Source organism: Bombus fervidus, chromosome 10 (assembly GCF_041682495.2).
Source record: "Bombus fervidus isolate BK054 chromosome 10, iyBomFerv1, whole genome shotgun sequence".
Taxonomy (NCBI): Eukaryota; Metazoa; Arthropoda; class Insecta; order Hymenoptera; family Apidae; genus Bombus; species Bombus fervidus.
The window spans coordinates 8,689,853-8,957,655 of record NC_091526.1 but is presented as its reverse complement, the minus strand read 5'-3'; the positions used below and the strand labels follow the sequence as shown (position 1 = coordinate 8,957,655).

The 267,803-nt window shown below is 39.6% G+C and overlaps 2 protein-coding genes and 1 long non-coding RNA gene across 6 annotated transcripts; 1 reads left to right on the top strand and 2 right to left on the bottom strand.

Annotated features, from left to right (window-relative positions):
* The first annotated feature begins 91,419 nt into the window (after nt 1-91,419).
* Nucleotides 91,420-266,413, top strand: LOC139991479 (zwei Ig domain protein zig-8). 2 transcript variants are annotated; one of them, XM_072011583.1, is made up of 7 exons: nt 91,420-93,264; nt 110,404-110,529; nt 172,149-172,294; nt 254,668-254,878; nt 260,227-260,377; nt 261,081-261,241; nt 266,046-266,413. In XM_072011583.1, exons 2-7 carry the CDS (start codon nt 110,430-110,432, stop codon nt 266,144-266,146), a joined length of 870 nt encoding a protein of 289 aa, XP_071867684.1. In that variant the 5' UTR covers nt 91,420-93,264; nt 110,404-110,429; the 3' UTR covers nt 266,147-266,413. The 2 variants fall into 2 exon arrangements, with proteins under 2 accessions (XP_071867684.1, XP_071867685.1); XM_072011584.1 differs by having other exon boundaries at nt 91,425-93,264; nt 261,093-261,241.
* Nucleotides 125,342-131,792, bottom strand: LOC139991475 (uncharacterized). Of its 3 annotated transcripts, none has more exons than XM_072011575.1 (6): nt 131,634-131,792; nt 129,464-129,720; nt 128,990-129,253; nt 128,209-128,342; nt 127,961-128,126; nt 125,342-127,464 (listed from the first exon to the last, which is right to left on the bottom strand). In XM_072011575.1, exons 2-6 carry the CDS (start codon nt 129,716-129,718, stop codon nt 127,066-127,068), a joined length of 1,218 nt encoding a protein of 405 aa, XP_071867676.1. In that variant the 5' UTR covers nt 129,719-129,720; nt 131,634-131,792; the 3' UTR covers nt 125,342-127,065. The 3 variants fall into 3 exon arrangements, with proteins under 3 accessions (XP_071867676.1, XP_071867677.1, XP_071867678.1); XM_072011576.1 differs by lacking the exon at nt 131,634-131,792 and adding an exon at nt 129,940-130,212; XM_072011577.1 differs by lacking the exon at nt 131,634-131,792 and having other exon boundaries at nt 128,990-129,275; nt 129,464-129,600.
* On the bottom strand, nt 140,199-171,409 carry LOC139991481 (uncharacterized). Its single transcript, XR_011800853.1, has 2 exons — nt 171,167-171,409; nt 140,199-140,566 (listed from the first exon to the last, which is right to left on the bottom strand). It is a non-coding gene; the product is annotated as an uncharacterized lncRNA (long non-coding RNA).
* Nucleotides 266,414-267,803: the final 1,390 nt, after the last annotated feature.

Below are 267,803 nucleotides of genomic sequence, written 5' to 3'. Positions count from 1 at the left end.
TATATAAAATATTCAAAGCGAAGTATTTATTACGATATTTACCACTAGAAACTTCTATTATATTCGTAGAAATATGTATTTGCGTAAATATCATCAATATGCGGTCTAACGATGATATCACAAAAATACTGCATTAAAGCTCATAGGTCGAATACTTTCGAAACGAAGTGTCCATTCTAGTTGCCAGTAGATCAACGACCATAAACCACATGCGGTCGATGCGATCACACGTGTCAAGGAGTTGCTTATACTGCACGTGTGTACAGCTTACTCTAGTTGATATAGTTGTGATAGGCATATGAATTCGTATCGACGCCAATTGCCATTGATCTTCATCGTGAATTATTAGAAAGAGCATCAAGCTTGAAATTTTCGCGATACAATTCTGCAGACATTTAAGAGCGTTTAATTCTATGTTTAGTATCAAAAACTTCAGACACTTTACCGATACGAAGATCGGTGACATAATAATAGACTCGGTAATTTGATGAAACTATGATGCAAAGTAGTTTCTAATTCTAATGTTATAATATGGCGAAACTCGCTGGCAGATGGTCTAGAGGATTTTTAGGTGAGAATTTTAAATGGCCTTCTGTGAGCAGCTATGAATTTAGCTTTCCTCTTAGTCTAAAGAGACCGCGGCTTCGCTTAGTTTTAAAGGAGCCTGTTTACTTTCAAAGTAACACAATTGCGCGCGTGCCGGTGAAAACCGAGCACCGGCGTACACTGAAGCGGAATCTCATTTGAAAACTAGCTGGAAGTCTGGGAAAGCATCCGAGAACGGGTTGAGATCATGTACGATTAAAAACAATAAACCTTTATCTTCTTTGTCGAAAATGCAATAAAAAGGTAGTGACGAACCGCAGCAAGGTGGAAAAGGGAAGGTTAGAAACGCAACAGGAATTTACTAGCCTCGTAAAGAACTCTGTAAATAATTAAATTCCCACTGAAAACACTGGAATAAAAGACTGAAAGGCTGCCTGTGAGGTTCGTAGATCGTCCGTCGAGCGATTTAAACCGCGATCTCCGGCTCGTAAACGGAAGAGGGATGATTGATCTCGCAACGCGGAGAGCAGCTTCCAGGTCAACTTCTGGAGAAAGGTCGGCTGGAAGCTCCGAACGTTGCTCCATAAAATGCACCCTCGAGCTACATTCATGGCGACGGGAGCGGGCGTTTTGGTTTCCCTGCGGGCTATTTAGCGCATCTGCCTCCACCTTGGCGAACAGCGATGGAAAGGGCTGGTTCGTAGGGGGACGCTAGTGGTGGCCTGGATCGCGGAGGAAGTCGGTTGATGGAAAGCAGAGACGGAAAAGGTGGATGCGAGGTGGCTACGTGACCGAAAAGCTTGGCTCCTATCGCAGGATTGTTTGGATTTTCTCTTCACTCAAGTGCTTTTAATTAATTTGCTAATTCTCTTTGAGCCGCCACGTCCGACGAATCGTAACCGGCAATTTACTCTCTTCCTCTATTTCTCTTTGTCTTTCTCTTACTTGCACGGACACACGTTGTTTTGCGCGCGATGCGAATTTTCGGCATCGACCGCCGCGGACCGAATTTCATTAATTCGTCCGCCACCCAGTTCGTCGACCAGGAAGCGGAAAAACAGCCTCCTCTACTCGAGGACCAAAGTAAACTGCGATGCTCGCTCGCGATGTGATTTCGATCTTGAACGGTGCTGTTGGTTGTTCCTCTAATGGATACCTAGCCTCGTTTGTTTTCCCAACGAGCTCTGTTTCGACGGATGGCTTGTTAATTGCCGGAGACAGTGCTCCGTGCTTTAGAAAGCAGCTCGATTAAGGACGAATGTAACAGCGTGATGTCGAGCTTCGAGAAATTGAAAATTCTGCGAGAATGTCGCAGATTGTCGCAGTATTATAGGATTGATCGAAAACTTCGTAGCGAAATTTAATAAAGGGGCGCTCGTACAAACTTTTTATAAATATATTATGCATACAATTTGAAAATGTAATTGCATATAATTAAAAAATATAAAATCATTTTGCTTGAGTAATATGCAGATTGACTAACAGAGATGCTAGGAATATTCCTCGCAGCCTGCTACGAAATTTATTATAGCATTTACGTATTAATTAATTAGATCGAAGGATGTTAAATTTCGTACCGCTTCGTAGTACCTTCGTTAGACTTCCATCACTTGATACTATGAAAATAAAATGTGAAAGCTGATAAAAATTCGTTTCATCAGAAAGTAAGGATACGTGCAAATATCTTTTGTAGCCACTGTATATAAGTTTCGCGAGAAGGCGAGATCGATCGGTAATTTATCTAAAGTACTGAATCTTTTCCTGTATTTTCGTTTGTTTTTTGTATCGTGCCCCCGATACATTCGAAGATAATTGATAAAAGAAGCAACAAGGCGCGGCTATGGCCGGCTGCAGTGTACGTGACCAACGGATGCGTCCGAAACCGCAATTGTTCAGTTTCTATCCCGACGCTTTTAATTCATTTGTTAATTTATCGCGCGTACCATTGTCCCACGGGGCCGTAACACTAATACCATTCCTCGTGGTCTCGTGTATGTGTGCTCCCATATGCAGAGAGAGAGAGAATCGCAGTATCGACTTATCTTACGGCAGATTACGGTCAGTGCATGATAAGAGGAGCCCGGGGTTCCTGTACCTCATCTTGCTCCTTACTTTGTCCGTGATAGTATTTCCTACAATATTTACCCGATATTAATAGTTTCGTGGCAGAAAAATAACGATAGGAACAGGTCTGTGATGTTTCAAAGTGATCTGTATCTTCAAAGAATGTAATCATAGTCCGAAGACTTTACATTCGTGAGCCGATGAAGTATAAATTAAAATCGCAGTACCATGAAATACAAGAAGTCCGAGATTGGATACAAGACACTTGCAACTTTGCAAATGACGAAACGACCAGCACCGTTGCTCGATTTTCGTTTCCAAGCAACTCTCCGCTACTTACAATATTTTTTGTTCAATCTTCTCGTTCTCTACTGTATTCTTGAATTTTCTCTTGCATTCTTTCTTCGAAGCTTCCTGCCTGTACGTCTCTCATAAGTGATTACTTACCAACGATTCTTTGCTGCATAAAATATTAAAATTTTTCCCTAACGTGTCTGCCGGAATTTTTTCCGTTCATATTTTTCTCGAGTCCTTTTGCTTTCTATATACCTTTCAGAAATTAATGAATTCTTTGTTGCTCAAAATATTTCTTCCTCCACTTGTTCTTTGTTTTCTCTATTACCCTGAAGATATCTTTTCTTGCATCTTCTTCTCGAGTTTTTACCTTCTGTGTACAGCCTTGTCCATTCCTGTCGACGTAACTCTCATGGGAATCGAAGTGCAATTCTCCTTGCCAATTCCACGTGACTCGGCACTCATTCTATCGGCTGTATCTCCGAGTTTTGCAATGAATTTCGAGCGGTCCTTTGTAAACGGGAGGCATACGGTATTAGCGGTACGCCGATTTCCTACGTATTACATTTCAAAATCCCCGGGCATTAGTGCTGTGGTTGGACAAGGGGCTATTTGCGAGAGTCCGACTGCTTGAAGCGGCCGGAAAGGGTTGGCAGGCTTTCGGGGATAGAACAACGGAATCGTGAGCACCCTTCGTAGTTCCAGCTAGACTCTCCAGCTAACTAAGCGGCGAGAGAACGCCAAAGAGGGCATTTACTTTCGAACACGAATCTCTAGGGTGTCGGAGATGTCCAAAGAGGAAATGAAAGCAGATTGCTCGTCTACAGGTCTGTTCATAAATGTACCACTATGGGAAGCTAGATTATCGGATCAGTCATTATGCGAAGTTTTCCATTGCTCGTCAAAATTGTCATTTCTACCCGGACAGAAAGTTTACTCGTATCATCGATTTGTACCAGTTTCTTCTCTCACCTATTTCTTCTTCATCGTTACATTAGTTTGCAACGTATTCGTTAAGTTCTATAATAATTTTCATTATAATTATCATGAACAGTGTCTGATTGGTGAATTGATATCATAGATAAGAGTATTTTCTTTTTGTTCCCCATTATAAAAGGAAGATTTTTAATTTTCCAAGATTATGGTAAAATGAGTTTGGTCTTACGTGTCCTCTGGTGGTAAACCTTCGAGTCCCACAAAGATGATAGGGCGCGTTCGATAGCTAACGTAGGTTCCTGCCTGATCACGGGGCAATAAAAATTATAGTCTGGCGAGGGATGCAAAGAAACACCACCTTCGTCAAGTTCTTCGATTTGTGAATTATGTTCTTCGTTCCTATTTGATATCACACACTTCCTCATCTAATCTATCATCCCTGTTTGATCTCGATACAAAATTCCCTTCATAGAAACTTCCAATGCAATTTTAATTACGAATACCTTATTACGTTCAAACGTTCGTATCTTTTTTTTTTTTTTGAGATTGTAATTACAATGGATGCGTGTGATTTATTTGACGAATAAGTTAGAACAATCAAATATATACGTGGATTTTAATGAGTATATGCATTTCGTTTGTCAGATTATTCATTCGTGGTTACGTTAGACTACGGCTACGATAGATACATTTTCTGATGAACTATAGTTCTGACGAGTCTGTTAAGGCAATCAAATATGTAGATTGTTATAAGAACAGCTGTATCATTTGCAGACAATTAATTTATCAGAACTGCGACACTAAGAAGGGCCTAGTTCATGGACTCATTTATCATCTCTTCAATGTTTTCGCTTTTCCCTCTTGGAACTTATGATGATAGAAATCGAACGTTCGAAGCTTCATATTGTTTTTTTTTATATCATTATTTTACTTTCATTTCAATGTCAAATATATTTCTTATTGTATTATTTTACGTTTAATGCGTAAAACATGCCAGCAATCCGATGTGCTTATAATAAAAGAAACCGAGAAGAAACACAGCTCAGACGAACGATACAACGAGGTAGAAAGTGTTTAAACGTACATCGAAAGAGGAAAGAAAAATCAACGTCGAGCGGCATTAATTCAATTTCAGAATTCAATTAAGTGGTTTTCCTGTCGCATCGTGCCTGGCCATTATATTTCTTTTCCGACACGTTCCTGGCAGCTGGCGGAACGCGAGCTCGGCCCGATAAAACGCAAATGGTCTAGTCGGCCAGAACGACAGACCGCCGGGCCATTCCGCCTCTGTGAACCTACGACGACGTTCAGAAATGGATTTAAAAAATAATACTAGGAAAACGCTTGGACCATGGAGCGGATATATCGTTTGTTTTCCCAAGTGGAGTATCCAGGGTCGCTGCAGCCGACGCTTGAAGGAGATATAAAGATCCCAGGCAGCATAGAATTCGCGATTTCCTTCCGCGCAGATGGTACGAAATGATCCTTTTCACTCCGCATTATATACTGCAGCCACTTCATGCATTCCACCCTCCTGCCCCCTTGAGAAACGTGGACAGCGCATATTTCGTTGTCGAACTACGAACCACATAGATTTTCTCCACGTGCAATTTCCTAACGCCGGTTCTTCACGTTTTTCAAGTTATCGAGAGGAATCAGGCTACTGTCATAATGGATGCGTCCTTCTGACAAACTGTCCGATACAGGAGATTCTCATTCTTTGCAAATCGTCGAAATAAAGACATACGTACATATATCTGTATAGATTAACAGTGTTAGATGTCAAACACATTTTTATCGATTTTATCTTATACTTACAAATAATTCTAATTTTAAACTTACTTTCATTCGATATAATTTGCTTCTCTGAACTCTCAGCTCTTAATTCTTCGACAATTTATTCAAAAATCTCTCACTTCTTCGTTACTGCACGTTTAAACACGTCATATATATATATATGATACATATTCTTACATGTGCGGCATTACATTCTTTTTACGTGGTCTCATGCATACTGATCATCCCGCACGTTCTAGCTATCGATACTTCAACGTTACCGTTCCATTTTCTATATCGTCGCCCGAACCAATTTTCACTTGCACGATATTTGTTGATATTCCTTCAAACTCCACCCCGTTGAAACAATTTTTCAACCCGCTAAAATCTCTAGGACACGATGTTATCTTATCATGAACTCCCACAGGCTCACCGCACCATAGAACAAAAGATTAGGTTTGTGATCTTATACTGCATCTTAGTTGGATCTTAATTAGAACATACGTCGATAATTTGTATCTCCTAACCAAGTTAAACATAAACAGCTCATTGAAAGGATGTAGTATAACTTTCTGAGATTTGTCGTATATAAGTCAGACCATGGGATATCCAGAGCGGACCACGACTACGGTTCTATTATGTCATTGTTGAATCTACGATCGCTTGAATCAAGGAGGATCAAGACTGGATTGCTTTCCCTTTACAAGCTTATCAATAGTGTTGTTCTCTGCTTTCGACTCCTTGAACTTATAAATTTTTATGCCCTGACCAGATCGTTCAGATTCACAAGGTACTTTCTCCTATATCGCTATGGATCCTTACTTGCGAATTCAGACCCGGTTAATCGCATATGGAATACAGCAAACTCTTGCTGCACCCGTTTTGATTCCTTCGGCGTTGGTATCGATAGCTTTAGAAATTCGCTGCGTAGAATTTTTGTAAGGTCTGTTACATGCCGGTTGTAACAGTATATTCTCTACGAGCTTTATACAATTTCTCTGAAGCTAGCATTGTACATTAATAGAGATTCACCCCGTTTATCCCCAAATAAACGAATAATTAAGTGATCTGAACCTTGTTCATGATTAAACGATTAAGAGGTACACGTCAGAAGATAAGCGTATCGACGAGGGATTTTGATCCAGCGTTCCAAAGTATGGGATCTATACATATTCTCAGAACACGGGTTCGCACTTTCGCTAAATTTACATTAACCTGGCTCTCATTAGAACGCTGCCTTATTTACGTGAATATTCATCAATCCGGTTGAAACATATTCCCCGGGATTGGCGCGTGTGTACTGCACGTGCACCGTATATCCGGTCACAGTTACGTCGCGCGTTTCACGCACTAACGTCTAGCAGACAGTTCGTGTACGTACGTACTAACTGCACAGTTGGATGTTTTCTACTTATGTCTCTCCTTGTCTACTTTTCGTTTGGCGGACGTAGAAAGGCGAGCGGCCGCGTAAATAAGGGCACACGAATGGCTGCGAATTCAAAAATGGAACAACAGCCGCATCCGCCAGCTATTATTCGTCGCGGAGGTGAATCCTGCGGGTTCTCTGCGTACCGTTGTAGAACCAGAACCGCCGACTCCTCTCTCTGTTTTATACCGCTTTCCATTTTCCATTCTGCAACCCTCATTTCCATTTTGTTGCTGGCACAATTTAAATCTCCGCCGGCCCGATGACACTCGGGAAACGTACGTCCACTACTGTCACTATTCTTCCACTCTTCACCCTTTTCGCGCTTCCTTTCTTCTTGTTTCCTTCGCTTTTCTATACTTTCAACCTCTGTTCCTCCAGTCTCGAGTTCCTTCTCTGTTCTCCTTCAAAACGTTCTACTTGTCTTTTCCCGCTTCCATTCTGTTCTTCTTCCGGGTTCTTAGTCTCATGTTTCTTACGTGTTTTTTTTTTTTGTTTTTTCTCTTTTTTTTTTGTTTATCAATCTCGCCTTATTCCACTTGCTTTGTCCATACTATTTTTCAAACTATATTCTTTGCGAACGCAGCGAGCCACGTTCTCAAAGCGGCAGTCGTCGAACGTTAATGCCCGCGCCGAGAACAAAGACGTTGTAATTTAATCAAGCTGCAGTTGGCTTAATGAGAAAATGAAACACCGGTAATGGGATCGGGATTAAAATGGCCCGGATAAACCGTATCAAATCCCACGGTGTTCAGCTATCGTTCGACTAATCGTGCGTGGCTGTTAATCGAATATCATATTCCATTTTCCATTTGAGATTCAATCGAACCGTTGACCCGTTCGAAATACTTGTTTCCTTCACGATTTTCTTCCTAAAATTGGTCCAAAGCAAATAACGTTCTATATTTTCATGAAATCTTCTTGGCGACGTAAAATTTTCGAAATTAGCGAAACGATGATCGAATCTGCGTACCTTTGGTACCCTACATACCTTTGGGTACAGGCACGGGTTAATGAGATTTATTGGCAGAGCTTAGGCAAGACGCAAGAGAGAAAGGACAGTCCTTATCGCCCGGTCGTGGGTGAAATACTTATTCGATGGAAGTATCTTATCCCGAAGGTTATCGTGGGCGACCCTGTGGGACTTAAACAAAGTTGCCTTGGTTGAGGAGTCCCTAGCAGGACTGAGGGGAAGGTCGACAGAGTACTCCTTATTGAATCATGGATCTAACGACGAGACCAGACACTAGATCCCAGAACGGATATCGGGTTACTCGTTAGTCGAGCAGCGTTCCGCCAAGATTTATACGATTAGACGGATTTCCGTAATGTAATTCAACGACGTTTTCATCTTCCAATTCGACGTATTTAAACGAACCGAGGAAGAAAAGGGAAACAAATTGGTGGATAAATATTTATTAACGAAATCCTCGATTGAATCGATTGTCTTGTATTTGACGAGAATTAGGATAGCTAATACCTGGTCGTATCATTCTCGATCTTCAAAAAATAACGATAGGATATTCATGATCGATTCTAAGAGTCTACATTTCGTTCAAACAGATAACTACAGAGAACTGCTTGTACGTAGTTATTTAAATATGCTATTACGTGAAATTTTCATTGAGATTTGGTGAGATAATGTATTGGCCCCAAGAATATTATTCTCTCTGTGTTATCCCATCTTTGCGATGTAATCTTTTAAAATTAAACGAGATTAATTAACATCTTCATCATACAATTTTTTATTCTCTATAGTCGGTAGTAAAAACCTTGTCCATAAGCTGCGTGATATTTCTCTTTGGCTAATCAGATACGGTTCTATTCTATTTAGACGATTTAGATCTACTTATAACTCTTTACTAGTAGCGAACAGTTCGGCTGTTCAGCCGCAGCTGTTCCGTTGCGCGCAATTTTCTTCGAAAACTCGCGAAATTTACAGCGTACCAAGTCGCAAGAATGAAATTTTCCACGCGGTTCCAAGTTTGAGTCCAACCCTTTGTATGGCGTTGACATTTTGCTCAGCGTGCTATGCTGGCACGTCTGCCGTCTCTTTGCGATCGGATAACGCGGCGGACGCTTCGAAACGAGGACAATAAAGTCATTCTCATTTACCTCGAGTCCCAGCAACCATTTGTTCGCGCGCCACCTTCTCGTCCTCCCTATGCTGCCGAGAATACTATCGTGGAGAAACGATACAGGGGCGGGACAGCATCACAACCATTCGAATGGATGTCGGGGAATACGACGAAGTAGGAAATAACAGAAGAGTACGAAATATAATTCTGTCTTGTAGCTTAGAACGTGAAATAAGAATATGTTAATCTCAATGGTTGGTCGAACATTGTGAATGTTCGGGGTTTGTTGAATTTTGAGGGTGGTGTGCCGACTAAGTAAAAGTAAGCTAGCTGTCTAGTTCGAAGAACTACCCATTGCTGGGAAATAATTAATGGAACGATTGTTAAAGACAAAAGATAACAAGTAAACCAACGACGACGAGATCAAACTAGAGACAACAAGCAACTATTATTAGCTAGCACAAGCGACGACTACGAGTGTCGACTCTGTGATGAGTGGCGTCTAAGAGAGACAACTGGCAATTACGGATGGCGATTAACAACTAACCCGACTTATTTCTAAGCGACAACCAATTTGCCAGTAACGGTACCAAGCATCTGGCACCATAGAAGATCTTCTGGGACATGACTTTGTGATATTTTTTTAGCAATAAAACGATCAATGACCGATTTGTAACAAGATGAGTTTTTACTAAGTGTCTCATGTTAGCTGCAGACTGGCTAAGGAAATTTGTCGAATAGCGAACCAAGGGAATAAAAAAACGAGGCCATCGAAGTTCGTAATGTGAACGGAGAAAGAAGAGAGGAGAAAAAGTGGTAGGCGTAGAAAGAACTCGGTTATTGGTTTTGCGAAGGGAAACGCAAAGTCTGCTACGAAAGGAAATCGTTGGAAAAGAAATATGGAGCTTAATAAAAATGTAATTAAGTTCATATAAGATGAAAGGTAAGGATGAAGTTGGCCAGTTGGACGAGGGAGCTTGGACTTTACCGGTACGGTACTGAACGCGCCGAGCAGGGCGAAGATGGTGGAAGAAATTAAGACAGTCTCCAGCCGACGTTACTTACTGGCCTCACAGTTTCTACGGATTTCCTCTTCATTTCGTTGGGAATTATTATGTCCGTTGCACTTGCGTGATGAGCCAACTTTTTACCACCACGACATTCAGCAGGATGGTAATCAAACTTCCGTTAATGAGGAAAGTAGAATATTTAATTAATATATTTAAATTTTCTTATGTAACGAGACTCTGCGAAGAGTTTGATGACGACCAGCCACGTCTTTGACTCTCGTTCTTATCAAAACTGCAGTATCTATCTGTATCTAACTGTAGAAGATGTTGCGCCTCGTATCCTTCAACGAGTAGCTCGATACCTTAAAATACCTTCCCTTGGAAATTGTAGAAAAGAATTAATCCCTATTGCTAATACTAACTGCACGCAAGATTCGAGACTTGACGAGATTGTGATGCGTTAAACTCTGGATTTTCCGTTAATTCTTATTTCCTTTCCGTTTATTTCGTTTATTTTCTGTTAATTCCAAGGATTAGGAGCTGTCCTGGCTATAAACGAAGCTAAAACGAAATACGGTAAAGACGCATCTAAATAAAATATGAAGCTCGAAGGTGTCAGGAAAATCACGTCTACGTCATAAATCCGGCTTAAAACTACTACTACGGTTGCTCACGATCGAAAAGACGAATCTAGTTATTTTCTCTAAGTATTATAAATGTACCTAGAAACGATTAAGTATAGACGTATTCTGCTTGAGTCGTACGCCGATCAGATAATTACATCGAACAAGTGACGATACAATCACAGAGTAAGGTAACGTTTAGCCAGGTTCCAGGCGTGTGCCCGCCAATCAGCATACTCCATTAAGGTCGATCGAATATCGATTGGTAAACCTGGCTGAGCTGAACACATGAATCTCAAGGAAGCCCGGAACCTATGCTAACTTCGACACGGTTTAGGTTAGGTTAAGTGTTGACCAGCTCGGTTGTCCTTGAGGCCCTTGCACCCGAAGGTTTGTTCGTCACGATGCTATCTGCGCCGTCTGCTACGTGACGAAGATCGAATCTCTTCAAGCTGGCAGGGAATCCAGTCGGCCAATGGTCGACGTTTGATCGACTTGTTACATCCCAAAGGGTCGAGAATCAAAGGGTCCGTTTTAGTCGTTGACATCTGTATGGTGCGAGCGCGTAGAAATTATCGACAGCCGCGTTTTCGCTGTCTGTTACCTGTAATCGATGAAATCAAAACTATGTTTCTTCAATTAATAGCGAATAGGGACGTTTGTTTTATTTGACCAATGTACGATGGTGCAAATTAAACGAACATTTCGAAAGTCAAAGTGGATGATTCCACTTTTTCCAAGTTTCACAATTTCATTACTCGAGTACACGAGTAATTCTCCATTCTGAAAAATCGAATTACGTACTTTCTTCTGTCGTGAATAAAATAATATTGATAGTGGTAAATTCCAAGATTGGAAATAGAAGAGGTTGAACACGAAATCTTTAGAGAACTAGCTACGGGAAGTACTAGTCGGCTGAGATACACGTGTCTGGATAGTAACGGTATTAGTCTACTTTTTGTATTGGACTTTGCTATTTGACTCGTCTGATCGGGATAGACCCCATTCTACTTGTACGGGAGTTTGGCCTTATTCGACTAGTGGAAAGAGTTCTACTTCGTTTGTTTGACCAAGAACAATCCTATTCTACTTAGTTGATCCCAAGGAGCTGATTGTATAGAACAGAATCCACCGATATCAAAACTACCGTAGTACAACGCTTCTAAATGCAGTCAGGTATAGTTGATAATTTCTGAGAAATATCGATTATTCTTACCGCGATCGATTGTCAGTGTTGACTCGGAACAAAGCAACGAGTTGGTGATTCACGTTTGCGAAGTTGTACCAATGTCGAAGGGAAGATTTATCTTCTGTTGTTTTCCTTTGGCAAGAATTAATGGATCCGTCGTATTGTTTATTATAAGCCGATACAGGAACAAAATATTAGAAATTGAAAGAACTATCGTTCTCTCGGAAGACATTTGTTCGCGCGAACTATTCTACGCTTAACGCAACAATTAATTTCAATTTGGTGACTTCACTGACAGAACAGCGGAGGAATTCGGTTTCATCGTTGACTCATACGAAGACGATTTCTGCTAACTGCAGTTGACAGATACGATGACAGAGATCGCTGCGAATGAACCTAATTTTCGCAGAGCCAACTTTTGCGGTCTGCTCGAATACGTTTCGCGTGCAATTTAAACTCAGGCGAGGTTGAAGTGTCGCGGATTAATCGAGATTTCGATGGTCCAAGTTTTCGAGAGGTGTGACGAGAAGAGAGGAATGGAAATGGCGCAGGAGGGAAAACTCGCGACGACTCGCGCGGCACGCGCTCGGTCGTTCATTTTCACGTTGTTGTTAGTGAAGTTGCCGCGTGATTTGTTCAGCCGTCATTAATTCGACAGAGCAGTGAAGTGGCGCTTATAAGTCTCTTGCTAAAGTTGATTACTTCTACCACAGGTCGTTGTTGTTCTCTCAATGGATTTTGAACGATCGCCATTACAATGGCCTATAATCTGCTCTTGACAGCTATTGTACCGAGAGAAGGAGGGGGAGGGAAGAGAGAGAGAGAGAGAGAGAGAGAACCCACAGAATAAAAGAATCCGTGATAACGATCCGCAAGGTATTGATAAACCGTATTGATGCACATCGAGTTCATGTGATTTAGATCCGTGCTTTAAACACGAATGCACCGCAACATTCGTGTTATCCTTATCAGGATAATTTAGCAAATATCCAAGCATGCTTGAATTACCAACCCGTTACCCCGATTCTATATATCAACGTCATTATTACATCACACGCAGCGTATATCGATGTTAGTTTTATCTTTCGATACGACTATAAGCACATGCCCATACATATAAATATACTGTATACATATACAGTAGAGGATGATCGAAAGTTTAGAGGGAAATTAAAGGACGAAATTATAATTGACAGAAACAGTGAATAAATATAGAATATTATATACGATTATTACCAACGTGATAAAAAATACCTACTTCAGAAATGGCTAATATTCACATACACAAGTGTGAATTTCAAACTTTTTTTTGCCACTTGTCCCAATAACTTTAATACCAATTTTAAGATCCTTCATCCTTCGGATCTAATTAATCACATAATTCGTTATCATGCCCCTAATTATCATTACCATTATTATATCACACGCAGTGATATATCGGAATGGCAGCTGTTACGTTTCCGTATGAGCATAGAATCTTCTTGAATTGCGATTTTCATTTCGGTACTAATTGTAGAGTTTCCAGTCTAATCGATGACACAAGCGCATACAAACAGGTATTCTACAAGTGGACAAACCGTCGAAACATTCATTTAACACGGTAGACTCGAATCGATATCAGGAATCTATTTACATCCCCCCAGGGCCCATTACTCGTAATACTTACGTCCTCTCGAAATTGCAGACCGTTTCGAGAGCGGGTCGTATGCACGCCCCCCGAAAGCGGCGTGATTTCGAGCACGCGGCAACGAGCGTAACGACAATATTTTGGTACGATCCAATCTTCCGTAGTGTAGTGTTGCGATCAGGTGGATGGAAAATATCCCGTTTCTACTGAGCCAGGTGCTCTAGTTCCACTCTACATAACGTTCACATGTGCACGTGAATTTCGCCTGTCACACTTCTGCAAGTCTCTACCAGAGAAGCACTAGTGCATCTCAATCCATTGGCCTTGGAAAACCCTGATTGGAGTGCTTCGAAGTTTCCTTTCGATTCAGAATCACTTCATCGCTTAGGTCTTGTCATTCACAGCCAGAGTGGATTAACTTCTGTTTCCATTGTATAACTTTTAGTACGTTAAATTTTTCAGTATCGATACGATGTACGATACAGATACACAGTGTTTGCAAACGATATTTGTACAGCGTTGCATTTATTATAGCGCTTACGTACTAATTAATTAAGTCTAGTAATATTAATACATCGTTAACGTTATCCTGTGAAATCAATTTTACCTCGGTCTCTGCATATTTTTGAAAAATCAACATTTATGAAATGAAAAACGTTAATTCTCCACTTCCATCAGCGATGTATTAAATTCTGTATCATATTTGTAATGTAGTACTTTCATATGTTTCTCAGTATGTGATACTTTGAAAATTAAATGTATAAGACCTGGTTAAGAGAACGTTTTATGAAAACACGTGTCAATATTTTTTCTAGCCATTGTACATGTATAGATGCATGTAAATTGAATTTCGAGATGTAGCTTGATGAATAGAATTCACGCAGTAATCTAATATTAAACATTCAGTCGTCTGATTTTTTGATCTGGCTATTTTAATTTAGCTGAACAAATATCAGTCCCTGGTGCAATCGTATATCGATGCTAACTGGAGTGTCTTCGGTGTCAGAAAGTTTGAGAAACGCTGATCTGGAAAGCTAGGCTGGCTACTAACATCTGGCGCATCGGTGGTTTCCCGTTTCGCTGTGATTCCACACACTTCTTCTGTTCGAAAGTCCAGCCCCGAGTCGGCATTTGTCCGGTAAATTCCCTCAAAAAAGTTTGTCGAAGAAATATGATTCGGTTCACGTTCCACCCTTCCACCGTAGGTGGACACCACCCCTTTTTCCTGTTATTTCGTTCTTCTCTTTCTCGCAAAAATTCTTCCAGCGTCGTACGTTTCGTCGATACTTCATTACGGCCGTACCTCGGACATAATATCCGAAACGTGTTCCATCGGGAACGAAAGATGTTTCTTTTACGAACTTTCTCGTAGAAGCCGCTCCTAAGAGGTTTGCGACCCTTCGAACGCACGTGAGAAACAGAGTGTAATGCTCGATACGTAGACTTGCCCGCCGGTCAAATAAAAATATCGCGCCGACAATTTCATCGCAGAACATCGCGCGTTAAAAGTTCGTTCGAAGGATCGTTCGGTCGGTTGTAAAAGCTCAACGTTAAAAAATACCTGTCAAACTGACTAATTGCTGGGTTTTTATACGAGATTTATTGTAGAGTATGGGATTGATAAGGGATTTGATATGATACGATTTATTTGAGATTTCAGGTTGAAATTCTTTTTTCTAAAATATATATATATATATGGGTGAAATTTTATTTTGTTTATTTTTCTATGCCTTTAATTTTGAGTTCTTTGGTAAAAGTTTTATGGTTACAACAATTGCTACTTTCACTGTTACATTTTTGACATCTGTAATTTATACAATGCTGATTGCCACGATTAGATGATACAAATCTATTTTGTCGAAGTTAGAATTCAAATATTTTTTTCCCTTTTCGACAGAAGAATATTCCCATATCTTTCTTGTGCCGCCTATTTTAACACTTTGTTTGGTGTTGGAAATTTCCTCATTTACATTCTGACTTTGTTTATTCATATTTTTAATCTGGTCCTTTGTACGATACGAAATGTTTCAGCACTCCTCACCTTCTCCAAAGTGTCCCAAGCTTACCATGCAATTGTGGCCATTAAAGCGTAACCTCATTCATATGCAAGGGCGGTGGCTACGAAAAGGTGCGAACTTTTCACCTTCTTATCAAACCTTTGCTCACGTATAACGAATGTACACGGTACACCATCCATGCCGTGTTATGGGCTTTGGGTATACACACCTAGCTGACCGTATTACGTCTCTCGAGTATGATAACGACGCCGTATTAACTGAATTAGCAGCGATATAAAGCCCACTTGCGGTTTAATCTCGACCGCTTCACGGCCTGCCTAGAATATGGGGTCTGATGGTTGCGCACTTAACATGGCCGGCGTACCGGCTAATTTTTCATCCGTCTACAGTATACACCCTCGACTGGCGCATCGATTGAATTCAATATCCCATTGGATATTAAAGAATAATATACGAAGCCATCGATTATTGGCATCCCTATCAGTTTGCTGCGATGCGACGTCAGTTTGCGTCGGTGACGCAAATATTAAAAAAAAATATTGTTTTCCTTCATAGAAGAACAGTTTTCTCATCCCCTCCTTCTTTTCTGGTCAAATTTTGGTCAGTAAAATTTTACAGTATCTTCTTCCTTACCTAGATACTTCGCAGAATTGCTTGAAAATATTATAAGTATAATATTAATTATTCATGTGAATACAGTTTGATGTACGAACAAAGTGGCAATTTAGTAGATTGTAACGTGAAAGAATTTCTGTTAAATATACATGAATTTTTTTAACGAAACATTCATCATATTATAGAATTACTGTGGATATATCTATAATAATGTCGCGATGCAAGTATCTAATTAAATCATGAAGTTGTGCAATCATGACAAGATTTATGTATCTAGAATGTTAATTTCTGTTGTAGAATAATTCAGCGCATAGATCATTTTTCGTAATACCGATTCCATTATGAATTTCGATTTCGACTAGTAAAATGTATTACTACGTAATAATTGGAATATTTTAACAGGGATCGTGCTCGCTGCGAGAAATTTTTTTTGCCAATTTACATTACCGAATTCTATTTTTTAACTTCATCATGGTTAGAAGAAGGAATTCCAATAATTTAACGCATCCTTTATATTCTGCGAAAAATATTTAAATTACTTTGTATTACATTTTTACCTTTTACGCAGCGAGTATTATTTCACCATGTTTGGACTTTAATGGTTTAAAACAGACAATTCCATACGCATTAACATTCTTCATCGTCGTCGACGAATATCACGGGTATCTACGTCGAAAGATTCACAAAATCGCCAACGATTCCTAAATGAGGGGTGAACGAACCCCGTTGTTTCAACCGTGACAGCCACGCGTTAACGACACAATGGAATACTCGGAGGCAGCCGAGTCGAATTTCCAACGGCGTCGATGAATCGAGATGCTGCGTTCGAAAAGTAATTACTCGCGATCGTTCCTCTCCTTCCTCCTCTTTCACCCCTTCCTCCCTGTATCTCATATTGTGCGGCGGGTATTGTGTATCGCACGACCTCGATCGCGTTTCCATGAACGCGTGAGTGGTACATAACGCGTCCCATGTCGCGCTGATAAATCGGTGAAAACGATTTGATTAACTTCATGGCCATACGTCACGGCTGTCGATCGATAGGCCGCTTGGTTACGCGGTTCACACGTGTCCTTACCTGCCTTAACACGTGTGTGTACCAGCCTGAATATCATCGAAAGATTTACTGGCGGTGTGCACGCATGCATAATCGAACTTTCATGGAAACCGATCCCCGTGTCCGATATGCACGTTTCAGCTTTTACGACGTTTTCCGCCGATCATTGCTCGCCGGTTTAAGGGAAATCGCGTTTTAGCATCTTCCGGATATTCAACCTGGAATTATAGCGCCGTTCCATGCTGGGGAAAAAGTCTCCGACGTGACCTTTAAGTAGAAAGAAGCTGGATCGTAGATGGTTGATCGAAAGCGTTTAATGAAAGGGCGCAAACTTCTCGAAGGGAAACTTAAGTCGTTGGACCGATGATTAAAGTGGACCACGTGTTAAGCGTTTGTTAAGTGCTTGAGAGTGGTCGCGTTAATTGGCTGAATGGCACGAACAAGGGTTAGTTGGTGATTTAACTTCTGCAAATGAGATTTTATGCTGGGTAACGTGTAAATGGGTGGTGGGTGAGGATTTTAGGTGGAAGTAGGTAAAGTACTTTCTACGTACGGTTCCACAACTTGCGGATCTACTAGACTATACGTGGCGTAGAGGTAGCAATAATTAGATGACATTCGTTAGCGATGTTAATATAGGAATCATGAATACAAACGTTCTACTAATGAAGGAGTTTCTCTAATGACGAATTGAAATAAGACCTGGTCTCTGTTGCACAATAATGTAATAATTGATAATATTAGTCGGCTGATAAGTAAGAAACTTGTAGGCTGTCACTGTAGTGACAAGAATCGACTTTTTTATTTGATTGAACGAAAAGATTTAGACACATAAGATGGCAAGCAACGAAGTTAATGCAAACGTAATTAAACCAAAAATGTTTCTGATAAAAAACGCTATTTAGTTTCTAGAAAGGAATAATCATAATTCAGCAACTGTTTCATAGCTATTCACTTCCTAATGCTATATATTATGTGTTAATTCGAATAATCAAAGCTCCATCGTATTTACAGTAATATAATCCTCAAAATTGACTCGTTTATCATCCCTATTTAACTAAATACCCCTAAAATTCAATCTCCACCGCAGCATAATCCGTCGAGCCACGCATCTCTCGCTCTGGGATCAGATCAATCCCATCGCTGCCCTAAACCAGCATCATCAACGTCCTCCTTTCGGCCGAGGTTACGTTGGATAAGGGATGTGAGCACGTAAACGCGGCAAAATCGCGTGCATACCGGATGTTCGACGAAGAGGCTTTAGGAGGGTTTTGTGTGGTTGAAAGGAGACGACGAAAGGGTCGTGGCAGATAGCGAGGCACAGGGTCTGCAAGCATCGACATTACGAATTCCGCGTGTTCTGCCCGTCGCCTATATTCCGGGTGCGTTCCATTTATGAATACATAACGAACTCCTGAGGAAAACTGAGTTGGACGTGGCGCGTTTCTCTGTAGCCGAGTTACACTAGCTAAGGGGACGATGGCTGGGTCGTAAATAAAGGTGTTAGTAGCCGGCTGTCAACGACTTCTTCCTTCCATTTCTCTCTCTCTCTCTCTCTCTCTCTCTCTCTTTCGTCCTCGTATTCTCTATTGAAGAGAACTATAGCTTTTCTCTTTTGTAGAAACGCCGGAGCGTTGTCATTAGCGCAATTGCGAGGAAACATTTTGGTGGAAACGTTCCGTGAGGTCGAAAACGCTGCTGCGCTTTTTTTTTTGCGACAAGCTAGTTTATCTTGAGCCATTCTGCGAGGGAAAAGAAACCTTGACGAGTATTTGTAAATGTGAAGGCGCACAGTTGTCAGAGAGGGAACAATTTCCGAATACGTTGCGGAATTGTGCGGTAGGGCGAAGATGGAAAGTAAAAAGGTTAGCCTGTTGTACGCGAATCGGTGTCACAGAGAAGGAGAATGAAGAGAAATTAAGGGGGAAGTGGTCGAAGCTAATTGGAATTCCGGGACAAAATTCTTGAATGTTATGACCGCGTGATGGGTGTGCCTGATTGTATCTCGTCTCCGTTCAAAAGCTCCATCGAATTCCAATATTGCGTTATATATAATACATCATACAAAATATTGTTGGAAAGAGATGACAGTCTAGGATAATTTTTGGAAGATATAGAATAGAATAATAAATATTTATTATTGATTAATAATCAATAATACAAGTAAAAAATTATTTATGAAATAAATATTTTTTAAATAATCAACTGATGGGATCATAATCACATTGGTCAACTCTGTAAATTGAAACGTAGAAAGAAGTGACGATGCCACGGACACCATATTTGAAATTTATTTCAGAATTTCTCTTGCTATTTGTGTCATGTTATTGCGTTAAATCTATGGAAGTAAGTCATTTGTTCCTTGAGAATGGAACATTAATGAAATACTTGTGTAACGGAATTGAGAAATCTATTAAAAGAGAAGTTGATCGTTTTAACTCTAAAAGATTCAAGAGACGATGAATTCACAAGTGGTCGATGATTTTTTACAAGCGTTTCCGTAACAAAAAGTCTTTATTTGTCTTTCAAAAGAGCATTAAAAACAGAGAAGAGCTGTTGGTTCAAATAATCACTGGAAGGCTATATGTTTGTATAAGCAAAGAAAATATTTTTTCGAATAGCCAGTGGATAGGATCATAATCGACACGATGAATTCGTACGAGAACAACGGATATCGATTTTCCACGAACACTTTTGATAATACGCTTTTCGTGATAAAAAGTCTTTATTGGCCGTTTCACGCCTTTAAAAATAACGTCATTCGTCAATTGCGACGTTCGCTTTTTCGCCATGCAAATCGCTTTAACTATTTATCCTGCGCTTTCTGGTTATCCTCCTTCATCCACGAACAGCGACTACGTGGTACTTTTCACCGAAATGAAACATTTCACTCCGTGTAAACGTCCTCATAATCCTTTTCCACTATTTTCTCCAAATTCGTTTTGCCGACGAATCTTCTCTCGATCTCCATATTTATTCTTCTAATGCTTTAAAACATCGCAACACGTTTCATCCCATTAATGCACGTTGCGTTAACGCAACATTCCATTTTGAATTCTTTCTTTCTTTTTTTAATTAATTTACATTATCAAATTGCATTCTTTGAACGCGGAAAAGAAAACGAAGGACTTGCTTCATATTTTTTCCATCGCTGTTTGTGCTTCACGTAAACACTTTACGCTTACAATTTCATGAATATTGTTAGAGTAGACATGGAATCGATGTAATCGCGACACCTGTTGTCATCAGCAAAACATTGTTATGTATGGTACCATAACCGTCGCTCTGAATGTCGTCGTTACAACTCTCTTATTCCTTATTGTTATCTCGACCACCGAGTGATTCAAACGTACATTGTAAAGTTTATGAAATATGCATAAACGTATAACGATTAGAAACCATGCGAAGTGCTTGCTGCTAATTTACAAAAGGCCTCGTAAGAATTATGCTGCGCATAATACTATGGTAACATTTTTCTTTAAATCATAAAAGTACCTTTTGCCTTGATGATTTGTCAATATCTTCAATATTTTATTTGTAGCGTATCTTTATGAAGCATTTATCCCAACACAAGTAGGACTCTATTTATATAAGCACTGTTCGTTTGAACGAAATTTTAATGAATACCCCATTCAATGAACACTCATCGATTAAATCCACTTATACGAACGTGAACTGCTACATGAACAAGAAATTTTAGTATAATAAATATAGTAGTAGGTGGAATTAGTGGGAATCTTCAATTATATGAACTATTTATCTGCAAACATGTTCGAATAGAGTTCTATCGTACATTGATCATATCTTGATAAAACAATATGTAATTTTATATTTTATATATGTAATTTTACGTTTTTCAATAATTCCGCGGTGTTTTCATATTTTGGACCTTGGCAGGTTAATTGTACACAGTTTCACGAATTTCATTTTTCTTTTAAAACTCTTTTCGTTAGAGTTGTAAGAAGAACAAATAAAACGGACAAAGGGGAGCTAGTAAAAATAAAAAAACAGGCGCAGAGCGACAAAAAAAGAGAGTATAAAGGGAAAGAGAGGTCGAATGGCAGAGCGGAAAGTGATATAAAATATATCCGTATTTTTTCAAGGGATTCGCGGGTTCTACGGTCGGTCCAAATCCTGGATTTGGCTCTGATGAGTTTTCCCATTCCGGCTGCTTCTCCATTTTAGCTCACCCGAAAACCTACAGTTCAATCGCGACCATTGAATACCAATGTAAACGTTCCCATGGATTTTTTACTTCTTGCGTTCCTCTTCTCTGTTCGTCCTGTGTGGAAAAATTTTTACGATTCTCCGCAGCTCCTTAGCTCACTTCGTTCTATATCCTTTCGACCAGCTAGAAAAATTGAGATATTTGTTTCGTGCATTTTCTGACCCATAGCACGCTATGATACGAAGTAAAGGAATATCAGACGATCTCGTGTGTTAAGAAACTCGACGAATCCGTGAATCGTTGGCTTAGGGTGCCCCAATTTGAAGAAATACGGTTTGATCCATTTCACGTGTGGAATCGTGATATACAATTCATCCTTTTGTAGATTTTTCTCTGAAACGAGGTACGTGATAGAAATGAAGAGAATCGAGAGCGAAAGTGTGAAACTCAGCTTGATCTTTTATCAAGTTGAAATAAAATTTTTGCCAAGAAGCACGAATTTTATTATAGAGTGTATTTAATAAAAACGTATTTAATTTTATGTTTTCTAGCAGTGTCACTATTCTATCAAACGATTTGTTCACTTCAGTAAAATTGATTTTACCTTATTTTACTTTATAAACAACAGTACTGAATGCCATTGATCTCTGCTATTCACATTGAACATGTTTTATTAAATTGACGTTTAATAAAACTGAATCTGTTGTTTCTTTTCCTTTTTTTGTTATCCCTCTTTACTCTGGACAGCACGTTTCAAAAACATAACTATTCATACATTGCCCATAGACAGAAAAATACGTGGCCTCAACTGATAGAACATTTAAGCGAGAAGTTTAAAAATAATTCCCACTGCTTATGAAAAGGTGAAATTAAGAACTATTTATCTTACCAACTTTTCTTGAGTCGGAAAGTTGAAAATTTACAGCGTGACTCCAAGCTTAGAAAATTCATAATTCAGAGAACCTCTGGATTATCTAGAATCATCCAACGATCCAGTCTATTTAAAACATTAATTGTTAGCAAAGATCGGTTCGGTCCCCGTTACATCCAGACAGGAAACAGGCATCGGCACACGCTAAGGCTCATTCACGAATACGTAACGAGCTCGAGATTTGGCAGACTCCCCTATATTTGATTTGAAATCACTTCGCGCTCCTCCGACCAACATAATCCCGGCTATGTGGATCGTCGTTGCTCTATAATTCCGCTATTTCCACGGACGTTGCATCAACATACATGTATGTACATGGTCCAACCGATGGGAAACGGAGAATCGTTCTGACACACGTCGATCCTATCGATCGTAGATCACCGGCCAATGACGTTCGTTCGTATCAAGGGATTTGCCAAGCGTCCATTTGCCTCCACGTGTTTCAGCTTTTTCTCTCGATGCGCGACGTCTCCCGATTTTTGGTCCCATCCGATAGAACGCGCGATTCCGTCATCGATCCGGTTGCTTATGCTCGCTTTACCGCGGAACTCACGTGTTCTTTGCGTGTCAAGGGATCGTCTGTAGTCTACCTGACGGAAACGTCGAACGAGTTATGTCAAATCTTGGGTATACAAAGTTCAGCAGTTGCCAACGATTGACATTTATTTTTCTCGTTCTTCTGCTTTCTTTTTATCTTTTTGCTTCGGCTCCGGTTTTGTAAAATTAGTGGAATTATTCGTAAGGTGAGGTTATCTTTTGGGTTAACTGAAATTCGATCTTAAACTTTGCATAGAGTAACGAGTCTTGTTGTACGACGAGCTGAATATCTTAATGATGTACGTCAAGGTTTGGAGAATTTGAATCTTATCACGCGTTTCGGCTTCTAAAAACATTATCCTACTAAGTATCGGGAAAGTTTCGTAATTAATGAAGTTCTGAGTTTATTTTCTATCGCGATACGATTTAATGATACGGAAAATATAATGAAGTTTTTATAGTAACAAATATAAAACAGGAAATTCTATGAAAAATGGAATTAACTTGTACCAATAAGATTTTCAGCGTTGCGACTACTAAAGAAAATATTTCTACGGTAACCAGTCAATGAAATCATATTTGATTCACGCGGAAACCAGGCTCATTAACTTTAGTGTAGTTAATTAATCGTTTGATTTTTTAAACGTTTGACATTTCTCACATATGGATACAGTCTATTTCAGCCAGAAGGATTACTTATCGTTGCTCAAGGTTACAGAGAACTTCTTATATATCTGAATTTGTTTAATTGTTATTCGCGAATCTAATTAAAACAGACTCAGTCACCGAGTAACATTTAACTTGTCCCTCGTAATCTATTGCTCTTATTTCGCGCGGTTTACCTCAAGGAGAGCTCTCCGGGCAATTAGTACGAGTACAATGATTACAATAAATATTCAACCGTATTTTCTCCGCATTAACGCTGAAAAATAGAGGAAAAAGAGTGTACACTTTGAGGCGTATTTGAGGTTGCATTATCGCGATTCGTGGCGACTCGTTGACGATAGATCGACTTCTCCTTGGTCTCTTGCTATTTTATACGAAAATCTGTTACAAAATTCGTGGATTGGCGTGTCGATGAAATGTTAATAAGGCTTCCTGTGATATTTTCATAAAAAAGATCCTTCGTGGCAAAGCGTCACAGTTGCGCAGCGAGATGCGCGCTTTTTGTAGTTTTGAGTGGCAGAATGCGTTCCGCTCGCCGGCGATCGGTCATTTGTTTCGAATTGCAGAGATTTCTATTTACAGTGGCGTGATTGACTGCTGTCACCGATTGATCCACAGGAACAGGTTTCTTCTATTTTTTTCGCTCGTGTGGCGAGTTGTTGGAAAGCGAAATATTTTCAATCTACGAGGCAAAGGTCTGGCCACTTCCTTTATGCCGAAACTGCGACACAAAGTTGCTATTGTTAATCCTATCTTTATAGTTTCAACCTGTTAACTCGTCTATCTTTCCATCGCGAAATACCTCTTGGTATTATTGGCTTGTTCGGAAAGATCGTAGCGTCTTTGTTATCCAATAGTGGTATATTATCAAAAATAATGTTTGAGTAAATCCTGTTGTTGGTTGAAGACTTCGCTAGAGAGAGTTAAGGGAAGATATAACAAATTTGTTAAGAAAACAGATCCCTTATTTTCAATGAGAACGTTGAACTTGATATATGCAGGAATTTAAATCGCAGCTGGAATGCTCGCCTCTATTCGTCTATACGTTCTACAAAACTTATTCGAAAGATACAGACAAGAAATGAAATATTCTATAAGTCTGTGAAAGCTACTTGAAGAAATTTATTACCGAGAAAGATGACAAATTTTACGAGAAAAGGTCCATGAAATTATAGATGTCGAAAACTTTAATTCTGCTTAAATCTTCCTTAATTTATTACGAATTCCTCGAACAACCTAGTATAAAACGTATACAATTAAGAATAGACAGCTTCAACGAGCGATTACGAATAATTCGTTCAAAAAGGAAAAGATTTTTCTAATGAACATTCTAATGAACAAATCAATATTTTATTAGACAAATCAAAGAACAATATTCTGTTTGATTAAAAAGTTATATAATAATACACACAAGTGCAAATGCTTGTTTCCAAAATACGCGTTACAAACAAGTTGCAAACATCTTAAAAAAAATATGTCACGAAATCCAACTAGCGTAGTTGCATTAACGTTGCGAGCGCTACAATGCTTGCTACGTATCATCCTTCAGTGTCATCGTTATCAACAAAGCTATCATCCCATCAACATAGCGAGTAATAGCTGTGCTGTTACGAATCAGAAACCGCATTCACGTATTATTATACGCGTGCACAGTTGTATACCACTGCTACGAGTCTCTATCGCCAGTTTCTTACCAGTGTCTGACCAGGCGTCTATCTATTCTACTGTCTCCGATTCGTCTCGCGACGGGTCGAACGGCTTTTTATGCGAGACGTGCGCAAGCGATCGCGCCGATTTAAAATTCTAATGTGGCAACTTTGTTCCCTCTTCAGGCATGGATACGCATCAGCAACCAGAAAATAGGTTAGCTTGTTCCTGGCAGGGTGTGCTCTTGTTTCCTCTTCTTATTTCATTTTCCCTTCTTTGTCCCCCGTTTTTATTCCGTTTCCTTTTCCTCTCCCCCTTTTCTCCGTTTCCTCTCCATGAAAAATTCGACGAGCTAGAGGCCCAGAGGAGAGGCTAACTGACTTTCCCTTGGAATCGGACCCGAAGTCAAAGGGTTATGGAACGCGGCCAGCATCCAGTCTCACAGGCTCGAATGTCATGCAAACTCGATTCCACACCGCCGGGATCGTTTGCACCTCACTTGCTGTTTCGGGCTTTGCCTTCGCCTTTCTTCTCGACCTTCGGGAATTCTTTTCTCGAGTGGTTACGGGATACCCGTGCCGAATTCTTCTGCGACCAATGTCGGCTTGCGATATATTGGCTTGGCAACTAAGTGATTGCGGATTTTATCATTACCACCTAGTGACAAAATCCGCAATCACTTAGTTGGCAATCCAATAAATACGAATGTTAGAGCTCGGCTGCAAATATATCAGTATAATGCGATTTAGGGAGCAGGCTTGATGTTTCGAATGTTTATCTATTTTGGATTCGACTCGATAAATGGTATGTCTAGATGCTAAAGAGAAAGTTAAAATTGGTTCATCTCCTTTTGCAGCCGCAAGTTAATCAACGGAGCAATTAATAGACTGAGGATGTTTATGAGAGAAATATAACCTGAATTAGGATTTGTTTCATTGTCTCGGTATTATAACGAGTATTCTACCATAGATATCCCATATACATGTCTATATTAGATGTATTCTGCGCTATATATTTCGTTTGTCACAGTCATTAACTCTATTCATTGCTCTTGTCAAACATAAATCTGTCTTAGAAAATTAAGTTGTTCTTACCTTAATAAATTCCAAGCATTCTTTTATCTCTCGCTATATGTATATACAAAATCTCACAGAAATTAGCAGGTCTCTGTTCGCTATACCCTTGTCATTCGTGCAACAAAATCATCGAACCGTGCAGTGCGCCCAGAAACTCCGAGATACAAGACAAAAGCACAAGTATACGTACATCCGAGAAATTAGCTAAAAAGCGTTCCGGGGTTCTCCGTGGATTTCAAATAATTCGTTTCCACTAGCGGAGCACACAAAACCATTTTTTCCTGTTCTCTTCGTCGGAATGTTTTCAGCCACAAGCATCATCGAAGGGGGTGATTTTTCGTGGATTAAAATAGCTAGGGAAGAGAGAGAGGGAGTTAAGTTTCTGCGAAAATGCAAAATATCAACCGCGTACCATCGTACAAAAGGGATCGACGGATGGGAAAAAGATACAACGGTCCCGACGTATAACCCCCCCCCCCCGCGACCCACATTTCAAATCGACTAAATAAAATAGGTCGCTCTGTATGCAACGCGACGATCCGGAAATCCTTTCTCTTTTCCACGCTGATCCTCGCGTCGCGGCAGCCGAGCTCGAATCTACAGGCTCTCTTCCCTTCAACTTCCACGTCAATCTCTGCCTCCGTACTCTCGTATTTCCAACGAGGATTCTATGTCTCGATACGATTTCCAAGTTGCGTTGCTCACGATATTCACCCACGTGCGACCTGCTGCACCTGCCAGCGAAACTACCATTTCTTTTCTTGCTATCGACTTCGTAAAACGCGTGGTAACTCGGTTAGGATAACCTGAATTCTGCTGACCTTCGAGCTCGCACGCGCCCACCATCGACATGGATGCCACGTTTCTAACGGAATACGGGAATCAAACGATATTTCGTTTGGAATTTATTTATTCACTCTTTTTTTTTATTGACTCTACCGACTGTAATGGCCTCGAACGATGTTCGTTATTTATTCGATTACTTAACGCGATGGATCCCGATACACACAAGTTGGAATATTTAAGGTTCCAGTAAATCGAATTTTCCGCGAAGATTCTCTTGCAACTCATTACTACTGCTTGCTGTGAAAATTGAATTCTTCCGCGTCTCTCTCGCCACGCGTAATTTTCCTCGATTCTTGATATCCGAACAAATATGGGAAGCCCGCACAGAATTCTATACTCAAGATTCTGGATCTATAAACTTTTTAATTTACGAGTAGATTGCGGACTTTCCTGCATGTTCAATTCATGTTTTTCATGCACGTCGATTACAGAAACGGAAGTCAAATAGAAATCCATTCTACTTCTTAAACGGTACTTACTACTTTTACTTAAAAATTCTAAGGAATATTCTACTGTACGTATATCATATATTTTCCTATGTTTCGCGAATTCTCCGCATTTTTGCACCTTCAAATTCCACGTGGATGCATGAAAATGCGCAGTTTATTCGTGAAACAAACGGTGTAATCAAAGTTATTTAACGAATGGTCGCCGGTTTTTTCGAAGTAGTTATGGAAACAAGCGTAGTTTTGTACTGTGCTTCCTTTAAATTCTCAAATATTCGACGATCGATCTCTCTCGCGATTCCCGAAAACAGGTTAAGGTAGAAGAAAAATACCGAACAACATAAATTTTCAAGCGTTCGAAAAATGTTTTTGATCGATTCGAGGTTGGCGAGGACGCGAAAAAAGCTGCAACGTCGTGATTTACCGACCGCCTGTCTCAACTTTATATCACCGCACGCGGAAACGGTTCGTCATCGATCTGTTTACTCGATCTGGCGTGTTCCATCGAGTTTTACCATCCCGACTAATTCTACTTGTTTCTGCTTCCTGTCTCGCCACCTAGCAACCTACATCCCTTTTCTTCATGGTTACAGTGGAAACTGTAACAACTTGGCTGATGCGAATTCTCCGTGCCAAATTACCAAGGTGAACGTCGACGTCGCAGTCTAAACGTGTTCCAGGCCGAAATGAATGAAATTTCTTTGAACGAGCTTTCAACGTGATTTCATACCGATTGCCTGCGTAGAAATTATAAAGGTTCTTTCACACGGTGATATGTTTATGGCGATACGCGATACGATGAATATCGATTGTACATTATCACCCGTGGAGACGTTCAAACAGCGATTATCTCGAGATACACCATGGCGATAGTAATTTTTGATATCCTCGATCGGTTGGCAAATTTTTTCGTGCGGCTATTGCCACGGCATCATTCGTTTAAATTCGTTAGAATTCTGAAGCTGAGTCTACTGTCCTTTAACAGGTGTTAATTTTGAAGATTCTATTTTGAATAGTGGCTTATTTTTAAGATGAAACTTTGAGGAATAAGATCATATTTGTTAAAATTGTTAAATCCCTGAACGTCAGTGGAAAATTTGTAAAATAAGAATTTGTGTATAACTGTCAACGTTACTAAGCTAATTTTTCAGTATAAAAGTGTTGCTCGAACACGTCGAATTTTTTACATTGGTATTTAAAAAGTGCAATTGGATTTTCATTTTTGAGTAGTTGATTTCCAAGATAAAAATTCCTAAGTTCAGTCGCATTTCATAAAAACGAGCAAATATTCAAATATCCAAAAAATATCGGAGGGTTCGTATTTTTTAAATGACCTCGAAACCAACAGAATGTTGTCGTAAACCTTTTATTTTCACACAAACATCGTATTTCGCTTAGGAAAAATTTCCGGCACTGTAAAAGACATGAAACTAGAAAGCAATTGAACGCCTAACTACGAACGCCTAACACGTGAGAGAAGTCTAAATGTTTCCAGAAGTTTATTAATAAACGACTGCTGTATCAATGTTGGCGGGGACGAGATATCGTTCGGATCGGGATTTAACCGAACGGAATTTTTATTAACTCGGTGTCGAACGTGCTCGCAGCTTCCAATAAAACGCTCATTTTCGTGTTCGATTATATACAAGGATCGAATCGATCGCGTGGAATCGTCGAACGTCCGTGGAACGACCGACGCGAAATCAATTATCGTTGATCAGAATCGATCCACGTTGGCCATCAGGAGACTTTAATTAAATACAAGCTGCAACTCGGAACACGGAACAAAGAGAAAAAGAGGAAATAAGGAACGAAGTGTGATTCGATGTTCGTCGCCGATGTAGCCCGTCATCGGTCTGTTGAATTGCCCGTGGAACTTAGCGTTTCGAAGCTTCGCTGCTCCTGAAAAGGGTCAAAGGTTAAAGATAAAAGGGCCAAAGAGAGAGTGCATTTGTCGGCGAGGCGAATCGAAAAGGGAGAGCTGGCTCGTGAACAGGAATTTAATCAGCGGTGAAAATTACGCGTGGACGATAAAAGTTGGAGCATGCGCCGGCCTCTGCGTCTGCTTTCATCGATATTAATTTATTTTATTCCCCTTTCGCGTTACTAGAAAGAACGTCGGTTATTTTACACCGGTTCAAAACCACGTCCCTCTTTTCTATCGTGTAATATTTCAGTAATCGATACTTTGACATCGGACAAAGCGGTTAGTTCAAGGGATAATTGGTTAGATTTAACTGATTATATTTCATTTAATTAATTTTCTAAATAATTCAATTGTCCCGTTATCGAAGGTCGAAACGATACATTGAACGCGACTACGTTTATTGCAAATAGATTTTTACAGCTAACGAGATTTGGAATACAACAGAGTACTTTAATGTTCGAACGTTTTGCTATCCGTATGAAATATTTTCTAGTCATAGCGGATGCTTTTACTTTCGCTCAACTATTCTGTATTGCTGTGTGTATGACGTGATTTTTATATTTGCAAAAAGAACATACAAAATAGGAATTCGAGTAGGACATTGTATATATAATCCAATGGTAAATCAACGTTTCGTTTATAAGTGACAATGATGTTGACACGATCTTTAGACAAATTGAAAGAGCAAGCGAAAATGACGAGGACGTGTCTTCGTACGTCGAAGCATTCAAGGAATGAGAAAAACACTTTGATGGTTTGAAGCACAAAAAGTATGTAACTCCGGAGTTACTTATATTAAAAGGATTGGATAACTCAGCAGTTGAAAGAAAATATGGCGTTCTTAGATATCGAAGTAAATTGGGAATTTTCTTAATCTCCATTTGCATATATATGCAAATCTAATATCGGTAAAGTGATCGTTCTATTATCCGAAAATTTCGTGAATCGAATACTTTTGTCTGCTTATTAATTCGGATACGGGAAGTTGTATTAACGCGAATGTTCAAAGATTGCTACAGTCGGGTGCTTAAATATGGGTGACAAGTTTCTCTTTGAAGTCTTATGAATCCGCGACTCGCTCATCTTCAGCCAATAGTAGGAAATTACGAATAAATACAGTTTGCTTCGAACCGTTTACTCGACCAAAGAAACATTAAAACGTATTGCGAGAGCGAGTTTATAGCCGGATACTTCTTTTCCGCGGGAATTTTATATTAAACTTTCTGCATCTTCATCTTCCATCCACAGGAATAAGATCGTCTTTCTGTCCATTGTTCCCCCCAAAACAAACAACTGACTTACAAACTTGCCCCCTTCGCGATTCAATTTCAAGCTTAGACCTTCCTTTATCTTTTTACTGTCACATCCTTCACCGATTCAACCTTTTCCGATATTTGCTTTCTTCTATACGTAATTCTCAACTCGATCCGGCTTATACTTGGTTCGAATACGACGATATATCGCGAGAGTCGAAGAGCGGTTCGTTAAAGACACGAAAAATTGCAGAATACTGAAGAAGAACAGAATGAGTCAGGTTTTCCATATTCAGCCTATCTCATATTATTAAAGTTATTTTTTTATTTGGTTTTAAGCCTGTGAAATATCATAGTTTCGTAGAAATATTGTCGAATTTACGAGGAAGGTAGGAGACCATATTATAGTGGTTACAAAAGGTCTTAGCAGATATCCTTATTTTCCAATAAAGCGTTTTCTTTATTGTATGGATAATATCAAATTTTTGTAATTATATGGAAATATATATTCGGAAACGTAGATACTAAATAATATAAAATTTAGTATACTTGGGCCTACTTAATTAGTTTGCATTTAAAAATATTTTTTATCATAAAATTGATACATTGTTTCCTAATAGTAATAACATTGTTCTCTCTCAAAACTTCGTCAATCTACCAAAAAATTTTGTAAGCAGTATTTATCATATAACTAAAATGCAACACATTTAATTCGAATTGAAATCAAAGTCGTATGAACTGAAGGAATTAAATTCCGGTGTCTCGAGAAATTACGCAACACTGTGCGTCGCGAATTCAAATGGGACAACTGTGAAACACGTGGAATCATCCTGTTCATATTTCGCTCTAATCCCGAACGAATCTCACGACGAGCAGAGCAGTTTGTGAGACTTGGTTGCAGGAGTTACGACGCAGATGTCAATGACGACGAGGATTCCTGGCACAAGCGCGTTTCAGGTCGGCGATAACCACCCTGACAAACGTACGTCGCGTTACTCGCGAAACGACTTCGTCCCTTGTGCTTCGTGCACGTGAAAACGCTTCCAGCGTGTCAGACAGAAGGTTTGGAGTCGGAAAATCTTGTAGCACGGCGAAAGTTGTTGCCTCGTTGCCTGGGAGATATAGTTTTGAGTAGGAGAATTGTACAGGGAAAACAACACCCTCGGGACATTTTTATAAAAATTGTTCCAATGTTATACAAACGCGTTCTCTCGGAATTTTCGATGTGTTTGCAACATTTTATGAAAAATATGAGCAGTAAAAGGTTTCTTTGTTTCTGCTGATTTTACTAATTACCAAGGATTCTAGAAGCGGTTAGGTTGCAGGCACGCATTTATTCTTTAAACTAAAGTATTATAATAGAAATATATATTTAACGATAGAATGGAAATAAAGCGATAATAATTTTATTTTAAAATGACTTTTATCGATCACGATTTGTGTGAATTTTACATTCTGGATCTTGTTATAATTCTTTAATGACTCGCATAACAATATGTAAATTCAGTATTTTTATATCTCTGATCATTCTGAAAGATTGCACGCGTACAACATACGTTCTTAACATACTCAGCCATATCTTTACATTATCTCATGCAACTTCACGTACGTTCTAGGAGTCACTCCTCACTCATTCTTAATACCTTAGCATAAGTATTCCCTCAGTTCTCTGTTATTCGTCGTCCACGCGAATTCTTACTCGCTGCCGCAGTCTGTAATAAAGTAAATCCCCCAAGAAGCTAAACAACTACAAAAACTATGCAGCTTACCGAACACCACATTAACGAATAAAGCTGAGCGCAGTGACGTTCCAAGATGGTCGAAGGCTCTGCGAGAATGCTAGTTAATTGACCGCAATTAGCGCGCTTAAGCAAGACGTACTTTCGGCTTGCATCAGTGCTGAATCTCCCATTCGCGCGAGACTTGTCGGATGCTCGACAAAAACACGGATCTAAACGTCAAAGGGTGTAGAGGATCGGTGGCTAGACAAAGAAACGTGCTAACATGATGGAAAGAAGGAAGATGCAACGAGGAAAGAGAAGGAAAGGTGAAATCAGAAAGCGAGATTGTCCGAGTAAAAAAGGACAGCTTCGAGAGCAAGAAAGGACGAGTGTAAGAACAGAAGAAGAGGAAGACGAAGAAGCAAAGGAAAGAGAAGAAGAAGATCGAGCAAGTGAATGTAATTGGCTTGAGCCGGCGCTATCTTGCTAGTCAAGCAGTTTCTCAGCTCGGTCGCTATCAGCGCGAATATAAATTCAGCTCCTTTTATTTTACCGCCCATCTCGTCTTTCCTCACCCCACTAGACACATTTCTACCCTTCTTCTTCTTCTTCTCCATCCTTTTCTGTATCTCTCTCGTCCTTTCATCGTGCGCTACTCCTGCCGCTAGGATTAACGACGTTAATTTGTTTTAAGTACGCTTGGCGAAAGTTTCTACGTTCTGCGCTTACCTATCGATGGCCACTACTATCAGTCGATACTCCGACAATACGTGCAAACGGTGGTAGCATCAGCGAAAACAGCGTGGTGGCCGAGAAAAAGTGCAACGCTATTTGATTTCTCAAACGACTCGCGTTCGACTGTTACGAGAATTAGCGAGTATTCGAGTTCTTTGCTAGCGCGTTAACGTTTCCTCTTTCGTTTTATTTGTACACCGCCGATGGCATTTCCTCCTTAATATGTTAATCGATATGCAAATTACCCTTTGCCCACGGCCTGCCTTTTGACTGGCGTCGTCGTTCGATATCCCGGTAAACGACTGGAACTCATTGTAACCGTCGTGGGTTTTCGGTCTCTCGTTTTACTTAAATACCACCGCGGTAACATTGTACCAGCGTCGGTTCAATAATGTTCGTTTTGTGGTTACTTAACGATAAACGTACATGTTTAATTCTGCGAAAGTGTCTGACTAATGTCGGACCACTTCTACTTAACGTTTATACTACATACTCTAATCAATTTATGTTTCAAAATAGGCTCATCGTAAGTTCTTGTTTAGCGGCGGTAAATTTCTACTGGAAATTAAGAGTATCAAGTATTCCGTACCTTCGTTAGTTAGTCCGAAATATGCGCGTTTTCATTCTTTTGGATAACACGGACTTTTAATTCGCTAGAATTTGGTTGTCTGATCAGTGACGGCCATTTTGTACTGAAGGAGAATACGTAATACTCTAGCTAATTCTATAGTATAGTATAGTCGACTAATCTGGCAAGATTCGATCTATGAAGTTTCATTTCTGCTTGAATATGGATATCATACTCGGGCGAATTATACTCCATTTTAGACATGCTGCAAGTTTTCGAAAGATACAGCCATACGATTTGACGAGAGTCGGTTGTTCGATAAGTGACGTTCCATTTCTATTTCACTTAAGATAAGTATCTGACACTTTGGTCGATTGTACTTCGATACGAACTTGCTACAAGTTTTTGGCAGATTCGAACGTTCCGTTTTATGTGATTCCATTGTCTAACCAGAGAAGCTCCGTTTCTACTTAAGACAAATACCCGATACTCTTAACTACTCGTATCTCAAAACAGGCGTATCGTAATTTTTTGTCGAATACGAGACGCTATTCTCGTTATTACGAAGTTATCAGCAGGCGGAAATCTCGACGAGCATCGATCTCGTTACAATTATCCACACGAACACGAGTTTAATTGGAAGTTTCTCGACCTATTTCTACGAACGTTAACTACGTTTGGTTTTTCCATGAAAAACAGAAGAAACGAACTTCTTCGCCGAAGATTATCCACTAAGCAATTACAAGGGAGCGTGTGCAATGACGTGTTGAGCCTTAACGAAGGTGACGTCAATGCGCTGTAATCGTTCACGGCAATATCTGGGAAAAGTTTTGTGCTGCGTCGGAACCACGTTCTCGTTCTCGGATCCGATAAGAGTTCTATTGAAGAAGCTACGATTAATTGTGCTCTCGATTAAAGCCATTCGATATCTAGCCTATTGATAGACGTGTTTGTCGCACTTGTATAAATTTAACCTGGTTAGAAATACCGTTGTACACGAGCCCCGTCTGGCATTGTGCGGAATGAAATTACGCCGAGTCGATCTCGGCATTTCGAATGACTTAATTATATGACTTTATCGAAAGTTCTCTTTACCGTGCTGTTTAATTTTGAAAGAAGACTAAGTCTCTTACAATTAGTAAAGTATTTTGTTATAGAATATCAAAGAAAATAAGATTCTTTAATTTCCAGCGGTCAAAAATTAATCTAATGGCAGAATATCACGATGTATTGTCCAAGGATTTGTTAGGTCGGAACGTTCTTTCAGTAAGCACGTTGTTTCTTTGATTAAAAACACGTGTAATTATACAAGTCGTAGACGGTCCGCAGTCGCCTCTCGCCTCTAATATTTTACTCATTTTAGTCGGAAAATCTTGCCAACGGTACCGTGTACAGTAGTAATTATTCATAGCAATTACGCTGTTTTCCGACTTGCACAAAGGCCTCCACATTTTTACAAGTGTTTCCCCCACACGACCTAGTGATACTGTTCAAAATAATACGGTCGTGTTTAACCTGGCACCATCGTGAAAAAAGTCCAAGGCATTTCAAATTTTACCTCTTGTTCTTCGTAAATTTTCTGTTGACAATGCATTTCTAATCCAAATTCTAAAAGAAACAAGTACATGTCGCATAATAAGACTGCAGTTTCCAAGGAGAGAATGTCCGTGTTAAATAAATCGAAATTTTATTTGTGCGAAACCTGCGTTCAAATGCGGTGAAGAAACAGAGGTAAAGCGCATTCGTACAAGTAAGCAAGAAGTGTCCAATTACTACAAGTCTTCAAATGTCGGATTTCAAACGCTCATACGTTTCTTCTTCTAGTTTCTACTGACGCGAACAGCGTGCCAGTTACTCTCCCGTTTCTCCGACGTTTTCGCTACGTTCCAATGAACGTATCAGCCGATGCTAGTATCCGCCGCTTCGTAAAATTCCACGCATTTACAGTCGATCAAATTTTCACGGCAAGTCGCGCCCGAACGAACGAAATTGCGATCGAATATCGAGGGCGTCGAAATCGCTCGTTAGCCAGGGAGAAAAGTCGTTTCGAGGGGATATCCGCGTCGCTCAGTGGTGTAGCTGAGAGTGGGAGTACAAAATGGAGGTAGTTCCAGATCCTGAAGTTTTATTCCGCTGGTCTTCGGGACGATTTAATGCCTGTAAATTTGGGGGGGAATCGTAGTTCCTGGCGATATTGGCCTTGGCTCGAAAAAGAAGCGAGAAAGAAGGACGAAATATCGAGAAAGCACGAGTAAGGGATAGACACAGGGTGAAATTGTTCGATATTCAAAGAACGTCGCAGGATGGTACGCGCAACGACGATCAGGCTAGTCACGAGGAGTTGGGTTATTACTTGGACCGTGAGAAATATACTCGCGGAGAAAGTTTACCGATGCTTTTCCTCCATATTAATTTCTGCGTAATCGTTTCATCGCTTTGCTTCGATTCGATTTAAATTCCCTTTCCACAATGACTCGCTCGTCGACACGTTGTTTCTGAAAGTTGCCTTCTTCGTTGTCAAGCTTTCGATTCGCTCTTCAACGACACGATTCTTTCTATCATAAAATTCCTTCTGAACCGCTGGAACCTAGAGAATCTTCGCATCCCAGAAATCCGACTTCTTCGAGGATTCACCGTGAAGAACTAATCGTTCTCAATCTTTCCGACCGGCACTCCGTCTAATTAGATCGTTAATCACTTTGTCATACACTTCCGCGTGGGTCTGGTAAGATTTAACGCCACGACGACGTAATAAACGACCAATCTATCCACGTTGGGCCACACACAGGGATCGGCTGGCAGTTACATCGCACCGTGGAAGCACGAACGTGGGGCTTGGAAGCGCATAAAAACGCTCGCCGCACACAGCGTTCGGTCGTTCCGCCTTTCATGACTATCTGATGTACATTGCCAACGTGATAGATGTTTATGCCTCGTGCGACACTCCATTTGCCCTTATTTTCCGGACATACACCGAGTACCCTGCCTCCGTCAGCAATCCCCTCAGTTCGCGTTACTCCTTCTAGCGTTTATACAGCGTTGAATATTACCGTTCTTTATATTTTCAAAGGGACTCACGCCGGCGTCTCGCTGGAAAACGTAGACAGAGGAAAAACGGTTGCTCTCTGTCTCTCGCTCGCTCGCTCTCTTTCCTTGCGCTATATTACGCGTTTCCGTATCTATGATACACGTGTACTTATAAAAGCTGCTGTGTGCTAGCGAGTAGCCGTTCAGACTCGATTGAACGGAACACAGACCCCTGGGGAAAGTGAGACTTCTTTCTTTGCAGTATCCGATATCGGTAACTCGACCAAGTTCCCCGGGTCCAGCTACCACGCAATTAGTTCGGTTTTTATTCATCCTTCTCTCTGCGCGTTTGATAGAATTGACTTTTAATATCGCATCTGTCAAACAGAGTTAGAAAAAGATTGGTGGAATAATGAGCTTGTGAAAAGATTGGAACGCTTGCTTCTGGTATCGACGTTTTTAATGCTGTTTGACCCGATGGCGAACGTTTCGCACTGATAATCGCTATTCTCGGATAGGTATTTTATTTAGACGAGATGTTTTTGTAGATGGAAGCTTTAAGTCGTTGATATCTCCGCGGCAAACGAACTTTTGTATTTCCGCTTCTATCCTTGTCAAGTAAACTGCGCGATGTTCGTGTGTTTATAAGAAATTTAAATGTATACCGAGATAAAAGAATAATAGTAGATATAAATGTAGAAAATATCTATAGCTTCAGATTGAAATATCTAAAAGCAAGTAAATTTACACGTATAATATTTACAGATTAAAATAAATCCTTATTTAGATTCTATTTCCTCAGCTATACATATTTATAAAAGTTTCAAATTTCCATCGACGAATGTGCTTCCTATATTTTCTTCACTGCAATAATTTCATAAACCTGAACAACATCGTAGTTTGAATTGATCACGAACAACGACGCGTAAGCCGCATAGAATAGTTCATCTTAGCAGAATCGAAAATTCAAAATTACCTTCCCACTAAACCAATGTACCTCATCTGCCTTCGACCGAAGTTTACGTATATTAATTACACCAATAGATATTAATTACGTTCATTGGATTAATAGACCTGTCTTTACAACATTATTATAGTTTCCACGTAATCCCTTGCACTATGTATTTTATACAGGCTTAGCCCGTCAACGAGTAGTCGATTTATTCTGACGCAAAGCGCGAAGACCCGCAAAATTGATCGTTGAACGCGGTTCGTTGTCGCTGCACTCCGTTGCCCGTCGAGGTCGGCGACGTAACCCGGGTAATGTACTTTTCAAGCTGCTACTTCGAAAGAGCTTGCACTGTAATTTGTTTATGCGCGGCCTTTTGTCAAAGAAGCTCCACTGAGACCGCGCGCCGCTCGAAAATATCACGAAACGAGAATGAAATTACGAATCTCGTTGCGTGAATGTATGATCCTCGTGAAACAGGAAAGATAAATAAAACTATGAATAACGAGTTTTTAGTGTAGCCAGCAAAATTACATTCTTGGAAGTCAATTTCAGCAGCGAGGAATAAGATTCGGTTGCTTAAAAATGTATACCAATCTTTGTTTTAATTAAATAGGAGAATTGGATGTTTCTCTAAATGATCAAAGTCGAAGAATGGTAAGACAATTCAACGAATGTAAGATATTTAAAGACACATATTTAGTTTCCATGTATATGATGCTCTTCTTTATTTGAACCTGATTATTACAGGTGAAAATAAATATGCGCATAATTGAACTTTCAATCAATAGAATAAAATAACAAAGTAGGTTGAGTTTTTTCCAACTCAAGCCACCTTTTATACAGAGTTCAACAGTTTAAAAAAACAACGTAAAGAACTTTCAAACTCTTGTTAACTGTGTTTTAAACGTAAATGAAGTAGAAATTATTCAGTAAAAAAAGTGATTATTAAAACAAATTCAAGAAAACATTGTTCATAAGCGTTAGGAGAATAAACTGAGAGAAAAGTAGTACAAATAAATAATAAATAGTATTTTTGCATTCGTCAAACATTATTCTTGTTTGTGACCTGTAGTTCTACATACTTTACATTAGCAATATATAATTTCGGATTCTTATCGTTCTTCGACTCTCCGATTCAATTTAATTCAATCGTACCTCCGTAAAATCGGTGAAAATCGATTTAATCCGTTCCACGAGAGTTAGTAGTACTGCTTGTTACTATTTTACTGGCTTCTCGGTGGATTTATGGCGGGACACGCGCTACATGGAACGAAATCTAAATAATATTCATTGATATTCGTTGATTTTTTATTTAGACGAGGGACGCTCGATATCGGGCGGCGTCAGGGGCGTTTGCATTAAAACTTAACGAAAATTTCGAAGAGAACCAGTCGGTTTCCGTCTGAACGCTAGATTTATGACGCTATGCAAATTCTGGCTATAGTTTGAAGCTTAAAATTTACATACAGACGTAATTTTCAGCAGCACGTTTCGCGTTCACCGGCCGAAGATATATTATTCCTCATGTTTCGTTAAAGAGTACACCGAAATGTTTGCGAAATGTCGCCCATAAAAATCTTCGCGGTTACGAGCACGCACATCCCGACGAAGCTGCTGTTGGAGCACCATTTTTACGAGTTTCTACAATAGTTAACGGTTTCCTACCACGTTACTCGATTAACAATCAAGCGGAGAAATACGCAGAGGAAGGATGGAAGAAGTTGTACAAAATTCAAGAATAGAAACGAAATTACGTACGTAGAACTTAACGCGTTGTTGGCCTACTATTTTATGCAAAATCCAACAACTTATTTGTATGCATGGAAACTTGAGTTTACTCGTGACCGGTCAACAATATTCGTGCATAGATACTCGAACTTACTCGTGATCAGTCGAGTGTAATACAGTCGACTGCATTAACCATTCGCTTACTATGATTTGTTAAACATGATCGTATAACAAATGCTCTAACAAATTTCATAGATTTGCTGTTATACGATTCTTGGAAAAATTCAATCGCGTAAATTTCAGTGGTAACTTTCAAGGCCTATTACTGTACAATTTTTCATGTGTTTGCTCGAACGAAGCGGCTGATAGACGAAGTGGCTGCGAATCGTCCTAACACAGATGATGAAGTAAAAAGTACAATATTCAAATGACGTTGCAGAAAAGTCGAGAACTCTATCGTCACCGATATTATCAAAATCGTTAAGGAACTGTGTTGAGAATTAGTAAGTGAAGTTTACGTTAGGTATAAGAATATATTTTTTTAGAAGGGTTTAGTAACTCACTTATTGCCTGATGTCCACGTACTCTCTGAATGTCGCTTCGTTGCAAAATAAAAATATGTTTTACTCGCGTAACATGTAACAACACGAAGGAAAAACGAGAATCGAAGAGGTCTGACGCGTTGTCAGAATATTTTTACATTACGGCCGGCCAGTTTCTTTGTCAGGTTGGAACGAGGTAAACTTCCATAGGGAGGGTCGTCTACATAATAGGGACCGACACTGGGTCGAAGTACGTTCGATTTGGATTAACGCCAGCATCGACATTAGTCTTTGGCCTCGAGTTCGAACGAGGAATAAATTGGAAAAGAGCTTATCGCGTGATATCCCAGCGCCGCTTCGCGTCTATGTTAATCTTGGAGTTGTCCAAAATGTTATCCACGCAGCCAGGAATGCTCCAGATAGCGCGTTATCGTACGACCTCCGCTTATTTAGAAATGTTAACTCATTTATTTAGCGATAATTTGTCTACGATGTGATATATCCTTGTAAATGCTATGTTAATGCTAAAATGTCAGTAAAAAGATGATTGTAAAGGATAATTTTGCCACGTTAAGCTCCTAACACTTTCGCGCTGTGTCGTAATCATTTTTAAAACGTGCAACACCTCGCTATTTAATCAGCGGCACTGACCTCTTTTCTTTTAAATTGTCAGATAAAAATAACGACATTTGTCCGATATCAATGCCCACTCTTCAACAAGTTAGAGAAAACGATATAAAAGGCAAAAGTAACTGACTCGTTCATCAACGCCAAGCTCAAACCGCTGTACTCAGAAGTGTGAAATTTAGATAGTATATTTCTTCTATGGCGTAGAAGCAAATACGAACTCTTGAAGAGTAAAAAGGGGAGTAAAGACTTTTTTAAAGGATACGGCATCCCGCGAAATGTTAAAGTTGAAGGCGTGAAATTCGCTGTATGTACTTCGCGTTAGAAATAAACATACACGTGTTCAGGCGTTTTTCGAAATTCAGCCTTCACGAAGGTGAAAACGAGATGTTCTCCTTTTTTTTAAATCATATCTTCATATCCACTGAAGCTAGAGAATTTGGAATTTGCAAGCATATCCTCTATAAAAACAAAAATGAACAAACACGTGTTTGAACGGTTTTTGAAATTCAACTCCTAAAGGATAATAAACGTTGCGTTAAAAAAAGTTTTTCTTACTCAAAACTATTAACAATCTACTATTTTTTCAGCAAAGAAAACGAAGATCGCGCATATGCTGGTCGAATTATACTTGTGATGGGACACAAGCCGTAATCGCAAATGGGTTTAATGGCTTTAGCGTTTGCTTCGCATACGATCGTGGTTTGTTCGTAACAGAACAATCTGAAAACAATTTGCGAGACACATATGTATGTACATCGTCGAAAACTATTTACTACATATGAATGCGGTAATAGGGCATGCGGACAAATCTCGGGGCAGCCGGTTACGAGGCGTAGCTCGTACGACTATCCACGAAGTCGATATTAATTATACCGCTACGGCCGAGCAATTTATAGGAGTTATTATTGTTTACCGCCACTTCAGACGGCCGCAGCGAGCCAGAAATTTTCCAGAAATTCCCGACGACCCGATCGATCATTATTGCACGCCGTTATTCCGTTTCATTAACAATGCTTGTACCGCCGCGAAAATTATCAGCCACGCAATTTCTCTCACCCGCCTCCCCTACGCACGACGAATTAATTGTCGAACAAAGCATGTTTAAAGTGAATTACGGTGCACGCACCGGCTGGCCAGAATTATTGACAGATATTTAAATATGTTAACGAATATACGTATACAAGGTACGTGAACTTTCGTTAGAACGTATTTTCCATAAAACTGTATTATATCAATTCGCTACTGACCTTTTCAGAAATGAAACGCAACAAATTAGTTGGCTTGTCAAGATAATTTTTGAAATTTCACATTTTAAATCTTCAATTTATAGATGCGCGTGCTCGATTTTAAAATACAAATTGTAAAATTGAAAGAATGACGTTTGATGACAAAGAATGATATTTTCCAGACTGTTTGTTTTTACGGTCACTAAAATCACTAAAGTCGATTAATGTTATCTTCTGTCAGAATAGAAACACGAGGCTGCCTTTTTTACGAAATTAGAACACTAATCGAGAAATTGTCTACTTAATTCGTTTGATAGCAATTATCCCTCTGCCGTTTGCACTACGATTTAGCGGACACCCTGCATATTATTATGTCTATATTTAAAATGATTATTCACGTTGTATGTTAATTTAATGTTGAACGTGTTTGCAGCAAATATCTTGCTATGCATATTTGTAGATTGGTTCCAGATTTTATCAACGTAACCCTGACAATCGTATCTCGTTAGTGTACTAATGAAATTTCGAAATGTTTGTCATCAACAATGCTATAATATCTCTAATGAATTATTATCTCTATTTTGCAGAAATGCTAGTAAAATTTATTCGAGTCAGATGTGACATGAAAATTCACGATGGTGTACTCGGACAGCACCATAAGATCATTTAGGTATCGATTACTGGTCTATCCTATAGAGATGACCGATTTGTATATATAGGGATAATCGATTAGTCTGTTTACTGTGCGTGACCCTCGGCTGGATTATGCCTGCAATCGATTAACTGGAGAATCGATCGACCACATTCGGTTAACAGATACTGATACATCCTGCTACAATTAACCGCTTAGTGGTGTACTCAAATTACCTAATACTCTTCGACACGTTGTATTGACTTTGAACCGTGGTCAGTGCGGCGTAGCTGTAACGATCCGACTTGGAAATGTTTGTCTGTTGATCATAAATCTGTCTCTGATGGAAGGTGTTTCAACCGGAATTTCATCTATTCCCATCGTTTATCACACGCTAGTTTTGATTCTAATTTTCCTTAGTTTTTTCTCTAAGATATCAAACACCATCGTTTACGTTGGTTACAGTCCACTCTGAATTTCCTATTTAAAGAATCACGGCGTTAATAAGAGATTTAGAAACGCGGTTGAATATTTTACTTTAACAAGTGTTGATGTGGAGAATGTTCACAGTGAAGTAGGAGAAATATGGCAGGTACTATAAATTTCAAGGTCTTAATAACAAATTTGAAAAAGGAGCTTTGGAAAATTAAACTTTACGAGGATCGATCCCTAATCCCTTCAGAGTGTAACAGAGAAAAATATTGTGGTATAAATCATATCTTAAGTATCACGGTCTCAGAAGGAAATTTGAAAATAGGGTTGAAGCTTAGACCTTACCAGAGCTGATGTCTAAACACGTCATGCTGCAACAAGAGAAATAAAATACTATATCGCATCCTGAAGATCGTCATACGTGGACACAATTATTGATATTTATTTCGTGGACAAATTTCAGAGTATACGTTTTCTGTACTCGATAGCACAAATGTAAGAAAGATTCGTCTTAATGATAAAGAAGTAATTGTTCTTTAAATATTTCATTTCGAATTCCTCGTCGTTTGATTATACTATGTAGAAGAAAGAAATTTCTTTTATGTTTCAAACAGAGACTACTAACGATACTTTTTCTTGCGACTACTGTTAGACCAAAGAAAACAGATTGACATTTTTATCGAGACCAAAATGAAGAGTTATAAGAGCAAGCGATACAGTTCAATAAGAAAGAAACATTTCCTAAGAACAAAAGCCTTACGGAGTAGCGAAAATCGAGTCGAATTGATGATCATCGGGTCAGAATCTCGCACAATATCTTCAAACGCTCGGTTGGACGACGAACTCATGTGCGAAACGGCGGGAAAGCTCCTTGTCGAACACAGACACCCTCGTTTCTGATAAATCAGAGCGCCAATTCAAAGCAAAGGGGGAAGGCAAGATTTCGCGTTCGTCGTCTCGAGGAAGCTACGAATGGCGTGTGCAAACAGGGACAAACAAATGAAGAATCATCGGCGTGTATCGATGGTGCATCGACAGCGTCCCATTTGTCGAACAAATCTCGCTTCGAACATCTCTCATTCTTTAAGACTCATGGATAGCTCGCGATACTTGTGTATAGGGTGAGCAAATAATAATAGTATATCGACGAAGAGACGCTTCTATGTGAAAAGATAAAAAAAAGTCTTCGAAGATGTAAGATAAAATTTGCGATTGTAAATCGAATTTGAAATTTTGTCAAACACTCTCAAACTTGGGTAATTCTGGACTGAGCATAAGTGAATAATCGATAAGGCGTATATTCTACGTACGAAAGTAAACCGAAAATGTAGAATTGTTTCAGAATATACCAATAGCATAATCGTAAGATCGGATTTCATTATAGCGTTAATGAAAAAAAAATTAATGTTCAGATACTTTCGTAAGCTACTGTAAACTACTAACGTAGCGCCGCATGAAAAGGTCTCATCTTACATTCTCAACATATTTTTTCACGCGGAAATATCCTCTTGTCGATTGCACCGTAATTATCAAGACACCCTTGGTAGGAGGGGTGCGTGGAAGAAAACGAGGGAAAGCGGCCACGGACAAATTCTTGGAGCGCTTACGGTAGCTCGAAGTGGCACTCGGTATTCGAAAAGAGGCGGCAGAGGATCGCTGGGCCTGTTTATTCGTCCGCCGTTGCTTGAACTTTAAAGTTCGTAGGTGAGGCCGACGGTAAATCAAGCGTTTCAAACCGGCCACCTGTGGCGTCGCGACTCTGCTCTAGTCTCGTGCTCGCTCCCATAGAAACCTTCGTCAGTCTGTCTCGTTCCTTTCTTTCCTTTCTGCTTTTTATCCCAAAGCGACGATCCCGATCCCTCGTTCATAAATATCAAAACATTTAGAGGAAAACATGGTAAACACGATTCTAAACTCTCTTCGTCGCTAATGAATTCCTTCGAATGGACTTTGTAAGTGTATAGAGTATTTCATTGCTTACCTATGTCTTTACCTATGTCACTCTTATAAACCCCATGATAAATAATAATTCAGTGGGTAGTGGATTTTCATGCGTTTATTTAGAGATGCAAATTAAAAGACGCAGAATGTATAGAATATACAAAAGTATTTAGTTTACATTGGCTGGTATTAATTATTTACTATTAATTTGTGCTTCTACTTTATATCTTTCGAATCGATTTCGATTTGTGTGTAAGAATTTTCGAATAAAATTCGCTCCTTCGAGCTGTACACTCGCTTTTCATTTTCACTTTATGTTTCTATCAATAAGAACACACGTAGCGTTCTATTAAAACAAGTCATTCAACGATTATATGCTAAACAATCTCTCGAACATTGTACAGTCGAAGTATTAATTGTAATAAGAGTAACTGAATAAAAAGTGAATCGGTTTATTTTCCCAAGACTTCACTCGTGAACGAAAGTACACGCGTATAGGATACGCAGTCGAAGAAAGCGAAAGGCGCATAGAAGGAACAGGTGAAAAAGAAAAATCCAGTTACGAGGGGCGTAGACTGCCGATTCGATCGGAACACGGTGAAAGCGAGACACGGTCACGATAGTTACGAGGTACCTCGAGCTGACGTGGTCGGAGCTACTCCTGGGAACGAGCCTGGCCGCCATTAAGGGATTCCAGTGGCGTCCGTCGGTTCGAATGACGACCTCCAGCGATCCAGAAAATAAACCTTCCGTCTCAACCTTTCCTATATATGGTCCCCCGTTGCTGGCCGAGGTTATGAACCTACACCAACTACTACACTCACCTACTATCAACCAACAGGAAACCGATCGAACTCCCCTTCCTTCCATTCTTGGTCCTCGTAACGGAATCAAACCGGTGCCTTGGCTCCTCTGTCTTCTAGCATATTCTGTATATGGGTTTAGTGGCCATCAAGGAATTTTCTCTGCTTCTAAAATCGATCCTGTGACCTTACCGATCAGAATTCCAGATTATAGGGATGCAGTGTTTGCTCGTAGGATACTTTCTCGTGGATTTGACTGTTCGATTTCGAAATCGTTGGATCGTTTAGCGAGGAAGGCGATATATTTGTGCCATTATTTTCTTCATTTTCTAATGTGAAATGGTTGGCAGTTGTTTGATGGGTTACTTTAATGGAGAACAGGAAGGTTTTACGTTTTCTACTGTGCAAGATTTTAGAAAAGCTTGCGTAACTGGAAAATTGTACTATTCTGCGAGACTTCACTTTGCTTAGTTAGAAAAGATATCGCGCGAATATATAGAATTTTCTAAGTTTTCCAATACAGACGCTGAATATTTTCCGGTGACTTGGATATTACTTTTGACTGATTGGATTAATTAGGAAGGTTAATCCTGGTTTATTTCCGATATAGATACTAAATTCTAAACGTCATTTTCAACGAACTAAAGAGTTTCAAGCTTGTCGCTGTACACCGTTTCGAATTACCTAATCAGGAAAAAATATAGCCACTGCAACCTCGAAGCAAACGGTAGGTTTAATAGGGCAGAAATGAGCTCGATCGTTCGTCGAAGCGTTAAAACAATTAAAGTAATCCCGCGGAAATAATCTTCGCGACAGCGAACTGTCGAGGAGGCGAGGCTTTAAGCTTCGATGCCGACGTATCTCTTTAAGCCGAGATAAACGGGAGGAGCAGTTCAGAAAGGAAGGCTCGCTGGCTTCGCCGTTTATCATCAAGGCATAGCTATTTCGAGAACAATCCGACTCGTTTTAGTGGCTTTCAAAATCAGGACGCAACGGGAAAATGGGCCAGAAGGGGCGATTCGACGACAAGAATGCTTCGAGGAGCCGGGGGGGGGGGGATCGGGGAAAGACAACGAGCCTGAAAGGAGGGCAGGGGTATCTTATCCGTATAAACGTTAAATGATTGCCACGGCCAACGAAAATTACGAAGAAACAAACCGGCGTGCTAATACGAAACGATAAGTCAACTTTGTGTCCTCTTTTCTGCTCCCCTTCATTGTTTCCTCTCAAGGCTCAAGGGGACATCTTGAGCCTCCAGCATTCATCTTCCGGTTTCAACGGACCTCGAAGAATTTGTATTCGCAAACATTGGGAATACAAATTAATTTAGAAGCTTCGTGCTTTCAGCCTTACGTTGTTGTTTCTTTTGTTTGGTCGAACAACAGAACAACGGAAAGGAATCGGAGAAAATTAGATAACTGTGAGGAAAAAGGGAGGAAACGTTGAATGCCGGAGAAGAATCGCATTTCTATCAGACATACTAAATTAACTTTCATTGTTTAACAATTTCGAGCCTCCGCTCTCGTTCATTTTTCTATGTCGTTCTTCTTCTTTTTTATCTTTGTTTTTTTGTTTTGTAAACTAATCGATATCCCTTTTGTCGACCAAAGACAACAACGTCGACATCGGGCCGGTAAAGGGGTAGAATACGGCTCCGTAGATAGAGCCGTAATTAGAAGCTATTTATTGCTGGCCTTGAGGAAATTTCTTCCGTATCCCCCGCAACATCTATCTTACTTTCGTTCCTGCCCCACCTTCGGCTGCCGCCTCCCGTCTCTTCTACTCTTCCCTGGTCGACTAGTGAGCTCTCACGCGAGATTTAGCAGTATTAGCGTCGAATAGAGGACCGAGGCGTTTAAGGCAAATTGCCGAGATATCCTTAAAGGGGGCGGTTGCACGGGTTTTAAGTATATTTATTACCTCTCAGCCGCTAATTATAACACTAAACACGGTTACGCTTATTGTTAGCGAAGAATAGAGAATCTATGATCTGTTCAATTGTAAATATTACAAACAGGTATTACACACACTATCGTGATATATGGAAACTTTATTCTGTGATACGGATAATGCACAATCGAATGTCACATTGGAGTTCAAAGCGCTCAAAGAGAAAGCGCCCAAACAAATGTCTGTCTGTCTACACTTTCCAATTCTACTTGCAACTGGCGTTTGGTAAGCCATTGTTATAAACGTCGTGTAGTTGCACGAAATCAACGATAAATTTGGATATCGTGATCCGTGAAAGAGCGAGGTTTCATCGCCGTTTCATCATCGTTCAACGTCGTTTTATCTACAGCGCAGGCGATGTTATCAAAGGTTTCGTTTTCATAACACGGCGAATTGTGCATCACGTGAAGCGCGCTTTGAATAAATTTAGATCGATATCTTACGCGACCACGCTTTGTGATCCCCTGTCTTTTTCTCTTTTCGCTAAAACCATCCCTTTTCCCATATCCATCGGAGATATTTTGCTTCTTCTTCAGCTCGCATTATCGGTATAATGAAATTCAGAAAGCTAGTGCATTTTTAGCGGGAGTGGGTAAGCGAGCTTATGTCGCGCCGAAAAGATTATGCAAAGTATTATACTGGCTGGTTGAATCTCATTAAAAAGCGGCCAGATGCGGCCGTGGAAAAGCCAGAGAAGTGTGTTTTCATTTGCCGGCGAATAGGCAGAGTCGAGTAGGTAGTTAAGGGGCGAACTTTCAAGGCGACAGCGGACACTAATATAATTGTCCCTTCGATCGCGTGATTTCGTACCGGCTAATGACGTCATTACGTCACGCTAATAGCCTTCCCGTAACAGCCTGTCGAGACTGAAGACTCGAGTTATGCTGTCTATGGAAACTGTTTCCAGCTGCATTTCCCTTTCCATTCTTCTACATTGTCATACAATTTATTTGGCAGATTTACTTGACACTCACAGGCTTTCCATGATTCATAACTTGCTTCGCAAATATTAAGACATAAATGAAAATTTAATTCCTAGAAAATTTGTTAATGTCCTAATGATCTTTCAAGCGTTACTTTAATTTTCATTTGTCCCGTTTGAAATATTCCAACAATCTCATAACAGGACAGTGCATGTTCGATGATTAACAATGGTAGCTAAATGAGTATAGATATCCTCTGTCACGCATATTATAATACTTGATTAGACTGATTGGACAATTCTAATAAAATTTAATCTTATCTGATATTTTACAACATAAGACGCGCATTAAACTGAAATGAATTTACAATAAAATAACTAAAGTATGAAAACAGTGAAGAGTATTCAACGTGTTCTAGATATCAGCAGGTGTTTCAATGCTTATAATTAGCAATACCCGTACGAAGCAAGAAATTCATAATAAACTAATTGGAATATAAAAACTGTGCAAAGTACTAGATTTATATTAAAAATCAGGTGTCGAAATATTTATAGCGAGCAGTATGCGTAAACGAGAGTAGCTTTCCCTTTCGTCATGGCTCTGTATAGCAAACAGGTTAGCGAAGAAAAAAGAAACGAGCGAATCTCGTTCCCTTTGCAAGATTTAGCTGTCGTTTGTCAGAAATTTGTCGCGTTGTCGCGACGCGGGCACGTAGCGGGCCGTTTTCTCTCCGCGTGACGCTCTCTAGAATTTTTATTTTCAAGCCGGGGGCGCCGCTCCCGCGCGGAAACAGAGACCAAGGGAATCCTCTCGTGGAGGCAGCCCTGGCAGAAGATTTTTAATGCGTTTTCCCCGTGTTTCACGGAATTCCTAACGAACCACTCGTGTCCCTCAAAGGGTGATTACCGAGGCAACGATTACAGCGTGATTCAGCCTGGATCCGGATGCAGTTCGACGCGTTTCCAGCCGCGACACAATGGCCTGGCAGACAGAAACGTAAAAAGTATCCTCGAGGCCCGGCCACGCGTAAAATCAAGCAGACGAGGCAAAACTTGATTATAATTACGATTTTCCCCCAAGTACACTCGAGGCGCGGGAGTAACGAACTGCACCCAAGAGCCACGCCAAACATTTGCGTACCTGTATGCAGTCGCTGCATTCTCCGCATCTTTGTGCAACAGGGTTGTGTGCACCCGTTATCCAAAGAGAACTTCCGTAATACCGGGCGTTCTGCGCGCACGTACAACCCGCTTCCACGCACGTACAACACACGTTTGCACACGATCGTGAAGGGCTTTGAAGTAGTAGCCTCGTGCACACGTACGCAGCAGCCCGGAGTACACACCATCGTATAGACACGATTAGGGTATACTGACGATAACGATGCCGGCGTATCGCTTTTGAGGAGTCTTGTACTACTTCGAGGCGAAACGCTGCGGCTTAATTTTATAATTCGCTTAAAGCATAGTTCTCGCTACTTGGAGAAATTTCATTTCATTTACCTTGTTCTACTGTAGTCGTGCATAATTTTCCGCCAGAGATATCGGGTTTAATCCTATCTCAACGCCTGACAAATACACCGGTTCATAAAAGTATTTGCGATATTTAGCATAGGAGATTGTTGCGCGTACGTTGGTTGCGCGTGTTGCATAAAACTATCGTATTGTGTGAAATATCGTAATGGAACGCGTTAGCCGTGATTTATTGATGAATCTTAAAACCAGTTCAGAAATTAATGTGAAATTCATTTACTGTAAATACTGAATATCGGGCTTCGTTAATGTAAGGTATAATTGGCTGTTTAAATGGCCGATCTCTGCGATAATACATATGCCCGAAATAAATATCTTGCAACTTCTGTGAACATTTTCCAGATATGTTACAAATTTTAAATAATCACGATAGTCGAGCCTCGTTACAGCATTAATTAAATTTCAAGATGTTTCGTATAACACGTATAACGTATTCGTGAAAGTCTTCTGATATAAACGTTCGAATACTTTCATCAGCTACTCTATATACGTATATCTATGTTCAACTGTCGTTCTTACGAAAATCACATACGTCGTTTCGTATACCGTGAGCATCTCGAGCTTCTATTTTCGCTTGTCGCCGCGTTATTATGCAATGACCCAGATGCTCGCTAGCGTCGCTACACGAGTACACTAATTTATATCGAGTCGCGTTTCACTCTAGATTTCCTATAATTATCCTCGGGGATTCAGACGTGGGAGATGTTGGGCGAGGGGGAGGGGAAGGGGGAGTAGAAACGAGAGAACCAATACGAGAGAAAGGGCAGGACAGGAACGCGTCGAGTTTGCAGCTCGAGTGAAAGGCGGCACTCGAAGCACTCGAGACGCGCGTATACATCCTCTGGATATTCTCGACGACTCGCGACCTACTCTCTTCCTGTCTCGACAAGGTAGCGACGAGGGAGACGAGACACGGCCTGCTGAAACACAAACAGAGTACATCATTATTGTCGAACGCAGATTCACGGCCGATCGCTTGCCGAAAGCTCCCGATGCAAGCCTCGTTAAACACGACAGGAGAAAAGAGGACTTTATTGTTATCGTCTTTTCACTGTGTCTCGCCTTCTTCTCACTTTCTCTCTCGCTTCTCGTTTTCATCCCTATCCTGCCCAACCCCAGTCTTAACAATCCAACCTCCTACTACTGACAACTTTCAGCCTCAAGTATCCGGATGGTACGCGGTCATTACCGGACTAGCTTTCCTCGGCCGTAACGAGACCGTAAAAGAGTACGTGTATTCGCGTACACTCTAAGAAAATATATATCTCTAAAGTTGGAAGGACGTTTTCCAACTATCCGCGTAAGCTCGCGTATCCTGGCTAGTTCATTCTACGGTCTGATTAAGTCTTTCGCGACTATTACGCTGCTCGTAAAAACGTCCGATTGTCTGTTGTGTTAATTAATGAACATTTTTGTCGAGGTTCGTGTATGTTTCTTGGTCGTTTGTTGCTTCTGACGGGACATACCTAGCATGGGACGACAGAGGAACTGTAATTGAGAAAAATTTCGTTGACTCGATTGAAACTCTCGAGTATCGCTTGTTATCTATAACTGGTTGTTATGTATCGTTTGTTGATATCGTTTTTATTCCTACTTTATTCCGTGTTTCTTGGCCATCTTCCTCTTCTTACGAAAGGTAGCTACTACATTCCCTAGCATGAGACAACCGGGAAACTATAATTAATAAGAGATTTCGCTGGTTGAATCGAAACTTTCGAGTATCGTTTAGTTGTCAACCTGCCCCCTTGACAAGTTTTCGACGATGCTGAAAGTAGAAGTCGTCCGAGCATAATCGTTGGAAACGTTACAAAGTGGTATTGAGAAAAAAGAGAGGAAGAAAAAATTACAGAATGTGATGGGAACAGAGTTATCAAGCTCGAAACTCAACGATCTCTCGTTTCATCGATGATCCCGCTATTCGTTTTCTCGCTTCGACATCGCGATCATGTTCCTCCATGTCGATAAAGAACGTAAATAGATGGCAGAACGAGGGCGGAGAAAACGCGATGAAGGGTAGGGGCGATGAAAAAGTAGAAAATGTATTCCTAGCTTTCCGCTGGTCCTTTTTCTTGGCCCGATTCCTTGTCTATTGGTTCTCTCAATTGCGGAAACTCAGTTATCTGCTCTGATTCTCCTAAATCGATCCGGGAGGAAGTCGATACTTGCGGTGACTCTTGTAACCTGCATAACGAGCCAGCGAAATAACACGACCACTCGACGAGTCGAAGTACTCGCTAGAATTTCTGCTCTGCCGTTTCTCCTCCACTGGTCGACGTTTTTATTCCCGCGCAAAAGACGGACACGAAACTTGTCTGTCACGATAATTAAATATAAACGACGAGTCTGCTGCTCCTTGTAAAACGTGGCAAAAATTTCCTTCGCGAACGTATTTCAACATTAAACGTACAACTCTTATGTAAATACTGTATGTTTCTTATCAAATACTTCGAAGTTTGATTAATACTGTAACGAAACATGCGCGTCATGATTCTAATGAAATCTGAAACCAATCTGAAAATGTGTTTAGGACCTGCAGGACATTTACCGTAATAGCGTATTTAGCAAAAAGTTAGTATACAGTTCAGCTGGCGAAAGTATTCAAACACTTACCGTGGACAATTTTTGTGAATATATTATGCATCTTTACCGATACAATAATCTTAATGAAATTTTAAAACATTGGCGTGATACTTTACTTGTCTTTTCATTTCTGAGAAGTGGAATCGTCCGTGGAAGCAACGACTAAATCAAGACGAGAGAAAGAACGGAAGAAAAATTATTATCGTTCTTACTTCTCTGTAGCTGAGTCTGATACGTGTTGATTACTTCCCTTAACTGCGAAGCCGTTTCCTTCATGGACCTTCGACTTCGCGAAGTCGATTGGAGTCGAGGGCGATCCTTGCGTTAGCTTTTACACCTGAACGGTATCCTTTAATTGAGCCAGGCCGCGTTGCTGTTAATTGAACACGCTCGAATCGTTACTTCACGCTTCTCTTAGCCGCCTCTCCTTGCTAGTTTCTACGATCAAACCTTTCGTTTTGCCCACGGAGTTTGCGACGCTTATAGAAAACACGTTGTCACAATGCTTCTTCTTCGTTATTCATAAAAAGAAGAGAGAAAGAGAGATTCGTAACATTTCTTGCGGAAAAGAGTTGTAACAGGGTTTGGGGCGCGTTTAAGATTGCAATTAATGTGGATAAGTTTTCTAGAAACAGTCCTTGAAACTCGTATTCGAGGTTGTAAGGCGTAAAAACTGGTACAGCGGATGTGAGTTATGTCTGACTATACGCGGTCTGCTTCTACTTACGCCTCGTTTCCCTTACGCTCTCCCGTTAAACGCTTAAATTTCTTTCCAACGATTAAATGGGATTACAGTAGAGACTACAACTTCTAAATTACACCCCTTAAGGGATTACTCTCGCCATCCAAAGGGATTGAAATTACTCAAATTTTCTTACAACAAAGTTTTCAAACCATAGACATATTATAAAGTAAATTAAATTGGATTAACGCAATTGCTGTAGTGATTCAGTGGAAAACAGATTCACGCTATTCACCCGAACGAGGCAAATTCTGGAACAAGCGTTATCGGTATCCGAAAGCATCGATAGCCAAGAAAAATAGTAGAGATATGTGTACGTGCCTAGAAAACTTTCGCTAGCCACGGAATTTAGGAGGCACGAGGTGCTTTATACATGTTAATTGCGTCGCCGAGTGTAAGGTAATGTTATTAGCGCGTGGCCCTTTGAGCTCGAAATTCAATTATTTTATAGCGCACGCTGCGTTCACCCCGCTACCGCCACTTAAGGCGAACATACACAGGGAGACAGGACTAAGTGTGCAAGTTCTTCAGGGGAGAATCTATAATTTCTTATTAGCGTTTCGAACTTGAGACTATAACTCCGAGGCATCGCGTAATTGCAGGGTTTGCCCGAATGTTTCCACGAGGTCTGAGACTTAATGCATCGGCGATGCAAAAGCACGAGCGTGGTTATTGCGACATAGTCGCAGTTTTACTTCTTTTTGCCTTTGAGGAAACACGTGGCCACGCCAACAATCCAGCAACTGGAATTTCAATCGAAATTTCTATCATCTATCGCTGGCAGCGGTACACGGCTTGAATATTTAAATAACTCGCTTGCCGATTTATTACAGTCATATTGAAATTCCGATGCTCTTATTATTACGCTGTCCGGTCAACGTAATAATATTATTTAGTTAACGAGCATTACTAGAGTCAGTAGTAGTAGTAGTAGTATAATAGTACCACCAAGTAGTATTATTAGTAAAATATTTGTTCAAATGCGATTCCACGAAGAATATAGATATTTTTAAACTCAATCAGGGTGGTAAGGAAAGGGAAAGTTAACCGGTGTATAGCAATCGATCAATATGCATCGTGTCTACCTATGATATCGATTGTGGCTATATCGATTTTGTTATGTTATATTTACTTCCGTATAAAGTCATTCTAACGTTAACTCTGCCATAATTCTCAGCTTTCTATACGTCTACTACACAAGTGATCAACTTTACTTTTTAATAATTTCTCACTAGCCTTGGCAAGCTTTCCTTGAAATATCTGTGTACTTAATAACATGAAAAATATTTCTACATTCCAAATGTTCGAATACTTTTATTTTTCACTGTATATATTTTCTTCCACCATCAATTTCAGTGACGTATACTGAAACAAAGTATCATAACCCAAGTTCAGATAGCAAGGCCACGATTATCCTATCGAGCGATTAATAAATCGCAAATTAGTTGACGTTTCGATATGCAAAGCATAAGAAGCTGACCAAGAAATTCCTTCGTCGTGTTAGCTTTGGCTATTCAATAGCCTGAATGGAAATCTAACGAGCAATACTTAGGCAACATAATCTCCGGCAAAAGTTTCGTAGGATAGTGGCAATTGTACGGGGGACAGAGGGATGGCTTGATGCTGTAGTGGTGGACGTGGTGATTTTGTAGCGAGAGCCAACATCGTTCCGATTGTCGTTCTTGTGCTCTTTTCTGTCTGGATGGTCGTGGTTCTTCCTACCAAAACGTCTCTCTGCCTTCGAAACTCGCTTCATCCCGAGAACTTGCACAGCCTCATTCTTCCCTTGAGCCACCAGTCCGACCTTACCACCCTGTGCACCAACCAGAGCCCACCCCTAGGGCGGCGAGAACGGCGGAAGTACGAAACTTTGGCCGCGACTTCGACTTCGTGAGATCGTCCGCGAATGTTGTTGGAACTTTGGGAGCATCGTCGCTCGGGCTACCGCAATCATTGTTCACCGATCCTGACCACGTTCCCGTGTATAGCAGACGACCACAAGGAGCGGCGGATTACGCGTTCATTCAAAGGATTCCAGTTGTCGTTGTTGGTTATCGGGGAATTGCGTGGGAACGACGCGCCACCGCTTCCATCCGACGAGATTTCTGCGTTTCTTTGATGTGGTTTCCTCGGTTGTCTTCTCATAGTTCCTTAACTGTTATATTGTTATATAGTTACACATGACGCGACAACGCTGTGCCTGACGTGTGGTCTGTATTTCGCATTTCAAAGAGATGTAACAGAGTTCCATTCACGTGGCAGTAGATAATCCCGTATTGATCAGACGTGGTTACGATCCGTTTAGTTGCTACGTATACTAACGTCACGTATTCGTATAAAGCGCTTGAAATACGTTTTGAATTTGAGAAAGAAGAAAGAAGATGTTACACGTGTGCCAGTAGAGAGTTCCGTTGCTCGTCAGACATTATTTCACCGATCTCCTACGTAGTCAGTCCTTTATTCGCTATTAAAATCAGAGTTCTTTATTTGCATCAGGTGTTCTGTTTTGAATTTTGTATGTGTGGTAATAGGTAATACCGTAATTGGTCAGACGTATTTACGGCCTTCCTAGTCGCTACTTAAATCAGCGTTAGAGACTCATAGCAGGTGTTCCGTATGCATTTTGTATTTGAGGAAGAAGTAGGAAAGCTTTATAAATACGATAGTAGATAATTCCGTAGTTAATCAGACAGGAATAAAATCTTAGTTTATACTGGAATCTACGTTATTTATTTGTATGAGTCGTAAGGTATGCATACATTACGACTAACAGAATTCTTAATCTGAAAAATTGCAATTGGACAGTCAAGTACAATCACAATTATTTAAAATAGTTGTTTCAAATTGCTCTTCAAGTTATCCATTCAAATAGAATTGTAATTCCTGCTGTGAGTAGGATGATTCGATATTACGAGATTACTAAGAGATGAAATAATAATATTTCGACCTTTGCTGCAGGATAATTTAAACGTTAACGCCGCTGATACGTGAATATTATTCGTAAACGATGGCGATAAAAGTGACACGTATCCTACTCTTGTTTCAAGAAAAGATCGTCTAGAAGCGTATCTTTTATAAATGAACGTTACACAGGAACTGCCAGCCCATTAATATAATGGCACCGACGTGCACGGACTTCTATAATCTTTGTCACGACGCAATTACTTCCGTGAGCATTATCTTTGTTCCACGACTTCTTTACGATCCGCTGAGCACCAGTCTCTCCACCCCTTTGTATCAGCCTCGTGAAGTTACTACGCGTATCGTGCGTCCTCTTCGGTTTCTGCCATACAAAGAACTTTCAAAGCTCGCCACTTCCACCAGACTTATCCACTTTCTTTTATAATTTACCTTTCTTCTATATCATCTGCTGATAATCACAGATTAGAATAGTACAGACAATAGCACAGAGAAACGGGAAACTATTTGCATTTCAGAATGAGGAAGGGAAACTGCAATTAATACAGGAATTTTTTGATTCGATAGAAACTTTCAAGTATCGTTTATTTTCTTATATCATTATTTCTTATATTCTTATATTATGTTATTTCTCATATCGTTGCTTCTTCTTGCGATTTCTACGCGTTTCTCAATTATTCTTCCCTTCTTACGTGGGATAGCTGTTACTTAACATTAAACGACAAGGAAAGTTGCATTGAACGAAAGAATTGGTTGAATTAGCAGAAGGGTTCTACTGGTTTCTGGGTCCGGTTTATAGCAGTCTACAGGGGCTCTGGTTTGAGTCACGTTTATCTAATGGCAGGACACAGGCGACGAACGCGATTATGTTAAAGGAGAAACTGTGAGCCAAGGTTCTTGTGAAAGATTGATATTATAATTGAATTGCGGGATCTGTGGCTAAACGCACACGAAGAATGTCTAGGATTTATGAGATTCCACGAGATATTCTCCGGCTATGGGGTTAGATGGGACGTTTCCTGCGAGTAGACTCGGAGAATTTCCGCAATAAAACAAGCCTGAAGCCGGTAACCGGTGTTAACGCCATTGAAAACGTAAAAGCTCTTCTAATAGATCATTTGGGGGTGGAAGGAACGTTTCGTAGGAATAATGGAACTGCTGATAAAAATCTTTTACGACTGTGTTCCCCTTATAGAACCTGGAATTACCATTTTAATTTCTCCGATCGTAATAACGCTATCCGCCTCATGCGTTTATTTTCATTGAATGATTATCTTTCTGTTCCAATTTGCGTCACGAGACGAGATAGAACGCGAGACACGGTCCACCGAACGACCACGTGAATGAAAGTCTAGAGACGTCAGCATAAAAGCCAACCCATCGAGGCGATCGCGAAAGAACCAGCTCCACCGCGTAATCATTCCTGTTCCAGATTGCGTTTCCGTCTCGTTGCATTTTCGAGTTTTCCGGTCATCGTAATTAGCGTGTCTCCGGGCTGATGTTCTGGCTGAAAAAACTGGGATCAGCGACACAAAATAGAATTGGCCGGCGAGTGTCGCGTGAATGGCAAAAGATTCTCTATGGTAATGGACTGTAGAAAGTCGACTTCGTTATTAATCATCCGGTCGAATTTGGCCGGGGTTTTCTAGGCGTCCTCACGGCGCGTGGCGTTCGCCCTGCTCGCGTTACAATTACTGAATCGGAACGAACCGAGGCCGTGAGCTTGAAACGCTGGCTAATGCCCGGGGCTGCGACGCAATTGACGCCAAGTGGAACCCATGTAATGTTCGTTGAAAGCTATTGATATGCCTGGCGCAACGTTTGCGACACGCAACTCCGGATTTAACTTATTCAGCCACGACAAAAGCGGGAATGTGTACGTCAATGCGTTCCGAGATATTTATCAGGATAATCTTGGTCACGCGGTGAGGCAAGAATTTTTAGAGAATTTTAACTATTCTGTAGGCGATAGGAATTATTTCCGGGCAATAAAATTACGCGTACGCGCAGTAAAAATATTTCCTCGCTTCTGATTCCATATATTAAAAATACAGAATATGGAAGATTAAATTTTGTTAAATGTTGTTTAATAAAATATGCCCTATACGAGCATTGGGCTTCACAGTATTCATAGCATACATCAACCCCTAGGGTGATAGAGACAAATAAATTGATTTTTCTAAAATAAACATGTCGTTGCTGAGTAATGCAATTGATGAATTCATAAAAAGTAGAATTCGGTTTTCGAGAAATACAAATATTAATTTTCATTTTAATTTATTCAAATACACGGGAAAATCCGCTTAATGTTGGGAATATACAAAAACATCTGTAGATATATAGCTTGGCATTAATAGAAAACGTTATACAACGTAATAGAAAATGATATAGTAAAAATATTTAACAATTGAGATTGCAATATTTCGATGCGTAAAGTACAGTTCATTAAATATTACTTTGCTCCTATTTTATACGTTTTTCCATGTTATATCCATTTCCGTAAATTTCTCATGATGTATAGAAATTCGCAGTCTGTGTAATCAAGCTACGTTTTATGAAAATAAGAATATTTCAACGCGCCACCTTTTTTCCTCGTTTGCGCTCATTACACGCAAGAATTCGAACGGAAAGCCCCGTGTCTGAGAGCTTGGTTCGCAAGTTTTCACCGACCTGTCAGTTGAACTTGCTTGATTGTACAACAACGACCGAATACAACTAGGGAAGACCGATGCAGGCGCCTGTATGTATCTAGTCGAGTAACAATTGCCGATGGCACAGCTGTAGTTCCTCTACCGGCTGCACTCGCTAATTAGGATGACCGAGACACTTAACATAATATTTTTCTTCGTAAACACTCGCCGCTAATTCGCGTCACGCGTTTCATTTTCTCCGTTCGTTCTTCTAACTGTTCACTATTGCACGTGATATTTCATTGACAGTTCCTTGAACGTTCATTGACGCAACGAGGGAACACAAATTACACAGCTGAGAATAGCTGTTCTAGGCAACTATATAGTGAGCTGCTAAGGTAAAGCGTCAAATAGAATCACTCGTGTTCCCTGAAATACCTTAAATTATTCATTTCGACTTTCGAAATTTATACATTTTTACTATAGACGAATTAAATCATTATTATTCGAGCATTGTCTTCTCCGAAATATTGCAGTGAAGAGCGTCGATTAATCGACAACGAAATGTTTGATAAATAGGTTCCGTGGAGCCAGGATGGATCATCGAATTCCACACGGAGCGGGCTACATATAGTAGGAGAATTTCAACGGCGATCGTCGTCATGTATACTAATGCACGCACGCTGCGATAATTCCCTGAGGCACGCTAGCTAATTAAGATAACTGAAGATGCTAGATCGTAGGTAGGAATAGATCTGTAATCACGATTTCCCTCGCTGACACATTATTCCAATCCTTGCGTTTGAATATTTTAGAAAAATGTGATTTTCAAATCTAATCTCTCATTATACGATCTGTGTATTTATCTATTTATTGTATAGGCTTTTGCCTTTCTGCTTTATGGTTTCTGAAGGTCCTTCGTTTCTAAAATTCTTTCTTAGTCTTGTAAACAGGATCTTGTTCATTTTTCTCGCAAGAGATGCACATTCGATTCGATAATCGATCGACGTGGCGGAATTTCTTCGTTCGAGTGACAAGAATTCCCTTATGGGGAGACTGGTGAATATGCAGGCACGTAGCATACGTGGTAACTATTCCTGGAACCGTGTCTCCGGCTGTCTCGTATCCCAGTCTACTGCGGCTGCTGCGTCAGATCGGAATGCGGCCACAATCGTACTGCCTTCCGGTTTATTTTCCCGTCCCTCTGAAAAGCCAGTTTCATCGATTTCTTCTCCAATTTCAATTTCTTCTATCGTGCAACTACGAATTTCCTTTCAACCATCCTGCAATTGCGCTTTATCCTCTCCTTCTTTATTTGTTCCATTTCTAATATAATAAAATAGTGGGGAAGTAAGTTCGTTACCTTTTGGTGGAATTTATGTCGCTCTACGAACATAGTTTCTTTGAAAGAGTTCCAGAACGCCGGGATTAACTTAGAATTAAATATATTTTCAAACAAGTGTAAGTCATAAAAATACAACGCGACAGAACATACAACGCGCAAGGCAGCTTAACTGTAGTTCTAGAACTACCCCTGCCACGTATCATCCTTTCTCTCTGTTTTACTAAACATTCAAAACCCCAATACTAGCCTTTTTTTATTTATGTAAGTGAGTTTAAATACGTACGAATGTATAAAAGATTATATCACTATAAGAACTTAGAAGTTAAATTTTAAATTCTAAGTTACAGCCTCTCTAAACATAGAAAAGACACAGGAATACGCTGTAATCATCGCGATCATCGCTTCGTTGTTAATCGAATAGCTGTGATTTCACTGCTTACCCTTTTTGGAAATCGTCGATTCTTCGCATCAACAGAGATGACGTGATTTTTGAAATTACGTTTTCCGTTTAGGCCACTCGTGATACAAGCAATACACGAAAGGTAGCCACTGACATATTACAATAGTCGGCGCTAGTTCGCTTTACCGGTAGAAGAAATCCTCTGGTCGACTCTCTCTCAATCATATCCCAACACTTACACACTTTCAATATTTATTCCTCTCTTTTGAAGCAAACTACTCGGACACATTTCTCAAGATCAAGATCCTTAAAATCTTCGCGTATTTTTTTCCCTTTCATCTTGACTCCAAACGGTCGCCTTTCAGTACATTTCTATCGCTGAAAAGTCGTTCTCTGGCCATGAATAAACCAATGCTGAGAATTGCCATTGTCACAGAATACACGGGGAAATTTTTATTTTCGTTATTAATCGAATGTCTCGTTCGACTGCTGTGGTTCGATCGATCCGCGTTTCGTTTGTCCCGACTCGTAAAGTGTCAATCACTGTTTCAATGTGAACAGAATTGACCCTCACTCTCGTTCTGGCTAGTTCTGGAACCGAAACTGTTCGGCGGATTTTGCCGTCGCCGGCCAACGAGGTTTGCCGAGATCGTGTAACGGAGAAATTTCGTCAGAGGAAGGGGGCGGGCGGTCCAAGTGCTAGAATGTGAATTTCGTGCAGCAGCAATTCCCGCAGGCGTTACTGCACCCGCTGTACTCGCACTCCCTTGCCGCTATTGCTAATTAGAATGGCGTGAAATGGTTGACCGTGCGCCGATTCCATCCAGTAATCAGCTTCTACTCTAATAGCCACCTTTCCTTATTCCCTAGACCAACACACTTACGAAAGCCTAATATGATATTATTGGATAGAGCTATTTGTTAAATTCACGAATTTATTTTCCTTGAAATTGTTGGAGCACAGTTCACTCGTGCATTTCGAACGAGTTACTTAAATTCAAGTCGTTTGAGTTCAAGTAACAAGTCTAATGCGAAGTGGTATCTAAGAAAACGGCGCAACCCTTATAACATTGTGAAAATTAATGATTTTAAAATAAATAAAAATATTGACGATGTTAATTGTACTCGCGAACGTAATAGAAATATGATGTATTGTTGTGCAACTGTCGCAATATTCGTGGCTCGATGAAACTCGTCAAAGTGACACCTAACACTTACTGTCCACGAAGTGCCTCTTCATGGACGCGTATTGGACGCGTTGATGATGATAGTACGTTTCCTTGTAGCGGTCGTTCTAAAGTAATGTGCAAGTGTGCATGAAGCAGCAGCGAACCGTTTTCGTCGCTACACGTTTTCGTCATGACGACTAACGTTAACATTTGTCAGTAGCGAAACGTACGTTATAGCTATACACAAATGTAGCGACGTAGCTACGTATCGACGATATCACTTGATATTTTAATAATAAGACAAAATGTATTTTATTGTACGCTTCGTATACTGAACACTGGCGTACACATATCGTCATGTTTAGTAAACTACGCTTAAGTTTCCATGAAGCGACGCTTCGTGAACGGTGGGTCTAAAAAAGTCGTCTATAATTAAAAATTAACCCTACAGCTATTAGGTGTCATTGATCATACCAGTAACGAGATAACTGTAAAGCTATCAGATGTCATCTTTCATCAGTGTCGGACGCTTTTACGCCAGGAGCAATTTAACATTCCGTTTCAAAGATACCAACTAACAAATTTGTAATCCACCGTGCGCATTCTCTCTATGTCCTGATACTAATATCCAAGTGGTACTCGGTCATTACATACGGTCGTACTTGCCTATCAGAGAGATAGAAGCGAAGATAACGATAGTGGGATGGGGATCGCTATAGAAACAGCATCGTTCGACCGATCGCAATTTATCAGACGGTAAAATGTTACGATGCTGTCGCGTTCGTCAATCGAACAGCAACGAATGGACATACACAGGCTGAAATTTTCTAGATATCTTTTATAAATATATTATGCGCTTAAAAATTTTGTTTCTTTTTTAATAAAAAGAACGAACGTTCATTAACACTGTTACGAGTATCGTTTATCGCGATTGTAAAATTTGAAACCATCGTGGAAATATACAAGTGTAAAAATTGTAAGATATTTAATACGAGTATATATTTCACGGAAATATATTTAATAACCAGAAAGATATTTAAATAGTCATTATCCGTTGTATTAATAAAACAATATCCAGTGGAGCGATATTTCATTCTTCTTATTATAGAATATAAACTCGCAACAAATATCTCGTCAATTTTATATTAACTTTCAGATTCGTTTCGAATTTGATCAGTATAATAACGATAGTCGTATCTCGTTACAGTGCTAATGAGATTTCAAAATGTTTTACGTAACACAATCTTTTCTATGGTCTTCGAATGTTCTGGCTAGACAGTGTAGATTTCGCACGTGTCAGTTACCCAAGAAAGAAATCGTAGGACTCGCTGCGTTAGAGAGTCGATCGAAATAAGGAAGAGGAAATAACGAAAGATAGAATGAATAGGTTCGCGAGAGGGCAAAAGGGAGGAGGGTAGTAGGATTTGATTTCGGCAGAGGCTCGGTTCCGCCTTTAGCGTGTTGCCGCGTCAGCGTTACACCCCTACCGAGCTTCGCTCGCGATTTACTGCTAAATAATATCTAAACAGGCGCATTCACCATCCTGCGTTTTCCAACTGGCGTTGTCAGTCCCGCAACCCGCTTTCTATATACTCGATTTCCGGGACCAACCCCTCGAAATTGCACGACATTCGTCTCCAATGACTAACCGAGCTTTGTCTGCGTTTACCTGCGTTGATTAAATATTTGGCTTGATTAACAATCGCATGGCAAGCAGAGAGTACACAAGTTGGGATTGTATCATTCCGCTTTTCAGTTTCGTCGGCCGACTAGGCTGAATACAACGATCCGGAAAAGCGACCATCGATCGGATATCGTCGCGTTAATAGCTAATCGACGATCTGGCCTCGCACAATCTCGCGGATTTCACGAAATCCGAACTTCAACAAGCTGTTGTCACATCGTGGTCTAGCTGCTAATCGCGTCGATAATTAGGGTCTATATCGATCCCTGACGAGACCAGTGGTCCAGGCGAAGAATCGAGAGTAGTGACGATTAATCCTGGCTTTCTGTCGTTTCACTTTATGGCGAATGGCATTTGAGATCGTTTGACGGCTCTGTTATTGAAATTGCTGGATGCATTTGACGTTACGGATGTAACGATCAGACGTATTAAACTGTTTTAACTTGACTGTTTTAGTTTAGTAGGGGATTGCGAAATCGCAATAGTCGAATCGTATGAGTAAAGTGTGATATAGATATCGTACGGAATAAAAGAAGTAAAAAGACGTACAAAAAAAGGTTAGTGCGTATAAAATGGAACTTAAATCATATATTTAATCAAATTAAATTTCATATTACGTAACACACTTTCCCAACCATTCCAGACCTCGTTCCAAATGTCCATTCCAAATTTATAATTGCTACGATCTAAATAATTCGTGTATTAAAAATTTTGAACGGTTAAAGGATGTTTTTAGCTTTTCTGAAATATCAAATCCACATTTCCAGCAACTTTTACGAAACTTTCTTCTAATTCAAGTTCATGCGAGAAAATTACACGTATATTGTGATTGCGATTGTTTATGACGGATAATAATAGCGTTTTTGTTGTAAATTTCTTTTTTATTAATGTGCTTGGTAATTAAGAAAATTTAATAACTGACATTGGTCTGCCAAAAACCAAAAGAATAACGTTTACATTTTTAATTATATTTTTAACATGGACAATATTCTGTTTCATACTCGTCATCCATAAACCTTTGATTGATTATTATTATCAGTCAGACGATTATAAGCTTGGTGCATCAAACTCCGTGTTTCATCATCCTTGGCAAATTGTCACTGTCAGCCATGGTTTTATAATCCATCAAATGTCAATCTTCCGATAGAATATTTGCTACGTACATATACCTATGTCACGTCTTTGGAAAATATCAAATTTCTGTCATCTCTATTAAATGATCTAACGCCACAGCAGGCTGTCACTATGCGCCAACATGACAATGGTCATCGGTGACTCACGTTTTCTATATTTTTTAAAATAATTAAGATAACATAAATGTGAATGAGCTAAATAGCGTTGTCAGTTGTATATTTCGATATACTGCGCCTCTCAGGGAAAAATATATAAAATTCGTGCGGCAGTGAACGCGATAAGTGTCGATTTATGTATTTTCCCCCTAGAAAAACATTTTCAAATATTTTTTCGCTGTTTTTTAGCTGAGAAGCGCCACATGATTCACGCGAGTCGCATAACCGATGTTTTCCACAGCAAAGCAACGTGTTCGAGAACCGTAGCTCTGAATTTACCTGACGTTAATAAACTTACAAGATTATAATACCACGAGAAAATGGTTGCGTTGTTTCGATTGTGGTATACTATAAAGGAAGAATATTGCGAGACATTTGAACCATGGCGAATTGCGCCACGAGACAAACACATTTGACACGAGAAGCGGATTTGTCATCTGTGGGCGATGTTGTGATGCATCGTGGCAAAGTGGATGTTAAACGGATTGTCCGCCCTACGCCATGTCAAAGCGTTTTTCTCGAAAATTGCCGCGGAAATTTGTTCAGCTTGGCACAGCCGGCGCGACGCGTTCTCCTCGCCTCCACGGCCGATAAGCGATTTTCACGCATGGAAAAGGGAACAGCCCGGGGTCAGTCCCAGCAATTCGTTTCGTCGAATGTAAATTCGCGTATTTATTGGCAACAAAAGGGGTCGTGACGGCGAAAATTATTTTATTGTACAACGACATTATTAATTCCTTCTACGGGACGAAATATATTTCTCTACCCCCCCCCCCCTTTTTTTTGCCCCGCTTCTTTCACGATAAAGCTTTTACGATAATTGAGAAGATTGATTGTTTTCATGGAGCAATCGAGATAATTCGAAGTAAATAGGATTGATGGGAATTTTAGATAGATGAACTAATCGTGACGTAATCGTGACCTCTGGATGGAAGTTGGAGGTGAAGATTATAACAGTGAACTCGTTTTATGAGAAAGCGTGTAATCTGGTTCCTTTTGGCAAGGAAAGCATCATGGGCCGTCTGGTAACGTAGAGTTTCGTCGTTAACCAGGTAATATCGTTAACCTATCAGAGAGCAGTTGTGCCTGCGTCACTATAATGCGTAACTACGATATTCCCCAATGACCCTAGCCATTTACCACCAACCCACCCTCTTACCATCACTTCGCAAACCTCTATCCTCTCGTGGGATACGAGGACAGATAATTGTGTCATCATTTCTAATGCACCGCTACTTTACAACGATGTCCAGATGGTTGTCCGTAAAAAACTCTTCTCGTTCTATTTATTTATTTTTTTTTTTTTTTACTCTTCCCTCTGCTATTCACAGTTGTGTGTATAGGACCAGACGAAGATTATTCTCTGTAGCGTCAGAGTGAAAGAAGATTTTGTTAAAAAATAAATTTCTATTCGGGGAATTCTTGTGGTGGCTCGTGAAAATATTTAAAAAATGTTATGTACGCACATATTATATGCATTACGTAAAATTACATTTCAGATTTGATGAAATAAGGCCACGATGGTCGTGTCTCATTACAGCGCTAATGAAACTTCAAAATGTTTCGTGTAATACATTCGTGAAATGTCTCCATAAACGTTCAAGTATTTTACTGAGCCACTGTATATTCTTTGTTTACAACAAATGTAGATAAATACTTGCGCCAGAATGAAGTTACGTTCGTGAAAGAATTCCATGAAACGTTAAAATTGTTGTTGAAATTTTACGTTGCTCGGTACAAAGACTTTACTTACAAACAAATTTCGCGTCCGATCTAATATTGTTCTTTGATTCGTATCAAGTTGGAGAAAGCAACGGAGTTCGGCTAACAGAATGTTGACAGTGGAATATGTCAAGGGTTCGTTTGTCCATTATGGCAAATAATCTGTCCATTGCTATTTCTCGTTTTCCCCGATCTCTTCTTTACTCTGGTCACCGGCCATTCCGTGCAGCCTTTCTATCTTTTCTGTCTTTGACCACGGAGATACTTCAGGAAAATCATCCACTCTTTTTCAGGGTATTTCACTCTGCGGCCCGCCTTTGTCCCCGATTGACACATACGTACAGCATTCCTGTTTATCGAACACACAAACATGGATACACTCGCGTGTGCGCCTGTACAAAATGCAACTGTGTATATATCTATTCCATGTCAAATTCTACGATACTATATCTAAGATAGTATACGACCCTTCTTTCCTGTTATGAAACAGAATTTTTCGAGCGTACGTTCGTCCGAGTTATCGACGATGTTTCAAAGGTGTGCAAGATATTGCTATAACATATAATTTCATGTCACCACGAATAATTTCATTTCATATGTAGTAATTTGTTGCTTAATATATTCAGTTAATTCTATGCGAGGAAATAAATACATATGTAACATTTGTAGTATCAATTTGGACATAATCAATGTGCGTGAATTAATGATGAAGTAATAATTGCAAGCAACATTTACTACCTTGTTATGGGACTGGCGGATTATACATTTAAATTACGGATCAAAAGACGCAGCAATAACATAGTTTATCATTTATTATTTAAACGCCATTGTTTGCATTCATCTCAGAAATTTTTCCATATATAATAATATATGTGTATAGCAATTTATAAGATCCTTCCATTCACATCGTTAATTATACAAAGGAGTTTCAAGAATCTGCTTAATATCATTTTTAAAATTTCATTATGACAATTTGCGTTATCAGAGTTTCTCTGATATACAGAACTACAAGGAACAAAGCTTAATCTGTAGTACGAACGTATTAATATTTCTTTTTCTATTATTTTTCTAACTCGTCGTACAAGCGCACGCCACGTTTCTCTCTGTAACATATTTTACTTAAGCGGAATACGCACGATTTCACGTAAAACGCTCTTCCTTTAAATTCGCTCATGTGTTTTTATCAGAAAAGGACTGCACGGCAACGTTCGGTATACTTCTGTAAAATTTCGTCGCATTGACATGGACGTAAGTGCACCGTAATTAGTGTTCGCTCAATTGGACTCGAAAGACACGGAGGAAGGAGACCTACGAAGGGATACGTGGCTCGATAAAGAAAGAAAAACATCCGCACATCGGGCGAAACAGTCACTGGGAGATGTTGCTGGTTGAAGTAACTCCTTCGTAATTAGGATTTACTAGCATACAAGTGGGTTTAATTAAAATTTTTTCCGATCGCCACACTTTCGCGGTCGGATATCGAATTTTCTTTTATTTTTCCTCTCTCTTTACTTGTGGGTGCCCGTATTAAAGATTGTCCCTGATAATTACATAAACGATCGCGCGACGTTTATGGCATTAAGAGATATAACACGGACCTGTTTCGTCATTGCTCGCGGCCATTTGTAACTATTATCGCTCATTAATGCATAAATGCTGGAACGTAGGATAATGCTCAAGGGGCCAAGCGTAATTATTCATTATCCTGCAGCAAGTATTCGATAGAACGTGATATATAGACAATTACTTTAAATTATTGCTCTCCTACGATAACGCGACCTTTGATTTCCTCTGGTAGAATAACAATTTCAATATCACGATTTCGTTCCAAGTAATTTAATACCATCTAAAATGTATTCCATCTGTAAAATCACGATTCGTATTCTTTTATTGTTTCTATAGATCTTCGTGTTATAAATGTCAGGTGTATTCAAAAGATTGTATTATGTGACTGCTTATTTATTTTGTTCTATTTCCATTTTATCCTACGATCATTCCGATCAATAGATCAATTCGTCGATAGATCAGAATCGATAGAATCAGTCGAGGAATAATATTCTCGATCGATTAAAATACTTTGTGCAAAGAATCATTAGATGAATGTGATATGCTGTTGTTGAATTTCTGAAATTAATGCCACTTTCTGGTTAAACAATTTCCACGATTAAAGATGGACAACTTTTTAGATCAAAGATGCAAGTCATTCGAAAATAGATGAACAGTCTACGAAATTTTATAAAAGCCAAAGTCACGGTAACTATAAAAAACAAGTTATCGCTTTATTTTAACACCTTTAATATCGTGAGATTATGACGAGCAATATCTTCAAAATTTTGAACGAACAAAAAAGACATGTCTAGAAAGTGCATAGACAATTTTGGTGATATGGAATTTATTGACGACTTAATGAATCTTAAAACTGCACGCCTGTAAGAAGTAGTAAAAGTGAGTAATCGCGTTCCTCTCCAGCAATCTTTAAGTGGAAAGGAAATTGTAGGAGGGAAATTTAAAGCACGATAATTAGTTGGATAACGCGTTACCTGTTAATACGTGGCCGAGCACAGTGGCGCAACGATATCGAAGGATAATGTATATGTATGTATAGACGCTACGAAAATCGGTAACTACTTTCGCATTATTGGAAAGTTTCGTTAGGATTGAGCCTGGCCGGTTGAATCGAGGGCAAAGTTAAGCTCGTTAAAGAATTATATAGCAACCGATCGATTGCCAAGCGAGCCCCGGTGAAATTCTCACGTGGCGAAACAGCGAACAACTCGGCTCGCTAATTATCATGCGACAACCAAGTGACCTATTTAATCCTCTTCAACTTCCATATCCTTCCAATAGCGTCTCGTCCCTCTGTTGCAAAGCTGAAAGGGCCCTTTCCTAAAGAAGAACTCGCGTTAACTCGCGCTAATCCGCTTCGATTACCGAGCAATTTACTCGCTAAATACTTCGCGTAACACCTTTGTCGCCACTCAACTTCCATCACAACTCGATACCCTTTTGTTCCCCTTAATTAATCGCCATGGACGATCATTGTTCGAGCCATAAGCGCTCGAACATACCTGTTTCGAAGTGATCAAACTTACGGCTCGTCGTCGTGATATAACGTCGAAGAATAATCGATAAACATTACGCTGCGCGTGTATAGCGTTACGGAGATGCGATATCCGATACTGTGCAAAAAACTTAAGGCGCCTACGTTACTTGTCTTAGAATGGAAATCAGATACGTTGGGTTGATGCATCTTAAGAGACGTTTTCTCGAATAAAATTGTAACTGTTCGTATTCTCTTCGAAATATCATATGTTCAGTATATTTTCTAAATTTATAGAAGCCAGTTTTAAAACGTCAAAAGTTCCGTATGTATTTCTTATGCGATTTATTTATTAAGAATTGTCCAAATGTTTGAAAAAATGGAAATCTGTGACTACCAGAACGAGAGAACACGAAGGTTGTGGGAGAAATGTCATATTTCGTTAGCTTGCAATTTAGCAAGTGTAATGTAGCAAGTTTTGTTTTCATCCCCATGGAAACGATGTTTCATACATTGTTACACACGAAGCAAAACGAGTTCACGCTAAATATTAATTATTTTAAATTAATGGACCTTTCAGGATTTCTTACTCGTGTTTGAATTAAATATTTCCTAACATTTTTCTTGCCACTGATATATTTACATATATATAAATGTATAAGGCTGTGTGAGAGACTTTACTTATCCTCATTAAGTATTCTGTATGGTGACCACGGTAGTAAGTTTCAGTCGTTGGAAATATCACGCGAAACTCGGTTGGTTCGACTCGAGTTCGCATCTTGTCGGTTGAAAAATTAAGCTAGCCTGCGTGAGTTGAAATATTTAAGTCCCGTAGCAGCGACCGCGACGGTGCAACAAAACTCGTGCATTATTGCGGTTGCACGAGCACCGACGCGTACCGGCCGGCGTCGTTCATTTTTTCATGGGCGTCGTTAAAATTGAGCGCTTCCTGCGCGGTCGAATTTTATTTCTCGCCACCGACAGCCGTCAAAAACGAAAAGAATCATCGAGATACGAACATAACATTAAAGAGATACCAGAAGAAAGAAAAATGTAGAGTCACAGTGAAAACGGATGTCTAAGCAAGAAAAAGTCATAATTTTGACTACTTTCTATTACCGAAAATTTTGTTTATCATTCTTAGTTTTCAAACTCTTATAGATTCTTCGATGCTATTTATTTATAATAATAATAATAATAATTCAATTGAGGAAATATGTGCATGATTACTATACATAGGTGTCTTCTTGAAAACTACAGTAACTTGTACAATAAAGCGCCATCGTTGTTAATCTGCACGTGATGATGTTCTGATTGATGATGTTCTCATTGTCAGATAGTCTTTGTGCAACACTATGCTACTGTGGCTTTGCTATATAGAATTTTTCGATCCAAGCGAAGGTGTGAATCGAGAATGGTTCTAGATGGTTCAAGTACGATCGTTCACTCGTCGTTCAAGTACAAGCCCGCGTCGTTGCATCCTGCTATCCGTGCAATACGGTGTTTAATATTGGGCAGTTTAAAGCCAGCTTGCGGTGGCTGGAACATTGGCACTGTCGGTCGTTCTCTTTAACGGTTATTGGCTCGCAGTAATTCTCTAATCTCTGCTGTCAGCGGCCTCTGTGTTTCCGTTTCAATATGGCCGTGCCACGGATTACGATCGCAGGTACGACGGGTGCGGTGTCGTAGGCAGCTGCCACTGGAACTTCATTACTTCGAGGCTTATCGAATCATCTTGCCGGAAAATCTGCGAGAGGGGAGAGGAATAACAGAAAGAGAGAGAGAGAGAGAGAGGGAGGACAGGTACTCTAAGTATCGACTTGCACTCACTGTAATCGCTTATACTTGTATTTGACGTTTCTGCTTCAACACAATTCGATCGATCGACTAGATTCCTTATCGTTAGTTACCATCTCGTTGTTTCTCTTTTTAACAATATTTTTTGCAGATTGATGTAGTAAAATTGAGCTTGCAAATGAGAGAGGAGAAGAGCCGAGGAGTACAACGATGATCTTAATCGATACTGACTTCTATTACGTACACCGTGTTTCTGAATATTGCACTTAAGCCTCTTCTAAATATTCCTTAAGCTAGTCTTAAGTTGCTTCCTATGAAGGAACGAGATGTTGTGCGAGTGTTGATCGTAACGAGCTTCCAGCGTGCACCAAGCTTCCAGCGTGCTTGAACGATTTTGGTTAATTAATCGAATATTCGAAGGTCTTTCTGATGCATTAAATATCAGATGGATATTTTCCATCATACGAAGCTTGCAATTCTTCTGTTAGATTTACTGTCTAAAGTTATTAGAGGGTCGCTTTCTGCGACGCTTCCATTGTCGTAACTATTATTTCTATCTGTATACTTTTTTTTTCTAATGATTGTTTTAAAGCCAATTTTTATTACGGTGTAAAAATCTCGTTGGATAAATACGAGAAATATAGTTTTGAAATAGTTGAAAAGAACGAGAAAACCAGTGAAATCCAAAGCTGTAAAAAATATATAAATGGGTACTATCTCTAACAATATATATATTTTTCTCTCGAAAGCAAATAAAGAGGGAGTCTTCGAAACATAGGATGGGTTAACACCATCTGAAATTTTGAAATTATTCTACCAGAAGACTCCAGTAACATATTTTATTCCCTTGGTTTTCATACGAATAACATATTCATTTATGAAACCTACAGAACTCTTTTACTTCTGTTTGCTTTTATCCGATAAAACCATTCATAATAACGATCTTCTAATTGCTTTCAACTGTGTACATGCAAATTTTTCCGCATAATCGTATAATAAATTTCTACTGCAGCATACATGAAACGCGTTATATCTTCCACATAATCTGTTACCCGCGATACAATTTTTCGGACCACGACCTCCGCAGAGTTAAGTATCATCCGTATCGTACGTCCGGGAAAATTTTTATCAGTCTCATGAAATCCTTCTAACGTTTCATACGACGAAGGAAATGTAATGCAGAATTTTATATCGAGGAGATACCTGTAGTAAATTCCATCGATTAAATTATCCTGTTTACAACGATCCACAGTTACAAATCCGCCCGACATCTCAGAAAAATGCAAACCCCTAAAGATAGTCCCTGGGTGCGTTTTATGCAGCATTTCGTCGAGTTACGAGCGCCGCGAGGAAATTTGGATCTCTGTCTGACTCGCACGGTCTACCACTACTTGGAGCGGTAGCTCACGCTAGTTTCGCCGTTGCTCGTTCAAAGTAGAACTCGACAGTATAGATCAGACAAGATTTCGATGGTTATGCTTGCATGAAAATATCCGGCGTTGAGATACACCAGAAATATCTGTTACTTATTACCGAAAGTAGATAAGAGATTGGACAAGTTGCAAGTCGTCGTAAAATTGTCTCGTATCTGATGATATGTACTTCGAACGAAATAAAAATTGGAAATATATAACACGAGGTTTCTAACGTTTACTCTATTATATGAAGCGACAACTCGTTTTAACTTGATTATCTCCACTTCGAAGTGGAACTCGATAGTAGATCAAACAAGATTCCGATAATTATGCTCGCGTTATAATATCTGGCGTTAAAGGTATAGAACCTAAGCAGTTTTATCAACCGTAATATTAAATATTACCTGATAAACTTCGCATATTTCATATACCTTCGTGCATACTACACATTTTCACATTTCTGAATTTTCCATAAATATATACAAATCCACGGTCTGCTTATTATCAAACGTAGATTTAAAGATGGTATTTTATACAAGTTTCGAGTCGTCCAAAATTGTTTCGTATTCAAGGATACTTTGAACGAAATAAAAATTGGAAAAAGCCAGCAATGAATTTATGGCTTACCAGCGACTGTCACGACACGATGACACGAAGCTTTTAACGCTGGCTTCGATTTCATTTATGCCCCGCCCTCGATGTATCGGAATAAGGCACGAAAGCTGCGGCGTCGTTGGGCCAGGGATATCTGTCGCATTTACGCAATGTATCAATGTGCTTTTCACGCTCGGCACGCTTCAATGGTAGCGCATATTTTCTTTACATCCTCCTACCCTCTTGGAAAGCCACTCTCATACGGAACCGGCTTGTACGTCAAAGCTCTTGTCAAATAAACGTTGCAGAAGCTGAACGACTTTAAGTTCTCGGATGGAATCGATGTCAATACCGACGGTACTCGTTCGAATCTTATTTCGCTTTTCGTAGCATTCGTTGCTTCGATAATACAACTCCCTACCGGATAATACCCGTCATACGTTAGTTTCCCCTGGGGACTGGTGATTTCATGTTTTTTTTTTTCCTGACACCGCAAAATTGCTACTTTTCGTTACAAATTCGCATCTGTGTCCGACTCACAAAATCTGCCATTACTTTGGGCGGTAACTCGCTTTAGATTCGCCGTTGTTCCTTTTGAAGTAGATCTTGGCATTGTAGATCAGATAAGATTCCGATGGTTATGTTCGTATGAAAATATGCGGCGTTGAAATATACCAGAAGTATCTGTTATGGTCGACAAAAATTGTCATCGCTCGTTGACAAAAAGCTTCATTCGTACAACTCAACATTCATGTGGTATTCCTATGATAATATCGGAGAAAGAAATCGGCTCGTGGGTCGAGCAAACACACCACACGCCCTGCAGACGAACAATCCCGTTTTTACGGTTCTACTTTCACGTACGAGCTCGCGTCAATTGCGCGTAACGTATTCCGGACACCAACCAACCGAATCGTGAAGCGAATTCACCGAAGAGAAGGGGTGTATTCATCGACGAAGATTCTACGATCTAAGAAAAGTTGCCGCTAAAAGGATTCACACAGGTGCGCGAACAACGACGTTCCAATCAAGAAGTTACGAGAGAGAACGTCCCTTGATTACCGGGCATTCATTTTTAGCAGGCCGATGGAAGGGACAAAAAGGGAACGGAGGCCGGGCTAACCAAGCTCGTTTACGTCGCAAGCTCATCTCGGCTCCTCGACGACCGAGGATTACCCTCGACGAACGTATATACTATCGGGATCTTTGGAATTTATCATGAGACTTCTTCTCTGAACGAGGAGGGCGAGGAAACACGTATCTACGTAGAGCAAGGCCGGATAGGATGCGCCTTGGCTGAGAGAGCCGAACGAATTTATCACCCGACGGGATCCCAGCAACGAGACTTTCCGTAATCCGCGTTAAAGAGAAAGGAGCTATCCTCTGGTTGCAGCTCGAAGGAGACTCAAGCTTGGCTAACCGATCGAGGAGCAACGTTGGAACAAAAGCGAAGATCGAAGACCAGTAGGAGAAAGACCTTGGTCTTCGGACGAGGACAGAGACGAGAAGCAAGTAGGAGGGAAAGAGAAGAACGGAGGATTGGTTGTAGCTGTAACACGCGTAAAGCAACGACTAAAGGATACGTCGATATTTACGAAACACGTCGTGGAGACACACAACGTGAATCAGCCAGAGTCGAAGAGATAGAGAAACTGAGAAGGAGAGAGAGAGAGAGCGCGAGGTCGGTAGGTGAGGCAGAAACTTGTGCCAGGCTCCCAGCAATTTCTACCTTCCATTCCGACGTTCAGCCGTCGCCAATTTCGTAGCAAGACATTCAAATCTCGCTCCTCGAAACGACGGGGTGCCCCTGTCCGTGTTTCACCATTTTGGTCGCATCCGAATGTATTGGAATTCACTTTGACGGGATACTGGGGGTCCGAGACAGTCTTTCGGTCTCCATGACGAAGATAGTAAGACACCCATAGAGTCCAACATTCTTGGTGCGCGACGGAGAGACACGAGAATAGACCGAGGGTTGAAGCGAAGGTACGGGAAGCGAGAGAGAAAAGCAGGATGGAATGACAGGAGGAATAGAGAAACGGAGGGAGGCGAGAGGGAGGACCGGAATAGTAGAGCACAGGCGCTTTACGATGATGGGGGTTTCGCTCGTAAAAGCCAATGTAGCGCCACCCCTTCGGCTCGCATCCGTTGCTAGCCCATGCTCCCTTCTATATCGCTTTCTCCCTCGTCGCGACAGGTTTGTCGGTGCTACTCGCACGCGATTCCACTTTGGGTACCGCGAACATCTCGAAGAACCGCTTCATTATCCGCCGCTGGTGATTCGAACTTTCAGCGACCGAGAAGAGCGAGTTATATAATGATCGAGCGATCTCTCCTCTACCTTTGCCCACCGTTTCGGTGGATCGTAGTTGTTGAACGGATTCTTCTCATCCAGGGAGGAAGTTGAAATCCCAGTTATATACAACGTGGTCTTAACTTTGTGGTACAGGCAAAGTCAAAAGAAAGGAGATTCTATGACTCAAAGGAGGACGAAAATCTAAAATAGTAAATTTATGTTGAAGATCTCTTTGAGTAGGAGGAAAACCTGTTAAATACATATACACGAATATACGTAATTTTCAGCTAAACAGCAATAGCAACACCTTTTCGCTTGAAATTTCTTCCTGGCATAATCGAATTTGAAAATATATTTTTGGTACTATTATTTATATAATTTTTAATTAGCATATTCAAACTTGGTATTCTCCAAAACGAGGCCTTGAATGCTACAATTTTCTTCCATGTTTGTCATTTATTTTCGTACTTGGAATAACCTGCCATTTGTCCACCCTTGTCCTGTCAGAAGTTCAATCAAATACATGCATACTTGACAAGCTTGCAAAATCGATTCTCTCGAAAATCAGGGCTCTAACGTAATTTTCTTATTCTCGATGATCATCTTGTTTCGAGTTATAGAACCTCTCTGACTCATCTGTACCACGAAATTCGAACAGCGGCGTGCCATTACTTTCTCGTAGATGGTTTCAAAGTTACGAAGAAGAAGAAAAGGAAGAAGAAGAAAAAGAAGAAGAAGGGGTGAAACGCGCGAGCGCGAAGGATTGCCTGAAACCGCAGATTCGCTTGGCGAAAAGCTATTTGTAATCTGCCGCCTTCGCCGCTTCTTATCGAACGGGAAAGGTCGTTCGGTCCGCCGGGAGCTGCGGCTGAATTCTTTTATCTTCCTTGATTTTCCGCTTGGAAATGAAGCGATTTAATAGGGTGCAATGAGACGGATGAAGCTCCCTGGCACGGCTGTAAAGGGAGCCATTCGTTTCGCGGCTTTCGATCCGCCGACCGTAACACGTAAATGAAGTTTCCACGGTTTATCAGAATTCAAGAGGAAAGGAGGGGGCCCTCCGAGTTTTGCGCCAGGAGAAAAGAATCAACTGGGAGAAAAATGTGTATGGAGTAAGGGGTTGTTATATGGTATAATCAGCTAGTCTGTTCCTGATAATCGTTATCTCGACGGAAAATTAACGAAGTCGCTCCGACAACTGGGATTACTCGCGCTCCCCTTTCTCCTCCTGCACGGCTACCAGGAAAGCAACTAATTAAACGGTCCCAGCACTTAAAACCTAAAGTCGTGGCGTCGAAACACGAGCGATGTCAAGCGGCCCTCGAGGGCCACGAATCTTCAATTAATTATAGCAGCTAGTTTCGACTTAAAACAATTAAAATCGTTAAATTATTCCGTTAAATTGCCTCGAAGCATCAACTGAGAAAAATCTCTCGTGCTTCCCGTCCTCCAAGTCCATTCATTTTCTTTTTTCTTATCGAACAGTTCTTGCTTTAATTTCGCACCATCTATTGTATACTGTAATTCAAATCGAATATTAAATAACCATACATTTCATTATGTATATAATATATAATGTTCGAAAGTGCAGCAAACGTGAACCTAAAAAACTTCCATAATGCGTGAAATCACGTGCTATAAAATCTTTTAACTTTCGACGAATCACGCTGTTTCATAAGTGTACAAATGAAAAAAAAAAGACAAGATTGATACATTGTTCCTGGTGTATTCAACTATCTCGGGTAGCAAAAATTGTACGGATTACATAAAATTTTTGATATATACCTTTGTGTCCAGCTTTGTTGGTGCGAATACCATAGCCACTGTACGAAGTATGGAACAAATGGCACCGATCTATCCGTTGCATTCAACGCGAAGTGGCAATCGCGTCGAAGTGGATGATGCGTTTTGAAAAGTTTCACGCGTTCAGAGCGGTGAACGCACGCACAATTCTCGGATCAGTGCTCTCTTCATTACACGCGATGCGCCGGCAGAAGCGAGGGGTTGCAAAGTGCTCAAACAACAATCAAGCCACGAGGGTATGGCGTTCGGTACATATTGTGGAACATCACCACTCCGGGACTCGGCCGGTACCTGTGCCTCTCCTCTTCATCCCTCCACCCTAACAGCTACCCATTTAACCCCTTTAACTCTCACCCGTGGCCAGGCTTGACACTTCGACCTGTGACCACTGTCGTTGCGTACGGGGACCGACGGTTATATTGCTATTTGTACAGTGGCAACTATCAATTTGCCGCCATCCATTACGGCGTTAGAGAGGGATTCAGCGATTTACAGGTGCCTGCTGAAACATCCACGTATGGCTCACGCGTGAATCGTTTTGGCTTGCTTGCTCCTCTTAAAGCGCGCGTCACGATCCATTCGATTTCGATGGATTGCCAGGCGCGCGAATCGTAAAATTCGATTAATGGACAATTAAGTGAGAGCTATCTGACGTTTGTCTAACCCTGCCGCTTCCTTTCAGTCATTTTCGATTAAATACTCTGTTGTCGCTGGAAAAATTCTTAAGTTAGTGGAAAATATAATGTGTATGGTTTCTGAGAAGATATTCTTAAAATACAAAGCATCCCTTTTTCGATTCCATTGAAACAAAAGCGAATTAAGCAACAGGCTCAACCCTATGCTTTATTATTCATATTTATTGTATTTTTTTTTTTTTTATCGTTAATGAATTCCTTTAGATTGAGGTGAAAGGACGAAATAGTAGTTATTGAAACGCGTGATCTTGCCTTTCAATTTTACTAATCTTACTAAATAATTACACTTTATCCTTCGTTAAAATGTTAAAACGTCCCGTTTTGCATGTTTCACTTTTCAATATACATCGTGATATCTGACCGCGCTTTTCATCTTTTCAATTTTACAGGCCGTTATGAAGTATTAATGACGAAATGCTTCAGTTTTCTTTAGTTTCCGGATGATGGAACAATTTATATAAAGAGGATGGCAAACGTTTTTAAACATTTTGCAAACGGTAAAACTATCCCAGGTTGAACAGCAAGAAGAGGCGACTCAGTTCACAGTAAAATAAAATTTTCCACTACGTATTTACGTTATTCGACGTCATATGCCACTAGAGCAGGAGATCCCGTGTGTCAATGTATATTTTAAATCACTCTGCCATTCACTCAGCTTTCACCGCTCCATTCACTGCTATGTAGATTCTCGCCCCATATCCAGGGTCGTTCCCCTAAATAGTTAAAGAAGGGTGTGGAATATTTAAAGTGGCACTGTTTAAGAGTCTCTGGGACAAGAAGAATCTCTCTCTTTCACACAGACCCTTCCACCTGCAATACATCTTACCAGAGGCGTTCTATACAAGTCCATAAATTCAAATTCGCAATATTTCACCAGGTCGCTGACAAGCTACTAAACTTCAGCCAGAAGAAAACTTGTACGTCACGTTCCTGTGATTCTGGCTGGCTTGTTGCATCATAAATTCTATCGGTGGCCGAATAAGAAGCCCTGATATCACCTTTCGCGCCAACCTCGATATCGGAGCAAGGTTCCTTCCGGTCTCCTCACTTATCCGCTCCCAGCCATGTATCTAACGTACGTGAATGTACACTCTCGTTCATAAGTATTAGGACACGTACCGATTCTCGTACGAAACGGGACAATTAATCTAAAGTAACAGGGAAACTAGTCGATCAGAATTTTATGTTCGTTCAAAAGATACTCAGTGACAATTTGGTATAAAAGCAGTATCGTTCGATCGATTACAATTTATCAAACGATACCGTGTCACGACGCGAACAATAACGAATGGACATACACAGGCTCGCGAACATTTATATAGGCACCTTTACCTATTATGTGCGTTATACAAAAATTTCAGTGATACTCTGATGGTATCCGGCTGTTACGATTGCACTGGTAAAATTTGAAATAAATCTGAAAATGTATTTCGCGCGAGCACATATTTCACAGAGATCGCGAAAGTAATTAAACATTTAATTACCCTTTACATTAGTAAACCTCGACGTACAATGGAATTTTGAACACACGTTGCATGTTCACGACTATTATTCATCCTGTATATTAATTTCTTACTAAATATATTTTTATAGCAAATATTTTGTAGCTCCTATATACATTTTCAGACTAATTACAAATTTTACCAATATAATTCCGACAGTTATGTAGTACATGTAATATGTAGATAAATTTATTCTGTGGCAGATGTTCACATACTTTCATGAGCCACCATACAATACGCTATCTTTCTCATAATTGAAATTGATATTTCTCACTTCTGTTATCTCTGATTGCATTATCAATGAAATTTCGAGATGTTTTGCATGACACGTGTAACGTATACATAAAAATCTTCTAAAGTACACGTTCAAATATTTTCATGAGCCACTGTAAAGTCCTTTGTACTTATGAACGAGAATGTACGTATACGGCTACGGTATATGTACAACGGAGTGCACGTCCTCAACCATATGTACAATACGTATACATCTACATACATCGCCGTGTTACGACAATTAGGTAACGGAATGCAGATTGCGGTCCGTTGCTACCCGTAGTTACCATACGAAGGGGATGCGCCTCCGCTAGGGGGGTTAAAGGGGACCTATGGTGATGCCGTCGTGCCGGTAGCACCGTTCGACCATACCACCACCGTGACAATCCCACGGGATGCAAACCAATTGAAACAGTCACTTCGTAAGGGGGTTCCCCGTTAAACTGGTAACACTTCGTAACGTGCACGCTATTACCCGCTTCCCACCGTATAATTTAACACCTCACGAAGGAGGAGGCACAGGATTTCTCCGTTGGAATTTGATTTTCCTTGCTTCACTGGTACGAAAGCAAGTTGCACAGATACAGGAAAGAAAATGTGTATGTGTGTGCCTCGTTTAACTCGATGATCGGGCCGATACGACTATTTACCTCGTCTAGGAAAATATTTCGGTGCTTCTGGAGAGATACTCATTTTATATGACGAATTCTTGCACGAGCAAACTGGATCCTGGCGATTTTAGTGGGTTGTACGAGTGTTTAACTGAATGTGATTAAGATACGAAAAGCGAGCACAAAACTGAATTATTCGACGGTTACTGTGTTGATGATTTGGACTGTTTTCTCCGACGATGGTTTTAGTAGAATGTATCATCTCTTAAGTATATGATTATGATACGAGAGATGAGCACAAGACTAACGTCGACGTTAGTCTGATGGTGGTTTGACCTGCTTTCTTGAATGGTTGAAACAATTCTTTTCGATGCGTGAAAAGTCTCGTATCCGCAACTTCATTGCTCATTCATAAGACTGTCAAGTGCACGAATTTCTATTTCTCAATCGATCAATTCCTACTGAGGTACAGGGATGACTCGGTTAATTCTAGAAAAGTAGAAGTTCTTCTGGCAATAAACAAAAATAAAATGAGATAGATAAAAATAAGAGTGGAAAATTTTTAATTAAAAGATCACAACGAAATCACGTCATAAATCCGATTTAAATGTATTTGTAAAGACTTAACAATTCGATAGCTTTGTCATATTTGGTATACAACGATGCTTTATATAAAGAGAACGTTACGCGTGCGTACGTATTGGAATTTTATACTAAATATTTACCAAAGGTTATTTTTCATAGAGTTTTAGAAAACATGTTTGGAAGGTTCTCGTGGAAAAATTTGCGAAGATTGACGACGATATAAATAACGGTCCCGGAAAAGAAGGGTTTAATCCTGTTACAGGATTCTCTTTTGCCAAAGAAACGCGCGCACTGCTCACGCGTCGATGAACGAGCACAAACGCGGTGCGCTTGTGCACCTGCGTCGTTCAGGAACGGCATAAACCCCAGGAAATTGCACCCTCGGGGCATCGTCTTCGCGAAGTCGATCAACCTGCGGACGATTGCGTCTTCCGGATTTCCTCTGTTCGTGTAAACGTGGACAAGTTCATTTGTTAACGATAAATTCTTCGATCCTCCTATTATCAAGTTATTATTAACTCCGCCCTTATTATCTCCGTTAATTAAATAATGGAATTCTGGTGCGTTTATCAGAAATTTAATAATAAAACATTTTGAATGCGTATGAAAGCGCTAGTACTAAAATGAATACAAAGGCATAAGAATGATCTAAAGTGGAGCAGCCATAATAATATTTAGAGGACGAACGAACATTTTATTTAAAATACCTTCACTCAGAAGTATGTGGTCTCTTGCTCATTTTCAATAGAATATAATTTAGTTAGAAATTATAAATAAGAAGAGGCAACGCGATTTTATTCTTTATCAGAAATACCGTGATAAGATCAAATTTGTTTTGATTTGATCGAGAAATTTTTCCTTCAAATTGTCATTATACTCGTGTATTGCTAAAAATTCAAATCCAAGTATTTTCACGAAAACGCGAATTTGCATAAATATCCATAGCATAGTGATAATTATTCAAGAAGAACGATCGACGAAGTCTCGGTTGATTCTATTTCGCCTTTTCGTGATGGACCTAAATATCGCGAAAAAGGATGTTCGCGCGGGAATACAAAGGTTTGAAAGTATGCGCGATCGGAAACGCGATATACGAGGTAATGGTATCGCCAGAAAAGAATCAGGTGTCGAGGGATCGAGGATTTTCGGGGAAAGCAGTTTACGTCACTCCAGTGCAGAGCCATTTCAGACTTTCACGTTGGCCGGCATCAGATAAGCCAATCGGGAAACAAACTTTTCGGCAGTATCGTAGCGGCGCGCACTTCTCCGCTTTTTCTTCCAGCCAAACCAGCCAGCTTTCGTTATATCGCCGAGAGAAATCTCAAAACGACCTCGCCGTATCTCCAGTACTCCTAATAACTTCCGGTTTCTTTAATTGAATTTGATCAAGTGCCGCTCTTCTAAAACCCACCCCTATACTACTCGTAAACCTACCATTTGTACTGATCTCTCTAGCTATTCGCCATTTTATTTAACGATATCGTGTTCTTCCAAGATATTTAACGCGTCCAAAGACGAATGTACATGTTTCAGGAAGATTATATCAAATTTTGGTAGCATATAGCGTTGATTAAAATTATCAAGAAGTTTCGAAATAATAATTTTCATCTGTTAAGTAAAGCGGTAGTAAAGCAATATATCTATTCAAATACGTGTTTGTACTGTGTTTAGAATATTTTCGTGAATAATAGTGAAAAATAGCTGTACTAATACAATAATACAATATTACAATATTACAATATTACAATATTACAGGGATACAGTGTTTCAGTAATACAGTACTTTAGTATTATAGTCATACAGGAATATAATAGTAGTATTATCTACTCAGAAATGTTATATGGTAAGAAAACAACAATTGGTCGTGCACAGTTTTCCACGCGATTACATGGATAACAGTATGTTCCTTCTTGGAATGTTATTCTTCTAAATCTATAGAGTATCTGCTATTCTTCTGTCCGGATTCTCGTCAACTTCTTCTAGAACTCTTTCTCCTTCGAGATCTTCCGAATTCTTCTAAAAATACGAACTGATTTCGATCGTCCGCAATCTCAAAAATTACCTTTTAGTATTCCAGAATCTTTTAATTGTTAATACTGAAAACATTACCGGTCGGCTATCTGCGAAAAAAGATTCGAAAAAACTTTCCTAGATGATAAAATCTCGTACTCTGTTATAGGCTGACAGCTAAAAACATCCTAATGTCTCTAATCGAAAACCAATGATATTTGGACTCGTGTTTATCGAGATCCTTTTACTTGTTATTTTGGCACCAACTTGCTGACGCAGCCTACATGAACAGACCATTTTACGCAAGCATTCCAGTATATCTCATATCGTAAACGCTGATAGATCGTAAACCTTGCGTTTATAGCGATTTTCATAGTTGTCCCCATCCAGTTTTCGCGATTTTTCATTCGGTAAGAAGATTCTACTCTCCACGAAGATCCACTCTACTTTCTTAGCCACGGAAAATTACACGGAGTTTTCCATCGTTTTCGTTCGGGACGTTTATCGAAGTCGTGGGACTAAAAGAAGTCGGAGATAAAGTCGACGATGCCTGAAGAAACTGCTATGAATACAAGCCTAAGTCAACAATTTATCACCAAGTTCGCTCTACGTTCCACTGCGAAAATACCATCGTGTCCCGCGAGAAACTATTGACCGGGATATTTGCTGGTGAAAATCGCGCGGGACGCTCCCGGAAGGATCAGCGCTTTTCAATGGTATCCGAATAAAAATTCAGCACTTTTCGTGGACGTCTCGATTCGATGGTCGTCCAAGGATGGAACGAGAGTTTCACAAACTGAAACTGCTATTTTTGGACGGTGCTTTTCGGGGACAAAAGATACTCGGTTCAGCGGCAGGATTAATGACTCGGTCGGTTCGTCACGCGTCAGGCTATCAGCTGACTAACGACGCGACACAGGAAACGTAAGAAGAGAATACATACTTACCTTTCACCTTTCGTTACCAGACTCTGACGTTCTAGAATCTCTCTAAACTATGGTTCGCGTAATTTCCGATGTAGGATTACACGGTTCTAAGAATTAGTACAGAATAGAATATGAATATCAAATTTTATTTCTACACCTTTCTTTTTTTAACAGTAGGTCGGTCGTACGATGGTGCATTTTTTATTTCGTATTTAATGTAAAATCAATTTACACGCTGTTTTCATTTTTTCCCCCCTTTTAATTTGTATTTCTTATCAATAGTTACGTATCAGACGTGCGTCTAAAGCGAGCAAAATCAAGCTCTGCTTTTGCACAGATTGCACAAGCGCGATATAAAAGAAGGTCGGTGGCGATATTCTTCAAAAATAAGGCGCGTCTGACGTTATTGAGATGCAGCGCGGAGGATAACTTTTTCCCGGAGAAAGGTGCGAGTTCACGGCGAGAATGTATAGAAAGAAGTTTCGTTCGGTTCCTTCGGGTCATATAAAACTTACCGCAACCACGCCCTTGAGTCTTTCACTTGGTTCGGATAAATATCCTTCCTGTTACCGGGGAAAATGAACTTTTGATCGCGCCGGAGTAATCACTCCGAAAGTGATCGCGTTTAAGAATGGTCTATTGTGTCGCAACAAAACCTCCTTCTCCTCCTCTCCTGCTCTTTTTCCCACACAGAAACGTCAATTCGAACCAGAGATTAAATAAAGTTTCCATCATCCCTTAACTTAAACGGAACCGTGAAAAGTTCTTCTCCTGTCCCTTCGGATAGAAATTCAGAGCGTTGGTCTCCTCTGCTTGAGCCAACAAGAGGAGATGAGACGGAAGGTTACATAGGTTACTCATGGTTACGTAATCTCCGGCGTAAATCCGGACACGTTGCACTGAGCAGTAACTTCCGGTTTCGGTGGTGCCGCAGCCGCACACCAATTTGGACTCGTGCTACCGTGCATAAGTGATCCAACGATCGGATAAGTACACAAACTTGTCACTTATTGTGTAACTACGTTCTGTCAAGTAGTTTGTTACGATTTCCCCTTGCACGTCTCATCGCCGTATCGTGTACTTTCTTCCTCGCTGATACACCGGCACAAACCTCTCTCTTTTCGTTTCTCCCGCTTTCCATGTCCTCTTACCGTTTCGCTGCACTGGTGGAAGAAGACTCGTATCGTACAGTTACAAGGCTGCCCCTAAATCCTTCCGAGTGAACGGTGCCACCGTGAAGAACATACAGAAGCAACTTCTCTCCCTCACCGGTTCGTTCAACATGCTCGCTAAAGGGGGGCGAAAGCAGTATCTATCTACCTCTAGCTCGGTACCAGGCTGCCTGTGCAGCTTTCGAGATTTATTTATCGCGCGGCTCGGACCCTTGTCCCCTTCGACTATTCCTTATGGACCCCAGAAGCACTCCTTTCCACGGTTTTACCTCGGACGGTAGTTCGCCTACATAGTGATTCAAGTGATAAACTCGCGAACCATCCCATCGAGTACCCATAATAGTTGGTACGAAAAATGAATGAATGGAGAATTCGCTGTGTTTCCTTTTTCTCTCTCTCCTTTTTTCTTTTTTTTTTTTTCTCTTAAAATATTCCATTCGTAGAAAGGTTTCGAAACCTAGTGCTAAGGTTTCTGCATGACGTGTCACGATTATAAATTACAATCGACGCTTATCCAAACGTCCAGAAGGTAGAAACGAGTTTCCAGATACTTTTCCTTTACCAGTCTCCGAAGGAAAAGATCGGTGAGTACAATACGTATGAGGCCAGTATAATACATCGAATCGGGACGAAATGCCTTTTCACAAGTTCTTTTGAGCTTTCAAAGCTCGGAACAATATCTGACTTGAGATTGGGGTCGCGGGAAGTCCCTCGGGTAAGAAGTGTTATCTACGTTTCCCCAAGCCCGAAACGAGACGCCCCGTCGACCACCATTCAACCCACCTTCAACCCCTTTTGCAGACCAAGCACTTACCCCTCCATTTTAATCACTACTTCTGATAGTCTCGTCGATTGGATCAGAGACCTTCTCGTACACTAGGTGTGCCTCTTCGATTTTCAAACGCTAAACCATTCTATTACGATCGCTACAACTCGATTTTTGAGATTTTTCTACCGTTTCCTTTTTATCGTCGCTTTGTTCATTAAAAAAGATCTCGAGCGAGACGAATATCCGGCACGAGATGATTGTCTTACGTTTTCTTTGGGTATTGTAAAACATCAAGCGATTACAATGGCTTAAGGAAATCTGCTTGTCGTCAAAGTTAATTAAACTTCTGTACCCTGGACAATAGGTTTATTATACGTACATACAACTGTTATACTCCTCTTCGGGGAGTATTCAACGTATAACAACATTGTTACCTGCGAGTATAGCTTTCTTGGTACTCAAGACGGCGTTGTTTCATTTAAGATGGAACTTGGGACAACGATCGTGGGACGTACACTCTCTGATGAAACGTAGCTACGAAACGTATGACATTCATTAGGAAATATATAATTTAATTGAAATTATTCGCCTGTGGACCGGAGCCCATTCTGTACGTACGAAACTACTATATAGATGACAGATACATTTACTCCACACGAAGACCATAAGAAAAGGATACGAGCAATTTTAAAATTGAATAATCCACTGCACGTTACCAAAGTTGTCATTTCGTCTACTGTTTTGCAAGTGTCTACAAGTGTTCGAGTATTTTCGCCAGCAACTGTATGTTTGAATATCTTCAATAACAATATAGAAAGTATTAAATTTTGTTAGATACTATAGAAAATATTGGTCTTGTTATTTTTACGTTCCAATTATACGAACAGTTCTGTCCTCGCTACACGTTGAATCATGTATTATCTAACTTTCATCACGATCGAATAGGGATGTTGGCTGAAGCAAAAAATGTCAATTATACGAATGATGTTGATACATCGAAATACATTTAGATTTTGCAACGAGGCGAGAACATTGAAGTTTGGGAGGCGCGTTCGTTTGAAAGTTTCTGAATGTTGGATATTAATAAGCAACGATAGGAAGTTCGTTGCTCCGTTTAGGGTAAACGTATCCATAGAAGCGCTTCGCAACCGAAGCTGTGAAAAGACCCTAAAGACCGTACTCCCGACCCGCTATTAAACCCTCGATCGTTCAAGTGCTAATTATTCGCTTGAGTCTAATGATGCCAATTAAAATTTTCCTGCGATGCCTTCGACCGGCGGGGAATTTCGCCTTGTTAGTTTCCTTCTTTTCCTCGCCCGGAACAACACTTCACCCAGAAACAATTACTTCCTCGAATTTATCATTTTCGTTTCTTTCTTCTAAATCTGCCTTATCAATTTCAACCAACATCTCTTATTTTTTCTGGGCCCTATAAAATCCGAGTTCGCTATTTACATTGTCATGGGTAGATAACTAAGTAATTCTGTATATTTTTCTGTATTAATTAATAAAACAGCTCTTGATCTACATAGATTATACTAATCTTACAGTGAAATCGTGTCGCACTTTATCTTAAATAAAAGGCGTAATTGACATTTTATTTTGAATAGCATTGTATAGAGTGTAGGGTAGAATGACTGTGGAAGATAATGAAATGGTGTTGGTTATCGTTATTGAAATTCTGTAAATGTAATATCGTAGTGTATATCTAAAGGTGCGTGAATGTACCTGGCGCCACGAATATATCATGTACGGTTTAGGGGTACGAGCAGGGGAATGGTGTCGACGTGGGGTAAAGGGTACAAGGAGGTGGAAGGGGCGGATTTGGTGATGTAGCAGCCTGAGATGTAACCGCAAGCTATGCATGGAATGTTCCTGCTCAAGTCGGTAGGTAGGGGGGTGCGAAAAGGGGTGGTTTGATCCCGGGCAGTGCCATCTTAATTAATTTCCTCTCAATCTAGATTCGCGCCGTCGAAGGATGCTCGCACGATGCGCTGTACAATCGTGCATACAATATTCTCTTGTACGGTCCTGGGCATGCATTCTAATTAGAGCTCAAGCAAATGGCGGCGTAACGAATCCACTTTCCTTCCAGTTTAAGTCAGTACTCATCGATCTTGCATTATTTATTAATAGAGAATTGTCGCAACGTAGAATGAAAATAATATAGTTTCGAGCCCTGACGCATTAAATTTATAAGGGAATAATTAAAAATTTAGAATTTACATTTTATTTATATATTAATAAATTTAGTAGAGGAATTTGTGTCATGAAGATGGTGGATTTTTCTTATAAAGATAATGCATCTTTCTCATAAGATTTTGTGTAATTTAAAATTTCATTCCTGTAATGTGTTATACTAAGGTTTGTATATGAATTGTGAACCAAAAGTTTGGAATCAATATGTTCCATAGATGCGAAGAATTTAAAAAGGGAAGTGAATTTAGAATTCTGTCGTCTCAGGAAATTCTGTAACCAAAAATGTATCGTAGTCAGAAGAAGTTCATATTAACGATAAAATCACAAGGAAATTCAGTATAGGTATAACTATGAAAGTGATTTCAAACATTTAGCCAGTAGATTTATTTATTATAACATTTTCTATTCAAATTAAACACATTTGATTGTCTCACTCTTGTAACAATCTACATACCCACATGTATATGAGTATAGTTTTAACGAATTTTCAAGAATCCATTACTAACACATCTGTTAGGAAGATGCAGGAGAATCAAATTTAAAGGCAATGACGTTCGGAAATTGAAATTACTGTTTGAATCGTGAAGTGGAAGGAAGAAAACCATAGGAGGAAAAAGAAACAAGGAAGGTCCTTAATAAGAAACGTCTCTAAACGACCATCTTGTACAAATCGGATTGGGCCCGAATGGTTAGAACGAATGACTAGTCGGCCAATTGTCCCTCCGAAGTGGAAGTGCTGATATCCAGTCTTCAGTTGGGACGAGTACAGGTCAGATGGTCATCCGGAGATGTTATATTTTCCTGTAAGCCTGCCTGACCCTGACAATAAGAATTAATCGACAGCTCTTTTCTTCTATTCTCAAGGTTCATCGCCATTGTGCTTGCGAATCTAACAAATAATTTCCTCGTACGTTTCTCCCTGGCGATCATTCCTCGCGTCGTAAAATCTTTGATCGAACGAAATCGTAATACGTAGAACCGTCGTAACTCATTGAATCCGTGATAACTTTGATCGTCACTCGACGTACATTATTTATTTCCTCCATGCGAAAATTTTACAATCTTCCACCGTTGGACTTTTATTACCTCGATAACAATTGCACCTTTCTCTCTATTTTATTTGAAAAGTGAGAGAGTATCTTAACCACGGCAAGGGAGACGTAGCACAGTGTGAAAATTGATGTCTTTTAGTATAACGTCGTATAAAGTGTAATTCTTCGAACGAAAGAACGGACAGAGACGAATGGATGTAGGTCAGTGTCCTCGTTATTGTGACCGGTCTCGCCCCTCTATTTTTTCGATTCTCTTTTCTTGCTTTTGGCTTTTTTTAACCCCGACCCAAGTAGAACAATAACTATCACCGTCGAAAACGACAATCGTTATTTCGTTGGTTCTCGCTCCGTTTGCACTAGACAACCTTTTCATCGTCGTCATGGTCCCATCGTTCTGCAGTTGCACCTGCTGACACCGCGTATTAACTAACTTTGTTTCGCGGAATACGGTCGCAACACGCCGATATAACGAATATTTAGCGGTAGACGATAAAAAATCGTGCCATCTATTCGTGTCTATCACTGCTGACCGGAGAGAAAAGAACGAAAATGTGAAGAGAAAACACGAGGGGGAACAAATGTAAATGTTTTCGCAAATTAATCGCAAATACGCGGTGTTGATTGTTTTTAAAGTACATTGTGTTTACTGAATACCGATTGTTTAACAAACAAATGCAGAAGCATCCAATATTATTCGGGACTTATGGAGTCCAGAAAATTATTATTTGTACCGGTTTCGGTTGTTTATATCCGACCATTGTTCGATCCGTTAATTATTCAGAATATCGTGAATTTATTATGTTCACGGTATACGATATTGTTATAACTTTATGACGGGAAAATAGGAGTAGAGAGTTCGGTGCTCTCATACGTTTTAGAGATAGTAAGCTATTGAGTTAACTATCCTCGCCCATGGGATCAAGCAGCGGCACGTTAGGGGAAGTTATAAGTCTTTAAACTTTAATTTTAAGTTGAACTCCCCGGCGGAAAGTTAGTTTAGTTCCAGCTTACTTATACTTTTGCGGCCGAGTTTTGAAACCTTAAGAACCTTCAAGATTTTACAATAAACTTCGAATGGTTTATACCCACAGCACTGAGAACGCAAAAGTACAGTGAAACATATGTAGCGAACTTTACGTTTGCTTTTACAACGTTTACTTGTGTCGTGCTATGTTTCGTTCTGCCTTTTAAATATCACAACGAAAATTACGAGTCGAATAAATTCTATGGTGTTCAATTAGGTAATTAATTGGGAATTATTAGGTAATTAATAAATTGATAAACGTACAGCTTCTAAAGAGTATTTAATATTTCTTCGTCAAATCGATCCTGATTAATTAAGCTAATCATTTATTCAAGCTGATTATTGTATTTATCACGTCGATTGCTGATCGGCCATTGAAACTATTATTATATTAACTTTCGACAAAATCTGCTTTTAAAATATTCGAATTCAGAGACTCGTTAATAGAATGCGGATATTCGTACGAACTCGTATTTCTACGGAGTGAATAAATAAATTTATGAATACGATCAAGTATTGTAAATGGTAGCTGGTATTTAAATTTATACGAATCATACATATGCGAATCATTATATAGTATTTTTGCACGAATATCCTCAGTTAGTTCTATCGTTTGTCTTCTAAACGGTACAATTCAATAATTCGTCGTCGATAAACTTTTGCAAAACCAACAAACAACAGCGTCGTTCGATATTTGTTTCTTTTAATTTCTTTTACGACGCGTTTATAACCGAACTTTATCTCACACATTTGATTCTTTTAACTTGTAGATCGTGCTCCTACATTTGAGCCGGGGAACTAGGAAATGATACGTACAATTGATAATTAGTAATCTTCCATAATATTGGTTTCTTCAAATTGATTTCTTCAAATTCAAAATTGAGTACTTCTTTCAATATAAATAATATTAAAAGAAAAGATTGGTGTAGGGTGATGTATATGATATCTCCGCCACTGTTACCACCCCGTGGCCGATAAGGGTGGTGGACACGACGTGGTGGGGCGCGGGGGTGACGATTCCGCTTTGGCCCGAGTCGCGGCGACGCTAGCGCCGCGCCGGAGGCTCCAGTCCGAGCCCAGCATCACTCGTGGTGGTTTCGCGCGCGCATCCCCCGCCAAGGTGCGACTACTTTTCGAGGAAAGGGAAAGAGATTCCGTCCTGGCGATTCCGCCACGCTTTCAACCCCTTTTTCACGCGACACCCCGAAACACGCCGCGAAACAATCGACCGACTGTGTCATCAAAAAGACGAGCAAAATACGAGAAGAAAAGAAAAGAAGAGGAAAAGAAATCGCAGCGCATCGTTTCCGACGTGCTATGATCACCAGACGAAAGAAGGATCCGGCGAACGTAAGCCGACACCGTGAAACAGCACGATCGTCGAACATGTGAAGAAGATGGAAAAATCAGCGGCAAAAGGATACGAATCCTCGACGAGGAATATAAAGTCAGAACTACGGGAGAGAATATTCGCGTTCTCGAGGGAATCAACGAAACGTGTTGAAGAAAAAACGCGAGTGATTATTTTCGAGACTCGAATGCGGTCAATTGCCACGACTTTGTAAACACAAGTATCAACGCTGGTTTTGTTTATCCCTCGTTCATCGGTGACTCTTTTAGCCATTCGTGTTCAGTGGCCTGGAATCGAGAAATCTCTGGAATCTTCGTGTTTATTCGCGCTCACGTTCCGTAAAGTAGCGCCTAGTAAGTGGAAACAGTCGTTGAGATACAGACAAAGAGAGGCAGAGGACCAGGGACATTGGCGAAAATCGTTCCACAGGACGCGCATCCTCGTGCGTGATTTTACTCGTCGTTTCTCCAAGTGTGTGCGCGTTTCTTATCGAACTGTTCGTCTTAATGGAAGCCAGTAGGATCTTAGCCGCGTAGTTGGACGGACCGACGAATCGTTGGTCGTTGAATATTCACCGTGGACGAGGCTGGACGATCCACGAACGGAAAGTTCTCGCCTCGCATCGCCGCTTATAATCACGTTATGAATGCACGACACGCCGTTGCGGCTTCGTAGCGGCGCATCATGCTCGGCTGCTTGAATGTGCCAGTGCAAGTGCGAGATCCGCGGTATCGATCCGTCGATCGCTGATAAATAAATCGGGCCCCGTGTTTCGCGTAACGTGTTCCGCGGAAGGTGATAAAGGGGAGAAACATATAGAGGAAGGAGAGAAATTTTGCGTCAGAGTGAGAGAGCAAAAGTATCGAGGGAAGAAAAGAGGAACGAAATTAAAGTGCGCGCGGGTTGGTTACTGGGGCGCGAATGATTTGTAGGTCGGATATTTCGAAAATTGCGATCGCCAGCTGTCGGAGGAAATGTTTCACCGAATGATTGCCAGATCGGTAGATCGATCGGCAATCGAAAGTTTTCCTTCCTTCTAAGCCCCTACTACCCTGTACTTTCTTCCCTTTTGTGTCCCCACCAGTTTCTACCTTAAGCTTTCTGCGAATTGCGAGCGTAATTACAAGTGCCACGGCTGAGAAATATTACAGGTTTCGTCTTTCCATGGAATAAGAATAACAGTGTCGCTGCGAATCCCTTCGAGATTGCTCGATCGAATATTCTTCGAGTAATCGTACGTCGTTATTCGTTTGGTCACGCGATAGGATGGCTAGTAGCTGGTGAAGCTGGAAAAATTCATCCTGGAAGCTTGTGAAAGTGCGTGCGTATTATTATTAGAACGGTTTTCTACCAAGTGACGAACGTACATAGAGCAAGGTGTCGGAGAGCCGATCGAGGATTTCGGAGTGTGTAACCACGGAGTTTCTGTCGTTCCACGAGCTCCATTCGCAATCGCGACGCTTGATTTCGTAGCATTGTCCGGCTCCCTGCACGCGGTCCAGTGCATCAAAGGCGAGGATCGCTTTCGTGTACACGACAACGAAACAACAAAGGAAATACGATTTATTTAGAGGTGAGCTTCCAACCACAATGCGATCTTCTTTCTCTACTTTCTTTTTTTTTTAATCACGTACACATAGAGGGGTATTATCCTTTTTACAATTTTCATTGAAATTTGATAAAACACTATCCGATATTCTGCCAACTTTATACGCTGAATTTCGCGGCAGTATCAACGTCTAGGTTTCAGGTCACGTGAAACGAACTTCCGACATTGTCTCGTAGCTGCGCACTTCGTTTCGGTGCGTCTGTTCGCGATGCAGCAAGTTTTGTTAGTCGAATCTTCCGAGAGCAAGTGTTCTAACTAGGTTGAATTAGGGTTTAATAACTTGCGAGCAAGAGCTTGGTGGCCGGGCGAGGATTTAACTGAAAGAGTAATTAAAACGCGTCCTCGAGTTTCATCTAGATTAACGCGTAAAAATATTATAGAACGATGAGTAGTTTCAGCTGAAGTGGAATATTCGAGGGAGAAATATTGTTTCGAATGTAATAGATTTCGATGATCGAGGGAAGTCGAGTGGCAGGAAGAGGAACAAACTTCTCTGAGATCTTTATTAAAATTTCAGTCGGTCTTCTTCCCGATAAAGTTTACCGATACTCTAACTGGCATTAGGTCCTCGAAGGTTGCTTTTCACGGGACGTTATTAGTTTTCTCAGACAATGCCCCCGTTAAATTTATTCCCACCACGCCGCGGGTTCGGATACTTTGATACTTTAATCATCTTTCCTCGCATGCACCATCGCGATTTATAAGTTCTAATCTCCGCAAGTGAGAATGAAACGAAAAGGACATTAAACTTTGCCCTTTTGCCTCGCCAGACTTTAATCTAGGTTTAACAAAGGCAAACGATATTAAAAAGAGGGTAAAAGACACGAGGATATGATATCGTTGTGTGATATATCCCATGTTAAACAAAAGTATAGAATGAACAAGGAAAGCTGTTGGTGAAACGTTTGACAAATATTTACGAACCGTTCGCATGAGGAAATCGTGTCGACATCATCTACAAAATTTATCGAAACAGTAACTTTGTGCTTGGCCAAGAATGCAGAGAGCGTGCTACCGAGTGTCCCTGTCGTAAAATGTTTACGATATTTTACGAACGTGGATCGACTTTCGAATCGAACGACTAAACAGCAAATAATTTTGTTATCCAATCGATTCGAAAGATTTCTGTCGTGTTAAACGACAATGGAATATTTGAAACTTCGTTCGAATGTAATCATAGATGGTTTTAATGGGCAATTTGTCTTCTTTTTACCGCGTCGAGTAATTGCCTCGCAAGAATTTAATGGCGTTTCCAGCTTACTTCTTCTATGAAATCGTAACGAATGGTCAAGAGAAAGGTTAATCCTTCGAATCGAAATCGTGGATTAATTTCTTACGAAAGAACGTTGACTTTGCGACTGTGAAATAGCCAATGCAGCGTACTTAATCTGTCCTCGTTGTTCTCTTATTACCAGTGTTACGCGAAAAATTCATGGAAATAAACGCGGGTGCTCGATTAAGCGAATCCAATCAAATTCAATACCATCCTGCGAGAAATCTGATCATTTTTTAATATCATTCCATTTGCCGCATTTCGCCTGTTCCCCGATGGCAACAACAGCAGGCGGTGCCGCTTACACGCACTGTCAAGCGATATTTTTCGAAAACAACTGCCGCTGCTACGGTAAACAGGATTTTAGTTTCAATTTATTTAATAATCCCTTCGAAAACACAATTACTCGTTCGCGTTTCCGCTATATTTCTCGGATAATTTTCGAAACAGTCGTTCGATCGCCACAGTGAAGTGGAAATAAATTTCCTAACTGATAATGAATACCAACAAATAATCCCTTTTACATGGAATTATTCTTGTTACGCGGACTATTCGAATGGAATCCGGTACTCGTTTGAAGGAATACTCAATGCCCTATTAAAACTACTAAGCCACACGTTCCACCAGCTTTTCGTCCATTACGCGTTTATTGCTTTTCTAACGCTATACACCGACTTATACTATTCTCACGTTACATACACTACCATCCGTAAGTATTCGTATACTTCCATGTTATCGCAATTACTTAAAATAAAACTGTTCGATCTGATTTTGACATCTAATCTTATGTAATATAGTTGCTGGATATCAACGAAAAGAGTAGTTAATATTAATTAGTAGAAATAAAAAGAACAATGACTGAACAATGAATGAAAGTTGATCCTGCAGCAGATATCTCAGTTCACTGATTTTAAGTATCTCCAAATTACATTTATTCAGATTGAAATATATATTTCTACAAATTTACATAGATTTTATAAACGGTTAATTCATTCGTTATAAATATAGAGCTAGATGCACTCGTCTTAAATTAAAATTTAATACATTTGATCGCAGTAGGAGGTGAAAACTTAATAGTAGAGAGAATTTGTAAATAAGACAAATGTATACATTTTTTTTTTATCAAATTCCACCAAGTATTCAGATCCTTATGCGCAGTGTATGTATAGTCGGGAGATTTCTCAAAAAGATGGAAAAAACAAAAATGTTATCGAAATTCTGACAGTCGATGTAAAACGAAATTGCTCGATTTTCGAAAATCGAAGCTTCGAAACGAGCAGAATTGACGCGTGTGGGTGGTTGGGGGACGGAGAATCGAGTATAATGGGTGAATCTAGCGCGAAACTCAAATGATTGATGGAAGAACGAAGGGGCGTGCAACGTGAACAGAGCGCGAGGAAACAGTTCGACGAACAAAAGGGTTGAGAGGAAGTAGTTATGCTTGTGTACCGAGCATGGTCGACACCTGGGATGCTCGAACGCAGTTAACTCGAATGCTTCTCGTAATAGCGATAGTACTGGAAGTCATCAATCGAATATTCCCGTTTAGTGACTTCTCCTGTCTTTCCTGCTGACAGGTATTTGTCATACGTTCGACTTGACTCGAGAAATTTCTAACTTATTCCATCGCTGTCAGCGTCGAGTTTCTTTCTCAGTATTTTTCATGAAATTCGGAATTATAGCTTCTATTTAGTACTAATGCAACGGAAAATGTAATTAGAATCTCTAAAAGATGAATATATTTCTCTGCAAAAGCGTAATGTCAGTCTAATTTAGAAAGCTTTTACCACTTGAACTATCAAAGGAAACAAGGCTACTAATTTGTAGCTTTTCATAGGAATTTTATAGATTTGCTACAGTGTATTTTTGAGGGTTTGTGAAATGTAAATTCGTTTTGGTAAAATATGAATATGAATACAAGCTTGTTCTCATCAATTTATACATCGCGTACTGGAGCAATTAGAGGAACATTTTCTATGTCATTTTCACTTTTATGCCAATTGCTTATGTTTCTGTTTCTTTTTTCCTTTTTCTTGATGATTTTCTTGAAGTCAATTTTTACTATACCGTCATATTGATAAATATATGAAGTTGTCCGTAATGGTCTTCAGCATTGTTTAATATAAAAAGGAAAACAAGGTTTTATTTATATACTTTACGAGAAAGACTTCATAAATACTCAAGTAACTTAATCTTTACAAATCTGCAGAAATTTATTGTTATATTTTTTCATATATCCTACCATTTTCATTTGTCCGACACAAGCTTCATACTTTTATTGTTCAGTGGTTCGAATGTTAATCCAAATTTACAGGTTTTATATCGCTGGCATTTGCGTGATAGAGACACATATCACCGAGAGAACGCTGGAAAATCCAAATCATGGTCGTGTTCCATAAAAGTTTGTCGCATTCTCACGAATTTATTTTTCTTCTCAATTCCCGAGAAACGTTCTTAAAAGTTTTCACTCGTGATCTTGATATATTCCCGCGTTAAATTCGAATCGTACCGCGTTTTCAGCGCGCGTCTGACTTGGCAATTATTCTATTTCGAGATCCAGTCGCGGTCGCATCAGATAAAACGTATCTTCGCTAGTGATCTAGAAACGAACCAACGATATCAACGTGGAATAATTTTCCCACGTAATAAATTCATGATATCGCGGCTATTTGTATCAATAACGATGCGTCATAATATATCACGGATCGCGATCCTCCGTTAGGACATCGCTGATAAGGCATCTTACGCTACATTCCAATAGTGTGCACCTTTACACCCAGTTTCAATTAACTTTGCATACCGATTGAATTATTGTCTATAATATCTAGAATTCGAATGTTCATGGAAATTCAAGCTTGCCCGGATATAAAATATACAAAAAATACAACCTAGAGAGAAATTTATTTTATTCTTCATGTATTGTAACAGATGCTTTGGATATTTTCTGTAACTTGTATATTACGTGAATTTTAAACAATTTAGTTTGTTAACAAATTAAAGTATATTTCTAAATTTTTGTTTTGCAATCGATATTATAAAACATGATATATTATATTGATTTATTGTCAAGCGAAGATTAACCGGTTCTATAAGAAGCTTCGTCATGAAGTATGTAACACAAAGATTCTGAACTCTTTAAGAAAATGTTGGTGAATACGATCGAAACAATGAATCATATATATCTTTTATGTTTTTTCGTAATTTAAAAAATTGTCTTGCTATAGAAAAATATAATTATATCAACAATGGACGAAAGAATGTGGTGTTAAAAATACCAGAGTGTTATTTTGTTTTCTCGGAGAAAGATAAAAATATGGACAAAGGTTTTTTTATCATGAGCTTTCAGTCAACCGTGAAATATTGAAATTCTCTACATATTCCAACTCTTTTTTACATCTGCATAAAATAATATTACTCATTCTTTTATTAATATTAATTTGTATATATATATATATTTTTAAACATATATCCAAAAACATTATCTATACAATATTTATTAATATCTTTAATTTATATTCTTTGTATTATAAATACTTTTTCATATTTATAATATCGAATATTTGAAATCATACATTGTAAAAATACTAGTAAGTGATACGAAATTTAATGTACTTCAATTTAATTAATTGAAAAGTAAATGGTGCAAATAAACACAATAGTATACAAAAGCTTTTTCCATCTACCGTATATATGATGAATTATCGATGTTGAAGTAAAAAGTACAAAACAATCGTATGAGAATACTGCTAAACGATACGAAATTTATTCACACTCAATAGTATGCAAATCATTTTTTCACCCATTGAATATAAGAAATTCTCGTTGAAATAGAAAAGACAATCTTCTGAATCAAACGTGATTGGTATTTAACACGTGTAAAAAGGCAGTGGATATGGAGGGTGCAAAGGCCATAGAATCGTCATCGGAATATGTAATCCCGTTTCCGTTCAATATTCAAGAAGCCGGCTGCGCCACAAACGGGTCAAACTAATCACTCATGGGCTCACGCGGCCATAACGATTCTATACGTTTCAGAGCGAAGGCCGATTAGCAGATTTGTCATGCGACCAGGATATTCGGGGCCTCACGAATACCCCATTAGTGATCTCGGCCAGACAATAGCCCTTATGCAAAGACGGAGGCAGACTCTGCTAAGTGAACGCCGGCCTCTGATCAATGGGAATCCTATATTTCGCGGGGGGAAACAGTACGTCATCCTGTGCAACTCTGTCCGTGACATCGTCCTTTTCACTGTGAAATGGATTAATGCATGACACGCGGGACTGATGTTACCGCGCTTGCAACAAGGGCCACGTTACAACGTGTACTATTAACGGAGCGGCACTAGACGGCACGAATTTATGGCTGTCTCGAAAAATGTTGTCGAGAGTCGTTGGTTAATTGTTCAAGGCTCGCGCGAGTGCACCTGGAATTATTTAAAACGGCCTGTTACACCCTTGTTTACGAGATTCGAGTGACACCGTTGTCGTTTTACCGGTTTACATTTTATTATTGCGAAACTATGAACTTGTAAACAGTCGCAGGACGATGTTTTACGAGACTGGTTAGAAATGTGTGGTATGGTTACAGTGGCTACAGAAAATATTTACGATGGTCATTGTATTTATTATTACGCTTACACGCTGATTAGTTAGGTCTAGTCAGTGGGTAATACTTTTATACGACTAGAAAGATTTGATACTATAAAAACGCCCTGTTGCACCTTTGTTAACGAGATTCATACGTGATGATAGCCATCGTCGTTTCAGCGGTTTGTATTTTATTATCGCGCAGCTATGAATTTGTAAACGGTCGTAGGACGATGTTTTATGAGACTGGTTAAGAGTGTGGTGTAGTTACAGTGTCTACAAAAAATATTTACATGGCGTTGTATTTATTATTGCATTTACAACCACGAACAAAAGTATTGGCACAGCTTGGTTTGAATCATATAGCTACAAATAAATCAAATAAAGAACATGATATATGTTTGGTTAATTTTTATATAAATAGTAGTTGTGGGATTCATATTTTTACAAGACTATACATATTGCATTTTAATTGTTTACGTAACAGGGAATAATGATAAAATGTAGAGTAACAGGTATTTTTGTTGAAACAGAATATTGGCACATTTATAATTCTGTAGTACAACATGTAGTGAAATATTTTCCATGTCATCCTTTACTTTTTATTATTGCCTTTGAAAAGTGTCCCAAAAAGTTATTTCTTCCGCAACATAATCCACAGCAAACTTTAATCTTTCCTTCTGATTAATTTTACTTATTGTTGTCTTTCCCCTTGCAACTTGGGATTGGTATCATCTGGTATCTTTCAATACTTAGTTATAGGATGAACATCTTTATTAAGATCTTCGTTAATTGTTTGCTGTGATCTCTGAGGTAAAGGTAATAGGATCATTTTCCACAATATTAATAATATTCCTTTTTTTTCTTTTGCTTGGTCAACTTTTCTGAACAATCAGATTACGAAGCATTTATTACATTATCTGTGTTAATAAATCGTTTAATTACACTTTTAATGGCGAAACGACTTCTTTCCATTATATTCTCATTTACTTCTTTTACAAAATTTATTATTATTCTTCGCTATTAGTATTATTATTCACTTTGTACATCGTAATGTTTTTTTTTTTTTTTTTTTTTTTTTAGAAAACAAATGAATGTCATTCAAACGCATTGAGCTCGCAGGTACGAAAAAATATACCAACATTCTAAAAATTCCTAGGAAATTTCCAGCGAAAGATAAGTTTAATAAAACAGCTGTTATTGTCCATTTCATTATTACTCGTTGTTATGTAAACAATTAAAACGCAATATGTATAATTTTCCGAAAATATAAACTCCATAATTATTTTTTATATAAAAATTAACCAAATGTTGTGTTCTTTGTTCGATTTATTTGTAACTATATAATTAAAGCCAAGCTGTGCCAATACTTTTGTTCGTGACAGTATACATCGATTAATTAACTAATTAATTCGCTAATACTTTCAAACGACTGGAAAAAATTGCTACTATGAAAATAAAACGTAGAACCGGATAAAGAAACGTTTCATCGGAAAATTGGAGTAGGCGATTGTTTAGGTTTGTTAATTCGTAAGATAACTCACGAGGGTTAGAGCTTAATACGTTCGTTGTTGATCCGATTTTCAGGTTTTTAAAATACAGTATCTTTCTTCATAAAACTTGATGTATCAGAAATAACAAGAGGGAAACGTTATAGTGAAATCCAAGTCCAAGTCTGTTGATCCGATCATGATTAATGATACTTAGTGGTTAAAAGGGCGTATTTTAATATGGCATAGTTAGAAAGGGGAACAATCAATTTAGTTTAAAGATATAAAACTTTCGAGTGATAAATCCATCAAGTTTCGTAAAAAAGAGAACGCTAACGACATACCTAATCTAATAACCAATATTTTAAACATCTATATTTTTCCAGAGAATTTAATTCCATTGATTTTAATATCTTCGGTATCAATATTTTTCAAGAGAATTCCACAGACAAGCCCATTGACAGTTTTCATTAATCTATATTTAATTAACGAGATAATAGATTTTAAAATTGCTTTCGTATAAAACCAGGAAATCTGACTTATCGTATCTTTCTCCTGCGTCCTCGTACGTAAAATATTTGTCTGTAAAATATTCTTCCACAATTTCGTACCTTTGGTTATCTAAAGATTATAATCTAAAACTATGTACTTATTCGACATTTTATATGCATGTTGTACACACTGAACTTCGTTTCTAGCACGTTGCGTTAATTTTTAAATCTTACGCACTTCTAGCCTCTTAGAAAGTAGTACACGTCAAAGGCTAAACCTTAAGTCACGTTTATCCCAACTTCTTACGAGAATCAGTTATATGGTCCGTAAAAAGACGAACAGCGAACAATAAAAAGGAATTCTGCTCTTCTTTTGTAATGTCTGCACGTTTTCGATGTCTCATCGTCTTATCACTGACGAAATCGTCGGAATTAGATCACGTGTCGGCACGCACATCGACTGTAGCATATTTACTAATCCGTAATATTCGGTGTTACGATGGAAAAATGCCGCTAATGGTTATCGGCTTTGATATACGACGTAAGAGTATAATAAACCAGATATATTTGACAGGGTTACGAGCGCGCGAGGGAAGCATGGAAAATGTGTTGCATTGCGCTTTTGCTATACACACTGGCTATGATTACCTATATATCGCGTAAGAAATCGCGCGACTTACGCGATATAATCCTTCGACACGCGGCAAATATCGACTAATTTAACGAATTTCACGAACGCGGTGAACGCTGAATCCCAAAACGATGAAATTTCCACGAGATTTTTCGTGGCACACGTTGTAAATACATCAGCAGCGTAGTGCGTGCGTGTCCAAAATCCGTTCGAAATAGTAGCGGCGATAAATTGAACAGAACATTGCTGCGGTTGATAGAAAAAGGTTTAAATTATCGTTTCTGTCCGCTTTCACTCTGGGGTGAAAGCTTTCCATCAACATTTGACGGTAATTGAGTGTTTTAAACGAATAATATAGTGTGGTGGAAAAAATAAAACGTAAACGTTGGCTTTTAAAAAAGAATGGTGGATATAAAATGGTAAAAGATGTAAGTGGTTATAATAGTCAGTTCGAACATTATTTAAATAAAACGTTTAAAAAGTGAATTTCACAGTGAATTTTTATATGAAAAGTACACAGTCACATAATTAATTGATATGAAATTTTATCGATATTGTTTGAACATATTTTAAAAATGTTGTATGTTACTTTATTTCTGCGGGCGAATTATTTTTTTAGAATTATATTTCATTATTCAGATGTCAAGTAATTTTGTACGTTATATTTTCTGAAACAATTTCTGAAATAGATTTTGATTTTATTATTTAAACATTGTCAGCTGTTAAAAATAACATGTTAAAAATATATTATTTACGAGTAATTAAAATCAAAACAGTTAGGTGGGCTAACATTATTACATCGTAAAATAACTCGGTTGCATTATTTGTGATTGAAACATATTCAAACTCCAACATTGAAAATTTAGATTAGTAACGAAATACAAATTCTTTGTTATATTTTTGAAAGGGGAAATTTAAACTGCCCTATTCATAACTCAGGTACGTTCAATATTAAACAATACGAAAATTTTAAATTTCTATTACAAACTAAATTGTGTTTATTGTTTTATCTGGAAGAGTTAACTAAGGCGGAAAATTATTTGAAAATAATTCATTTGGTCTGTTAACGATATAATAAAGTACAGTTTTATCTCTTTAGACCATAGGTAATATTAGGTTATCCGAAAAGTTTCTTTCGTTTCATAAGGAAACAATAGACGCACAATGTTTTTTGTTTTACATTAGTTTATTGAATTATGCACGAACGTAATAATAGAAATATAACGAAATGGATCATACCTAATTCAATAAAATAATATAAAATAGAAATTGTTGTTCATCTATTATCACCTTATGAAACGAAAGAAACTTTTCGGACAACCTAATACCATAGCTTTAAAAGCAGAAATAAATTATTCTAGCCCTTAGAATCGTTTCCCGATGAAAACTCGTTTTCTATCTTTCTTTCTTTGCCGCAAACATCGTCTGGCATTTCATCTTCTCAATTATTAGAGTTGACAGAAGAATTCTACGGTTTACATTTCTTCACGCACGCTTTGAACTTTGTTTACTAACTATATCGTCGTGCTGTGTAAGCACATAGGAGGAACGCGAAATTTTACAAGCATAATTAACTTCGTGCGAAGCAAACGCTAGTTGCAAGTCACCGAGGAAACAAGGTTGTACCTTTAAAAATTCGTGGTCGAAAATAAACGCCGATTCACGGGGTGGTCATTAATCCACGCTTTTGAGGATGCTTTTCAATTGGTCGGCATTGTTGCACGCGAGAACGTTCTAGATTCGTTACAGCTCGTATCGAGCTGTAACGTGCCAATTAAACGTCCGGTTTCCTTGTCTATTACAAAATTTGAATTTCGCTTGAACTCATCTTCCTGTGGTTCGCAATAAATATTCATAATATCGATTGCTCGTAAGTTACATGGGAAGTATTCATAGCAACACGAGTAATATTGAGTTCTTTTCAATATCGATCGATACGATGCGATGCGATGCGATGCGATGCGATGAACGAACAATATGTCACGTTGACAATTGGGCTGATTAATTTCCATTAACGTTGCATTAATTCGTGTAATTTCGTCTCTGAGTGTGGGTGAATTAAAAAGTTCACAGGATACACATGTTGCTATAGAGACATTATATATACGGTAGACTTCATACAAATACGATGGCATGATGCAATGATGCAAAGTAGAATCCGTGTTGATTTTCAGCTTTTGCAACGAGGGATCGCGTGTTTGCACGATCCCAAGCACGCATCCACGCACGCAATACGTCCGTTTGACACCGACCCAAAGTGATTTACATTGTAGGTACAGCACGGAAATACAAGCAATGTATATAGCACGATATCGCGATGGCGATATTGTACGGCGACATCTCATAAATATGATGACGCGTTCATGAGATACAGCCAAGAATTAGCTTCGTGTCGATTGGCAAATAACTTAACGCTTTCAGCTCAAGTTCGTTTGCCTGATAACGTCCGCGTCGTGAGGCAAGTTTCTACTGAAAATTCGCGTCTTGCGTTTATACATCTCTTCTTTATTATCTCAGAGTGAAGTTTGAATCACATTATCGTAGGAAGAACGTGGCAATCTATCAAACTTATGGGATTTCTAGTTTGTGTCGATTGGTGCGATAGAATCGTTCGCAGTAGCAATCCTCTTATTGTTCTAACCGAATGAATCTCTCAGAAGTCTTCACATTTTCATTAGTTTCTTAATTTCATAGAATTAATATTCAGCTTTCAACAGATTCCGAGGCAAAGTTAAAAAAGGTATTGGTTGTAAAAAAATCTGCATCGTTACTTCTTTGCACTTTTCGATTCATGGAATTGACCAATTTATGGAATTGATTTTCTTAACTGATATCGTGACAATTTTCTACTTATAACATAACTAGAATGCCCCGCAATAATCATACGCTATAATTATAGACATAATAAACACATAAATAAGCAATTAAACAATAGATTTTTCGAGATATTTTTCACGTGTTATGATCGAAAATTAGTCCATCGCAATCTTCAGTCACGAAACACTGAAAATTCACGTGTTATTAGAGGGGAATAACGACAAAACAGTGACATTCGATTTATAAATGGTTTTATTTGGCCGAATAACCGGCCATACAAACGGAACAATAAACGAAACGCGCATTAGCAACAGGATAGACTTCACTTCCGCAAATTACCCCGCGTACCGTGCTCGTCGCAAATCCATCCCGATAATGGCGTCGATTGTTCCCATTTAAACAGCAATCTGCATTAAGTTCGCTGGAAGGGTGGGCGTTTCGATGCGCGGATTACGCTGTTTAAACCAGCGGCACCGTGAAATTACGAGGAAAAACGTTTTCAGGCTTGTCTTACGTATCGCCTGCTACCCTCGTATACGAATCGCAAACGAACAACTATAGAACCAGATACATTCAGAGGGATGGTAACATCGAGAGACGATTACCCTGAAAGCGAACACGCCGAGAATCGACACCGACGTGTATTTTTCTGTCTGCCTGTAGAGAACTTCACGGAAGCATGGTTCGCTTGCACGTGGTTTGTCGGAAACGCGCTGTAACCTGGCTCTCGAATTTTAGCTCTTGATTCTTTTATTCGATTCAAGCCGGCATGCTGCAGTCTTTACCGACTCGTTTGTACGTCGTAGGTAGTGTACTCGTTTCTTTCTTTCTTCCTTGGGAAAGCCAGGGGGTGAAAAAAAGAGAGGGAAATAGGGATGTCTGTTGAATAAGGGCTGAGACTTAACGTTACGTTAGTTTAGAAGCTATTGTCGGTAGGGGGTTGCACATGAGCGTAGCAGAGTCGTGACTTGTGCTCTTTCGCTACTTGAAAGCGGTAATACAAGGGGTGGTTACGGTTTCTGACTCGGCTGCGAGAGGTACGTGTATGAATATTTTACAAAAATGCACGCTTCAAAGAACCCAGTCATCCCCTATTCACGGTTGCTCGAATCTCCAGTGCCGCACGGCACATGCTACCACAACCGAGCTGTTTCCTTGTTTTAAAACAACTATTGTGTGTTCTTCTTGAGCGTTTTAATCGTCCCTGGTCGGGTTCGATGCGTGTATCGTTCTTGCGGTTCGAACGAAGGCTAGACGACGTTCCAGGAAGATATAGATTGTTTCTTAATCTTATTTAAGAGTTTCTCGGTATGTAGAATTGTATTAGATACTCTAGCTCGTAAAAGCATTGGAGTACGTGTCACAGGAAACTTTTATGTCCACGTCGTACGTGTCACGCGAAACATTTTCAAATTACATTAGCGCTGTCATGATTCTATTGGTAAAATTTGAAACCAATTTCAAAACGTAAACAAGAATTGCAAGATATTTATTGAAAACACATAATTGAGAAAAAAATAGTATGGATAGCTAATGTTAAGTATATGATAAATGTTAAAGATAGTTCTACTGAATATTGAAGTTTATTAATATAATAGATAATTAAGTAAATATCTTGACTTTCAGATTTGTTTAGTATTTCACCGATATAATCAGAATAGTCAAACCTCGTAATGAAAATGTTTCGTATAACGCACGCGATATACGATAAAAGGTGTATCTGCAAGTGTTCGAACACTGTTGTAAAAACTGCACGTTCTCCCTCTGACAGCTAAATGTATTTTCCTATATGCGAGGACAGGATATATCATGAGGGAGAAAGTTGTAAATGAAGATCGATAAACATTACCAGAAAGACGTACAGCGGGTCTATTCTTTCGAGGGCGAGATAAAGTTTCTGGACTTTCGATGCCGGTGGAAACTTCTAAACGTATAAACCGATAACAAAGCGATTCCTAAGAGGCGTACCACGTTGTTTGCAGCAACGTACGCCGCTAACTTTCCTTTCGAAACGAACTTCCCACTGAGACGCGACTGAAATTTCTTCCCGCGACCATCGTCAGAGAGTTTCGCGATCGTTGATTACAGGATTAAACGATCCGGTCAAACTGCCGCGTCGTTTATCATGAATTCTCTTTATCTCGAGGCTGAACTCTCGAGCAAACCTTCGCTTGGTTTTCCAACCAGGTAAACGTCGTTGAACGACGTGAGATTTATTTTCACGCGCTCTGCTTCTTCGATACGTCACACGACTTAATCGTAAATTGTTCCCGCCGCAAAGTCTTTCAACGCCAGTCAGACAGGACATTTATTTCCCCAGCTTTCCCTCTCCCTTATGCGTCATGATTTATGACCGCGGATCGGTTTCATCGATTTCTTTGCCCGCGATACCGCATTAACCAACTATTTCCATCGTTGTTTCTCCGCCTTTCCCTTTCTTGCCGATCGGATCGTGCCGTTGTAAAATGAGATTTCACGGATCTTGCAACGAACTCGCTATTCCGAGCAGCGAAACCGACCCAGTCCTACGCTTCCTTGTTTGTTCCTGACATACATCCTCCTTTGTGATTGCGCGTAGCATAGAGAGGAAAGGCTAGTATACGTGACGCAACGTGCACTGCAATCTCCTGAAAAATAATTACGTTGTGTAATCTGAATTTCAGAAGCTGTTCAGTTGCCGTATTATATTTATATCAAGAATACAAAATATTTATATTAAAATTCTTTTTTTTTTTTTATGATAAAAGATAGCTGAGTGTATGAGAGGAAACAGTATATAAAGTTACTTGCGAAATTGTACTTCGATTTGTAAAGCTGCAAATTTGTAACGCACCAAGGGTATCCTGTGTGTATTTTCAAATTCCAACAGTCGTATTATTTTATTCGATAACAACGTAGATTTTGTCCTCGTTCTAGTCTCAGTTGGAACAAGTATCCCGTAGTAAATCGTCCAACGTGCATGGCCTGTTTGCGTTAGGTGGCTGGTCGGTCGAATAAACTCGTCGCGAATAAAAGTGTCCACAAGTATGCACAGAAAATCTCGTTTCCAAGTGAGCTTTGTTTGTGTTTTAGTGTACCTTCGAGAATGTATCCACCAGTAACTTGAAAAATAAGGTATTTGCACGTGCAACACGAGCCTCGTTGGAGAAAGAAAGAAAAGAATAAAAAGGGAAGATCAGAGAAGGAAGAGAAGAGGGTAGGAACGTAACGAGCTTCTGCACCCACCATCCAATTCGGTGGAAGTTCATTTGCAAAAATTTTATTGCCACGCGCGTGACTTCCTTTCCCCTTCCTCACATTTTGGCGTTTATTAAATCCTCTTTCTTTGTTTCTCGCGCCTTTATTCCCCCCGAACAATGGTACACACGGTCGATTCTCGAACCGCGGGAAAAATTCTGTTTCACAGCTTGGAAAGAGCTTTTTCTCGTTCGAAAATCGGTACGATCCTCTGAAAAGCTTACCTCTCAATTTCGTACAAATGACCTTTTCATGTGTCCAGGGGGATGTTTATTAGAATGAAGCGGAATCTGCAGCGCGAAAAACAGAAATATTGGAAAATACGATAAGCTAGGATTATTTAAGTTAGAAGGATATTCGAGACGAGCTGAGTAATTTGCCTTGTAATTCGTGAAATTCGGTTTGCTAACAATTCTTGAGCCAGTTACGTTTGAAAATCGACTATTTAACTCGCCTTTTAATCTTCATTGTAAAAGTCCATCAAAAGGAAGAAAGTTTATTCGATATTAATATTCTCATCGGTTATGATCATCATCATAATTCAACAACGCGTAAATTCTATTAGTTTTATTATTTCGTGCAAAGTTCTAGATTGAATTGTGAATATCAAACTAACTCGAATGAGCTTCTCGCAATCTAAATTTAATAATTCCACTCAATATAAAGTTATCCACTTCATGTAAATCCAAGTGCGCGATCAAATACCCAACATCTCGAAAAAAGAAATCTTATTTTCATAAATTTGTTTATTAGAAGGAGATACTATAAATAATTATGGATTCCAACATCATTTGTAATTTTCACCCTCGTATGAATTATAACTTATGAAGTTGATCAGCGCGATTAGCTTCTCAAACGAGAAAAGCGCGACTCAAACAACCTCGGCTCGCTATAGGACCAAGGGAAAGTGAAGAAACAAAGTCGACCATTTGCGTTACTAAATTCGGTCGCGATCTTCATTTCTCGAATAAGAGATCGTTCGCAGCCTACGGTGTTTGGCTGCTTGTTCGACTTCTCGGGAAGGAGGAACGCAAGAAAAATACAGAAACGAGCAGCAACCATTTCTCCGCTAAATGAGATTTTGATACAGCGATCGGATCGCTGCGGCTTGGCACTGTGGCGGTTCGATAAGAGAGGTGGGATTGGCTGCGATGGTGCGAGGGTGGTAGGGGCTTGATTTATCGGAAATTAATATGCTACGCTGTCGAGGCTGGTCGAAAACACCTTGCCACGTTCGTCGTTGGGATGCAACGCGGCTGGGGAAGGGAAGAGCGCGGCACGAGAATTTAAAATAGATTTGCTCGTGCCAGAAGCATCCTCGTTGCTCTTTCCTTGGCTTATCGGGCCTAAGAAGCTATCTAACGAAACATAGATCGGTTTGGCTGAAGCATATTAATGTTACTGCAGCGTCGAGCCACTTGGAGAAGAACTAACACTGGACTCGAGGGACGGAAGGACTTCTGAACAGTGGAGATAGAGTTTCGTGAGCTCTAAGAACCGTCGTGTCCCCGAACGAATTCGGGAAATGAAGCACAGCTCGCCCGAGGAGTGATCTTGACTTATGGTTTCGGACCAACCCTACGGGGATGCTGAGTCACGACGAACATTGTCTCTCGGTTGTCTTACGATTCTGTCGCTTCGACTGTAGACATAGAATTGTCGTGGGGAATTAGGGAAATTGTTTTATAGTATAGAATAAGATTTTTCTAACGTAGGAAGGTATCGTGGTTTTGTAACGACGAACTTAAATACTATCGACGAGTTCTTTGAAAAAAGAAGTATAAATCTACGTAAATACATATATTTTTGTACTTTTGTGGTTGACATATACTTTTGCTAAATGTATTATAAGATCTTATATTGTAAAACAAGTTCAAAATTGTACGTAGAAATAAGAAAAGTATATAAACGATTAATAACGAGCCTAAATATTTTGTAAGATCATCTTACTTACTATATGCTCGAGAGAATCACTCAAACTGTGTATTAAATGTATATCTGGAATAAATGTCTCGTAACTTGTGCATACGTCTCCAGATTAGTCTCGATAGCTGTGTCTTATCACAGTACCAATGAAATTACAAAACAGTTCACACGACAAACGGAAAATCTATTCGTTTCTATGGTCAGGCATATCATCTATTTCGTAATCGAATAGTTATGGAACATACCTTCGTTTTGTAAATACGAAAAGAACAAGATTCCTTGAGAACCAACGACTCGAAGTAGAACTTGCGACGTAATTAATTCCATTCTGCATTTTGTTCTACGAGCCCTTCACTCACATGGGATAAAGTTTAATTGAAGGATAGAAGAAGTAGTCTAATGCATATATAGTGTTCGCATTTATGGTCTTGAGACTCATTCGCGGTTGCAAAGCACGCTAATGTAACGCGTGTTGCAAAGTTTTCGAATTAACATCATGTGTATGACGTTTATGGCGTCAAGTTGCAAAACATGGTTTGAATTATTAATATAAATGTTTCGCACGATGTAGAACATAGTCAAACTTAGTTCAAACGAATCAAGCATGTAACATGTATCGATTAATCGACAATTTCATTGTTGGTTTCAGGAGTTTCATGGAATAACGACGCAACGATGAACAATATGAAGTTTTTTCGCGTGTTTTTGGCACTCCTAGGAGGCACGCACGTCCTCTGCGCACAACCATCCGCATCTCCAACTGTGAAAAGCACCGGTGAGTCTTTTCTTCGCGTTCGTACATTGATATTCGAACGACGAACGAAAAAATAATGAAAAAAGTTCGGTTTACTCCGGAGAATCTTGGGCGTGTAACTCGTCAGATACGAAATAACTCGTAAAAGCAGAATACTTGGCAATTATACCACTCGTTCGAGTTTTATTCTCAGTAGAAACGAGGTCAAACGCATCCGCTTCTCGAACGTTACAACGAAACGCCCACTTCGTGGAAGATGTTATGCCGCAGCACGAGCGAAATAATCGAAATCAAGATCATCAACTCTTTAATGAAACTTTTACCGGTGATGTCAGGGAAATATAGGTCAAAGTATAACGAAAGAGAGTGCAGAACACCGTCCAGGTACTATACAAGTTTTCCACTTGAAATGTTTCCACCAAAACCGTAGATAACATGCCGACTTCCACTTCAACCCTTAACGAAATCAGTTCGCTCGAGTATTAGTTTAACCCATTGACATATTAATCTTTTCACGCTGAACGTTCCTCTGTATATATCAGAGTGGAGTGAAATTTAGGGGCAAAAGCTTGTTGTACGATTTACGACATTCTTGTTTCAAATATTAAATAAAGGTATGTATATGAAGTATATGAATGAAGGTATTTTTCAAAATACGTCTTACAGTCGAGTAACAAACAAATATATTATAGTATACTTTCATTGTTATTCGTCGTATTTCTTACGAAGACTGTAGGAGCTATTTCGAGAAATTCATTCACGAAAATAGGAAAAATTTTTGAAGAGAAGGTTCGTGGAGTTATAAACTACACAGATCTAAAGGTTCAATTCTAATTAAATTGTTCTTAACTTTCAGAATTTCTTCTTAATTTTCCAACCAATATACTCGCAACGTGAAACCACCATAACGTCCGAAACCAGTTGGCGGAGTGTTCATACCAATAGCAATAGTCGAAGTATATTCATCGACATTTGAAGTAACGAACAGAGCAACGTTATCAAACGTGTGTGTGGATTCTTTGAAGCGCGTACTTTATCGCGGTTGGTAGTCGGGACAGTCGGTGGTTTTCGCGAGAATGCTCGAAGGTTCGTATCGTTTCAACGTGGTTGGTTAGATAGCGACGAAAGCGAACGGGTACTGCCGGCATTCTATGTAATTAACGACTATCCATCCTCTCCGTAATTATGAAGCCGAGGTCGTTAATGAAATCTCTACAAGCAGTAGCTCGCGTGGAAACGAAGCGGAATGCGAATGAGTCTGTCAAGAAGACTGACGACCGATGTGTACGTACATCATTGTAACGATGTAATTATACGATTCCCTTTGACATATGTCGTCCGTCGACTCCACGTGACTCGTAATCCTCAAACTGACGTCTGTCACTTCGTTAAATGCGTTCGGCTTTCTGCGAAACCGTTTTTCCGGTCTGATTTGCCAACCGAAGAAACGATTCCCTTTTCAACGGATGATCAAAAGCGAATAGCCTTCGCGTTGCTTTATATAAGCTCGAGTAGGTGTTGGTTCGCTTGTGTAGCCACGTATTGGGATGATTGAGAAACCAAAACGCCAGCAGGCTTTCGTTTCTTAATAGAGAATGCCGCTCGAGTTTGAATGAACGCTTTGGAAAACTCGAACAGACCGATACGAGAGTACGGCCGATCGATAACGCCCGTTTCTTTATATCTCGACGTTTCCATTAAATATCCCATAATTGGCGCGATTTCGTAGATCGACCAGCCACGTAATCACGTTTGTTTGCGTTTCGTGGAAATTTTATTTCAACCGCCCGCGTTTCATTGCTACCGATCTCCGAATGTGATTAGCGTTTCCTGGTTATAGCCGCTTTCCATTGGATCGGAGACTGGCCATCGTAATTTAGAATAATTCTCGGCCGTGATACATGGAAATAACACGATTGAAAGTACCATTCGCGCGGCGCCACGCACGGTCGAATCATATCGCCTCGTAAAGTATCGGTAATTTATCGAGCAATATTACGTTCCAAAGTTGGAATCGTTTCGCAGCACTTCTCGAAGCAAAATGTAGGAAGCGGAGCGGTGGAGAATGGGAAGAGAAGAAGAAAGCCTCTAGTCCCGTTCGAATGGAAAGGGGGACGCGATAAATTCGATTCCCATATTCGTCATCGCGTTTAATAGACGAAATTCCGCGGCGTGTTTCGAGTTTCCATTTCATTGAAAACCGATATCGATGCATGGTCTCGAGCCGACAGGCTTGCTCTATCCTGTATCGTGTACCAACATCGACTTTCTGTTAAGGTGCTCTTGTGTTGTCGTCTAGTTGTTCGAGTACCACTTGCGCCTTGATTACGTTCGAGCGGAAAAAGCCAATACCGCCGAGCATTCGCCGTTTTTCTCGCGGTTTCTTCGGGAAAAGGAACGAGCATTTTTTTACAGCGCCGTTGCTTTCAATATTTAATCACCAGCGTGCTTCTATCTCTTTTGAAAAAGAAAAGCGAATCCCCTCGTTGTTCGATAGTCAGGAAGTGGTATTTAGCTCGATACTTTCAATTTAACGTGCACGGTGATTAATGACAGAGCCTTCTTGCGAAGAATAACTTTATGTACGCTATTTGTTCTTCTTTTTTTTTTTTTTTTTCATTCAGAAGCTCAAGTAATCCGCTTGGATTTTTGTAAATTTTGTTAGTTTCGTTACTTAGGTACGCGATTAACGAGTTTGGTTTTCGTAAGAAAGTGGTATAAATGATGTAATAGAGTCTGATGAATTTAGAAAAATAATATTTGCGACATCGTATTACTCTACTTTTCAATTTCCGGAGTTGATCAACTTTTAGAACGATTTATAGAGTAACTCGCATATAAGTCAAATAAATTCAGTTAGTAAAGTCATTATTTCATGAAAAGTCTCGTATCTCTTTTTTCTTTATAACATAGAATTTTAAAACACATTTCTGATAATTGGAAGCACTGTATACATAGAACAGCTTTCAACTTCTTACTTCGAGTAATGGTAGCGAACTGAATTAAATTGAATTTGACGTAAGAACTTTATATTTTCTATTTGCACGCTCACTATTTCATGTCATTTAAACAAAATTACAGAAACATTTCTAGACTGTCGCAAGTTCGGATACAACTACGTTTAAATCTCGTTCCTCTTTCGTTTGAGAATAAAGTCGATTCTACTATACGTTCAAAATTGATCTTCCTTTTATCATAGACAAAAATAAAAATATACCTGCTTCGTCTATTTATATATTTCTATCTGGAGTTTTTAAAAACAATGACATCTCCGCAGAGTATCACAAAAAATATTTTAATACAATTAGGACCATAATGTCGTATAAATAAATCCATGATCTTTCATTACAATCACTAAAATCGATTCCAACGCAACTCACGATCGCACTTCTGTAATAGAGAAAAACCTTGGAATAGAGACGACTCGTTCAAGTTGCGATTCGACGAAAGCGAGAACGTGGCGAACGTGGCGAACGTGACGAACGCGGCTCACGAATTTCGATTTTTATCGCTCAAATGTCATGCTATGCGACGAGTCGATCTATCAAACTCATCGGTGACAGGTCCGTCCGATATTACCGTAACGCTTCTTTTCTTGGTCATTTCCATTGAATTCGTTTTCCCTTTGGTATCCTCATTCTTGGCGGAATTCGACGGGATGGCGTGTATAATGCGGTTCACGACCCCGATATCATTCGGTGCGGAGCGAACACGAATGAGAGGAGGGCTCCTTCGAGCAATTCTAGAACTCGGTAAAAACTAAGATTACTATGCAATGCAATCAGCGGCGTACCAGGGTTCTTTCAGATTAAAACACAGCCCGGGATTACAGGTCGAAACTATTGTTTTGCCAGGAACCGTACCGAGGTAGATTGTGTGACCGCGATGCGAATATTTCAGAGCAAAAAAAGTTCGAGTAGAACACGGTGTTCTAAAGGGAGAAAGTCGAGATCGAAAGAAAATTCCACGGTCAGTTTCGCGGGTTGCGGGCACGTCGTCAACAATTCAACACGCTTGGCCGCTTATTTGCGGACGCAGTCGGCCACGTTTGAACTCTATCAGGCATTTGCATATTCGCTGGTCATTTTTACAAAAGTCACGAAACTGCGGCAGGGTTCGTACTCGCGCAACGATACGCCCGTTACCACTTGTTGAAGCGACGATAATATTAGTTTTGCGGTTATTCGCGCCGGCAACTATGCTGTTGATAAAACATATTTATCTGCAGCCTGTGCCCGCGGTATGGATCCCATTGTTTTCTGTTTTCCTTTGCGTTTATTTTTCGCATTTTCGCTGAGCTTGCATCGCTCGGTGGCAGAAATTTTTCGGTTTTTTGCTCGTTTTGTGAACAATTCGAAAGCGGAATGGTTAACGGGAAATTTGCGAATTATTCGATTGAAATAAAACGAAATGTTTAAATTCGAATATTCCAGCGTTAAGTTCTCAAATCTTTTTACAGTTGCGAATTTTCGAATTTTTCAAAAATATTCGGAATTTCAGTTTTTCCAGCGTTTCGACATTCTAAATTCTAAACTTTTTCGCTTAGAAAATTTATCATTCCCCAATTTCCGGTGGAAGAAGCCACTCCATCCAATTACAAGTCGCAATGTTTCGTCTAAAATAATTTCCACAGTTTCGAGATACTCGCGGCGAGTCTAATAAGCTTGAAGTGCGTTTTTTTTGAAAACGGTCTCATCACCAAAATCGGTCGAGTTTCTGCGAAAAATGTATCATCATGGTGACGACACTCGTGCACGTGAAAATTGAAGTGTACACGAGCGGCTCAAGTTGCTAGACTACTCGTTAACTTTATCCCGTTTTCGGGCTGGACGATGGAAACGTTGCTCTCTCGTTGAGAAATGAAGAAATTCCCTTCGAAATTACTGCCGCGTCTTCACCGCTCGGAATTTTATCACTAGCTGCCGCGCACCAGGTTCGAATTAATGGTTATTTTATTCATACGAGTCGGTCTGGTTCCTTTTGTTCCGCCTGTATTTCGTAGTCCGATTGTCCGCGACAGAAATTCGTGATTAATCGCTTCGGTTCTTATCTACGCGAAGTCCGATTCAAACGATGACAGAAAAACCGCCGGTACTTTCTTCCATTCAATTTTCGCTCCGGTTTCATTCATTATCCCTCCGCGGAATGCATCGTAAATAACATTTTTCCTTTGAAAGAAGTATATTAGCACGAGCTGTAAGAAACATCATTAAGAGCGCTACGTCGGATACCGGATCATTTCGAAGTTCTAACGAATGATTCGCCAAACACTTGTCTTCTTCTTTCTTCCAGCCAGCTTTCATTTACCATGAATAAGCCGGAAAGAATAATACCATGGAGAAGTATATACAAAGCTTAAAAAGGAATCATTCTTTACAGGTGCTTGATGCGTCATCCATTATCAAAAATCAAGATGCAATCATGCTTTGAAAAATATTCCATCACACCGTTTCGCTAACTAGCCACAGGAAATATTAATGAGAGTCGCAAATTATTTTGTACCTCTGTGATACGTACAGCGCAGCTACAATTAGCTAAACAGTTTTGATAAGCTGGAACGAACGAATCGAAAAGAAAAATGTACAAAGCTGTAAAAAGGATTGTTCTCGAAATATGTTCGATATATACGATCCACTGTTAAAATCACAGTATCAAACTGAAGAACAAATTTCAGGAAACTATTACCTTCAAAATTTAGGACAATTTAATTGCTTTCATGAACAGGTAGAGAGAAACGTTAATAAGATTAATAGATCACAGATTATTCAGTTGAAATTACGGCCTAAGGAAAAGAGATTTCCAAAGATATTATCTCGGGAAACATAATTTATTTGACGAATTGTTTAAGGGAAAGGTAATAAGGGTAGATCACAGATTACGTGGTATCTCGGTAACGCGTTAAACGTAGACACAATTAGCGAGGGAAGTTTGATGGGCAGCAATGTGAGAAAAGGGAGAATCTACTGAGTGGGCAGATCGAGAGATGGCCAGAGGCAGGGTGTAGGCTAATGCATAAACAATGCGCCGTTTATCCACGTTGGGGATGCAAGCTCAATGAATAATAAACTAGCCTACAGACACGCGGGATAGATAGACCGGTTCTGGTACGGAGCACGGCGTCGCCCTGGTGGGAGGATTATCGACGAAAAAGTGCCTTTGCTTGTGCACACGATGACCCCAGCAGGATGTGAATATTATTGCTTCCAAGATTTCATCCCCCTATACGCGCCATTTAAGCTATACCCAGTGCCGTCGATAAATTCCACGAGACTTCGCGCGTGGAGTGCATAGAGATGCGTACAATTGTCTGCGACAATGGTGAAAATGAGAATGATATCGGATCAGGGATTTATGTCATGGATAACTTATGTATTTATTTATAGGGTGCTTTAGCAAATAACGTTTATACGTGAAAGCGATGTTCGGCGTTATGGATAAAGCGTGTACGAGAAAAAAGTGTTCGAATTCAACGCACTTTTTTCCAAATTCAATTTTCATGTCGTACGATGCCTGTATATTAAAGTGATACTAAAGTTTGCATAGGATATTATTTATTAAGAGATAAGTTCCTGTGATTTTATGTTATGAAATTTTATGTATTAGGTTGTCCGAAAAGTTTCTTTCGTTTTGTAAGGAAACAATAGACGCACAATGTTTTTTGTTTTATATTAGTTTATTGAATTATGCACGAACGTAATAATAGAAATATAACGAAATGGATCATAAAATAATATAAAACAGAAATTGTTGTTCATTTATTATCATCTTATGAAACGAAAGAGACTTTTCGGACAACCTAATACATGCATAAGTACATCTAGAGGTACGTGGACAGTTAATTTTTGACAGAATGTAATTTAGTTAGAAAGGTAGGGAATATCAGAGGGAAACCGAGCACGGGAGATTTTATTTCTTGTTGAAGCTGTCGTGGCATATTATGACACAGCGTAATTTACCTTCGAAAGTTAATACGCAATTTAAAAGTTGGCATCTGTAAGTGTGGAACGTTATGCAACATTTTTGTTATTTAGAGAATTTATTACCTTCGGCACTCGGTTTATTATCAAACTACGAATAACGTAGAGCAGGTTCTCTCAAATTAATTTCAATATGTTATCGATAAGATTGTTATTATTATTGTTAGATAAATAATTCACGTTCCATATGATACATGAGTTTTAGTCGCCTCGTTCATGAACCCCATGCATCGAAAATTTGTATTGTTAATCGAAATCGACTAAAATATACTTATGAGCGTTACATCAGTACCATAAGCATGATTTAAAAGTACTTGTATATATACAAATCCACATCGTGACTCTAAAAAATAGACGATACTAAAGAGAATTACATAGCAAAATGTAGCTATACGAGTTATGCAAAACAATTAGTAGAAATGCGTCTCAAAGTTACGTTTGACTCTCCACCATCTTTCCGACGTATTCAACGTTTTCATCCGCGGCAGCGTCGTTATATGTCAAAGAACAAAGCAAGCGACGCAGAATGACTTTATCAACATTGTGATACGAGCATAATTGCGTTAATATGTGAACCTTCGCGCAAAAAACCGCGTCAAATTACGTCAAACGAATAACAGTTTGGCAGTAGCTGCCGAAAGAATCGCTTTATATTTCCACCAGCTATCGGTCCTTCGCCTCGTGTTCTTCGAGAAAACGTCTCGACAATTTTCAACGCTTTAATGAAACAAACTCTCGTTCGCTTTTCTCTTATTTTTCCTTCTCGTTGCCGAAGGAACAATTTACCGACTGGAAAGGAAGAAGGGGAGCGAAACTCGCGGCGGGATTACTCGGTTGACGGACCGTTTAGCCGTTTGAATTACCTCCAACAAATATTTATCAAGTTTTACAGAATTCATTATCTCGACAAGGAAGCTCGAAGCACGCAAAAGCTCGGACGGTTTAATTGTGTAAAACCGGCAAATTACGGGGAATAAGTCAGTGGCGGGAAGCGAATACGCGGATAATTAAAACGGCTCGGAGGGAAGGGAAATGTGACGTAACCGGTTTTAAATTTCCGCCGATTCTAATTCCAGCCCTTCATTTTTCCCTTATTAACATATTCCGTGGTTCGCCGTAACTGTTACATGGTCGAATGAATTGTTGTTTGCGGCCGCATTTCGGAAAAATTTACCACGGTTTAACCGTCGCTTTAGCGTTCCTTCGCGTTAAGCTCGCGTCCCCGCACTGTCGCAACTCCTATAGCATTCTGCCAGCTGCGCAAAACAATTTCAATTTGCCCGCCGCACGCGAACACACTGTGTAAAAAGCGTGCACGCTTAATTTCACCGTAGTGTCGCGCGCTATCTCGTTTGCCCGTTTTGTCAGCGAAAACTGCATCGCGCATCCGATGCACGTAACGCGCACTCCATCAGCGCAGTTCGTGGCTAAGTCGGTTACGCCTCCGCTGGCAAAAAGGTGTGACTTACGTGGAACAAGTGATTATCGCTTTATCGTGACCGAAACTGTCGTGAGAATGGAATTCATCAGACGCGTCGTAGATAATAAACGGCCAGGCGAAGGGAAGATTGGGATTAACGAAGAATTTATGCTATTCCGGGTTTTTAGTGGTACGTTTAACCCTTTTGTTCCAGAGAGAGAGTTGAATAACTATGTAGGCACATAGGAATAGGAATAGGAGTAGGTGCTGGTGGATAATAGTTAGGGTTTAAGTTTGCAGAATTGTTGAATTCATTTTAAAGTAAGACGTAGCAAACATTCATTTTGAACATTCATCATGGCTATACGTCTCTGTAACGAATTTATAGAAATCAACGAACAAGTCGACTAAATTACATGATTATGAAAATGCAGAGATATTTTTCGGTATAGTGCAGCAACGAAATAATAAATTAAATAATTGCTGGATACATACATTGGCCCGTGCATTTACTACCGGCTGAAGTTAAATAATTGTTATATACTTCGCATGTATTAATAATTTGAACAATCGAGGATCTGTTACTTGTCCGATATATCGTAGTTGGAAAAATGGAATCAGATAATTGTTGCGTATTATTTGACATTTCGTAGCTAGAAAAAAGTGAAATTTCTGCAGAGGATGTAGTATCTAGAAACCAATATCGTATGTAAGAAATAAAACCACCTTTGAGAACAACGGAGTTAAAAGACTACAAACGATAGTTCAATCGTTATAACTTTGAGAATTTCGCAGAAACATTCAGGATGCTCGAGCGCGGAATAGAGCGAGTGTGGTAATTCGAGAAGCGTAGCGCAGTCGTTAGCAAGCGGAGGTTCGAAGACCGTATTGTTCTGTAGTTCCTGGAGGATGTAGGAATTTCTCTGGGCAAAATTCTCCGAGGCAAAACATTAAATGTTACAGTATATCCCGTCGTAATTAGTATATACAATATTAATTAATCACGAAAGTAGCGTGAATCTCGCGGGAGGCGAAGATTCCGTGTCGGAACGAACGTGGTGGCGCGGCCACTGGAGATAACAGTCCAATTAAACATTAATAGAACAACTTGAGCGAAATATGAGGGTTCCGTTTCGTTGTTTAATTCGATTGAAAGTTAGTAACACGCGTGCAGGATACGCGCAACTTGCTCGAAGACACAGACCTAACGCGTTTACGCCAAATTAGATAAGGCGGGAAACGTATGGATCTGCTAAGGAAGTTCGTAAATGCGACCACGAAACTAGGCTAAAACGGAGAGGCGAAGGAATAAAAATGCGTACTAGTTCGTAATGCAAGATACGAGGGGAGAAAAAGGATTAGAGAGAAAAAAAGAACATGGACAGAGATAAAGAAGCAAATGTAAAATAGAGAAAGCAGTAGAAACGGAGAAGACGAAGAATAAGAGAGAGAGAGAGAGAGAGAGAGAAACGAGGAGGAGAGAGAATGTCGGTGGGAAGGGTTTTCTTTAACCCGATAAAACGTGATCCTCGCTTTATCAAGTTAACGTAATCCACTTATTTTCAACCAACAACTAGGTGGGTTGTGGAGGCCGTCGGATGAAGAACGATCGTGGAATGGCGAGTGTGGGACGAGATTATGCAGGTGTAAAGCCTGCGGCAGAAAATACTGCCTTTTAAATTAATTTCAGGGAATGTTCGTCGTCGTATACAGAAGCGACGAGCTGTTTGTCCCTTCGCCGTGTAATTCCACTCCTCTATATCTCTTTCTCTCTAGCTTTATACCTTGTACGTCTCTCCGTCTCTTCCTCTCTGCCTCTCTCGTCGGTTCTCTAAATTCTGCCCCGCCACACCTCATGGGTTTGCCCAGGCCTTCGTCTATATCACATCCTGCCGGTTGGACCGGTTCCAATTGCGAATTGAACCGTTCGTAACTGTTGAACGTGAATTATGGCGTTTATTTATTCTGCCCTGTCCCTCGTGCCATTCCCCGTTGGCTATCCTGTTCGCAACCATCCATCCTACAACGCCCCCGAAATCAGTGCTTCGCGGACGATGGCACGATTGTGTAACGATGTCGATTTCCCTTGATTATAATCGAATCGGTCAATGGAGGATCGTTGTAAACCGGCCCCTGTTAGGCCACAGATTGAAAACGATAGAAATAAATAATTATTTTTAACGTTGAATCGCGTAACTTCTCGCAATTGATCGAGAACGAGAGCTGGCTGAGATCGATTCACTGCTGCGTTTTGTAGTTCGTCGTTTGCTGGAAACAAGACAAGCGAAAGAAGTGCAACTTCGATTGGTCGTGATGGATTAGACCTACCTCGATTGGAAGTGGTCACATCTGCTATACCCTGCTTGGTTAAAACGTCCCGTCTAGCATCATCAAACTGAAAACGACTTCACTTGAGGTTTTATCATCTTGTTTATACCAGTTTCTCCATTTTCTCTTACCTTCTACTCTATTTTTCTTCCTTCGTAACTCAATTAATTATGAAGTTAAATGATTTTCAAATTCATCACTCGGATACCACTACGATTCTCGAACTTGTACACAATATCGCGTGATGTTAGAGAGTGGAATATTTCCCATTCTCCTGTGCTTTGGAAGCTTCTTTCCATCCCTGCGTTATACTAATAACATCGCCTGGTGAGCGAGGCAAACAAAATATCCATTTTGTCTCTGTACTATTCTACTAATTCTCTATCCATATTTGCATAGCATTTTTCTAGCTTGCTCCCATTTCACTCCATTATCAACCGATATACGTACGTTTGTCTAGAAGTACAATTTGCCATCGACATCCTGAACTTTCGCATAGCACGCGACCGCGCTGGCAGAGCGAAAATCGAACCAACAGAAGCAACAAAACGTATCATTCGCGGGGGACAGTCAGCGTCGGTGACTTATCGCCACGCGATGTATGCGTAAACATGTACAATCTTCATTACTATACCGCCGCCATTATTCCGTATCAGAGCATCGCTGGTCCGCCGCGTGCAAAGTTTCAGACGTTGTCTGAGTAGTTTATGAATACGGCGACACCGGGGTGAGTGTGACCGTGGAGGATGACTGGGGTCGTCGAGATGCCAGTGAAAACGCAGGGGTGGTACCGGGAAACGTTTATCAACCCTCTGTGCCTGACAAGCGCGCATACAAACGTGGAATATATACAAACGCGGATCCCTCGTCTGCTTTCCAGATATTTCTCTCGTTCTCTATACCGCGCAGCAACGTCATCGTGAGGCGTTATAACTCAAATGCCAAGACTCCTTTGACTAGTACGTACTCGCACAGCAGATATTACTTTTATACACGTGATACCGCATCAGTTGTTCGAGACAAAGGCAAAACACATATGACGTTTCGAAACAACGAAACGTGGCAATTGTTGGACGAGCACTGTGTGCGCTTCAATTTCGTCGCAATGACAGTAATTTTCGATTCCCTTCCCCTTCCCCGCTTTCCATTTCATCTCTATCCTCCATACACACCTGCTTTTTCCTTTTTTCTTGCTTTCTGGTAATTTGTTGCTTCACTGGTCCTCGCGGATTTTCCAAACGGAAGGATTAAACGATGAACTTTCCCGAGAGAAGCAAGTTTTTTTTGTGATTTTACATTTGAGTTTTTGTACCTTTTAACGTCTAGAAATGTTGCCCTTGGAGGAGTTCCTGGAAGCAGTTACGATACGATATGAATAGAATCCCCGTTTTCTATATATTTTTTTCTTTTTTTTTTTTTTTGTTTGTTTGTTTTTTAATGTTCAAACGATGTTTGAGAAGAAACATTAGAAAGAAAGAAATTATTAAAATGCAGTACCGTGTGCCGCGGTGTATTATGAATTGCTCGACTATCAATTCATCGTTCGGTGATTTGTGATGGAAATTAATTCATGGCAAAGCGGCTAATAAAATTTCCTCAGCGAGATTTCAGGTTTTACGAGGCAGAACCGCGATGAGAGACATGACTGATCGCGGTCGCGGGTGTCATTTTATCAATGCATAGCAAGGCGAAAGGACATTGACTAATGATATTACCGTAGCAACTTATTTGTTATCGAAATTGCCTATTACTTACTCTATTGGACGATATGTCTACCGTCTCGTCGATATCGCCGCGGCCTGTAGGAAGCAGCAACTCGTCTTCAAAGCTTTCCATCGATTGTTGCCGACGATATTTGTCTCCGTAGAAATGATTCCACTGCTGTTGCTGAGATACTCGAACACAAAATTAACCGCGATAGGCATCCTGCGTGGAAAATTTGTCTTCCCGACCAATTTCATCTCTGAAAATGAAAGCTCACTGTTAATTAACCCTCGGCTCGGAAGGAAAAAATATCTGCCCGTTCGTCAGAGATGGAAATTTTACGAAACGCTCGGAATCTGTGGAAATGAGATAATGGAGATATCTTGACGTTCTTTCTTGGAATTTTACCCTGCCACTGTTTCTATTCTATTTCATTGAAACTAAGCAGTTTCTCAGATAACGGTAAATACGGAAAAAGAAAACGGAAAGAAACGAAACGTACGGAGATAAAACACATGTATCTTGATTTATTTGGAAATTATTCATGTTCTATCATAGATAATTCATATTTATATTCGTCATATGTAGATAAAGTAGTTGAAATGAAATGAAACGGAAATATAGTTATCAGATAAAACATCCGAAAAGCGAGTGAATTGCATTTGCGTGGCACGGTGATAATGGTAAAATTGTACGCAAGATCTTAGCAGTGGATAGTACGACACGGATAGTCGTTGATAATATTGGAAATTTCTTTCGTTCATTTTCATAATACTCGGCTAACGAAACAGCTTTGTGTTACGAAGAAGAAGAGATTGGGATTCGTGGCGCCGGGTACGCAAGATCCGATTAATGGCAGTTCATCTCGGTGTAGGTATCGGAGATAGCAATCGCCTGGTGATTAATTTGATCGTTTGTTTCGCGTCACGTACACGCGCATGCATAAATATGCTCACGGACAAACACACAAGTTCGATTTAATTGAAAGGCGAAACGCGTGTCCCGGGCTTCGAAGATATTAATTAGCTTTCAGAGTTAATCGCGTTCTCCATGATGCCTGCCGCGGTGTTCACGGAATCTATGCGTTTTCACACGGTCCGCAGTAATATCTCTGACCGCACTCGATCAACGCAAAGAGGTCGATGACCCCGGGCAGATAAATCATCGAAATCGGCCAGAGAATTCACGAGGTTCGACCGTTCTGCTTTCCGATAATCTCTCCGTGAATCTCGGTCGAAGATAAAGGAAAGAGAGAGAGAGAGAGAGAGAGCGAGAGACGACTGCTATTGGTATGAAACTTGGGGTTTAAAGGATTTATCTATTGACGAGAACTGAATCGATATTAATAACTGATCCGTATCAAAGAAACCAGAAAGTACTTTCAGTAATTATTATTACATAAGTACTGGCGGGTTGGCGAAGCGAGCGGAGAAATTGCTTTGATACGGAATTGCCGAATCATTGTGTGGTTGGCTCGTTGAACAATTCTACGAACAGCTCTCTCCTTCAGAGTAGACGTTCGCGTTTGAAATAAGTGATTTGCCATTGCGACGTACAAACGGCTGTGATTTGTACAAATCATCCTTTGAATCCAGCTCGTTACCAAGCTGCTTTGGCAAGTGTATCGCGTATCTGTACATGAAATCAATATACGTGTTTCATCCGAATAACAGTCTGAGCACGCGTGTCATTTCAACGATACCGTGTATCGAATTTAATTGTCCGTTAATTTTCCAGCGATACAAATATTGAAATTATGGGAAGATGAAGGAGAGAGAGAGAGATAAAGCGAGAAAGAGAAAGAGCAAGTGCAGGAATAATTTTCGTGTAATAGATTGCAATTTTTGTACTCGAATCTTGTCGCCGTCGCATAATTGTTATTCATATTCCATTGTTATTTCACGCCGATGTTTAATTACGCCTTTCAAATATTCCGATCGGTCGTTTTTAATATGCTCCTATCAAACGTTTATTTTCACGTTGTCATGGAGGAAATAATTTTTTCGAGAATAATTTACATAGATATCGCGCTCGAATCGATCTCACAGCTCGTTCGATCTCGTCTCTCTTTCTTTAGATTTGTATCCGACTGAAAAATATTTGCAAACGTGATTATTAAACCTTCGCTTATGCAAATTCGTTTCATTGTGTTAAAAAATGAAATCCAGATAGAGAACGTCATCCTGGAAATGTTATAACAAGTGCGTTATTTCGAATATTTTTTTTTTTTTAATTATTATTATTCCACGTGCATATAATATGCGCACGGATTGTGCCGCATGTGACGAAAATATATAAAATATTCAGTTGTTAATAATTAAAACGAATATATCTAAGTTCTATTCGATATAAATTTGCTTAAAAATCCGCGGTCTATCTATTATATCTTTCTATCTGACGTGCACACGGTTTCATTCTTGTTTATTTAAATTTTTCACAACCAAATGGACATCAGGAGTGATCATGGCGCGTTTTGTCAAGCGTAAACCGACTAATCTTTCGTACGTATGAAACAGGAAGCTTTATCGTGTTAGACGGAAGAATTTCAGGGAAAATTGGAAACGATTTTCCTCATACCACGAAAATGTACCGCGTATTTTTTTCATCCGAGTTTCCGTTCCCGTGTTCGTCCGTAGATTTGCCCGTCAGTCCCGCGGCACCGCTCTGAAAGTGCAATTAATCCATAAAATAGGTATGCGCGGTGTGCAACGCATGTTCAACAGCAATTTCATCGTCCAGGCTTCCCTTTGTCCGCACCGAAACGGTCATACGGTATACGCGAGGAAACGTGACACGGACATTTATTCAAAACACCACGACACGTTTCGTTTGCACGTCGCGAAAGTGCAATTCGCTCCTAAATCTTTCCCCGCTGTAGCCAAGGGAAGATTTACGCGTGTGACACAATGACTGTTTCAATGACAGCGTGAATAATACAAAGGAGAATGAAAAAAGGGACAAAGTTCATTTAAGACTTATCTCATATATTAAATCGGGGCAAAGTTATTGCTTTCTTCCTTTCCATTCGTTTTCTTGTTTCTTTTTTCTTTTTTCCTTCTTTCTTTCTTTTGAAACAAATAAAATATAACGATGATTGAGCAAGGTGGATACTACTCATTTATTTTATTTCTTATTTTCTTCTTTTTTGTTTTTGTCGTACTCAAAGGGAAACAATGTCAGTGTTGGTAATATACAAAGTATAAAGTAATTCATTATTTGCTACGTTGACAATTAGACAACACGAATAACAAAAATAATCGTTTTGTCCTAGTTTTCGCTATCGATTGTACGAGTCTGAAGTATTTAACATCTAGTTTAATACCATGTTAATTATATTACACTCGACGAAACTTATGATACTGTATTGCTGAATTTGTACTATCGACTGATGGACTAACAAATATTTTGTAAATTGAATTACTGGTCGTTAAACCGACCAATCTTATCTTACGTTGCCTACGAAAGACGTTGAACTTTGGTTTCATGAGCCTTGTAACGATAATGTTGAAATTCGACTAAATAATGACAAACAAGTGTCATTGTAAGCTCGTTGCAGCGTCGGAATGACTATAATTTACAACAAACCACGATTCCACAACCAAGAACGTAATACCCAAATACAATATGCAGTTAGCTAACCCTTTTCTGTCCAACCTTCTGCGGCCTAGTACCGTCGAACGAAAATAACGGAGAATTTTGACGACTAAGTTGATGCGTAATGGCAGCAACGAGAACCTGATGCAGAGTAAAAATCAAGAAGACATGCTATATAAAAGATATCACGTACCGTACAATTAATTAGAAAATTAATGAAATGTTTTTCAGTTTAAAGCTCGTCTGTACTTTCTCCCTTTCTTCTCTCATTGCTCCCATCAACAGCGCACAACGTATACGCACGTACGTACGAGTAATTATCAAATTTAAACAGACATAATGCATAATTCTAATTAAAACATTTGCGAAATATGAAACCAATAAAAAACTAAAAGAGATACTTTTAATATACTCAAATACTTCCATATTAAAAAAATTCCTATGGTAGAAAACATTTGTAAAAAATATTTCACCGAAAATGGCTAACTCTGTCGTAGTTGTCCATAATCAAAGTCCTAGTTTATGCTTTATATATTAGTCTAATAAGCCTGCTGCTTCGAATTTCTCTAATCGTTTCAACAATATCCTTTGGAACAGCGGATTATTGTACCCAGGATGTTGATAATTTTCCATATTTTCCAGCAAGCTGTCCAGACTCTGCGCATCCTTTTTATCAACCAAAGCGAACGGCAACGTGTTCATCGATGATATCATCCCGTATACGAGTCGGTCGCTCATGTACTTTTTTATTTCCTTCAAGGTAGGCGGTTGCGTTTTGCAACCGATTTTCTTCATGGTGGCAACCAAAGTTCGCTGGTACTCTTCGACTAGAGAATCGGTACCGTTGTTGGAAATTTCCTCGTTGATGCTAGTGTTGAGGAAGTAGAGCAGGTCGATTGCCGGTGAAGTGTAGACAGAGATTTGGAAATCCACCTGCAATGTCGATCGAATTTCGATCGATGTGAGCCGGTACGAATTGAATTGGAAATGAAATCTGTGCAACGCGACGAGGAACGAAAGAAGCATGCGAGGGTTCGTGTTTAGGAAATCATCGTAGTCGAGAGTTTGTGCCCGTAGGCCCTCGTCTCCACGGGACAGGTGGGGAATGTACCTAAACGCGATCGAATCGGATTTATTGCATTATTCATAATGCAGCGTCTTCCACCAACGTGAAATCAGGATCTTTCGATTCGCTGCTTCTCGGACTTTCGCGTTAAACTAAATGTTTAGTAATACCGTGTTGTCGAATTAATTAAACGTAGTACGTTATGCAACACGATTATTATGCAATGGAAAGTGTTAATAACGTTTAGTAATTTCACTGTATTGAATTGAATCGTTGAGTCGAATAACCGAATACATAGTGCATAACGTGAAATGACGATAATACGTTTAAAAAAATGTGTTAAAAGTATGTGTAATTACTTACGAAGATGTGATCGATAGGTTTGTCGTTTTTGTCGTATCGGAACATCATGTTGTTCGTCCATGCGTCACCGTGGTTAATGACGTTGAACTCATCGTCCTTACGTCTCATTGACTCCAAGCCCTTTATATACACTTTTTCAGAGAAGTTTTTAACTTTCTCCGCGTACCTGGAGACATCAGGAACTTTCGACACGTCTTCATCGATTAATTTCCAATAGTATAATAATTACGTGTTTTTATTAGTTTCACCTTTTTCCATTTTGTGGCCAGCTTTCCATTGCACGTGCAAGAGAGATGCACGACATTTTAAAGAACTGCACTATGTCCTTTGTATTTGCTTCATTGAACATTCCTTTCCAATATAATTCTTTTTGTTTTGGTTCCTACGAAAGCACAGATTATCGAAGTATTTGACATAGTTTCTCTTAATTGCTATTTTCTTAAATATTAATATTAATTAGTATTAAGAAAAATTAATTTGCTTAACCATTTTACTGTTTAGTCGATACTGCAGCTGATAAAAATTACATTTTTAACTTGTTGGTATCTGAGCCTAATGGAGAGATATTTTATACAAATTTTATTATTAAGCCAAACGAAGAGAAATGTATAAGGACAATGACCTGTTTGGTGTGCTAAATGTGTAATTGAAAATCAAATTATAAGAGAAGTACTTTTCACACTGTGATGTAACCTTAAGTAGTCTTGGTTCGAAGAATTATTTCATATAGGAGTCAGAAGTGATTTAAAGATTAACATAAGAACAATAAGACAAATTTAAATATACATGAAACATAGGGGTACATATACAAATCATAGTCCTCTAACTATGTTACTTTAGTGAGCACTGAAAAGATTAATAGTAAATATGATGATCAGATTGCGGATCTTCACGTATCTATGGGATACAATTTTCTGCCAATAGCATATTCTTTTAATCGTATTCAAAAACAAGATACTAACATGCATAAACATCCGTAGCTTAATTACGATTTATAAATTGAAATTTATCGTTCGTCATAATCATTACCTTCTCGCATAAGGCGACCGACGCAGCATGAAATCTCGCCAATCCTTGAATAGCCAGTATACAGTGATCCATATCGAGACCAAGTTGACGATTGGCCATACGAAATCCTAGTGGAGCCAGATCCTCCAGTATCAAACACATCGGTCGTTCCATTTTTATGTAATAAGTATGTGCACTTAAACGACTGTCTAACAATTTGTTCATCTTTCGCAGTGTATTTGTCATCATGAAGATTTCAAAGTCGAAGATTTGTATGTCCATGATCTTAGAAAACGTTCAGAAATATCTGTCGTGAGATAATATAAGATCTGAAGTCGCCTATCCACATTCTTTATAAGTACAACCTTTCCACACACATTCTACCATTTTTACTAGTTAAAAGATCGTAATAAAGATAGTTTGTTAGATTAGAAAGCTTATTGTTCGGTTACTTAGGAAAGTATCTTTGAAAAGTTTTCATTTGTAAGTGTTTACCATTTCTTTCCTTGGTCCCTCGGCTATCGGCTCGAACTTGAACAAAAGCGACTTTTTTTCTTTGACCTTAGTTTTGCCCTCTTTTCGCGTGAACTCCGCCACCACTCTTACTAGATCACTAGCGTAGTTGTCACCTACGGCAGTCGCAGGTTTCGAAATTATATCGGTCACATGGATGGTACTGTCGAGCTCGGCGAATCGTAGGACCCTCTCGGTGAAATCGGTGTTCAGCCATGTCAGTGTCTCGTGGGCCATTTCTGAAATTGGAATAGGAATTGCAGAATTTCATCGGCGAATCATTGTTCTTGGTGGAGCGTCAAGAAACACGGAAACGATCCCTTGTAGTAACTTATTGTTCAGGGCCAGATTTACGATATCGCGGTTTCCTTTCGTTTTCGTTTCGTCCCTATCTCCTTTCCACTCTTTTTATCCTTCTCATCTGCTTTTTCTCTCTTTATATACATATAAATACCTACATATATATCTACATTCGCCTTTCCTTCTTCGATTCGTACTCCCTTTCGACTCGACGATTTCCTCTTCGAGCCTCGATATTCACAGGGATCGTTTCTCGCGTTCGAGATCGCTGTTTCAATTAGAAACGTAATGGAACGAGGCGTCTCCTTTTCATCCCGCCTCCTGCTTTCCCCTTTCGGCGGTTTCCGCGCGATGCAGCACGTTTCACTGTCGAAGGTTCCATCGAACGCGATCGAATCGTGGTATTTTAAGGAAATTTACGACCGGTCTCTCTGGAACGCGAACAAAAGAATGCGTTCCTTTTTTTCATTTCTTCTCTTTTCACCATTTTTTTCTTTTTGTATCTTTGGCCACGATCAACATTCTCGAAGGACGAGAAACTTTAGTACCAGCAAGTTCGCGAACGTTTCGAGAGATTTAAATTAGAAGTCAAATAGTGTACACGGAACTTTTTAATGGCCATGGATACAGAGGATTTTAACTAAGTGTATTTAACCAAAGTTTCAACGATCACGTGGAATGTGCTGGTGCGAAAGTTAAAGTGCAAGATAAGAGAGAACGTTTGGAAAAGTACATAATTCATTGCACATATCGATAAAATTTCGTTTTGATATCGATTAACTGAAAAGGATTGAAAATAACTGTGCCACTATTCGAGGTTATCGAACGCTTTTTAGATCACGCGAGGGCACTTAGTATGAATCGCACGGTTGATTATTCTCGCGGAGAGGAACGAAGAAATCGAGGGCAAGCGATTATGACGTTCCTCTTTTAGAAATCCGGTTCTTACTTTTTTTCTAGTTCGAACATATACATACATAACGCAGAAAATGTATTTGAGTCTGTTATTATTTACAACACTCCTATATATATATACAACATCTCCTGATATCCTATAGCGTACAATTTGTTCTTTACAAAACCAATTTCATTTAACATATCCAAGCGTGATCAATGATTTCTTGAAAATATTGAATTGGAAAGATTGAATTGAGAATGTATTTGAGTCTGTAATTATTCACGGAACTGTACGTATATAAATATAAAACGATCTCTTATTCTAGCGATGACTCAACGCAGCTCCAAATTAAGAAAATTAAGAAAACTTATGATCGCTTATGATCTCACTTATGATCGTTAAATATATTAATATATTTTAATGATTTATTTACTAGTTTCGGTTTGATGAAGCTGTCGACAGACTGTGATACATAAACATTAATCACGCAATTAGAGCGGAAACAAATTCTTTTCGTTTTAAAATTCCATTGAACAGGTTCGAGTTGTTTTTATTCCCTCCATTCGCTCACAAAAGTCATCATATTACTTTGACATTATCTGAACCTTCGGTAGTTTTGCCAAATTTTTTATTCTTCGCCGTTTAATGTCATTGGTTGATTTTCCACTGTATCGTGCACTGTGTAGTTTACATGCCAGATATTCTACGCAATCGGAATAAGAAACTCGAGAGTGGTGTGAATCGAACAAACTCGAAGAGCACACGAGTCGTAAAAAAAGCAAACACGATTTGCTTTCGCTCGTACCTGTTTCACTAGTTTCACTCGCTTTTCGTAAATTTTTTTATAATACCTTGCACTGATGAATCTGGCGCGTTACTTTACCAAAATACAACACGATAGAACGTAACGAAACAAGAAACCACGAAAAATGTAGGTTATCGTCGGACACTAACCTGCGAGAGATTGAAGCAAATGATTTAAGGCGCGTACACGAAACGATAATCACTGCACTCTGCCTCCGTGAACGTCTGATACGGAGTGAGCTACGCGGAATAGACGTGTCAGGTTTTATACGGCCGATCGCATATTATTTATTCTCCAATCAGAATTTGCCTGGACCGTGAACGTCATCTATCGTGAAACTGTCTGATAACAATTAAGCTGAGTAAGATGTGTTCGACGAATATCGTAGCCACTCCGGATTCAGTGCTGTTTGAAAAATGATTGTTTCGAATAACTTGGAGATAATCACAATATCTAAATATTTGAGAAGCGTATCACTTCTTCAGCTTCTAACTGGACTCTTATCTCGGATATCTATTATAATTAAGCTTTGATGTTCTAGCGTAAATAAGACGTATCTGGAGCAAATTATTTTGATATGAACAAGATACATACTTAGGCTAACGAAAATATTCGAACATTCATGAAAACTTTCTTTCGATGCATTACATACGAAACATTTTTTACATTATTGTAACGAGGTACAATGATCATGATTGCATTGATAAACACACGTAATACCTATATTCATAAAAAATCGTCCGAGGTAAGTGCATAAATAATTTGGCAAGTTGCTATACGTTCAATATAGCTGTTCGTATTGTATACTTTCACAATAAACGTCTGATAACTTCTGTATACATTTTCAGACTGGTTTCACATTTTACTAACAAAATTATTAATATTAATCACATGTTACAATATATATAGAGAGAGAAGATTTCTGTGATAAATATTCGAATATTTTCGCGAATCAGTGTAGGTGACTGATAACGAGAATAATGAATGGACCGCGGAAATTTATGCAAATTCATATTTTTATTCGTATAATTAAAAATGTAGAATTTAGACGGAAATACTACCTGCCAGATGCTACAAATATTGATGAGCGGATCGATCGTAGTTCGATAGACGAAGAAGAAGTAAAAAAAAAAATCTTTTTAGTATTCTATTTTAGATGTTTCGCATATCTTTCTACGTTATGTGCATTTTATATATTTTTGTATTTTCGATTAAAAAATAAGTCTAAACGTGGATCGGGATCCATTTGTATCAGCAAACAAGAGATTTCTTTATTTCCGTGATTTATGCTGGTGTGGTACATCGCATTAGCAACTCCTTGATAGTTTGTTCACGATGTGTATCGCGGCTCATTGCGAAAAGAGTGTTGCGAAATAACAGTGGAATTCAGTGTACTGAGTTTTAATGCATCGATGGCAAGATGCAAGATTCACGATGGCACACGTCATGATAATGCAGATGTCATCCTTATAGGGATGCCTCTAACGTGATGTATTGTTTCCTCGATGTTTGATGGGAGAGATCGATTAGAGCAAACGATAAAATGAGCGTTGTTTTCAACGTCTGGAAACACCTCATTCATAGTGTTCATTCAGTGCGCGATTATCCATCCACTGCGAAGAAATTAAACTGGAGATTGATACAGCTCGTCACGTAGCCGCTGCACCCATGGCTATTAATTTAAACCATCACGCAGCTAATTATTCAGTCGACTTCTTACGTTAAATTTATCAGGTAGCACTTTTTATAAATTGCAAATTGCATTACCTGAGCCTTGTCGCGCATAACGAGATTAATATTATTAATGAAATTGTATTAGTTACAGATTACAAGTTACAAGTATCCTTGTGTACAATTAACAAGTATTGTAATAAAATAAATGAAATTTTATAAGTCAATTTTCACGTAATAAATTATAATTTATAAATTACATGATCATCTTCTTCGACAAAGAATCATAAAATTATAAAAAACTGACCTCTGATCTACATCTTGTAACTTGACAATTTACTGATATTATTGATTAATTTTAATTAAAATTATCGATTAAAATTATCGTGTTGGTTATATGATTAACTTGTTAGGAAATAAATTGTTTACACGATCTCACGAGAATGTTCGAGTATTTCCTTAATTATAATTCATTAAACATTGTCTTATTGAATATTCCGGTTTAACAATACGATGAATAATTGACTGTTGAAATATTCTATTATATTTTAATAGTATTTTGGTAATTTTTCATGGATATTTTCATATTCGTTTCAAATTTTACTCACGCAATCACGATAATCGTAACGCTAATGAAACTGCTCGTTGCATGGTAATAAAATTTCAAAATATTTCTTGTAACACGCATCTTACGCCATGCTACGATATGTATAATCACAAAAGCTATCTATAATCCGTAACACATTCAGAAGATTATTTATCGTTAGACTGCGAATTTTTACTCGAATTTATCTCTTTATCGTGCAAACACAAAGAAATGAATTCCAAATAAAAACGTATTTTACCCTTTGGATATTTGATATATCTTTTCATATCTTGTACATAATTCTGTATCTAAATTTCTGTGCCATTAATAAACCTCCGCAAATGCATAAAAAGTACTCAGTCTACTTGCTAAAAAACGCTTAGCAAACCGGTAGCATAGATAATCCTAAATCTCAAGCTTTTCAACGAACGATATTCGTAAAACGATGAATTCTTTACTGTTTTAATTTATGGAGTTAATCGATGTGGCTTCTGAGCGACTTACACATAAAAGAATTTATATAACGAAGAACAAAATTCAACTTGCGGAATTGTTGGTCATAGAGACGACGTTGATTAATATTGGTTGTCTGGTCCCCATTGGAGACAGTGTCAGTGTTACCGAAGCGACACTCCCACGCGAACTTGAAGCGTTTACGTAACCGACAAACACGTTTATTGTGTTGAGGTTGAAGGAAGTCAATTGGCGCTGTTATGAAATCCCCCTCATCTGACAGTAGGGATCGCGGCGACTGTACAAGTCGCTGCCTTCATTATCATCGTCATGGCTTGTATTGTACGGTTTCGTAATAGCGAATGATCATATGAAACTAGTTAATTTTTATCGCGTGATAGGTGATGTTTTTATATGTGAAGGAAGCTTCACATATTTCCTGCAATCGCTCACAAATTCCATGTTTGGATTTCTGCGTAACCTCTTGATTTTTTCTTTTTTTTTATCTCCGAAAGTGTAATTTGACAAGAGGGACGCTCTGATTAATAGAGCAATTACATAACGTTGATAATAAAAGTAACGTAAAAACAACATGTAAAATTAAATTCTTATAATTAGTAACGAAAGTTATAATAGCAAAAGTAAATCAAATTTAGTCAAATCAGTTTTAACGCGCGCAAACGAACATCACAGGCAAAGAAGGCTTTATAAGTAATTCTTTTAATTCAATAAATTCCCTGGTCCTCCTTGTCGTGTTCTCCTTTGGAAATAGAAATGAAGCTATACATAAAAGGATAAGAGACCTTCACGCGAAGAAATAGGTAGTCAAATGATGAATTAATTCGTCTTTCCTGGTTAACAGTTCAAAAGATAATCTTGAGGTTGTGAGAGGCGGGACGAGACTGGTTCTGTTACAAGTACAGCCTGTGGCCACTATCAGGCTCAATTTGTTAACACGTGACGACAAATCGGAGAACTACGATCATTCAATTATTATTGATGAAACAGAGTGAAACGGCGCGATAAAGGAACGTAGTATGCAATGGAATTTTATAGCCACTTTTATGCATAATCTTGGGATAGGAAGCGATTGCATTCACGGCACATGGCTCAATACGCGTCTCCGAGCGGAGTATACGATCTCGCATACTGTTCTTCATCCTTGTCCATTTTAATCGTTCCGAAGGAAACGCCGATAAGGGCAATACCAAATGCATTCGATTGGCCTGAATCGCGAAACAGGCGCGTGACCAAAATTATACAGCTGCGCGTAATTCTAGAATTCTAGCACGTACCAGTCACAATCCGGCCGATTTATTTACATGAGCCGATTAAATAGAGCCATCCACTAGTTTTCAATTACATTATTCAACGATAGCTTGCCGCGAATCGTGTCGATCCTGACGTGGTCGTCGAAAATTCCAATTACTATCGACGATAACCGACGAAATATTGGATCATATGCCACGTGGAACATTGTTCTTTTGTTTCTCAATAATACAGTATATTATTCTTATCGTAGACACTTCAACGCATGTATAGTTTAAAAAGTAGATCGTGATAGTTGGTTTTATCTTTCTCCTTAAACCGAGTGAGAAATTTTATTTTGCGTGACTGTGGTTTTTCATATGGAAACAGCACAATGGTTCAGATTCGAAAGAAAAGTTTTTAAATCCACGAAAAAAATAATTCGGAAGCTTTCGTGATGACGATTTTCGTACATGTTTCAATAATGTACACGTATTCAGGTCTTCTGCAGAAAAGAATGTTACGGCAGAATTCTTCTATGGACGTTACATAATTTCGCAATTTTCGTGAATTCTTTTGTTTTCAATGAATTTTCAGGGTGGACTGAAACAAAAAGATCAAAAAGATTCCCAGTCAGTATGCTTGTCGTTATTGTCTGAACTAAAATAAATGATTTATGTTGAATATTGGCAAAACGGCGAATGTTCCAATCTTCGAGATTTCATTCCTTTTTCGGTAATTAATTCGATAAGTAAGAGAAACTCGTCGTAAAAATAAAATTAATTGTTCAGTTTGATATAGACGACAACGATAAACATACTGATTAAGAATCTTCTTAATTTTTTTGTTACAGTCTACTCGTTAGTCTTGATCATCTACGTCAGCGAGACACGATTTCTAAACACGTGTTTAGAAATTTATAAAAGTAAGGACCAATTAATTGAACCTGTCTTAAATTTTACAACATTTACAAGAGAATGACCTCTTAAATACTATTAAAATGAAATCAAATGAAACGATCAATACATCGTTGAGTGAAGATTCGTATTTAAGAAGATTGCCTTTATTTTCATAATTAAAAATCTAAAATTACACTGCATGTTTCACTCTACGACACATTCTATATTATCATCAATTTTTCCCTCTATGCACATATTAATCGTGACAACTTTAACAACAGAATGTGACGACGCTTCAAACAAAATATTGACTTTAGGTCTTATCGAGAGTTAGATTGTAGTCACATGATATGAACATCTTGAAAATTCAATATTTGTTCTTAAACACAAATTCGTAGGAATATTCCTGGACGCGAATATATAGTTAGGCTTTATGTTGCCTTCGGTTCGTATAAAGGAATAAACATGAAACCATCTCTTATCCTCATTATGTAATATACTATAAACGTACATCGTGAGAAGGCGCTACGTTATTTGCGTCGATTCGGCCTTGAGCTTGTGCTATATTGATAGACATACATCGTAATCTACATATGTTACAAGTATCTTCTGTTTAATCTTGAGAGAGGGTTTACTAAAAGAGGAAACTACAATCGAATGAATATTTGTGGTGATCATAATTGAAGTCTTTAGAATGGTGATTACAGCTGCGTTTGATGAATGGCATTCAACTAATCCATTCATCACAGATAATGAAGAAAAAGTTGATACTACTATCATTATTTAAGAAGAAAACTCACATCAGCTCGTTAAACAGTTTTTTTTTCTTTTTTTTTTTTTTTTATCGACATCAAAACGTTCTTTCGCAATATATTGAAGTTCATAAGAGTGTTCGATCATTTATAACAAATTGTCATGAACATGTACGTAGCGATATAAAATACTTTGAAATTTCATTAGTATTTTACAAATTGAAATACTTTTACGAACCACTGAATAACTCTGATTCTGAAAAAAGAAATGATTTTAAAATTTACTAGACATCGATACGTTTAACGTTATTAATCGACCTCAGTATCTTTAATTTCATCGATTTTGATGAATGATTCAGCGTGGCGTGCTACGTGGCGTCGATCCAACTTGCTATATTAACCAGGCAATGAGAAAAAACACCACAACATTGGTCACGGTTTGATACGAATGCCGCGCTGAATTATCGGACCGTTGCGCAATGAAAAATTATATTGCTATATACGAAGTGAATTTACAATCGCTCCGTTTTATCGATATCGCCGTATGGCCGCCGAATGATGCTTTAAACCGGCACGGAATATACGATGCTATTTCTATAACGCCCTGAAGCTTTGATAAGTGGAATTTTATTCTTAGGATATCGTGAAATCAAGAGATTGATGCAAACGGCTTGGTATTGTTATAGAGAAAAAATAATATTTTATGATATTATTAACTTTAACGATATCGTTTGATATCTCATTATTCGAGATAAGTTGAGAATGCTACTGTGTAAAAAAGGATAGCCGACACATCTTAACATTATCAATTCCAGAGTACATACGTTATCGGGAACTTCCAATTGAATCAAAAGATACACACGTAAACATGTCCAACTCATAGACATTTAATATCTGATGAACCAACATGACTTGAAAGTAAAAAAGAAGAGTCATCGTAGCATGCAAGTAAACCTCTTAGCTTATATAATTATCAACAAGTCAAATCAAGCCATAATTTCATTGACACAGTATCATCATAAAACAGACAAAATTTTAAGATTAGACGTTTGATCACTCGAGATGACTTAAAAATATTTCAAGAAGCATAACAAGTCATTAAAACAAAATGATAATGCGGCTATTAAAATACACATTATTTCGACACTATTTCCTGGATTTTTTGCTTTTACTAGGATTTTTTATTTTTCGCTGTAGATATACTTTTATCTAAAATAGGCTTGTGAGTGTGTTGTGTACTCGTCACTGTATTATTCGTTTACTTTTCTGCTTCTTTATTCATTCATTCATTTATTTATTTATTATTTACAAGGATGAACCCTTTGATATAACAGATTAACATACCCGACGGAAGAACAAAAGGGCAAAAGAAAGAAAAGAATAAAGAAACGAAATAAAAAGGAGCAGCAAATGCATATGCGTATGATATACAAGAAGTGAGAAAAAGAACGAGGATAGGCACGAATAAGAATCAACGAATTATCAAGAAGACCTTGCAAATAACGCAGAAAAGTAGAACGAATATTAACACTATAGATAAATATGATTAATAATTATATCGATGTGTTAATATAAAAAAACTCTGACTAATTACTTTTGCATATAGTGCTACGAAAGAGCCTAAATTACAAAATTACATGTGATCATGCCATATTTCAAACTATACATTATCCACACATTATTAAAAAAAAGTTCAACAAAGTGCGTCGTGCCACAAATATACCGGTCCCAGTTGTATAACAACTATCGCTTGTCTTGCCACGAAGTAACGAGGAATTCATTAGCGATCATAAAAAGAAAGCGTACCCAGAAGCATCGTTTTCCAGGAACACCGAGCTATGATATTACCAGGAACCGGTGAAAGGAGCATCAATTCTTGTTGGATACAGGCGTAATACCGGCATGCGCCGCGCTTGGAAGAGTCTTTTGTAACTCTTTCTTTACCAGCACGCGCTTGGCAACTGCGTAAGAATAAACGTTTAGTGTTATCGCGGTCATCGAACGTGATCCTGAGACGCTGCTGGAAGGTTCGTAATCGCCCGGTATGTTCGAATATCGAGTTCGAATATCAATAAAAGCTGCCGCTAAGTCGTCGCGAAACGCGCGACGCGATTGCAAGCACTTGGCTTGAATACAGTCGTTACATTTTCTACCACCCGAGATCCTAGGTGTTCATCCCGTTCGCGCAGACATCCCTTTCGAGTCTTCTTCGTTTATTCCCTGGCCGATCCTCTGCTCCTTCGAAACCGTACTCCGTTTGCTTCCCGTTCGAGACAATTGTACGACGAGACGAGAAAGGTTACCCCCAGCCAGGCCGACTTTTACCAATTGTAGTTCGAACTTCGTAGAAAAGAGACGCTTTTATCGCTTTTATGGCTAGAGAGAGAGAAAGAAAGCGGATTTGCAAGAGAAACAGAGGGTCGATCGATGCTGCGAACGTGCCAGGTAGAATAGGGAAAAGGGACTTACATTCTTTTCGATGTTCTTGCTCGGTATTAAATAAAGACAAACGTGGGATAAAAAGGTAATAAGGATTTCGTTTTTGAGATACGATATCGATAGCGTTTGTATATGTACAGTATCGTTTAAAAGTTTCACTTGCTTAGTTTCAACAAGATGTGCTCTAATCGAGGACTACGGGAGAAAAGACTTTATGATAGACATTGTGACACACTTTGCGACCGAAAAGAAGTATTTTAATGTAATATAGATAAAATAGGCAAGGTTCTACTAGGTGTAGCCGAAGGTGTAATTGTTAAAACGAACAATATTTCAATATTTTCAATATTTTAATATTATAAGCAGCAATATTTTTTATATTATAGACAGGTTGAAGAAATTCGTGTCGTGTCATCTAAATGTACACTCTGCCGGTTCCATGAAAATATGGTAAATAGACAAGCACCGCTCCTAAATATTATTTCATCGTTAAGTTTACATTTCTACCAAATTCGAATGCTGTTATTTTGAATTGTTGTTACGCGCCACAAATTACATGATTTATGGCATCCTTGAATATTTTGCGCTCCTCTTACCACAAATCAAACAACCGCTCCAAACGTTCGAAGTTTCACCTTCTCTCGTACTGTTTAGAAAGTGACATAAGGATTTGCAATTCAAATTATTCGACGTTCATACAACGATTGACAAGTTGATAAACATATTGATTGATAGAAAGGGATAATATTTGGTAATAACAAAACGAAATAATCGGTCAGCGTCTTTGTTACAATAAAATGTGCTTGAAGAGATTGTCGATACGATTTGTAGGTTTTTATTTATTAACGTGGAAATTTTCTACATTACTATATATTTGATGTAACGCGTACAGCGATGCGTTGAAAATTTTCCAAGTGATCGCCTGCTACGATATTCGCCCCTTGCCAGGATACTTTATTCAAAGAATTCGCTTTGTGTCGTTATCGTTGCTGCGCCCTTCTTCGTGAAGTTAATCCAATCACCCCCTGCCGGGTCTGCAAAATTTCCAGTCGATGTCAGTAAAAGAACAGAAGCCCCCGGAAGAATGGCTGGCTCGTTTTTGGAGCCACTCAATTTCACGTTGAGGCTCGCAATTTTCTTTATCTTCTCTATTTCAGTGTGTATCTTCTTTAAATAATGACAAGCCGTAACGTGTTTGTTAGGACAGTGTTGCAAACAGACAACTCGATTAGATAACACTGCTATGACGTATCAAGACGGAAGAAAAATGACATGTATGTACTCCACGAGTGTTTAATTATTATTAGTTACCGCGATAAAGATGATTTCTCTGTTATTTCATTGATTGCCTGCTAAGCTACGTTTATCGTGCCTCGCGTGTTATATAACATCGCAATATAATTGAAATTTGTTTTCAACTGAATCTGTTAATCACTTACAATGATAGTTTAAGATGTTGATTTCCTAAGTTATTTTGTTCGATTAAATTTATACGTTCTATTAATAAGATCAAAATGAAAGGATAAACGATATAAAGAAAATTTCATCCATGTACTTAAAGAAAAAAATTGCAGAAAGTCTGCCACAAATTATGAATTAATCATTTTCTCTTGAAAGAGTTTGCATCTATATCTCCGTATCTGTTCCATCTGGAGCACACGAGGAAGTGTTTCTTGGTAAAGTTTATAGCAAGATCGTAAAGCTAGTTTTCAGTCGGAACCTTAAGGGGCACGAGCAATTGCATTTAGGATTTTTAGTTTACTTCTCACTCGATATACAGGCACGTTCTGTAACCTCTATATTTCCGAAGGGTACTTTGAAACCATATTGTGACGGTACAAGTCGTCGAGCTTATCTGATCTGGCGGGGTAGCACGACCTTTCAAGAAAACCGAACACTTTACATGCATTCGGGTATCTTCCGACCCTTACTAAGAGAAGCCGAAAGGAAGGGTGGTCGTAATATTCGGGACGTCGATTGGAAAACAAATTTTTGACGAAAACCAATCAGCATGTGTCTCGAATAACCTTGAAAGCTCGGATAGTTCGAGCGGGATAGACACTTTCTAACCTTCCATCGACACAAATTACAGTCACTTAGGAGGACAGACACTGTAGCATTCAGCCAGTATACACGTTTTAACTTTCCAATAGAACGCATATACCATGAATTGAGACATACTCTAACATTCATTCAATATATATCTTTTAACATTGATCGATCATCACAGACATCATCGTACAAACAACGAATTACGTATATTGGACTGTATTCGGCTACACGTCTAGTTTTCATTAAAACACGAGTGACTTGTTATTATTATTACTATATACTGATATTCATAGTTACATCAATACACAACGATCGCGTCCAAGTGGACGAAGTACCGGAGGCAAACGTGTCCGTACAGTATCTACGTACAATGCAATAGAGGAAGGACCGAAGGCTACGTTAGATGATTGTTTGGCCTGATTTCATACTGAAGAAATTTCTACGGGCATCGTGGCATCGGAAGCATCGAGATTCTGATCGGTAAAGTGTCGTTGGCTTGGCGAGCCCTCGAGTCTGCTAAGAAGTTGGTGAAATGGTGTTTGCAATGACTCCTCGACGAGTGAAGTAGCTTTAGATTGGTACTGCTGATTCGATTATTATTGGAATGCAATATGGTAACAGTGCTCGTTCAATTATCATCGATGAATATTGGCCATAAAAGATTAGAGATCGAGATATCTTAACACTAAACCTACCACTGCTGGTTAAATTGTCTGTTTTCAAACTTCTACACAAATTTAACCATATTTAAACGTTATCATATCGCTTCATAATTTATGACTATTCATAAAACATGCATACTATATGTTGTTCGGTATTTACTTCTAGCTTGCTCTTTTCCTGAGAAAAAATTGTATTCTGTCCTGTTTACCGCGGGTGGTTAATTTGACCGGTTGATAAGATGTTTTATTTACTCTTAAAATAAATACAATCAGTAACAAAGTACGTGTATACAGTTATACGCGATCGAACGTTGGATCGACGTTCCACTTCAGGCGATTAAAGAACTCATAAACACAAAAAGACTTTTAAAGCGCCAGTGATACAGTCAACGATAACGATAACGTATCGTCGCAGTCGAATTTAGATGTTAGAGTTTAAGGTTGAATTTCTGGTCATTTCTACTTTCGTAAATTATGTTTCTAGACGATTACGAAAGTACGAAAACCGCTTCTTATCGGACAAAATCCGTGAAATACGAGCCGCGTTCCTTCGTGACATTAATTTCCTGTCGATAATGGACGGAGTTATAAAACAAACGGCCCATTATGGGATTTTCACGGTTAATTGCTCATTCATGATCCCGAACGCATTTGTACAGCCGTTTTCTTTTTCCCTCTTTTCTCGCTCGCCTTTAACGTATCCGTGTTACGTTTACTTTTTTCGTACTACGACACTATTCGATCGCGTGGTTACGTGAGAACATCGTTTATCATCGTTGTTATATAATCGACAGCAATTATTGTCACTAATGAATCACTGTAAATTACGATAGCTAATATTGTGTACAAGTTATCGATCATAATTGCAAGACTGGATGGAAAAATTGCTGTTCGCCAAAGTGGAATATATATGAAGCTGCGGATATTTATGCATTTATTGGAAATTTTAATATTCAATACTGTGCAGAATATGCATAATGTATAAAAGTATGTAAAATAAAATATTTAGACAAATATTATTAATAAAATGTAACCTCGAGTATGAAACAAAGCATTTTCTTAGATCTCAGTTTTTTCTCTGTGATAAAAATATGAATTTGCATAAAAGTCAGCGGTTCATTGATTATTCTCGAGGATTGAATTGACAAAATTTTATTTAATTCGCATCATGGATACAGAGCTTTTTGAATGGTTTCCATAAGAACAAATGTAAAATGCTCGTGTTATGGATTCGTGGGATCACTTTGTACATGATTAAATTTATTAGGGGAAACCAAAATAAACGGCCGATCGCTATCAAGTTGGGAAGTCGAATCACGCCCCGAACAACTCTGAAATCTCAATTTCAGATCCCGGAAATGGCTTTGTCCCTGAATGGGCTTCGATCTCGAATCAGGGACCCTTCTGCTTTGTATATCGGCCACTGTCTTCTCGGTTCTTACAACAGGTGCAGGATAATAGCGACTACTGTCTGAAGTTTCCAATCTCGAGCAAGACGTCTATTTAATTTAAAAGCCATAACAATTACAGAAAGACAGATAAGCATGGGTCCAATATCATTCTAATGAAAATATGTCTAAGTTGAAGGATACAATTTTATCTCGAAACATTATATTTCTAATTTTATCTTCGCTTCATTCATCGTTTTACCTCCTTATTTTTTAACGTTGTTTATTATCGAACTCAAACGAAATTCCTGTATCTCCACTTTTAACATTCAAAAAACTAAACTAAGAAGTACGTAGGAATAAAGATTAATCGAACTAGTATTACATAATTTTATACACATCGATTATACTTATTAAATACCTCTACGGTACCGTAGATCATTTGGTAAATAATTGAAATTGTTACGTTTTTGCGTAAACAATTCGTATTTAACGAAACTTCATTGATAGCTATTGCCGCTATTTATCCTGACCGTATGGATTACTTAAATAATTAAGAAATTATTGTACGAAATCGCCCAAATAATAAATACACGAATCAAGGAATTAAAATGGCATCGTATGCGTGAGTGGTAAGGAAAGTATTCAGAATGAAAGTAGGATAGAAGGGAAGATAAAATATGACGAGCGTTTTAAACGAAGACGTTGGAGAATGGATTGCGTTCCAAGCGTTCGTCTGATGGAAAAGTTGGTCGTGTGAAAAACTGGCACGTTTCGCGAAGAAAAATAAATGTATTCACAATGCGCGCAAAAAAAACTTAACAGTCCTTGAGTCTTTTTTTACCGGAAATGTCGGGTCTATGCGGAGAAACGTAGGTTGTCGTGTGTTACTATCGCTTACGCAATCCTTCGCCGGATAATTTTCAAAATCGTAAAATTACGTAATACAATTTTAATCGATATTACGCGTTATTCGATTCTGTGTGGGAACCAATGTCATGGCTTACATAATCGTCCGAAATGTTGCATCGCATAAATTTTCGCAAGTGTTTCGTACGATTAAAACATTCTCATTGAAATCCTCGATGTTACACGGCTATTGTTAAACGATATATTCTACATATTGCATATTGAACGTGATAGACAATGAAATTAATGACGAACGTAATAATCGTCCGAGCGACTGTTCAATGTAAACCACATCAGGCAATACTGTTTTATCATGACGTTCATAACTAGATCGTAATGACACTCGATATGCTTAGTATGTTTATGTAAAGCACAATTATCATAGACTTTCCGTGTTTTGCATTCCATTAGATTATCTTACTAGTTTCAGTTTATTTATTTTACGCATTTACTAAGAAATTCTTTGTTATCGCGCGTTAGTAGCAGAAGGCATAATTCGAGACAAGTACCTTTGACCTTATATATACTTTCTATCAATGTGATAACACCAAAGATGTGACCTATAAGACGAGTTCATTGGAATGTCTTTGAAGATCGTTCAGTGGCCATAAAAAGCCAACATGGTCATACCATTGGAGGTCGAAGTCATTCAAAGGCCGCGAGAGATCAACGAGATCGTGTCACTGAGTGTCTAAATCATTCGTGGATCGTGCAGAATCACCAAGTTCGTGTTACTAACAATCTAAGTCACTTGAAAATCACAAAGAATGATCAAAGTCGTGTCATTAGGTATTGAAATCAATTGGAAATTATGCACTGCATTATCAAGGTTATATTATTGACTGTTAAGGCTATTAGGAATTTACGGGAAGTGATCATGTTCTTGTCATTAATATTAATAGTTACTTGGAAATTATAGTACTTCGAATAGAGTCAAAATTATGTTTTGTTATGAAGGATCAAAATCATTTATGGAAATGATTGTTACGGACCTTTCTCATAATTAATAAGATTGTGAGCTATAGATCACTTGCAAGTTGTTGAGGTTGCCTGATAGAGGAACGAGTGGATGAATTTGTAATAGAAAAAATATATTGAAATAAGTATAGGTATAAGTATAGCTATAGTGTATACTGATCCAGATCCTCAGTGTTACAAGACAATAGAAAGATGGATAGGGAGCACGTTCATATATTTATAGCAAAGGACATAACCAAAAAGTTAACCTTGTAGCTCTAACTGAAAGCTAAAAGAAACAGCAAAAGAAATCTACTTATAGCTCTTTTGTTTCGCGACTTTATAACCCAATACAAAATTTACATTCAAGGGCACAATAATATGGACCTCTTCTTAAACTTTTCTTTACAAAAGTAAAGACGTAGAGTTTTTCTTGAAGTAATTACTTCAGCACAAGTCGACGGAATGATCTTGTTCACGTTACAAACTCATCTACAGGTCAAAGTTTCTCATAATTCACCTGATTCGTGAATTTCTTCTACTAATCGTAAGTTTTAGCTCGTACTCAGCACGTACAAGGAGGATTCTACTGAAAAACGGTACGCTAGATTTGATTTTGCCATTTGCCGGTTCGCCCTATGGGCAATGTTAGATTTGGTCCACAGTTAACAGGGAATATCATAAATCCCCAGCCGCTGCATTAGTTCACGGTTCACCGACTACGATAGGATATAATCAGGCCAAGTCGAGCTGAAGATGACGCCCAGGAATATCCTCGATTCTCCTCTTCTCCCAGGTTTCATCTCGTTTCGTGGACCCCAAACCCCGAAATTCGCGGGATTATCCACGATATCTATGATTAATACCCGGCCCGAGGGCTGGTATCCGGTTTCGTTTCGCCTTGTTATCGATTTCGTTGTCGTGGAAAACCCGGACATCCTTGTACCAATGATCGTGGACATTAATTTGCGCCTGGCTTACGGGCATAGTTATGATTAATCCGAGCAATGTGAAACAATGCGCCGTATGACCAAGCCTCTTGCAATGTTGGCGACAAATAATGAAACGGGGACAATACAGTTTCCATTCGACTACTGGATGTTATAAATATCTAACTGGCCAATATACAGATAAATACACCACGTTCTTGCACCGAGTGTATTTAACGTTAGATTTAGAATACTAGATTTTGCAGCGAATAATTGTTTGCTACTGGCCAGTCTTTAACTATTAATGTAATGACATTCTCGTTTAAAGGTGTTAGGTGATATTTTCTGTGTTTGATAAAACGTTGGTATTTAATGCAAATTGTGTACGTTGTGTATTTAATTCTTTTTCAAATTTTGGAGGCAATATAATAGCTTAATCTTAAGATTGCCATAATTACGTGTTTCTACATCAACTACCGGTGTCGCATTGTCATATCTAGGTCATTGACTTGAACTGTGAGTCAGAATTTTCTCGTTCAAAGTTGCTTTGGACCATCGATAGAAGTTATAAATATCTAACTGATTAACACAGGAATGAGTAGGTGTAGGAATGAGTAAACCTTGGGTTTAATATCCCTTTGCTCTTCCTCTTCGAATAATTTTACGAGACTGTATCACGTTCGTTTACATTTAAAGATCAGAAAAAGTGCAATAAGTTTTATTGCTTCTTTTATTTCAATGTCATTTTGTAGCCGAAAGGGAATATTTTAATATAGAACGGCACAACGCATTGAATTTTAAATCTGCTGTCCTGTAAAAAGTGGAAAATACCACCTATCATGTTCTTCCCGTGTAGGGGAAACTTTAGATTTATTCTATTGAAATTTAAACGTTGAAATTTAGATATTGAAACGTTGATTTTCACTCTACTTTCGTGCGCTAATCTTATCAGTCAATAAAATACTATCGTATCCAAGCCATTGATTGATATTCTTCCTCAATTTTTGTCACTCAAGAAGTCATCTCGTAATCCTAATTGTGAGCACAATCTTAAACGTTGAAATTTACATATTGAAACGTTGATTTCCATCCTACTCTCGTGCGCTAATCTTAACAATCAATAAAATACTATCGCATCCAAGCCATTGATTGATATTCTTCCTTAAGTTTCGTCACTCAAGAAGCCATCTCGTAATCCTTATTGTGAGTACAATTTGTTACGCAAGTAAACCGCAGTCAAAGTACAAGGTTAACTGAAACGGCAGTGATACTTGACGTCATACGTAATTGGGAGACTGTTCGTTCGAAATGGTTGACCTCGGTTCAAACTAAACTTCTAAACCGACACGTGCCAATGATAGACGGAACTATGTAGTTTGTGCAAGCAAGAAATTCGCCCCGACGGATATTTAACGTCGAAATTACACACAGTTCGTTCGATAGTTCTTTTGTGACTAGGAGAGAAGGTTGTGCATTGACGCCATTTGCATAGTTTACCTAACCGATAGACGGTTTTGATCGTACGTTAAACCAGGCAAAGGGATAACATTAAATCGGTGTGGCCGGTGAACAGACGAGGGTGAAACGGCCCCGTGGTTGTTAAAGCAGCCAGGTTAAAATCGCTGCTGGCCGACCAACGTCATTGCACGATCGAAGGTTTATCGGAGTCTGCAGCAAAGGCTTTAATAATCATCGTTGCTCTACCGCGTTCCAGACCAAAGTTTCGCTCATCCTTCCACACTCTGCTGAAATTTTGTCACGTAATTAAGGCGCAGACTGACGCACGATGGGATTAAAGTTTCACCCCCTTCGTGCACATACATACGCCTGCCCTTTCTCCCTCTCTGTCTCTCGCTCCGTCTCCCTTGTTATTTCGCCGTGTGCTCTGATCTTCCGATATCCCCAGGAAGCTTAACCGACTGTAATCTGTTCGGCGCCTCACAACTTGCCGGCTGCCGGATTTTCGCGACTCGAACGATTACAGAAGGGCGAACGCGTGTTTAGAATATTAATTGGCCCGGTTTAGAGAAATCGGGGGTACGTGGCGTGCGAAACATGAGCTGCAATCCCTTCGTAATAACCGTGTAGCGTATTCGTGCGGCAATTTAATCGTTCGCTGCGTTCTCTTCTGCTCGAACCTAACTTCTTGTCTTCGCTTCTATTATTCGTATTATTCTAAGTATCTTTACTAAGATACAGCGATTCTATCGGAACCATGGACGTTCTTATATCGAAGGTTATAATTAGATCGCGGGTGACGAAGCGTTCGCAATAAATTCGACGATGCGCAAGTTTATAAATCGTGTATTAAATGAAAAAGCTACAAGAAATATCCACCGTGAAGCGTGTGTCACAATATTTAGAAACAACTTTTACTAGATCAATTTTATTAACACGGACATTTCGAACACCTTTTAAAAGTAGATGATAAATCTAATTTGTTCTACATTAAACGAATAACATTGGCTGATTCGTTGTGTCAGTATACCTTGATTTACATTAGTCTGTATATAACCAAGCTCATTAATATTGTCTAATTGTTCAAGGAGACGATAGAACCACTTACATAATCCTAAATGCAAGGATAATTTCGATATAGTATTGCACGATAATATACTCGTTTTTAAAATTGTTCTTCTATAAAAAGGATAGCAAATATAAGTTATCGTATTGTTGATCTGTGGTTGTCGCAGATAAATAAGAAACCTCGCAATATTATCTAAAAATGACGATAAACTGAAATTTAAAATGCATTAAGGAACATTCTGCGTGAGGATTCGAGGCACGGTCGCAATGATAGTTTCCGATAAAACGACCGAGGAAAACGGACAAAGAGTTTCGTCCTTGGAACGTTCACACGAATTGCCAGGTTTTACCAAGTATCAAGAAGCGAGGCGCGTTCGCGTGCAACCGATTACGTAAGAAATAACCGGGAATAATGGATTCGAACGAAATTGAAACGCGAGCACACTCGAACGTGAAATTGTGTCTGGTTTAATTTGCCTCGACCAGCGTAGTTGTTAACAACGTGCGCCTCGTGTTAGACGCGAGCAAACTCCCGAATATCGGAGATACAGGGAAACATCGAATTACTCGGAACAAACGGCCACCGATAGCAAATGCCGTCATGCCACGCACCTCTCTTTGTTCCTTTAAAGATAACCAGTCACCGTTTAACCCGGTTATTGCAAGCTGTTTTCGCGACGAATTCCCCTGGCTCCGTTTAGACGAGCGAGATTGAAGGCAGGTTTCCACGCACGCCAGCTTGAATATCGCCACGATCGTTTTTATGGTTTTGCTTCTAAATGCCTTTCGTTGGTTTAACGGTATCGTAATTGTAGCGTGGAAGTATCGTATTGTAAACCGTCGGCGTTATTTTTAACCGATCGTATTTTAGCGATAATTTCAGAGAGAAAACGAGTATGGCGCTATTTCTTTGTCTTTTCATTAGTTTTTTATACAGTCTTGGATAAGAGTTTCGGTAAGCTACTTATCGGACGAAAACGTTTCGTTTTTATGAATGGATACACTGGGTATTATCGTAATCCTCTGATAATTGACGAAGAAACGAGTATAGTCATATTTCATTATATACTATTTTTAATTAATGTTTCTCACGTATTAAAATATTAAACTATCTTTCAAATGGAAATGAATAAATGTAGAAGAATGTTCGACATTATTTTAATCTTGTTTTTATTTCGTAAGTGGTATATGATCCGAAAGTAAATGATCATTTCGAAAAATATAGGTTTTGCGCAAGCTGCTTTTGTTCTCTTCACGGGAACAGATTTTTCAAATATATTATCAAATAGTACTTTAATAAATTTAGTTCCTACTTTCTATTATGTTCACGATATTTCAAAAACTTGTTTTACATAATTCCGCGCGTCTCCTATCGTATCCAGATCAGGGTTACATTCGCTGTAATATTTTTAAAGAACCTATGAGTTAAAAGATGGATAAACGAAGATTATATTTAAAGATTCATTTCCATGCAATATAGTAGGTAGAAACATTTCCTAGAAATATATTCGGCTTTCATTTTAAGATGCATAACGTAGATAATTAAAAGCTTTTGCACAGCTTAATTATTCTAATTTTAAGATTAAAATTACATACAATTTTTGTTGCTACTCAAACACATGCAAAAGCGTTTGCGCGGAGATTAACGACCAGTTCTTTAAATCTGAAGAGAGATCTTTCGCGAAGTGACTCGCGGCCGGCATAATTAGCCTGATTAATTCAAATCCGAAGAGGAGGTAAAGAGACGTGAAAACCCTTTCAGTCAGACTGTCTCGCACCTCATAGACTGAGGTTTTATGTAAATAGACGTGTGTAAAGAGTAATGGCTCTTCCAAGTATTCCATTACGTTGTATTCGGCGGCTTGAATAAATTTAATCTCTAAACAATTACCTCCGTTAATATTCATGGCAAGTAAATAGTGTTATATCCACGTTTATTGTCTGGCTACTGTTCGCTAATACTACTTACCGTAAGTATCTTCGCGATTCTTAGACTTTTCACAATATCGCGTCGTTTAAAATGAAGTGCGCTCTCATTTCTTAATAACGAGAAGAAAGGAAGGTTTCCAAGGCACGGCAGAACACGGTGGCGAAACATAACCGCGCGAAAGCACGCGTTTAGAGAACTTGAAACGAGTGGTCTAGTTATACGTGCGAGTATACACGCGATAATCGTACTATGCTGTAACGAACTAACTCTACGTTGGCAGCGTTCCCTTAAAAATCAACGATGGCCAGGCAAACGATCCCGCGTAATCTTAATCTTCGCGGACGGGGGAAGAAAATTGTCGTTAAGCATAGCTCGAGCACAACTCGGTGCATACAACTGCATTGAAGAAACACGTGAGATGTGTAAAGACACGCACACTCGCTTAAGAGAAACTAAAACCAAGTTGCAACGTTCAAGCTCATTTCCTTGATCTAATCAAACTTTCTTCTTAAGGGTGTCAGGGAAACACGTTTGACGAGCGTTATCAAAAAGAGACCATCCCTTTCTTATCCTTTTCCCTCGATCTGCCGATTGCGTGGGACAAAGATAGAGAAAGATAGAACACGGTGAACTGGTTCTCCTATCGAGCACACGGAAAACCGTGCCGCCTTTTCGCAACCCCTTTTTCTCTGTGATAGAAAAAAAAAAAGACACACACACAACCGGCTAACACGAACGTTCTTTTATCTCGGCCGTTTCCTTCGAGTTGATCCACCGGCGACGAAATGCCGGCTGATTTATAGCGACCTGATTTCAGCCCCCCTCCGCCAGAGACTCACCGTTTGTCCGGTTTATTTACGGTCTGAAAAAAGCTGAAGCGTTCCGGACCTCGCTTAGATAATTCGTTATTTATCCGGATACACGAGCTATGTACGAGCGAACCACGCCGTTTTCATCCCTTTTCATCGAATTGTCGCGATTCAACGACGCGCGGCGTTTTCCGGTCTTCAAAGCAACCAGCGGCTATTTATCTCCGGGGATCGAATGACCGGGTCGCGCCGTTTCCGGTCCTCGTGCCAACGAGATTTCCACCGCCAGGAAAGCGAACCACGTTGCATCGCGACGATTCTTCTCTTTTCAACGTGGTCGCTGTATAAGAAGGTGAAGAGACGACGAAGCCAGTGAAAAGGGATTGCAGAGGAGAAGGATCGTGGTTAGAATCGTCGTCGACGGACGCTTTGGGGGTAAGGAAGTTTGAAAGAGGACAGAAAAAGAAATGGCTCGGGGGAAGAGTGACGAGTAAGGGTTGTATTTTCTAAAGACGCTTACGCTTCAGCCAGCCGCGAAGTCACGGCGAGGAAACCAGGCTGCCGTCTATATTTACTCATTTTCTTTTGGGCGTTTGTCAAAGGGAGCGTCGTCTTGGTCGTCGCTCGGCGTAAAAATGCGCAGCTATTTCGTCTTGCCTAAAGGCTTAAGCTCGCATGCGGTAATCCACACACCGGTTCCAGCATCTCGTTTGGCAGCTTGGCTGGCTGATTCCCCCTCGACGCCCCCGCACACCTAGGAAATTTCGTTTAGACGCTTCGGGTTGAACGCGCGCGCAAAGGAAACGCAAGACTCGGTGTGGAATCTCGCTTACTCGAAAGGAAAGGGTCGATTTGAGGAATCCTCGTGGATAATCGGCGGAGTATGGATCCGCAGGAAGTCTTATTATAAGGGATTTTTCTACTTTTGGTCATTCCATCAGTTCGCGTTATTCATTTTTCTATTATAGAAATATATTTATTAGCTGTCAGCGTTGGTTGCATTTCCATATGTTTAAAATATCGAGCTTAGAATATCCAAGATTTTTGGCACCCATTGCAACAATAAAATTATTGCTGCATCTAACAGATAACGATTTTTGTCCATTTTTACTTAAGATGATATTGTGATAAACCCATTGATCCTTTAACTCGTTGATCAGCAATGTAATAAGCAGGCTTTTCGTATGACATTATGTTATTTATATACTTAAGGAAATGAAACCCTCTTCGTTAAATATAACAAATACTTCATTTTATATATTACGAAAATGAAACGTAATTCGAGGAAAACGTAGTTTGTAAATTCTGAAATTTTACTAGATCGATGGTAACATCGTGACGCAACATTCTGTGGGAATCTTAAATTGGTTTCTTCTGAAACAAAACTCTTTGTTCTTATTTTCCGTCTTATCTGAGACGTGAAAGAAGATGAGTAATAGGGAAAGCTGTTTCTTCTTTTTTGCCAGATTTTTTATGTCACTGGGATGAATGCTAAGGAAGTTTTCGAGGGGGAAGTCTTCTTTTTGAGAACGATTCGTCGTCGATGACAGGAGACTGCGTCCCGTATATTCGAGGAAATAAATGAATAGCAAGATATAGGAGGATTGATTCGGTTTCTTTCACTGTAAAAAAATGATCGCAATTTGCTTTAACGGGCAGAAATATGTAACACGGTACATTTTCGTACAAAAGAAGATCGATTTATATTTGTGCGATAATGAGTGAGAAGGAAAAAGGGAAAGGGATTTCGAAGAATGGGAAAAAGTATCAGGATCGTGATACGACGAATAGTATCCGAAAGAATTCGAAAAGAAAAGTAGAGACGTGTCTCGGACGATACTTGTGCAAAAATGGCCAAAACTTAGAAGTTTCCTCGAGTTCTACTGCTTTCCTTGGCACATTCAACTCGTCTACGCTTTAACTATTTCCGTCTTGCTCCCGCCCATAAAAATCGCCCCTACTGATTCTCAGAAAGTCGACGAACTGATTTAAAATTTGGCACGATTTCGTGGAAACTTTTATCTTTGCCAATAATATCTATTTCTATTATGCTGCACAATAATCCTGATTGTTTAACGCGTCCCTCGAAGATCGGACAACCTGGATTCATAAATCAAGGCCGAATTAAAAGAAATCCTAAGAAATCCTGTATAAATCGTGTTTTTTTGCGCGAGGAGACGGCAGTTTGGAGCCAAACGGAGGAAAAAGCGGTGCGAAAACGGGCGAAACAAGGGCAAGGAACTCGCAACGATCCAGGGAAAACGTCAAGGAGAGCTTTTTCTCGTGAAACGTCTGGTCCTCGCGAGCCCGTCTTAAAGTCGACGTGTTCGCTAGACATTTTTTCGACGGAAGGATACAAAGTATCGTGTGAACGAATCACTTGAGAATGCTAGATCCTGTTAACTTCGTGTGGCCTGATAAAGGACGATCGATTTGGAATTTGGACACATAGAATTTTCTTCGTTCAATTTCAAATATCAGAAACTTCCAAACTTTGATTTGTGCATCCTCGTACTTTCACTAACTAGATTCAATCTATAATCTCGTTTAAATTAATTAGGACGCTCGAATGCAAACTACTTGAAATCAAATCGTACGATTAATAAGAGCAGATGTAGAAACTGGAACGGATATTTCAGTTGCATACACCGACGTCGTTTGAATTCAAGCTATTTGAACCACGTTGTAAGTGCGAACTGGATATTTTACTTGAAATATAAATTCAATTTGCTAGATAACGTAGACAATGCTATTATCAGTTTCGTGCTTGCTGATATTGCACTTTTTGATTTCGGGTTTCTACAATTGATATACACGATACATATTTGCATCAAACATCTTGCAGCTTCTATGTACATTTTCTGATTAGTTTCAAACTTTGCGAATGTAACCATGACAGTGGTTCCTCGTACAGTGCTAATGTGATTTTAGAATGTTCCATGTAACACAAGTGACATATGAATAATTTAAATTCATATAAATACGTATAATTACATTATACAACGAACGACAAATTACTATAACTGCCTGAACGCTGATTAGCGTCAATTTAACTAACACTAACGAATTTTAAAGATACATCGCCGCTAACGTAATTCACTTAAATTCGCCGACGGTTTCGTTAGACGAAGACACTGTCCCTCGTTCGTGAATCTTCGCCAGACTAACTGAGGCCATCCACTTTGGACGCCGCGGTAAACGTCGGTCGAATTGTATTTCGTATTCGCGGCGAAGTTAGGTGGTCTGGCGATGTCAAGATCGTATTTCGATCAAGCGCTGGAGAGACGCGCGAGACACGGTTTTATTTGCTCGCCTGGCGATAAAGAAAATATGCCGCGGCATTCCTTGCAAATATTCTCGCCAGCTATCTTCGAGATTACTACGATAGAACGTCGCTGCGCGGACACACTTGGCTAAAAACCGAGATACACACGCGATTCACCGATGGATTTTGTTGCTACTCGAAACTTCCTCGCGTGCATTTACGTGCCAAGAGTGGTTGCCGGATTGTAAAGTTACCGCTGAAGGTTCTGCGGTGTCGTATGTTTCGTGAAAACTTGCTGCTCCTGTTTCTCGAGATTGAAGTTAGCTTAGCTTAGGAGAAGCAACGGGGTATCCACTTGCGAGCCGTTTCGTTTACGAATCGATGTTGAAAGGATCTACCGAGGGAATGCTTAAGTCACAGTTGCACTGGTTTGGAGATGTTTTGGAAATTTGGTCGATGAGATCGATCCACATATACGAAACGAATTTTTATGATCGTCATATTACATACGTTGCACTCTCCTTAGTCGAAATTCCTTGTCAACAAGCTATTCATTCTATTCTGCAATGAGATCATTCGAGCCCTTAAAACACCGAATTTCTCGTACTTAAATGAATTCTATAATAGTGAGAATAGATGGTAGTACGACTATGTTACGTTTGATGAATAAACTAGAACATTTCAGTGAGATTCGTTATTTTTTGTCCATTCTTCATCGATACATTGGGCCTATTACCTTGTCGAACAATGGTTGGTAATTAATGAATTCCGCATACTGTTCGCCAATTCACTTTTAGTGCTCAACTAGAAGCAGAATTTATCGCTGGTATTCATTGAATTATATATTTTCCGCTAAATAAGGAATAGGCATTTAACTACTAATATTCTACCAATCTATAGTGCTAATTACCGCGTTTTTTACAATTGCAAAATAGAAAAGAAAGAAATGCTAAATCATCGGTTTTCTAGAATATTTTTAAATGCTGACAAAATATTTTAGCGAAATTGTTCTACCTATGGCGAACGTAGGCTGAAACAGCAGAATCTGAAGCAGTTCGTTACCCTCGGTCAAAAAATCGTTGCCCTCGAAACGATTCTCGAAACGAAAGCGATATCCCAGCTAGGGGTTAGGAAAAAATTATGCGGCTAATCAAGAATCGTGAGTGTCGTTCTCCGGCCGATGTATCACTGAGGATCCGCCGCAAGAAATGGCCGGATCGCTCGAGTCTCGGGTCAAGGGGTGGTTTTAGAAGGCAAAGGAGGGTGGCTGGTACGTGGAGGGCAACCGCAGCCCACATCCGACTTTATGAACCGCCATCACTCATAGAATCTTCGCCGCAATCTTTCGTGAGAATCCCTTAGAGAGGCTTGCATGGGGAGAAAAATGTCCGACGGTTTGGAGAATCGATGAGTTTGCATTAAACATCTCCAACCGACCTCCGAAAGTCCAGAGAGAGGATACTCTCTCTCTCTCTCCAAAATGATAGCCCTGCATAGCCCTACAGTTCCTCAGGAATCACGAATCCACGCTTCCAAGAGATAGAAGGTATAAGAACAGTGGAGCGAGTTTGGAATCAGGAGAACCGAGCTACCTAAGAACCAACCTGGACTATGTAGGCCAGGCACGTGCCATTCGCATTGTTAGGAAAATATTTCACCACTGGTGAAAGGCTGAGAGAATAGAATCCTGCTAGAAGAGGTTCAGTTTGGAGTATGGAGAAGGAGAGTTGTAAGTGCCACGTATGGAGCGTTTTATCTGTCGATGAGGATGGTGATTCAATTAAAATTCTTTAATTTCGAAATGATTGAATCTTGAAATGTCGAAATCTTTGGAATGCCGAACTTCCTGACCTGCGAAATTTCAAATCTTTAAAATTAAGAACTTTCAAATGCCTAGGATTTTTTAATTTCAAATCCTTTTTAATTTTCAAACTATCGACATTTTTAATTTTCAAATTATTGAGATTCCGAGTGTCCCATTTCCTGAAATTTCTAATTTCCCAATATCTTCCAGACAAAATTACGAACCTTCGAATCCTTGAAATGTTGAATTTTCAAACTTTCAGAATTTTATATTTTAAAATTTCTTATCTTGAAACCTTTGAAATTTTAGATTCTCAAAATTCCAAACATTGAAACCTTCAGATCTTCCAAGTAACAGATTCTCAAATTTTTGAAATTTTCAATGTCCAATTCTTTGAATTTAAAAAATTTGGTTCACGAAATTTCTTCTTCCATTGCTTCAACGTGAATAGGTTTCCGTGTATTTTAACCAAGAGTGGAACTGTGGAATATTTTTTACAAGATCGTACGATTTGTTTGGTAGAGTATACATATATGTGATAAAATGCATTAGCGGAGTTTCAGCTACAAAGCGCAAGCCATCCACGGACACAATGTTCCCAATCGATATATTTCATTAAAAGCGACGGAAAAGGAAGATATTAATCAAGGAATATTTGAAGAGAGAAAATACCAGCTAGAAAAATATTTCTCGTTCCACTGCACACTAAAAACGAGCCAGTTAATAATCTTCCTTTTTTCTTTTTACAACATCCAACCGAGATACGAGATTGTTAGGTTCGCGTTGCTGGAAAATTGACTTCGAAAAAAGGTCCACTATTTTTTTCTGTTAAAATGATTAAATAATGTTGTAGTAGTTCTCTTGAGTTTATGATTCTAATTACATAAACGAAATGCTCGAAGAATTTACTTTTATAACCTGGTGCTCTGATCGTGGAAAATTTAGGAAATTATTGCTTAATTTTTTAAAATAATGAAATCTCTAAGAATTATTGACTCATGTGGTACCTTAGATTGGAAAGAATCGTATGCTTATAAAATTCTCAAAAATTACTATAATTTATAATTAATATAATTTTCTGTTATTTAATGAATTGGGAAAAGGTGAAAGGATTTTCAAAGAACGAACTTGTGTAGCTACTCGATGTAACTTAAAACCCTATGGAAATACATTGCCTTTGAATCTTTTTTTAATTCTACATTTTTGAATTCTCCGTACAAACTCCGTACAAAATTCTAATCGGTTGATTATTACCTTAGCAATTTAAGATCATTATGTTATATTGTCTCCATGAAATGTGTAAAAGTTTTCAAATAATATATCAACGAGTAACTTGTGTCAGATAAAAATAAATTTGGAGGAACGATTCTCCAGTGTTTGTAACGAGTTTCCATGCCAGTTGGTATCTATCATGCCAGTTGGCTCATACCACAAATGCCTCTGTTCGCGACATTTTCTATGGGTCGTAGCTCAGTCACGTAGAAACGTAATGTGTATCGTTTACGTGTCCCACGGTATTTGTTCTTCCATTTCTCGAACCGTTCGTGCTATGTACCTTTACGCTATTATCCGTGGAACCGAATGCAAACGCGTGGACCGCGCATAGTATACGATGCCCAGGAGAATACGTTCATTTTCATCGAATGTTGGGAAGGGAGGGGGCGGCTTGCATTCGATGCGACGCCAGACAATGCTTTTTAATCGTGCGCCTCTTTTTTCAAATTGAATATCCATTGGCGATATACTTCCCACAAATTGTACCTGGGCTATTACATAATGGGTTTGATATATGCCGATATTTATTAGCTGTTGTAGCAATACACCGGGATTCGTAGTACGATTGAAGCCAGAGACATTCTGTCTCATAAAAATTCATTCATTTACTTCTCTCAAATATGCATTTATACCGTATTTATTTGCATATACACAAAAACTGCAAGCTATCGCTATTTTATCGATGTAGAGGACGCGGGTCGGTTGGACTATAAAAATATGAACCTTTATGCGAAGTTTATTTCTGCTTTCGGTGGAAGAATAATAAACATGTTTTATATGTATAAAACAGGAAAATGGACAGAGGGAGGAAATACGGAATTGAAAGGAAAAAGAGAAACAGGGAAGAAAATGATATGTAAGAAAGGAAAAAATAAATTGATGTGAAATGGAAGCACAGAAAAGGAAAATGGGGTAGAAACGGGAGAAGGACAAAGAGGAAAGAGAAGGAAATGGATTTGGTTTAGTTTGACTTGTAATTACACAGATGAGACACCATTATTACTATTTCAACTTACTGTTACTTCCTATCGAGCAAGCGTATAGTTACTCAACAAAAATCGAACGGTCGACGACTCCACTAGCCATAAATTGTTGATTAATTCAGGAATCGTCCGGAGACTTGTTTCGAAAGTAGAATAAACCGCGGAATTTCTTGAGATCCCGGAGGCGGGACCCCGGGGGGCCGTACGTGTCCTACGGGTCGAAAGTAAGTAAAAAGTAAAACGAGAAAGGCAGCGGGGAAGAAAAACGAGGACGCCGAAAGTACAAGGCTCGCCCAGAGCAATAATAATATCGGAAAGGTCGAGCTTATACTGCGGCGAGGTTTTCCCGATAGTTCGAACCTGGCGAACTTTCTGCCAAAGTTGCGAAGCTTTAAAGCGAAGGCTTTAACGGGGCTTCGCGCCTCGCGAAACTCTTCTTCCTTTCCTTCTCCCGTGGAAACTCGCGTGAAGAAAGAGGAAAAAGGACAGCAAAGAAACTGAAGGAGGAAAAGAAAGGGTTGAGAATAAAAAGCAAATTGGAAGAAAGAAATGATAGGTACAAGAAGAATGCTACTGAAAGTAAGTTCTGCTTATATATATATCGATCTTAAGACGCGCTCGAAGTTCATTTTCTGGTGCACTTGACTGTACTACGTTCCCTTTGGAACTTTTATTATTCGCTGTATTTATCTTACCGATCGAGAGTGGCCGGATGGAATAAATTGTTTTGGAAATGAGCACCTACGAATCGGCACGTGAGAGCCATATATCCCCCGCTGGCATTCGCGAATCGAGTGAACGTTTAATTCGTTCTCTACGAGCACCCCTAAATAGGCTTTGTCTGTTGTGGCCAACTTCTCGAGCGTTAGCACGGGATATTCATGCCCGTTTATTCGTGCCTCTGCGCGAGTCTCGCCTGGCATGGACGCATTTAATAATTCATTCGGATTAATGCGAATTGCACTTGAATACATAAAGATCTCGCCGCGTGGACGGATTCATATTTGATCGTCATTTTAATTGGGCTTGTTTTCAGTTCGCTGGAAGTATCAACGCGTGTTAATCCCTGTTATGTCGTTCTGGTTCGGCGAGACGCAGCCACTAGAAACGAGCTATTCGAAAAAAATCATCAACCGTTTGTTATCTTGGAATAGTATGTTACTAGGATACTATATTGATAAATATTTAATTGTATATGTAAATGATTAGAAGCAAAATGGCGAAAATGGGCAACTACTTTTCCAGTTGCACCTATACTAAACTTTCTGCCAATTTGTATTGTCAATTTAACAATTTAAGAATCCATACGATAGGGTTTCATAGTAATTTACGTTGTTTCTATCGATTTTGGACTAGGAATGTTTTTAAGGAAACAGAAGTTGCTTGATTTTTTCTTATAAATCTTTCGCTGCAATGAAACAGCGATTCGAAACATTTGGCTGCTAGTGTATAAGCCCCCAGCTGAATTAGATTTGAATTTGAAAGCAGAGAGGCATAATTATTAAGACAGTTAGCGATATTTGATCGTTTCTAAAAATACGATATTCTGAGATATTTTGAACGATCTACGATATTTTGAACATTTCGAAAAAGTTGAAAACACACAGATTTAGCTCTGAAAACAGATATAAATACAATTTTGCTATATTGATTGACAACGTACTGAATTTTGAAACTGCTTTCCTCTAAAAAAAAAAAAAAAAAAAAAAAAAAAATAAGAAATGTGACTTATCGTGTCTTTCCCCCGTAGCTCTCGAATGTTTTCTACCCCCAAACAAATAGAACATCGATATTTGAACAATACAGTCGATATAGAGTCAGAGAGACGCCGGATACAATCTCTTCGAAAGAGCAACCGAAGATTTCGATCACGTCGAAGCGTAATGGTCAGTAAATAACAAATGACCCATGTCTGGATGGGAGGGGCAGTCATCATCCTTCATCGGAGTAATAGTCGAGGAGATGCTTTGGAACTTTTGTGAGCGGGCCAACGAAGGCGCTCGTCGTTTCCTTATTCCCATTCAAGCGGCGCGAAGGGGAAACTTTTGCCACCGATTCCGCGCCGAAGCTTCTGTTCTAATTTCCACTCGATGATAAATCGGTAATAAGTCTGTTCAACGGCTGCAACTTTTCTTCTCTCGTCTTCATCGTAGAGCGTTGCTCCGTGGCTTTCTTACTCGCCGAACAAACATACCATTGGTTCTCACCGAATTTTTCTCGCGCGCCTTCCTGGCCAAAGCAACGCGCTTGTTTACTCAGTGGAATTTTCGCCAATGGCAAGTGAAAATTGCGGGATGCTTTCGTTGCAACATTCATCGATTATTCATTCAGGAATATCCGATGAAACCCCGTTTTCCGTAACGCGATTAAACAAACGCTTAATTTGCATGCCACTCGAGCCGAAGTCCACTGGAATTGGAAACACAGAGAAACATATACGAAATCCTCGAACGAATCTACTTCTGTATCCTGTTGATGTGATCCTTTGTGTGAGTATATTTTAACATTACAGTAAAACCAGTCTCGGATATACATAAGGTGATGAGTTCGAAGTGAAATAAGCAATGAAATATACATAATCGTGTTTCGATTCCCGAAGAAGCTCTAAGAAACGAGTTGTATAAGGCTGTGAAAAAGATCTTAGAAAGTTCCAAGAGGATGCAGAAACTAGCTTTCGTCTCTAGTCGTGTTATAAAGCTTTAACAATTAGCTCTAACACATGTAGCCGTAGCAAATTGTAAACGTTGATCCTCAAAATAGCCAAATGCCTCGCCACGTACAATAAACTCACTAACGCTGGTTACGTAATGTAATGGTTTCCTGATTGGAATTTCCTCGAGTCGATCCGTGTTCGATTTTGTACCCCCCAACCCCCCTCACTCGCAATCGATTTGCGTTAACCGAACAACGTACACTGCCGGCAATGTTTCGTTACTAGCGAAAAACAAATATCAGATATTTTGTAGCAACGTTTCGATATCATAAAGAATTTGTTATTGTTTTTTCGAATGGCGAAACGATTTGATGAACTGTGCAAATTTTACGAGACGTGATGAATGTGCGCAAAATGTACAATACACTCGTGCACGCTGTTATTTATTGAATACAGTGTAGAAAGATTGCGTATCTGTGCGTATCGCGTGATGGCAGAGTGTTCGCATTTGAAAATTTTATTAAAGAAATGTATTAAGAAACGAAACAGACACCACAGATTTTTGTAATTTCATTGTGACAGCTACACAGTAGAGAAAGTTCCGATCAGACTTGAGACTTTGCGATCGTTTTAATTAGCTTTTTTTTTTTAATTTTGCAATACAGGCGGACAGACATATTCACGTTTGAATCTTCGAGGACGTACTTACACCGTCGTTTTGGACATCCTCGTGGGACCCGGACGTCCGTGAATTTAACCGCTGACTTAGCTTGAGATACGACGTTCCCTCGATGCACGCTAATGGTCTTCGAAAAGTTTAATCTGTACTTGGGATATCGTATGCATTAGCGACGTACTTGTATTATAAACTTGGTTACTCTTACGCGGCAAGTTTGATCATCGATACAACTTGAACGTCGCTGGAATATCGTTAACGACACGGTAATCGGTTCTCAGCTGTTCCTTTCAGGTGCTTGATGAAACATATGATCCTATAATACGTGGGGTGCTGGAACGATAGGAATGTCACGTATAGAATTCGAACATGTTTCATTCACATTGAAACAGCGTTGACTTTCAGCCAGATTTTTACGCTTTAGATATAAATTGGTACGTATTATTTTAACGCGTTGTCTACAACAACTCTCGAAATTTGTCAACAATTCACATCTTCCTTGTTTTCTTTCCTCGATGAGCTCTCTTTCTACGTATGTCGACAAGTTTATCCGTTTTCTGATAAAGATAAGAATAAACAAATGACAACTATCGTTTAAAATTACAAGAAATTAATTCATTGGACATAAGAAAAAATCGTATAAAATACTTCACTGCCATAATTATATTCCGACTCTCTTATTTCTCGATCATATCACCTTCATAGAAATATTACGCATACAGTACACATTTTTTCCATGCGCACGCAAAGCTTCACGTATCTTGTTTAAATTATTCTTTGCTAGCTACCAGTTACTCAATGGACATTTACTCAGTTCTCTGTCATTCGTCACCTATATTAATTCACATTTCAAAAAACGTTCCGCGATTATCAAGCTTCAGATTATTCAGCAGTAGAATGTTGTTTGTTGTCTCGCGAGCAAATAAAACAGAAGCATAGAGTTGACAAACGCAAATACATTTCTGCGAAAAAGTGCAGTAGCAGCTGAGTAATTAACAGAAAGTTGCAACGTAATCTCTACGGTTAAAGACAATCCCGGTGATTAATGTACCTTTCTGTCTCGTTCTGATGACCGATTTTATACCCGGCAAGGGACGTACCATTATTAAGCGAACTTTCAACCTGAACGAATCCCACGGTTCCAGCTGCTGCATTTTAATCTCCAAAGTCCGGTCGCATAAACGGCAGTCGGATATTCCAAATAGTTGCGCATATGTTTGCAGGACAGTATGCCCCGTATAGTTTCGGTGAAACTTTCTCAACGTGGAAGAGGGTACACGTTCGTTTCAAGATTTAATAACTTTTTAAACTATACGTGCTACGAATTCCCAACTGTGAACTTTAAAATCTATGAAACTACCTCTAGAGACGGAAACTGGAAAAGATCGATCCTTCAGCTCGATATTTTTATCATTGAGCATTTGGTAGTTCGATAATGCTTTGTATTCATTAGGAGCTTATATATTGTGCTATTCAAGAAGTCCGTAGTCCTTTTCTTCGTGCGTTTATATCCGATAATATTCAGCAGAATTCATTGTATCTCGGCGCATTCATTGTATCTAGACTGCGTACTCTTCCAGTCTGCATAAAGACTTATTTCAGCCGTTAAGTGTTGTAACAAGTTTGAAAATATTTTATTACTTTGCATATTACATGCATTTTGTACGTTTCCGCATATTTCATGTTTCTCGTAAATGCATAGAAGTTCGCAATCCAGTTACAATGGATGATGCGTATTCTGACAAAATCTATTTGTAAGAATAACTTTGTTGTAAGTTCCGAAACGCTTATAAAATTCCTAAAATCACCATTTCTCGTTTATGTTCTTCTTAGATTCTTTCTGATCTTTGACTTATCCAGAATTATTATTTTTTATACTATTTAAGGATTAAGAATTACAAATATCATACGAACGATATAAAAATTCGTCGTTCGCGAAAGAAAACAGGGAAGAGAAATAAATAAGAAGCTTCTGCACAGCTCGTGCCATCTTTTCCTGCCAGAATGCATCGTCGCACGCTGATGAAATTGGCGAACGAAACGGTAGCAAGCTTCGATGCCCTCCCACGGTGTGTTAGTGCGCGAATCTGTTTACCGGTTCTATTTACGAGGTTGGGCAACCGTGTAAACCATCCTGCTAATAGAATATGCCCATATTCTGGCCCCGTAGGAAGCATAAGGGCTCAGACCCGTAACGAGCAAGCTCAGCACCAGCGCGTTATCGCGATTTTCCCCGGTTACACTCGGGCCGAGTTTCAACTTTACACACAACGAGCTATCCCGTGCAATCTGCCTCGTTCCTGGCCGAAACTATTGAGTTATTTAGCAGTTCCGGGACGATTATTGAAACGAACCTCGAATCGCAGCCTGATTTGTGGAACGGAATGCTTGCACTAGAGTTAACTCCACGGATTGGATAACGTCGTACCCAGTCATACTTTATGGACTAATTTAGGTTGTTTGCGAGGTTGTATGTGAACTACGATCTGCATGGAAACCATGCTTTGTTGGTCAGTTAGTTTTTCAATATTTATTTCCTAACTCTGTCGTTTCTACTTTAGTTTGTAGCTATGTATTCCGAATTATAAAGTGAATTTTATTCTAGCCACAAGCCAATTATAGTCGCATAATTTACGAACTGCATGTAAACGGCACTTAACTCTGTTGTTTTTAATTTTACATGTTCGCAGTTATAAAATGGAACGTGGTGCAAATTTGAAACTAGTCATGGGATCGAGTTAGTCAGAAACTATATTGATCAAAATATTTGATGAATTTTGTTAATTTCACTTGGAATTCTGTATTATTATAATATTTTCTTGCTAAGAAAAGAAAGAACTTACGAGCAAGTCATTTGTATCTGGGGGATTGAATATCAATTATACACCTGTGTAACGAAATCAAAAAATCTATGAGAAATGAAGCTCATCAATCTGGTTCAGTTATGCAGATCTTTTATTTCTCTCGTAAATAATCTTCTTGAGTTTTTTAATTTTGAAATATTTGTATTAAAGGACAGAAATATTATAAACAAACTGTTTAATGTTTTATTCTTGCAGCTAATAAATCAATCATTTCTGTAATTACTAGAATCAATGTTTTGTATACAAAATGTTTTCTACGGAGATAAATGTTCGCATATTATTATCTTTGTTTTTCACCATATCGCTTGAATCATAATTATTTATGTCGAGTAAATTTACGTTCATATTAAACGACGGTACTCTTTTACCGTTAGTTATAATTTGAGAATGAAAGAGATGAAAATATTTTTAAGTGAAACGACATTTTAGTATGGGAAAGATATAAGTCGAAATTAAATGAAATTTCGTACAAGGAAGAAAGGAGCACAGGTTGCGTTAAGTAGGAACAGTTTTAATTAGAATCACATTTGATAGTGAAATATACGCAGAGCAATTGAGTTGGTCGCGACACGGCTCTGTTGAATATTTTAATTGAGTAATTAGAATCCCCTGTTTCCCCTGGCTTCGTTCTTCTTCTGTTCTCCGTACCCCAGTATTCGTTTCAAAGGACGAACTGAATTTCCTGCTCCCAATGCTACGTAGGACAGCAAGTACTGATTAGAAAAGGGGGAAACAAGCCGGTTCACCGGGACATTTATATCCAGTGACCTCTGTTAAATTACTAAAACGCGACCGATATTTAATTACCCCGACTCCATTTGCCCGAGCGTTAATTTTAATTCAATCAATTAGCGGATTACGTGGCACTAACCGTCGAATATTCCTACGAAATTAGCTTTTATTAATCCTACTAAAATAATATGAACAATATCCGAATCTATTCTATTACATCGCTATTGACACTTTGGGTATTAACTAAATGTTCCAAACGTTAAAGAAGCATCTTGGATAAATTTATTCGAAACGTGTACGAAGCGTATAAATTAACGATGGATTAATAATTATACTAAAGCAGCAGTTATTATTGGGATTATTAAAATCATACCAGTAATATGTTTTATTATTTGTTAGATATATTAATAGATATATTTACTGTTATTACTAACATCAGAAGATGTTCTACGAGTTTAAAAGTATCTTGTCGTCTTGCCTTGTAATAAAGAAATTAAGGAAAATAGTTTTATAAGATTCGGCAATCATGAACTACAATTTTATCATTTGACTTTTGGTTTTTCTTGTTTTGTTATTATACCGCTACTGTAACTATGATTATAACAAATAGAGAGTCATACTATTTTATATCGTACGATGTCTGACGAAATAATGCTACAAACACTTCAAAGAACCTAATATTATGCGAATCGATCGTTTTGTATCATCGGCGATGCTTTAAACGTGAACGAGAAGATCGAGAAATGTGAAAGATGCATCAAAATCGACGATTGCATACACAGGCACCGAGTTTGTAAAGGAAACGGTAATACGAAAATTCTAACCGGTAGAAGAAAAAGAGAGAAGCAAAAAAAAAAAAGAAGGACTTTTGAAGGCCCGGCAATCGTATAAATAGCCAAGGTTCAGGCGTATAGCTCCAGTGAATCGGTGGAAAATCATAGAGCGAAACGGTTGAAAGGAGATCCTTCGGCGATGCTCGAAGTGAATTCAATGCCGAAATCAACGATACGATCCTGTAGGAAAGAATCGACGTCGTAGTTCTAGAGCCAACTACCAGTTTCGAATAGAAACTATAGGTGCCGTACGGAAAACTCTGTCATGAAACAAGAAGTGGGTAACAACGGTGCATCCTTTGTAGGCATTCGATCGTGCTCACAGATATTTACCCCTTGAAACGATCGTTAAAGAGAAAGAGAAGAAACGCGTAGACTAAGTAAATTTGTTCGTAACTTCGAACCATTCATTTGGAAAAAGTTATAACAATGCGGAGAAAGAAAGAGAAAGGGAGAAAGAGAAAGAAAGAAAGGGAGAAAGAGAGAGAGAGAGAGAGAGAGTTTATATCATTAGAAAAGCAGAACTTCGCGAGGTTCTCTAGATTTCGTCGATTTTTCTTACGTCAGATTGCAGGCGAGCATTGTTCAGAGCTTCAATTACGATTTCTTATCTCTGTGTGATGCATTCCATTGAAATTACAAGGCACGAACACGGACGAAGGAACCGACGAATTTAAGGGGTCGGTTTGCGTGTCAGAGCAGAATACGTACGCTGACTGGTATTACACCATAATTTCACTGCGCTTTTTTTTCCCCTCTTGCTTCACCACGCGACGCGGTACGGTACGAGGCTTTGCGTTGTTCCTTTGATTACTTCAGACCACCCTCCCCCTTTCTCCCGTCCCTCTTTTTCCATTCTAGCCCGCTTCTTCCCCGTTCATTTCCGGGACGACTCTAAATTCACGGACGAGGTAAACGATAGGAGCGGGTCGAAAGGTATCGCTGGCCGTGCTTTTGGCCAACTTCGAATCTAAGGGGAAGATCAAATAACTGAACGTACGTGCTGTGACTAGAAGCCACCGAAATTTGGAGAATCACCAAACGGTCAGAGATTGCGGTGGACCCTGTGGAACACGTTTGTTTAAAACACAGTTTCCTTGTTTATCGTTTCTGTGGACAGAGAAAAATCAAGAATAACCAGCGGAGCAAGATTGCCATATAGTATCCTTGGAAAAATTCTCCGGATTTTCCTAGCTGTATTTAAATCGACGGCATTCATACGCGTGCTACGTGGCAGATACTGCCCGCATAAATTCAAATTTGAATAAATTTGAATAAACGCACCATGGAGGAACGCGTAAAGAATATTTCTCGCGTATCGTCCCAGCTCGTTTCTTCGTTCGTTCATAACCTCCTATTTCGAGAATCAGCTATCGTTCTCCCAGATCAGACGTGTGTTTATTCGTTCACCTTGAAATTAAAACTGGTGGACCGCAATACGAACATGTTAAGGTAAAGAGACACTACCGTGCATAAGTTATGCACGGAGATTATTAGTTAGACATATTAATCCAATGTCTGTTTTTACATAAATTTGTCGGTTTTGATGTTGGTTCAATCTCAGATAGAAAGAATGGAAGAGAATGAGAGAAGGGGAGAAGACAGATAAAACTAAAATTTCTAGAATTTTTAAGATATCTCTATGTCTGGTTCGTACGTCAAGTTCTGGTATATCGACGATCTCCCCAAGTATTCCCTGGCGCAGGAATCCGATCGATAGTCATTCTTTTTGGTCCATTTCCGCGTGTGCGGAGCAAAATTTCTCCTCGTGGTACTCGATAGCGCGTCCCATCGACATTCGTTTCGCCGGACGCTTACAGGTTTTCCATTTCATCGGCCTGCCACGGGACACCATTAAATCGACTGTTCCGTGATAGTAGCGAACAACCATGACCATGGCGAGGGATGGACGGTCGTGACGGTAAATTAATTTCACGACAACTCGTCGACGCTTCGTTATCGGCTGCCAATCCCTTCCGTTACTCCTTCCTTCCCCGGAACGCATATCGATATCGTCTGGGATATCGTTGAGCGATTTCCAACAATTTCGCGTCTGCCTTGTAACAATTTCAATTTCTGCCCCGGCGAAATCCCATTTTACCCGTGGAACACAATGGGAAATTTTATCGAGCGCCATAGCTCTGTCCCACTCTTTCCGTTCGCGTCCAACGCACCCTCAACCCCGTCGACCGTTTCGAGCCTCGTTCGACACAGCGCCGTTTTTCCACCGTTTCCACCCACTCTCACGGGATTATGTTAATGGCGATTCCCTCATCTCTGCGATCGACGAAATCCTAGTTAATGGGGAATCGAGTGAGTCATATAAATCAGCTACAGCGTAACCTAATTCGGCGGAAAGATAATAGTCACCATTTGTGACCCCTGAAATCGTTGGATGGTTGTTGAGTTATGACAATGTTTTTCTTTCTTCGGTATATATCATTTGGCAAACTCCAATAATAAATCCGAGATGGAAAGGATCGGTGAAAGTGACTGTTGCGCCATTATGATACACGGTAGCTGTACATCATACGCGTTTATTTAATCCGACCAAGAACGAAACTTCATTCAAGCCCAAATCACGTTGATCTGGTGTATAATGAAGTGGTTAGCGAGATAAACGTCATCATAATGCGAAGCATAAATTATGTTGATCGGAGATCAAGTACAATCAGTGACAAAAGTGCATATAACCCGAGTTTTATGTAGGTCAAGTTATTTTATTTTACCAGAGAACCGTGTATATTTTCGTGTCAGCATAAAATGGCTTTGTATTTGCTCAGTATATTAACGTATTTCCGGGAAGAATTAAACGAACGCGAGACATTTAAGCGCAGAATTTATGAAACGAAATTACACCAGTAGTTACCTAATCTTTAATTTTATCAATGTCAAATAAATTGTAAAATTATTTTACTAATTTAAAGTACATATTTGACTTTAATTAATATAATGTTTAATAGTAAAGATATTGTTAAAACAACATGATACAACTTTTTCATGATATCTCAAAAAGTGGTGCATGTAAACTTTTATAACTGGCTGTATCTGTAGGTTGAAATAATTTGTTTCTCATATGAGAGTCTTTTCACGCAATTGTACCAGTGTTATTAATAAAATTTTACAAGCCACAGGTTTCAAATTACAAACATTAATAAATACCCTTGCATCACAGTGACAAGCTTGATAATGAAATAAATCAAATTCTACAATTAAATTTTGCAAAGTATATATTATCTGACCATTTTTTCTATTTGACAAAAATAAAATAGCATAAAAAATTACAAACTTGTAAAAGAGGTATTTATACTAAATGACTAGTTGACAAATTACCTACTATACAAGATCATACTGTTATATTATTTTCACTGTTGCATTCATGACGAAATTACGATAGTCCGTTTTCGTGTACCTAAATCGAAGGTCAGTGAGGCTAGGGGCGAAACAGGGATGGAAGCATGCCACAGGGAAGCCAGGCATTCTCGAAATTATTAGTTGGCGAACTATTTGCATTAACGGTGGATCAAAGAAGAAGACGATGGGCTGTCCTGGTGCAACTAACACGGTATTTCATGAACGTTAACCGTGATTGCGTACCACGGCCATATACAATACCGTATCGCATTAGTATTGCTGGAAGTTCATCCTTAATCAAGTGCTTATTAGAATTACCCGCGTGCGCGTCAGTGTGTGCATTTGTGTGTGTATACATTTCTGTTGGTAGAAAGCGAGTCGGCAACAACCAGCTCACTCAAGAGGTAGAACTTTTGATGTTGCAAAGCAGCTGCATCGTCTAACCTCGTTTGAACGTAAAGCTCGAAGAGTTTCCATATTCATCCAACTTACTTTGACTTTGCGAGAAATACTCACGCTGCTCTGTTGCCGTGACGCCTTGTTAAATAAGAATAGATTTCTCCATTATTTATGCGCTTCTGCGGGAAAATTTCACCGTTTGCGTTCGTATAACTGCGAAATTTTATGCTCTCGGAATATTTATTGCGATTTCTAGGTGGTACACCTAATATAAATACGCCTCTCTTGATAAATATTAAAATACTTACTAGTTTGATACGGAATGTAACAGTCATACTATATTATCGAAATATAAACGAACGATCAAGCAGAATTTTATATTCGTGCAAGATAGCGATCTAAGATACTGATGCAATAAATGCTGGTAAAATTATTCGTAAGGATTATAGAAAAATAATAATTCACCGTAAAAGAATAGTTTGCACATCATAGTATTATAACCGTACACTTAGATATTCGACGATTGAATTGTGAGATCGATACCGTGTTTAAAAAAAGACTAATCTATGTTCTAGTTGAATATCGTTGTTTATTAAATAACTTGCGTGCTTTAATTACAAATTTATTCACTTACCTCTGGTAATATGTTGCACTTCACTTCGATTTTAGCTGAGCTATGTAAATACCACGTCACCATTTTGAAAGAGTTCGATTAAAACTATAATATATACGTATACACAAGTATTATGGGTAAGAATATACTCATACATACATACATCCTTGGATGTTTCTCGCGACACGCCATCTGGTACGCCAGGGTATAACTATCGTCATTACCAAACGTGTCTCGGTCTCGGTATGTTTACATTTAGTGCGGCTAGATTCTGTTCGCGAGAAAAAAATGTAAATATTACAACGAATGTAGGTTTCGTATCGTAAATTGTCTTCAGTTGCCGGTTTCACTATGCGGCGCAATCAACATCTTCGGTATGAATCTCTTCGCTCGTTCGCGCGTAGTATTAGTTGTCGGTCGCGTGCAATAACGATTGCGTAGTGTAGTGCTTACTTTAATTGACGTTTCTACGGAAGAAGTTAGGCAGAATACAGTGGAAACGATCGAAATTATGGTAAGTTTTTCGCAACAATTATTGCATCAAGATATCGCGAATGTATAGATATTCAATATACAATTGAATCAATATACAATATGGCGGAACGAATGCTCTCGAAAAAACATACTGCGTACATACACACACATATTACGTACTTTGCTAACGTATTTTGATTTTGACGCGATATGATGTATGTGTCGTGTACGATGCAACGAACACACACTGATATATTAACAGCAAAAACTGTTACCGGAAGTTTGCTTTGTAACATAACGATCGATAAACAGCGTTCTTTTTTCGAACAACATCCGAGTTAACCTTTTCGATACGAAGTTCGTTTGTATTTATACGTACGTATCAGTTTTTCCCAGTGAGATAATAAACCTTGAAAGTTTCAGCAATTGCTTAATAATCAATGGAATTCCTTCCAAATTTTTAGAATAAAAAAGAATAGATTCAACGAAAAGACAATTTCTTTAATGGTATTGTCCATACTCTTTGCAGGTGGATCAAGCCTGGCAAGCGTGGTCGCCGGAAGTAAACCTTTGAACAAGCCAGATTTCGACGACATCGCTCCACGAAATGTTACTGCCATCGTTGGTCAAACAGCGGAATTGAATTGCTTCGTGAAGCATCCTGGAGACAGAGTAGTAAGTGACGACTTATTTTTCTAAAAGATATTATAGCGTCCACCATTCTGGAGCTGTCTATGTAAATATTTATCTACCGATGATCGCGGATCGTACAAGTTTTCGGTATAAATCAAGCGTATCGTTATTTTCTCGTGACACATTGATGCTGCATAAATCATCCGAGCGAATCATATAAAATAGCCAGCTTAATGAATCACTTTTTCCGGGATATTCCTGTTATTCGATAATATTCGCGTAAAAACTAGTAGACAAACGTTTATCGTTTATCGTCAGAAACATTTCGAAATCGTTAGGGAAAATAAGAGAAGGGGAACATTTTCATTTATATTTCATGGTATTCCATTTATCGATTAATTCCATGAATCAATATACTCGCTACGGTTGGCTGATTGTATACAGTTGTATTTTTCTTTTGCGTAATCCGTACATCAGGAGCGTTTACAATAATTGTATGAATACAATCGGGAATAATTTTAGGCGGGACGAGAAAGGTCCGATAGGATCGGCCAAACTTTAACGAGCCGGTACCAATAATTTTCTAACACAATACAGTTCATTAAATGCCGGAGGGAGAACTGTTAAAATCGGTAGGAACAACAGCGAACCAAAATCTTCGCATAATTATTGGTATTTATTCATTAGCATACGTACCTATAAACCGTATCAATATGCGTAATGACTAGCTTTCGCTTCGGACTCACGTCCGTGGAGATTGTGTAATATTTACTTATTGCTGCGTACACGCATATTGTTGCCACATTTTCCGGTCACCTGCTCACGGTTCACGAGATACGCGTGAATTATTAATCATCGTAGGAGTTAAGGGAAATTAAGATACTAGATACACTCCGGTTCTAATCGTGGATGCTGTAAGTTAGTCTTGATTCAGCGAAATCAAGTATCGTCCGTACTGTATAATTTCATCGACAGAAAAGAAAGTTTGATAGATAAAAATCGTCATTTGTTGCCACGGCCGCTATCGCTATAAACTATAAATCCTATTGCCTTCTTTCGATGCTCGTGAACGACGTTCCGACAATAAAAATCACCTTTCTTTCGATAGCGGTCGTCGTGAATTCAATTACCTTACACTACAGAGCGAATCCATCAGCCAAAGACTATCGCGTTCCGCTTTTATACGATGCTCACTACGACCGATGTCTCTTTGACATTACGTGTTCAGCTCGAGTCTACTTTAACGCGTCACTGAACGTCCATCGGGTTAGCAGCAAGAAAGACAGCCCTTAAATCTCTTCTTCTCCTCGACTCGCATTCTCGAATCTGTGCTGAATACTCGACGTCCGTGTATGCGCATAAATACATACATGCTTCCCTGTACTTGTCAATAGCGGCGTGTCTGTCTTTAGCCCGTGCTGCTCAAGCACTGTCTTTAATTGCTGGACAGGAGAGTCTCTAGTAGCGGAAGAAGCAAGTGCAGGTTAGACTAGGATTGCCAAGTGATCACAGGGTGACTGTACCTTCGCCAGCGGCAAATGAACCGATCAGGTATACTCAACCAAGTGGTTACAGAGCCAAGCCCCTTTCTCTCTATCAATACTTGGTGTGCTGTATGCATACATGAGATGTAGAAGCGTGTGCGGCGAACGCAAATGTAGAGGCTGCGAAGGTGAACAAAGATCAAAGAATATATGTTAAATAGTGAATTAGGAATTTTTAATCTGGTAGAGAGGATTATGTAATTTTTAAAATAGTACGTCAATAAGAAAAGTTATATTAAATTCAACTTAATTCAGTTTTTAATTGTCATGCAAAATATAGTAGTACAAGTTTATATTTAAATCCTCTATAGCAGAAAAAATAGAAATATTTTTAACACGATTGGTCGAATATACGAATGAACATCTGTCTATTTATACGCCCATCGCTGTGTATTGAAGAATGAGGTAAATGATACAGCCGGTGCACAACCGAATATTTTGGATTATACTGTTGAATTTTATGGAAAAATTTATATTTTTCTGAATACAAGTAAAGGAAAAGTAAAATATTCGCAATATGAGATATTGAACGATAATACTTGGTTATTAGTTACGAATGAAATAAAATCATTCCTTAGACGATGAGAAGGAGTACAGATGCTTTACATTTTCGCTTAAATACCTTTCACGCAGTCGAGATTTCTTTATCCTCCGTTTTTTTTTTTTTTTCACGCTTACTATACCGTTCAATTTATTACCTCACTGCATGATCGCATACATTAATCGCATATTTTTATTAAAAGTTACATAATTTCATGTTGTTTTTTCCCCATTAAGAGGTAAAACGCTTTCTGTAATTCATGAAGAGCGTTATTCTCTTTTTACTCTATTTCCACGTACACTTTTCTTCCAAGTAACCGTACTTTTATTTATTCTGCATCGTGTTTAAGGCGCATTAGTAACACCGCGAATTGTCGAGTGAAATCTATTCGGTACTTATTAGGGTTATACATTAGCCTGAATAATGCAGTAGGTTTGATACGGTGATATATGGGCTTCTTAAAATTCTCCTGGAAAACTGTTGCTTCGCGCTAGATCACTGTTCTCTCCTTCGTGGAGAAAAATAGTGGAGGGGGTTGCATCTCGTTTGCAACCGGAGGGCAGCAGCACGATTGTAACGTGCCGGCTCCACGGAAGTGATCTGTTTAATCGAGCCCTTCCCATCGCATGTACCGGCGCAAATAGTTTGAATGGCTTAGGCTTAATCGTGTACGATGTACACCGGCGCGATGCTAGTCCGCAGAAGGAATTCGTGATGCGCGTGGCAAGAGTGACCATTTAATTAGTCTATCTAGTCGGTTTGCTTCTTCCCCGCTGAATCAGTCGTTCGCTACGCATATTCATCGGCTTGTTTTCTATTGGAAACAGTTCGATCGTTCGCAAAACATTATCTTTCCTGTCTGTCGCGTTAACGAACACAGGAACATACACGATCGATCGATGGAACGTAAACGTTTCGGCGTATTGAACGAGCTGGGAACGTTAAATTCACTGTCCAAACGATATTTTCGAAGGAAAACGAAAAAATATGCGTTCTACGGAAATATTTCGAGTATTGGACGAATGCATTTGTAAATAAAAATCAGAGTAATTATAACGGTTGGAGAAAATATTGGAATCTTTTATGAGTACATTAAGTGTGTTCTATGAAACATGTTGAAACTTCACTAGCACTCTGATGACATTCAATCGTCATAGTTATATTGGTAACTTTAAAACAAATATGAAATTCCACCGAAATGTTCAGTTGTCATGTCTTTTTTCTACGATTTTTATATAATTACCATAAAATCACACATAGATTGCAATTTCTTTTTTTTTTATTATTATTTATTATCTAATCTAAACTTAACTCAAATCAAATATAATACATGATATAAAAGATACTTTTATATGTATCTGCGAGTCTGAAACTTATAAACGAAATTACTCAGAATGTTGACCTGAATAAGAAAATGAATAAAATCGAGCATGAATATGCTCCTATGTAATTATCAAAATCAGTTTTATAATAAAAAGTCAGACGGTTTATCGAGGCATCCGAGACGAAGTGTAGTCACGTGACACTCGCTGGCGCTTGTGTAACTCCGATAATTGATTTAGCGGCGGATCAGGAACGTAATACATATAACTGCTTTATACCAGGGGGAGGAGGGATCCGTTTAAACTTAGTTTAATTAAACCGTGGATTTATTGGGCGTCGCTTGATACGTACACACGAAGATACGGATGCAGTGTCTAGCGACAAGGGGCCCACGTTCAGTGTACCCGGCTTCCGAGGGCTGGTAGGGGTAGCTACGCCGTCGAATGAAATGTTGCACGTGTTTGCAGCCGTATGCATGTGTAACACAGGTATATTTGTATGCGCACACGCGCGATAAACGAGATAGTGAATCCTCCAAGTGATTCCAGCAGAGATAGGCGGTTCTGATAACGTCAATTGACATAATGGCATCGATGATGTAGGATACAAATGTCAGCAGGAAGAATCTATGGAACATGGCGTAACGACACGGGGTGAATCATAAGGGCGAAACGAATAATCGTGGAACGAATAGTCGTGGAACGAAATGTCGAGGAATTAGTTAGGATGGCATATTCAGTCAGGTGAATCGTAGTTTAACGAAGGACAGACAGCTCTTGCTAGCTCGTTGGAAATGGTAAATTGGCGTAGACGACAAGGGCGTAGTTAATTGAGATGAAGGAGTTGCCGGGGAAATTGGGTTGAAGTACGACGACCGGTTGTTTTGTGTCAGCTGTTCAGCACGGATGCCCGTGGAGTTTCTTCTGTTTGTCATCGATCACACGCCGTGCACGACTTTAGGGTGAAATAATTGTCTTTGAATATATTTACCTGTCCCCGGCACTGCTATACATAAAGAGAGTTTGCGATGTGAATAAAAAATTCTGTTTAGTCGAGATAGATTTGAGGAGAATATTTAAAGAGACCGTATGTTCCTTGAAATATTTACACAGCCAGGGCAAAGTTTTAGAGAGGTAAATCTCATCGACGGCAACTAATTATATTATAGCGAGGCCGATCCAAGAAGTTTCAATCATCTCGGACGGGCGTAATGTACCCTGTGTTGGAGACGAACCGTTTGCAGTAGATATCTTATTAGCACTATGGTTACGTTCATTAAAGTTCAATGAACAAATTAATCGATCGCTGTCGCTCATATAAAGCGGGTTTCGCCTCTTCTATCGAAACGCTAACTAAAGACATTAACAGGTTAATTGCAGTAGCGCGTATGTCATTGTTCAAAACTATCTTCGACCATTGTTCATTAAACACGATCTAAAAATATTTTCAAATTATCGCTCATCCTAAAGTTCATAAAAATTCTTTTGATATTACTAAAAACGGAATGTCGTTTATAACACGCTCCACGCGAAGTTTAATTAAAAGAAAGAAGTATGAATAATAAAGGAAGCAGAGAAGTGCCTTCCTCTGGGAAGAACTAGCCAGTATGAAACAATGAATATGCTTTGTTGGCCGCAATCCGGCCAGGAAAAAATTTCCAGTTTCCGCGAGCCACCTGCAACCTGTGTGCCGGACACGGTCAGTAATGAACAAAGAAAATGCAAGTCAGCACGCTGGTGGATATAGGAGAGCAAAAGGACGAGAGGTAGCAGCTTTCGAGCAGACAGATGTTATCTTTGGACAGGCTGCTTTATCATAATCCCTCTAACCGTGGCAAAAAGGTCTCCTCGTCGTTTCTTCTTAATTACCCGTCACTCTGTTCTCGTGTCTTCTGGAATCATTAGCCGGGCTAATTAATAATCGAAGATGATCGATCGACGAGAAGGTGGTTCGGTGTGGCCACCATCCGGGGATCGTTGCGAGGTAGAGGAAGCAGGAAGTTGGCAGAAGCGGCGAGCGACTTTTAATTGCGGTGAATCCAGGAAATTGTTTTCCACGCCGGTGAAATAAGCCGGGACATCGAAGAACGCCACGATGAGGAAGGAGAAAAGAGGGGAACGGTGGACTAAGTCCGATTTAATCTCGTAATCGACGCGTCGGCTCTCCGACTAAAGGGACAGAGAGTCGAATTGAAACAATTTCTGCTGGAAGAACCGAGAAATGCAATCGTCAGCGAGCCGACTGAGAGACACGGGATTCTTCCTTCCTAATCCCCGCCTAGGACGAGTGTTTGCGAACGAACGGCATTCTCGAGGATTTCTGGACTCTCGAGGAAAGCTCACCGGTCCCCCTAGTCTTTCTCGATTACGAGCCTCTGTCCTACGGAGTTTGCACAGCGGTCGGAGGATCCTGTCCATCTAGGAGCACCATGAGAGACACGCCCACTTGCACGCCACCGTTCATTTTCAATAGCTTATATTTGCGGATTGGAGGACGAACGAGGACCAGAAACCACGAGGAGTGTTAGTATCCTTTAATATACGAGATACATATATGTACAGGTACAGTCATCGTTCGACGATTCTTCTAATACCATGGGCAATGAACGCGGTTGGAGATTGGAACAATAACATAGTAGCCTGTAGGGAAGGGATCAGGGGATGACGAGGCGCAATCGAGAAGAAGCTTTTATCTCCTATCCGGAGAATTAAAGGAATACCGTCCGTCTCGGTCAAACGGTTGCTCTCAATTAGCTTTATCTGTATTTACGGTGGACGGAGGTGAAACGGACACGAGGACCCCGCTAGCTGTTTGATTCTTCGGGAAACTGGGATAGTGAGAATCCTCTTCGTTTGCAGTTAAAAGAATCCGAGGGTAATCGCCGAGAGGCCGTGAATTATAATTCCCAATTAAAACCGAGTAAATGCAGTTAACAATTCCTCTTCATCGACGAACAAAATCGTATTTCCAGTAGAATTGATTCCAGACAATAAATGCAATATGAAGTTAAAGACACGATACTGTAGTAACAAGTCAAACTAATGTATTCCATTTGTTGTAAATTTTTTAATGCTAATACCTAATATGATTAGAAAGCAGAAAGCATAAAAATTTTGTCGGGACTTAATGACAACGAAAATTTCTTTGAACACTGTAAACACTGTGCTTAATTAATCCATCTTATATATATTCATCTAATATAAAACGAATGTTATTGAGAAGTACAATACATGGAAAAAATAATCCATAATCGCATAATTAAGTCGTTATACGAACATTATTATGAGACTCTCTTCAATCAGCTTTACGACGGCTTGGCGCGGATAGAAAACTGAAAGCGATCATTACGAATTCGCGAAAGCTGCTGGACAAAGTGCGGCACCTAACAGAAATTACCAGGTTGACACAGACTGATTGTGGGTGTGATAGACTAAATTTCGTCTACCAAACTGGCTTTATTGCCGTTTCTGTCGACTCTATGGACGAATTGAATTGACGTGGTTATTGCGGTTGCGAATCAGGAAGATACGAGCAGAACGAGCCTGTCGATGGAACTCGAAAGGACGCATGATGTTGCCTTGCTAGAGATTCGATCGGAATGATAAGCAAGCCCCTTGTTTTGTTGAAATCTGACACGTGACAAATTGCAACGGTGATAGGTACATGTACTACGTGCTAATTTTATCAAGCCTGGAAGATAAAACAGAGTTGCGAGATTAGATCTTGATGAAAAGAAATCGTCGATTCTGCAGTAGATTCCTTTGACTTTGGGCGATTTTTTTACATTTAGGAAAGTTTGGGAAGTTTCTAGGTGGTTAAGGAAAGTTGAAGACGCAAAAGTGAATACAATGTACGTAATACGCGAAAATGTAATAAATATTGAAATTCCATTTTTTTTAAATTATATTCATAGAAATATGAATTTGCATAAGTATCCGCAGTGTAATAATGACGCTTTGGGATCGTGTATAGCAGAGCTTGCGTAATAAATTTGATAAACTGTGGAGGATTGGTTTAGGAATCCTAGTCAATTTAAATTTGGGAATTTGAGGGTTTGAAAATTGAAATATTTGGATATTGGAACATTTGAATTGAATCTTCAGTCATTGAAGAATACTGGTCATTGTGTGATAGGCTTCACCTGGCCTTATTATTGGCACAATTGAAGAATTCACAGAAAGTTCATTAGGGCGGGTGAAAAAAAAACGTATTTTTCAGTTGTAACAAATAACCGGAAGATTGACTTTAAATGCGAAACTTCTTTAAACACTTGGCGAACGACGGTACGCTTCGTTAACTCGAGTAATCTTGAACCGAGACTTCTCGAGTTATCAAACCATTCTAAGAGCTGTCTGTTAAAGGCGAAGGGAGTCATTTTCCGTCGCATGGACGATGAAGTCTCGACAAAATTATTTTCTTTCAGCCTTTTATTGCCCAAAGCTCGTCCAGATTCACCCGTTTCGAACCATTTCACGAGCACTGAATAGTTTCTTTCTTTCATTTCTTTCCTTTTCCTTCGTTCTATCGGTACTTATTTATTCAGCATGAAATAACATGGATAAATGATGAAGCGTAATCAAATCTTATTTCACTGGCTTCCGTGAAACTTGTGGTTTAACAAAATGAAACGCTTCCAAATTCCTCCTGAAAACTCCTCTTTACACGTTCCTCCGAGACGCTACGAGTTTTTGATTTGGCCGTTAAGAATTTTAAATCTATCATAACCCACTTTCCTACTGCAAGTTGTATTCGTAATACATCACAAAGTCTCCAATTTCAAAGCTGGCTGTCGTAAACATTTATCGCCAAGAAACGAACCCATTCAACATTTCGAGTTATTTTCTCCTTCATAATATTCTCGAAACTTTACTATTCACTCTGTTTATGAATCGGGGATATATAGAAAATTGTACGATTGATAGAAAATTAAATTTTCATTAACATTCCAACGTCATGCTACAGATCATAAGTTTTTTAAACAAATTGAATTTTAAAAAGCCAATAAATACACAAGTTGGAACGTACGAAACGTTACAGGTTGTTTTTCAGAATTTACTGCTGATATTGAAACCTCCTTTTTTTTTTTTTTTTTTTTTTATTTAAATTGACAGAGGCCAATAAGTTAGAGCGCAACGAATTTTGCAAATTTTAAATTATATAGATTCCTAAAATGATATACAACTTTCCTGAGAATTGAGTTAAGAATCCTTTGTTTAAGAAAAATCACATATTCAATTGCCTGAATTATTGTTTGCAATATAAGTTATTATTCTTTTCCATTTAAACGTTCTCGAAACTTTACTGTTCTCTGTCTATGAACCACAAATACACAAAAAGTACTAGGATTAGCAAACAAAGAGAAAGACGTAATTTATCAATAGGGATGATTGACTAAGGCGATGGGATTTCGATAATTATTTTTCCTGAAAAAAAAAATTATTATTATCTTGAGTAAAAAACCAAATCTGTCGTAGCGTGATCTATTAAACCGGGCAAAATGAGCTACGTTCTCGCTGGTCGATATCGAAAGAGGAGAGTTGCGACACGAGCCATAGAAAAAAAGACGCGGAAGCTCGAGTCGAGGGTGAAAGAAAAATGGAAGGGGGATGAGAACTGACGGAGAATGCTAGGCGTCGATGACGGTCGATGCTAAAAATGCCTTCCAGCTTTTATCAGCGGGTCGCAGACATAATTTAAGAGGGGGCACTATTAAAAATGTGGCCTCCGGGACTAAAAAGGAGAGAGTCTATGAGACATCGTTCGCGAATGCGGGAGGCTATTAGGACAAATTTTTGAAGTAGGTAACTCTCCTCGTAATGAGTTCGTCACTTTGTTCGCTCTCTTCTGTTCGGGTAAAATGATGGGGTCTTAATGATAATCGTTTTATCAGCATCTGCTTTCTACGATATCATGGAAGCCATGTTCGTTAATGATTGATACGTTCGTTGTATTTATCTGGATAGGTTTGAATTACTTGCAGAGTTTCTGGGTACAGTCAGTCACGAGAGTCTACTAACATATTTTATAAATATTATATGTCTTTCTGTATTTTATATATCCTATATATTTTATTAAAAGAAATTACAAAACCCTACTTGGTTGTAGAATTAGTTACGTTCACATATCAACGATGTACAATAATTTTGTATTTCCTCGTTAGTGTTAAAATGTTTGAGATGGAATGAAGAAGAAACATGAAAATCGTAAAAGATTTAGGACGAATTATTAATAATTAGAATGACAGTCAATGTTATAAATATTAAGAAGGATATTTATACAAGTTTGTAATTAACAGATAGAACGATCAAACGTTATTTTTATAAATATGCATCTGATTCCAACAGATAAAATATTCGATTTGAAATGTAAGGAGGTGTATGTAGACTTTTGCGCCTGACTGTAAACGTATGTACGAATATACGATGCAGTGAATCGGTATATGCATTGAAAGACACGTTGGCCATTCATTAATAAAAATTAACGATGTCTTGATAATGAACGTATCGCGATAATTTATGAAATATTACCTTTTCCGACGTAATAAAAGAATATTAGTGGCTCCTTCGTGCATATTTCCTCGTTCATTAAACAATTAATTAATCCACAATACAACGGGAAAGAATTTCATTTACCAGGCGGATTAATTTGACATGGTTCGTTTCCTCGCACATCAATTCATCAATTTCACGCGGAACGTTTGATTCAGGACTGACGTTTGTACAATTTTTACATACTCCGCGCACACGGTGCACAATAAAAATTGAACTATATCGTTGGTGATTCCCCGGTGTTCATTGTGCGCTGCTCGTAAAATATATACGAGATGCCATAGAATACCATGGGATACTTGAAAAATTTTCACGATGGCATGCTACGTTCTTCGCTAGAAACAAAACGAGCTCGCTCTTTTTCATTCCCCGAGTTCTTCACGATACATTTCTCGGAGAAAAATAAAATTTACGCTTGATCTCCGACTTTTCTCATTATCATTCCCGCTGTATCGTTCGTCTGCTTCGACCACGTCCTAATGCACTTTGGTATAAAGAAAAGGCGAGGGAGAAAGAGGAATCTTATATAACTGAAACTGGTAAACGACAAGAAGCAGAAAGGATTGTGGGTATTGTTGTCAACCGCGGCTGTGTAAAATGTTACGCGATACCGGTTGACTAGGTAAGAAAAGCCGGTATCAAGCAGCCAGGCTGGACTAATCGTATCCGCTATCCGTATCCTTTTGTTGCGGGTGCTAGTCTAATGATACGGCCATTGTGCCGGGATTCAAGCCACAGAGATACGAGAATCTTTTCTTAATGGAAACTCGATGTAAGACTGACGCCATCCAGTCGAAATCGTGACGATCGTAAGAGTTAATAGAACGTGACTTTACAGCGGAGGAAATGTTCATTTTTATGCTTAATAGCTACGTCTTCTTCATTCGGTATATTAATCGCTTGCTTTACGATTTTATCACGAACGAGCTTTAGTTGATCGCTGCTGTAACAGTGTCAGGTGCAAAATATACTTGGAACGTTGTACATAATTATCTCAAGTTTTGCCAAAAACAGATTTGGCGAATGACTTGTGAAAATGTAATACTACACGCTGTATCAAATATAAGAGGATTAAAAAAGCGCATTGAAAATCCAAGTGAAAGTTAAATTTTGCTACAGGCAAAGATAAATTCAAGTTACTGCGAAGTTCATTTAGAAAAGTACTGTGTTAACGTAATGAATGAAAAATTGAGATTCTTTTGTTTAACATAATCTTCTTTTAGATTTTTATGTTTTATGCAATTTGTGTTTGAAATTGAAAGAAGATTTGAGAAAACGACACAACGAAGTATCATTTTTACGTATCTAACCCGAGATATTATAATTCCGCAGGTGTATAGAGTATTACAGTAGGATTAGTTGGTACGGTTTATTTCGCGATACAAAGGGACAGGTATTAATTTCTTGTCTTCAGTTTGTTTTTCATACAAAATAATACTTTCTGCCTTGGTTATTTACGAGTAACACGGCACTCTACAGATTTGCCAGATTAAGGGTGGGTCCGCCAGCTATAAATTAAAACCTTAAGCTCGTCTCTCCTTCTCTCTCTTTCCTGTTGAAACTCTGTCGAGGATCCGTGTAAGTATCCGTTCCCAGCGTTTCTACCGGAACTGGTCGGGTTCAAGCGGTTTTATTCCGTTCAAGATTAATTGCGAACTGACGAATGTTTTCTCTCTAATGTAAAAAGAAAAATAAAAAAAAACGAAGAGGATTCCCTTTTGTACCCTGTAGCCTTAGAAATGTGACACTCTGACGAATCGATCCGTAGAAAATGTAAAATAAAACATCAAATTGTTCGCAATTTTCGAAACGAACTTGAATTCGATCGCAAATTCAAGTTTATTTCTTTACTTTCAAATTCAACTGTGATTTTATACATCAAACAATGGCGAAACGCTATTGTTACAAGTATGTGACAGTCACTGAATTGACCGTCGAAACCAACATGTGCTGTGGCAGAAAATTAACCCACATTTGCCGGAAGAATAATATTTTATATCATATGTAATTTATATAATATAACATTTTATATTATGTATAAAATATTATTTCCAATATCTTTCTGTGAAGCCCTTTCACGAATTAAATTAATGATAACGGGAATTAAATTTTTATGAAATGGCCACTCATTTCACAGAATATTCGATAATGCGAATAGTGGTGCAAAAATCAGGAAACTGTTACATAATAAAATTTTATTAAATATTCAAAAGTGAAAGCTTATTCACACAATTAAAACGACACTCGGTTTTTACTGACATCCGGGCTATTAATTAAATAGAAAGTCGTTTTAATTAAATAAACAGACAGCCGTTCCCTTCCAACTTCCAATAGAACACGGGTAATATTATCGTAGATTTGTATACTATTGCATAGTAAATAAAGTATCACATAAGAGGAGGAGCACCGATATCATAGGTAACAGTACAGCGAAAACTACCTAAACACTTCACAGGAGCGACTGATGTTTCCAGCAGTCTGATCCGCAACTCATACATTCGGCTGTTGCCTCGAAATCTGGCAGCTTTTTCGCGATCTCGCAGCTCATTAGTCGTCGCTAAATGAATAAGTACATCGTTTGCTCTATCGGCTCGTTTAAATTTCGGTTCGTGTTGCCATAGTTTGAGAAAAAAGGAGAGAAACGGGGAAATAAAAAAGGAGAGAGAAGAAAAAGTAACAAGGAACTAGAACGTTAGGTAGCTGTGGCGAAGAACAAAGGCACGGAAAGAAGAACTTAGGCGCATAGAGTTAATTAACGTTCGAAAGTCACGGGTCAGCACATTCTGTTCGTTAATTGAACCGATCCAAGGGTTTGCCTTTGGTGAATAAGGTTCGGCTCTAGGGAAGGGGGCCAAAGTGCACGGGCAACACTTTTCCGCGGGTAGAGTACACCAGGCGTCGTAAGAACTGTGGAAACAATCGGGGAAGTTCAATCGCGTTAAAGCTAACTCGAAAACGGTTGCGCAGCTGCGAGCCTTTGGATAGGTTTTGTGTGGATGTTTAAGAGGCTTTGAGTAAAATAAACTTCTGATCGGGCTGCAATATTGAATTAGCTGGCTACTTGGGACTTGATGTTTTATGACGAGTTCCACTGCATTCAGAACCCGGAAACGTTTATACCTGACAACTTTCGTAAAGTTACCAAGATATTATTATAAAGCAGGTATACGTATTCAGAAACGCAATACGCATTGGTAAGTGATCCTATTAATTTACGACAATGAAAAGCCGGTTAGGAACTTGGACACATACAATTTTTTCAATTTCTTGTCCTACGAGTTCTTTGTCAATGTATTGGGATCTTTCGAAGGTTGCTTTTAACACGTTTATTGTGTACAACGTTTAGCTTACATTGTAGAGTTACATACAGTCTCAGGTTATAGGTACGAATTTCCTGTGTGTATGCTTATCGATTTAAACGTGGAGAACATTAATTGCAAGTCAGGAAGTTGGAGGAAAAATTTCGTAGTAATTTGTATGGAACTCGTGCGAAGACCAGAAGAAAATATTTTTTATTCTTTATATGGAAGTAATTCAAAAATTCTTTGTCAATCAATCATAAATTGATTGAAATAATTTTTTTGTTTGTTCGTAGATATATTGTATATTGTTGGTCTTTCTTTTTATAAGACTCGACGGCGACTTGCCATATAAAAATCTTATATCTTTGAATGAAATTGACTGTTTCTCTTTTCCAACTACGTATGTTATGCTATAATACTCTCTGTTAACTACTAAATAATATTAAAATGAAATTTCCGAAAAAATTATTTATTGGTATCCGGGATCACAGATAAAATGAACGAATGAATGAAAATCAACAGCTGACGTGTCAAATGCCGATCAGATACGACAACGATATCGTACCGTAACAGTAGCTTTGGTTACTCCCTTTTATGCTCTTGATTGATGACATTAAGTAGCTTTCTTTTATTCGTCCGCAGCTACTACCCTTCCAGCAGACGGTTTTTCAATGGTGACTGATTCGCCGGTGATTAATGTCAGCCGTATCTTCCGCCGGTTTAACGATATAACGCGGCGGTGTTCATTTATTACGGCGACGCGCGTTATTTACGATCAGCGCAGTACTTAATACTATTTCCCCGGAAGTGGCTTTCCTTTCGGCGGATTCGCGGGTTCGCGTTTACCCAGCGAACCAGCGCCTCGACCTCTCGAGTGTTACGTAAGCAAGATTTATCGATTCGGCCTGTTTCTTTAACTTTTGCCGTCCGCTCGTATTCCGTCCGTTGAATCCTTAATTTACTATCAATTCCGCGTTATGAATTGTACTCTGTGGCCGCGTGACGTCTTGGCTAACCGGGTTCTGACCTGGCAGAGAGTACAGATAAATCATGGCGGCTGTATACGCAAAATCTTGCTGGTTATTATTTTTCAGTATGACTGGCGGACCTTGCCATCGAATATTCATGCGATTGCGCCAACAAAGGCGATGTAATTCTTCTTTGAAATTAAACGCCAGACAGCAGGGCGAATAAAAAGTATTTATATGAAAGAGAAGTAGGAAGTAGAAAGAAGGTTCGAATAGTTCGAGTAGGTGCAATAAATTCGTGGAAAAGCAGGAAGGCAAAAGAAGAGTTTGGGCAAAGAGGGGGAGCGTCTATTGACCCGTTTTCCAATTGTTATCGGTGTTCCGTGTAAGCTCTTCCGTCTGTTGAGAGCATTCCCGTTGCTGTACCGTCAACACTTCCGACGAATCGACGGAAACGAACAAGTAGGAAAGGGGTGAACGTTCGTTTCTTCGTTGATTCCACTTAATTGGCCAGTTAGGTCGTGGGTGAAAAAATAACCTGGGGTGGAAGAACAGGAAGGGAAGATTTACGAAGTGTCCAGGGGAGCTTGGAAGAAGCAATTTCGTTGAGAGATGCCTGGACACTCGAATCCCACTCGCTTTTCTAACCCCGTTGACAGGTGGTGCAAATAGACAGGGCAAAAAGTTTGGCGTATCTTGCTTTACTAAATCACACAACTAGGAAACTGAAACATTTACCGAAACTGACCTATCAATCGAACTATCAAACATCTAGCAAACTGGAACGTCTAGATTCACTCTAGCTAAATGTTTTGTTTAGAGAATTCTTTTTACTTATCCTTTTTATTTCTTGCAATTCCTTAGACGAGATTCTTTTATCGAATCGTTCCCAGTTCGAAGGTTTTCACAGCTTCGAGCATAATACATCTGGAAATCGTAGATTCCTTCGATTATAAACTCCCCCGGTCTCGCATCGGGTGGCTCGTTCATTGCTCCCAGGACTCATCGAGTTGTCTTTTCCAATTCTGTCCTGCGAATCATCCCCTGGCGCTCCGAAAAGGAAGAGATTATGAGGTCGCGAAGAGGGTGAAATCGAAAACAGACCAACAAAGAAAGAAAAAAGACGGCCGTGAGCGACGCAATCTCGCGCACCGTGGAAACGATACGAACGTTAGACTGTTGGAAATCTCCTTCGGGAATCCTCGCCGCGGGACACCTGCGCTCCCAGATCTTCGAAGAAAAATCCACGGTAGAAGTTCTGGATCTGTCTGTGTGGTTGGATGCGCGTGAACAGTGAAAATGGAAAAAGTAAAAGGGAGAAGCAAGGGAAGAGATATTCGAATGTTTCGACGTCGATATAGACGATAGAACTCGACGTTCAGTGACCGTCTGATCGATTTCTCGATCGTTCTCGTCGATCGTGGGTTATCCGTGACCCGATTCATGATGTGTATCCCTGAAAATGGAATGTGGACATTGTACTCGATCTTCTGGGCATTTTTGCTCGGCCACGATTCGGAACGCATTATTGAGCCGTACGTACATTTGTTACTAGGAGGGGCGAGAGGTCGACAAAATTCGATTCGCTGCTGCACGACACTTGGGAACGATATTGTCGAGAAAATCGAGACGCGAGAGGGGAGCATAGATTGAATCGTGTCTTCGCGAGTGGCTCGCTGTGTCATAAATTCGTCGGAAAATTGAAAAGTTTAGTAACAATAGATATGCGTTGGAAATACTTGGTATCGAATGGGAAATGATAGGTAAGCGAGAATCGAGAGGAATCGATGCAGGATACGTCTAAATTACGATTCAACGCGAGCTCGAATATTTCAATGTGAATTCAAACTGTAATTTGAAAATTTGAATTCGAACTCTTGTGCCTGATCGTGTTTGGGTTTGAATGTAAATTCGATTTTGAATATTTTAATTGAAATTTTTGTGTTTAATCGTTTGGGTTTCAATTTAGCTTTCAATTTAAATTTCAATTGAAATTGTTGAACGCGTTCCTACGGATTTTAATCGAATTCAAATGAAGCAAATAAAATATGTGACATCTTCGTTAAAACGCTACGTTTGTTTTTTTCGTGAATAATTCGAAAATCGGTTGATAAGTTCATTATTATGGCAAAACTGGAAAGTAGAGTGAAGGCGTCGAAGAAAATTGCGTTTTACGTTCAAGATCGCCGTCGGTGCTAGTAGATTATGGTAGCTTCATTGATAGCTTCATTACGGTCTATATGATTTTAATAAAGGTGGAAGCAATTTGAAAGTTTAACAGAAGCGCAACTCCAGCTTTAGAAACTTTCGATATTTCAGGGATAACGATCTTGTTGAAACCTGGCGTGCTAGGCCAAACCCCGACTTAAAGGTTAAAGAGGCGTGAACTTACGACAATTGGATGCCACTGGCAAACATATGGCGTTATTGGAAAAAGTTTCGAATATCAGTTACCCTTTCTACTTTACAAAAAGATACTTGTTTTTTTTTGCACTTTTTGTTACGTATAATTTCAAATATTTTCAGATTGCTATTTAAAACTGGAGACTGAAGTACGACATTTGCATTAAGAAAACGACATGAAAAAATATATAATACAAAAATATTAAAATCCGTAGAACCACACTCTTCTAAATCCGTAAATTTTTACGAGAAATTACAAGTTGATCATTTAGATAGATTCGTTTTTAATTATAAAATTCTTCAATTCTTAAATTACCTACTAATTTCACTATTAATTCGAAATTAACGAATTAATTTCCCTCGAGGACGATTTTACCTTCTAAAATTACACTGTACCGCCAGCAATGCACAGAATTGCACAGAATGTTTCATAATTTTTTGACTTCCCCTAACTTTCCTTAGAAGGTAGCGAAATTCTAAATTCTCCCTTTTTTACATTTTTAAGTGATACGAAACCTGAAAGCATTCCAAACCTTTGAACAAAGTTAAGAGTAATGGAGCAAAGCAGATTATAGAACGTAGGAGAAAATGATAAATTAAGTCTTCTGCCTGCAAGAATATCGTAATACGAACTAAAAAGAATAAAATACAAAAAGTATGAAAGCTAAAGCCACTCTCTCGCGTAACGAACAGAAGGGTACAAAAGGAATGCACGATCAGGAAACTTCACTTATTCACCCTGTGAAGAGTCCAGTCCGTTCTAGTTTGGTCTGTCAGTTGCAACGTGCAGCCGCAGTGTCTGTCTCGTGTTAGTTTTCGCTGGCAAATCAGTCGCGCGTCCACGAAGATTGTTCGCGCGATTATTAACGGTGACGGGCGTCGCGGACGATAAGAGGAAAAGGGTGGAGATTGACGGACGAATCGATCGAACGTACATGTAAAACGGGAATTCGTCGATGCGTGTAAATGTCCAGTGCTCGAGGTAGTCAGTAGAGACAGCACAGAAGGATCGGAGGAAGAGAGGGGAAAGGAACGAGAAAGTGAGATGAAAAAAGCGTGGAGTCCATCAGGAGAGGGTCGATGGAGCGCGATCGGAAAGGCAGGCAAAAAGGTGGGGCAGTTGGAGAGCGTTGGAGGCAGCCCAACATCCAGACAACGTGAAATAACATTTTCAATATTCGCCAGGAGCTTGCGCGAACAAACTCGTCGCCGTCAACTTTTCCTCGAACGTTCGCTTGATTTTTAATTTGATACGAATCGAGTTCGATCGAAGCTGGACATCGTTGCAGTTTCACTCACCCTCTTTCCAGATTTTTTCCCCCTCGCAACTTTAGTTTCAGAAACGAACGAGTCTACGAATGGGGAATGCGACGCTGTTGAAAATTCTTCGCAGGCCGGTCACGAACCACGAGATCGATACTAAGCCACTTTGATACCGACCACGGAAGAGGTCAAAGTTTTCCGAACGAGGACAGGGGACAAGTAGATGCAACGATACGTAGAAATCTCGATAGCCAATGGGGTGTGTATGAAAGTTTCTACGCTCGGTGAAATCCACTTTTTCCTACCCGTTTTCTATCGGAACTCACAGGACTACGTTGCCTCGCGATATGCAAATTTAATTTGAACCCCCATAACGATCATGTGTTCGTGATTATCAACCGCAAAAACTGATTCAGAAAGTTCGCCAGTTGCCGAGAATTCAAAGCTGGTATCTGTTGCGAGAAGCTGGTGGTTCGCCGAATAAAGACCTTTCGAAGCAAATCTCTCGAAAGAAGTATATTCACCGAGCAAGTTCGAGCGACTGCTTATTGCTGTCTTCTGCAACTTGTCTCGAGATCATAAAACTTGACTCGGCAATGAAAACATCCAGATACTCGGCGGAATTTGTAAAACCGCTAACTGAGAAACTTGAAGACACCTCCAGAGGGACCGGAGGGAAGCTAACAGAGTTTCTACGTTCCAGAAGCAACGATCATAACTTCTGCTACGTTTTACCAGTGAAATTTGTATTTCGAATTGAAAATCTGACGAATCCAAACGAGCATTGAAAGAGCAGGCGACGTAGCGAGAAGAATACGGAATCAGGTCCCGCGGATGAGGCAAATGGAGGGAACATAAGAAGAAGGAGATGAAGGGTGAAAGGATGAAACAACTAAGGAGCAGAGAAAAGTCGTCGTAGGAGGATAAATTCATTGAAGTGGATAACTGCATTGTGCCAGAAACACTGCAGGAACACATCCGATTATTGGGAAGACGGGATTTCGGCATTTCTTTACCGTTTGGCCGGATTCCAGGGGATGTTGTTTCCTGTCGTCGGAGGCCGCTGGCTCGGAAGAATCGGTTCGGTTATTGAAATAATGCACTTTTATTGCTCATCGGAAGCCGATGGCGCGCAGAGCTACCTTCGATCTCTGTGACTACGCGATGTACATATTGTACATAGGCCATGACTGGTGTAGAAAAGTACGCGGGTGAATAAAGCTGCGCCTTCGGAAATGCCGCGTGATGTTCCACCAAGGGGAAACCACGAGAGGGCGAATTATGCACGCTCAACTTTATTTCTTGATGCTCCGGACTCAGCTAGCATTGGCTTTGCTTTTTGTCTTCTTATCCGGCAACGAGTTCCCCCGGTTTCTTCGGAAGAATCTCGTGGCCGGAATACGGTTTCCGGCCACGGATAACCTCCCCTCGATTCCACGAGGCAGCAATATTGAGGCGAGCTAGTTGAAAGGAAGAGTACCAACCGAGATTACCGTAAAGATTCGATATAGACGACCGACTTCTGGAGACCTTCCCCTTACTGATATCGATGATTCGCGAGCGTTTCGCGGCTTCCACCAGGAATTCCATTAGTGTTTCACAACTTTCGAACGACGCTCGAAGATGAATCTCGGGATGAAGCTCGGGATTCATGCTTAACTCGGATCTAACCGACTCGCTGCATCTGCTAGCGACTTCTGTTTCACAATTTTTCTTTGAGGATTATTGAATATTTCGTTTGCGTGGCAGAAATGTAAGCTTCAGATACAATTTCGATCATTACATACGAGTATTTGTATGGATTTCTATATTATTTATTTATGACAATTGCCGCAGTTTTACGTTGTTGGTTATAAATGAATATAATTGTTATAGAATTCTCTTGTTTGTAATAATTTCTATGAACTTTGATTCGTGTTTTTGAGGATAAAACAAGAGATGATTAAACAGTTGTTATTTCAAACGAAATAGATATAAGCAAAACGCATAGTACTGTGGAATAAATCCACGTAGAAAAGCAAAGCAAGTTGCAGAAATTTTCAGAATAATTTAGTAATTGAATTTTGGATGCCCTATTATTTTACAATAATTAATCACGTGATGTCCAGTAAACCCGTAACAGTATATAAATTTTAAACATACCGGAACAAAAATCTAAAAGTAATCAAGCGGTATTGAAATATTTCAACAGAATCTCGCAACTAGAAAAGCTTCGTTTTTCGAATTACGATCAACGGGGCGCGTAAAAGTCGAACGTGTTTCGCGTGTAGCGATATAATAGCTGGCTGTTAACGGTAACCTGTGTAACACCATAGATCGGGATGTAATTTGGCTTGGCGGAGGTGGAGATTTCACGGTGTACTGGCCAGTCCTGACGTAATATCTCGCGTCGGTAGATTATACGAACAATGTGGGGTTCGCGTTTGGGAGGACGGCTGGATTAAAGAGAAATTAATGAGAAACCTGGACGCAAAAACGAGTAATAATGGGCATGTGAATTATGCTGCAGCCCAGGGAAATGAGCTCGTAATATTCCGCCTTGGCAAATATTTTAAATCGGTTTTTCTATGGATTGGAATTTCATAATGTGCTAGGCAGACACACGTACACGCGCGCACATACAAAATATTTTACATAACATCTTCTATTTATAATTTAAATCTTGTCCCGATGGACCCTTTGAACTTATTACTCCATGCAAAATTTTCTGTTCATTTTTCTTCCTCTTTTTCTATTCGTTGCTCAAACTTCGTTACGTTGCGTTAGTTTGATAAAGCGATTTGCAATTTTTCTTACAATGGCATAGTTAGTCGTTCGCTGACAAAGGAACTTAATTCACAGATTAAAATTCTCATTAACTAATTTCCAAGGGATTAACGAAACTCTCCATATAAACGAAGCTCGTTAACCGGAGGGCATCTTCAAAGTAACAATTGCGAGTATTATTGCGGTCTAACAAGTTGTCCAAATATTTTCTAGAGTCCTGTCTCATATGACATGTTTGATAAATTTTAAAAATTTTCGTCTATGCATTCCCGTCTATACATATAGCCATTAACGCTTACCGCGAACGAATTCATAATTAATAGAACAAAGGTCTGGCGTATAATTGGATCGAAAATGAAGGTAAAACTCACGAGAATACTTCGACTTGTTCGCAATTAACATAATGAATCGTTGCGTAAAACGGAGGTACCATTGGAGCTCCCAATGTAGCAATTGTAGCACGAAATATTTCTCGTCAGGAGCGATTTCTATTCGAAACTCGAAATGTGGCCATGGGAACAAAGAGAAACAGAAACGATCCGCGGTCGCGTATGAATCTTTTTGAACAGCGGCAATTTTTCAGAGATATCGTCAGCGATCGTGTCCCTCCCCGCTCCTCTCTCGTGTGCGAATTTTTTTCTATCTCTCCTTTTTTTTTTTTTTTTTCATTTCACGTTTCAACTCTACTACCATTTGAGCGACGCGAAACGTCACGGACGAATTCTCCGCATCCGTCGGCGCTGAATCGCCGGCTTATTCACGTTGCAACGATGAAAGAGGAAAAGTGCTTCGTACTGGCAATAAATAATAACGAGATCCACCCGGTTGATGTGCCTTGCGAACGATATTACTCCGTCTTCTCCCCCCCCCCCCTTTTATTCTCACCAAGTCTGATTCCTTTCTTGTTTTCTCTGGCTCGGCACAAACCCGGCCACTTGCTCGCCTCTTCTTCTTTATCGGTTTCGTCCGGCTGAACGTGATAATGGCTGCTGAATTCCACGGTGAGAAAACTTGAACGCTTAAGAATTGGTTTTTGGGAAGATGATACGTCTCATTTGTCTTACATCTGTCCCCTTCGTAATTTATGGAGTACGGTAGAAATCTTTCCTCTAACGAGGGATGAAAATCGGGCATAGGGATGCTCGAAGAATTATAGTTAGGCGAGTTTATTTATTCAAATTATTTTATTATTCTATTCTAGAAATGATACATCTAATTTATCTTCTGTTTCGCTTTCTGAATTTATGAACTGTAGGAAAAGTAATTTTAATTTATGAACTGTAGGATTGAAAATCGCGGAATGGGAACCATTTATTGCTGTTACACGATATTTAAATAACTTTATTTACTCTATTTATATTCTAAGAACGATACGTTTAATTCTTCTAGTAACTTTTATTCATAATCTTGTATAGCGTGCAACACTGAATGTAATAAGAACATCGAAAGTATCGCGAAATATTTTCAAGTCATTTTATTTCTCTATCACAGAGATAGCACGTGTACTTCATCTCACTTCATAATAAAGGGTTGGGATGCTCGAGTCATTAAAAGAGCCCTAAATTATTTTATTGCTATGTCGTAAAGATAATTCTCAGTTCATAAATCGTACCTGTTCATTTCGCGATATAGAGCAGCAATAACTCGTACGGGCAATAAATAATCACGGATCTACCGACTGGGTTCTCGAACGACGCGCCATTTTTCCCCCAAATCGTGCTCGTTCAATGCTCGTTCCATCTCTACCTCGAAATGACTACGTACCGTCAGCGGGACGTAATAATGGGCCCGTGAACTTTACGCTGCCGTTGCTCCCAGCCTCGTTTCTCAGACCCTTCTCCTTCGTCTTACCAAAGCCACGGTCGTTCGTCTGCCTCCGTCCATCAAGCTCCATCTGTATTCTCCTCCATTCCCAACCGACAGCCAGCTCGTGTTCCGCCTGTAACGGATAACTCTTTATTACCAATGGGAATTCCAAGTTTCGTGCTGCTGCCCTCCTGGAGCCAACGTCTGCCGATATTACGTATGCTAATGCCGAAACCTGGAAATCCACGCCACTTTCTCACGAATCTCTCCCTCTTTCTCTCTGTCTTTGTCTCTCCCTTCTTCCGTTCTCGTCTCTTTCCCTCTTCAAATTCTCCCGTTTCTTGGTTGATTCCAACTAGCTTGTAGCCCTAGCAGGTGGAAATCCGTGCAGTTCATCATCGAGCTGCATGTGCTGCACCCTCGCTAAAGACTTCTCTTTTTTCCATTCTCTTTCTCTCTCCCTTTCTCTCTCTCTCTCTCTTTCTCTCTCTCGTGGAATTTCCATTTCTTCCCTGATGTATTCCTCGTTGGCGTGTCGTTTCGCACCAATATGGTCAACTCTGGATCGAAATCAGCGTGAGTGAAAAAAGCGATGGGGAAATTCGAGTCACGGATTAAATTTGCGCCGAGAGATCTAACCAGCGCGGTACGCTTCCGTGTCAACGGCACGCCGCAATCCTCTTCGGTTTCCATCGTCGAAATACGAGGCAGGTTTAAATCCGCATCGACCATGCCCTCCGTCTGCGTTCTCGCGGAACGCTCTGACAATTATGCGATACTCCACTCAGCGAACTCTGCTACGCGATTCTCTCTGCGTTTTGAAAATATGGAATTGGGTTTATGAGCCGCTGTGTCGCGGAACCGCGACTCGCAGATGCCAGGATGTAGAACGTGGAATAAATAAATAGATATATGCGCTGTTGTACTTGTAATGTTTGGGGCTAAAGTGAGCAACGACGATTCACGCTTCATGCGCGGAAATATTTCCTTACTTTTTCTCGATTATAGCGCGCTCTTAGAAACTTGACGTACGCGTGAGAGTGGATATTCTTATCACGAGTAACATAAGATCTTCATGTAGCGTGTTCGTTTTTTATTCGCTATAAATTTTCATTCACTGGTGATTTCCATTCGCTCGTTTTTCAATCTCATAGTATTCGTAACTATCGCTCTGGTCTCTTATTCTAGTCGCAAGTATTTACGATTCTAATTCCTCTGAAGAGAGGAAAAACACAATAAGATACGTTCTTTTCAAGGGAGTAGTTCTTAAATTCAGTACATTGTTAATTAATTTCGCGTTACCAAACTTGTTTTCCTACTTGCTTTTATATCCTCTGGGTAATTTCTACGGATTTTTGTTGATCTATCAGCTACTTTTAAAGACTAAAATCTTTGCGTTTTCGTGTAAGTCACGTAAAAAAGAAAATACTAGTTTTTAATCACGAATTAACGTCAGAAGTCAATAAAATCAACAAATATTAGGTTGTCCGTAAAGTATCTTTCTTTTACAGACACGTCTTTTACAACAACGCATCTTTATACAAACGTGAAACCTAATCAGTCGAACTTCGTGATCTTTAGTTTGAATGAACAAAATGGATCACACGTAATTAGAATAATTAAAATAATATAAAACAGAAAATGTTGTGCATCCATTATTTCCTTATAAAAGGAAAGAAACTTTTCAGACGATCTAATATATACTGGTCAGATTTTTCTCCTGTGATCTAAAATTTTTTTATCTAAACAGAATAATATATAATTCATGTTTTCCCGTAACTTTTATGCTGAGTTTTCGATAGTTTGGCCTCGCGCGAATAAAATTTCATTATTGAAATGGAAGAGATATTGGACAGCCGGCACGATCGTTGGTAATTAAAAGAGCAAATAACGCGTGTGCTCGTTTTATGAGAGGCGTTTCGGAAAACGACAACCGTTGAATTTCGTTGAACTGATTTTCCTGGTCGCGTGTCACACGTGCGTCGACGATAAATTATAATAACTGGAGAAAATGTAATCCGCTCAACAAGTTCAAAATGTCAAACATGCTGGCAGGTAACAGTTAATAACGTTAATTCGCCAGTCGACCCGCGTAACTTCGGTGCGGCGAATAGCATTTCGCAGTGGTGATTAAGTCCGTAAGTAAAATCGCGTATCCGCGGCTCTCACCACCGTTCAAAACTGTTTCGAGGCATTTTCTGCCAACGAACTGTAGTACGATCAGCTGTCATCCAGTTTGCCAGGAACGAACGGAATTTCAGCCTGTTCCGTGCAATTGGCGATGGAATGGATTAAATGCATCCAATTGCACTCGGAAATCGTAATGGCTCGTTTCCATCCCCTTTTTTAGCCTCTTGCACGGTGTGTTGTGCTTGTTTCATGGTGGTCGATGAATGTCTCGCTGGCAAACTTTCACCGAACATTTCACCCGTTAATGTTTCCTGTCTATCGTCCTTTTTTGCCTGTAACATGCATATAAATATTCTGTCTGTGGATCATTTTAATTCAAATATAACATATAATGAACGCAAATAAATGTACATAATCATGTTTCCACAATGTTCAGATAAAAGCCAACATCAATCTTATCCAGAGCGCGTGTATATTTTTGCGAATTTTAAAAAAGGCTAAAAGATTTTAGATGCATTAAAATAATGAATTTGATAGTTGCTAAAAGACGATAGTTAATAAAAGATATCTTTAAATGAAGTAAAAGAATTACTATTTCCGATTCGTATTTCCACGACTATCGAGAATTTGTATTCCATTTATAGAAAAAATTCTATCAATCTGGCGGGCTTAATAATTCTAATGTTATTAGGAATTAAAATTAAAATTACATTTCTGTGGAAATTAACATTTCGTCGACTAGCGGAAATCTTTATTTTATTCCTGGCCAAGATTCTAGGATTCCAACAAGTTTGGTAATTGTATTAATTACTTAAAGATATCCGTATACAGAATAAAATTTACATTTTTATTTTCCCGGCCAGCAAGAATCTCTGCTTCATCTCAAAAGAAGATTCTTGGATACATTTTGCTGAAAGTAACGTAGCTGCATTAAGAAGGGACTTTTCCATTAAACTCTTTAGCAAGCCCTGTGCGCTTTCTTAACACTTTCCCGATGAAGAAGAGGAACAGATAGGGAAGAAAGAAAACGGGGGAGTGCTTCAATCGAGATTCATTTTCTGCAACAGAATCGTGTCGTTTAATTAATAGTCGATCTTGCAGTGCTTCGTATTCATTTGGTCTCTTCAACCTCGGCCGTTTCCCTCTCTCTTTTCATTTCCCTTTGATACCGTCCACGTCTTTCCATACGCCCGTGTCTCGACGTTTCTTTTTCTTCTCATCCCTCCACTCTCGTCGAAGATACCTTTGGTCTCCGGTTTTTGTAATCGAATAATAGTTTAGCGGGCCAGCTGATTGGCGTTAATTAAATTTCATCGGATCAATTTCCATTCATTACTCGACCCACCCCCTCCTTTTCTAACCGAACGTCAAATCTTTCCTCGTGTTACTGCACTAGAGATCCGTCTAATGAAAGCTCATCTTTATTAAACGCCGTTTGAATCCCTTTTCGCCGCATGATTTTAAAATTCATTTTTATTCATATCGTAGCGCGATCCCCGATGAAATCTCATTTCGTTATCAATATTTCCAACCGGATTATTTCCATGGAACACTGTTTTCCGTTAATAAAATACAGTTGGTAAAACTATCACGACTTGCCTGTCTGCCTCGTAAATTTCATTTGCTTCCCGTTACCGAATCAACGAATTATTTTTACATTTTTCCCCCGTTCCATGTTACCCCTGTTCCCTTACGTGAGAGGGTAATGGAGCAGAAGGCACGTTAAGCGTCGAAACGAAAAAGAAGAAAGTCTCGTTGTACGCGGAGATACGACGTACACGTGTTTCGGGACTTATTGCAAAGTAATTTGCTCGAGCAACATGTTTTATTAACTGTTTTGTTGGTGTTCGTGAGGTGGTATCGTTCGCCTGATGGTATTTGTGTTATAAATAGAAAGAGCGCTGTGCAGGGCTGCTCAAACGAAGAATTTATACGTAACTGCTTCCTCGGTAAAGATTGCTCTCTCGTACCTTACCAAAGGTGAAACTTCACTGGATTCTTGGATTATTTAATTAAGTGCTCGGTAATGGAAAGGCAGCCGGTCGTGAAGCACAGGATATTACCATCGATGAATTCACTCTTCTCTCTCTCTCTCTCTCTCTCTCTTTGGGTTTTTCAATCCTATTTAGTAGCGAAATTTATGAAATTGACTCGATTTCGTCCTCGAACTATATTTAATTAATATTTCCTTCCAGTGAAATAACTTTCTCGTGCTCGAGAGCGCTTCGAATGAATATAATTTATTTCACACCGGAGCGATAAAACGTTGATGATCATTCTGTGCCGAAAAGTAAGACGAATAGAAACTCTCGTAAAATCCAGCTATCACAAAGGTGTTACCTCAGTCGATCAGCGTTGCCTCTTGAAATTTTTCCGCGTCCATCGACACCCGCAAACATTTCCTCGCATCAGAAAATATTCCAGGACGCGATCGTTAGATGCGTGTGTTTCGGTTGGCTGACCAACGACGACACCTCTGTGAAAACGCTTCCTTTGCCGAGGAATTTCGTGAACGCGGTCTCTCAGAGGGTGAGAACAAGCCACGAAGAGGTGTTTCCGCGGCTGCTCGATTCGCCAACCGGAAACCAGTAAGACAATAAACGCCGCACCGCTATCCAAAACGGTGTGGGAACAGGTTATATAAAATCTCATAAATAAAATTCTCATAATCCCCGGGACAACGGGGACTAGACTAGACTTGGAAACCGGGGTAACGCCTTATATTCTTCCTTAATTGTTTCCGGTCGTCGGTGACGACCGTTTCGCCGACGACAAGGGTAGGGGGAGGGTTGAACGTGGTCGTTTAAAGCCACCGAGAGAAAACGTGCCATACGTTTCGGGGCGAGCTTGCAGGGACATCGACATAGATCGTGCCCAGACTACGACCATTCCGTCTACAACGAAGGGTAAGGGGTAGGTAAAAGCTTGCCACACGTGGTGCGATGCGTAATACCGGAGGGGAACACACGGTATTTCGATAACGAGCCGTGCAACGATGCACCATCGCCCTTGCAACGACCTAGCCCACGTTCGTTGGATTTTTCGACCACGATTCTTGAAGCACATTCTCTCGGGGCTTTGCGCGACAATTTGACACGAATTGTTTCCGATCATCCTTATTCCTCTTCAAGGATATGTTATCGTTTGGACGCGGAATTACTGTGTATTCTCATCCTCTTTTTCTTTAGGATTGATTCTGCCTGTGCGTTTAAAGCCTTGTCTCTTGAGAAAATTTTAAACTACAGATAGGAATATATAAAATGAGTAGCTGCGTAAATTTCGTTGATATTTTGTTTCTCATAATTTGAACAGTTTTGTGTTTTACTCAGTACTTTTTAATTAATTTTAACACTAATTTTTCTTATATTTAGTTGGTTGTTTTTTTTTTATATATATAACTGCGACGTTTTTGCCAGTCTTATGATTTTTCGTGCAGTCTCATTCCCTGGTGACTGCTCCGATTTCTTTTAACGAAGCGCCATTCGTTACCCGGCCCCATTTACCCTCCGTCTCGTCGAACAAGAAACAAAAAAAAAAGAAGAAAGATGTTTGGTGGGGGAAAGGAAAGGAAAAGCTGGGAATAAGTGAGCGAGGGGAAGGGAGTGTCGCTGGCTACTCACTAAACGGCGTCTAAAGCTCTGTCCGCAAGCTAAGTAACGAGCTTTCGACCAAACTTTTTTCCCGAACGGCTGCCAAGTGGTCGAGCAGGTCCCAAGGCGGCAAAAGAGAAGGTTGGGAGCCAGAAACGGGGGAAAGTAGAAAAAAGAAAGAGGTGGAGGAGAAGAGAAAAAAGAAAAAGAAAGATTCCGCCACTCTTTCGCGAACATTCTTGCTCTCCAGCCAGCTTCTCTGCCTTCATAAGTTTTTTTATTCGTGACAAGCTCTCATTAAGCTCATTTTCCGCTTAATATTAAGTGTCCTTTCTTAAGGAAGGTCCAAGGCACGCTCGCTCTTCTTACGGAAACTCTGATTCTTCCTCCTGCTTCCTTGCAATTTGCATAATCGTAAAGTTCGTCGCTCTGGAACAATCGTATGCCTTCAAACGAACCCTTTCGCGAACAAAGCTGCTCTGAAATGCCACGTCTCGGGACAATTGAACGCGATTAATGTTAATCATTCGTCGTGTTTCCTGCAGATTTCTACCTTACTGCCTTCGATAATGTGCCGAGCTCCTTGGGAACCATAATTTCGCCAGTGAATCGTGGCCCTTCTATCCCGAATTCTGGCTCAGCTGTTTCTACATATAGAAACCAAGCAATCACGCGAGATTCCGAGCGTGCGGCTGATCAGCTGGACGCGGTACACCAGCCGGCGGCGTTCTATGCGAAATCGTTGCCAACGGCGTTTGTTTAGTAGTTCAATATTCGAAGGCCAGCCTCGAGCGGCGTGTTACACATTATCTGCACCATATGCGTTCTATTGCTCGTTACCAAAGTATTATCCACACTTTCACCTGACTATCGAACGCGTCCATTCTCACCACACAATTGGAAGAATCTAAAAATCGTTCAACCATCCGACAGAAATTATTTCCGATACAAATGGATTTATGACGTGTGATTAACTCCGTAAGGATGGTCGATAGATCTGCGTGTATACTTGCGTTCATAAATATTTGAACACTTCTAGAACCTTAAGTAAACCAGGAAAATCATTAGGCGATTATCTAAAGAATCGTTTGAAACGTTAAACTATAAAGGATCTATGTATTCAGTATCATGATAATAGTTTCATCAATTTGACATAGCAAGAAGAATTCTCCTTTTGTCTAAATATATTACGTCCTTTGCTTGCCATTTTGATTGATTTTGACATTCACATTGTTACTACGTTGTATTTCTTCATGATCTTCGTATCTGCTAAACTTTGCACCATCTGAACGCCGCCACTCTGGCGGTTAAAAAAAAAAAACAGAAAACGAAAGTCGATCTTCCTGAAAAATAGGAATTCGTGTCATAAATATTCAAACTGTGTCATAAACAACATAGTTGAAATTCTTCGTACATTGAACATGAGACCGATTAAATGACAGCTTGAAGAGACCGAGAATCATAGAAAACGACGTGGTGCACGTTGATTGCAAAGTAGCCAGCTTCCGACGGGATCTTGGGGAGAAAATGAGCCGGGAGTAGCCTGACGATGAGCAATGGTAAAAAAAAGAAATGCGAAATGCGGGATGTCTGGATGGTCGTACAAACGGCGAGAGAATTAGAGGCGACGTCGTGGACGGTGCAACGAGGTAATAGCTTAAATTTTGGTGATATTACGAAGCCAAGTTGACGACTAACGAGACACATTCATCAACCACGAAGATACAAGGAACGAGTTTCGTTTCCCTTCCCTGTCAACCTACTCCAATTCAACCCGAATAACGCATTTCGTCCCCCTCTCAGAACGTGAATACAAACATACGTGTGTGTAGCCTGAGAGACTCGTCGTCGTGTCCCCGTAGTCATACAATTTAAACGATATATACAAGTGCACAGCTGCGCGGCTAGCTCGTAGGATGGCGCATAGTTTCGCAAATTGTGTCTACGTGTTCATTCTAGCCTTATTGTTGGTTGGCCCATCTTCTCGTCTGGATTTCCTGCGGTTGTTCATATATATTCTTTTATTTCTATCTCTCTCTCTCTCTTTTTCCTATTTCGTGGGAAAATTGTGGAAATAATAAATTTCTATCGTTCGCCAGCTGCTCGTTTCTCAGTCGTCACTGATAAAATTGATTAATTCGCCGCTCGCAATATTTTTTCCCCCTTATAAGTAGCCTTGTTCATAACGTATACGCTCGACGATATTCATCAAAGGTATTTACGCACGCAGGATATTGATAACTAGTCGTGATTATCCATCAAACAGAAGTGTTAAAGTAAAAGGGACAGAAGAGAGGAATTAACGAGTTGTATATTTAATCAGTGGAACCAATCAATGAGGCAATTACCGTGGTTAATATTTGTATCGAGGCTCGTTCTAAACTTATCAAAACCGTTATAATTAATGTCCTGATCATCGATAACGAAGCGAGGTCGACCACGCGAATCGAATTATCCGTTGCATGAACTTTTCTTGATAACGCTCGAGCAACATCCAGATCAAATCATTGTTTTTCGATGGAACCACACGCGCCTCATTAAGTACGTTCACGTTTTCGCTACGGAAAATCAGGTACACGACTATGTCAGCCGGTACAATTACATTATGCAGGTCTCGTCCATTTTCTTAGTCGTAAATGAAAAAGAAGAACGACAGAGGAAAGACAAAGATAAGAAGAGGAGAGAGCACAACCACCTGCTATTGGCCTGTTCCACAACAACCGTTCGTAGTTCTTCGTAACTCGTAAACCAACAACCCTCGTACCCAACAGTCCCAGTGACGTGGCATTGATTTCATGCATCCTACGAATTTCCCTATTTTCAGATGTTATTGTCGGTTTTTGTACGCCGTCGTTTGGTAACCTCGATGCTTCATGAAACCAGCTGGAAAATCTTCTGCTTCGAGAACGATCGGTTGTTAGTTCAGAACTTAGGCGAATAAATTCGGAAACAATTTCCATCGATGGTCCGAGATTTTAAACTTCGTTTATTTACCATCGTGCTTGCGATCTCGTCGCGTTCGTTTGATTTCACGAGTCTTACGGAAAGTTGATACGGCAGTTTCCACGTTCATTTTTCATTTATGACCGGAAAGTTTACCGGTCAGGATGAAAGTTCGCGCGACAGAATCTCAAATTACGTAACACAGTACGACAACGAAATGGTGGAATTCGAATGATTTCTGGAGCGACGACGCGGCGCAGCTCGGAAATCGATGCGGCGCGGAAGATTTACGCGGTAGTTTTAGGTAGTTTTACGCGATACGAACCGCGAAAGTTGCACGGTCGAAACCGCAAATTGGCTTCGCTGCTTAATTGTATCGACGAATTAGGAATTCCATTTAGGACCGTCGATAACGCCTGCCATTCGCTTGATTATTCAGAAAGTTCTCTCCACCGTGAACGAGGGAGAAGTATAATGGTGTATGTAGATAAGGGGTGTCGCGATCGTTACTACGCCAATTTCGCCGATAATTGCTCCCGTTCGTTTTACGTCACCGTCTCGCGCCACTGTCTCACGAATTTCACGCTTCCAATGTCTAGAGAAACACGCCCGGATCTGCTGAATGTCTTACTCGGCGAACAAGTCGAGCTGCGACTTACGTCCGATGTTTCGCTTTATCTTGGCTTCCGATGAAATTGCACGGGTGGAGCGGTTCAAAAGTGGATAAAGTAATCGATGCCATTTAAGATTGTCGCCTACTTAACAGTACATTGTTCGATTGAAAAGAGTGAGCTGAGTCCAATACTATTTGCTGAACACTTAACGTATCGACGTGAACACTTTAGCACAAGAACAGCATCGTATTATATATATTTCTGTGGTATTTTATGTCATCATATTTTACATGATTTATGCCATACGAATGTTATAGAATCCCCAGTATCAAATTACTTATGTGAAACGAACTATTAATTGCGTTTAACTTTATGCAGCAATAAATAACAGTAATGTTGCGATCATACAATCGCCATAAAATCAATGTATAATCATTGCGAATCATCAAAACGTTTATGTCAAGAGCTCTTCTACAGAGATCATACGTAGAGCTATCAAGTGTTGTTGCGGACAAGTGGATGTGTTTATTCGAACTTCATGTAGTAACCAGGATACGTCAATGTTGGTTTGATGCCGTTTATGCGCGCTGTTAAATACTCGAGAGCTTTCATCCGTTGCGATTTTCACGGTAAAACCTGACACGAAATTAGAATTCGTGTAGATAGAGCTGAAATTTGTTAAAACACAGCGCATGTCGTTTCGTTTCGTGTGATTCTATTCCAGACGAAATTCTTTTTTAAATCGACCAAGCAAGCTAAAGAAAGAAACCGTGTTACGAACTTGTTCAATTTTCTTGAGATAACATTGACGTTTCTCGTAGCAGAGCACACCGAAGAAATTCTTCGAAATTAGCCACGTTCTTCGGAGCGCAATTACGTATGACGAAAACGCATTTCTTGTTCCTTCACTTTTGGCGTTACTGTGCCCCGTGGCAGTTCACAGATGAGCACGATTTTCACGGAAAACCGTGCGTGAACCTTCTCTAGTTAAAATGCGGTCGCCGAGACGTCCAAGAAGGTCCAAGGAAATGGATATTGGTACGTGGAACGTATGTAACTTTGTGCTCAGGCCCGTCGTAAGCCCTGTATCTTGCCTGCAGTGAGTCTGGATTTAAAGTTAAATCCGCTGGGCTAATGCCTGCCAAGAGTTATACGCCATCCATTTAATAAAACCACCGAAGAATGGAGTGCGCCGCGCGCAATTTCTGTAATTGGCCGAGTTAACGTGCTGCCCGTTAATTAGCCATACGCATACCAAACTTCTTTGCATTCGCTAATTACCAGTCCAGGCTAAATACCACGTCCTCCGGCTGATTTATATTTTTATTTTACAGACAATAAAGTTTTCTCGCGATTTTAATACTTTCGCAGCGGAAGCTATTTTTCGCTGTTGATTGCAGTAATTTTTAAGAATTGGACAGATAGAGACGTCTATTGATCTCAAAGAAGGTTCTATCGTCTTATCTATACGAAGGAAGATTTGTTCAGATTCAGGATCCGATGGAATATTTTTAAGTCAGTTGAGTCTGTGACACGACATGAGTTAGACACGGTGTGCGCAGAAGTAAAAATCTGCCTAGCTTTACTTTAATCCCACGGCACACATAGTTGGAAGTTTAAAATGTGAGATCTCGCTTCGCATGTACCATATTTCAGCTACAAATTGCCTACCATCTCTTTCGCAATTTACAAAATAATACGGAGAAAAAACTTTTAGTAAACGCGCAGACATATCAAATTATCTAATTTATAATTTTACAAACAAAGCATAAAATACGTACGATCATTCCATGACACCTAATAGATAACAGTACTGTATCAGTGCTCATAAATAATGCGTCATTAAGGAAAAGAAGGTCATTTTATTAGGAGCAAGTAATAGGGACACGTGTTAAGCGAAAATAGCTCCACATGTGATCAGGCACTGATCTCAGAAACGTAGTGTCAATCAGAAGAGATATTCCACGCAAGTAAAAATCAACATCAACGAATATCAAGTAGAATCAACCCGTATATAGTCAGACAATATCAAAGCATTATTATTTACAGACCAGTGCTCATAAAAGCATTATTAAGAAAAAGATACACATTTTTCAAACAGGTACGAAGCAAGAACAATACGCGTTATGTAGGATAGCTACGCATACTGTGGGTCGCTACCAAAGCAGCGTAAATTGAATAGCATCCGATAAGCAGAATCGATTCACCTGTGATCGTACATTCTTAACAAAAGCTTAACAAAGCTTAAATAGAAACACAAAGTCAATCGTCAAAGTTTCACAAGGCGGCGTTGTTATTCCAGCAAAAGACTATCGATTCTTGTTTTCAACAGCTGGCGCCTAGTGTCGGAAACGAAAGCTCAGATGAAAATTAAATCGCGTATCCCGCGAAGGATCTGGCTGCTTCCTAGAAGCAGCGATCCATTGGATGCCAATTAGATGCAATATCGGGTCAGCAGGACAATTCTCTATCGAACTGTCGGCTCCTGCGTTTTCAATAATCCGCTTAATACCGTGGATGCGCCAATGGGAAGCGCACGAACGTTAAAGCGATCAGAATCGAATTATTCGATTTCCCGGCGCTTCTACGAGTCGGGATTCAACAACGGGGATTCAGCGTTCGAACCACTTGAATGGAGCAACGCATAACGATCATCGCATGAATTGCAACATTCGGCTCGATGCCGACTCGAGCCATACTGCACCAGATTACGCTGATATTCGTGGCCATACTCTACTGTCATTACAATTTCAAAGCGGCTGAATAGCCTCGCCGATTCAACGGACAGAGACACGGGTGCTTACTCCCCGTGCAACTTTTTCTCCTTCTTTTTTAGTTTTTTTTTTTTCTTTACATTTTTTGCATTTTTTCGCTATTCTTCCCCTGACGCGTCTCGCTTCCGGCCGCAATCAAGCGGCGACTTCAAAGCGATTTTTCGTAGCCGTCGACGGTATTCTTCCGTGAAATATCCCCGATTCGTTTCCGTGGTTCCTGTGAAAGTAACGCTGGCAGAGGGATTTCGGTGAATGCACCAACCCTCTTCTGAAAGGAACTTATTTACATAAAAGAAGGGGAGTCGAAACTATCGGAAATTTATTAGGCAGAGGATTATACATCGAAAGCAACTTCCTACTGACAATTCATGAAACACGTCTAGCGTGATTTCGTCGGGGTCAATTTTAGTTGTTTTCGAAAGACTACCTTGAAGTGACAGAAGCTCGACAGCTCGATTTTCGGAGTTACATCCCGCCTTTGATCTTAGCCCTGATATTGCAAGACATCGCTAGGCGTTACTTTCCTTAATCGTTGCTCCGTTGGTAACGCGGATACGATGTTTCTCGTCAGCAAACTGGAACGGTGATGCGAAGCTTTCCTTTAATGTCCCCGTGTCTAAACGCTCTAAACAGTAATCGACCGTGATCCAAGCTTCGTGCTACATTTTCTACGTGTGTAAAGCATAAAGCTGTTGACGTAAGCTTACTCGTAGGATGACTACCCCATTATACGTGCAATCTGCTTAGTATCATGGTGCTCCCTGGCGCATCCTCTCTAATGGGAACTCGACTCTCCTCGAATTACGTAACTCTTCTTTGTGCAACTTTGCCCCGCTGCCTGTCGTCGATTTTATGAAAGGCGAACGCCTTCCATCCGAGACATGAGATACCGCCGACGCGTAACGCTGGCTTTCCTATATTGTACGTGCAAAATTACTAAACGAGAGCCTGAAGGAGGCGGAGAACTTTGCATATCAATCTCGCGCATATACGAAGGACTATATTAAGCAGTTAATTGGTTTGCTTAAGGTAAATTTCTGACGTTTATGCACTTGTCGAAAATTTAGAGCTGCACAGATTGGCAGAACCTACGTATTGTAATGTGAGAAACATACAGAATATTCGAAATATAGCACGCCTTCTAATAGCGAAACAAATCTCTAGCTGAGTTTGATTTTGTTGAAGCAATTACATCAAGAAAAACTCTACAACTTTTCTTTTGTATATCCGTCACTTGGAGACCGCTGTTACGAAGAGAATAGAATTTAGCAAAACAAAAATTTCGAAATAAGGAGAGGTCCATATTATATTGTCCTTCAATTGACTATTTTGTTTTGGATTACAAGGTCTAGAAACAGAAGAGCTATAAGTAGATTTCTATTGCTGTTTCTTGTAGCCTTCAGCTAGAGCTACAAGCTTAACTTTTTCGTAATTCTTTGCTATAAATATACGAACGTACTCCCTATCATGGCTTCTTCCTATTTTATTGTAACACTGTAAGAGTGAGGATCTGATGAGCATACAGTGTACCTGTACTTATACTTTTACTTATTTCAATATATTTTTCTATTACAAATTGATCCACTCGTTCCTATATCAGTCAATATCAACAGATTTTATAATTACGATGCATATAAAATGTCAAAATCAAAAACAATCAATTCAACGCCGATGGAAATCAAATGAATTTATAAATTTAAGACGTGTTTAACAAATATATCGTGGTAGTAAACTTGTGCATTTTTCAACGTGAAAATCCTGTGCTTTGGAACACTTATCCTTTCGTTATCTTTCAATAAATACTATTTAAATATTAAAGCTGGCTCCTTATTGCCGCAAGCCGTTCAATTACACCTCGATGAATAATTGAAGGCAGGAAAATTGCAGTGGGAAATTTCACGGAGAAGGGAGCGCGTAAACGAGCGTATAATCGGCAAGCATAGTTCCCTAGGGCGCGTTTTCAATGCCGCAGTCTCCCGTCGGAGGAAGATATCCGCATCGCACATTTCCAATAAATTCATCATCGTGCAAATGGAAGTCATCGAGCGGTGAAATCCAATATGGACTTGCGAACGGAGCCAGCTATATCAATCGAAGATACCGAAGCTATTCCGTCGTAAAGATGAAATGTTCATGAGAAGAATGCGCGGGTGTAACAAGAAGCTGGTGATGGCTGGCGTCAGGTGAAGGGAAGAATCGCATAGGCTAAATAGAAAGAGGGAGAGACGCGAAATGAAATGTTTTAAAAAGGAATAGAAACGAAGGTACAGAGGTAAAACAATGCGCCTAACTAATGCGTGCTTCGATATCGATTTCTACATGTACATATTCTGGAAGATTTTTGTCAGCAGTACATGAATGTTAGTAGAGTCTATAGATTAATACGAAAGTAATAAAAAAAGGCGAAATTTAGTATGATTTTACAGAATCAACAAATAACAAGTTATGAAAAGGATGTAAAAATGTATGTTTAACTCTAAAATCAAATAGAAGACAATGGAGAGTGTGATCTATTCCTGTAATCTTCTTATCTATTGGCCATATAAAAACAATTTTATCGTGAAATAATAATGTAGCGATCATTTATCACTATACAATTTTTTAATTAAATATATCTTGTAATAATTGAGCGACTGTAATAGTTTGAAGAAGCAGTGTACGTACAGTTAGTTATATGTTACGATGTTAGCTTTGCCTAAGACAACTTGACACGTTTGCCGGTTTCCAAGGAGTCGTTGCCGGCGTGTTTCCAAAGCTCACGGACCTATTTCCTTGTCTTAGGCTTCTCCCTCCACTTTCTACCTTTTTCTCAACCCTTCGACCAATGTATTCCAGGGTCGACGAGAATTCTCTCTTTTGACCTAGTAGCTTGCTTATCGCTTACATGGCTCACGACCTCGTGTACGTGTATCCTACAGATGCATTGTTGCTGCCTTATGAAGGGTCTGGGCGCATTAGTGGCGCCTGTACTCGTGTAATTGAAGTTGCATCGTCAGTAACAGCTACCGTGTTCTCTGTATACGTTTACTATCTTCCTGTTATACCTCTGTGTATTAAGAAGCTTCACCGCGATTATTATGCTGCTACTGTGGCTTTTTGATAAAGGAATGTATCTTTAAAACGTGGGAAATTTCACAGATACGAGACGTTGAAAACTTCTAAAACATAATCAATTTAGAAAATATTTATAACAATTATATTTCATTTTTATTTCGATATCTTGTTAATGTAAATCATCGAAACTCTTACAAGCACAAAATATGTTTAACAAACTACATCTAAAATCTTCAGACAGTGTATAAATTTTCAGAAAACGAAGATCGGAATCAGACTGTGAGTAATTCATAGTTTGTGCGTTTATGTTAAATTTGACAGTGCGAAATTTGAGGACGTTATTGAACAACGATATCGAGTCACCGAGGTTGTCTGATCACACGCGTTCCTATTCTACTTGCGTGTCTTTCCTATACTATGCGTCTCACTGTTTGGAAGTCTAAACATAATGCTCATAATACAGAAAGATACATAGAGTATTCGAAGTAAATTGCACTATACAGTAAATACAATAAATCTCTGTTTAGGTTTCATATTTTTAATTACAATAGAAAGAATATGATCTTAATGAACATTCGTATTCTAGATGTTGTTACTCTTGATTTTGATGATTCATTACATAGTATTTTTCAACGAGTTCTCTGTTTGATGTTCAGATTTCCAATCATTGAGATACATAGCACAGAATAAATGGGCAAGTAATACGTGGTCAGGAAACATTGTTAATTCGATATTGTTATTCAATAAGGTCCTAAAATTTTGTTGCCGTTGTTCCTTAGCATCGAGAATGCTTCAACGTTGAAACGGGAACACTGTGGCGATGAAATGAAATTCGAACACGTAAACAATTTCAGCATCTTCGATTCCCTTATATGCATGCCAGCATTACAAAGCTTTCATAGACATTGTTCCGCTAATACTTCCGTAATTGGAGCTGCTTTGTGTGTATTCAGTCATGTAAATGCGCGCGTTGCCATAATCAAGTCGCATTAAATTACATCCCTCGGTAACGTGAACACAACTTGAAATTACATACTGCAACTTGGTTACGTTGCAGCTATACTGACAAGGTTTCTTCGACTCGTTTTGCCTATTAGTTCGCTCCAACTATTCGCGTTTGAAACATCGCCTGTCTTATCATCGAATTATTTATCATACTCGTTGAAAAATCGATCGGGGATAGCTATGAAAGTAGAATGGGAGACAATAAATCAAAAGTTTGGCCTGTTAGTTCACTCGATCTATTCACGTCTCGTGTCCTATCATCCAATTATTTAAGTGTCGCGCGCCTAGAGAATCGATCGAAGATAGTTATAAAAGTAGAATGGAAGACGATAAAGCAAACGTCTTACTTGTTACTAGAACTATTCGTGTCTTACTATCGAACTAGTTATCGCACGTATGGAAAATCCATTGAGAACAGCGACGAAAACAGAATGGAAAACACCGAGTAAAAGCCAAATCAACGGAGAGGAAATTTCTTCGGCGAAACACTTATTTACAGCGAACAAATGGGTGCAGCGTCGAAGATTGACAGGGGAAAGGCGAAAAGGCGGCAAGAGGGAGGAATCAGGAGCACTGATCGAATCTGTCAAGCAATGAAAAAATATCGGTGGCTCAGTCAAACGAAAGATGAATGCATCGGGACAATGAGTACGGCCACGTTGTTTTTCTCTCTATCTCTATCTTTCTTTTCTTGCACGCTGACACCTAATTTTCCGCACTTCAACCCTAATCTGACTGATTCTCCCACTGTCCGCTTCGAATATACGGAGAGGACGCGAATCTCAGCGTTTCCTTGGGATTGTCTTGTTCGTGGTAAAGCTCCTGGAACGAAATTTGCCGAGTGTACTTCAATTTCCTGGTTCTTCCACCGTGGATTCTGCGGATTACCCGTGATATTTTAAAAGTAACGCGCGTAACCTCTTAAATTATAGCGCTATCAAATCCGAAGCTGCAGATAATAACCAACAGATAGAAGGTACGAACGTGAAGTTTATTAATATTAGGACACTTGTGAAAACGTATTAGGGAATTACCAAAACCTCTAAAAATGATAGTTTCGTTTGAAACGTTGGACTACGAAGGATCCATATATTCAATATTATTATAATAATCTCGTCAATTTGATATAACAAGATAAATTCTCTTCTTGCCTACGTATACTTGTTGCGTCTGCTAATTGCCATTCCAATTTTCAATTGGCTCCACGCATGCTACAAATAATCTGATAATACAGAGTCGAACTTTAGATTTGTTCAAGTTTCCTACGTAACTCAGCTTAACTATTTCTTATAATATTTGCACTGGAAAACTGTTGCGGCCGGTGTATAGTTGCTTCAACTTATTGTATTATATTAACGTAATTCTTTGAAACAGCTTTAACAAATGCTTGTTCGTTACATACGAAGACCATGATTGAGGGAAAAGGGAAAAATCATGGCTCGATCAGGGTGGAAATCGCTGGCCGGAACACCGGCGAATTATTCGATAAACCAGTCACGAATGCGCATTTTTCTTCCAGGGCAACGACAAGGAGTAAGATCGGTGGCAGAACTCAATTCCCATGGTTCGCCGTGAGGCGAGCCCGCGAACTATCTCGAAATTTCCAAGGAGCAATTTGTTAAACTTCATGGTACTTTTCAACCCTCGCGTTTCTCTTTCTTCCCCGCTTTCTTCGTTCTTTTGATATTTTTTCTTTATTATTTACGACTGGCATAAATCGGTAGGGATTGTCGATCGGTTCGCGAAAACTTTCGCAATGTGTAGGCAACGGTCAGAGAACGTTGGTGGATCGTGCTAACGCCCACACCTCGTGGACATTGGTCTCTGGAGAGGGAAAGCTCCCGATATGAATCGCAACAGGACCTCTAATTCTCACCACAGTTTATATGTTATTGCATTTATCACGCGTACGTGCTGTGGATTCGTGCACCGGATGTGAAAGGCACGTGTACACACACACACGGCCGAAGGAAGACCTTTAGCTGCGCGATAACATACATTACCATCGTCGTTACATGCGATCACATGTATCGTGCCGCCGTGTAAACGAAATATTTCCAACGGGAGTTTTCTGATGGAGCTGTGTGTGTTGTACGATTCGCGAAATTAATTAATCAAACGCTGCCGTGAAACATGTTCATGATCCGCAAAATATTCCGTTATTATGTACATGTTTTTGCAGATAGTTAATTTTATTGTGTGAAATGTAATACGAGCACGTAGCAGGTGATTACTTATACTTATAAGAATGAATTAAAAATATAGAATGAAATTTTCTAGCTTGAGACTGGCTCTTGGAACGATCGATTTTGAAAATTCACTTCGTTTGCATGCGATTATTACCATATTCTTTAACCAGAATTTTCTATGATCATAGAATTGGCAGTCAGTAAAGACGAATAAGCTTCGATTAGGTTGTTTTCAATTCTTGTAAATGTGATATAATATATTTTTAACAGGAATAAGATGACAGGCGAATAAGAAATACCTAACAGAGAAATTAATCTGTCCAAGAAGTTGACAATTTGACGAATAAATTTGTCTTCCTTTGTCAACAAATTCATTGATAAAATATTACCGGAAAAAATTTTCCTTCTGCTGTTTTCAATCCAGCAACTCGTAAGAGTCACATGATCACATATAAACGATGTATAGTAATACCAGTAAAGAATGATATATAAAAACAACGCCCTATATACGATAGCATCTCATATCCTCATATTCATACTTAAAAGGTAATCAATCGCTATGCAGACATATCAGTTCCCCTCCTTTCATTCGTCATCCGAAGCAGTTGAAAAGCAGAGGAATAATAAGTTGGATGTTCATCGAGTTGCAGCAGGGAATCATAAATAATTTATGTTAGAGCGGGCAAGATGAATCGCGGGGACAGGTCGTGAGAAAGAGTCGGGAAAAGTTTAACGGTCTACGTAGCCACGGTATAATCATCAGAGAGTCTCGTAGTCTAAATCAAAAGCGGAAGGACGCCAGGAATTTTCGCAGAATACTTTGGCAAACTTATCTCCGTCTATGTCGCTGGCCAGCGCGCGAACCGAGCTCTAATCAATGCGTAATTACGAGCCCAAGCCTGGCCAAATGAAAATTAAGATTCGAAATGAATGCAAGAAATAAATTGGGTTCCCGGGAGGTTGTCTTCGGGTTCCCCTGGCGATATTATCCCAAAACGACGGTGAAGACATTATTTCAATTATGGCATGGCATCGTGGTAGTATTCTCTCTGACTCTGTCTCTTTCTCTCTCTCTCTCTCTCTTTTTCTCTGGATTTGCGCGGTCCAAGTAACTTCTTAAAAGTTGTCCTTCCACTTTCTTATTCCTGCGCTTAACCCATCCCAAGCTACTATGAGACGTATCGTGAAACGTGGCCATGATAGAAGACGTTATCGAATATCATAATAAATTATTGAAATCCGATCAGGAGTTTGGCAAAAGGTGGATGAAATGGAATATGAATATGTAACAGAGGAAGAGTATAGCCAATTTCAAGGATTTTATGTTTGATATCAATTTGCCACGACCAATATTTTCGATGCAGACCGAGAGGTTATTTTAATCCTCGCCGAGGACAATCCCTCTTTTATCGGTCGATATAGGCTGGTCGCTTGATTATTTTCTACCGGGCAGCATATTATTTCATCCCGTTTATGCGCCTTTTTAATTACTTTGCAAATGAATGCCAATGGAAATTAGCGCGTGACCATACATCACTCCTGTGGTTCGGTACCTCGTCTTTCGATGCACGAACTTCATTTTCGTTCAGGCAAGAATTAATTAGGATTCGTGATTGCGATCCGGATGATCGTGTAATTTTATTTTACTTTTGTTCGTCGGATTTCCTTATCCGAGTGACAGAAATTTACGTAGGACAGTTGATTCGCTTTAAAATATGTGGACGCTGGCGTGCTTTTAGCAGGTTGTAATTTTATTGCAATATTATATAAAAGGAACTTCATTGATTTTACCCTCCACTATTATCGTTATAATTATGCAGTATAAATAAGGAAATGCTTTTATGAAAAATTGTCTTCCTTTTTTTTCTCTGCAACATAGGATTTAAAAATATGTTTCTTTACTTTACTCTAGAACGTTATAATTAGAGAATAATTTTCAGATTATGTTTAATCGATTGCTCACCGCTGTAATAGATTCAGCGATTTGTTTGAAATAATATTGATTCGTAATAATATTGAGTTTCGTAATGTTTGGAAGCTATTGGTTTGTTTTACAAATTTTAGCGATTGTAACGTTTCATCAAAATTATTTATGTTCTCCTGAAATGTTTCTTTCAAATAATAATTATAAACGAAGGTGAAGTAAATTTGAAGTTGAGTATACTGAAATGTTCAAATACTTATACGTGATGTTTTTCACTTATGTGACATTCGTGGATTTTATACGAATCTTGGAAGAAGCTTTGCCATGCAGATGTCTCGAGGATCAAAGTTATGAACGTGTTAATAATTTCCGTAATTCCGTCCGCTCATGCGGCGATATAAAAAAGAGAATTTATATTCTCCAACAAGGTATATCTTTCACGTGTTATATTAAGGCGGTCTTATTCTGTCCTGGTACAGCCAGCGATTCCAATTTTGTGGCTGCTTTTGCCTAACCCCGATATTAAATTTCTCGGACGTTTCTCGTACCGTGTAAACACAGAACATTTAAAGCAAGAACTACCAGCAATTTCTCGCACAAAACTACCACCACTACTTATTTACCAAAATCACGAACTAATTCTTAATATACTTGAAGTACCTGGTTATATTATACATACATGATTATAATTAAATTTGTATACTGAATATAAATAGCAGATGATATATTTCATATTATATCTGCGAATATTTATGCAAATTCATATTCTTCTAAATATAATTAAAAAGATAGAAAAGTAGAATTATACTTTGAATATTTTATATGTTTCTGCATATTACATACATCCTGTGCGTTTCCGCTTCTTTGAATTTCCCATGAAACATACGTATTTTTAATAACCGTAACAATAAAAGTAAAGAATCGAAATCGTGTCATTTAACAAGTTTGGTAGTTGCAATATTGAACCGTTATGTTGCTCGATTCGCTTCAGGAGTATTCGTCGCAATCAACTCGGTACATCTCGATGAAGACGGAAAACGAAAAAGGTCTCATTAATTTTCGCCGGGAGTCTGGTCTATAGACCAGCCAGACGGTTCTGTGGAAGATAGCCCGGCATTTGCGAACAGAAGTGGGCCAGAAATTGAAAAATCAGACAATCTGACGGAGACAAGTTGCATCGAGGCATCGTCGACGTTATAACTCCCCATAATTATCGCCTCTTTGTATAATTGCAAACGTCTCGTTATCGCAGTAGGTGGACTGCCGAGGCGTCCAGGGGGTGATGGACTTTGAACGTGGCTGTTAAATGGAAATAATTCTCTCGAGACAGCTTTCCGTGACCCGTTTCATTCTTTCTTCGCGTTCAAACGTTTTAACTTGCCCGTACCTTTTCTTTTATATAATATCCACGCGTTTCCCGTGCTCTTTGTTCAACGTGTCTGACCGCGTTATCTCGCTTAACTTATGTTAATACAACCACCAGAGGGTTGCAGAGGAATAAGGGGCAGGAATTTCGTGTCACACGCGGATTAGAATAGACGTACAGTATGCATGGATGCACGTGTATACGTATGCATGGCCGAACAAGTATGCATCTAGTCGGTCGCTTAACACCGTACCTCGTCTACACATCGCTCGTGCTCCAACACATCCATCCAGAGCTGCAACGTGTCCACGCGTTTCCATCTATGAATACGGTGTTTACTGACGCAATATGCCGAATCCTGTGTTTACGTCGTCGGCGTACATATCGCTGGCCGACGATAGCAATCACCGACTGTGCATCCGTATTTCCAACCAGGACACTGTTCGCGTTTCACGCCCGCAGGAGCTACGGTTTTCGCCCCTGTAACGCGTCCTGTCATTCCCTCCATTTGTTCCATACCCTTCGAATCATGTGTTTTCTATATTTACAACGGATCGCGTTGAACCGGCTGTAAGTGTTGCTTCTTTCTTCTTCGATATTTTGTACATTGTTCCATTTTTGTTTGAGGAAGATAGATGTAGAATGATAGGAACATTTTAGGAGCATACGAGGCGGTTGATATTTAAAAACTAACAGCAACTCTTTGATCGAATGATTCACATCGTAATTATTTCGTTATCGATACAAATTTCTGACACTTTTGATATTTCTAGTAAGTCTGGCATCAGGTATTTAAGAAATGCGTGCATTTAATATGTGAAACATATAGAATAGAATACTATAAAGGATCGTCGAATTGTTGCAGAGTAATATTCCATCTGATTCAATTTTCTTTATTTCGGAGATCGTTGAAGTCAGACAAATGCGATAAAATGTTTTATTATTATTCGCTATTAGATGGGTGGTAGTATAGTTGTAGAAACAGTTTGCACTGGCTATAAATAAATTGGTTGTAAATGTTACTGCGATAATATTAAAATAAAAAAATTCGAATGGAGCGAAAGTTCACCTGTGATAACGTTAAGATGACTTCCTTCGACGATTTCAAGGGTCAAAGTGTCTGAAGTGCAGTCGAGGAGTTCCATTGAGTACCATTTTCCTTAGAAGATGTTCTAGTTCCGTTAATGCCCGGACGCCTACATCTTTCCGAACTGCTGCACTTGCATATATTCATTTTATATTCAGCCATCAGGCTAAAAGCCATCGATTCTCATCTCTTTTGCCTTCGAGAGAACTTAAAGAAACGAACACGTAACTATACCTACGTACGTGTCCAAGCAACGATCGTCGCACAACTTCGAGTCCATCGGACGAAATCACTAACATCGAACTCGAACGGACGAAAAGGAAAAGAAGAGGAGGAACGCGCTGCCTATGTTTTCCACTCCATTTGATATTTCTTTCACCATGCGTGCACAGGCGTGTTCTTTATAGCAAGGGCTGTTGTCCGTAGTACCAGGTTCCATTTGCCGTGATTTTCGAACGTGTAACTTCCTTTCCAACCGATGTAGTCGATCCTATAACTATGTATCTGTCAATCGAATTCTTTCGCGCTTTACGTGTGCATTGTTCTGTTTTCACGTGTACATTTCTTGATGTTACTTCGTTATACTGATAATGAATAATAGGGAACTTAAAGAACAAACGATAACAGCAGTAGTAATTATTTTACTACAAAATTTTGTACATTAAAATTCTCAATAGATTGTTAGGATCAAAAAAGAAATTTTAATTTGATTTGACATGGAACTTATTCTTAGCGTTAGACCAGCGATTGAATTTTCTATTACATGAAACGATATAAAAGAAAAGATAGTAATCTTGAAGTTTCATAAGACACAGGAGTTGTGGATAACAGATAGTTCCATAAATCAATCAATTTCAGACACAGTTTATTCATAAATAATTGGCATGTAGCCGCGAATAAGAAAGGTTTTTTAGAAAAGATAAAGAACTTGTACTGTATGTATGAACGTAATAAGAGATACCTGACGATTCTACATGAAAATTACATCATAGGGATTAGACCCTTGACGCTCTTTAATTGTTATCGCAATACTTAGTGGCTACACGGCGAAACTTGGGAAATTACGCAACAAAGGAGCAGCAACAGGATACCTGAAATAGTTTGTAGGTAATTCGTGCTGGAATCTCATTCTGGCTGATAAGCAGAGGCGCGTGGTATTAATCATTAACGTAACAGTTTCATCAACTCAAACACCAATGAGGATGACGTTTCATAGGAAGAGGGCACTTAGTGGGATATCCTGACGTATCCCCAATTACTCAGACCTTTCTCTCTGATGGTACGTTGACTGCGCGTTTCAACGATACAGCTTGAACAAATAAAGCCAAGCGAAGGATGGATTGTTCGTGGCGAGTTCTATAATTCCGGGCACGGAGGGAAGCCCACGGAAACGTTGGAAGATATACACGCTGTCGCGCGACTCACACAATTCCCCGGGCTTACAAATTTCTCGTAAAATTCCCGGAAGTATGTATTTCGCGTTGTGCAACTGCAACCGGGCGTGGAGCAACGAAGTAATCGCGAATGCGCCCCAATGCGGCGGACCGCAATCGCGTAGAAATACCATGAAAATAAGAATAATTCAGACTTCCCTTCCGTTACCCGGCTCTCGTTTTACCCTTAAGGTATTGTGGAATGCACAAAAACTCAGAGTTGGCGGGATCGTTTCGTGGTGCTCTATTAATGGAAAGGGATGCAGAGTTGAGTGGAAAAAAAATCAAAGAGTCTTGCTGAATTCTTTTTACCGAGTATTATGCTTGGACAACTGCTATTCGAAGCGGAAGGGCTTCGAGTGACGTTCAATTTTTTCCGCCCGCGTCTTCACGACTAGCTTTCGAGCTAGTAGTATTATACCGGGTGTAGTCAGACGAGAGTATCAGTGATATAATCGTTGGAACCGTTAGCAGGCGAATCAAGTAGTATGAGTCAACGTATGTATATATCGAGACGAACACCAATCTGAATTCCAGGCGTCTGACCATGGACGTTTGTTTCCAGTGCGTGCTCTGTCGACTACGTTCGTCATATTTCATGGAAAATCATACACGTAACATGTTTCTACATGCTGTATGACGATGACAAAGGTTACGGAAAGGAACACGAGGGACATACTTAAGTGATTAATTTTCATATTGTGTGGATTATGGCGGACGTTTCGTTATCTTCGAAAAATTATACCGACTTATCTCCCGCGTGTTACCGAGTGTAGCACGTTATGGATTGTTTGCGGCTGAGAGTATCGTGCTAATGAATGCTATGGCACGCCATATCTCTTTGTCAAGAACACGCCAGAGGCTAGGGGAGCGGTTGCCGGTTGAAAGACGCGGTGGCAAATATTTTTCCCTTAAATATGCACAGGGGTTGGTGTATTTCATTGATAAGGCTGGCAGCCCCTACATACGGAACTTTTATTCCCTCGTTCTCCGTCGTTTCTAACAATGAATCCAATTTATCGACACTAAGAAATTACGGCCGGAAATTTCCCCCGTCTCTATCTTTCTTTCTTCTTCTTCAGCCCCATTTTTTCGTCCCTCGAAAGGAAACTGAAACGAAATATTGCGGGCGATTTCTAATTAGGGCAAGTTCTTCCCGTCGATGCTGCGCAAGTAGCATCAATGTTTGATGACGATTCCGTTAATTCGTATGTAATGATGGCCGATGGCATCGTACATTCAGGGCAAATCGAATATTATTTCGAATCAGCTTACATTACTGTGTAAGCATGTGTTCCATCCTATGCACCATCTAAACCCACTTTGCTTTCGATCACCCATATAAGCGATGTTGCAGTCTATTTGCTCTCCGTTTGTTTACAAACACTGTTTCACATTTACGTAACTCTCCAACACATCGATCGGAATTCCGCAATCCGAGCACCGAACCGTACTTCAAAAACATTTATGTCGCAATAAGCAATTCGCTTTAATATCATAATATGTATTATACTTTTCTTTATTGAAAAGGGGATCCTGATCGAATTCTATACCAAACCATATCCTATCGGATACTTACAGATAATGCGGAAGGCAATATTCCGTCAAGTGAACAAAGAAAATTTGATTATTTAGCAAATTTTTCCGCGAACTATTACGCGAATTTATTACGCGAACAATAGTGATTCGATCGTAGCAAAATTACGTTTGAGTATCCATTATGAGATTTGAAAATAGTGCATAAAGCGAAATCTCGAATCTACGATGCCAACCAACTTTCACAATTACTGCTTGCACGATGAAAACGTTTATACATTGGATTTGTGTATTATATAATCAATTATAATTAACGAGAAATAATTGTATAGAAGAGCATTGAATTATAACAGACTGATTAACAGCGATGGGATCGAATCGAATTTATACAAGACTGGCACGCTAAAATTTATCAATTCCGGTCCTATATCCCACGCGTTCTACTTATAACGAGTAAATCGATACACATTGCGACTCTACATACGATACATTGCCATACAATCGTTCTATTACGTTTTCATTGATATAACATGGAAAAGAATGGAACAAAAATTTATAAACATTTATATAGGATTTTTAGAGTAATAGCCGGAATAATAATGGCATTATTGCTACACAGACATTTATTTATTTATATTATATGTCTTTTAAAGAACACTATTTTCAACAAGAATTTCTACTTAAGAAATTCTATTTAAAAAATTCTATTTTCGTTAGAGAAACGTGCTGAGACTGTTGATCGATATCCAAAGAGTTTGAAGTGCAAGATGTTAATGTATCACCGAGGATGCAAACCGTCGCATGGAATGAAATTCGCGCACGTAATCCAATCGTTAAGTATAGGCATTGTACGTGTCTCGAGAGAACAAATTTGTCATCGCTGCGAGCAACTACGGATTTTTTAGTATCTTGAGTGTAGTATCGCGGAGGAGGAGGGAATACTATTTAATAATTAAATGATTAAACGATGGTTTATTTACAAAGAATCGATTGATACAGATGTTGATTAGACAGGAAACGATGGTTATTTAACATAGACTAATTCTACTTAAGAAATTCTATTTAAAAAATTCTATTTTCGTTAGAGAAACGTACTGAGACTGTTGATTGATATCCAAAGAGTTTGAAGTGCAAGATGTTAATGTATCACCGAGGATGCAAATCGTCGCATGGAATGAAATTCGCGCACGTAATCCAATCGTTAAGTATAGGCATTGTACGTGTCTCGAGAGAACAAATTTGTCATCGCTGCGAGCAACTACGGATTTTTTAGTATCTTGAGTGTAGTATCGCGGAGGAGGAGGGAATACTATTTAATAATTAAATGATTAAACGATGGTTTATTTACAAAGAATGGATTGATACAGATGTTGATTAGACAGGAAACGATGGTTATTTAACATGAACTAATCGCAATAACGCACTGTACTTTAGACAACTCAATAATTAATTTGCAACTCTCGTCACAACGGATCAACAGATCCAACGCTTTCTTTCACGCGGACCATACTCTCTCGACAACGCTAGCAACTTCCCTGACTTATCGATTCACACTTTTTGACTTCTCCACTGACACTGACTGCAAATTTGTCTCTCTGCCCTAGCATCCCTTTTGTCCCTTTGTCTTAGTCTAGCCACGCACGTGTTACGCAATCGCTCGTGGCCAGAGTCACATAGGTCTTTTTTCTACGAAACTCTTCAACTGAAGGACCGACGACACATTGATGGGCCTGTTGGCACTTCCGCTCGCGACAATGTTTATGGTTTACCCAATATTTTAGGCCTTTTTGTCCACGATACTACAGTAGATTATTTTTATAGTAGTACTTATTATATAGTAGATTCATATTTGTCATGCGGTCGAAACTCTACAAGAAAGTGAAACAAGAACAAAACCCGATGCTTTAACATTGCTTTTCATGTTTCTTTTTTCTTTCTCTTTTTCTCACGAAGCAGCTACATGGGTGTCAAATGATCATCTCGGAAAGGATTACGCTTTCCTATCAGATATTCATGAGATTCGTGTCAGGACAGGTGCAATAAAAAGAGGTAAAAAAAAAATGATAACAAGATTACTGTCGACGGAACGTCATCAGATATACCATTAATCACGTTGCTTTTGCTCGATCCGAAACTAGGAGCAAGATTGGCGTGAAACGGAAAGCTTTTATCGCGGACAGTGTCAAAAATCGCTGGGTGTTTTCGAATCAATCATTTAAATGTATTCTTGCCGGAAATCGACTCGGACACGCAACTGAATTTAGCGGCTTGTGATTCGACACGTTTTCAGGCCGGCAGTGGGTGCAAATTATTTCGCCGTTTATTCTTCCGTGAAACAGATATTCCGTGTATCGTGCTGATTTCGTCGATGTGTATCGGCCAACGTGTACACACGGACGCAACAGCGTATTACATATTTTGAGCTTCGTGATTTTCGTTCCGTTGAAAAAGCAACACTACAGTGACAAACGATGATAGATCAGCTGATAATCTTTCGAATTCGTTACGAGTCTTCGAAACAAAAGTTTAATATTTAAAGCGAAGATACATTGAGATGTACAGTTTCGTGAAGAAGTTTCCAATCAGTTAGATATTATTCCATCCTGCGCTGCAAAATCGATACCTGAAAGAATTTTAATTGATACAACGAAGTTAAAAAATCAACAGAAAATTGATTTATCTCTTCTTTCCTTCGTATTTATTAGACGTAACAGAGAATTTTCTATCTGGTATAGGAAAATATTAAATCGAAGCTTGAAGCTATCCAAACGCGATATGAGCTGTGTTTAGTCAATCGTTTTATAAAGGAACCAAGTTTTGTATCGAGGCGAATTATCAATCAACGTGGAATTCATTTTTGTTATACAACATTAAACGTCGAACTGACGCTGTTAAGTAGCATTGAGATTTAAAAAATCAACAAAACCTTTCAACCAACGAAATGTTCAACAAGAAAATGTGAAAATCTATGATTCTGAAATTGTCTGTCCTAAAAAAAAACATTCAAATACCCGGAAGAGACATTGAAATACGGAAGGTATTTAACACACGAACGAATCTACACGGAAGACGACGTGGACCACGTAAAGAAAGCAGAAAGGAAAGGCTCGTTTGAAGCAACGACGCGATTTCCCCGCTATTCACGAAAGTGTCTCAATTTCCTGACGAAGTTCCGCGGAAATCGGATCGCGTAGGTCGCCTAGTCCCGATTGTACACGTGCTTAGCACGCCAACCGACCGTTCCTCCCTAGCTCGATCTTTTTAAAACAATCACAAGCTGGCACGCGATTCTTCGACCCCTGCAATCTTCCCTCGTTCCTCCCTCACGGTTCGTTCGACTTTTCGTTCCTTCGTTTCTCTCCCAGTAAGCTAAGCGAACCGCGGTGAATCGTTTCGAAATTTTCATTTAGCTTTCGCCCCGTGGCTTCGGCTACGCGGCGATGGTCTCTCGTGGTCGTCGGCCGTTATAGTAAATCGTCGTGAATTTATAGGCGCTCGGCGTTACAAGCCGCATAGACGGTCGAAGCGTACACCGACTTTTCGTTATTAGTTGTCTGGATTTGCTTCGCTAACGCGATCTGGCAGTTGGCCAATTTTTTTTACTCTTAATTTCCGCTCGAGCCACGGAATCAACCCGCCCGGATGGATTTCGCTTTGCGCCGATCCAGCGTTTTCTTCCATTTTTTTTTTTTTTTTCTTTTTTGCTGCACCCTGTCCCTCGAAAACACGATACGACCACGCTACCTTTTCCCATTTTTCTAGTTACCCTTTCCCATTGGAATTTAATCGAGAGATGCACGCTGATTCGCGACTCGCTAGATTCTATCCATTTTTTGTACGAGTTATTCTTAAATGGAATCGGCGAACATTGATAGCATACATGGGGAATCATGTCGAGCAAAGATAGTTAGATACACCATGGGTCGGTTTGTTTTATAGCTCTCGCGATACATACACAGAAATATTGATACAATCCTCTATAGATTTTCCTCCATAGAACTGCATAAAATCGAAGCTGTGTTTAGATCGAAAAGCTCGATATACGTAAGTAATTGACAGCAAATATGACGGAAGCTGCTGTTGGCATTAGCGTTGATTTGATCAATATTGAACGAATGTTGTCGTTCATATAGACACGCGATGGTCATTCATTTCAACAATTTGTGTTAACCAGTATTATTCGGCATGAAAACAAGTTCACGTAGTTTCAAACAAGTAATTATCATTCAAAGTCGAGTGAATAGGATACAATGAATCCGATTACGTGAAATCTGATTATGTCAGAATATATGTCTCATTATATCGCAATAGCTTCGTAAAAATCCTTGCGAGGTTTGCAGGTTTCATTCTAGATCACCCTGTAGTTTATCATTCAAAAGATACGGGCATCGCTGAACTGATATTTATCGGAAATATTTGCAGAAAGACGAAAGTATGCGAAAAGTAGACTTCATATCAGTCGCTTTTACTCGCATACTTTCTTCGGCGGAATGCGTCGTTTCTGTAGAGCGCGGTTATGCATCAGACCTGTGCCTGTTTTTCTTCGAGAGTGACTGCTGAAAAATGTGAACTTCCTCGTAGTTTCCCTCTTATTATCCCTGAAAGTAATTTCTCGTCAAAGTTATCCTCGTTCTCGGACTAGCTCATCGAGAAAAAGGAAACGAGACAACTTTTTACATTCTTCTCGCAATGATTTTCAACTTTCAAAGGTGCGTGCATCGGTTTAAATTTTAAGTGTCGAAGTGGTCACCACTTCTAAGAAAACTCTACATCTGGTCTTTTTAGTTTTCTCAAGCACTGAAGCCATCGACAGCGTATAGACAAAAGACTGGGACGAAGGCAGACCATAAACAGTAGGCAGGTGACGATGGCTTCAGAGTTTTCAGTCATAGGGTAACACTGCTAGCGTGCGGACCTGGACCAGCTCAAATTATATTCCTACTTGTATTTAAATTTCTGTATTAAAATATATTTTCTACTTTACAATTTATCCGCGCGTTCCTCTGTTCATACATCTAATAACCTAAACATTAAGTAACGAAGGTTATCGGTTGATAGGACCGACGAAAGCTTGCCAATCGTATGAATTCCAGTGGATTTCGTAATTGTTTTGAAAGAAACGAATATCGGCCCTAATATCGGTTGCCTTGTCGCGTTGTTACCTTCATTTTTCCATTTCTATTTTATCGTTCATTATATTTGATTCACGACCGGTAATATGCACTTCACGAACGTGTGATGCCCATTAATTACGAGGATGTTAATCGATATGGTTATGCGGCTTGTATCAACCGAGAAATAAAATTACGCACATCGTACGTCGCACTGACGGACAGGTTAGTTGTACGTTAAATATACATAACGCAGCTGATACTATGATCAAATAACCTGTAATCAATGTGTCGAATGAGAGGCGTGACATTTTATGATTATACTGTGTTCAATGAGCTAAACGTGCAACGTATGGAAAGTATTCGAACATTTTGTTAAAATATCTTCAGGATAGACGATATGTAAAGCCGTAACATATATCGGATGAGATTATAAAGCGTGATCCTCGTATTCATAGATTGGACTGAATATTGGAAACCCCGTTATATAATACACAAAAGTGTGAATAATACTAAACATTTGTACAACGCTTGTATATCATATATATGTTGAACAATTATTTACACTATAAATTTGATATCATATTGAATTGTAGCTAGATCGAATTGTATGTTAATATTATTAATTCGAAATTAATACCATGATAAATATAGACGTGTATAATACAAATATAGTACTACGGTAGGCTTCAAGATTAAATAATATTTCCTTTACTACACAACTTTTAATATACCAGAATTGTAAGCAAAGTCTTGCTTTCAATTTTTGGATATTAGAGAGCACGCGGTAATTGGAAACTGTTAGTCAAGTAGCGCATTCCTGATATCTTTTGGAATATTTTTTAAAACAATTGCATCCTCTATCTGCGACTTAAATTGAATATGTTGATTGGGCTTTTTAACGGATGCATTATACTAATAACAATAAGAATTTTTCTTCTTACCATAATGCAATGATGATACACTATCTTCATGATAATATAGATGTTGTGACATAATAATGGGTTACCGTTAACCCTTTTACAACACATTAAGGGATCATTAACAGCCTGGGCGGTGAATTTTAAACTCTACTATAGGATTTCCTACTGAACTTTACCAAATCACAAGCAACCTCGTTAACATCAAAAAGGTGGAGTCGATTATTTCATTTTATTGAGACATGTGTAATTTTGTGTGCTACACTAGATTAGTCGCGTAGTAGAGACACACATATATGAGTATGAGTGTGTGGAAGTCTCGTAAAACAGATAAATGCAACTGTTTCGTTAGTAATGTGGTATAGAAGATGATGAGAGAAAGAAAGTGCTGAGACGCGTGCAAATGTGCATCGACGAAGATCTTGTAAATCACATATTAAATAAATCTGAAACTATTTTGACATCAATTCTAAGTGTAATCTAAGTGTTCCTATACATTTATTTTGGCGATTAAGATCCACAATTCTCAGCACATTTCTACATATATAAAAAAACAATAATATCGTTTGCAAACATCATTCTCCATGAGAATTCTGTCTGGTGTAATCGTAGCAGAACTACCACAACGAATGCAAACTTCATCGTATTCCTTTACTTGTGATTTTCTTTCCTTCGTGCGTCTTCTTGCTATTCAGTTTGTCATCGAAAGGGAGAAGAGAATAGGGAAAAAAGGACGTAACACGCGGAGAAAAGGCAGTGGCAATCTCGACTCTAAGTAAGGGACAGTCGGTCGGGTACAGACAAATGGTCTCGAAGCGCGAGAACACGCAAGAACAAAAGCGTCGGAACAAGAGACAATCGGTTATGATTTGCACCCTCGCATCCAATCTCGCTATTTACCACCTATCCCTTTTTCCTCAGACTATGCGCTACTACGTTCTAGGTGACGACGTTGCCACGAAAGACAGGAACATTTCTCCGTCCTTTGTCGTGGTAGCTCTGTTTGCTTTTGTTTCTGCCGTCTTATCTGCGCAGCCAGCATCGCGAAACACGCGTTGTTGGTTTTGTTAAGGTGAACGCGGCTCTGATTTACGGGGACCTGTCTCGCGAGAAATCGAGCCTCCTACCCTTCGTTGCGATCTCTCCAGAGATACGATTTCAAGTAATTGCGCTAGAAGGGTAACGAGATGCCTAGCCTCTTTTTCTTACCTTCCACTTCTCCTCGCTTCCTTTCTTTTTTTTTTTTTTTTTTTTCAAGGTATTCCGAAATCTCGGGATTTTTTAGGTAATTCTTGGAAGTAGGCACTTTGTCACGGGGAATCTTCCTTTTCTGCATTATCTTCGGTATTCGGAGAACCTCGCTATTATAATTTTGTAAGGGGAGATGATTGTCAGAAGGATTTTTGTTTGAGCATCTCCAGGGAGATGAAAAATAGAAGGAGCGTGTGAAATAAATTTAGACACCGAGGAATATATATATATATTTTTTTTAAATAATTCTGGGTATAAATACGTTGAAATAATGAAAAGTTTCATAGAGGATTGTTATAAGGATTTTTATTCGAGTATCGTGAAGAAGAAGGAAAAGCATGAAGTTGTGAAACAGAGTTTCACGTCAAGTAAAATATGTAGATAGATAAATCTAAATAATTCTTACACAGAAAAGTAGAATTTGAATACAATTAACTTGATGGTGCATTGTAAATCACAGTTCTCATATAACGATGCATAACAAAGTATTCAATCATCCAGTAAACGACTAAGTTTCCAACAACCACAAAATACCTGCAGGCTAGTGAGGTTGTTTCTATTTTCCCCTCGTTGCTTTTCTCGCTTTATTTTACGTAATTTTCGCCGAGCTTTAAAGGGGCGCGCTGTTACGTAGGACAACAATTCAGATATTCAACGGCATGTTCGTCAGCAGCGCATAGCTTCAACTATACCGTGAAAGTTAAGAATACACGGTCGCGATTGTTATAAGATTTTATGGTGTGAATATTACAGGCATCCGGTAGACACAGTCAGGCCAGTGTTCGTTACGAGACTGCGTTAACTTATTATTGTATGGGAAACTCCGTTAAGCCATAACATTCTCCGCATCCTACCACCGAAACCTGTTAACCCCCAACTGCCATAACACCGGCCGTTACAGCAACGCGCAAATACACCATTATGTTTCACAGTGTTTCCGTTATTTGAATCTTTCGTTACGCTGCACCGAGTCCAATGAATGTACTACGTATCAGATTTGTGCCCTTGCATTATTTCTACCCTTAGTCGTCGCCTTATACTTTCCCCTGGAACTTGAATAAGTAATTGAATTTCCCGCGGCTCCGCGTTGCATCGCCAGAAACGTTTCATTTGTTACGTTTCAACTGTTTGAAATGCCAGTTTCAAAGATTTCTCTTATACAAAATTCCTGTAGTTTACAAGATTAATATAGGTAAATGTTTAATTTAACAGGCAATTGTTAAGTCGAGCAATAAGTAAACGATGATACATATGATATTTATATGATATTTGTATATGGATATTTATGTATATGTGGAAAATTTAGGGATACACAAATGCGTGTAATGTGTAGAATCGTGTAAAATATTGGAGGTAAAACACGAGGTAAAATAGAGTCTTCTCATGGACAAATACTTGCTCACACGTAAAATAGGTAATTCATGTTGGAGACAAATTTCCTTACTATTCAAAGTTTCCAGAAACTTTGAAAAAGCTCTAAGATACTGATTAATATTTTTACTACATTGTATAACTATTCGTGGAGTAAAATGTCGTAAATTTCTTTCAATGTGAACGAAGATTAGAAAGAAAGAAATTCGAGGCTTAAATAGTCAGCGACCTGTAAAGAACTAAAGGAATTCGAACGAACCTGTTCTACAATCTAACGATTGAATAATTTTCTCTCAAACGATCGTTCGAATAATACGAAAGATTTTAAATCCCCAAATTTCAGCATCTCTATGATCAATACCTCTACACGAGAGTCGTAGACGACACAAATTCACCGAGTCAATAGCAATCGGTCAAGACTTTCGTTTCCACGGGGAAACATTCATTTCCAAAAGTGGGAGAAAGACGTACTATCGTCGAGAAGAAATAGAGAGACGAGAAAGAGAGAGGCAGAGAGAGGTAGGCGTTCATGTTCCGTCGAGGCTGGTTTATCCGTCGACGAGGAAAAGCCGCCAGCCGAACCACGAGAATTTAATAGAAGGACTTTTCAGAAAAGACAATTTTCTCTCCGTATCTCGGACGATGTACGAGCTAAGGTTCCTTGAGCAACGAGACCCGTGGAGTGGAGAAATGTAGTTGGACGTAGAGGATGGCCAGCTATAGAAGCAGAAATGCCGTGGAATCTGTAAATTTGAAATGGTGAATGGCGGCCACGATAGAAGGCCATTAAGAGCGGAACGCGTATATATGCTATAATTTCTCCGATATGAAGCTTACGAAGGATTCTGCCGGTGGTTTATGGTGTTTCAATTACACACGCAATCATAGACCGTGTTACAGTCAGCTTTCGGGGCCAGGCAACGTTCAACTTCTACCGAAACATAAACTTTCGAACAGGTTGGTTAACAGTGTTGAAGGTGAAGCGTCGATGCGGAGGATCGGTGAATGGTGACGTTGGCTACGAAAGGGATGGATGGACGGAGACTAAAAGGGTGGTAGAGTGGTGACGGAGGGGGTGAGCTGTCGCAAACCGCACGCCTCCGCCACTATTGGTAGCAATTCGACCGATGTTCCCCGACCGTAGTTCCGCCACTGGATTCGGCGCTATTGCCGGTGGCATTGTAATTGGCTGTCAAATGAGAGCGCGACCTCCCCTAAATCTTCCCAAGTTGCGCCACCATGGAATTAGAATGGCGCTAGTTCGTTCGGCTTGAGAAAACGAGCTGGCACCTCTTGATACGTTCTCGTTTGAAACGCTCCATTTTGAAACTCAGCTCTCATATTTCGTGGAAATAATGGATAACTCGACCGAACGATTTGGTTCGTTTAGATAATTCGAGCGTGACCATGTGGCAATACGAAGGGATGAGAGGAAGATAGATAAGGAGGAAACAAAGCTGCATTTTGTTGGAAGTGTTTTAATTAATTACAAAGGGAAAGTCTACAATTTATAGATTGTTAATCCATCGATGTTATTAGTTGATTAAATATAATGCAAGAGAATCGTCAAATAATAAATAAGAAATGTTGCGTGTGGTATAGGGATGTTGAGTTGCAGGCTATCTATTTGTATGTTCTTTGAATCATGCTTCATTCATTGCTTTAGAAATACTTGAAGAAATTCAGAATTTTTTGCTTGGCCTCCTATTACTCGTCCTTCTTATAAATTCTCATACTCCTGCAGTAATTAAGTATATACTTTGAAAAATTATTCTTTCTGATATGCATTCCATTGGTAGCCAACGTCGAAGAACCGTCATACAATATGCATAGTTTGTACTTCATCTAGCAAGAACGTGGAAGATCTTTATTTCCCATGAGATTCGTACGTAAAACGAAAAATCCCGGCATCGTAAAATGAAGAATCTTGCTGGATTTTTTCAAAAGCACGATCACCCACGTAACAGAATATAGGCTCGATGAGATGCTGCACGTAGAATAACGAGTTTCTAGATAGTCGGGGCAAGGCATCTGCCTCGCTCGAGAAACTGCAGACAAGACACGATCAAACTTTTACCTGGCTGAAAACTTCGGACTTCAATTTTGTACTAAGCACCGAGTCTCTCGCTTGTGCGAGGAAGGCTTCGTTAAAGCTTCATTCCCGAGGACGATGCTTTTCGAGAATCGATCCATAGAGAAAGAGAGAGAGCGGGAGGGAGAGGTGTTCGAAACGGAGTCCAGAAAAGATCTTCGCGCAATGACGAACACCATGAAAACGGAACAAAAAAAAAAAAAAAAAATGGAACGAGAGGAGAGGTTTAACGAAGAGGGCTTTTGACGCCGCTCAAGCTCGCTTCGACGGTCTTCTATGAAGCGTTTTGGCCCTGCGCCCTTCCGTTTAATCTCAGACAATGGCTGGTCTGCCGAAAAAAGAGGCAACCGTGGCTCGGTTTCGAAAGGATGAACGAACCGCGACGAAAGTATACGAATTCTCGTGCCCTCCCTTCTATTCCCACGTCGGTCTACGCGGAGCAGTCGCGTTGACTACCGATTGAAGGGGATTTTTCCCTTCGAGTCAGACACACAGACATCGGACAGACCCGCGTGCATTCACAGACACAAGGGACGTTTTGTGCTCGTACTGGCACTCGTCTGGGTCTGAGCGACAGTCATTAACGGAGATGATGGTTAGGTGTGCAGTCTGCTGCTCGAAAATGATTTCCATCGGAGATACGCGGTTCGCAATAACGTTCGTGGAATATTACGGGCCGGCCCTCTCTTCTCTTCTTTCATTTTTTATCCTCCTCCCTTCGGTGCATCGCGTTCGGTCTCCGCGTTGCCCACGGTGTGTTTCACTCGGAACGCGTCTGCATCCTGTGCGCACCGGTTGAAAACGAGTTTGCTAATCGATTCTGTCGCGACTCCACGCCAGACGCTCCTTCCGTCATGAGCCTGAAAGGTCTCCGTGACCAGGAGCAATGGAATATCGCGACTAATCGAAAGCTACCCTCGTGTTCCAAGCTTCGCCCTCCGAAGAAATATCGCGATTTACGTCGATGACGTTCCTTTGAGTGGTGATGAGGTATCATTCTCTTGGGGGCTGACTAAGTGTGCGTCGATTGAAAAAACCTTTCTTCTCGCTGCTCGCAAAGAATCTGTCGGAAAATGGTTGAAACGTGCGTTAGGTGACTCGCATCATTTGCAGCATTCGTGTCAAGACTCTTCGTATCGAGGCTTTTCTGCTGCGTTGGTAGAAAATGCTAGACGATTGATGGTAGAATCGCATAGATTTGTTGAAAATGGTAGAATAGAAAATAGATTTTATAACTATTTTATATAAGCTTTTTTTTCTTTACTTTTTAATTTAGGTGAATTTAAAGAGCGTTAAATGATAGGATGCCTATGATAGGATATGATAGCAGAAGTATTTAGGAAAAATCCTATTAATTTGAGCGTTGGAGAATTTTTGTGGAGAACATTAGATCCTAAATGATTATAATTGATATATCTTCTCTTATTTCTGCAATTATTTGACATTTGTCTATTTAGTTTCTACCAGCTCTTTTGAACTGCATCTATGAACTCGTTTCTCAAATATACCAAATTACTTGGTTTCTATCCATATTTATTCTAATTATATTAACTGAATAATTAACAAGAAGAATATTATTGGACGATTGCTAAAAAATATCATGAACTGTTAGTCAAAATCAACTGGAAGCACAATCGTGCAAGCTCACGAATACCTTTTATACCGCGGTCTTCCCCGATCCGAGAAATATACCGATATCGAGGATTTTGCAGAATAATTTACAAGGACAATTGACTAAAGAAAAGGAAAAGAAATTATTATCAGCGTTATTAAAATACCTTCCGGTTTGGAAATATTTATCGCCTCATTATAACTCGATTTCGTCGGGATTGTGCTTGTAATTTAGGAGAGGCTATCGTTAGTCTCATTAATCTTTCATCGAAAGCTTATACTCTGGCTGGAGCGCTGAATTTCCGCGTTAATTATTATTACAGTAATTAAAACGCGGCATCTAGCCGTGGAAGAAGAGCGCCAGGTCGAGGGACGAAAGTTTTGAAATCGAGAAGCGGATCCGACTCGCTCTAGCGAAGCTCAGGGCTGCCTGTAATTACGTAATAAAAGGAAGTGTTTAATAATGTATCGCCTGGGTACGCGAAGGAACGTCCGAGGGAACCGGTTGCCTGGGTCGCCGGTACCAACCTGATAAATTGAAGGTACGAATGCGCTTTAAACTTTTTAATTAAAGTGAATTTAAAGAGCGTTAAAACGTTGAATACCAGACGGTCGAGATCTTTCATTCTTGACACCCTGTTGCCGCGTTCTGCGTCGCAACAAAAATTTCAATTTCCTCCAGTGGCCTCGTTTCGAAAATGCCGTGGCCTCGGTGCATCGAAAAAATTAATTCGCGGTCGCGTGTTCTCGATCGAAGAGACAGAGAGCAGAGAGAGGAAGGTGACTTGTCGGTTTTCGACAAGCGACAGGTTTGGATAATGAACGGAATTAAGGAACTCTTGGAAGAAACTGGTGGATGCTGGGCGCGCACCCCGACACGAGAAACCCTTGTGCGTAACAATCGTACAGAAAAGGGGTGTGTTTTGAATGGAAGCGTCGTAATTGCAGACAGACAAAAGAATAGACGACGCGAGATATAGCCTGCTATTTCTCTTGGCGGCGTCGTGGAACGTCGCTTACGGTGATGACGTCGACGTCTCGACTGGATACGAAAGGGGTTGAAAGGGTTGGAAACCATGACGCTCCTGTCTTTGGCTAGCACATAATGAGACCCGTTCGCGTAGTAATACTCCTAGTCAATCAAAGAGGCTCGTCGTAATGTGGCTAGGTTGAAAAACGAGATGTCGAAGACAGCAACATTAAAGACGCGAATATATGGAACATATTCGAAGGAATAGTCACGTTGTATGTAGGTTTAAAGAGATGGTAGGGGTGATGAATGTAATCGTAGAGGATCGAGTTAAATCTCGGGCGTTTTTTTGAATTTTTCATGAGAGCTCTCTTCAGGATAGCTTTCACGCGTTTACTCTCTGCTGGCTTTTCACTGAATTTTCACCGGATTTACGTACACGCGTGTGCAACTAGACTGGTTTTTTTCTAGGGGAACACGAGGCTATAGCCGAGGCTCATTATTTCTGTAATATGGTAGATGTCACTTTTGGCAACTAAAATTTAATTTAGGTTATCATACCTTTAGTGTTCCACGTCCAATTATTTCAAGTATTTGCGTTGCCTCTTGAACGTAATAGCAAGAGGGAAATGACGAGAAGGGAGGAAGGAAGTATTAAAACCTAATAATAAATTTAGATAAATGTAAGTCCTTCTATATCACAGAGTCTTGAATTTGTAATTTATGTTTTTAAATGAGAAATTTTATTTGCTAGTTACTGTAGTGGAGATCTCGCGCAAGTAATTATTAAAGTTATTCAGTTGTTAATTAACACTCGGTTATTATAGAATATATTATGACCGAGTTTGAATGAAACGATAAAATATAGAAATAAATATTTAATATAAAGAATTGTGCATTAGCTTTCGTCTCGTTTTCAGTGTACAATATTTACCGAAGGTAAACAGTGTATATTTCTAGTGGAATCAGAGAAACAAATAATTCTTTTTGCCGAAGAGTATTAAATTGAAAAAGCGAGCAACCATGATGTTAAATAATTACAAGTGGCCATTGTCGTAGAAATTGTATAAGAATATAACTTTGGTCGATTTGTAGCGCGAATATCGAAAGAAAGAAAAAGAAAAAGGAAACGAACCGATAGGAATAATCAACGAAGAAGTAGCTTTCTAAAAGAATTAATTGGCTCTCGACAGCATTTGGATTGATCTGAGCTAGTAATTACAAACACTAAAGAACTTTGATAATTCCGCATCGAGACAATGATCGAGCAAGAGTTAACAGACAGTAGATCGACCCGTTCATAATCAGACGCAGACAAAAAGATCTTTTTCTTTTGTAGACACTTCAAGCTACGATCTTAACTCGCAAAGTGTAGAATATAAATTATTAATTGTTCAAGTTATAATAAGATATAATAAGATATTCAATATAATAGAAGATTATCTTCTATTTCTATTGTGTTCTTATGCAAATGAAATATGACGGAGATCTTAACAAAATCTTTCAACGTTCGTGCTGTTCCTTCTTCCAAAATCTCGTTCATTTTATCAATTTCCATTTTCTACATGACTAAAATCGCATAAGAAGGCGAAATTAATGATACAAACATGATTCATAACATATTGAATTTCAAAATTGCTCCTTATAGAACACGAGAATCGTGAGTCGTTATATTTTTCTCTCATGAAATGCGAACTATTTAACAACGTTTTTTGAATACTAAATTCTGAATGATTTTACGTCTGCAAAATTAGCTATATCATATTGACGATAATCTAATACCTCGTCGAGCTCGTCCTCTTTTCCCAATTTGTCGTTCTCTGACTTACGAAGCCATATTCGTAGATTCTGAGAATCCAGAATAAATAGGATGGAGCAGAGAGAGAGAGAGAGAGAGAAAGAGAGAGAAAGAGAGCTTTCTGGGATTGTGGTGCTGTTCCTGAAGGCCTATTAGCGAATCCTCTGGCCGTCTGACCGGCTGAACAGGCCAAGCACACTCGACTACAAAGCTCCTCTGGCAGAGGTTGGAATAAATGCGTTGTCTCGAAACTAACTGTCCACGTAATTGCACGCGAGTCCCTTATTTATCCCGCGACTTTGCCCGTTGACTCCGGTGCTCTTTGTGCGCGGGTACGTGAAGAGAACGCATTCCCTGGAAAAACGAATCTCTGTTCGAGCGTTTAATCAAGATAAAAGGCAATACCCTTCAAGAAAAGCTGCGCTTTGCAACGCAACGTTGGATTATAAAGCGCTTATGCATTGCAGTTCCTTTAAGGAGCCCTTCCTTCCTCAAAGCAAGTCAGTAAGGACTATTATTAAAGATTCGATAAATGCTCGCTCGGTTACTCCTGCTTCTTGTTCTTAATTTCCTGATGATAAAATAGAAGCTGTGACCGAGGATTTCGCGACACGATGAAATCGTTGGCTTGATTAGTTCCTACGATGTATCGACGTAGAAGCGATCGTTATAATTTCTCTGTGGAGTTAAGAGTCGGTTTAACAAATGATCCGAGATCGCGTGGTTCACGTTGTGAACGAGGATATAGAGATGCAGCATTGTACCGTTAAATAAAATTATTCCCTCGTTCGAGTAAAAACAAAGATTAAGAAAGGAACGTTCTCTCATCGAAGCATTAGAAACAGAAATTACTTCAAGTTTACTCTGCAAAGTTGTCAAGTTTTAATTACAAATTCGCTGTCTATATTACCGCTGTGTACATCAATGTCCAAAACTCAATGTGACTGCACGTACACGTGTTTTGTACGATCCTCTGTATCGATCATATGGAAGAGAGGAAGAAACGGAAATTTAAAGGATGACTGGCTGTAAAAGAAGAAGTGGAAGCCGAGAACCGGTGATAATCGAAAACTGTACCGTTATATCAGTCTGTCGTGCTACTCTTCGAGTACGGAATCAGCAATCGTTCCCCACAATCCTCATTGGCGGGCATTGTGCCGGTAACATAATGGCCTTGAGTGGAAAGCTGTGGGAAAGGAAGTAATAAAAAAAAAACCTGCAGAAGAAGGGAAAAGAAAGAAATAAAGGAAGTAACCGAGCGGTGAGAAAGAAGAAAGAGGGAAAGAGATGGGCAGAAACGAAGAGGGGAAGGACGAAGGATGAAATTCGTACACGAGAAACGAACGACGGTAATGACGAGCCGAATATAGACCCCGTAAAACCCGTAAGGCTTTCCTCATTATATTCTCCCCGAGCCGCCCTCCAACATTTCCCTTTCTCACCCTCTCTCTCTGTCTCTCTCTCTCTCTCATTCTTTCTCTCTCTCTCTCTCTCTCTCTCTCTCTATTTATCTATCTGTCTCTCTTCTTCCCTCGTCTCAAGTTCTACCCCTCTTTTTCGCCTTCTCGAGAGTAGAAACCGGGTACCGACTGTCGTCGCCCTCTCGGAATGCTCTTGGAACAGACGATTTCTTTGAATGCGGGCCAAAGATTGCCCACGGTAATAATTATTGCGGAGGCTTTCTTTTAAAAATCACCGACCTGTGAATAACAAATGAAAAAGACCAGGAGTGGGCCGGTGTCTACAAAAACGGGGTCACCGGCGAAGCTCGGCCGACCAACCGGAGAGAATGACGAAGACAGTTGACGCGATGTCTCGGTCTTGGTGAGATCGATTTGCGACCGTGGTAACGCGAGATCTCACAAAGCTTTCCTCTCTTTCTCGTTTCATCTGTTCTCGCGCCTCTCACTAGCCCTGCTCTGCCTTTGAAGTCTCGCCTCAAGTACACGCATTTAACTCCTCGATATACGAAGCTTTCTGTGCTTTATGTTACGAATCAATTTGCAGATCCGTTGGAAAGAGACAAAGAGGATTCCGCCAGAATATTTCGCGAAATTGTTCCGCGATGATATAGCATCAACCGATTGGTCTGAAAGAAGTTTCCGGGAATATCGTGAAAGGGGATAATTAGACGAAATAGTGAATTGTTTCATCGAAATGTCAAAATGTTTGTCTGTTAATCCACGAGGATTTACAATGATTAGTTTTATAGTTTGGAAAGAGCAGCCAAAGTGGACCGTCGGACACGAGATATAACATCCGTTTTGCGTTCGAAATGAGAGCCCAATCAATATCCGGGATATTTCGTTTCGTAAAGTGATATGTCCAGCTTGCCGCGATTTTTCGTCTGTGAAAACGTTCACTCGCAAATTTGCCATGAAAATTCACGGTAAATATGCCGCGGTAATAACTTGCGCGAAATTACAGATGCAAAAAGAAGCTGATCTGCAAGTGCCATTCGAGCCAGAAAAATATAATCAACGATAAAGGAGAAGCAGTCGGTCAAAAACCCGCGGTTTTCCACTGATCGATTTGATCGATAGAATAGTCCGTTTATATCATTGCGGAAAGATGCATTTTTCTTTCCAGGCAGTTCCATCCGAACGAGTAGAAAAGAAAAGGAAATTCACAATTTTTCTCCTTGAGCGTATCGTTTCGCGGATAAACAGTTCTCCTTGTTTGAACTCTTTGGCTGTTAAATTAAGCGACATTGAGAATTCCTTCCATCTGAATAAAACGCTCGAATCATTATTTCTGTCTGGATTCATAACGATATTGTCTTTCGAACTACCTTCTGTCTATAGACTTTTAATTTCGTTACGATTTAACGAAGACGAATCGTTTGCTAAATTTGAATCTCGTTATGCAGGGATTTATCGAAGCCAGAAGAATTGTTTCTAACATTTAAATAGAATTATTTCACATTTTTCTGATTCTCAGCAGAGAGAGGATTGTCACTCGTAAAGGAGTTTCGTACAAATCGGATTATTTATTCACGGTAATGTTTATTACATTCTTCGAAGTCAGTTTGGAGTGTTTGCGTGTTCCATAAAACCCAAAGAATTGGGGAAGATATCAATTTAAAATTCTACTATCTTAGAAAAGGGAGACGTTTGCAGAGAGATGTTATCGAAGTAATACTGAAATTAAGAACTTCGAATTAATCCGTTTAATTTTGTTGAAGTGGTCATCGCTTCTAAGAAAACTCTACGTCTGGTCTTTAGTTTTCTCAAGCACTGAAGCCATCGACAGCGTATAGACAAAAGACTGCGTCGAAGGCAAACCATAAACAGTAGATAGGCGACGATGGCTTCAGGGTTTTCAGCCATAGGGTAACACTCAATTATATTCCGAACTTTGTATTTACATTTCAGTATTTAAAATATATATTTTCTACCTTACAATTTATCCACGCGTTTCTTTGTATTCACATACATCTAATAACCTCAACAAATTTTTAAGAGATTCAGTGGACTATATGAATTTATAGCACGTATCAAAAAGTGCTCCTACTTTGATCGAACTCGAATTGCTTTGCTTCGATTATTTAAAGTTGCAGCTGTCCCCTTATCGCGACGTTTCTTTCAACTATGAAATGTTTCAAAAATCAATATATGTATCCAAATATCTTTTTACGTTTTCTTTAAAAAAAAAATCACTTGACACAAAATTAAAAAGAATTTATTAACACGAAACGTATCCCAAATGTTGTCGCATCGTCGTAATTTCGTCTTGGCGAAAGAAGAGGACGCGAACACGAGGATTGGGAGGTTGACCGGCGCGAGGCGGTGTACACGCGCGCCGAGGGATGTTTATTTTTAGGGGATGCTAGTACGAACACCAGGCGTACTTTCCTAGGTACTCACTTGGTCGTGGAAGCCGTTTGTCGAGTATCATATCATACAACACTCGACCTCTCTAGCCTGGCTACACTAACCTATCTCGAGCTAACTCAACATCGTCGAAGCCAGGCCAGCCCCTCTGAGCTACCCCCACGGACAACGTAGATACTTTGTTTGCCTAGTGCTCGACCATTACTAACCCCGCTACACCCCAGAACCTGTGTTACCGTACAATACTGCACGGATGAGCTACAACGTTGTACCAGGCTATAACCGGCGGACAATTCGAGACACGGCGGCGTGTTCACGTTGCACACCGATGAAACACACAACCCTGGGATACATGTCCGTATTTATTTATTGTATCCTGCAATACTTTTTACAGTTCCAGTTTCCCGTAATTCGAAATCAGGACGACCGGGCTTGTTTACTGCAAATATTGGCTGCTTTCGTTTCCAGGTCGAGATACGATGCTTTTACGTAATTGATAGTGCCGTACCCCTGATGAAACATCTGTCGTGATTATTGTGTACGAATCTGTCTTTGTATACGGAATACGATCCGAACGAGGAATCCTTTTTATCGTCTTTCTATTAATGATTAAATGTCATCTTCCGTATTAGTAGATAGTTTATGTCTATATTTTATGGTTTGTATAAAACATTTGGAAATTTCGTTAGGAGACAGGAGTTTCGTGATTATACTGGTAAAATATGAAACCAATTTAGAAGAGTTATTTTTGAATCAGCAGAATGCTCGAGTCGAGCTAAGTAATTTGTCTAGGCTAAGCAATTAAGTTACGTAAATATTTAATCGCCAAATTCGATTATGAACAAGTTTCAAGGGAATTACATTTGTGTCCCGTTTAATTATTTTGTACGTGCAAAGTCTAAGATTGAATTTAAGATGTTGAAGTCTTGCTATATTTTTATGTATCTTTGGCTCTTCTTTTTTTTTAATCCCAGAGAATGTATCTTTTGTTTATCAATTGGATTTGTAAAAGAGATACGTGTAACTATTTTCCAACTGGTTAACCTTCGCAAACATTTCAACATTCAAACCGCATTATCCCTCCTTTATGAATATTTCCCCGTCTTCCAAACGCTGGCTGGACGTGCCCAGCGTTCTTATCTTGTACCATAAAAGAAACTGACTTCCCTGATAACAACTGCTTACCAGCCATCGAATGCCTCTTGTATATATTTACGATACGCTTTTCGAAACTTTTTGTCCAATCTCGACAAACTTCCGGACTTGAATGTTTCTGAAGAAACCTGACCCACATCATCTAGGAAGGAAGGAAAGAAAGAGATTGAGAGAGAGAGAGAGAGAGGGAACGCGATACCCTGGCATGTAACAAGTTCCTTTTCGTTGATCTTACAAAATTGAGTTCAGTCTACTCGTTCCTCCGCTGGTACACAGAATATCACGATGGATTTTCCTCTTTCTTCCAGTCGCGCTAGGGATTAATATCTGTACACACAGTCCAGGTGAAAATCTCATGGGTGGAAAGGAAAGGTACAAGGAGAGGAAGCTTAGTGTATTTAAGGTAACATTTCCTGCTGGTATGTTTGAGACCCTTCTATTTGCTCCTTTTCTTCCTCCATCCTTCTCTTCCTTACTACACGTACCATCGACCTGAGGCCCGAGGGCTCGACCCTCCCTCTTGACTTTACGACCTGTGCCAGATTAGGATTTATTTTAATCCTAAAGGACTGGTTTGCCTTCGTGGTTTCACCCTTCTATTCCCGTGTATACACACAGCGACGTTCCCTCTCAGGACTCCCACGATCGAGTGTTCTTCTACACGCACGAAACGATCCTTTTCTCTTCAACAACTTCGGAACGCGATTTTCTATATCAATTTATAACCGAGCGCAACTTTCACGCCCATTTGGAACTTTCTTCGTGGCGTTCTACGGTAACCGAAAGGTTCGCTGGAAACTAGGACACGTATTTTTTCTTACGAAAATGAGATTACTATTTATTTGGAGGATCCTTTTTAAATCGAAAATGCAATCTTGTACTTGCATATAATCCATGCATAAAGCGTATGATAGTAGTATACTGTAATTCCAAGTATAATACAAGGTGTATTTTTATATTTAATAGAGAAGACTTTTTATTGAATTTTCTATCTTCATTCACTTCTAAGTTTAGACCGACTAAAGAGATTACTAACTCTTTGCACGAACGGTATTTCAATTTGCCTATTCTCTTTGTATGCCAAAGGGTACTGTATCTTTACTGTTGATATTAATAGCTAGCTACTGTCGATATTAACCAATAAATAAATAAATACAAAGTTCTTGCTTTACAATAATTAGTTGGTAGGAATTTAAAAATTTTACGTTACCTATAAAAATTTCGAAATGCTTTTTACTATTACTTGTACAGTTCTTTTTCTTCAAATCTCTCGATTTCTGAAATGAATATTCATGTTTGCGATTAGTTGTTCTATTTTACGAGAAATAGCTTGTACCTGAATAGCGTGTGTCGGACGAACAGAGTATCAGAGGCATTTATATCCAGTTCGTCTAATTTATGCACGCGCGCCAGGTACTACGAGTTGTGCGTTTTTCCTTTTCCCTGATTCCTTTCATCGAGGCAAATGAAACGGTCTCGCATCGGTTCCATCTATCCCCGACATTGTTCGAAATTCACCGATCACGAGACCGTGTGCCATTGCTCCTTTGAACGTGGTGCATCTCCCCGAAGGTTTTATAGGAAATCGATATCGGGACGCGTGGAATGTTCGTTTCAAAGGTATGATCGACGGCGGTGGAGGCACGCGTGGACAGGCTGACGAAAAACAGAGAGGTCGACAACAAACGACGACGACCGAAAACAGAAGAGGTGGAGAAGGAAAAGAGGGGGAAAGAACACAAGGAAAGAGGAAAAACGGGAAAATAAACTGCTGTAAAGTCGTGCGATCAATCACGTGCCGCGCTAGACCGCGCGTAATCTTCGTTAGAATAAATAAATCCAGTCACGTAGAATACACGCGTGTTGCACGCTGTTGCTAACAAGTCCAAAGTGAACCACGATGACTACAGAGGGTCGAAAAAGAGTAGCATGTCACGCTTATTAGAGGCAAGGGAGAACGTTCACGGCAATTCCATTTAGTCGATTCGATTTCCAGCTTGGTTACGTTCCGGTGTTCGGTGCTAAATTCACGAATAATGAAATAACCCGGGTATCTTTGAACCAGCGCTGACTGGCCGTCTGTATTCATCGGCTTCAGTTTATTTTACACGAACTATGCGACCATTAATTACATCGAACAAACGCGTGTAAACGTCCGTCCCACTTATGCGAATAGTTTCATTTTGCGGCAGCCAGCCTGCGGTGGCTTGTTTGCCGCGTAAAATATCCGTAACGAGACTCTGATCTTCATCCGCCTCGCTAACCAACGGCCTGTAATTTATTTCGTCGACTATCGATCGTTTACTTTGACTATTGTTATAAATAAGCTACGATTGTTCACGTATATCCGTATCTTTTTGAATGAAACTAGAGAAATGCAAGCTCAGAGCAGATTCGTTGTAGTAGTACTCTATTTGGATATTTTGTATATTTTGTAAAATGCTGATGTTTCTCGTATTTCTTGCTTCCTTTTTTTAAAGTTTCTTTTTTGAACTTTCTTTCTCATCTTCATAGTTCGGTCACGTCGCACTGCTAAACTTCAAGTGGTAAATATATACACGTTCATAGTCTATATTTGTGTGGTTTCTCTCAAACTGCGACTCGCACGTTCACTTTACACACGACATTTACCCAAGATTGTGCTAATTGATAGACGTACGGCGAGTTGATTGGACCGACACGTATTAATTGATGTATAACGATCGATACGATAAGAGCCATTTACTAATATTCGCTGTCAGTAAATAGCAGTGTGACGTGTGTAACTACGTACACGTACCGTGACAACGTTAAAGGGGGTTAACAATGTTTAGAGTACGTTAGAAGACAGTTGTTTGGGAGAATGGGGCGGCGGTGAAATTGAATTTTCAATACGCTAAATATTCACGAACACGATGACGCATTTCCATAACCGGGGACTGTACACGCGTCGAACATAACTTTTCCATTTTCCATTTGCCCGGCCTTTCGTTCGCTTCGACACACGGATGATTGATCGATTACCGATGGAAAGCGAAAGTGATGCAACGAAAACGAAAGAAAAAGATTTGCAGAATCGACGCAGCCAGAAGACGAGTTACATGTACGAGAAAGATGATAGCAACAGGCTCCGAATAGTACGAATGCACACCTGACACTACGAGTATTCTTCGTAGTGCTTTATATTCAAAACAGCATCGACAAAGAAACAAAAAATTCCTATGAATCTTGAAACGAAGTATTTTCTTTCTTTTCCTCTGGTATATTCATAGTCGCGATTTCCTTCTGATTCGCGCTTGTATCCAGCACACGTATGTATCTCACGATGGAGAATACGCCTTACCTATACGTATCTACTACCACAGTGACTAGATCCAGATAGATCCGCAACCTCAACATTTATGCAGCCCGCAAAGCCCGCGTCGAGTTGGCGCTTTAGCGTTGCTTAACATTAACATCAACACGAGTGCATGAAAGTGGCTGGTGTTCCCGAAGGAATCGAATAACGGAGAAGCGTGGAGGTGCAAACGCATCGCGAGATTTGTCGAACGAAAAGGAAGTTTCAAAGGAACCGTGGCTGCGTTCGAGGGCAGGACGCTCGACCAATGTCGAGTTTCTCTTCCGACCCACGCGACGACTTTATAAATTTATATTGTGAATAAATCTGAATTCGAAAGCGATAGACGTCGAAGAAGTCGTAGTAGACACTCCGTGATGATCGAGGAAAAAGGGCCGTGCTTAAAGGCGAGAAAGAGGGAAGGGCGACACGAAGAAACGCAAGGGAGAAAGAGGAAGCGTAGGAATATCGAAAAAGTGGAAAGCAGAAAAGGGCCGTGCTCGTCAGACGACGCTACGAATGCAAATTTAACTTTTCCTTTCGCGCGAAAGAAGCTACGCCGATGAAAGTCGACGAGAGAAGGTTGGATTGCAGACGTTGCTGGATAAGGCCGTGGAAAAACGACAGCGAGGCTGAGTCGACACCACGAAGCCACCCCTTCGATCCTACAAGCGGAGCTTACGTAAGCGACAGTCGTGTGCTGTCTTTCAAATTATTTCGATGTCCTAGCGAAGACCGCGAGTTTCAGCGCGACCTTTCGCTCGGGAAAATTTACGACTACGGCGAACAGCTTTTCTTGCGACCGATCCGTGCACACGTTTCCCTTTTGAACGAATCGCTTCTATCCGTTCTTTGTCCCTTGCCAGCGTCGAGAAAACACGATGGACCGATTCAGGACGAGCGGTTGCTCGCTTTTAAATCATGTAGGAGAATGTACTAAAATACTTTTTAGAAACTATAAGAAAAGTAATTGAATTCATTTAGTAGAATTCACAGTCATTTGGAAGAGATAATCGTCTACACTGTATACACGATAATTTATTAATTAATAATGTTAGTGACTTGAAAACATACTGATTGCAAATGATAAAGGAGTTTTTTATCATAATATGATGAAATATGATGATTACAGGACTTGTAATTTATAAAACTTTATTTACTTGATAGAAAATTGTTCCTGTTATATAAGAAAGTATATTGGCACTGGTAATTTATGATTCATTAAACTCTACGTCGGTTAGTCCAATTACGAAGAAGAGATCTATATTTTCTATATTTTTCCCTCTTTTGTCGCAAACATTTGAAGAACTAGAAAACACAGACAATGGAAGCCAATTAATTAAAAGCGAAGAATAAATACTAATTGCCGAAGTAAAGCTATACCGACTGTATCAATAACTTTGCACAAATGATACCATTACTTTAATTAAAATCACGACACGAAACATGATGTTTCAAAGCGAACTTTAGACTATGACCTTACAGAACTCTTAATTGCAGCAGCTCATAGCTGCCTGTTATAGGACGTCGATAAAACTATACTCGGTCATGAAGTTCTTAATTGAGTACGTATGCATATACACACACGTACGCATCTATAGGATAAACCATAGTAACTTGAATTATAGGATAGTGTGGAAAAACAGTATAGCGAAACAAGATTAGATTAGCGTTTCGAGAACGTAAGACACGACGAAGAAGCGAGCTGAAAGTACTAAGCGCATAGGAAAGAGCTTTAACGTTCACGTGAGAAAAATGTTCTCGAAGAAAGTAATTGCAAGAGACGCCAGTCCGCTCCCAGAAATAGGAATAAATTTCTACCGTATGCGAATACTATTTTCACACGGTGAAAACATTGGTTATACAGGGGTCTTACGCGAATTGCACTTGCTCGCCATTCCAGGCTGCGGAAGACGAAATAGGACGATTTCTCATTCAGAATGAAGAGTAACGTTCCCTTCTTGACTTCGTTGTTTCGCGCTTCCCGAATATCGACGTTACCCTGGCATAATCGTTGTCTGGTGGATCTTTCTTCGAAACTTGTCCAACCTATAGATGCAGCAAATGGAGAGCCAGCAGTGGATAGAAGGACAAACGACAGATAAATTATTCGAAATAGCTGTTGAACGCATCTCCGATTCAGCCGCGATCTGTCTGCCAGATTACAAGCAAATTACATCGAATTTGACGTCCGGATAATGCAGCAGAGATCAACGTGTCCTATCTAATTTATGTAACACCGTCCATCACGTTACTTATTAACGTTTATGCGAACACCAACCATTGAATTATCGAACAACGTTCCCTATCGCGTGGATAGTGGAATTTCGGCTATTGGACCGGAATGGGTCGAGTCCATTCGTTAGCCAGTTCTTTTATTTTTCGAAAAGCAACGAAACGTATCCAACTGCCAAAATATCGAGACGAAAGGCAGCACTAGGAGGATCGTAACACCCTCTCTGTCTTTGTCTTTGCCTCTGTCTCTGTTTCTCTCGTTGGTAGCTGCACTCTACGCGTTCGCTTCGATCGCATCAGTCAATTTACGCTCAGGACTGTCGATTAAACCGAGCGCGATACTTTTAATGGCGACGGCTTGTTTCCTGTCTGGAACAACCATTAATTTTAGGCCGGCACCCAAGCGATATCGATAGCAGAACAGATGTCCGTACTGTTGATAAAAGCGCGTCCATAAAAGTGAGCTTTACAGGATAATAACACGTGTACACGTGACGTATGTGTATTCTCCGGCTGACCGTGGCGCAACAAATGAGTATGAACGTTTTCCAATCAAACCGGCATCAAAACCGGACCGCGGGAGAGAAACAGGCAGAGAGAGGGATGAAAAGAAGGGAACGGTCGAAAATCCAACCTAGAGAGCCGGAAAAAAAAAATGCAATACAGAGACTTGGATACTTGATACCCTTCAAACGATTTCCATTCGCCAGTGAGTTTCGCTGTTTCCCGTTTTAGAAATTTTACCGATGTTTTGTAATTGGTAAAACTTAGTTTCTATCGATCGGAAATCGAGGAAAGCCACTAGACGTAGAAAAAAGCCTCTACGGTCGAAATTAATCAAGAACAGCGCAATTTGACTCTCTGTTCACATTTATTTGTACAGAAATTATCCTTAACTTCAGAGTCGGTAGTTTGCCGTGGACTTGCCACAAAATCCATTCCCTCGAATTTACTTTCAACCATCGAATTAACCGCTCGAAATCCATTAGTCGGCTAATCTCGTTTCTTGCCCGGAATGCTTCGGTCCTGTTGAATTTCCGACGTTGCATCGTCCACGGAAAGCGAATACACGATACATCGAAGTATACACACAGAGAAAGGGACAGGTAGAAAGAGAGAGAGAGAGAGAGAGAGGCATTCGTAAATCGGCCATATCTACGGAATTTTGCCGAAAATACGCGACCGGTGACAGAATGAAAAGCATACGGTGGTATGCCCATTCCAGCGATATATTGCTCCGTGGCGACATAGTAATAGCAAACGCCGCTGCGGAGACGGCAAAGTAAACAGGTGATCGATATTGTTTGATTTATGCGCCACGGGAGGGTGTGCGAACGTAGCGAGATCACGGAGTGTTTTCGGTGCCTGCATTTACAAGCAATGGTCGAGGTTACGCGTCTACCTAGCCACGTCTATTCACGTGCGCCAACCCCTCTGTCACCGAGCAAAATGTCTACATACACACGTCTCGCCGTACATACATAGATACATAGACACGCATGTGAGAGACCTGCTTCGAATTTCTAATTTTCGATATTGACAAGCGGACAACGCCAGCCCTTTTCACCTCACGCTCGTCCTTTGCCGATCTACCCCTTTGGCCTGCACCCTCCTTTTTTAACCGAGGCGACTGTGATTCATGCTAGCTCGCACGTACCGTTTATTGGCCACTGGCTGGTGCACGCAATAGCCGAGCAGGATTTATGAAGCACACCTTGGTACGAGCTGCGCCATGGACCGCGCGAGGCGAATTTTAAGGGAAACGAGCCGTGAACTTTCCTCGAAAGTTGTGATAAAGAACCTGCCCTTAGTGGTGAGCTTTTCTTAGAATCTATCGGCGAACTTTGAAGATCCCTTAATGAAGACATTGTACACGATCGGCGAGACCATTAGGAATAGCAATTTGAAGGGCGAAGTAATTCACACCTTCGGTGAAAATATCGTTAAGAAACAGCAGACCGATGAAATTTACGAAAATTTTCGATTGGAGGAGATTCATCCTGTGAAAAAAGTTGTAAAATATCGTAAAATAATTGTATAATAAAATAGATAAATATATATATATATGTGTGTGTGTGTACATATATAATAAAATAGAGCAATGCTTATAAGCATTTAGATTTAAGAAGAATTGTAAAGGAAAATTTCAGTTCGAGAAAATTCACCCTTTGAAGGATTACAAAGAATTATAAAAGAATACGAAGAAAGAGGACAAAGATATCTACAAAAACTTAAATTTAAAGAGTCCCTTGAAAACAGAAAGCAAATAATAAATACAAAGTGACAAACTAGCGTCATTTGTATAAATTTTAATTTGTTGAGAGAACGCCTTCGATTAAATTCATAGCCGTTATGCCCATTGAATAACTGCGAATTCCGTTTCTATATCGAAAACACGAGACGTGCGAAGTGCTCCTATGTATAATTTAAAAGTTTGGGAACGGTATTATTCGATCGCGACGATTCCGTGGCGTGATGCAACGAACGTCGAATACAGAGGATCGCGAATATTTGGCCGACTCTCAGAATAGTTGAATGATGAAGGTGAAAATGGGAGGGATGATCGAGTGCAAAGAGGGCTGTAAAGGCGCGAGAGAATGCACCGGGCTGGAGGCTAGAACGAGATCTCTCCAGGATATATGGGCACGGAGGAAAAAGACGTCGTTACCAGGAGCTCATTAACGGAGAACTATCCCCAAGACAGCACCTAGTCGTACCTTCTAGTCGAGCTACTGGTGGAAGCTTTTGGAGGGTGTAGCCCGCGCGTTAGGCTGTGAGGAAACTGCGCAGCTCCGATACTAATTAGTCCATCGGTTCGATCGTTCACTGGGAAAAGCTTCTCTCGCGTTTACCTTCTCTTGTTTTTTTTTCCGCCTGACTTCTTTTCGTTACATCCTGTTCTCATTTTTCTTCGAGCTTCTCATTGGAACTTGGTCGCTGACGAAGGTGAAGTAAAATCGTGGCACGACGAATTTACACGGGAACGAGGGCAGAAGTTTGTTCGAAAGAGCTTCCAGTCTTTCGCTTCTTTCTCATTTTATTTTTGCTTCTGTCCTCTTTGTTTCTTTCCAAGTGCTTTATTTCTGTCTCCTATTCTAACGTTTTCGTTCAGACTTTTGCACGAGAGTAGGCGAAATTTGGACTCTTGCCATGTCTAACTACCCGCCCCCCTCTCCGGCCTTTCTCGTGAACGTTTCAGGTTGGCGTTCCTGAAGTTCGCCCAATTACCAGGCATTAGTCTCGTTTCATCTCGTCGGGGGTGCGAACAGCGCAATTTCCTCGACGCTCCTGCATTCGCTATTATTTCATTAGGAACACCCGATACTTCAAGATGTGAATTACATCTGTTTTTATCGGAGGAAATTCCAGTAACCTGATTGGATAGTCAGAAATCTGATTTACCTGATGCAGTGAGGAAATCTGTGAGTTTTAACAATTTGAAGATTCGAAGACTTTCCTTTATTTCGACGATATCGCAGTTGCATTCTTCTTGCGAAGTAATAGGTATAATTTTGTTAGGTGAAGTAACGACGCTCTTATCTTAGGAAATAGTTCATTGACAAAATCGTTTTTCGCGTCACTGTTCCAGCGAGTCAACGATATTATCATCAAAACGAAAAGATACTTTGCATACGGAAACTATTGTTTTAAATAATAATACATTTAACCACGTTAACTCCAGCGGAATTATTTTGCGTATGTAATTAGCGAAGATGTGTTTGAACTTTTTTGTTTACACTTATGTCTGTCTTCGTTCAGCATTGGTTGTATTTGTACTTGGTATTTATTGACAAACAGCATACGTACATATGGGAAACGCGTATAATCTCATTGTCTGGAAAGCTATCGAAAGCCACTCCTTGCACAATTATGTAATAAATCTTGCTTTAGTCGATATCTTACATCGCGAAACGCGCGATAGTATGAGTAGAATAGAAAATTTATGATAAAATACAACTGACAAATGAAAGGCATTCATCGTGAACGAAAAATATCTCATATCGTCTAAACGCGATAGATATCCTGATACTTATGGCGAACAGTGTATATACGTGGCGTTATAAATGCTAAGCCTCGATTTCGCCGTTAACAGCGTAGCGAGTACGGATGGACAGGTAATGAACGACCATGCGAGCGAGAAGATGAGCGGCACAGATACAGGACATATAATAGCCTGGATAGTGGAACAGAGAGAAGCTGCAATCGATGGGATATTCAAGTAATGACAACGATAACGACGGTGACGATAATCAACGAGCAACACCCACGTCGAACGCAGTTCGCTGCAACGACGATGACGAACGACAGCGAGGGTGGCCATTAAATTGATACCACCTGCTAATTGGTATCTCTAATTTCTATCGGGCTGTGTACCAACCAGCTTACGATAAAATGATCGGCCAGAACCCATAGGATGATTGGCGTTTCCAGCGTCGAGGAATAATTTGTTGCCAACGTTTCCATCGTTTGATCTTCTCACCACTTTGTTTCACAGGATTCGCGAAGTACGATTTTCATGTCATGATCCCCGTATCACCGTGTTCGAACGGATCAAAGGTTTCATTTAATGCCGTTACTGTTTCACTTCACAGCTTCGCTCGCAACAAACGACTTGCTACGTTCTCGCGCGACTAACACCTCAACATCGTTCCATTTCCCAGCGTCTCAGCGCTGTCGTACTTTTATCCCCGGCCGTCAGTCAATGTTTGTCGCGCATCTGCCTCGTAGAATGTACGAAATAAAATTGAGGCAAACCGATCTGCCTCCCTTAAACTGATTGACACGCTCGACTGCGCCCGTGGATCTTGCGAAAGCCTGTGAAAGAGGCGAAATAAGAAAAGCGCGAAAATAAGACGATGGCGCCTAGATAAGTACAAGTGGAAAACCCACATCGCAGGCGTCTGTAAATCGAGTTTACCAACGACGAACGGTTCCCATCATTTCCACCCCTTCCATTTCCACCGTTGCACTCTCCAACCCTCTATTTCGCCGCGTCGTCTCAAATGTACCTTGCGTGGTAGACCTTTTATCCCGAGAAATTACCTTGAATGGTTGAGAAAATCATCGTTCCACGGGGCGGATCGGAGGCTTCTCCATTTTCTTCGTCAACGGTTGGGACGCTTCGTCGCTCGCAACCCTCCGCACGGAATCGCGACACGACTTGCCTGCGTGTCGAGGCCGCAACAGTCGTTCCGTCGACGCCGTTTAGAAAATGCCTGCACGTACGTTGCGGCACCCCCGCGAGGGGTTGAGACACGCTGCACCACGAAAGGGAGACACGAACAGGAAATATTCCCTGCCTCGAGGAAATTCTTCGTATCCCCGGGAAAATTCGTTCGACTCGCAGCTGCGCTCTACATTTCTTCTTTTTCCGCGTCTTCTACCCCTACCTCCCACCCTTTCGCTGTGTTAAACTGCTACGTGCCCTTTATCCGATGTTAAGGCGTTTCTGTTTTCCTTTTTTCCTATTGCTCGTCTCTTTCTTTCGAAAGCTTGTTTGATTCAAGAGCACCGGAATCTCCGGAGAATCTTGAAACGAATAACGTTGCCGGATTAATAGGAGATGAAGATCGCAGTTGAAGGTGCACGTAGCGATTCAAAGGGCCGCCTTTCCAGGCCACTTTCCAGGTCGCTTTCGGGTTGGCCTAAGCAGAAAATGGCAAGTCCTTCTGACTTTGAAAGGGCAAAGCCACTGAAAGTCTTACGCTGGTTACCACCCGGCAAATTGCGCCCCGAGATGTTTTACGTAGCGAGTATCACGAGCATCTGCTCCAAACAACCACTATCGCTTCTTTATCTGTTTTCTCTTAACCATAGATAGCGTACAAAAGGAAAGGAAACCTCGCGGGAAGCAGGTAACTCTCTTCTTGATCTTCTTTGGTAGTTCCTTCTTAAACAAGGCACGTTTATTGCCAAGCACTAACCTGCAGCTAGTATAGATGGCGCTCTTTGTTCGTCGGTAATTTCTCGTAGTCGAATCTCAGCGAAGAAACGCGGTTGTTTCAAGCTTGGTCCTTCAACAGAGACTTAAATCTTTGTCGGAACAATTTTCACAAGAGTATAGAGATTTGTTATAAGAGAAAAAGAAAAATTAGTTTGAACTACTTTGAATGAGATTCAAAGAACGTTAAAGGGATCGTTGATTAGTGATCAGATCCGTGCTAACCGAACTATGACAAACTGTAACTCCAACATGGGGAGCAAAGAAACTTTACGTGGAGTAGAATTTGCATTACATTTCCCCATAAAACTCGAACGATATTTATGTTTACCGGACGCGAAGATTTTTGTATTCAGCTCGCCGTCTTGCCCGCTAGAAAAATATTCCTGTAATTAAAACGCTGCTACGTAAGCGGAATGTTTGAAGCGCAGCGCCGCCACCCAGAAAGCACGTTCCTTCTATTCGCAGATTTCTCGCCTCGTTGTACTTTAATAGGGATAAAATTCCGCGATAACACGTAGAGCACGTAACATTCTTGTTCTCCACCGTGTAATCTCAGCGCCGAGAGGCGAGTTCGAAACTATAAGATGTCCGTGGCTGACTTACGAAGATATTCGACCCCGTGGGGCAATGGCTGGCGTAAGGACTGGAAGATATTTAATTTTCCCCGGTGGAGCTAGTCCGCTAGATGTAAAAGGCGCGAGATGATAACTGGCCTATTCCTCTTTTCTTTCGTAAAAAAGATTACGCGACGATAAAGAATACTCGTGCACGAAATTTATATTTAAAAGATCCTTCTTCGTCTCTGTCGCGCGTTTTCCCTTTTATATGTCTCTGCAACGTCCCTCGGTCCTCTCGTTTTCTATCTCTCCTATGTGTTTCTCCGCCTCTTTCCATATCGCTCGTTACGGGTGCTCGAATTCGCAGAATAAATTCGCGGAACATCTCTGGCGTGAAACGCGGCCTCAATTCGTATCAAAATAACGCGAGTTCCACGGCGGAGAGGAATTTTCTGCACAGAGAAAAAAAAATTTCACCCCGCAAATTCGAATCTCGCGGGAGAACGGATTATTTTCGCGGATTCGATCGGAAACGAAATTATTCCGAACGACGTGCTAACGTCGTTTAATTTCCGTATCGAATTTTAACGCGGTTGTCTAGAAAATATTCGTCGTGGTTACGGCGCGTGATAAACATCGGCAATATCAAAATACGCGATATTCCGATTAATCTCGCGAAAGTGGTCGGTACTATGTGGGGGTTGGAGGTCGTAAAGCGAAATGAGGAATCCTTATCGAACGTCTGACGTCGAAAACTTCTCGCGGAATCCAAACGTTTCGACGTCTTCGTTCTTGACAGAGAAGGATTGCGTTTTCAACCCTCTTCTCCTCTTCGACTCCCGGTGTGGGACCACCCTTCCGTTCCATTCACTGTGTCTCTCTGTATGTCGCAGAAGGATGCAGTGGAGAATAATTAACGAGGGCGAGAAGATCTTCTTCTCGGTGAACATACGTTTAACGAGCCCCGTCGTTGGGGTTGGAAGTACCGGCATCCATAAGCGCGCGACGCCTTCCAAAGAGGGGTAACCCATAGAGGGGTGACTTTTGGCGTAGGAACGGCCGTCGTAGGACCGTCACGTACTTGTGTAATTGTTGGACGGTCTACGGGAGACATTTAACGATCAGCCATAAATGTCGATAAGCGGATAAAGCTCGGGAAATTTCGGGTATTTTTCAACCGCGATCATACCCGGCTGAATTATCAGGACCACTTTATTAAATTTGTCGAACGTCTCTATCGATTCATTGCGGTCGTTAATGCAGCCAATTATTCGCCGATAACATGTTCAAATATGCCGCTGATAAAATCTTCAATTTCGATTACGATATAATCGCCGATGAATATTTTTGAATATTGCGAGTCATATATCAGATTACCCGTTTGATAGGACGAGTTTGTATAATTTATCGGGTTTTATGTGCCTGAGTTACGATCAGCACGAATATGATTTTTTAAATAATTTCGTATATATTTGAAATCTTTTATTTAAAAAAAAAAAAAGAAAAACACGCGAAAGAGGAAATTCAATATTCTCTTTAATCTCGAATTTCAGATTTGTATTAAATATCTGTGGTTTGACTTGTACTAAAGAAAAATATATATTACACCTTAGTTATATTATTATACTTTGTTAAAACACCAGAGACTACTCTGTTAGATCAATTAGAAATTTTATTATACATTTGCTAACAGATTTAACAAATGTATTATATAAATCTCTTAAATGTTACGTCCACTTCATCGACATCCTTGTTATTTCGATCTACTGTTGCAAAATTAGTTACCTATCGATCGATCGTCAATAATAGACAATTTTATGAGAAATTAACATTCTTTTCCTTGGAACTACTTTCAATGGAACCAATCGTTAACGATAAAATTACGCAATTAGAAGAACCTCTGGATCCACTGATCTAACTGAGGACAAATTACAGTGATTCGTGAAAACTAGGTCGATCGAATCGGATCAAGCGTGCAGCAAATCTTTTCGTGGAAACGAGAAGAAGCTTTCTCCGACCTGATGAGAGAGAATACCTTTGAAACGTCGAGACGAGAACGATGTTGGAAACGAGTAATGTCGACGGTCCTAAAACTTTTGTTGAAATTTCAATGATGCTCAACCAACGTCATTTTGTTTTCAGGTGTCTTGGATACGTAAAAGAGATTTACATATACTCACGTCGTCCATCTATGCGTACACGGGGGACGAAAGATTCTCCGTGAAACATCCCGAAGCATCTGACGAATGGACGTTGAAGATCGATTACGTTCAGCAACGTGACGCTGGGGTTTACGAATGCCAGGTTAACACCGAGCCCAAATTGAATTTAGCCTTCGTGTTGAGAGTCGAAGGTAAAACTGCAATTATGTTAACATTATCCTTACGATTAATCCTTTCGCGTGCTTGACACGTTCCAAGAAAATTTCAGTTCTATATTGAAATGGTTACTGCGTAGAAATGGAATATCGGCTATGTAGAATTGAAAAGAATTTTGTCTACAATTTTTACCATTAGAAATAATCTTCTCTTTTGCTTGTGTTTTCATTCGTGTTATATAAAATACTAATCTTGCGGTAGATTTTCTTCCAGTAGATCGATAGAAAATATTTGTAAAAAAAGTTACGCGAAAGGATTAGTCATTCCATTGACGAAACAAAATCTCTATACCGCTGTAAATATTCGACTACTTGGTAATAGAGTCTAGATGAAACAGAGACAATTTCTCAATGTTTGCGTACGTGTCTATCACCTGGTCGATCAGGAAAGACACTTCCGGTACCTTGACTACGCACCAGCATGAGAAAAGGGACTGAAGCTTTCCGCTTGCATGCCTGTTACCGTGAAACGTTAACGTTTTAAAGAGGTCGACCCCCCATTTCACATTTCTTTTTCTCACACGTTCGATCCAACCCCTTCGTTTGTATTTTGTATCTGACGGGATATTCTGATAAACGTGCCCTACTAACCGTCGATTTCATCTCCTAGTACTTCTGTTGTGCAATTAATTCGCCTAATTGATGGTGCTGTCAACGTCGAGCGCAGGTTGCAACCACGCCGCTACGACAACACTTTAGATTACAAACAGTGGTTGACGTTACGGCGTCAATTAAAAGTCCTTCTGAATTATCGAGCATCGTGCTTGTTCGCGTTATTAAGTATGTTCGAGTCACCGCTATAAGATCAATGGATCAATATTAAACGATGTTAGCACGTTCGCGTAATTTAGTTTTCGAGTATCTTTCCTCCTCATTTATTGCCTTCATGTTTGTCTCATAAAAGTATTTCGTCATACGTGTTCTATGGATTTTCGTATCTTTAAATTTCTCACAAATGCATAAAATTCTGTAGTTTAATTACTGTTTGCAACCAAATAACCGTGATCAATGGAACATTACCAAAGAATGCTGACACGTTGTTCACGTTTGCATAATTTATTTTTCACGTATTTTTGTCCCTGTTTTCATCTGCGTGTTTGTTCCGTTTAATTATCGATTTTCGTTATCAATTAGCACTTGTATCGAAGTTCCACGTAATTACGTTACTTTATCGAGTTACAATTGGTCGACTCCTTTTTATGTTCCACGGGTTATCTGTGCAGTGCACTATTACGCGTTAACGAGCATCAATTATTTAGTACTTTACACGTTTACGGAAGTTAATCATCACGCTTTATCGCAATTAATCGCGCTACTGATGATTTGTGATGAATAACAATGTACAATGTTTATGCGTAAATTAAATGCAGAATAATCCGATGAAAGAGCTATCCGGTTTATATGACGATAATTTAATATCGACTGACTTACTGATTACGTTATTTTCATAAATATAATTGGACGATGTTTCGAACTTTTTCGCGAACCATTGACTCTCGATCGTCAATGTGGATCGAGAATTTCCAGGTAACAGTTTAATTAGATAGCTTCTTTGAGTATTGCCACGTAAACTGTTTCCGCGATTCACGTGATTCCGAAGAGTGTGCGTGCACGAGCAACGCTGTTCATTAATTATGTTCGTGGCTTCTGCGTGTATCTGTCTCTATCACGAGACAGCATACATGCGTGCATAACAGTAATTGCTCGTCAGTTGGCGAGCATCGATTTTTCCAATGAAAATCGACGATCGTGCAGTTAATTTACTAGAATTACATACTCCCTGGATATTCAAAATTTTACTCGTATTATTTAAACCACTAGGAGCCTAGATTGCTTTAACGCATCGCTTCATTCGCGATCGTTTTCAATCAATTTTTATTATCGAATTCTATTCTCTAATATCCTGAGTACGAATGGGAATTTCATTAAGGATTCGTTTAATATTTCTTTCGCCGTTTATTTCTTCCAGCTAGATTTTCACGATTTTATGAAATGTAAAAGAGTTGACGAACTCATAATATTATGATAAATACGTGGTAATGGGTTAAACGGCCAGAAGGAAAAATATTTAAGATTCTCTTTTAATTAGTTCAGCGTCAAATTATTCTGCGAGAAACAAACTTTACTCCCCGTGAAAACTAGTACAGGAAAGATAAATTCGCATAGCCGGTAAAAGAGCTGCGAAGCTGTTATCACGATAGAAGAAAACGACGGGCCGTTACTGAGGACAAGAAAAGGGGCCACGAACGCTATGAATGAACAACGATGCGCTATGCATACGTACGTGTTGTATATACGTATATACATATACATATACCAGTTGAACAGCGAACGTAACCTATATCAGGATGGTTTCGGTGGCAATTCAATCCCCGGGCCACCCACGAAACGGTAGATCTCTCTCGACGAAATCGATTAACTCGATATCTTTTCTGTCCTCCCATTCCAGAAAGTGCCCCTGTCCCCGCCACCACCACACCGAACGCCATTCATCGGACGTTCAACTCAGGTTAGAGAATCACGCAAGAACAGAACTCCTTTTCCAAGCTGTTGAACTTGCTGCTATAGACGTTTTATTGCGACCAGTGTGTAGATCACCGGATGGCTGCCTCTGCATATATATATATATATATATAAAATCCGTTCACTGTGAATGTGGCCAGCATGTCTGTATATGCCGGCTCGTGCTCTATCAGTGCATGCACGTCCACCTTCCGTTTAATGTTAATTAATTCAACCCCCTCAGTACCGGATGGTTTTGTTTTACGAGGGCTGGTCGAGCTGACATTAACTAGTAAAAGGGGATCCGTTTCACTGATCGTCACACCTGCTGACCTGGAATCCAGCCACGTATATGCGACGACACGCGTTTTCTAATTGCCTCGGAATTATGTACCCGCGGAATAATCCAGTCTGATGAACTTTGTAATGCAACGAGATACGTTAAAGGGATAATAATCGCACATGCTCGACCCGCCTTGGGGTGGATGCTTCTGGTTGCACTTCGTTATGCTTCTGCTTTGATGTTCGATAATTTGTTGCGTTTTGACTTTAATTATCATAGATGCATATACGGAGTGTGCCAATAGTTAGAATATTAATAGGAAGAAGGTAATATTCTGCGAAGAATAAGTCGACTATATGAAATGATACGTTTTTCGTAGGACTATCTGTTTTCGAAAAAATTGACTTTCAATACTCGTACTATTCTATCCGATACAGTTTCCTAGCAACGTTTTTGTGCTGCTGTGTTTCTTTGCTTCATTTTTATGGAACTAATAGGACGATATTAGAGTAACGTAACGTTTTGGAAGATGGTTCAGTTGGTATAATCGTTCTCGCTTTTCTGATGCTATTAATATTTCATTGCGAATGGAACTATATATCAACTTATATTTTGTCAAACTTGTATTATGATTTGCATCGTTATGTTATTGAGTTCATTGTTAAATGAAAAATCTATCTCGAAACAGCTCATGTGGGTTTCCAAAGAAATCTCAAATTCATTTTCGTAATACGAAAGTGATTTAAAACACTGTCCATGGTGGATTTCTGAATGAAATTATTACACAGTCTCCAACGTAATTTACATTTTTAATTCTTCAAATACCAGAGGAAGCCCCGGCATATAAATGCCGAAGAAAGATATTAAAAATTGAATTTCCCGAAAACAAAGCCTCGCACGGAAAAATATTATTCTACATTTTCAACCTATTCTTTCACGTTGAATTACCCTTTCCCCCCCCTTCTTCGATTGTATCGTTATTGGAACATCCAAAGTATATATTTTTTTCTGGGGTAATTCTTTTTTATCTTTTGTACGAAGAATGTACCGCGGAGGTGAGTGATTTATTTTGACTTTATCGATCGGCCAAGGTAGTAGATTTTTTGTTTCGAGATAAACCGTGGCCCATTTCGAGGAATGCGATTGCATCGAGACAAAAAGCATATAAATGGGAAGGTTTTCTGGTGCATTTATCATGGCACGAAATGGTGTTTCGCGTGGCATTTGGCATGGTCCCGATTCTTTTGTCAAGCTACGTAGAAACCATAACTGTAGTATTAATACATAGTAATTTCTATTTTACGAACGCTTTCACGTGCACAACACACGAGGCCTAATTAGTCTGCTCTGATTATCTCTATCTCTCTACTTCCATAGCAATTAAAATATTCACAGCAACAACGTAAGTTTCGGCTGTGGTTTTTCCTTTCTGTTTTCACCGACCTCAACTTCGAAGTTCCATTAAAACTTTCGCGAAATTCGTTTCGAATGTTAGACACGAGCACAGCTACCAACTTGGTGAACACTCGCCCGCAAGCATTTGCATACGGTATTACACACGCCGAATTTAAGTTCATTCGCCCACAATTTGCTGATACCGGATCTTATGATTCACCCCCGATTACGTACAATTTACAGAACGATTCGGGATAATCCCGTGAAATTCGAAATGCCGACTTTCCGTTTCCACAAATAGACGCACGGTTTACTCATTAACACTAGAACTATCTGGTGTATTAAACGTACCAAATATATTATGCTAAAATTATAGTGTAGTAAACATATCAAATATACTATAGATAATTACAATGAAAATAGTAGCAGAGAAGTAAATAGGTATACAGTGACAAACATATAAACAAGATACAAGAACTCCTGACAATTTAATTGAAATCATTTCGAATATATTTTTATTAAAGTTAAATTCTTTGAACATTTGAACATTAAAATTCTTTGAACACTTATTACAGTTTCTGAATATTTCATTTCACAGAATAATGATACTATGAATAACGATATTTAGAAATGAATACTACCTATTTCACGCGAGTTAGAAAAGCAGAATTTTATATCCCTCATTTTATTATATCCTCGCTATCGTATAATCACGTTTTTATCTGAATAAGCGTTGATATTAATTTTGCCAAATGAAACCTTGGTAATTTCGCGTATTACAAAAATACGAAACAAAATACACAGTTGATAGTTCTGGCGTTAACGTTTCGACGTTTTATTTCTAACTCTGTTACCGTCCGACAAATATCCGCAATTATAAAAACTTCTACACTCGACAGGCGAGAAATGAAACGCAGCGGTTGCACGTGCACCGTAAATTTTGAAATATGTAACCGCGTGTCGTGTTTTGACTTCGATGTCGCTTTGGGGGACACGCTTTAAAGGGAATCTGCAAGATTCATGAGACAGAGTAGACAACACGATGTATCCGCGAGTATCCCTGAGAAAAGAGAACGAATAAACGAAATTTAAGCGGGACCGAGGACGGAATGTTTAAGTGGCCGATTTCCGATGTGTGTTGCAGCCGCTCAGGCGAAAATCCTGGGTCCGGAAGAAGTCTACGTGAAGAAGGGTAGCACGATAAGCCTCACGTGCACCGTTAATGTGCAAAGTACACCGCCCAGCAGCGTTTCGTGGCATCACGGAGGAGCTGTGGTGGATTTCGACAGTCCCAGGTACAAGCCACGAGAATCAAGTTCTCGAGTTCTCTCCGTAATGCCTTTACTCCTCGTGCACCTCTCTCTATCTCTCTCTCTCTCTCTCTTTCTCTCTCTCTTTCTCTCTCACCTCTCTATTTCGCCCCGCGACCTCCGCCAAAAAGGAATATGTAGAGGAGTGGTGCGAGAATCTACTTGCTTCCGTTCGATTACCTACGTTACGATTATTACCACGCACCCTATAGCAGAGATGCATCGAAAACGTGCACCCTCCATCGCCCATATTCGACCACCATGAACGTCTCTGTCGCTTTGTTGGATCGGTCGCATAACAGATTCAGCAAGAGAGCTGTACGAGACTCGATCTCACACAGAAAGAGATCTTAATTCGGGTAACTTTTGTTTTCAACGACTTTCTCGCTTCTCCAATGGTCTGGGAAATGGTCTTTTGTCTCGCGAGTCGGAACTTTTGGAAAATAGCGGAAGAGAACTGGCGAACAGGCACCGGCAAAGGGGCAAACGGTTTCTCCTTCTGGAAACACGGAGACAAAACACGATAACGTGACAACCGTCGCGTCTCGGTGCATCTCGACGCTCGCGTTATACCAAGTTGGTGTAACGCGGCCGTCACGACCCTTAGAAAATACACCAACATCCTCTAACAAACGTAAACGCGAACGTGTGCGCGGTGAATAGAAGCAAAGTATCTTTGATAATTCAGCGTTCACCGCAGGGGCGGGGTTTCCTTGGAGACCGAGAAGACGGAAAGCGGCACGACGAGCAGACTTCTGGTGACACAAGCCAGATTGACCGACAGCGGAAATTACACCTGCATTCCCAGCAACGCGAATCCAGCCAGCGTAATGGTCCACGTGCTGAATGGTAAGAGCCCTTTTTATTCCCTCAACTCTCATTCGACCCCCGCCGACCGGCCCACCAGTTCCCCTTCCCTTCGTCCCCTACTCCGTCATGGCTTAACTTAATTTCTTCGGGACTCGAGAGCGACGATCAGTCTTGCGCCTAGACGTAGCTGCGCCGTGACACACAAGTTTCTTAATATTGATCCGCACTCTTCTTGTAACGCCGCTTATCCTGGCTAAAAGAACCTCGTCACGATTCTTTTTCACCCTCACCACCCCCCCGAAATATCGTTTCAACTTGTTAACGCGTCAATCCCAACGGAATTTGACCGCGTTATTCGTATCAATTTTCAGACGGGCCAGAAATTCATCGCTTTCGATGTTCCAGCACGACACAAGAGAGTTTATTAGCAACTTATCGGCAATTCGATTATAATAATCCATCGGCTATTACAACCTACTTTTAATTGTTTCAATTAATTATTATCAAGCCAATTGATTCGAAGAGGAATGTGTGTGAAAGGGTTTGGCGCGTTTCATCTAGGAAGCTTGAGCGTAGAATCAAAACCCATCCGTCTATATCTCTCCGTTTATTGATTCACGTTTTATCCGGATCCAGAGAAATTTTATTTTTATGCTATTTGCTTTGAATCTCTATAGCAGCTTCCTCAATACGCCGCGTCAATGCGCGGCCGTGTTCATTTTTAGGCGCGTGTTTCTCTTATTTTTTGCCAGTGATATACGGGCATCATTTCAAACGTTCTGTTACGTCATGTACACGGCCTTCGATAAACGTCGCGAGCAAACGCATTTAAAAGGTGGAATCGCGCGGAAAAATCGACAAGCATCCGCTGCCAGGTTAAATCGCGAGCATTTTAACGCTCGCGCGATTTCCTTCGCTTCTTGAATCGACACGCGTCTCGGAACATCTTCTGACATCCTATCTCTGCCTTCGAGCAAGCATTAGCTCTCGTTAAAGGAAAATGAAATTTGGAAATCGTGATATGTTTGGAAAACTCGTGCAAAATACGGTGAGAGAAATAAGAAATGAGGCTAAATTTCAGAAAGATCTATACACTACATAGAAAAACTGCAGTGATCATTTTTCACGTCATCTGCTTTTTGTGCTTGTGTGTAGTTTTTACATTCAATCTGTACTGTGATATGAACCGTTGTTATTAGACTGTGGCTGTTTATGCAAGTCCGGCTCTTTATAGCAACGCTTTGTTCACTAAATGTTACAACGTATAACATATTTTAAACCTACGTAAGTCACACGGTCAAGTTGTTATAATAAACCTGTAACGATCCTCTAATCGTTTTGGACATGCATTTCAACGCAATTTCCGTTTACGCAAGATGCAAATTTTACTTCATATACAATTTACTTCGTAACTTGTTCGTCGCGCTGTCAAGAATAATACATTCCAATTGAAACATTTCCAAATAATACATTTGGAATTTTTAGATGGAATATTAATTTTAGATTGCTGTGTAATACCAAGACGAAATATTATGTCAATAACTTTGCGTAGAAATAAAATATCAAAAACTATTCTCCCGTTCTGTAAGGTTATTAAGTTAATACTAGCTAACACGTGTTCGTAATTATGTCGCGATATAAATTCCCTGCCTATTAATCCATCAGCCTGAGAAAAATGTTGATAAAATTTCAAAATATATCGTACAACGCGCATAATACACACATTCGCGTGTCTATGTATTCGCGAGTCTGTGTATTCATATAATACAGATATTAAAGGAAATTCTTTATCAATCTAGGGTCCCCCAGCACCCATAGGAAAGCAGGTCCACAACAGAAAGCACGAACTCCCTATCAATTTTATTTTCCTAAAGTACGCGATGGAACCATCGAACTATTCGTCTGACACTTTGAGAATCATGGAACGTGGCCATGTTTGTCCACCCACCGGCGGGTTGGACGTCGAAGATGTATCGCCGTCCCTTTACGCCGCGATTGTTCGACAAATTCGCCGACAATGGCTGTCCTCCAGTATCGTGAGATGCAACTTGAATGGCTCGCGCCAAGAGGAGAGCTCCTGGAAGCGCTAGGTGGAAAAGGGACGAGACATATTCATTCATCAAGCATCGAAATCCCTCGTCATAAAGTTTGACAGGCTCGTATATTGGGGGCCGCGGCAAGTACTCGGCCCCTCCCTCACGTGTACACTTGGTTTTGATCTATTGTCAGCCGGCAACATTCGCGATAACACATGCAATATCTTGCGCGGCAACTTCACCAATCCAGTCTGTCAATCATCAGGCGCGGCTCGCGCCAACCACGCATTCGTGTAGAAAGTACCGGGATTGAAACACGTCACGCCACGCAACTTGACGACTCACTCTCCGTGCCTGTTGTACAGTTCCTAAATTGCACACCATTTTAGCGAAATTACCAGCGGCGAAGTGTTTAAGGAGCAATTAAGCAGCGTTATAATTAGGCTGAAAATGTTTTACGGAAATTCATACTTCTATCAATCTGATTGGAAGAACGAAAGATAGATGAACATGTTTTTCGTCTACCGAAGATTATAACGTGAGCTTCGTTTTCTATATTCTTTATATCACACGAATTCTATGAGATTTTTGCGTACCATAAGATTTTCCATAAATTCGTAAAAATACAAGGTCCAGTTATAGTCTGGACAGTGGGCACACCTTATTTTGCAGTCGAACTACTTTTTATCAGTTTCTACTCCACGTTATTCTTTATTATTCTCTATTAAACCAGTACTGAATGATATAAAATTATATATAAATAAAATTATTATATAAGATATATATAAAAAATATATATGGAGAAGTAGATGCATCGTTACTTTCACTGCTAAAGGATGGTCCTATATTACACAGAGCTGAAAACCACATATAATTGATCGGCTCGCTCACCTGATACTGAGAAGCTAATCAATGTGATCCGCATTATGACGTCAAGATTAGCCATACACGATCCTATTAACGTATTTCAACCGAGCATATTTTTGTAATCGATCCAGGCAGCACGAACAGAATCAATCTCCCTTTCAAATATCGTCGTAGAGACGTGGAATCCCCGCGCGGATTCGCGGCCGAGTAAAACGTGAACACCTCGCGCCGGTATGCCAGATGAAAATTAATGCGGCGCAGTTCGTCTGCATAATTAATTTACAATCGTGCCGGTACGAGCGAGGGATATAGCATCGACGTTATTTCAAACGCAGCTGATTACTCGGCAAAATTGACCGCAAATTTCAATTATTTCGCGATAAACCGGCGCGCAGAGCCGCGAGGATTATCCGTAGAGGAGCGCACTATCCGCGCATTAACGCAATTACGGGGTCCAAGCCGAGAGCTGGACGACGAACGATGTCGTTTTTCGACGAAAACGCCAGCTTCGTTAGCACAGGCGATGGTGACCCTTCGAAATCGGCCGAATGAGATTTTCGATTCGGTCGTAAATCGCGACGATGCTAGGCCACGTTTGCTGGGAACACGAGAGGAGCACGACTATTCGTAACAAGACCTGCGTACACCGGCATCGTGCACCGGTCGTGATTATCTTTATTACCGCCGAATGCTGCGTATACATCGGCAACGTTCACCCGGCCGATACACCGTTAACATTTGTCTGGATATATGAAATGTATATATGGAAATCGGGGAGCTGAACCGAGGGGATAGTTCGTGATTAACGTTGCCTCGTCGCTTCTGTTGGCCTCGCGCTTTCTGCTGCTTCCGTGGCTGGTTACATCTGGGATCATAATTATTCGATTCCATGGATGCACCTTGGTTGTTAAATAATTCGATCGCTCAGATAGGAACAATTTTATTTGAAAAATATAGCGATTTCAATCATTTCTCTTCGAAATATTCTCCGCTAATATTTACTCGTCGCTCTGCACGTGTTTTCCACGCTTCGAAGCAGCGCTGCGGTTTGGAAAATCGAACATCGCTGCATATCAAAGTTGCTTTTGATAAAAAATTAGAGATAAATTCTAGGTACTACCCACCAACGTGTATTCGATTTTTAGAGGAAGAGAAAGTTACAAGTTGCTGAATTCGAAACGTACTAAATCGGCAATATTTGAGCTCTGCGATACGTTTATCAGTGAAAAAGTCCTTAATTGAAATGGAACTGTGAGCCGATGCACGATTCCAGCAAAGTAATTTAGTAACGTTTATTCGAAACAGTTCAATCAAAATTCAACGATGAACCCACGGTTGCTTACGAAATTATTTGAGAAATACCCGTAGAAACCTTTTATGAATATATTATGTGCGTTATATGAAAGATTTTGAAATCTCGTTGGCATTTTAACGAATCATAATATTCTTGGAATTTCTCTGGGATTCGATAATGTGAATTGATTAAAGAACAAAAAAATTACAAGCAAAACATTGTCCCTCAATGAATTAATGAAATTATAATTTTCTTGCGGAGCACAACCATGTGAAAAACGGAGAGAATGTTTTAAAACGCGATATCGTAGATTTCTATGATTTCTGCAACTAAACTTTCGCCTGCTTTGCTACTTGTCGTGTTTGGAAAATGTTTGACAATTAGATTGTGGATGTTCATGCATTTGTGACAAAATTGCAGGTATAAAACTACGCACAATGCACGTATTTTGTATACACTGAAATGCAAAAATATTATGAAATAAAGTACTCGTTACGATATTTAACGAGCGAAAGAAATCTCTGGTTAGCTTCCGTTCCTTTAATTATATCGACAGTAATACAAATTTGCATAAACATCCGTACTCTGTTAAAAACGTGTATAGAAGAACGATTGGGGAATAACGCGTGACGTTTTTCTGTTGCAGGCGAACATCCTGCGGCGATGCAACACGGCGGAAGTTGCGGTGTCACGCCGACCATTTTATTAGCGACCTTTACCCTGGCGATATCGAATCTGCTAAGGTGAGCAGTATCGTTGTGAATCGTGCGACTTCCAAGCCACACGGTCTGATCGAGCTCGTTTCGTGTACCGAGACAAACATGTATCACCGAGACCAGGAATCGTTGAAAAGGTAAAACGTGAACGAAGAAAACCGCGTTCTCCTTTAGGAAGCATACGGAGGTCATTGTGTACGAAAGAAAGAACGCGAGATTTCGTTTTAAATAGCAACGTGACTGGCGTTGTTAACGCGTGAGATCATCGGAGATTTTCCAACGAAAAAAACAAAAGAAAGGACCTAGGCGTGGACAAAGTGCAGTGGATCTGGCCATGTGTGATAAACACAGTGACACGGAAGTGGAGCTCGACTTTGCACACGTACGTTTTTACCGTAAATTTATTCCACATAAACTATTCCTATGTCTATTTCTCTAGCAATTTTCCGTCGACGTTGACCCATTCACGCGTGGTCCGCGTCGCCGCGTGATTCCTTCGCAAGTATCGTGTGTGAGAAAAGAAAAGAGAAGACAATCGTTCGCTTTGTGGTCTCTGTGAATCTGAACCGACACAACGACGGTACTCAAAGAATCTCGTGAGAATTGCGAGGCTGCAAAACCGATGCGATCGATGAACGAGTGTGTCCAGCGTACTTACTTAGCCATCTCGTTGACTCTTAACGATTGATACAGATTCGTCGTATAGACTGTTCGAACAGTCGAAAACAAGCGAAATCAATGATTTACAATCCAACGTTGGATAGTCGATTAATTACCATTAAATCGTATAGGTGGCGTGAGTCTCTCTGTATATAAAAGAAGAAGGTCGTTCAATAAATAGGATTCGTCGCGACTTCGTTTGTACAGTACAACGTGATGATCGAGAATTTCGAAGAAACATCGTCGGACCTGGGCAACGTTTGTACATAAAGGAACCACATATTTCGATTTTCTCTGGAACGTTTAACGTATATGGAACTTCTATCGTCGATCGTGGGATTAGATCATTCAGAGTTTGCCCAGGTCTGATTCGTCCATCCAATGGACCCATCGAAATCACTGTAATTTAATCAAAACCGACGTTCGATTCTTGATCGACGAAGTGTGTTTTCCATTGACGCGTAAAACGTCATCGCTCTTTTTAGCAATGAATAAATACATTAATCACGCTCGATATGTTTCTGTTTGTTCGAGAAACTTTGGTAAACGAGGAGTAAGCGCGTCGATTCGTTGTTGCTCACGATATCTGCTCACTTTTTGTTTCTTAGGGAACGCGATTGTTTCGTTCGTACCTTTTTTTTTTTTTTTTTTTCGAAAAAAACGTTTCTTTTTCTCCATCGTTTTCACATGCAATTCGCCGCGATCGATCGGTCGCTGGTTTATCGCTTAACGTCTAATCAAAAAGAAGATGCAATCACAACTCTCCCTGAGAATTACATTGTAAGAATTACGAATTCTACGAACGTGACTTAAATATAGGACTCGTGTATAGATAGGCATACGAAGGATAACGTATGTGTACGATTTAAGAGTATCGCTAATAGATATTCGTTACGCGAAAGAGAAGCATTCTGTTAAGACTTCGAAAAGAAAAGAAGCACACGCGTGTAAAAATTTGCTATCGAGTAAGCATCGAATTCGAAGATGAAACAAATACGAACTTTATCGAGACGATGGTAAGAGATAAA

Excerpts from the sequence above, each read along its gene's own strand:
- LOC139991475 (XM_072011575.1), bottom strand. The coding sequence starts at position 129,718 with ATGGCCCACGAGACACTGACATGGCTGAACACCGATTTCACCGAGAGG. Across the intron at positions 129,254-129,463 it reads AGGGACCAAGGAAAGAAATG|ATCATGGACATACAAATCTT; the intron begins GTAAACACTTAC and ends ACGTTTTCTAAG. Across the intron at positions 128,127-128,208 it reads TGGCCACAAAATGGAAAAAG|GTACGCGGAGAAAGTTAAAA; the intron begins GTGAAACTAATA and ends TGATGTCTCCAG.
- LOC139991479 (XM_072011583.1), top strand. The coding sequence starts at position 110,430 with ATGAACAATATGAAGTTTTTTCGCGTGTTTTTGGCACTCCTAGGAGGC. Across the intron at positions 254,879-260,226 it reads CTTCGTGTTGAGAGTCGAAG|CCGCTCAGGCGAAAATCCTG; the intron begins GTAAAACTGCAA and ends TGTGTGTTGCAG. Across the intron at positions 260,378-261,080 it reads GTGGATTTCGACAGTCCCAG|CGTTCACCGCAGGGGCGGGG; the intron begins GTACAAGCCACG and ends TTGATAATTCAG.